This window comes from Micrasema longulum, unplaced genomic scaffold, assembly GCF_059751315.1.
Source record: "Micrasema longulum isolate JH-2025_06_02 unplaced genomic scaffold, ASM5975131v1 h1tg000099l, whole genome shotgun sequence".
In the NCBI taxonomy this organism is placed as follows: domain Eukaryota; kingdom Metazoa; phylum Arthropoda; class Insecta; order Trichoptera; family Brachycentridae; genus Micrasema; species Micrasema longulum.
The window spans coordinates 489,021-777,378 of NW_028277305.1; the positions used below are offsets into that span (position 1 = coordinate 489,021).

Sequence of the window (288,358 nt, forward strand, 5' to 3'; positions counted from 1 at the left end):
TATATTGTTTAATATGTGTATAAATGTTTTTGATTTACATATAGAAGAGTCCCGACTTAGCACGGAATTTTCGAACAAGTCAGGACATAAAAAAATATACTTGTTCTATGATAAAATAGTGTATTATGTTCATTAAATAAATAAAAATAAAAATTGGATTGCTTAGTTTGTTTAAAGAGTTCTCTAGTTGCTGTAAGATAGGAAATATCATATACTAATTTTATTTTGCTGTCTTTGTAGTCTGTTTATGTCATTTTCATTTCCTGTTCCCCATAGTAGTTGTGTATAACATATTGTTAATTTTACATAGGCTTCATTAAAAAAATTTCCGTTTTTGGAAAAAAAACGATTTTAAAAAAAAGACTCGATAATGTCGCCACTTTGCAAATTAGATTTATTTTATTATAATTATTTATTACACATTTTCATTTTATAAAGTTTTCTCTTTTTTATGATTTTTTGAAAAGTAATATTGGCAAAACAGAAGTTGTATTTTTTTTAACATTATTAAGTAAAACAAAACATATGCAAAAAAAAGAAAATCCGTTTAGAAAAATGTTTAGTAATTAATTTTGTCTTTGGTCTTGACTAGATGAAATTAATGAACTCAGTAAACGGACTTCGGCTCATTTCACTTTACAATAAACCATTGAATGCTAAAAATAAATACACGTCGATAGACAAATACAAAATGGATTCCTCCAGCGGTGGATAAAGAATGCAATAAGAGCAACGGCAACAAAGACAAAAGGTCTCACAATAAGGCGGCGTAAATATATTTCAGGTTTATCCGAATCTCAATTTCCTCCTTCCTCCCTAAATCACCCACACCCGCCCAATCGCACCGGTATGGGTGATTCATACAACCAACCTGACGTTACAAAGAAACGTTTAATAATATATCACAAACGTGACAGACTAACATAAAATACATACGAGTAAATATATATATATATATATATTGTGAATTAATCTGTGACTGGATAAGGTTTTTGCGGAGCGTTACTGGTGACATAATGCTTGTAGGCCGCTGTTTATCTGGATGATTTTACGAAAACAAAATACTGAATATGATATTTTATTTATTAGTAAAATACATGTTCAGGGTTTTAAAAAAAACAACTCCGTGTACTTTGAACAATATTTTATATTAAGAACAAGCATTTAAGAAATGGATTATTTTATTTTATTTTTTTTCACAAAAAACGAAATACATTCTAGAATTTATACGATGGTTTCAATATGTCAGTATAAATCTATGTTTATACATATGTATATATAATGTGTCTCGATTTCATATGAAGATAACTTTATGAGGATAACTTTTACTAAGAGGATAACTTTTATTATGAGGATAACTTTTATTAAAACTTAATAATATTTATGCTAAGTACTTGTTTTAGTGTATCAGTGTTATTATTGTACACGTTAGTGGGGGTGAGAATATATGTATATATTCTGCGAGGGTGTGTAAATATGTGTATGGGTGTGTGAGTACTGTATGTATGTGACAATTTTTCAATTTTACATATTTATTATTTTACATAAATAAGGTAATTGTACATTATTTGAGAGATTAATACCCGTATGCAGAGACAAACCTTAAGGTGAAGAAAGTACATTATATTGTCTTCACGTTCGGGTTATTCTCTGCATTTGAAATTAGAATGTACTTTCCTCACCTTAAGTTTTGTCTCTGCATACGGGTCTCCATGAGACTATAAGTCCTGTGTTGAGATGGGACGAGCAATTATATGACACAGACACGTGAGTACCACCACAAGTATAGGATTAGAAACATAATAAATAATTATAATAAATATTTAAATGAACATTTACAAAATATTGGTTTCCGTTGTCCTCTTCGCTATACTAGATTAAATTCCCTTTTTTTATGTACCAACTTGTAAAAACAATTATACCTCGAATTCATTCATTAGACGTACCTGTAGAAATAATAACGGACTCAGTATTGATGTAGACATTTTTAACTGCACGTTGCATTTGTACAGAAAATTTCTTCATGGGGTCAATTATTTGGGATAGTTGCTGAATGTGCATCTTGAGTGGTTTATGCTATGTATATGTGCCGCGTGTAATGTATATGTTTGTGTATGTTTTATATGTGCGTTCATGTGTGTGCGTGGATGGCTTGGAGTGAACATTCGGTATTTTATTTATTTTTATTTATTACCTCCATGTAAAACGCAAATGTCAACAATTATTCTTTTCTCACTTAAAATTTTTATTTATTTTTTATTTTTTTGTCACATTTAATGTTTATATTTTTTTAATTTATGAAAACTCAATTGGTCTTTTTATTTTAAAAAAATGTTGTTTTTATACTTATTTTGTATGACTGTATGTTTTCTGAATAAAATAAAAAAAATGTTTTTTTTTTTTTTTTAAATGAACATATATATGGTACATCAATATGGTAAACAGTTAACTCAAGCATTTGTAAAATCATCAAGGAGTTTCCTACTCAAATCCCTCCCACTGAGGAAAATCCAGTCCTTAACTTCTTTCTTGAAAATATTTTTGTCCTTGAGAGCTAAATACGTTATTCCAAAATATGGAACACTCTCGGTGCGATAAATGAGAGATGTATCTGAGCAAAAGTCGTATGGGTTTTGGGTATGACATAATTCATGCTCTGGAAAAACCTCATACGGACACTCTGCTGAGACCTCTCCTTATTGTTTGACCAGAAGTGTGTAAGTGCTTCTTTTAGGTACAGTTGTCTCATATACAACCTTCTGTGTATTGAAACAGCTGTTCTGACGGGTATGTTGTAAATTAAAGTGGACTTATTAGACAATGCTTATCAAAAAATATCTAGATTTTTTTAGACCTTAATGAAGAAACCTATCAACCACCTTATCGATTGATGTAAAATTGTTGTGAACGGCTTAAGACCCAAATTTAAAAATATGGAGAAAAAAAATATTTAAAAAATATATAAATATACATGTGTAAATACTCATGTACCCACGAACATTTAGGATTACATGTATGTTTCTGCAAATATATAGGATGCTTATTTTAGAACACCAATAATGAAGTTATTTGTTCATGTAAAATAAAAAAAAATAAAAATTTAATAAAAAAAAAAAATTATCAACTATTATAATCATCTCGAATACTTGCAAATTACCAGTTTAAAGTTTGAAAAGGTTTTAGCTTGTTCAATATTCTTGCACAAAATGATGTTTAAATATATGTACATACTTGCTCCAACTAACCTAAATGTACCTCACCATAACTTGCGAGCCAATGCTGTCTTTGTTGTAGGAAATTTAAGAACCAACGTCGGATTGTTTTCCCCTCTGCCAAAGATCCTCAAAACAGTTAACAAAATCTCACTTAACAGTACTGTCGATGTGTTCTTACAGCAAAGTCACGCGTTCAAGAAGCAAGCGGTGTTATCACTCTTGCCTTGAGAAAACACACTTTTCATGTTTGCCTAACCATGACTATACCCATTGTATATTTAAAAAGATTCAAAGATTGTTTAGGTTAAGTTAATCCATTATATTAAATATCACTAATGCCAATTTATAAGGGCTCGTATAAGCCTGGATTGGCATTAAAAAAAGCAATCACAATATTTATACTCTTTATGTTCGACAAAATCGAAAGAACCCAGGATCCAGGATCTTAAAAATAGTAGACGAACTCGTCTACCACTACACTAAGTGGAAGACATATTTTCACTCGACTTCCTTTTTCAGGATGTTTATCTGTAAGTAGCCATAGAGTCAAAACACATCCAGGGTTCTTTCTGGTTCTATTCCACACAGAATTTTAGGTGTTTTTCAGTCATTTAGATGTGTTCTACAAATATTCCATCTTTGTTTTAGCATGATACAGACATATATATATACCACCAGTAAAGCAATATAATATATGTTATGTTTTTTTAATATTTATTATTTCCTTTTTTAATTACTTTAAAATTTAAAAAATGTACCTTCCAATCTTTCACAGATTTTTTCTCTCTTTCTTATATTACATAAAAATATTATACCGGTCTATTTATTATAGGAACATAAAATCCATAAACATTTCTTATATACCCACAAACTGGCCATGCCTTTGTGGAATTTTTTGTTTACTATTTTTACTGTTAATATGTTTATCATTGCTTTGTAATTAATCTTTATTTTTTGAATACTCTGTTTTACCTCTTATATATATTATTTAAATCTCGTCTGATGAAACATTTCCTATCTCTTCCTTTCCTCTTTATTCCTTTTCTCCCGTTATGTAGATTTACATACAATTACAATTATTTATATTTTAGTATAGATATATTTAGTTTTTTTTATTTCCTATGGAGTATCTTTTGTAACTTGAAAAAGATAAATAAAACTTTTATTTTATTGGTCGGTTAGAAGAAATTGACATTTAGCAACCAATAAAAAAATAATTTTGTACAAAAGGTTGAATAGTAATAATAATCTATAACGTTATTTTGTTTCAATTATCCAACAAAAAAATATTCAAATTCATTCAATGTCTAAAGACAGTTATTCATCAAATCTATTGTTTTAAATGCATTAAAACAATGAAGACATCAAGGAGTGCCTAAGACGTTTTTCGCAGTCAAAGTAAATAAATAAGAAAACGCTTCATTAACGTCATGCCTAAAATGATAAACTTACTGCTTTGTGCAGAGAAAAGACGTAACGCCAAGTACCCTGCTAATGTTTTCCTACTATTGTTCCAAATTCCACTACTCAGCATAGAGTTTCGTTAATGACGTAACTTGTTACCGCAGGCTAGGGGGTTTAGAGGTCTTAATAAACGCAAATGTCAACCAAGTGCTGAATAATTTAACTCCGCACAGTTAGAAATAAAGCATTTCTCCATAAAGGATCTTCGTTTTAGTATCAAACCGAGATACAAGAATTTTATCTGTTCTTTTTGTAACGGATACTACTTTTTTTTACTAAATCTTGGTATGTGATGTACATAAATTTTATTGGTTGTTTTATAACATGTAATTATTTTGTTTAAGATGGTTTCTACGCTTGCTTTTTTTTTTTATTAAAATTGGATGATTAAGTCCACAAAAAGTTTAAAATGTCCATGCGATAGAAAAGTTGAGAATATGCGCAATTCCGTAAAATTTAAAAAATGCGCAAGACAGAAAAGTTAAGAATATTTACCAGACAGTAAAGTTTAAAATATGCACAAAACTAAAATGTTAGGAATATGTACAAAACAGAAAAGTTTAAAATATGCACAAGACGGTTAAGGGTTGTTCCATTGTGACTGGTGGGACATTTGATTACAGAATTTGACCAATTTTGAGTTGTAACTATGTCGTAAAAATTTATAATACAATAAAATATTATTTTAAAACAAGATAAATAACTATTTAATTTTACTGCTTTTATGAAAAAGCCCCAATACATTTGGTGTAATAATTTTATAATGATTTGGACACTGAAAAACTCCTTTCTCTACGGTTGTGCATTTGAAGACATATGTATTGAAAGTTATTTTATTTTAATGGTATGTTTTTTTTGTGCTGTTAAGCATTTAATATTGATAACTTATGTTTTATTTATATAACAGTCAAATAACAATTGTAGAAAAAACAAACATGTGACTTGTAAGACAGTTCTTTGCAACTTGGGAAATTTATAAATAGTAAATTTGTTTGAAGTTATAGTTTCCATAGACAAAAAAAGTCATTATTTATTATTTTGAATAATATTATTTACAGATTTACTAACAAAATATTTACGATATGTCTTTATTAAACGTGATAAGTAAAAATTCTAAATAATCATAATTTTCCGATTTTACATGAAATGCCTCTTAACTGTCAGAGGGCGTTATGGATACGTAACCATTGCTAACATTTTCATCCAGGTCATCGGGTCATCCAGGTGAGGATACTGAACGGGACCGCTTATTTAACTTTTATGTAAGGATGTCAATCCAAACCCATCCTTGTTTCTGTACAGTATATGAATTTCTAGGCAACTCAGTGTTGTGAGTAAGGGCCCTTTAATGTCAGTTGGTTGGCTGGGCTATTAACGCAATAACTCTGCCAAGATGTCAAGTTAATTTTAAAAGGTTGCAAAAGATCTTTCGACGAAAAAAATTCTTATTAGATATATGTATTTAATCAAAATATACACATACGTCACAAATAATCAGGATTACGTTTTCAATGCTACAAACATAGCAACAATTCAGTTACAAAAGAAACAACCCTTATAAGCATATAAATTCACAGTTATCAATACCAAAATTATTCTTACCAGCAATCCCAATAGTAAATTTACAATATTTGATTATAAGGGACCGATTCTATATTCGTAGAGTAAATTTCTATAAGTTAAAAATCTAAGTAACCAGCATTTAGAGTTGAAGAATGATATTTTTATAAGGTCTTGTTCACATGTATTAACATCAAGAAGTTTATCCTTAAAAATATATAAAATAGTGACGAGGTATATCTAAAATCGACATTTACGTACACTAATACCCGTATGCAGAGACAAACCTTAAGGTGATGTAAGTACATTCTATTGTCTTCACCTTCGGGTTATTCTCTGCATATGAGACTAGAATGTATTTTCCTCACCTTAAATTTTGTCTCTGCATACGGGTATAACATTAGTTGTAAATCACTTTTTTTTATTAAATCTCTCTAAATAACATCAAGGCATTTATAATTATGAATAAATTCAAGTCATTATTCTCGAACATTTCCTCACTCACTAACACTAATAAAGTAAAAATTTGTCTAAATATTGAACAGTACAATGTTTCAACAATGGTGTATCGTTGCGACAGGTTAAAATTATGTCACTTCTGAAAAAATATTGTTTAAAATGCTCCGCGAAACCAGTTACATATTTCTATATTATATCGAAATTATTAATTAGGTGTAATGTGACTCGCTTTACTAGAAGCTTGATAGAATTCAGTGGTGAAACATCGCGATGGCATCATATTAAAAATGGCGTGAAAGTCGTTTCCATTCTGCACGTAGACGCTGTCACTAGATGGTTCGTAATGCGTCCCTCTTGTGCCTCTCGCTTGAGTATAGAGAAACGGCGAAGTTTAAGTATTCATTTGCGCCATAACCGCTGTTACCAACCGAGTTGACGCCACTTCCTAAGACGAGTATGAAATGTCTTGCGGAAGAACACCAATATGCACTTCCAAATTATAGGAACGAACAACATCATGCACAGATATTTCTCAAAAGGGTATTTTTGTAAGTCTAATATTAGCGATAAAATTGCACTGGTTAGCACTGGCCCGCTTCGTAGTAATGTGTAACGCTCCGGCGTAAACAAGGCAATGAGAATTTTACTGACAAGTATTTAGAACGGTCGGTGCCAAAATCATTTAGAGCAATATCGATTTATCTTCCAAAGGTCTATGTAATAGTAAATTAATCTCACTAGTGTCCCATGTAAATGTCACTTAATTAGATGATTTGGTTCCCGGCGAGATAATTTATTCAATAACGTTAATGTTTTAGGCTACTTGGCCGTGGATATCGACACAACGGTATTATATTGAAATACAAGCACATAACTTCAGGTTGGTCACAATCAAACGAATGTCAAGATAGCTATACCTCTGGGGTTTACGTCAATACAATCCCAGAGGGGTTTCAATCATTTACTTCCCAATCATTACACATATTTTTTTTAAATCACATATACCGGGCTACCGTCATTTAGCGTGATGCGTAGTTACCACTTGATCTCGCTTGCAGGAATAATTTTGGTCACCGATCACCAATAACTGCAAGTTTTTGTAAGTTTCTGTAATTATATTTTAACCACGAAGAAGATAATGACCGCGTAGAGGTATATTCTTAAGTTGCACTGAAAGAGTCTTTGAAAAAAGTAGCGTTTTTTCACGGGTATGCTATGTTATTTTTGCGCCGTAGATATGTCCGTTACGCTCTAGCGTTTAGCGTGATTGGGAATCAGTAGGTAAGCAAAAAAAGACGCGGCGGAAAATAAAACTTTCTAAAAGTCGGTAAAACGAACTAACAGCATAGAAGGAAGACGCGGGGTGAAGTATTTAACAGAATAATGCAATAATAATCGCGTAGCAACAATTTATTTTTGAATGTTTTTGAATGTTTTGAATGTTTACTTTCTTCAAAAGTGGCTGAAGAATAACACGCAACACGCAATGTCCCATTATACAACTTTAAAAAATGCACAGGGCCCTATTTATTTTAAATGCACGTGTGTAGTACACTGTAAAAAAAATTGCACAATTCATATGCATGTTTTAAATTTTTTTTTAATAATTCAAACGCTTTGAATTTTTGAATAAACTTTAGAATATGCTGATCTTATGGTTTGTCATGTATAATCAATAAAGAATGTTTATTTTGGTATGCGAGAATATAATGTTATTGAATATTTATTTATTTATTTATTAATTCATTTATTTACTTAGGAAATCATACAGTCTTCATATAAATACAAGGTACAAAAGAACAATTAAAAATGTAAGACCAATTACAGATTTCACATTAACAAACTGATATAAATACAATAAAAACTTAAATTTGTCACACAATTAAAAATAATATTTTTTTTACAAACGTAAACATTAAAATAACGTAATAAATATAATACATTGATAATATATCAATAATAAATAAGTTCATCAAACACATACTAAAATATTTTAATAAAGTATCGTTGTAAAGAAATCAGACATATAAATTTCTTAGAAAGTCAAAGTACGTTCAGTAAACATATTTTTCAAAATCACACCCTTTCTTGGAAACGCTTTCAGTCGATATTCGTTCTTCTGTTCCGCAAATATAGAAAATATAAAATCACGCAAACGCAATTTCTGGGAAAAGTAAACAATATAAACTTTAATTTTTTATTTTTCTCGAATATTCTAACAGGTATAAACGAAGCTTTCTTACCTAGTCCAAGGAATTTCATTTTTCCTGAAGGGGCGTGAATAGCGGGGATGAAGTGCTTGATATTAAACATAGGCCTTCATTTTTTCTTTGTCAACATTGCTTATTGGTTTTCCAACCCCCTGTTTGGGAAAAATTCGAAATTAAATCACGCCAATGCTATGACACCGCCGAACACAGTATACAAAATGACGACTACAGGGTGTGCTTCGTCATTATTAAAACGTTGGAATTTCTTTTTAACTTTTCCTCGCGTTTTCTGCTTGAGTATTTTAGTACGCTTACAAGTCACATTTTATCAGAAGGGTGAATATTAATGATCGTATGGCAAACGTTAAGAAGTAGTGCCATTTTGATAAACGATTTTTTATTGTAATACTTTCATTTTAAATTTATGAAAAATGAAACCACGCGTCATTGTAAGATTGTAACTGTTTTAGAAGGATATAGAATATTTTGATTAAAAAGAGCAGATTTCATTTATGAAGTTATTTTACACACATTAATATTAAGTTATTTTATAATAAAACATTTTGTTTATAAAACTGATTTTTCATTGGAAACTGATTTCATTTTTAGTTCTATATTGAAAATCATAAAGAGCATTTTAAAACAAACATTGAAATAATAAAATTTCACAAAGATTTATTTAATTTTAAAATAAAATCACGTCGTTTTCTTAATTAAATATTTAAGTTTATTTTTGTAAATACCTCTCTTTTGTGTAATTTTAACCAAACAGCATTAAAAATCTAGTTTTTTCGAATTTAAAAAAAAAACGTCACCAATTTAAACATAATTTTACAACCATCTGACTTTTTGAAAAATCACAGAAAAACTTAGTTGTAAAAAAATATAACAAAAGTGAGTCAACAATATTTAATTTTTAAATCTTGTTCTTTTTCTTGTAGATGGAGGTTACTGAATTCACTGCAATAAGCGTACATACATATATTGTGATTGATTTCCGTAAATTAAGTTTATGTCTTAAAAGAGCTAAGCTACTGGAGTGGATTTTTATCATATCTATGGCTTAATCTCCTCCAAGCCCTTAAGGCTGTAGTCTGGTAAAACGAACGAAAAATGAGGAAATCATACGAATTTGCCATTTTGAAATGAATGTTTTTTTTCAATCGCGCAATAATAAAAAAATAAAAACAAATTAACTATATAAAACGACCGAAAACTATTAGGGCTGATCAGAAGGTCATAAAAAAGTCAATAAGATATTTTTTTTAATTGAATATTACAACCAGAATTTTCTTTTTTTTTTCAAAAAAAGAGAATACGATTCTATAAAAAAAAATTCAACTAAAGTATTTCAATATTTTTTATTTTTTTTAGTAAACCAAAGGCATAATTTTGAGTAGAAATAAAGGAAAATATCACTAAAATGCATGTGATTTAAAATGCTTGCATTTATTTTCAAAAACAAAAAAAATCGATTTGGCTGCCGCCATTTTCATGTTTAATTTATTATCTTTAAATTATTACAACAAATTTTAGTAAATACTTAGTCTTTATTGAGATCCCAGATACCTAAGTTTGGTCTAAATTTGAAATGGCGTAATCTGCCGGTCTAAAAGTAATTATATTTTTGTTACATAAAATTTGAAGTATAATTTTTAACAGAAACACCTTTAAGAAATATTGTTTTTAACTAATATATGTTTTTTTTATTTTTGCTAATTAAGAAAAACATTCGTTTTAAAATGGCAAAATTGTACAATTTTCTAATTTTGCGTTCGTTTTACCAGACTACAGTCTTAAAGGTCAAACTATAAGGCACGGGGCGGGCGGTCTCACATTCTCGGGTAAATTATTTTTTTAAAAATTCGCATCACAAACAATAATTAATAATAAAATAATATGACCTCACCCGCGCCGAGGACACTTGACCAAATTATATTTTTCTTTTGTACATGTGAGTATATACAAAGAAGACTTGATATACAGAGAGAAATAACAAAACGTTAGGACAGTTTTAAGTTTGTATTTATACAAATCATCACATTCACACAAAATGTGTATAGTTGCTTCATCGTCTGTGCTGCAGAACTTGCATCTTGAGGCTTCAGAAAGAGTCATTTAAGCAAGGTGTTAAATCTGCAGTGATAACTTTCTCTTTGTTTCGGCTTAATTTGAGTGAGTCTTCGTGATTAGCCCTTTGTAGTTTCATTCCATGGTGCTGACCGAATGCATTTTTTTAAGCATTATTGTCTGCCTCCAAGTTAACGACTTATGTTTATTAATTAGTTAGCAGGAGCATATTTAATTAGCAGGAGCATATTTGGGCAACACACAGTAAGGCAGCAACAAGCCTATTTGGGCTGTCTCACCTTCCAACCTCGCCAATTCACCAGCTTTCTCGTTACCGTCAATGTTTGAGCGTCAAGGTACCCGATAAATATAAAGCTATTACACTCCCCGACACAATTGAGCACCTGTAGGAATTTCAATATTATTTAATGCGCTTACAAATAATTTGATTCACATTTTTAAATCTTACAATCGGACAAATGCTCAATCATAAAAGCAATTTCCCTCTGCTTTTGTAAAAGTCATACGTCCCTAGAGATAAATGTATATTTATGTACAATCGCATCGTTTGAAACTTCAGAATAATTACCTAGATTAAAAAAGTCTTAATTTGAGGTAAGTAAAGTGGGGGTTTGGAACGAGAGAATATTCTCGGATTACCTTAACATGCAAAATGTCTCTTTCAAACAAGTTTTCGAATTTTTGCCGCAGGTAGGCGTCCCCTAATTAGGAAATATGTTTGTTTTTTGTTTCTCTCTAACTTTGCCAATCGCAGCTATAAGGGCAGGACGGCGAATAAAAAATGTATTTTGTTTTCGTGATTGTGCCGTTTGCCTTAAGTACGCAACTTCAGCGTCTAGTTAATACTTTTAAATTACATCGTTTTCCTTATTAGCAATCCAAAACTTGAGTACGAAGTGCGAGCTCTGTTATTCTGAATTAACTGAATATTTTTTAAGAATTTTTTTTTTTTTTATGTATACGAGTATTATAAAGTAATGCCTAGAAGGAGAAGACCCGTGCTAAGGCAGACTTACATATATGTTTATTTATATATCTCCATAATACACACACACACACGTGTCCCTTTATAAACATTCATACACATACACACATACATACACATAAATACACACATATACATGCATATATACATACATATACACATATACACATACCTACATACATAAACAAACATATTTACACACATAAACATACACAGCTTTATCCTATCCTTTTATTACTATTCTATCCTTTTATTACTTATCTGGCAATTTAGTTTAATAAGCTTTCAGCTTTTTTTCTCCTAACTTAAAAGGCCACTGGGTAATTTTTTTTTTTTTTAAAGTAGTTACATCGTGTTGGGTGAATAAAATATCTTAAACCTTATTATAAATTATAGGAGCCAAAAAAAAATACTCTGTCTGAAAGAAGTTCTCGTCCGCGGTGCAATGTGTATCTGTGACGTCACACTACGAGTTGATATATTGTGTACTGTTAGGACGTGGTCAATTTTATTATTGTGATGATGAATTATTATTGTTTTAGCACACAATTGTCTGACCTCCAAAACATCAAATTCCTTAAAGAGTTACTCTGAAGGGTAGCGATATGTTTTTTTTATTTATTACTCTAAGAACGGACTTTTGACACTTGCTGAGAGGGTCGAGACAAAACAATGACGCACCTCCCCATCCTAAGATACCGTACGACAGTACACTTCGTACGAGTGCAAAGCACTCATTTTTATCAAAGAGATGTATACAATGCTTCATCGGATTTTGAATATGTAAATTAATATTCTTAATATATTGGTGGTTTCCATTATATAATGATCCCATCTTAAAGAATCATCTAAGGTGTAACCAAGGTAAAATGCTAAAACGATAAAAAAAAAATATTATATTTCCCTCTTGATATGTAATAATTATAACGTTTTGCTTTGACATTGCAAATGCGGGTCTGATAACCATTTTAAACGTTTGTTTTTATTGAAAAAAAATTGGCAATATTATTATTTATCTACCTTTATATGACTAAATAATAAAAAATATTTAATCATCTCCGGAACACCGCCTAAAGCATAAAACAGATCATTGGGTATTTATATAACAAATCATCTATTTACGCTTTGGCTGGTGTTAAATGTAGTGCCATATGTATAATTCATCATCATTATTCTCCTATTCGCACCGTATAGTGCATAGGGCACTGATTGGTACACCAACAGCAGCGTATCTTGATCTTTTTTTACATGATATAATCATAAGTCTTATTTAGATACCAGTCCAAGGGCTATGAAATACTAGAGTGAAAAAATATATTTTTTAATTAGTATTTCATATCAACCGTGCCGGAAATGGACGTCACAGAAACAGTTTAATTATTTTGGTGAAACTGTTTCAGCATCTGTTTGTCCCAGATTTTTAATCCACGTTGCTCTAATCTGTTATTCTTTAAACGGTTTTACGAAACAATTTTATTTGTGTAACAGTAACTGTTACTGTTGCTTTTTAAATAACCCAAACTCCCATCCCTAATAAGTTGAAGGCATCAGATTAAATGAAATTTTAAAATTATTAAATGTTTAACTAAAGGACGGTTAAATAATCATAAAAATCACAAAATTAGAGGCTAAAATATAAACTTTATTGATTACTGTTTTGTTCATCAGCTCAAACACGTTCGCATATTATATTGCTATTTTATTAACTAAACTAAAAAAAACAGTTTCTCATGTTTTGTATTAATGTTTTAAAGGGCTAGCTGGTTTTAAATTTATAGCATTCTTGTTACTTCAATTAAAAATGGTGTATTTTTTTTATAACTCGTTTAGTAAAAATTACTTTTTCAAAAAAATACCAAAAATATATATTTTACTATTTAAACAGCCTTAAAAAAAACAGTTTGAGGAATTGTTATTTAGGTAGATAATAATTTTAATTTCAAATAACTCAAAACTCTCGAGTGCGGAAAGATTTTGAAACTTTTATAACTTTATAATAAGCCACGGAACTTACAATAAAATCCCATAATGTTATTCATGGAAGTTTGTTTATGTTGTCTTCCTTGTAAACAACGAGTCTCCTTTGATATAACACAGATTTTCCTTGTTTTTATATTTTGACATTTCCTGAAAAAACATTCAATTCATTATATATCTATGTCTGTGTCTGGAAAATAAAAAGTGTAATTAAGAGTATTTTCGAATCGACGGCTGCTCCCACATGAACAATCCTGAAAAAAGAAATCGAGAGGAAAAAAGCCTACCTCAAAATATATAGCGGTTGATGCATTCGCCTATCATGCTTGAGGTCTTAAATTAGATTTTTAGCAGGGTTTCATATTTTTATAAGGTGGTTTTGCACTGAGATATTCCATTGTTTTTAGTTTGGTACCTGAGAAGTAAAATTGACCATTTACGTTCTTGGAACAGATGATCGATATACGCTGCTTTTGATTTTTCAATTTAGTTCTCTATGTTACCTCAGGTGCAGATAGAGGTTAGAAAAATTGTTTCATGATTCGAAATAAGGGTGGGTTAATACATTTTTTTTAAATATTTTATTTCTTCAATTCCCACTCTTAGATCAAAATCCTGTGAAAGAAAATCAATTAGAGATTAGTGGGCATCGTGATAAAACCTTTCGATCTCGACACAAATTTGTGTCTCGAGACCAAAATGAGACTCGGAGACCAAGTTTCAAAAGTTCAAGAGGTTTCGAAATTTTGAGACTCGTGTCAAATTCATTAAAAAAAATAGTGAATATTGTAAAAACATTACATCAAAGCATACTTTAAAAAAAATTGAAAACCAAACACCACCATCATTATTCCTCTTTTTGCACCTAATGGTGCATCGGCCACTGCATTGGTACACCAATAGCAGCTTATTATAATCATTTTTTTTACATGAAAGAAAGATGATTAGTTTTACGCTTGAGGTATAAAAACTCTTTTTTAAATAAATATTTTATATCAACCATGCTAACCCCAATCCGAGACTTCTAACGAGGTAGAAAAATGCTCTGACCACTTCATCATAATGCCGACTAAGATAAAAAACATACCAACCAATAGTTCCTATACCACCAAACATTGATCATAATAACCTAACTAAAATAGCATAAGAGAAAAATCTTTTTAAATCAACAACTATCTCCAACCAGTAGCCATCATGCTCCAGACAGAGCAAATAGAAGATTTGAAATAAGCAGTTTTAGCATTCATTCAAACAGTGCCCCATTTATTCAGCCTCAGTCAAATTTAAAAATGGCAGTTTGTTTTTTGCTTTTGATCGTTAGTGTTAGATATTGTCATTGTTTAGTCTGCAAAAACATGCTCCTAGGGAGCTTTTAGAGTCGTACTGTATCAAAATTACAATAGTAGCATCTCGAGAGTCTCAATTTTGAAAATGTCTTTAGACTTTCAAAATATCGAGTCTCCAGTGACAAATGGAATTCCTAATCGTGATGTACTGGTAAATTAGTTCACGAGTTAGTTAAAAATAGTTCTACTAAATGTTATTAAATATTCGTATATAACCACACTTACTTTACGTGTATAGTGGGTCTTGCATATTTGTTTGCATGTTGGTTTAATTGGTGTCCTGGTGAAGAGACGGGTACGTCTCGAAACCGGTAGACATAGAAAAGTTGGTAAGTGGTTATTTACAAATATTTTATAAGATTAAGTAAAATGTTTGACCACAAAGTTAAAAATTGTTTATAGGTTAAATTGTATATCGAGGATTCCAAACAACAGATTAAAACTCAAGTTGGCTGTGAACGTATGCATTATATAAGGTTTTAAGGGATACGGTTGTTTTGAATGTTTGAGTGGTGCGTATAATAAAGCCCAGATTTCTGTTAGCCTTATTTATAGACGCCTGAATATGAGAATCAAATAAGAGTTTTTCATCCATCATCACACCTTAATCTCTTAGCTCGTTTTTCCGGACAAGACAATTACCGTTAATTTCATAGTTGAAAATAATTTTATTTATGTTTCTAGTGAACGAAATAACGAAACATTTATCTGTGTGTAAGAATAACTGGTTATGGTAAGAGTAATCCGCTAGTTTTTTTAGGTCGTTTTGTGATTTCCAACAATTATTTTCTAACTTAACTTTTAAAAATAATTAAGTATCGTCAGCAAACATGAGAAAATTAGAATGCTTAATAAATTTGCCAATATCATTTATGTAAATAAAAAATAATAAAGGTCCTAAGTGGGATCCTTGAGGAACACTAGATGGAATGTAGATGATATTTGAGTTAAATCCTAACACAGCTACTGTTTGACTTCTATTTTTTATATATGATATAAACCATAATCAACCAGGTCACCTTATCAAATCACTTTCTCAGATTCTACTGAGAGAATTCAGAATAAATGTCTTAGATATATTAATTTTAACATGGGTTTTTCTACTAATCAATTAAATTATAACAAAATTTTAGACTCTCTTAAATTAACTAAATTGCAATAACGAAGAACATCGACCGATCTTACGACTTTATATAAAATAATAAAACCAATGTTTGATACCCCTGATCTACTGAAATTGATTTCATTCTATGTACCACCTAGATTAAGCAAAACATCTACAATATTTTATTGTCAAAATTCTCGAACGGTAGCTCAATATAACTCACTTATTGTTAGATTACAGAATACCGGGAATGAATATGCATCACATTTTGATATATTTAGTTTATCTCTGCCTAACTTAAAAAATAAAGTGACCAACATATTTTATTCAAAAAGAGCAAATCATCTTCAGAAGATTGGGTTGGAATAGTTTTAATTTGATTGATTAATGTATTTTGTTATTGTATAATTTTTTTAAAATATAAATGTATTTCAAGTAATTAATAATGTGTACAGTACAAGTATATTAATATTTCATACTCGATTTTTTTTCAATATTTTTACTTTTAAGCACTCTTTATACCACATATATGTAAATGGCAGAAATGCCGTATATAAATAAATAAATACTAAATACTAAATCAACACAAAATTAGTGCTTGAAATATAAAATTTGGATTATAAACTGTTTACCTATATCTATTTAATTTGGTCAAATAGAAGTATTATTATTTTTTTTTTAGTAAACACATATTCAGTATTCAGTAAGAACTTACTTAAAATGAATTATTTCTTATTTAATTAACAATCATATCCAACGAGTTAATTTTCTCCCAAATAATGTTTTTGTTTTTTATTAAATGGTTTCCTGTCGGATTCAGAATGTTCCAGTACTCTTTTACAGTGAGCACAAGTGAGAACTAATTAAATTAGGCAAATGTAAAATCCAACCGCGGTTATTTCAACCCCCGAGTGGGGTAGTTCCTACCCCATTACCTGTAGTGCGGGTGATCGCTTCTTATCTGCCGTGGGGTTTCTGCCACCCCCGATCTCATCAGTTGCTCAAACAGAATGAATAATGCAAGCTTTCTTTTATTTCGCGAACTCTGTGCTTAAATAATGCCACCAATGACACTGTAATGCCTACTGTCTGTTGAAGTTTGAATAAAGAACAATAATTTATCGGTCTTGCATGAGATCTGATTTTCAACATCTTGTGGTGCATAGAGAACTGCATTTGTAATCCATTGCAGAGTATCTAGATCATTTTTGTTACAGTTTTGTATCAGTCTTTAGTTTCTGGTGCCGTCACATTGTACACTAATATTTAAGGTTCACCCAGTCAGAAAAAATATATTATTAAAAAAGGTAAATAAACAAAGCCAAAACCAAAAACTTCCCTCTATAAGTATTCAATTTAATTTGACTTCAAGTCCTCCTTTGAAAATATTCCCGTCAATTCAACAATGTTTGAGTATGTCCAATTGCTTGCAGACTGGCTGGATTTCCTCCCTAGGGAGTTATTTATATGTTATTTTATATTAAATTATATTAAATTTATTTCAACACAGAGGGAAAATATTTTTGAGAAGGGAATGTGGAAGTCTAGGTATTTACAGGGCTTATGACCTGTCGTGGTTGGTTTAAGTTGCCATTTTACCCACTGTGTAACATTCATCATTCTGCCTATGTTTGAACATTCTCATTTCCTCAACTCTTCCGTCTGTTGACTTTTGTGAAGTAAAAGAGCTGAAACTTTTATCACGTGGGTGAGATTCCAGAGAAATCACCTACTAGGCAACGCTTGAAAACAATTCTCCAATTTGTATACTTTTTCTTTTACCAAGTAGTTAATTGAACAATGTTTGAGTATATCCAAATGCTTGCAGACTGGCAGGATTTCCTCCCAAGGGAGTTATTCGTGTTTATATTAATTTAATAGAGAGGGAAAACATTTTTGAGAAGGGAATATGGAAGTCTAGGTATTTGCAGAGATTATGACCTGTCTTGACTGGTTTAACACAAAACTTCTTCAAAGCTTCACAAAAGTCAACAGATGAAAGATTTGAGGAAATGTGGATGTTCAAACATGGGCAGAATGGTGAATGTTACAGTGTGTAAAGCGGCCTCTTAAACCAGCCACGACAGATCATTAGCCCTGCAAATGCCAAGACTTCCATATTCCCCTCTCGAAAATGTTTTCCCGCTCTGTTGAAATAAATTTAAATATTATCCGTTAATATTCTAATTATTTTCTTTCTCTCTCCTTCTTTCATTCTCATGTTTCTTTCGTACAAATTTTCTAAGTTCTAAGTAAGTTCAAGTCCTGATGATGAGGAAAACACCTAAAATCCGGTTGACGTATAACTCTAAAAATAAAGTGGTTCATGCAAATTTTAAATGTCATACCACAAAGTGAAAGACGTTTTTTATATTAAAAATACACCAGGCATTCTCGTATACATATTAATATTAATAGAACGTTAGATACCTCGATGGAATAATTTATCATATAATCCGTAAAGATGGGAATGATTTTGTTAAATTTATTTTCCGTACATACGAATAATATTATATATTACTTTTAAGAGAATCAAGTAGCAAGGAATTTATGTCAATTAATTTCACACCACCTGTAATGCAGAACTAATTATAAATCATTTAATTAATTTTTGAGTGCTTCTACGTTTCTCCTGTTCTTACTGCTTTGGCAATTTACCATAATATATTTGCTAGGCAATAGCAATAATCAATGAACATTAGAATCTTAATAATTTTGAAAGAAACATTACAATTTTCTTGTTCCATTGATTCATATTATTAATCACATGGAAGGTAAAATAATCTTACGCATAAGATACTAGTCAAGGAAAAATGAAATATTGCAATGTAGAACCACCTTAAATCAGTATTTTATATCCCACCTGCTGAAAATCTCTCCCGGAATCTCAAGCTTGGCAGTCACGTTAACCACTATACTACGAAGCGGACTTATCTAAACTCGATTTCCTTTTTCAGGATTTTTACCTGAAAGCAACCATCGAGTCGAAAATACCGGTGGTGAATGTGACGTGGAATAATTTAATGATTTAAGGGTTGTTTTAGTTTACACTCTGTTTAATGACAGGTCATAAGCCCTTTAAATGCCTGGATATCCATATTCCCTTCTCAAAAATGTTTTCCTCTCTGTTGCAACAAGTTTAGATCTAAACAACTCCCTGAGGCGGAAATCCAGCCTGTTTACAAACATTTGAACATACTCAAAACCTTCTTAAATAAATCATTACTTATAAGAACGAAAGACGAGTGATACTTTAATCCACAAATTTGGAATATCCAGTGACCGGTTTTATCGCTTTTGCGACATCTTCGAGATTGGTATCTTTATGAAGGAGTTCAATGTATTTATACAAAACAGAGGTAAGGATAGATAATTCAAAATCCTATGAAAGTAAATTAAATGAAGTTATTTTTATTTTAAGGATCATTGATCAGTTAACTAATGAGTTGTTATAATGCTATTTTAATGAGTTTAGGTATTTTATTTTTAGTGTCCCATCCTTCGTGAGTGTGATTTTTGTCAATTATGACTTAAGGTAAAAAGTCATTAGTAAAAATATATTACAATGGGTAAAGTAATGAAGAATGCACGTGTGTTATATGTTCATTAAGTAATTCTACGTCGGGTTTATTTTTTGATCTAATTTTTTCAAGAATTTCTTGTTTGTCAAGTTTATGGCCTTTAGGTGCAATATGAAATATTTTAACATTATTTTTTAATTCAAAGGAATGTTTATTTTCCATTAAATGATTGGCAAAATTTGAATTATCTTTATAATTAGACCATGATTGTATGTGCTCTTTTATGCGTGTTTTAAAGGCTCTACCCGTTTGGCCTACGTAGCATGTATTTTTACAGTCGTTACAATTAAGAAGGTAAGTTCGTTCCTTAGTTTAAAAATTCATATTTTTGTCTTTAGTATTAACCATTAAATTGGCTAAGGAATAATTACTGTAAAAGGCTGTGGTGCATTCATTTTAATTAATTATTTGTCCAATTCTATCTTTTGTTTTTCCAAAATACGAAAGTTTTGCCCAACGCTTTCGGTCTTCATTATTATTATTTGTTGTCAAACTGTGGGTTAATTTATTATTTACGAGACGCTCTTGTTTTTTTCTTATTAGGTTATCAACTAATGTATCATTATATCCGTTATTTACTTATTATATCTGTTATTATGTCCGTTATTTGCTAGCTAAAAATAATTTTATTTAATTTACTTTCATTTGATTTTGAATTATCTATCCTTACTTCATTTTCATCATTATCATTTTAAGTGCCTCATCCCTTGTGAGTGTGATTTTTGTCAATTATGATAGCTAAAACACAAAGGGGAAAAAGTCATTAGAAAAAATACATTACAATGGGTATAGTAATGGAGAATGCACGTGTGTTATCTGTTCACTAAGTAATTCTACGTCGGGTTTATTTTTTAAACTTTTAATTTCTTGTAATTATGAATGATCTATCCTTACCTCTGTTTTGTTTAAATACATTGAACTCTTTAATAAAAATACCAGTCTCGGAAATGTCGCGAAAGCGATGAAACCGGTCACTGGATATTCCAAATTCGTGGATTAAAATATCACTCGTCTTTTATTTATATAATAAATTACAATGAACTTCCATCAAGAATTTTCACTTACAAACTTAATTTTTTTTTAATAAAAATGACCATAAGAAATAAAAATAACAACTGAAATAGGTTAAAATATAACATTTAAATAATAATATCTAATAATATTAGTTAGTTTCTGAAGGAATTATTTGTATGATAAATAAATACCGCAAAGTGGCCATAATATTGAACCTACTCACCCTCCTTCCACGAAATAGATAAATATGTTTCTTTTGGCAAAGTAGCGGAATTTTTATTATGAATCGATCCATTAATATTTGTGTTTTTTCTCATTTCAGATTCTTTCATCCGAATTGACTTAATCGAAAAGCGTAAGTACCTTTTTATTTTACTTACCGTGTATTATTTCCGTTTCGTCAAATATTTGTATACAATGTTGTTTTTGTTGAATCCAATCAATTTACTTCGAGAACGCCGCGCCGCCCCTCTCAGTGTTTCGTTTCATACTAGCTGGAAGCTAGAAATTCATTTTTGGATTCGCGAACGGTTACATCATGGAAATATTTACAGGTAATTAATGTGTCAAAGTCATACTTAATTTGGATGACTAATACATGCGCTGAAAATGGGTGCGTCCGAAAGAATAATTTTTTTTTGTGATTACAATTTGCATTCATTCCCTAATTATACCGCAACAATTGTGTTTGTTTTTGTTTCAGAAGAAAATATGACCTATTTGAAAAGTATGCACTATATTATTTGTTAAACAATAAATTTAAATTGTGCTAAGTGTTCATAGGAAAAACATACATTTCTATATTTTATGGTAAAAAAAAATCAAAACTTCCGATGAGTTTTTTTTAAAAATGACAAAATACTTTAAAAATAAAAAAAAAATTTAAAACAAAATTTTTTTAAAAATAAAAAAAATTTATCAGTGCTCAATATATATATATTCGAGAAGGTTAAAATATGATTATCTCGTTGCCCCCTTTTTTTGCTTCTAATGCCCCCCAACTCCCTCGAGAGCCAAAATTTTCCCCTTTCCCCCCCCTTTAGAAACCTTAGGAGAGGGCGGATATGCTCTATATAAATATATACTTTTTCAAATACTAAATTTTTTATGAATCAAATATTTTTGTCAAATAATCATATTTAACAAAATTTTTCATCAATGTTTTGAGTATGTCCAAATCCTTGCAGACTGGCTGGGAGTCGTTCATGTTTAAATTTATTGCAACAGATAGAGAAAACATTTTTGAGAAAAACCAGCCAATGACAGGTCATAAACCCTGTAAATGCCTAGACTCCCATATTCCCTTCTCAAAAATGTTTTCCCTCTCTGTTGAAATAAATTTTAAAACAATTTTTCATTTTTGTAAGATAAAATATATCGCATGAGTGGATTTCGAGACCTTTACAAAAAATTTTGCGTCGAGCATGTATGAAACCAAACACTGTTTTGCCCCCAAAATTAAAAGAAAAAAGTAAAAGTAATCTAGATATATTTTCTCGATAAAAAATATAGATTTTGATAGATTTTCTTGCAATAATATAATATAATCTCACGGTAGAGGGAGTTTGAACGTAACAATTTTTCTTTAGAACACATTACAACGTTAAATCACGAAATAGGTCAGATCCTAAGCTTTGCACCTTTATAAGCTCAATTGGTTGACATAAAAAAACGTTTGAGTTTATCCCGTAGAATTAATTTGCTGCACGATTTAAACACTTATCATTTTTAAGTCGTCTTACGAAAAAGACATGAAAATTTTTAATGCTTTTAATTCAACATTTAACAAACTAAACTTCGGTTTACGGTAAGTAATTTACTTCAGTTCAGTGCCGAACAAATCAGCGTTTGCTGTAAAGCATAGTATTGTAATGATCTGTTTGTTAACAGTAAAGGTAAAAAAATGTACAAATAAACAAAATTAAAGTAAAATCAAGTAAATTTAAGTAAAATTAAAGTTAATAAAAGTGTAAGCAAACATATTGTGTACTGTCTATTCCCACCAGGTATTGTAAATACCTGTTCTGAAATAGATAGCATTTTTTAAAAATATAAAAATACAGATAATAATAAAAAAATTAAAATTATTTTAGATATGTTTGAAGATAATTAATTCAAATTAAATAACATATAAAAATATGGAATCTTAAGAAAAATTGTGGAACTAAAAAATCCAAACTGTCAAAGTATACGTAACTGAAAAAATATATGAAAATGAAAAAATATCTAAAAAAATATATGAAACTGAAAAAAAAAATACAAAAGAAATACTCATTAAAAGGTACAAACTGACAGGAAGTAATACATTTGTTAATTAACATTTAAAAAATAAATAAAAAACACACTGATAAATAAAATTTCATCACACAATAACTTTTAATAGCTGCTCAAACCAGCTCCTTCCCATTTTTAAAATCCAATCTTTTGTAACAATTTTAAATTTTTTTCCAACTAAGCGTAACATTTCTTATAGGAACATGTTGCATATACGAGGGCTTATAAAAATTGGATGCCTTTGGGCAAAACAAGTTATTATATGAGGAATATTTGTTTTCCCTTCAGTTTTAAATCTGGTTATTTTAGTATGGGTGACGATGAGCAAAGCTTGATTTATATAAATGCCTTTTTAAATTGTCTTTTTAAAAAAATATCTTACATTTAATATATTGGCTTTACAAAATAATGGTTTTGATTCACAACGGAAAAGCTTTTTGAATATAACTAATATTTGACTTTTGCACCTCTATTAATGGGTCAAGTATGATGGTTACAGCTCCACCCCAGCCCACTATTCCATATCCAATAGAACTCTGACACAATGCGAAATAGACTATTCTCAAATTTTTAAGGTTTAGGATATTTCCCAGAGATCTAAGGCAGTAGATACATTTCCTGAGTTTGCTAGTTTGCGCTTAAATATGAGCCTTCTATCTTAGTGTGTGATCTATACCTAGGTACCGAATTGTTTTGGCACATCCAACAGATTCACATTTACAGCTTCTGTTTTTGCCCATAACACATGTTTGCAAGGGAATGTAAGGGTGAGTTGACGGAAGGCCTGTTTTTGCAAATAATGAATATAAATAAATTATTCCTTAATCCGAGTGTTTAAGAAAAAGCCACTTCGTTATACAAGTGACTTGCTCTTCAAAGTACTTAATATTATTTAACACTGTATATGGAGAACGGTAGTGGTTACAAACTTAAATAGAGACAAATACTTAACCATCAACCGCAACCATAATTCAAGATACTCAAATAGGGTTCTGATACCAAGATAAGGGGTCAACACTTTTCTGGTATCCAGGCAATACTATTACGTCAGAAAAGTCTATAATTTTTCGCCAGAATTATAGAAAAGCGGTAGTATTGTCAAGTTACGAGAACTGTTGACTTCGCTCTTTTATGATTATCATTATCTTAAGAAGAGAGGTTGATGCATGCTGCGGATTAAAAATTCTTACTGAATAGTAAAAATAAAATATTAAACAAAAAATAACAAATAGCAATAATGAAGTTTCGTCTATTTGATTAAATTGTGAATATTTAATTTATGTGTATGCAAAGGTATGTTGTATGTGTATATATTTTATTTGTCTGTTTTTTTCTTTATATGTAAATTATAATTATTTATTAAACTGGCATTGCCTGGCTTAGAACGGGGTATGTACCCTTGTTAGCTGGACAAAGTTTTTAACAAAAAAAAAAAAAATGTATAAAAAAATCCAATATAAATAAATAAAAATTCAGTTTCAGTGCACGTTGGTGTTTCTTATATCATGGGCTCTATTAGCTAATTTTTAATTCAACTATATTGTACGTAAGTGTTAAGTATTTAAACGGATCTTTTTCCCAAATCTTGAGAGTTTTTACCGAAATATTATCGTAAAGGGTGAATCTATTTTACAGATCGCATATTAACCAATTCACATATTTCAAAAGTTTATTCCGAAAAAAATATAAGCATATAATAATCTTTCTAAATACAAATATTAATTAAATATAAAATATGTTTTTAACAATTATTTTTCCCATTACGTAAAATAAAAAATAAATGTTGTGCACATAATGGCGAGTGACGTTTTAAAATAATGTGTTTATTTCTTTTTTAATTAATACATGTTTTTAGAATAAAATATTAATAAAACGAATGCAGTGTTTTCAATCATTGCTACAAAAAAAAGAATTAGGAGTATTACTTTTAACTTATTTCTTAAATATGTTGTATTCCTGACAGCTCTTTTTATTTCCTTTGTTCATTTCATAAAAGAAAAATACTTATGTAACGTACTTATGTTTTTTGACATAGAAACACAACTATTTATTACAATACTTTGAGTTTGTCCAAATGTTTGTTGAGACAAAATACTGGATTGAAAAAATATGGATTTTCAAACATAGACAAAATTCTCAATGTTGCACAGTGTGTTAAGTGGCCACTTAAACCAGCCAATAATAGGTCATTATATGTATTTGGATAATTTATATAGGGCCATTTTTGTAAAAATCACCTTATGTGCGCTTTACAATAAATAAATATCCCAGCATGTCTTGCAGCTACAGAACTCATGGACGGTTGGGATTCTAGTTCCTAGTCTCCAATTATGATATATGGGAGCTAGATTACAGCTCGTCCTGCAGCTACAGAGCGCATGGACAGTAAGAAATCTAGCCCTTTCTTACATATTTTTATTTTATTTTATTTGACAATGAATTTAAGTGTTAAAATGATATTTTTAAAAACGGAATAAACAAATTGATTAAAATAGATGTTTGATTACAACAAGTCTTGCAGCTACTGAGCGCATGAACGGTTAATTTAGATTTTTGATAAAATTAACCTATTGAAGCTAGATTACTAATCGTCTTGCAGCTACAAAGTGCATCGACGAATGAAATGCTAGCAACATCAATTTTATCAATAAATTTACCAAAAGACTTGTAAATGCTTAGACTTCAATATTCTCTTTTCTAAAATGTTCTCCAGCCCTGTTGTAATGTGTTTACTACTATTTATGTTTTCTATATGGATTTATAGTAAACAAATATTTTTAAATAATGATTTTATATCTAATACACTAATTTTTTTAAACAATTAGACAGTAAGAAAAGCGGACGGGGTTTTTTTAAATACAACTTCAAAAAAAAAAAATGTAAATTTTAATTTTTTTGACCGGTAAATTATTTATTTTAAAAGCACTACCCATCTGATTATTCTATGCTATAATATGGATAGTGCTAAATAACAAAGGAAATTACTTGTTATTAATATTGAAATCATCAAATTTGTTGTTAAGCATTTTATTAATTAAATTTGATTAAATAATTTTACATAACTACTTGTCAACTTTTCTAAGTCTATTAGTTTCAAAACGAATCCATCTCTTCATCAGGACACTAATTACACTAATTTGCAAACCCCTGTGTACATCTTTACCGTAATGATGTAAACCACCAATTATGATGAAGGTGTATAGTACGATTTCCGTGTTAGTGTTATTAGTGTCCTGACAAAGATACGGCTACGTCTCATAACCGGTTGACATATAAAAGTCGGTTAGTGGTTATAAACAATTATTTACCATAATTTTATTATTACAATTTTAATATAAAATCGAACCTAGTAATTTAAGCACGGCCATGGTCCGCGAATGCGCGAACCGCTATCACTCGATTTCCTTTAGCAGTCGAGTCGAAATGACTAGCCCAAACGGTATCCCTCGTTCACAACGTTTTAAACTTTACATTTTGTTTTGCTGACCGATATTCTCTCAGAGTAATAACGCTCTTTCGCTTATAGAGCCGCCCATACAACCAAACGCCATTTTAGGATTATTAATTACGAAGTAAGCTATAGTTTACGGCAAAACAATGGGCCCTACGGCCTACTACCGCCGTATATCTTATTTTTTTTATACTTAGGTCAAGAATTGCTAACACAGTGATAAAACCGTCCGTCACACGTTTGTTGTTTATCCAAAAAAATGCAAGGCTTTTGTTTATTCAATTGCATAAAATGGCATCTCTATAAGTGAGTCGCGCATTTTTATCTGATATCTCTTTACAAAAAAAATATTCGATTAAGGTGCCTGAAAATTGTAGCAGTACTGTTTTTTTGTCTTTTCTAGTGTCATTTATTTGTTGTCCACCGTTATATTTGTCAGGTATTTATGTGGAAGTGTCATAAATTAGTATAATATATGATAATTTTATGTCTAGTACTGGTTATTTAGCATAAAGCCTGTCAATAAAGTATTTATCGGGCTTTCTGTTGGCTACTCTCAATAAGGCGTTTTGTACTTTAATTAACGGTTCTTATGTTGTTTTACTTATTCCATATTATTCCATATTATTCTATAATTGATAATTGATTATCCCAATGCACAATGTTCTTTCAAAATAAACGTTTTGTTTTAAACATTTCTGATGATTTTAAATAAACATAATTAAACATAGTTCTTGAATGATAAAATATAAATTGAGGTCAAAATAAATTACGCAAACACAAAATCACGTAACAATACTTTATTGTTAATGAAAATCTAAAGCGTACCTAGAATCCGGTAGATTTTATCTCTTTTAAAATATCCTCTTTACATCGTCCCTTTTTAAACCCCCTGAATTTATGGTCAGATTTCCTTTATACAAACACAATATTTGCGTTGATTATACAAAAAACAAACGGCGTCACTTGTGTCGAAGGTATTATGTATTTTTACACAACTTCTCAAGCCTTTTCAATAATATTTTTAGTACAGTAAATATTTGTCCGCAAACTTTTGGACATTTCCGATGCCTGCGAAATTGTGTATATATAACAGTTGATACATCATATTTTGTCAAAGAAGCCCCAATATTTTTAGGTACAAAGCTTTATTTTATTTTTATTACTATTATTAATCTGGACGGTTTATATAGAGCAATTTTTATGAAAATCACCTCAAAGGCGTTGTACAATCAATATCCCAACACGTCTTGTACCTACATAGCGCGTGAATAGTTGGGATTCTAGTTTTTTGTTTCCAATTTGAACTTAATTTAATAACAGATAATAGATAGGAGCCAGATTATGGCATATTTTGCAGTTACAAAGCGCATGGACGGAACAAAACCTACCCTATTTTAATTATTTTGAATTTAAATTTGGTTATCTAATTATTTTTCAAAATCGTTTACAAATAAAAGCTAAATTACAACATATTTTGCAACTACAAAGTATATTGAGAATCCTTGACACTGCATTAAAATTCAATATAAAAGGGTTACCGGCCCAAAATGTTTTCCTCGTGCCTTTAATTTCGTTTTCTTGGCATAATCAAAACTCACACGGGATTAAATGGTAGAATGCCAAATTAAAATATTTTGTTTTCCCTAGCATATGCCCAAACGATTAACTTCCGTAAACTGCGAACATACTTAAAGCTCACATATTTCAGTACAAAAAAGCTTGTTCAATCAATCAAAGGCGACCGCACGGAATTTTCAAATCAAAGTGAAAATTATGCACGCAAAATGCGATATATATATTCAACGTTATATTTTATAGTTATACCCTTCTTTTAAATCTGGCATTGAAAGGTTTAAGCTCTTGCTGATAAATGAAAATTCCTTTTGATAAAGTATTTTTGCAAACATTTTCGACGGAGTAATAAAAAATTTTAAGGACGAATATTTTTTTTTAACTCGAATAAAAAATAGTTACCAAACGGAACCCTTAACAAAAGAGTCCTATAGCAAAATATCTGGATAATTCAGCCGCCTTGAAACACATGTTCATACAAATGTTAAAATATTTCCTATTTTTTTCATTTTTTTTATTTGTTAATTTTCCATACACATATTATTTACAAAGGGATAAATTTACAAAAATACGCTTTTAAAACTTACATCTTAAAATTAAGCTGTAACATGAATTGGAAAAAATGCCCCATAGACTTCAGCATCAGACCGTGGGCCATTCCTTTTTTAATTATTAAAAAGTTAATGGCAAATAAATATGATATGACATGAACATGAAAAAAAAGAAAAGAAAAAGAAAAAAAACTAAATTAACATTTGCTGATATTACGAAAACATGAATTATTTGCAGAATGCATTTATTTTCAATTTTAATTATTTTTTTAAAGAATATGTCTATTTGTTCCTTCCATGCTGATCCAAGACCTCAAACCTACTTTAAAATGTACCAGTGATTTGATGTTTTGTAGTTCCTTGGTTAGAAAATTGAAGGATCTTGGACCAACATGAACATGTGATATTGTTTATTTCCGAAGACCATAATTAGAGAATTTCGATATTATTACAATCCTCATTTAACCTTTATCTGCACCAAATGGTGAATGGAGCCCGTATTGGTTCTGCAATGGCAGCGCGAAAATTCCTCACTGTAACTTGTTAGAGTATAATATTTATTATTTTTAATTGGTGAAATTCTCAGCATCATAAACTTCTTTGTTTGACCCTACACGGGATGATAAAAAAACAATAAATATTTTCATGGAATAAAATTCTCCGTCACTGTACACCGCCAACAAATGTAGTTCTTAACATTGTCCCTTTTTTGAAAAGGAATATTTATGTAAAAAAAAAAAACTTACAATATTTTTATAATTTAATAACCAATTCGTTTTGTCAAAACACCATGCTTTCTTCAGGGTTAATTACAAACTTACATAATATAAAATTTATACTGTGAAGGTGGAGTGGGTGTAGCTTAGGGAGAAGATAAAATTTTGTTAATTAATAACTTTTCAAATAAAATTTTAAAAGAGTTACCGCATGGCATTGCGTATTTCAATGCCCCTATCGCCATTAGTATAAACAGTCAATTTGTATATCGCCCTTCATCTCATTGTCCCAATGCTTACGGCAATAGGGTATGTTAGTTCATTAGATTGTAAGTAAACCGGAAGAAACAAGTAGTCCGATCAGGGGAGCCAGAATCGTCACCACCCCTCCTCCGGCCAAATAATTTAAAACTTTTAAGCCCAAAAGAAAATCATTGTTCACAAATTCGCTCTATTCCTAGCACCACCCTTTTAAAATCGTAAACTGAGTATCAACCTATTTAATAACTGACATCATCCTAGTCAAGACCTATCAACCAATATATCAACCAACCTATCAACCAACCCATCAACCAACCTTATTAACCCTACGCAATATGAAAACCCAATCCTACATACTAGGACAGCGTTCTTAATTACACATCACGGCGACGAAAGAAATGTTGTTATTTATAATTGTCAGAACGAATCTGTACTTAATTATAAAAAACGCTTGCAAATCCGGCGCTAAAATTAAAATTGATTTTGTCCTTCAGGCGCGGGACAAATAATTATAAAAATATTACCGATCAAAAACAAAGAAAAAATATATACTTTACTTTGATTTTTCCGGAAATCGACTCCCGAACCCAAGTTGCTATAGAAAAACGCATCTTTTGATACAAAACAAGGTGGATAAATCTTAATTCGATTTTCTTTTTTACAATTTTTACTTAAGTGGCCATTGAATTGAAAACATTCGTCCACTGATTTTATTATTTTACATAAATGACTATTTTTGCTCCGCTAAAATACGGAAAAATATGAGCTGTGATACAAAACAGTTTATTTAATCCGCAAAACAACATTTCAAAATTTCATTTGTTATGTAGATGTGATAACATAGAAGAGTTGGGAGTTTTTCAATTTTAAAATATACATCTGCGATTAGGTAGATAACATTCATGCGAAGTTTCTGATTGAATTGCATCATGGAAAAATATAACAGTCCAACGTCGGCGTCGCATTGCTGTGAGCGGTCATAAATTCTATTGTTCAAAAAGCTTACCAAATGCTGGGCTTTATTTTAAGAATTTACAAACCTTTTAAAAAACCAAATACATAAAAAAAATTAATATTATACTTTTGTACGCAGTAATTTGGAGTTTACATCCGTTGTGTGGAGCCCCAATACATAACAAACATAGAAAGGATTGAAAATGTTTAGCGAAAAATTTTAAATTATAAAAACAATAAAACGTTTTGTACTTATAGCTAATCTGCCAAACAAAATGGATTTTTTTACCCTTGAAAATAGACGCACTGTATCTGAATTATGCTATTTACATAAATTATTAAAAAATAAAGTAGACCCTTTTAACCTACTCTCTAAAATTAATCTTAATGTCCCCTTTTGCGTGACAAGAAATAAGTATTTGTTCCATCTGCCAGTCTGTAGCACTAACTATGCACAACACTCTTTTCTCTATCATTCTTGCACTAACTATAATGCTTTTTTTTCATCTATTGATATATTTTACATGCCCCTTAATTTATTTAAAAATAAATTAAGACTAATTATTTCTGTGTGCGATACGATCCCACTTAATTCTAATAATGCTCACACTTACCACACCTAAACACTTACTCTTACACTAATACACATAAACACACATCTACACTTACTCTCATACAAATACACATAAACACACCCTTTTGTTGTAACACAATTTAATAATATGTATGATTCTTATTTAGAAACTTTGCTGGTCGATCTTTAATCAGTAATTTTTGTAATGTTATTAAATCACTGTTTGTTTCTTTAAAATAAAAAAATAAATCATTTTTTATAGTTTTTTTTTACGTGGGTAAAGATACATTCAGAGAGATTTAACGATTTACTAAAAATAATCAAGCTGTTCTTAAATAAGAGCAGCAAAAGTACGATGTTTAAATATGCATATTTTTAAAATTATTATATTTGTTGATCTTTCCAAAGTCAATTATTGAGAAAAAAAAAGAAAATGAGAAAATAAGAAAATGAGATTTTTTTTTTATTTAAAACAATTATTTACACAAAAGTCCTAATGTACTGCACATTTACAGCTAGTCAGTAGAAGTTAGAATCAGGTTATGGTACCGTGTCTAGTATCTCGGACTCACGGCTCAAAGGTCCGTGGTTCGAATCCCACATGATCCCAACTTGATTCCCATTTTATAATAGTGAGTTACTCGTTGAAAATGACACTTAAAATGAAATATTTGGGTAAATCATAAGAACGCAAATATTTATTTTTTCTAAAAAAAAATTGAAATATTGAAATCTCATAGCACTTACCATACGAGTACATGTCTCTTAAATACTAAAACATTCATATCTACTAATGAAAACTGCTATTTAAGTAATAATACGTACTTTTTGAAACACCAAATATTTCATTTTTTTTGCCTAAAAATTAACTTAAAATACCAAAATGTACGTTGTATTACCTGATCAGCCACACTCCTTTTAGGAAAGCAGTATTGGTTGATACTCATTTAAGTTTAAATTATTAGGATTCTACTAACTACAAACCGGCCTTTTCTGAAATATAAATTTTTGATATGTTTTTAATTTTCTTATCCCGTTTCTTTTCAATGCAAACCTTCAAAATTACATTCCACCTTTTCTTGATTTAATCTGGTACTTGAGTTTCTGTTGAGTTAGTATATACATATAAATCTTACACCGCCTTGTCCAAAACGAAGGAATACAAATTAATTCGAAGAAACTAAAAAAGTCATGTAAATCTCAAAACAATTTCAACTCTCGTATTAATTACTGTTTAAAACAATGTTCTTATTTTTGGCAGGCAAACTTTCTTATGTATAACAATGTGAGTATAGCAAAATATGTCTCCATGTAGCTCTCTGTCTTTCCAGACAATTCCGATCGATTCCTGAACTATTGCCAGACACCTACCGATCCAAGTCGGGATGAAAACAACTTTAAAATATATTCATTCTAGCATGAAAATTCGCAATGTTGCATGACACATACATTCAGTTAGTTCGCGTTGTTGGATTCCACGCCAATAGATTTGTCTCCGGTATTGACTGCAATAGCAAAATATTGCAAACAACAGTCAGATAAATTTAAGTCACAGAATTGTGAGCCGTGAAACGTTACCTTGCATTTTTTAAAGATAAGGAAACACCACTGTAATAGTGATAAACTATACGTCAAAGAAATAAAGTAGGAGTTCGCATATTAGTATTTTTATTTTGTTAAATCACAAATCCACAATTACGTTTTTTAAATACATCGCACTTTTAGAACGAAAACGACTTAAATAAAAAAAAACTTTTAAATGAGTTAAGATCATAAAACGACTTCAATGAACATTATTCATAGTTCTGTTGATATATCATAAAATAATAGTCTTTTTTACCTTATAATATTTTTATTTTTTTACGCTTTTCATTCATAGATTCATAGCTCCGGTATAATTTTTAACTCGATATTTGGTGCTTACTTCGAAAAACACAAAACAATCGCCGAACAAAAACGAAGGTGTTACAATTGACATTATTCTTTTGCAGTTTCCCAAAAAGGTGATTTTTTGAGTTGAGTCGTTTTCGTCCAAAAAGTGCAATATGTAAGTACATAATACGATATTGTTATATTTGACATTTTTATCTATCTAATAGAGCAAGAAGCTTGTGTTAAGAAAAGGAGTTTGATTCTCAGTTTATATTAGGTAGGTATAATTTTTTTAAATAATATGTGTAATTTTCAAAACATTCACAAAATTATATTGAAAAAAAATATTTCAAAAGTGATGAAAAAAGTAAGGTTTTCTATGATTCTTTCGTTTGATATACCAAAACTTTTTATTGGGACAATTAAAAAATATAGTTAAAAATATAAGTGTCCTTATTCAGCAAGCCAATGCCTGAGTCAGTATGACAATTTTTGAGTCACTTTTTAAAATTTTTGTTCAACAATTATTTTCTCGTGCATTCTACAGAAAATTTAATTATTGTTTGTAGAACATACAATTTTCTATAATTAACTGCAAAACATGTTTTTTAACCCCGATACTTACTGAAATACAGAGCTTTAAAGATCATTTATTTTCAAAAAAAATTAGAAAACCATTACAAATAACTCACATTAATTCTGCAATGCCGTTGTGTTTTTTAATATGCGAGTCGCCAGATCTTAAAACCCTCCCCGCCAGATCTTGAAGCTGCAATAGAGCAATGCAAACTAGCCTTTCTGCAGCTGCATGTCTTAGAACACCCTTTATTACATTGACGAAAAATAGTCAGCTGTAGCGAATCTAGTGCAGCGTTTTTTGTTGTTTTTTTTTTAATCTGCCGTCGCCTGCTTTTCATTCAAAAGCTTCTTTTCTCTGCCCTTTCATGTTTGGACTTAATGATACGTAATGAGTGACACCAGGCTACATCTTACGTTGCTGGCTGGAACTAAAATTTAGTTTTTAGACTTTTGAAAAAGCTGGCAGTGCAAATCGCAATGGTTTAAGCATTCGCGTCTGCACCGTACAAATCTAAAAAGTTGTAAATATTGTTATCCAATTTGATTAAAAATAGCTTCTAGGTCTCTGAATACATTTACTGTAATACTTCAACTAAATAAGAATGCTTTTGAAAAGCACCGCAAAATGTGGTTATCCCATTGCCAAATAGTGCCGGTTGTGATTTTATACTACACTTGCATATATGCACGCTCAAATCGAAAGCAATCGTTATTTTTCGGAAAATTTGTATAATTCAAAATATTTAAATGCGTTTTATTTTTCTTTAATTAATCAAATAACGTCAATGGTAAAATTTTTAATAAAATAAATAAAACAACTTTGTTTTTAACCACTAATTTTTATTTTTCACCGACCGGTTTCAAAGCAAACAAGATTCTTTGTCAAGGTTTACGTAACTGAAGAAGCGTGTTTGCTTTGAAACCGGTCGGTGAAAAAAAAAATTCGTGGTTAAAAACAAATTTGTTTTATTAATTTAACTATAATAAATAACCACAAAGTTAGTGCTTCAAATATAAACTTTATATAGGTAAAACTTTTATTTCGGTATTTTTCTGTCCAAAGTTCATTTTTCACAAGTCACATTTACGTTTATACGAGTTACATGTGGTTTCTCGTGGAGCCAATGACAGAATGCTTTATTTAGGATTATTCTTGAACTCGGGTTAAAGGTTTATTTCTACCTTTCCAGAGCTCAAGGATGCTCAAGATGTACAGTCCAGCAATCGAAGCTGTCAATACCTTCACGTAACTTGCATTCATGTTCGCTCTTGTGTAAGCAGCGCAGCGTGTTCAACTTTGCCATTATTTATTGTACATTAGCTTCATTGTGTTTAAACGGATAATACTACTTGTCGAAAAACTTATGTACGTACGATGTTTTGGGTTCAGATTCGATTAATTTTTGAAAAACTAACTTTGTGATTATCCACGCTAGTTTATTTTAGTTCACAAAGGAACAACCATGTTCTAAAACCATTCGGCATATTCAATATGTAGGTAGTTATTACATATTAATTTGAAAAATAAAATATTAGCATTTTTATGATTTACTCATTTTAAGGCCCATTTTCAACTCAAAGGTCTTGAACACTACAATGCCTTACATGACTACTCGAAAAATTATATTGGAGACAAATTTTAAATCATTTTTCAAAATTGCGCGATGACTATTGCACTTACCGGACGAGATAAAACATGACTTGTGTTCAAAATATGTTTTCACAACTCTAACGGATTTTCAAAATATAAATAAATCATTTTCAAAATTTTAAATAACTGTGCTACAAATTAGGAATCCAGATTTTGTAGACTGTGATTTGAATCTCGGACACAATCCGTGAGTTTACAAAATTAAAATTACTCTTTAAAAAAATTAATATATCCTCTTTTGATTTGTGAGAATTTTTTATTTTATTTTATAGTCTAAAAAATTTTACGGACATACTACAAAAAGCATATGGTACAACAGGTAATGTGAGTTGCTTTATTACTTGGAAAAGTAATGTAAGAAATCCAATTTTCCTTAGAAAAACACAAATTAAACAATGTTTAAAGGGTATACTTTGTGTTGGCTGAAATTGGATTTCATTGGAAAATAAAAGTACAATAAAGAAACAAATACAAACTACAGTACTGGTGGTTGGTTACTGCTAACGTTTCATCTCCCATAGCAATGTAATAAAATTAATATATTCCGAAAATCCCCAACGTTTTTAAAAGTAAGTACCCAGGGGTAATTGAGTTTACTCGCCTTTTTGATAAACAAACCCTCTGATATTTGTATACTGATTTTAGTACAATAACGTAATTTCTTTTATGATAATGCTAAAAACGTGAGCAAAGGAACAAATATCAGATAATTTTATTCGGCGGAAACTAAAATCTGTATTGGTATCCGATACTGACAGAAAATGCCTTACACAAACGAAATTATCGAGAAAAATTATCTCATTTTGTAAACAGAACAAATTGATTAAGAAAAAAAATATTAATTAATTTTGTTGCCTTGAATCCTAAATTTGATTCAAGGATATACGAAATCCTTGAAAACATTCGATGTATTTCCTTCATAAAATATTTTATTGTTATTATAATGTAAAGCTTTAATTGGGGTAATAAGTTGATACTCATTTAAATTAATTTAATTAAAAATCGTTTTAAAGATCAACCTTAAAAAGCTTGACAAGTGATTGCATATTATTTGTAGCTATCCAAATGCAGGAATGGTATTTTCCAAAATTAATACTACATAAGATGAAAAAAACATTGACCAGAGAGTTCATCTTACTAGGATGACCTATTTTAAGAAGGACTGTACTGAGTTTAATGAGTACGAGAACGAACGTATAGCAATGAAATGAGGAATTTCAGGGCTACCAAATATTGGATTTAATAAATATTTTAAATTAGAGCGTTTGATTGTACTGCAAAGTTTCTCGAAAATTCATTAAAAAAATAAGAGAAAACGTTTTAATGAAAATGAAATACATTTAAGTTTGTTAGTGAAAATTCTTGATAAAGGTTCATTGTTATTTATTATATAAATAAAAGACGAGTGATACTTTAACCCACAAATTTGGAATATCCAGTGACCGGTTTGAGAGACTGGTATTCTTATTAAGGAGTTCAATGTATTTATACAAAACAGAGGTAAGGATAGATAGTTTATAATCACAAGAAATTAAAAGATTAAAAAATAAACCCGACGTAGAATTACTTAGTGAACAGATAACACACGTGCATTCTCCATTACTTTACCCATTGTAATGTATTTTTACTAATGACTTTTTACGGTTTGTGTTTTAGATATCATAATTGACAAAAATCACTCTCACAAGGGATGGGGCACTTAAAATAAAATACTTAAACTCATTAAAATAGCATTGTATCAAGTAATTAATACCCCAAAAAGTATGTCATCGAATATATTTATTCGGTGTCTTACTCAATGATTATTATTACAATTTATTTTTCTTTGTTTTCTTCTTAATTTATTTTCATTTGCTAATTTTTGGTGAAATACATGTCTGGCTTTATGTTAATATATGCGAAATATGTAAAAGCCTACAGGGGGTGTAGAAAAAATTGATACTCTCTCATTTGGTATACTTGTCGCTCATTTGGGGATTTACCACTAATAAAGAGAGCTATATGAAACATGTACGGTATACCAATAAAAACGCATTTTTAAGAAATTTACAAGCTTACTGACATTCTTCCATTTTTGGTTATACCGTTTTATGGGATCGCAAAAACTGTGCTTCTAAATAAAAACTCTCTCACTAATGTTAGCCATACCTTAAATCGTGACGTTAACTAGTATAATACGCGACCGAGTCAAAACATTCACGTACTTGGATCATGCATGACAAGGTTTGGTCTAAGGCCTAAGGTATCTACTGTACCTTGCTTGTGGTGAATACAACAGGCTATCGGAGTCCTATGGAATATAAAAAAATGACAATATGGATGAAAATCTGTTACTGGAGGAGGTACGTGAAAGGCGAATTTTTAAACAAAGATATTTATTTTATTTATTTATTCATTCATTTAAAATTACACTCGTATAAATATTAATTAACATATTAGGGCTTTTGAGGTTGTGCCTGTGTCAAACTTTAATAATTTACAGTAAAAATACAAAGTAGAATTAATTAGATTAAATTATAATGACATGTGATGCAATAGACCGAATCTTGTCATGAGGTAGTAATTTTTATTTTTTTGTCCTAGCTTTAATTTGGAAGTTGTATTTTAGTAGTGCCTGTATTTAATATAAAATATTGTATTTACCATCGTAAGAATAGACTGCATAAGTCCGTCAAATAAATAGAATAACAATCCAAAAAAACATGGTATAAGTATTAAATAATAAAATTCCAAAGAATACAATGTAAAAAATGTAATTGGGTATAAATATATAAATATACATTATACAAATTTAGATTCATACATAATCAAATAAAAAAAATAATAGTATCAGTAAAATCAATAGCAAAATAATATATTTACAAAAATATAATTGAAATGATAATTGAGATATGGTTTCTAGAAACTCACTCTATACTATAGTAAGAAATAGGAGTAATAAATAATATGCCAAATAAGAGTGAGTACTAAATTAAATTATACAAACATACATAGTGAAAAAACATAAATATATCTCATAACAATGTCAATTTTTGCTGATTGCTAATCTCGAACTTTAAAACAATTGACAACCTCCCCCCTTTAGATGTGCAGCAACCAATTGAAAACATTTTTAATAAATACATTGCCACTTGTATTATATTCTTACTATATACTTCTTACTAGTTACTTAACTTGCCATATTATTTTGGTTTTATATACATATTATAACTTATTACCCTTTTTTTTACTATTTTTTATGCCAAACTGAATTTGATGAAACTCCTGGGAGTACAAAAAAATTGTATGGTTAAATAATAAAATAAAAAAATATTTTGAAATTTTCATCTTTACTGTTTTTTTAAAACACATTTAATTTTATAACAAAATAATCAGTCTCAAAAGCAATAAAGCCGGTCATTGGTTATTCCAAATTTGCAATTAGTCATATGTCATAATATGAAACAAAGGAAAAATATGTTTTTGATGGCGTAAGAGTGAAATTGATCAAATATGGGAAAGTCCAGTCAAATGAGACAAATCGGATGAAAAAAATCTCTAGAGTTTTCGAAATGGTTTTGAACGCTTCCTTTAAGGGTGGGTTGATGTGTGTCAAAAGTCTCCGATGGTGGGGGGTGAGCTCGAGAAGAGGGAGGGGTTTAAAGGTACCATTTTTCAGTTTTTCGCATAAATCTCGGAAACTAATACTCTTACCGAAATATATTGAAAGACAACATTATAGGTGATAAAATTGCCTTTATTTTTTTTTTTAATTTAACGTTTGGTTGCCGAGTTATGAGCTTCTAAAATTTGGATGCTAAGGCATGCATATTTAGCGTTCAAAATTCTTTTAAATTTATTTTATTTCATGCAATAAGCTTTTACATGGAAATAATGTGTGTAGAAATTAAATTTGTAGTCTTTCAGAGGAGGAAATGTATTGTGTGATGTTGCAATTTTTTTAGTAAAATTTGACTGGCCTAGGATACGAACTTACGAAACAAAGGAGTGATATACCATGTAGCCAGATGACTGCTCTACACTTATATTGTATGTTTAACATGTTTGTATCAAACAACAATTGTGTTTCTCTAATTAGCAGTGCAGAAGGTCTGTATTATACAGAATATCAAATTCGGTTATATTGTGCAGTGTGTTCTCTAATCTGCAGTAAACGCTGCACATGTGGACGCTATAATATCAGCAAACCTCAGTTTCTACCAAAAGGAGTCTTGTTTGCTTTTGACGTCTACATAATTGATAATTGTAAGTGATCAGAACCGAATGCGGTTCGTCCGATCAAAAGCTTTGAGGAATCGGAGAAGGTAATCAATTAGTTTCAATTAACTTGCATTTGAGATAGCGAGGTACAGCAAATTGATCTTAGATACGCTTTTACAATAGAAATAGTTTTTCACTTTTCCAAATAAATTTAATAATTAAGGAACAGTATTATAAAATCATTGCTGTGTCCGGGTGGATCTGTCAAACCAAATCATTGAAAGGGTCGAGAGTTTCAAATACCTGGGAGTATATGTTAAAGAAAATGGCTGCTTTCAAAGATAACTAGGAGTGCGGTTAGCAGTAGCAGGTGACACATTCAACAGTACAAATACTGTCTAGAGATCGGATATTTACTCAGTAAAAAACCATATGCTGCCTATATAACGCCTACATAACACCTATTCTCCTCTACGGATTTGAATCGTGCCAGAGGTGGCACGATTCAAAACCGAGGGGTAGCGCCCAAAAAAGCAAAATTCTGAGTTATGAGAAGAGGTGTCTCAGAAAAATCTTGGGTGTGCGGTGGTGAATTTGTGAGCAATGAAGTAAGAAAAGAACGGACGCAGCAAATTCCGGTGACTGTCATCAAGCGAAGTCGATAAGGCCATATACTGCGGATGCCTCCTAAATCACCTATACCAACTAATAACAAGCCATACGCCCCGTTAATGTTCAGACTATATTACGTACCCTTTATTAAAATGTTTTGTATTATTATTACTATTATTTTTATATGTACAATTTAAAATATAAAAAATATTTTTTAAATAAATAATTGTAATGCAAAACCTATTTTTGAAGGCTATATAATACGAGCAGTCTAAACATTTACATGTACAACTTCGCTGAAATCAAGTGAGGGTTATCACTAGAGCCCTTACCTGAACCTTTTCGAGACTTCTAGATTTTCATAATTTTGCTCTTGTTCTTTTTTTTTAAATAACAAAATAGACGAACTTAAAAACGGCAAAGATAAACAATATACTAAAAACAAATGCTCAGTCATAAAAGAGAATTTCCAAAAAACAGCTTATGAACAAATAAAATTGACAATATTTTTTTAAAAAACATAAATACATTTACATTAAAAATATACGTTGCATTTTGAAATAAGTAAGTTAAAATATTTTCTACATTGTACGTAAGTAACAATTTATTGTTGTTTTCAGTTTGATAAAGTTTTTGAATAGGAATTTATGTTAAGTGCACTACTTCTAAAAGCCAACATTTATTTTACCGGTAAAATCGTTATCCAAGCGCTTCAAGTGTTTTGGGCGTCGCACATCGGCGTCAACGTCCGCATCGCGTCCGTTAGAAGAGAAATGTTCTGTCCACCTTCCTCTTAGGATTCACTTGTAGACCGAAAGGGTGGTAAACACTATTAGCACCCTTAATGGTCCTTGTACCGATAAAAGATCCTAACTTAAAATTGGCAAAGGTAAAGAGTCATAGAATTTAGTATGCTTTGAGGCAAATGTCAAAGCCGATGTTTAGAGACCATGTAAAATTTAATATACATACGTATGTAAAATGTGGCTTAATTTGGAATTATTTTTTCATTTATAAAAAATATCTTCATTTGATATGAATACAAAATTAAAAAACAAACATGTATTATAAATCAAAAATATTTTGCATATTTATCTAAGAACTTTTAACTCTTAAAGTCCACTGGCTCAAAAAAATACGTGCCAGGCGGCTTTGGGTCAAATTAGACCCAGTTTTAAATGTTGCTTTGCAGGCATTTTCTTGGGTTTTATAGTATTATTATTTCATCATAATATGCTCAAAATCATAAAAAAACGTGCGGTAAAGTTTTGTCTACAATTTTTCATGACTTAGCTAAGGAACATGATCGATCGTTTACAATGGGTCTAATCGGAACCGATTTCCAGTAGGTGTAAGTTAATATGTATTATTATGAACTATGTTTTTTCATGTGTATTGCATATATCTACATTATATATACTTATTAAGTAGGTAAGTATACCCGTTCCGAGACAAATGCAAGTTGTTTGGAAGTGGAGTATGGGTTCATATCATTTAGATAATATGTTATTGGAAATATAATTCTGTGTCTAGGTGGATGAAGAATAGAAGTATGTGTGTACCATTACAGTGAAAAATCGTATAGTAGGCTATATCGAAATGTTATCAGATAATAATTGATAAAAATGACGTTTTTTAAAGTGTGATAGTTAGTTAGTTAGTTAGTGTGTAAAGTTAATGTGAATTTTCGATATTTCTTTTTTTTTGCATGTATGGTTTAAACTCCTGTGTCTTTTATAATCAGGCAGTATTGATATTTAAAACAAGAAATAAAGGAATCAAGAATTAAAACCCAAAGAGTAAAATAGATTATTAAAGACTAAATTATCATTACGCCGCCGTTTCTTGATAAATGTAGAAAAGGGGATAATATAACATAATCTCTCTTTATCTATTTCCATAAAGCCTTCGCTAGTTATGCGTACATGCCGTTTGCACTGATGTAAAAAAATCATAAAATTTTGATTCAGAAGTAGATAAACAAAGTATGTTTTCTAAATAATGTTTTCAATTTTCTTTTAAGAATATTTTTAATAAGTATCAAGCTTAAACTTAAATATGGTGCGTATTTATTTGTTGCTAGAAGTGAGATTCTTCAGTTGCTTAAATCTTGTAAAGTTTATGATTTCCATTTATGAATGTTTACTAAAGTTTTTCTTCTAAACGAAAGAAGTTCTCAATATAAACAAATTTTCAAGTTAAATCATGTTTAAAGCACTTCTTGTGAGTCATAAATATTGACTTGATTTTTCTAGAAACCTAAAAGTCAATAACGTTTTTAGTTTAAGTAAGTATTTTAGAAATAAAATAAGAGTGATACTTAAATCCACAAATTTGAAATAACCAGTGACCGATTTCATCACTTTCGCGACATCTTAGAGACTGGTATCTTTTCTATGAAATTCAACGCGTTTATACAACCAGCAATAAAAAATAATAAAACCTTTATAACATTGACAATATTTTGAGTTTGTCCAAATTTTTGTAGACAAGGACTGGATTCAACTCCCTGGGGATGCCTAGACTTCTTTATTACCTTCTCTTAAATGTTCTTCATCTCTGTTGCTATATAATATAAATTGAATTAAAATATTTTTGTCTGAAAGGCCTTTCGACAAAGTGTTGCGGGGTGAAAAGCTGTATGGCGAGATTTAAAGTTTAAAAAAAACTTTTTCAGCAAATAAGCAAAATAAAATGCTTTGGTCAACTTTTATATATTGTATATTATTTGTTTTTTATGTGTTATTTAATAAATAAAATGAACAATATTGGTAATCATATTTAACTTTAAATTAATTTTTGTTTTTGTTCTTAGATAAATCAACCATACCCAGTATATTCAAACTTTCAAAATAGCAGAATATTGTAAAGCTTTTGCGGAGTCCAGCCGCGTTATTTTACTTCTATTATAATAAACACGTTTTAGCTTTTCCAAACATTTAAAATTAATTACCCGATGTCTAGAGCCATAAACCACGCACATAAGCCAAGTTACCAAGTCTTCACACTTACTTTGTGTGTAGCCCTTGGCAAAACCTCTTACGGGTAATTATTCGGGTTGGAGCAAAAACTGATTCTCGTGGTCATTGTCCCCTTTCTGTTGATGACAAGGGGGGAAGCTAGGGGGGGCTGTCTGGTACCCCTTTTTACCACCCTTGCTCCCCCTCTTCACGCGGTGTTAGTCTTGAGGCTTCTATGGTGTAATAATATTATAAACAGATAAGCGAAATGATGACACTGTTTATGGGCAATTTTATGATGTTTATTATGTACGTTTCATATCATACTTTATTATAACACGGTTTTCTGTCCAAATTTATGTTTGTATAAAATATGTTTGTCCCGTTTTAAATTTGTGTGGTTTTGCGTATCTTTTTTTCATCATCTCTTATTTATGGCGTACTATATGTGAAGGCCATGTTTTTTTTACAACTTTTTGCATTTTGTTATTTATATTTGAATGTATTTCTGTATCCGGACGGGTGAAGAAGTTTCCATAAAATTCCATGTGTAAAATAGAGCCAGAACCCTGGGCAAGTGTTTTCGACTCGACGGCTGCTCTCAGGTAAAAATCTTTAAAAAAGACAATCGTATGCTGACAATTCCGCTTCGTAGTGTAATGATTGGCGCATCCCCTACCATACTTGAGGTTCTAGATTTGATTCCTAAAGGGTGGACGTGAAATATTGCTTTTAAAATTGGTTCTACGCTGCAACATTTCATTGTTCCTGGACTGGCATCTGAAGCGTAAAACCAATCACATTACCTTGCATGTAACAAGAACTATCCATCTACGCTGCAATCAGAATTTCAATTCAGTGCCAAATGCACCACTGGGTGCCAAAGAGGAGATGATGATAAAAATATATGTATGTATTTATTTCTTTTTTATAAAGGGCACGGAATTTAAAGCATGAATGTCGGTAAAGGAAGTTGCAAGATTTAACGTTTTTAGGTTTTTAAACCACATAGAATTTTATTTATTTATTCAAAATTACACTCGTTTACAGATTAATCAACTTATGAATCTTTAATTTGTATCCAGGATAGTGCGTGTTTTTTCAAAAGAAGGAAAATTTTGAAAGTTTGAAATCAATGAAATATTATCAGTAAAAAAAAAATTTTCGGTGTCTTGTGTACCATAAGGAATAATACATAAAAAGGTTATGGAATAATAATGATGATTATTTGTTGGTATATCGATGAAGATAATATTAATTTTGTGTTGGTTTTTTTATGTACTTTTCACCGCTTTTATCCATAGACAAACTCGTGTGACAACCAAAAAGAGGTTCGTGGTTTGATTCATAACTGGTTTTGCATATAAATATAATTAGATACACTGGTTCTTGACATTGCATCGTCGCTGCGTTCTTAAGCGATACCAAGTTTAATTAAAGCCCCTGCAAGCAATTTCTGCTAAAATCTTATTTGTCGTTATTATTAGAACTAAATACTCTGCAAGGACTATTGTCTAAATGAAAATTTGGCATAATTGGGGAGAAATAAAAACGGAAACGAATTTGTCAAACGCTTATCATTTTTTTGTATAACAGAGACTTCATAAAACTGCAAATGTACGAGTGTGTGTAAAATAATTGTTACTTCTTTATCATTTTCGTTTCATATTTTATATTAAAAAAACTTTAATGTTTTATTTCATCACTATCATTATTTTCTTATCATCACCCAGTGGTGCATAAGTAGACTGGAGAGAGGCTCGTTGGGGGCTGAAGTACTGAACTGAAGTACTCTCTTATGATAGAGAAAATCCATAAGAAGTTTCGAATATATATCTACATAAGAGAGTGCGGGTATTATAATTGGCATTACTCGACCGAGTTTCTTTAGAGTACGCTTGGCTACAACAATTTGGAAACTTGAAGGAATGTGTATTTGACTACACATTTTTATCGATTGTTGCGCGGTATGGTCGATAATTCTGAGATAATGATGAGCATTGGTCTGTATGTTCCTGATAATTACCTAAAACAGCCTCCGCAAAAATTTTCCATATTCCGATACAAGACCAACTTGCCGAAGGTTTTACCTGTTGGAAGAGCTACAGTATGCCATACAACATCGCTCTGGATGTTGATCTGTTTCATGTATCCGAAGGGGTTTTCCGGATCAGAACTCTCTTACTGTTTTGACAAGAGTCTTTTAATGTATTTTTTTTTATAATATGTACGTCTTAAATGTTTGTTTGTTATGTTTATGATATTTTTAATAAATTAATTTAATTTAATTTAATAAGACACTGTATCGGTATTCCAATTGCAGTATATTTTGACCATTTTGTTTACACAGAAAATAAATTGATCAGTCTAACGCTTTGGGTACCGATCAAAAAGCAATAAAATATTGTAATGTAACCCATCTTTTAAACCAATAATTGCTAGGAAACGTGTTTACGTTAACCACTCATTCGATTTTTTTCAAAATAGTTCTTTGAATTTTTATTAAGTAAAATCGAAATTTATGTACTAAAAGGTGTTTATTTATATGAAAATTAAAAGTTATTTCGTCGGTAATCTGTAATTGAACATGTTTAGAAAAATTATATATATACCCAATTTTTCTTTTCATCTGTTAACAGGCTATGCCTAAGATTTGAACTTCAGATGCCTCAGGAGGACTCTAACCCATGGTGCCTCTGCTTCACTCTTGGCCTGTAAGTGCCTAGACGTCTATTCTCCCTTCTCAAAAAAGTTATCGATCTCTGTTGTAATATATTTCCAATTAAAATCTCTATTTTATTTTATTTCGAAATTCGTAATTCGATTCATAGAGTAGACCCTTTTTCAATCAATTTTATAATTTGGCCCCAATTACAATTGTCAAATTAGCAGAGTTATCTTCAATTGAACGTATTTATGCAAAAAGCAGCGAGTTCGATTTTTGATAAAATGAGATATTGGTGTTATTGAGGGCAGTAAAGTCAATTCCATATTCTGCTAAAAACATCCAGACCACTTTTGTACAAAAAAGTGTAATAACCACCTCCTGAAAAAAGTGCCGATAACTAAAATGGCATTTTTCAATTTGCAAAAAAACACCTAAAATACTAGGAAAATCTTAGGGTACTTGAAACTTCATTAAAACTGATCAAATACATAATTAGACTATTGTTTAATATTTTTTCAAATCTAAATATATTTATTGTTTATCATTTGTCAAAGTCAAAAACATTGCAACTGTGGTGTATATTTGATTATTCAACTTTTTCATAAAAGTGCTATTATTTCAGTTTCAGTTTTCTATGACTGGCTGCTTTTTACATAACAACGTTCAATTATCTTTAAATTAAAATCAAGTTTTCTGTACAAAAATGTGTAAATTTGTGTGAAAACCTGAAGTTCCTTCGTTCTTCTTGAGGTGCCTTGTCAGATCCCCGACGTTGGCGATCACTACAGCGAAAGCATCTTGGTCCTGCGCTACTCCACAGCCAGGACAACTGCTTATTGTATGTATTCGCCATAGTGATTCCTGGGAAAAGATGACCAGAGTAGTTTCCCGTTGCCTTCTCTGGTCGATTTTTCTGTCGGGGTTACCTTCCCTTAGCTGGTTGGTTCTGGTTTGCAGGCGCCAGAAACTCGCCTTTCATCCTCTCGTTATCTGCTGCAATCACACCGTTATGAGTGTGATCCCATTGTCCGGGGTTCGCGACGTGGACGCTAACAAGTAGGACTTGTCAGTAGTGTTGCCGGTGGAATGCAACTGGGCGTTTTCAGCATTTTATAGAATCACACCATCCAGCTAGATGTGACTCACTGTGACCCTACTGAGAGTTTGAACCCTTCGTTCCTTCGTTAGAAACCTGTAATTGAACATGTTTAAAAATACATTTTCTATGTAAATTATAAATTAAATTATAGTCTCGTGGTAGTATTGTAGACTCATGGATCAAAGATCCTAGGTTCAAATCCCACTGTACAACAACTTTATTTCCATTTTTCCAGCACAAGTTTTTTACAAATTTTATGAAATGGTCTGAAAATTTAAATATTTGTGAAAATAATATCAACTCAAGTATTTCTCTTTTTACTTTTAAAAAAAATGTTTAGACTGAAAATTTTATTTTATTTTATCGACAATTGAAAATACTTACATATGTCGCTTTTCCACAGTTATATAGTCCCTGAATCAATTTATCTTGTTGTATATTAACAAAAGATAACGCAACATTTGTAAACATGATTTCCCTGTTATTACACAACAATTGTGAATTATACCATTACAGAGTTTATTGGGATATGGTGCTGTTTATTTTGTTGGTCAGCAAACCCCCATGAAGCTGTTTCATCACTACAAAACGTTTCCAGTTTATAGTTCTTGTGAATCTGTGTTGAATTTCCATACGTTGTTGGTCGCGTGCAACGGGTCTGCATACACGAACATGGTGTTCCCTTACCTTGCAAACAGCCGCGAAAGTTTCGAATTCCGAATCCTCGGCATAAAAGGGGGTTCACACTGCAAACTTTCAAAGGTCGAATGTGAAACGGCACTTGACGCTCGGTTGACTTTCTTTGCGGGCGGAATAAGAATTCGCGTGGATCTAGGTACAAGGTGGTTAAGAAAAATCTTCACAAAACTAATTCATTAAATAAAAAAATTAGTAAATGACAGTTTGACACTTTCCTCCTAGTTTGATCAACCAATAACCGGGTTCATCTTTATCGTGACATCATCAGATAAACATGTCTTTTTTTATTAGTCACATCGAACTTTCACAAAGAAATTTTTATGGTTTTCAAAAAATCCAAATAATGAGCTTTTGATACTGAACCTGTTTTGAGCGTTGTGGTAGTTCGTACATGTAGATCAAATGGACAGCAAAACAATGACAACAAATATTCACAATACAAATGTTGATGGATGCAGTAAACGAAAAAAAATAAGAAAGAAATGGCATTACCAAATCCAACAGATACTAAAAAAATAAAATTATAAAAATCGAAATTATTGGCATGCGAGCATGTAAAGAAAGAGTGGTGTGGCATTCTTTCTCTGTGACTACTTCTACAGACAAACGCCAGAGCGTGATAGGTTATTTGTGGCGGCCTCCGTGGTGTAGTAGTCAAGACGCTTGACTCACGCACGGAAGGTTCCGGGTTCGATTCCCGGTGAGAACACAAAAATAAAATGTGATTTTTCTCAAGCCTGGGTGCTCTGTAATGTAATTCACCACTGTAATTAGGCCTCCTGGCCTGTTGTGGTGCAAAAAAAAAAAAAAATGTTTGTTTTAACGGTAAACTGAATACTTATAATAGTGCTTCGCTTTTAAACGCAATACCTGCACAATTTCTCTATTTTTTTCATTGTTTTTTATAAATATTAATATCTTTATAACACTTATAAATAGATTGAGTTTTTATAATGACATTTCTTTGTAAACCTATATTTTAGCAATGATGTTATTAAAATATAGGTTCACAAAGAAATTAAGGTTAGAATTACAATTTAATAGTACACCAGTCTGACGATGTCGATAACGTCGACACCCGATCGTTGGTAAAAAATATAAATAAACGTTAAATTAAACTACATGTGTGGTTATATTTTTGTATTTACTACCTACTACATAAAATCCAGGAACATGAGGTATCGCAGAGTAGAACCACCTTTTCAATCAAAAAACTTAAGTTTATGATAGTTATCATTATTATTCATAATTATCCTAATTATCATTATTGTTATTAGTATCATAATTATCATTATTATTATTATTTTTATTGTGTAAACATAAATCAAAAAACTTTAGTTAGTCATAAAAAACTTAAATAAATCCATAATATTTTATGCGAACGTATATTTTTTAGAAAATATAACAGAGCCATTAGCATTTAAGGCATTTAAATTGACTTAATTATTTTTTTTTAATCTGTACTCAAACGACAGTATGATTATAATCATGTTGGTACATTTAATTAAATCGCGTGATGTAAAATAATTTCTGCAAAAGTAAAATACATGTTCAATAAAACTCAACAAATGTTAATGTAAATGTTTATAAAAATTCAAGTTCCTTATGTTTGTGGCCACAAATCTCGAAAAATAATCGATGGATTGACTGAACTTTTTTATGGAACATTTCATATTAATAGAAAGTGTTTTAGTATACTTTTATTTAGAAGTTTTAACTGAAACATAACATTCTTTGTATTTAAATAAACTCATTATTTGTCATACTTAACAATTACTGAATGACAGTTCTACAGAGTACTGCCATTTTATCAATAAATGCCAATGTTACAATTTTTATTATATTCTACAACATAGTCAGACCAACAAAAATAAGATATCAAATGAATAATTTTGATGTTTTTTTGTTGATACTTCTTGATGGAAGTCCATAGTTAATGATAATGATAAAATTATAAATAAACGTATCATTAAATTACAAATTAACAATGCCTGGGAAGCCCATTACTCCCAATATAAGCTGATTTTTACATGACTACTTAGAATCAAAATTAAGTCAAACAAAATAATTTGAAAATGTGCAATTTTATTATAGATTTATTGATGACGTCATTTATCTTTGGAAAGGAACAAAAATACAGTAAGATGCATTTTTCAATAAATTAAATAACCTAAGTGATTCAATTAAAATTACGATGGAATATGGAGGAAATAAAATTAACTTTTGAGATTTAAGCATACAAATAATTGACAGTAAGTTTGACTTTAGCATTTATTAAAAACCCATTTTTATCAATAATATAATACATGCCTATTCACGCCATCATTTAACTGACAAATTGTCAGTTTTTCATTCAATGATACAAAGATTAGTTAATGTACCAATGTCTAATGAAAATTAAAAAAAGAAATAAACATTATGAAAATAATAGCATTCAATAACGGTTATGAAAAAAATCTCATTGACAAATTATAAATTAAAAAATATAAAAAAAACTCATTCGAAACAATAGGTAATGGTTTATTACCAATAGATAGTAAAAATGAATTAAACTATTGGGTAAAATTAAATTATATAGGTAACACAAGTGACAAAATTAAAAAAATATTTAATAAAAATAAAATAAATGTAGCTTTGTAAAATAATAAAACAAATGAACAATATCTTTTTAATAATAAAGATAAGATATCAACCTTAGATAAAAAAGGAGTTTATAGTTTAAAGTGCAATGACTGTGAAGGTACATATATAGGTCAAAGTGGTAGATCAATAAAAACAAGACGCAAATAACAATACGTATTGCCTCCTATAGATTAAAAAAATGAAATTTTTGCAACACACTTAAACTCGCTTAACCATACTTGTTACAGTGAAAACAATATTAAATTACTACATTTTGAAAACAAAGGGAAAAAAATAGATGAATTAGAATCATTATAAATTAATAAAATCAAACTGAATGCAGTTATAATTAACCAGCAATTGGAATTATCGAACTCTCCTTTATTTAAACCATTAATTTAATATAAATCTACGCTCCTTTTGGTTTAATTATTAACTACTAAAATAATTTAATTAACATAAAATTAACTTTAAACTTAACTAACAATGTATATTCTAAGTATGTATCTTAAAATATTTCGTCATTCATCTATAGGTATGTAAACTTCCTTGTCAAAAAGCAAGTATTGTGCTAATTTTATCTGTTAAAATGTGTATTTCCCACTCTGTTGTATTTCGCTATGTGTTCTTTTCCCACTTTTTAAATGATAAAAGTTTAATCCCAATTTCGGTCCAAAAACTCCCAAAAATGAACTGTTTAGAAAACTAGTAGTAAATATTTATGTTTCTGTCCCCTGTTAAAATACTTATTTCATCTTATCTCCAAAATATGTTAAGAATAGTATAAAAACTGTAAATGTTGTAAACAATTCACCAGTCTTGAAGATGCCTACTTAGGCGAAAGCGCTCGGTGGTCAAAATAATAAAAAGTAAAACTAAACCAAGATGATTCATTGATAAGTCTATTTGTTTTCTGGGTAAATGTATGGTTGCTTGACTATTTTAATTTACTCCCCTAATACTTAGTATCAGACAAAGCCACAGCAAAGCGTAAACGGGTTCAGCTAGTATAATATAAAAATAACTCATGGCAACCATTTAAATTTTAACTTTAGAAAATTAAATCAGGCATTTCTTTTTTCTACGTGTTCAGTACCACCTAAGTACGTTTGTTGCGGAAAAATTGATTTGACGTTCCTACCGCCAGACGTCGCTGCCGCCTAGTTTGCTAGTTCCCGCGAAGTGGAACACCACGTGACATATTTGTTTCCCGCCATTTTATCCTTCTATTCCCTCCAATTTTTCTCCGGCGTGCCGTTTACAAATTTGTATTTTATTCAAATGCGTTTTTTCGGCAGCTCTCCCGCGCGTGCGGAACCTTTGCGATGATTTGTGTGCGAACATAAATCATGAGCGAATTGTCATCCACGTTTGTTTTTTTTAGGACGCCATTTCTTTAAATTTCTTCCGCAGACAGATGTTGCTCAGGAAGTGTATCACACTTGTGATTCCGCACTCCATTTGCCAGATTTTATTTGCTCCGGCCTTAATAAAATGCCGACCCTTTTGTTTTTACACCGAAAACGAACCACTAATTCTCAATAAAATAAGTTTGCGGTCCATGTAATTGTATTTTCATGGCATTTCGAAACAAATGTTTATCACACTTGATGGTTTCCATTTATTTTATTTATTTATTTAGCGTATGACAAGAAACAATTTTTAGGACATTAAAATATGAAAATGAGGAAAAACAAAATAAAATTTTGAAGTTCAGATCCAGATCAGTCAGAAATTCGATGGATTCAGGAAACGGAGTCAGGAAGTCCGCTGGATCACCAGGATAGCGTATTGTTGGGCAATACTCTAAGATATGGTTTTAGGTAATTCAACAAAAATATAAACTAATAAAAAAACATTTTTTTTTTTGATATTTGTCTGTACAATACAATTCTAGATGCATATATTTTAATTCCAAATAACGCTTAATGGATAGAATGAGAAAGTATAGTGTTTTTATTTTTTTTTAATAGAATATCAAACTAAGTCAAAAAAACAAATTCGTCGTCGTATTATCAGCTCCATGATGTTTCTTTAATTTTGTTTTTGACGTCTCAAGCTTTCTATTGAGAGATTAATACTAACAGCTTCCTAGGAAATTAAATCCAGTCCTTGTCTACAAAAATTTGGACAAACTCAAAATATTGTTTTAATACGCGAATTCTCCTAATAACCGATTATTTGCAGCTCACCATATTTTTTTGACTTCGAAAGTAATGTTTACATTTCTTGTGCAAGTAAATTTACATCATATTTAGTTCATAACTTCATTCTATACAGCGAACCAGTGCGCCTCTATCGGCCGAAATTATTACTACTGGATTATACGAGCTTGCGCGGCCAAAGATAAAACATGAATTTTGTTACATCCTTACACCCCGAATTTCAGAGTTACGTTAGAAAAATCACACTTAGAATTACTGTTGAATCTAGCAGCATTTCTAAATGTAATTTAGTCTTTTAACTCTTCTTCATAAGGGTTATTATTTTTTAAATAAAACTGTTTGACTTAAGACCGTAGAAGAAAGAGGCATTATACGCACCGGTTAGATTTGAGAAAGAGATAACGAATATATTATGCCTTAACAAGAAAGTTAGATTAGAATAATACTTTGAAGGTCCTGTTTGGTGGTTTGAAAGTGAATTCATTTTAACATAAATAATCCTACAAACTGATATTTTAATCCTTAATATCAGCGTATCAGTATAAATTCTTTGGTGGGTTTTGAAAAACAAAGATTTGCCAAACAACGATAAAATAAACAAGAGTTATAAAATGTTTTTATGCAGACAATGACAGTTAAATCATAGATCATTCTTCAGTATCTATTTATACATTAAAACGTTACTAGTGGATCAATAGTGAATAGTGTTAAGAGTTAATATATTTTAAGAATTACATAAAGTATAATTTACATCGTTTTGTGAATATTTAAGTGATATGAAAATCGATGAAAGAAATATTCTTAAAAGGCAATGTTTTGTTTAGTAAACTATAGGGAAGGAGAATACTTACAAATAATTGGGTTTCTATCATTATTTACTAGGCAATGGTGTTTTATTTCAAAACAAGTTACAATACTCGCAAGTAAGAAAATATAATTATATCGGTACGCTGATGCAAAGTATATTTTCTTTAATACTTTTTTAATGGCTGTGCTAGTGCATAAATTATCCGTGCGGATGAATCGTTCGTTTCCTAGTAACGATCGCATTTGAGAACATAAGTCTCCTTGGCGGTGCCCACATACACGAAAAAATTGCTCGTTGCCGAACGAGAAAAGATTATTGAAGGAACTTCCTGTCATTCGTGTAAGCCTTAGCATTTTTGTGCTGAATGAAGGTAATCCAGAAGTACATAATATGCACTTCATTGAATTGAAAAAAGAGGAAAGTGAATTTTTCACTAAATGGGATTAAACTGATTTGGCATGATCAATTCGCCGAAATGATTACAAAACTTTTTAAAATCCTTGAAATTCTTTTCGGAACCTACCAGATCTGTAAATCCGATAGGATCTATAACAGGGCCACGAATAGTAGCGAGAAGCTCCATTCAGTAATCATAGAGAGGGAGAAAGGGACAAAACCACAGGATGTGTTCAGAAGACTGATTAGGATATCCGTAGCAGCACGAAGTGGAATCGACACTATTAAAAACAAATAATGTGTCATTTAATTTACCATGACCTGATGGAAAATGCGTAGTCCAGTGATCGGAGATAACCCAAGAAGATTTTAAGCGCTGACGGATTGATGGAAAAAAAAGAAAGGTAACTTTCCCTGAAGGGAAAGATTCCAATCGCGATTGCCAGACAAGCATGATAGACGAAATAACGACAGTGGAGCTGCGTTGGTTTGGACATGGAAAGCAAATGGACAGCGGAATAACAACTAAAAATGTTGACGATGCAAATGTTGATAGATGAACTCAGAAAACGAAGAAGACAGAGAAAGATATGACCTGACATTCTAAGTAAAATATTTGAAAAAGTGCTACACAATCGATTATACCAACACCTTGAAAACCTTAATTTTATTGCAAAAGACCAACATGGATTTCAAAAAAGAAAGGGTACCTCCACAGCAATGACATCAGTTTGCAACTTTATACAAACCAAAATTGATAAAGGAAATACAGTGACTGCACTCATACTTGACTTCAAGAAGGCATTTGATACAGTCCACATAGATACCCTTCTAGATAAACTACAACATACAGGAGTTAAGGGACAAGGTCTCAAAATATTTAAAAACTATCTACAAGGAAGAAAACAGTTTACGAAAATTGAAAAACACAAAAGTGAAATAACAACAATGCAATTTGGAGTACCTCAGGGATCAATATTAGGACCATTGTTTTATATAATATATATTAACGACATAATACACAGTGACATAATGGGAAAAAAAACAATCTATGCGGACGACTTAGGAATTTTATATGAAAACGAAAATGACATTGAAACCACTAAAACCATCAACAATGACGTGCAAAAACTATTAGAATGGACAAACAAAAACTTCTTAACACTAAATGCCAAGAAATGCAATATAATACATTTCGAAACACAAAAGAAGAACCATAACATGAACATAAAAATAAACAACGAAACTCTTAAAGAACTAGAGCATGTGACTTACCTAGGACTCACAATGGACAGACAATTAAAATGGACAAAACACATAGACGGACTCACTAAAGTAATGGCATCACTACATAGCCTCTTCTACAAAATGAAAGATTTTATATCAAGAAAGGAAAAAAATATGATGTACGAAGCCTATGTCAAAAGTAAATTGAGTTACATGATCGCCTTCTGGGGAACTGGTAACAAGACAGACATAACAAGAATACAAAGACAACAAAATAAAATTCTTAAACTAACATACAACCTACCCTACCTGACCTCTACGACTGAACTGTACAAAAAAACACACCAGTTTGACATAAACTACTTGATTAAAATTGAGACCTTAAAAATTGTGCACAAAATAACACTGGAAAACATACAAGACGACGACATAATATTAGTCGAAAATGCTGACATACATAAATATAACACCAGACAACAAAAACACTATCATATTGAAAAAGCAAAGACAAACACAGGACAGTCAAAAATACTACATAATGGACTTAAACACTACAACGACCTACCTTACTACTTGAAAACTTTTAATGGAGACAAATTTAAAATCAATCTGAAAAAGCACATGATGACTAAACTAACTAGACTAGACGAGACATAAAATGACTAGACAATATTAAATTTCTAATGTAACCCTAACGGGTTTTTTAAAATTGTAAATAAATAAAAAAAAAAACAAACAAATAGTTGAATATGGAAAAGACATGTCAAAAGTAGGAATTATTGAGAAAAAGTACTTAGAGGAATTATTTATTTAAAGGAAAGTTCTTTCATTTCCGCCTACCGCCCTTAAAAGATATTTCTTAAATGTTTTACCACAGAAACTAGAAACATTTTAGAGAGGTAAATGTAGAAGTCTAAACCCATATGTCATCGGCTAGTATATGTGGCCACTTTATGCACTATGACGTAACATTCAACATTCTGCCTATGTTCTAATAGGTATCTATCTTTCTTCAGTTCTTCAATTTAATGATTTTTGTGAAGTTAAATAGCTGAAACCGTTATTAAAATACAAATAATATTAATGTACATAATCATTAATCAATCAAATGCAATTCAAAATATGTTTTAACGGTTTGTGTTTTCTTAACTTTTTTTAAATATTTTTTTATATCATTCCAAATTAAATGTTTTTGTTATTATTATTATTGTGTACATTTTATTGTTGTTGTGTAAATTTTATTGTTTTTTTTTTTTAAATTTATTTTTGGTCAGGCTGTAAGAAATTTCAAGTGGCAATAAGGCCACCATTTAAGCATGGGTACCTTTTTTTTATTTTGTGTTTATCACATTTTACGACTATATCATGGTTAATAAAAATCTATTTTAATTTTAATTTTGTTTATTATAATTGATTTAATTGTTGATGTATAACGCTGTCTGTGTTTGTTTGATAAATACTAATAGATGGCATGTGATGTTAATGACCTTATCTCCCTTAGTAGGTATACTACTTTTTTTTTTTTAGGGTGTTATTTTTATGTATTTATTCTGCTTGTGTAAAAAAAGGTTTTTGGCGTATGTATTGTTGTACTATATTTAGTTACAAAGGTGCTAAACTTGCTTTGTTTTTTTGTTGTTCTCAATATGTTATTTTTTTAATGTTAATATTATTTATGTCCCGAATCGAGTTGTTGTAACTCCTGGGAATGTAATTCAACGTATTATACTTGTAAAATACTTTGTGTTATATGATTGTGTTAACAGATTTTTAGACAAAAATGATTTATTTTCAAAATGTGTACTCCAACGTTATAAATTTCGTTAAAAATCGTGTTTGAAAAATGTACCTATGTCTTAATAAACAAAATTTTTTCAGAGAAAACTTTGAAAATTAAAAATTGCTCTGACTGGATAAAACTCAAAACGTCAGTACAAATCTCCTTTCTTCAAAAGTTTTTAATGGATGCAAAAACATCTTAAGTGTGATCAATCATCTCCCAGGAATTACTTCCCTCCTAACAAAGATATGAAAAGTTTCCCCTAGTTAGGACAAACTGCTTACACGACCAGTCCTGGATTAGGGGTGCGAACTCCACGACCAGTAATTATCCCCACAATAAAAGTAGCCGTATGAGGAGGTTGACAAAGGGTACTCATTTCGGTTGCCCTGTTAGCTGTATTTTGCCGGATTTAGCAAACAGAAAAAATAAAACAAACCAAAATAAACGCCTTTGTTTCGTACCGTGTTTTGTAAATCCTTTGTCCCGCGGAATTGAATTGTCCAAATATCTGAAAAAGGCCGAGTTCTTATGAACGGAAAGCAAAATATTTCATTACATAAAGTATTAATACCTCACTAATAGCTCTTGGCATGTGTTTGTTAAATCTGTTGATAGAAAAAATAAACATTTTGGTATTTTAATAATCGTGTTATGATTGGACAAAGTTTAATTATTTCTTAATAATATCATTATTATTTTTATTACAGTTTAAATAATAATATCAACTCTGTCTATTGTTCATTAGGTGGTGGATTCCAGTCATTGTATACGAACATTTTTACTTATTTTTATAGGAGTATTTTTAAATTGATTATAAATTACAAATAAATGCTGTAGTAAAAAGAGTTAGAAAACTCAATTACATATTTGTTAGATTAAAAGGCATTCTCTCTCCAAAAAAAATAAAAACTGTTTACTACGCAATCATATTCTATTCAGCAGTATGGTATCATAGGCTAAGGAGGAGCTTGCAAGACAAATTTACGTCCACTTTTTGCCTAAATTGCTCAAAAACCATTTCTTAAATTATATTAACAAAACCTCAAACTTACCCTTCAAATTTCATCTTTAAAGAACTAGATATACCCTCAATTGATGACATCTTTAAAAAAAAACGTCTAATATACAAACTTTCGAAGAAAAAAAATCCACTAATTTAGAAAACTCTCGAAGCTCTTGATTTACAAATAATTTAACTTTACATAGATGCAATAAAACCGCACCTTTAAATCATTAAATGTTGAAAAAAAAACTTTTACAATCTTCCAGAAATCTTTAGATCAATACTAAATATAAAAATATTTTAATTTAAAATTAAAAAACACATGAGACTCACTTTCGGCCCACCACGGTGCCAATTTCGAAAAAAACATTTCACCTTGACTCTACCAGGAATCGAACCCGGGTCTTTAAGCATGGTAGGCTTATAAGCTAACTACACCACAAGTCAGACTTATCTCCACTTGATTTCGTTTTTCATGATTTTTACATAAGAGTAGCCATCCAGTCAATATTGCTTGTTCAGAGTCATGGTTCTATTTCACACACACAAAAGTATTATTGATCCACCTTGACACGGACAAATATAAATGACCATGCTTGCACTTGTTTAACAATAGTTGTTATTTTTAACCTAACCCTTCAACTGCGATTATATCTAACCACCGCACCGCACTGCTACGTGGCGTTTTTTATGTCCGACACACTCGAAGCGAAGAAGATTTAAATAAATTATCACATTCAAATTAAAATACGAAAAGGTTCCTTTTGTCTTGCAAAAGGCGATGGTGAACAAAATGGATGTTTGATTTGTCAATGGAGCTATAAAATATGCCCGAATAATTTATAAATTCAATTTTCCGCCCATTTTTCAGCGGTCACACGCCAGCGATACTTTGACCCGGTGAGATATTGGCCGCCATTTGATCAGAAATAAAATTCATGTTGATTTATATTTTTGTGGCTTTCTTTAGAAATCCAAAGAAAATCGAAAATTTTATGGAAACTGTACCTACCAATATTTTTTCTCAAAACTCATAGCCGATGTTGAAAAGTGCTATTTTTTCAATCGGTTTTTAAAAAACTGAAAAATTCTTTAGGTACATATTTAAATTTGATAACAATCATTCAAAAGTGTTTAGTTTTTCAAAAATGTTCTCGCATTTACTATAAAGCATGCATTTTTTACTATATTGCTTGCAACTTCTGAAAATTATGAACTTTAAAAGGTTTAATATACTAGTACACACTAACGTGTTTGATAACTTCAATTATCATATTAAGTTGAAAAATTCACAATTTAATGCGTAATACAAAATAAACACTACATCAAAAAGTTATTTCTTTTACTGTTTAAATGTTGATAAGCAATTAATTTGTTGGCTCTTGTGGTTTGTATTTTTAGTTCACCGCGGAGCATTTTTTCTCAAATGAACGTAAATCTTACAAAACATTTTTTGTTACAGTTTTAATTTGATGAGCAATATTAAGGATAAAATAAAGAAAGCAAAAAAAAAATTATTCAAACTAGAGAAGAATTCAAATATTTACCTATTATTATGTGAATTTCTTTCAATATTTTCGCAGGTAGGTAAACAAATATAACGTTTTTATTCATTTTGATAATACGCAAATCCTACATCCTTTTAGTAATATCCTGTTACGTATTCAAATATGGAGGTTGAAACACGTGCCAATTCGTCAGAATGATGTTAAAAAATATTGGAAATTCACAAAAGCAAACGGTTTGAATGTTTGAGTCGTCTATTTTTAGGGATTATCAAAAATAGGCTGTGAAATCGAATTGTTTAAATGCGGCACAGCCTTTATGGTGGCAACCCCTATACTTATTCACGACTTTCCTTTTTACAATCCGACAAATTGTTCAGTAAACATTAGGGGTACGTAAAAAGTGCTTAGTCGTCCATCCTAGAGACTCGGCCATATTTGAAGATGTCCCACGTACCGAGACATCCTGGGGTTGTCATGAAATTCAATCAGAAAGGTTTTTCACACATAAAGGTCACGTGATTCGATTATCGCTGGCGTCGTGATGCGCGGGGGGGGGGGGCAACAGGGCGTCAACTGTTAGAGAACCTCATTTCTAGTAGGGTGAGATGATATAGGGGGTGATACTCGAACCTAGAAGTGATATTTGAGGGATTTTAATCTGTTTTCCATCTTCAGCGGTGAATGGTGCCACCCCAATGACGGAATGAGATTCGCTGTGATTCTGTCATCGTTAGACGGAGAAAAAATATTTGTAAAAATTTTACTAGTAAGAATAATTTTTATCTTATCCAAATATTCTTCAAACAGCACAGCGACCCTTAAAGTATTATTTTTTGTCGTTCTGATCTAATGTTTTATTTAAAATGTGCATTTAAAATGACAAAAAAGATTTTTTTACAATTTTAGCATAATTATTTTTCATTTTGCCACCCAAAATTTTGTCAACACTTTTTAATATAATATAACCATAAATATTTACTTGAATTCTCAATTAATTTCGCTGTACTGATCAAATATGCAATACCCTTTTTGCTATTTCGTCGAATACCTACATCTGTCATCTGTGGCATGGGTTCGGTTTCGCACACAATAATTTACGTGAGAATCTTCAAATAAATATTATTGTCGGGGTAAAAGTTCGGGTTGCGTATTTGTGGTAGAATTTGGCCATCGCCCGAGGGTGGCCAGCTGATATTTGGTTTGAGGGATGTTTGATTGATTGAATAAAAAGGCACAAAAAGGGTTGGAATCGTTCAGATAGTTCTCGGAATACAAACGGGGGATTTTAATGCTGCTCTAGCTGTAGAGAAACCCACGATATGGAGTCTACTCTGTTATTCAAACGATAAGTAACAGCTAGTACGTAACGTATTTAGTATAAGTGAAAAGAAAGCTCCTATAATAAAACAGGTTTTCTTTGTAATAGAATAGAAGTAAACTCCATAGTTTTTAATTTTTATAAAGAATTAATTGACGTTTTTAATTGCCTTTTATTGTTATATTTATTGACCAATGAATGATTTCGTCTAAATAGGCATATTCAAGGATGGTTAATCGTTTAGAACATTTGAAACTTAAACACCGTTTTTTACCAATTTTGAGAAATATGTACAACATCATATCTCTTATGTGAAACTCAGTCATAGTAAAATAATATTCCAAAAAAATAAAATGGACCAATTATTATTGTTGTGTGCTATGTAACAAATAAATGTTTATAACAAAGAAACAAATAAAATATTTTGACGGATTTATTGCTAAAACTAATATCTTCCAGACAACCAAAAAACAAACCGGTCAAAAGAAGAGTTTATCAAAAATTTTTATTAAAATAGCATAATAAGACCTCGTGGTGCTGTAGTTAGCGCGCTTGCCTAGCATTCAAGAGGTCTCGAGTTCGATTCCCGAGATGGTTGATATGAAATATTTATTTAGAAAGGTGTTTTTACACGATAATATTTCATAGTCCCTGGACTAGCACCTGAAGCGAAAGACTGATCATTTTACCTTCATGTAACAAAATGAAGATACACTGCGATTGGTCTAACAATGTAGTGCCCTATGCATCATTTGGTGCATATTGGGGAATGATAATGATGATGATATATATCAAAAGATATATTATATGAAAAAACCTAATAAATTAAGAATAATAGCTGATTTTTATTGGGGAGACAAAGCTTGCACATGTAAACATAATAAAAACATATTACGTTACTAATCCGAAATGTAAATATTTAAATAAAATTCATTTGTATTTGAACATTTACTTTGTCAATAAATAAAAATTAAACACTTTGTTTTTGCCACTTTATTTATGTATTAAAAATATTAAGCGCTTTCAGACAATGTGTCTGAATTTAATTGTTAATCAAATAAATAAATATTGAGAATATTCCCGTTCGAGGGATTCTCCATCACAAATCAGATGAAAATAATAATACATAATTTTTTTAAACCAGTTTTTCAACCTTGTAATATTTTTTAGTTTCATGACAAAGTTATTTGATATATCTACACAGGTGGAAACAGTTCTGTATTACATACTATCTTTGTATATTTTTTTACTATACATACAGCATTTACTGACTTATGACACCCATAAAAAAATGTGTGACAAGAGAAGAGAACGCCATAAAAACTCTTTTAAAGTGATTATTCTCTGTATTCCGAATTCTCAATATTTCATAGACCCAGTCAGTCATGGTTTCATTTAGTTAAGTAAAGGAGTGACATCTGCTGACAGAGGTGAGACTTCGCTTATGATGGTAAATAAACGGGAAAAACGAACTACGCGTCACGCTAACTATGTACGTAAAAAAAATGCATAAATTACAAACATTAATAACAATGGAGATTTTGGTGCTCCTTATATATATTTTGTTACTCTTTCATATATACAGTGGCAGGCGCTGGAAGCGTCACCAACTTCACGCTGCTGTAGCAACCAAACGGCTAATGACAGTGCGCTCATGTTTTGACACGCGTCAGTCTGTTATGTTGTTAACAATTCTACCCAAGCATATTGTTTTACGTCACAATTTTAAAAAGTTATCGAAATGGAATTCAAACTCAACATTGTTATTACTATGTATTTGGCTAGATACTCACAATCAGCCATTATTGATGAGCTACGACATTTACATGTGAACAAAATGTTTGTGTATCGGACCGTTTCACGTTGCAATGATACTGGTAGCATAAAAAAATGCCATGAAGGTGGACATCCAAAAACAGCAACATCGCCAGAAATGGTATGAAAAGTGGAGGCTAGAATTCTACGTAATCCACGATAAAGCGCAGTTCAAGTGGCGATAAATCTCGATGTGTTAAATATTTAAAAAATAACTACAATTAAACCCCTACAAAATGCAAAAAGTGAAAGATTTATTACCTGCACAAAAGGCAGTTCGCCTAGCAAGAGCAAGTGTGTTAAAACACTTGCACGTTGGTGGCGAGCTAGAAAATTTGGTATTTTCTGATGTGTTTACAGTTCAGCTTTATGTAAACAAACAAAACGAATGTATATAGTTACAGTGCAAATTAAAAGCCAATTCAGACCAGCGAATCGCTCTGCAAAAACAAGCGCCTGCATCAGTTATGGTTTGGGCCGCGGTAACAGCCACAGGACGCTCACAATTCGATTCCATTGAACAGGTAAACCAGCAAACCTGCCGTAAAAAGATTTTAAATGAAGCGTTGTTACCTTGGGCAAGTGAAAAATTTGGTAGAAACCATTGGACGTTTTAACATGTCTCGGCACCATCCCATAAAGTTTGAAGGTGAAATAATTCAATTAGATGAATCTCACCCGCGTAAATAAAGGTTTCAGCTCTTTATCTTCACAAACATCAACAGATGAAAGAATCGAAGGAATATAGAGGTTCAAATATAGGCAGAATGGTGAATGTTACACAGTGTGTAAAGTGGCCACTTAAACCAGCCATTGACTGGTCATAAGCCCTGTAGATGCCTAGACTTCTATATTACCTTCTCTTAAATATTCTTCATCTCTGTTGTAATATGTTAATATAAACAGCTCCCCAGGGAGTTTAATCTAGTTCTTATCTACAGAAATTTGGACAAACTCAAAATATTGATAATAAAAACTGTCTTTGATGTTTTTTACATATTTTAATGTATAGGTCGGATTTTAAATCAAGTTTTTGGTGGAGATTTCTAAGTTTGCTTTTAATATCTTCAATTGTTGTATTAAGAATGTGTATACCACAAGTAAATTAGTTGGTTAAGGAATGTAAACATGAAATTGGAGTGTCGTGCATAGTTAGTACTCGTACCAACGTATGTAGTTGCTAACGACTTAGTACTTCTAGTAATTCGATTCGGTATTTTGAAGTTAATAGGATTCAGGAGATCACTACAATCCAGCTCTGAGATTAAATTTTTTAATAAAAAAAGAAGGTGGTTTATTTTTCTATGATGTTTCTGTCTAAAATAAACACATCTACCACGTACAGCGGTGTTGATAATCAATTTATCGTGACTCGTTGAGCAGTGTCGGTGTACAAAATTTATAGTACAAAAGTATTTTTATTATTAGAAATAGTTGGCAAAATATATATTGTATATTTACAAAAAAAATACATGATATTTTTTTAAATTAAAAAACACATCACTTTTTTTTATTTTAAAGAATAACCCGCTAAGCCTCTATTTAGAGGCTTGTTAGCAGGTAGGAAAGAGGAGATATGGATGTAGGTAATGAAATATACCCTGCTACGGGGTGTTTCCCGACCTATTTCGAAAAATCTTTCTTGGACTTTTTCTTGCAACTGGCGGGAATCAAATCCGCGACGCCTGTTTCACAGTTGGCCGTCTAAACAACTTCGCCACGGCGCCTGTAATCTTCTTATTAAAAATCACACGACTGGTTATGAGAAATCATTTATTATTCTTTACATGGAAGTAACTTATAAGCTTTCATTAACTGAAAATTTAGAGATATCAACAACATTTTGAGTTAGTTTAAACGATCGTAGATACGTACTTAATTCTTAAGTGGCTGTAATGTCTCACTAGTCTACATACGATACAAGATTTGATATATCTTCCTTATTTTTTTTATGATAATATCTTTTTTTTTATTCTTCAAATGGACATTTTCACACCGGATTTATAAAGTTAAATTTGTATTACTATGCTGGATACAAAAATTTATTATCCTTACTAAGCGAAGAATGAATATCCGCCGATTCAGCAATAAATCTGTATAAGAGATAGAACGAAACTCATAACAAAGAAGACAAAAACGCTGTTTTGCGGCCAGTGTTTGTGTGAAACAGATTCAGTTGGTTATTGACAGTGATGAAGGACGCACACATGTGAAATGAGTAGCGTATTTACGATTTCTTTACGTCTCCATTACAAAATTAAAATATAGATGGAGAACATTTTGAAGGGAATATGGAAGTCTAGGTATTTACAGGGGTTATGATCTGTCGTTAGCTAATTTTAGTGGCCACTTTACACACTGTGTAACATTTACCAGTTTGCCTATGTTTGTACCTCAATATTTCTTCAATTCTTTCATTTGTTCATTTAAGTGAAATTAAAGAGCTGAAATCTTGATTAATTAAACTTCTTTTAACAGTTGGTATCATTACAATATTTTGAGATTGTCCAAATGTTTTAGACAAAAAAATGGATTTAAAACAAAGAGAAAATTGTAAATTTAACAGTGTGTAAAGTGGCCACTCAAACCAGCCAACGATAGGTCCATGAGCCCTGTAAGCGCCTCGACTTCCATATTCCCTTCTCAAAAATGTTCTCCATATCTGTTGTAATTTTGTAATATGAATGACTCTTTAGGGGGCAAAATCCAGTCTTTTGTCAACAAACATTTAGACAATCTCAAAAGTATGTCTGTATGTTTTCATTTTTTTCAAATGTTTAAGCTTTAGAATATTCCGTATTTTGCTTGTGGTAAGACGATGTTACATCACCGCGGGCAACATAATTATTTACCACAGAAACTTAAGAGTTAATCAGCCAATGGCAGATCGTAAGCCTTATAAATGATTTATATCTTCCCTTCTCCAAAACATGCTCCATCTCTGTTCCGGCTCCAGATCATAGATTCGAGGGTTGCTCCACATAGTTCTTGAATTTAATTTTCTAATACGGCTAGTTATCATAATTTTTTTCTCATTTTGTATTTTTTCTTCGCATTTTACGATTGATAAATACATAGGTTACGAATGCAAAAAATAATAACAATAAAAATAAATTCACAACGAAATAAACAAGATATTTTTTTTAAATATTTCTTTTAATTTTGAATTAAACAACCCGATTTATACAACCAATCATTTTTGGACATAATAATAATCATGGTTTGTTAACAAAAATAAATATTTCTTTATCTACTACCATACACACTAAGGTAATGGATTTCTCTAGATCGCGTCTAGTCTGCCTAACTAGGTACAGTCTGTTTTAATGCAGACATTTGTATGCAAAACAAACAATAATATTACTACCTAATAGTTACTTTATTGTACAATTATACAATATTAATTTATCCCATTTATAATTTTTTGATTTCTCTTGACCTAAACCCAATAACCAATTTTTTACTCATTTATTTAATTGGCTCCGCGTCATGGTTTTGCAATGTTTGGGTTACATATTGAATATTTTGGTTCCCAGAAACCTGCAATTTCTTTGCCCGAATTCAGAGTTTGTGGAAGACCCCATGACCCATCCTCTAGTTTGACTGCTGGTAGTGTTGGAGTGTTCCTTTTGGGGTTTGGTAGTATGATTTGCTTTCATAAACATTATTATTCCAAAAATTTAAGATCTCAAATAACTTGACGCTGGGGTACCTGAAGGGCTTTTTAAACATTATTTGAATTGTTGATTTTGAAGCAGATTTGAGAGGTTTTAATATTGATTTATTTGTGCCTCCTATCCTATTATGCCATAAGTTATAATTGAGTTAGATAAAATAAAATATAGTTGCTTAGAGTTTAATTAGGGATAAGATGTTACGTGATACTTGAAGATATGGGAAAATTTTCTTTTTTTTTGTCGTATATATTCTATGTTTTCCATCCACTTAAAATATTTATCAATAAATATTCCCAAATATTTTATACGGCGTACTGATTCAAATATTTCAGAGCATATTTTTTATTGTACAATTGATCAATACAACAACCATTATCGTCATCATTCCCCCTTACAAACCTAATAATGCATAGGCTGCTGCATTAATCTATCAATTTTAGCGTACCATGACCATTTTTGTTACATTAAGGTAAAATGATCAGTTTTACGTTGTTTCAGGTGCCGGTCCAGGGACCATCAAATATTCAAGTATAAACTTACCTTTTAAAATAAATATTTCATATTAACTGAATCAGGAATCGAACCCGAGAGGAGTGGTAGGCAAAAGCGCTGACCACTACATTACGAGGCTGACAAACTCACAATAACTCTCGAATATTCATATCTCTTCAATGATATCATGTGTTGATTTTTGGGGTAATGATTCTTTATGATTTTTTTTTTAATAACTCTTTGATTTTAAATTTTCTCAAAACTAGAAAAAAGAACTAGCGTTCCGGATTTGATTCTCGCAAGAAAAAAATTTAAGAAAGTGTTTTCACAATAATTGGTCTGTTTGTTGTGATGTATTTCCTATAACTTCTTTCCATATCTTATATTTCCCATCTGCTGACAAGCCACTGGAATATAGGCTTAGCGGGTTATTTGTTTTTATTAAATTTAAAAAAAAAAAAAATTGGATTTTTTTTTAAATTCTTACTAACTCTGTCGGAAAATAAGAAATAATTTGTGATAGAGCAGGGTTCAAACTTATAATTTCCTTAAACCCTAAAGAAATTACTGTTTACTAATAACAGGACCTTATCCCGCTTTGTACATAAGTAAATCAAAATAATAATAATACGTGTAATTTTTAAACCTGTAGATGTCAAAGGGTTAATTTAATAAATACTGTTCAGTTTTCAAATTTCGTTCATTTGTAGTTTGTCTGTTCACAGTTGGATGTTGCCACGATTATTAATGAACTAGTTTGCCTCTATATTGTATTAAACCGGGCTGGAATGAACTCGCATTTTCAACCCTTAACACCGGACGTCCAATATTTCATACATCACTTCCTGGATTTATTTCATAGCTCGTGTCTCTATTTTATTTGTTCAAGCTGTATCTATGCTATGACATCGGTTAGCTGACTAATGGTCACCAGTTGTTCTAGTGGTCGTGACTAGATTGTAAGTATGAGTGTTTGTGTGTGTGTGTGTGTGTGTGTAAGGGAGGGTGTATGTGTGTGTGTGTAGCGCACGGCGTACTGTATACAACATAGCTTATGGGACATGTTTCCAATTAGTGTTTTCTGTCCCGGGCGAATCCAATATTATTATTACGTTTGTTTAGTACAGGATGACAATATGAAAATTCACCGTCACAATCACTGACGATCATCATCATCAAAATTTTAAGTGAGAATGTTCTTCTACTTCATCTTTCTTCTTCTTACTGTAGACCTTCTGGTCTGTTTCTCAAGAGGGATTAGCCTCCTGCGAGGTTAATTTCCAGCTGAAAACCATATTTTTGGTGACCAACCTTGGAATCTACCTTTGCTTTGGCCATGCAATGGAATATGAGGAAGTCTAGATGACTCCGTTCTTCTCACATGGGCATACGAGTTTCGTCTCCGTTGCATCCCCCGCTTTATGACGTGATTGATCCCAAAAATTTCCCCCATTTTCACAATTATTACTCCACCTCGAAGACTCTTCTAAGAGTCTTCATTTCTGACACTGTTAGCGTGTTTTTTGTTATTGTGGTGAATGCTTTACATTCAATCAATGCCATGATGGTTTACAGACAAGTTTTATGGATTTGAATTTTTTTGGTGATTATCAAATAGGGAGTTTTTTAAATGGTATTGTTTCCTGAAATAATTAATTAAATAAATTAATAATATTAATGTTTTTTATGATATTTCTTGACACAACTCTATAGTTAATGATTTTGATAGAATTATTGATAATTTTATCAATGCCATTGTCAGAAACTTTGTTCACTTGACCCATTGCTTCACATGATAGATCCTTGTTTCTAGATAAAAACCCTGGTATTTATGCATTCATGTATTAAACGCTTTAAACACGTATATATTTGATATACATTCAAAGGCAGGCATATTGCGTTAATGCTATTTTTCTTTGCGTACTCAAACTGTTCAGTTTGAGAAAATAAATAGTATGTAAATGGACATATTTTAAGTATATTTATATATATAGACACTTTTTTATATAAACAAAATTTGCCTAAAAATTTACAATATACTATGAAAAGAAGAGGGGGAATGTGAAGGAAAGAAAGAAGAGAAAGAAAAACTCAAATATTCACATTGTGATATTTCAATCATAATTTAAATGTAAATGTGGAAGGGGTTGTCTCTGACATTAATGGGTAGAATATTTCACAACCGAGCAGCTACTACTGTAAAAACGGAAGTAAACAGTGAAAGAAGATTCGTGAACTTGGAACTCGTTGCGTCTCATAAAAAAAATAGTGCAGACAATAATGAACACTATGTCGATAAAATAGCTTGTCCACCACATACCGCACACCGCATATGAGGATATAAGTATCTTTGGCGATGCCCACCTACACGGAAAAGTTACTCGTTGCTGAACGAGAAAGACTGCTTGAAGGAGCTCTCTGTAATCTTGTGCCTTAGCATATTTGTACTGAAAGAAAGTAATCCAGAAGTACATAATATGCACTTCATTGCATTGAAAATATTTTACTAGGTGGTGATATAACAATACGCATCATCCCTCAATAACTAAATACATATATGCATTTATCTTCTACCAAAAATTAGCAACCACCCTACAACCGTATATACATACTTTCAATCACTATTAGAGAGAGGATACTAGACACAAGACAACTTACAATATATAATAGATACCCTTTGGATATTGATCATCGCTTTCCTCATCTCGTTAACTACTAAAACAGTTGTGTATTAATTTAGTATTTTGTTGTTTACTTTTAATCATGGACAATTGACATAATTATTACTCTGATCAATGAATTTTTTTGTAAATTTATTTGAATATTTTTTAAGTCACTAGAGTTCTACTTGTCAATGCTCTTTGTAGTTGCAAGACGTAGTCATAAGGACTCAAAAGAAGTAACATTATACATGATAGATATGGTAAAGGCAATAAAAGGTATCAATGATAGCCGGACCCTAAATTCCGAACACTCTTCAAGTGGATCGGAAGATCTGTTGACGAATTACAACACTCCGACTTCTCTTGACGAGTTTTCTGTGGTTTCCTCGTCACTAGAGCAAATACAGAGAGGTTCCTGAAACAGGTCACAGCTGAAACCTCCCATCCGATCCTTACATAATATATCTCACCCGATCCTTACAAAATAAGAGTAACATTATACAAATGTATTGGATTCGATAGAAAATGATGATATTGCATCGTCGGTCATAAGTCTACTTCAGGTGAACTAATTTAACACGTGTGTGTCATCGATTATGGACTATATACCCTACATATTTATGTAAAAATTGTGCAAAAATTCATTGTGTAAAATATATATACATATATTACACTAAAATAAAATTGTGAAATGTCTTTCTCGGCACGGGTTTTCCCAGAAAAGAATACAATGTTAATTCAATTGTATAATGTATTCTTGTCGAGTATTAACTAAATAAATAACAAACATTTGATTTACATGAAGCAACCTACTCAAATAACTGAAAAATACTCAAGTAGTTTCAATCTCAAAGCTTTACTACCAAGTAAAATCCAGTCCTAAATCTCTCTCATCGAAATTGGGTTTATACTTGAGAGTTTGATACACCCTTTCAAAGTATTAAACACTCTTGGTGCAATAAATGAGAGGCGCTTCCAAGCAAAAGTCATGCATAAATAAAATTCATATTTTAGGAAACCTCGTAGGAACATTTTCCTGAGACCTCTTATTCAATCAATGTGGGAGCATCGTAGATTCAGAATGAAAAATTATAGTGGCTTAAAAAAAAAATCTGTCCTGTAGAATTAAAATTACTGTAAAAACTAATATCTTTATTAAAATTTATGCGCAATATACTAAAGGAGCGAGTAATGGAAGGACATTTTTTAATCACTCTGTACCTCAACAGATGGAGCTTTATTTCATGTCACGCCCCGTAAACAATCCAGTTTATCGTTAAGTAAATCTATGGGGTAAAAAATATCTCATCATTTTGCTTGTGCAATTTGAATTTGCCATGTTATCGAAAAACCTTTTGTTGCCCACTCCGTTATTGAAAGCTAATTTTGTTTCAGCGAAATGTTAAATTCAGTATTCATTTATTTTGTTCTGCGCAATATTTCACTGAATTGAGTTCTATGGAAAACAATGTTATCAATAGTACCTATTCATCTAAATGAAATTTCTTGGTTGGCATTTCATAATTGAATATTAAATCATTTAAAAGATAGTATGACTGTTTGATCCGCCTATTGTTTGTTAATTTATGTAATTTTGTCGTGGTTTTTTTTTTTAAATGAACTAAATAAAAACAGCTCAACGTAAAATTTATAAAAACCAGGCAGGACTTTTAAATTATTCTAATAATCATAATGTTGTTTTATAAAAAACTATTGTAATAAAAAAGGTTTGAAAATCGTTTAAAATGTTTAAAAATGTTGGCATTAATATTTAAACATTTTTTAACCCAAAATATTTTACAGCCAATTATTTTTTTCGCCTCCTGGTCTAATGTTCAAGGCATTTTCTTATCGTTTAAAGAGATTTTATGTTCTATTTCCAAATAAGTAATGTTTATTTAACAAAGTTTTTCACATCACATTATTTAATAGTGTCCCGACTGGCACTTGAAGCTTAAGAGACTAATAAACTTTTACCATGCTATAAAATTTACTAAAGTTTGTGATTAGGATACCGTTGAAGTGCCCTTTGCACCTTTTTTGTGGAAAGGGAATGTGTTGATAATTATAACATAATTTATTTTTTTGATATAAAAATAAATATTTTTGCTTTTATGATTTTCCCAAATATTTCAATTTAGATGCCATTTTCAACGAGTTTTAAATAACTCACTTCCAAAACTTGGGAATCGAGTAATGATTGAGCTAGGTTTGAACCTCGGTCCTCTTACCCATGAGTTCGCAACACTAGCCACGGGACCACAGCTCAGTTCTTTCCTCATTACTTAATTACAATATTTTCTTCTCAAATGTTGCGATATTTATAAACCGAAAAACCTTTCTTTTCTTTTCCTTCAACGTATTTTCTTTCAAATCAATTGTTAGATGTCAAGGTTTTGATATATTCAGGAAATAGCTGATGTTTCAGGATAGAGCGCCTCATTGGTGGAATTAACGAACATGACGGCGAAATGATGATAGTGAGTGATGATGGATAGAAGATCCCTGATAGTGTCTGTCCATTAATCAGGAAGTGGCAGCAGCACAGTGGTTTTGGAAAGGAACTAATAGGGAACCTGAACTTGTAGGACTAAGTAGCCAAAGTATCTCTCGGTATCATGGCCGGTTGGATAGAATGAATAAATGGCTTAATGGGGCAATCAATTATTCTAACAGTAAAACCTCAAACAAATATTTTTATGGTTGTAAATAAATATAACATTTCAATAAAATTAAGAACACTTTTACAAAGTTTATACTTAAAACACTAATTTGTTAAGTGTACCTTCGTAAAAAAAACTTGTATAGGTTTTGAAATTGATCGGTAGTGAAAAAAAAAGGTTAAAAATAAATTTGTTTTTATTTATTTTATTTTAAAAACACTTTGTTTTTAACCACAATAATTAATATTGAGAATGTTTTGACTTTGTCCAAATGTTTGTAGACAATGACTGGATTTCACCCCCTTAGGAGTTTAAATAAATATTTCAGTCAGATGAATCTCACCCGAATCTTTAACCCCTTGCTTTCTGACGGTACAAATTTGTCCAAGTGTAATAAAATAACTAATGTATCTCTTCTATGAGAATGCATTTAATGTAACTAATCACTGCCGGTAGATATTTGGTCATTTTTGAGTAATTTTGGCCATTTTAAAGTATTTCGTTCTAAAAAATTACTCTCAGGAATCTCTTTTGCGTAGAATTGTCACCCGTTTGATTATTTAAAAATACTACTCCTTTACAAATCTCGATATTATAATTATGAAACTTTCTGACAAGTTCTTTGCGGGTTTTTCACTATTTTTTAAAAGTAAATCGTGTCGGAAATATAACAACTTTTTATATTGCAATTCCCTGACGGTATAAATTTGTACCACTATTTTTTATATATAATAATTTTCAAGCTTTAAATAACATAATTCAATGAGAAAAAACAATAAAACCGTTCTTAATCTATACATCTATTCATGTTCAGGAAACAAAGAGTTAATTTCACAAAAATCAACAGATAGAAGAATTGAAAAAAAATGTACGTTAAAACATAAGTAGAATAGTGTATGTTACACAGTGTATAAAGTGACCATTTGAAGCATCCAATGACAGGTCATAAGTCTTGTTCATGAATAGAACTCCAAATCTCCTTACACCTAATACTTATATTTAATTACCGCCCGGTTTCAGATCTGCGCGTCGTTTCTTATCAAAACAATTTAGATCGAATAGGTAATAAATAATAATTGTAAATCAATTAATGTTTTGCGTTTACGGAAGTATGTTAAAATTCTATTATTTGCAATTTTTCTTAAAAAAGTAGAAAGGAGTGAACTTTAACTAATATTGTTATTAATTTTATGTTTTGATTTTAATTATATATCAATAAAGGTAATAAAGGTTTCAGCTCTTTAACTTCACTCAAATCAACAAATGGAAGAATTGAAGAAATATGAATATTCAAACATAGGCAAAATGGTGAATGTTACACAGTGTGTAAAGTGGCCACTTAAACCAGCCATAGACAGGTCGTAAACCTTGTAAATGCCTAGACTTCCATATTCACCTCTTTAAGGTTTTCTCCATCCCTGTTGTAATTTGTTGATAAAGGTAGTGCTTCAAATATTATATAAAATTTAAAATGTTAACTCCACCATCCAAAAACAAAAATTAAATAATAACATATCGTTTCATAGGATGTTCACAAAAATCTGAGCAAATATTTATGTACGAAAACTGTTCAATACATTTTTCAATTCAATTTTTTATGTAGCCGCATTGGCTGCTAGGGAGATATCCAGAGTGTGAAGTGTATTTTTTTACACATAACTATTTCAGTCTACTTTCACATCGATAATAGTTTCAGTAATAATTCGTTTATTTTAAATATCATTCCAAAACAATAATATGATGTTATAGCAGGCTCTCGAATAGATATAATACTCGTAGATACCCAATTTCAAGAACACAGCATTTTTTTAAGGAACTGCAATATAAAACTTCTCAAAACACCTTCTTTATTTTTCCTTATAAACCTTGTGGTATACGGCTTGACGATGGAATCATCTCCCATCCACTAGCAAGAATGTATTTCCAATATTCCTGTTTAAATCATGCTTGAAGAAACATCTCTATTCTATTCTTTAATCTATTCTCTTTTTCTTACTTTTCCCCATCAAAAACTAGTATCGATATTAATTAGTTAAAACACAGTTCTATTTTCGTTTATACACATTTTACTTATTTTTTTGTATGCGTTTTAGAACTAAAATTATATATTAATATTGACATAAGTTTTGTTCTTTTTTTTCCGGACTTAGAAATGAACACCAAAAGAGTAGGATTTCGGTTTTTGACGGTTGTTGTAGCTCCTACTTCAGTTAGAGATTGACAAAATACACGAGGTTGCTGTTTAATGTGTTTTTATTACATGGTGAATAAGATGCAGCACTTGGTTGTGTAGCATGAGCGTAGCGGCGATGATGGGTTGAAGAGACTGCACTTGAACTACGTACTGAAACTAAATGACTAACTGCCTGAACTGGGCGTTGATTACGCCCTGTGGTCTCTTTATAGGCCGCGTTCCTTTGAACTTTATATTTTCATTGAAGGGACGATGTTTATGTGCTGCAGGGCGTTGATCTCGTGTTTCGCAGAATGTAATGAATTGAATTCAATAGAAAACGCTAACTTGTTTCTTGGAGTCATGACTATTTTAGGTGAAATTATTTACTACGTGTTTGTCATCAATCATGGACTATTAACCTCACAAAAATAAAACGAAACGATCAACGTTATACGCCATTCTAAAAAAAAGATGTGGTGTTTGCTTTTACGGTATATACTTTATAATATTTCATTTAATTACAAGCCTTTAAAATGGAATGCCAAGTAAATGGAAGTGAGCATTGATATCTCCTTCTATTTGCGTTCAAGCTGCCAAAGCTGCTCGCCAAATTCGCGCAAAGTACGGTGCATATGCTATGAATTATTGACTTCTTTGTAATAAAATAATGAAGGAGAATACATCATTATATAATCTGTTGTATTTTTTTGTGTCCTCTTTTTATCTTCATTTGGAAAAAAAGGCAGTTTATGTTAACACCAAATAAATAACTCCTTTAATTTTATTGGTTGGTTGGAAGAAATTTCCGTCTGGCAGTAAGCCTGCCAATCTACAAATTATGTGAGCAAAAAGTCAAATTAATAAAACGTGTTTTTTAAATATACTTGTATATTTATATTCTCATCGTGAATCTAACTCAGAACACTTCATGTGTGAGGTTAGTGTCTTAGCCATTACACCACAAGGGCCGTCTTTGACACTCTAGAATCGAACCTGGAACCACCAGCAAGGTAGGCAAACAGCCAATCGCTGCATTACAAGGCAGACTTATCCATTCTCGATGTCTTTTTCTAGAATGTTATCTCGAAGTAAAAAAAAACAGTCGGCCGAGTTTCTTACCTCTTCTTCGCCCGCCTTGCCTCGGCCAATGCACTTCCTAAGCCGCCGAGGGTATTGAGCCATAAAAGTTTTCTCGTGAAACACGTGTTTCGATGCTTACATAATCGTTCTTAAGCTTCCCTTCGATACGATCCCTTCTCCGCACGGTTTAATTAGTCTCATGTTACCCGAACCCGGTCATATTATATATACATACTAGTTTTCAAAACTTCAAACTTGAAAACAATGTTTACTGGTTTTAGATCGTTTTGACAGAATAACAACAATAAACGACATTTTTAATATATGTAAACCACCCACAAGGATAAAAGCATTTTAATTTCAAAAAATTCCATTTATTTAAGATAACATATGAATTGCATAAAAAAGTGTTTTTTTTATCATTGCTACACCAAAAAGTATTATAAAAACATTCTTTTTTACATATTTCTAAAATATGTCGGATTCCTGACTGCACTTTTTATTTTCTTTGTTTATTTCATTAAAGAATAATATTTCTTTGTAAGTATTATGATGTTATGCTATAGTTGTTTTAAATTTTTGAATTAGGATGTTACCACTTGTTCTAGGTTATTTATTTTTTAGGTTAGATTACGTACTTGCGTGTTGATATAAATTTAATTAATCATTTCTAATACTTCTTTTTTAAATAGTTGACATATTTAGCGTGCACAAAAAATAAACGTTTTCAATTTTTTCAGTAGGTATATTAAGTTTATAGTAAATATATAGATAAATCTAAAGAATTAAGGTTGTACTCTTTCTTACTTTAAATCTGCACATTGTAATAAGGCGACCAAATTGTTAAATAAAATTCATAATTATTTCTAACTAAGGCGGTAAATAGTACTTTGAGGGTAGTGATAGAATTAAAATCTTTTACAGTTTGTTGCAAATACTCAATTTCATTGCCTTACAAGTGATGGTATCAATGTGAGGAATAAACGGTAATTTTTATCTAAAACGTTTGGCATTACCTAATCTTTTATAGTGTTTCCTTGCAAAAAAAGCTTATTTATTTTTTGGGTGGACATTTAAAGTCACGTTTGTTAATTTTTAGATGTAAATGATAAGGAAAATAGATTCCGAACCCAGAAACTGCTCTTACTAGTTATGGGAAAATATTTCAAAAGAGGAGTTTTCGTATAGAATTACTCCAATTTGTTATGAATAACCTATTCAGGCTCTATGGAATATCGGTGTTGGGCGGAACATGGTTTGGAAAAACCTGCATTATATCATTCAAATAAATCATTAAAATAATAACAATAAAATGTCGACAAATTGTTCACATTCATCAAAAATAATATAAAATAACGTTAAATCTAAATATATTCAACAATCAAACATATTTTTTTCCTAGTGCCTTGCCGGGTCCCCTCGACGTTGGCGATCACTACAACGAAAGCATATGTATCTGTTCTGCGCTACTTTTATACTTAGGCAGCCAAGACGACTGCTTATTGATGTACTCGCCGTAGTGATTCCTGGGAAAAATGACCAGAGTGGTTTCCCGTTGCCTTCTCTGGTGGATTTTTCTATTGGGGTTACCTTCCCTTAGCTGGTTGGTTTTGGTTTTAAGGCGCCAAAAACTCGCCTTTCATCCTCTCGTTATCTGCTGTGATCACACCGCTATGAGTGTAATCCCACTACCCGGGGTTCTAGTCAGTAGTGTTGCCGGTAGAATGCAACTAGGCGTTGGCAGCATTTTAAATAATTACATCCTCCAGCAAGATGTGACTCACTGCAACCCTACTGACAGTTTGAAACTGATTTTAATTTGTTCATATTAATGAAAATTGAATGCCCAGAGAACATAAATATAAAACAATTCTGATTTCTCGAATTTAGGATTATCCATGTATTCGTGCGAATGTACAATTGTCATTTTTATTGATAAGCTGTTTTCTGATGTAAACTAAATCTCGTTACATTTTGCGTGGAAAAACAACGTCGACGCCAAAACTCTTTTCGATTTCCTTTTTAAAGTTTTGCGAGTGATAAAAGGATACGCGTCTGTTTAATTCCCGATAAAACTTAGTTTTGTTTTTCCTTCCACGAAGGGCGACAGTCTTTAAATCGCTACCAGTGGGCAACTAGCAACAAAGGCAGCGAAAAGGAATTTAGTGTTTCAAAGGGGGTGTATAAACTGGTGAGGGGAAGATGGATATAGGAGATAAAAAGAGATAGGATGTAATATTGAGGGAAGGAGGTGAAGGTTAGCAGTAGCAGTAGGTCAGTCTTTCTTCGTGAAAACAAACTTAAGACGTTTCTTCTGAGAAGGTTCAGGATAAATAATTCTGTATAGATAGACGCTGAAACTGAAAAGACATTATTTAGATCCGGTCAACCTTAAAATAATAAGAATAAAAAATATTTTTTTTAGTTCGGAAGTAAGAATACAATACAATAGAACCTTTTTATACGGTGTAAAAAAGTATAACATTATAACGCTAATTTATTGTATAAATAAAAGACGAGTGATACTTTAATTCACAAATTTGGAATATCCAGGGACCGATTTCATCGCTTTCGCGATATCTTTGAGACTGGTATCTTTACTAAGGAGTTCAATGCATTTATACAAAACAGAGGTAAGGATAGAAAATTCAAAATTATATGAAAGTAAATTAAATGCAGTTATTTTTATTTTAAGGATCATTATCAATTTTGTTCAGGTTAACTAATGAAATGATTTAATGCTATTTTAATGATTTGAAGCCTTTTATTTTTAGTGTCCCATCCTTCGTTAGTGGGATTTTTGTCAATTTTGATTTCTGAAAAACAAAGGGCAAAAAGTCATAGTAAAAATATATTACAATGGGGATAGGTAATGGAGAATGCACGTGTGTTATCTGTTCATTGTGCAATTTACGTCGGGTTTATTTTTTTATCTATTAATTTCGAGAATTTCTAAATTGTCAAGTTTATGGCCTTTTGGTACAATATTAATTATTTTTACATTTTTGTTTATTTAATAAATTACAATGAACTTCCATAAAGAATTTTCACTTAGAAACTTGAATGTTTTTATATGGTCCTGCGCTGCAATTCAATTGTTTATACTGACTTTAAACGTATTTATGCTGTTGGTGGTTTTCAAAGAACTATCCAACTGACTTTACACTCTCTTCAAGTATTATATGGCAAATAAGTAAAAGAGCGATGTAGCGCATTCCAAAAACGAAAAGTATATTTGTATAACTATGACGCATTGTTAAATGAATGTTCAAAATTTTATTTATTTAATATTCGCACCGTTTAATTTAGAGTCATTTTCAAAAAACGTTTAAAATGAGGTTTTGGTACACTTTCCTTTTAATATTGCTTAATGTTTGTTTACTATAATAATTCCGAAATTCATTCCCGGTGGGATCACAAAAAAATTATTGATTTTAAGTCTAATGTTTTGGGCTGTTATTGGCTTGTTTGCCTGTTTTCACACAATAAACAATACTTAATAATAAGAGTAATGTGACCTCACTAGGGTTATTCGCGCTAAGAACGCTTAACAATACACTTTTTTTTCTTTTTTTACATGGCATTTTTTACATTCTAATAATTTTCCTAAATAATAGAAAAAATAATAAACTTTAAAAAAAAATTATCGAATAAACCAACAATGTAAAAAAAATATCAATTCAGTAGAATTGAATAAAAATAAGAAACAAGGAATAAAAAAATCCATCAAATTAAAAAATATCCCAGAAAAATAAAATGTAGTGATAATATATTTAGATAAAATTAAAACAAGTGAACAACTAAGCAAAATCAAATTTTATATTAAACATAAATAATGTTGACAAAAAATAACAGTATTTTGTTCAAAATCCTCCCATGATAAAAAAATCTAAATGAACAAAGCTTTTTTATGACCGTCTGTTTTATGTTTTCAATTGTATTTGAAAATAACATCTGTTTATTACAAAATTTACATTTTTTACACTTGCAACCTATATTAGTTTCTAGAAGTATGCTCAAATTGTTGTCCTACCATCCTGTGAACAAGTCACAGTGTGTAAAGTGTTACTCTGATAAGTTTTTATCATTTACCTTTACTTGCATACTTTTGACCAAGTGCAATTGGTATTACATAAACAGTCAACAATATATATCTCATCAACATCTACACGATACCGGTATCTGTGCAACTGTGAATTTATTGTGAAGTGCTTCATAAAAGAAACATAAATGAAAGAATTTAAAAACGATTATGCATTTCTATACGGTTCACAACATTCTTTTTATTATTAGTGTAGAAAGCCTGAACGGTAAACAATATCTTAAATAATATTTTGAAATGACTACGTATTTAAGTTAAGTAAGTTATTTTACGTGGCAGATAATAATATTATGTTCCTTGTGGACGTTTGGGTGAATGTTTGTAAGACGTGTGACATATTATGTGCTAGCAGAGGACGAAGGCAGGTTAAATGCCGTGGAAATGTGGTCGTTAGGGAGATTGTACGAAAAGGCGTTATTCGATCGTGACAAGAATGGGGACATTAGGATAGGTAATAATTTATGGCCTAGGAAAGCGTTATGGACACGATCAATGGACGTGGTCAAATAATAGTCCTTAGGTTATTATTTCCGGATGAAGGCTTGGGGTGTCAATATTTTGCTTGATATCAACATCAAGGAATATGCGATAGAGGTAATTATTTCATTTTAATTGCAAAGCACCGCTTACAATTTTGCATTTTTTATATTTCATCACAAACTTTTCTTAACAGCGTAGAGCCGGGCTTTTTGATTTATTGCAATTCAAGTCAACCATTCAAAATAAAGCTTATATTTATAAATCAATAGATAATATGCAACAAAAGCAAATAAAATAAAAACCTCGGTAAAATTTTTAAAAAAAAAAATTAAGTTAAGATTCACCATTATACGTATATTTAAACCCGATAGTGCGTAGGGCTCTAAATTGGAAAATTATGGTGGAATTATCAATTTTATTAAAATATTGCAATATTTAGACATATTTTAAACAAATTCTTTACAGAATCAAACCCGCGATTTACCCAAATAAATTAACATTCTATGGGACTTAAACGTATAAGATTTTCACGGCCGATCAGATGCACAGTTTTTCTGGGTAATAAAAAAGTTACCAAAAAGTCACGAAAATCAATTGGTAAAAGAGGCGATCGACATTTCCAAACAAAAAGAGGGCATGCGTTTAAAATCATCCTGGTACCCAGTGATAAAGAAATCATATAAAAGCGCAAACTGTGAAGCACCACAGATTTAAAATTGACAAACTGTAGACAACAACGACTGCGACACAGTACAAATCTTTAATAATTAAGGTTACACATCTATCTACACAAATAACATCAACACTGATGACGGACGCCGTAATGCGATCCGAAAAGTCAGTAAATAGTACGAACGACACACGGTATAATAACTTAGAAAAACTTTTCGTGTAAATGCCTTTTTTTATTTTCTTTATTCAGATAAAAAATATTACGATACAATATTACGACTAAATACATTTTTTTAATAAATTTAATAAATATATTAACATTAACGTTTCCCATTACATGAAAGAAAAAACAATTATTGTGTACATCATGGGGAGTGACGTCTTACAATAATTTGTTTTTAATTATTAATATTTTTAGTAAAACATATAAAATACAAAACTAACTGCGTTTTCAATCAGAACTACACAAAAATATAATATTTTAAATATTACTTTTCACTTCATCCTTAAATATATTGTTTTTCTGAGAGCACTTTTTATTTGCTTTTTTATTTCATTAAAGAAAAATATTTCTTTGTGAGTATAATGATGTTGTGCTGTAAGTGTTTTTAATTTTGGAATTAAGATGTCACTTGTTGTTCTAGGTCGCAAACTTACGTTTTGTGACGCAGAAATACTACTATTTATGTTGTCTTTATGGATTTGAAGTAAACAAATCTTTTTGAATGACAATTTAATACTCGTATCTGAAAACCTTAAGTTTTTTTATTATTTGACAGTGGGAAAAGTTGACGAAATATAGTTATTAAATAAAACTATTTAGATTATTTACTTTATGGTTAAACATTTTAACTCATGTGTAAAGTTATTATATGTACATAACCTAACATAATTTATATACATTTTTATATCTACTGGTTTCAAAACCTATCTGTCTCTTTGTCAGGACAATCATCACATAGTATGTATGTCTCATGTTTTAAGCTCTTAAGGATAAAATTGATAATCAAAAAAGAGTTTCAGGACTGGATCATTCTTAAGGGGAGGGATTTCAGTGAAAAACTCCTGGATGGTTTTCCAAATACGATGGTTGTGTAGAAAAATGTTTCTCAATTTTTTTTCAGGTTTAAGGCATTTTTTATTTGAGCTGAAAAATACATCATTGGAAAGCTTAATTTCTTAACTATTTTTCAACATAATCACCAGATTTTTCAACGCATTTTTGTTGATGACTAATCCACTTTTGGAAGCTCCAAAGAAGTCCGCCGCCAGTCCGTGGAGGAAATTGGTGACCGCTTCCTGCACTTTTTATCAATCTTGGAACGTTGTTCACCCAAGTGTTACTTTAATTTTGGAAACAAGTGGAAGTCACTCGGTGCAAGATCAGGGCTGTAGGGAGCCTGTCTAACGAGATCCCAGCAAAAATTTTCGATTAAATCCTTGGTTTGGCGAGACACATGCGGGCGCGCATTGTCGTGGTGCAGTGTAATGGATGTCGGTGCGCCCATCGGAGAACTGCCTACACCATTTGCAAACGTGTTGAACGCTCATCCAAGCTTCCCCACACAACTGCCCATGAATATCAACCGGTGGTACCTTTTGAACGTGCAAGAATCCGATTACTGCACGAACTTCGCACCTGGCGGTGACAGCGATCAGGGGTTCCATCGCAGATGGCTGTCAGGCCGGCACTGAACGTTGCAGCGAGTTTTACTAAGACGGGATCTAGAGTGGGTGAACCAGCGCACACAGCGGTGTTGTCGGATTTTGTCTAGCATTTTGCGCGGCGAGTTTACAGCGTTGGGAACCGTATTTTTACACAACCCTCGTATTTGAGGTAGTTTATTTTAATTGTATTTTTCTTTGTGCTAAAATATATGGAAATAAAAATTTAATACATTGACATTCGAAAAAAGTGTCACTTTACGTATCAATACCAATTCGATGACACTTAAAGCTTCTTTAATCCTTTCAGACTACCTGAATTAATTTCATTGTGATCGTAGAACAATGGCGCATGTGATTTCCTTCAATTTGACATAAAAGCGGTTTACTTTTTTTGCTTACAATCTATGTCAACTTGAAAAGTTGAAATGCTTTGATGCTTGTGTGAGTTAAACTTTAAAGATAAACCTAGAATGTAAAGCCTCTATAAAACCTTTTCAAGACCAAATATAAAAGAAAGTCAATGTCACATTTTTTGCACATCCATCGTTGTTCTACGATCACGACAATTTACATGGTTTCAAGAAATATATTTTATTCATTGTATGTACCTATCTATCTGGTATTATTAAGCGAAGGTATTATTTTAATATTATTAATATTTCAGTCAGAAGGCACGCGGGCCCATATTTTACACATGAATAATGCAAAAGGTCAAGTTTTTTTTGTATTATTTGTAACAGTACAAACCTTATTCGCTAATTCGGGGTGAATTGCTATCCCAGTTGTTCAATCTCCGAGAGCTTAAACCGTAAGAACGGATAGTCAAATAAACATTCAAATCGAAAGGTCTAATTGATGATTTTGTTAAAATTATAAATAAAATTATCAATGAACCTTCTTGGTTTAGTTTTACTCTTGTATTATTTTGACCAACGAGCGCTTTCGCTTAAGTAGGCATTTTCAAGACTGGTGAATTGTTTACAACGTTTACAGCTTTATACTATTCTTAACATATTTTGGAGAAAAGAAGATCAAATAAGTATTTTAACAAAGATCAGAAAGCATAAATATTTACAACTTGTTTGCTAAACAGTTCATTTTTGGGAGTTTTTGGAACGAAATTGGGATTTAGCATTTATTTATATATTTTAAATACATGAATAAGATAATAACTATGTAGCTATGGAATTTTTTCAAGAAATATTAACAAAAAAACATCAATATTATTGAAAGGTCTAATACGCAATATTTCAAATAATGCGTTGTCCTATTTTTCTTATTGCCCTTCACTTACTGTGTGCGATCTACGTCGAAGGTTGCATTCAGTTTAATAGTAATAATTATCTTTTGTATTTATCTCTCATTTTAATATTTCGATTTAATTTTTGAATGAATCAAGATAATATAAAATAATTATCAATAAATATTAATCTTCATCATTCCTGTTCTACACTTAATGGTGCAAAGGGCACTGCATTGGTAGACCAATCGCAGCGTATCTTGATCATTGTTGTTACATAAAGTTAAAATGATCAGTTTTACTCTTCAGGCGCCAGACCACGGACTATGAAATATTTTAGTGTAAAAACACCTTTTTAAATAAATATTTCATGTAAAATACCGGAAATCGAACCTGAGACCTCTTGCATGCTAGTTAAATAATAAAGTAGGGATAATAAACCTTTTTATTTTGTAAGGCAATATTTTGTCATCATCATCATTTCTTTTTCATGGCTAATGATGCATAGGACACTGAATTGATACACCAATCGCAGCGTATTTTAAACATTTTTTCATTTTTGTTATGACAAAAATGATCGAGATATGTTTGTATTTTTATTATTTAAAAAGTCGATTTATTAAAGTTATAAACGTATGTTCAAAAAAATATTGGACTACGTAAGTACAACGAAATATACAAAAAGACTAGGTATTTAAAAAAATAAAATATTAATAAAAGTTTAGATCACTATATCACTCCAGCTCTACAGTTGCCAGATCAGGGACAATTAAATATTGCAGTGTAGATGCACTTTCAAAACAAAAAATGATCAGTCTTACGCTTTAAGTTCTAGTCCAGGTACTATGAAATATTTCAGTGGAAAATCACTGTTTTAAATCAATATTTCAATATGATTTTACTTTATTATCGTTTATACGTGAGATATTTAATATTTCTTTTTTTACTTGTTCATTCAAAATGACATTTGTCAACACATTCACTTACATATTTTTGCTTTTTAAGCTTTGTCCTTGTTAAGCCATAATATTAACAATCGAACATATAAACAAGGTAACTAAACTAAAATCCAATATTTAATCAACTGCTCCAAAAATGTATAACTTATGTATTGTTTTTGTTCTTTCATCATGCGTTTTGTAATGTAATTAATATAGACGTACATAAATGAATTATAAACATAAATTCGTGGTGTTTAAAACTGTCTGAACATTTTGTAAATTATCTCTGTTTATTAAGTTAGTCATCTTTGTTTATTTTTAAATGTAAAAATATTATTAAAAAGTATATGGTTAAGTGTCCTCAACACGGGTAACTCCAGTGAGGTCACATTATTTTTATTATTAATTATAGTTTATAATAGAAAAACTATGAATAGTAAATAAAACTTTTTTTAAAACACATTTTCAAAATTCAAAATTCCTACATTATTTTATTTTTTTGTATAATATATATAACATGCCTTAAATATAATGTAGAAGGACGACAGGAATTCACTCCAAAATAAACAAATCAGTCAAATTTTAGCTTTCAAACTAAAAAAACATTTTTTCTGTGTAATGCTGACTACCAACAGAACATAGAAGAATAAAAACGCACTGAGGGATACCAGTAATCAAAAAACAAACTCGCCGCTTTTTTATGTTAGTTGATACGGGAGAGCGGAAATATCGTATATATTTGAATAAAAATCTGGTTTAAATGGTTAAAACTAAACCAGCCAAGTACTTGACTGAAAATAAATATCGATAGCATACTGCAAAATATTTTTTCTTCATATTACGTACTACAATGGAAATGAATAACATTTCTAAGAAGTGAATGTGGCAGACCTTTTTTTTTAAATGTATTTTCTAATGAAGCTTTTATCAAAAAACAAGACAAATTAAGATAACAATATTACTCGTACAACACAAAAGGAGAACATTTTGGATAAAAAAATATGTGAGTTTATACATACACGGTTTTTCAGGGCCAGACCGCAAAACTTCAGAGGAACATTCCTCTCAGTAAGCTTTTAAAAAATCCTTATTACTTTTTTTCCAAAAATACATTTAAAAAAAATGTTATATCTCAAAGTGGATTCAATCTTTTATTCGAAGTCGATTAAAATTTTACTTGAAAATAGCAACGTTAACCTTGAAATCGCATCTAAAATGACGTGTCCAAATTTCAGGCCGCTACGACTCGCCATTTCGGAGATGTGACCTACAAACAAACAAACTCAACACAGAACTTTGGTTCAATGGAGTTGGGATTTATGTATCAATAAATATAACATAAATATATTGGGAATAAAATGAATAAAAAAATAAACACACATGTATTCTCAGTTATATAAAATAAATATAGGCGAATTATAAAAAAATATATTGGAATAACCCTGCAATGATAAATACACAGGTACACATTTAAAAGTAATTACAATGCTAATTAATATTCATTTGGCAATTCTCGACCTGAGTACGGCTAATCGTTTTGCTGCAAACTGAAGCTAACTTAATACCCAATATTCATAAAATTGTTTTCCTACGTTTGGGCTCCTCTCTAGGTTACGCAATATTAATCTGAGATCAATACTAAACTAATGTTTAATATTCATATTGAATCAGTCTGGACTTTCATGCGGGTATCGAGATCGTTTAAACGAGACATGTGAAACTTTATAAAACATCTATTCGTCCCCAGTTAGAATATTGTACTCTTATTTGGTCACCTTGCTTTAATGTCAGTATTAACTAAAAAGAGTCCAACAAAAAAAATAACGGGTCGTTAACGATTAAACCTTAATTTTTCTAATTTTTCTGAAAGTACGCTGTACCATAGAATAAATTATTTTCAAAATCAGAAATACAAACACCTACCACTTTAAATTTAATAATTTGACATTTTCATAAAATAGATAAACGTATATGTTCACAAAATAAATATATCGTCTTCGAGGCCACAGTCTCAGGCTGGAGAAAACTAGATTCAATCTTAATTCACGAAAGTATTTCAGAACAATAGGGTGGTTGATGGTTGGAATAAGCTGCCACAAGAGCTGATCTCAATAAGTAGTCTCAATGGATTCAAAAATATACTAGATTTGTTTCGAAAAAGTTAAAGTGCGCCAACAACTAACTTTTGTTTAAATAGATTTTAGCATATCAGCTTTAAGCTGCTTGTTTAGAATTGATTTAGTAGTAATAAGAATAGATGTTTAAATTTCAGAATACAAATTCTATGCAGACGAAAACTGCACAAATCAATCTCTGAGATTCGCGTATGAGAAATTGACTGCTAATTTTCATTTTCAAATAAAAAATACATCATACTCGTAAATGATTCCCTATTAGATAATTATTCAACCAAATATGACCAAGTTCTATTTAAAGGTTTCTCTAATTTATGTCACATGAATAAAAGTGAAATTAAACGGTTTTGGATAGAAATAATGTAATTTCTATATGAAAATATAACTTAAATTTAAATCATTCACTAATATAGGACAATACACATTTTCCGTAGGTATGGTCGGCGTTATTTCACTATAAAAGTCTTGAACATAATAGTTTTTAGTTTAGGCTGAAGTCAAACGAAGAAAATGTTGACTGTTTTGAACTGCTAACTCATTCTATTGTTTGATTGTACTCGTACAACAAATGGCTCCTTGAGAGATCAACATGATTGGATCAGCATAACCATTAGTTGATAGAACATTTCATAGAAATTTCGGGTTTTGTCATCGTTTTTTTAATTATTAAGAATATCAGAAAAATTAGTTTGTAATAATTCTTAAACTTTTAACACTATGTCAAAATGGTGGCCATTGAGCCTATATAAATAAATTATGTCTGGCAAACCCTGAAAATAATTATCCGAGGGTAAGACCAAATTACCTACATTATCGTTTTGACAAAATTAAATGCTCATATTTTTCCAGTTAAAACATAAAGTGATAATAGTGTTCTGAACTGTAAATCATTTTTTCAACATTCATTTGTACACGAAATAGCAGGTTTAAAAAAATTTAACGCTTTTATCTGTAAATTAGGATAAATGGTTTGCAAATACGAAATAACACTCAGGAATTAAACGAAATCAAAACTAACGATCATTTTAATTAATGAAAATGTAGATGGATAATATGTACAAGTGCTCTCTTGCATTCATTTACCCAACATTCAACGCAAATTAATATATTGTAATGCCTATCTCAGCGGTAGAAATACCTAACTGAACCATTCGATTTGCGGTGATTGATTCGCTATGTTTTTTACAAATTACGGTAGCGAAATCAACTATTTAACTTTGGAAACTAGGCTATAGTTTAAACAGACTAATTAAATTAATTACTGTTTAGAAACAAAACAGGACAGAAACAACTCGATTATAATTTTGTCAGTGATCGATGTGGTACTCACAATAGCTTATGTATCACAAATGTGAATCATCATTATATCTGAATTGTTATTTATATAAATTATTAAATAATAAAGTAGGTTCTGTAAACTTACTGTCCAAAATTATTCTTAATGTCCCCTTTCGCGTGACCAGAAATAAATATTTATTTCATCTGCCAGTCTGTAACACTAACTATGCACAACACTCTTTCATCTATCGTTCTTGCTCTAACTAAAATGCTTTTTTTCATATATTGATATATTTAACAGGCCCCTTAATTTATTTAAAAATAAATTAAGTCTGATTCTTTCTGGCTGCGATACGATCCCACTTGCTATTTAATTATGCTCACACACATACCTGAACACTTTCTCCTACATACACACAAACACACCCATACACTTACTCTCATACAAATACACATAAACACACCCTTTTGTTGTACCACAATTTAGTATGTATGATTTTTATTTAGAAACTTTGCTAGCCTGTCGTTAAGCCGTATCTTTTTTTAAATTTTATAAAATAAATAAATAAATTACAAATTTCAAAATATTCTTTTTGGCATGAATTTTATTGTTATAAAAATGGTAATCCTCATAATGTAATTAAGACACCCTGTTTATATATATATTTCTACAGACATATTAAAATCATTGTATAAATTCTATAATGTTTTTTGTTTTTATGAGATAAATAAAATATAAAAAAATATTTTTATTAATATCCCTACAGAGATGAGGTAGAATTTTTTCAAATTCAGGATTATGGATATTCGAGCGTTTACAGGGCTTATGACCTGTCATTGGCTGGGTTAAGTGGCCACTTTACGTACTACAACATTCCCCATTCCGCTTATTAGCGAATATTGACACAGGTAACATTTAATGTTGTATAAAAAAATTATTGACATAACATTGTGTAATTTTGCGTATTTGAATTTATTATTGTGAGGGGACGCTGTCTGACTTTTCATCATGCAAACGTATTCTCTCCATGAATTATGGTATTAAATCAATGAAATCGTTTACGAAATATAGATATTTTTCAATATTTACTTAAATTCTTCTTTTATTTTTTTTATAAACTGTTTCTTATAGGAGCTAGGACCATAAAAACCCCGTAAAACCGCCCGTTTTATTTGCCGTCTTCAGACGTACGTATACAATTATTATAAAAACTTTTTTTGAAAAACGTACTGGCACAGAAAATTTTATTCTGATACTCTTTCTTTAAAAAAAAACAGAAATCCGTTCAATTTTGGGGCGCAGAAATCTGGAATACGAGACTTCGATTATTCCGATTTTAGTTGGGCTTAATCAGTCCGACGTGAAGTTGTCTTTTTCGCAGTATCGGGGAGACATCTGTGAGAAAGTGACATAAAAACCATGTTCTAACACCTATTAATCAAACTGCTCTAATACCGCATCCATTAAAAATATTACTTATATACTTGACCAATTAACTTTCGAATTGCATTGTGTCAAAATACACAAAACACTTAGCATCGTCATTATTTTCCTTTCCGCATCCAATGGTGCATAGGACTCTCCATTGGTAAACCAAATGCTAAGTATTTTGATTTATCTGTAACATGAAGGTAAGGTCAGCTGATGACTGTTCATCGGCAATTCATGTCACAACTACGGGACGCGTACCTGTCTTGGGAGGATGCACAAGAGCTGACTGATGACAAAGATGCCTACAGGCTCTTTGTGGAGACGTGCTCCAACTAGGGAGCAGACATGGAATGATTATTATGATATGTAAATATACATAAAACTATAGAGCTTGCAGAAATTAAACTATCTCGAGAGTTTAAGGCTGTTAACTTTAAAATAACCATTTAGACTAGATTAAAACGTAATGGCGATCATGTTAAACCTTATATCACTTATGGTCTAACACCATAAAGTAGTCAGTATCCTTTACGACTCTTTTATTAATTAATTAAAATCTACTTTGTATTAACGACACAAAGACTAACGCTTATTACTGATAATGTATTTCGGGGTAAACATGCCTCGGCGGATTTAACGCTGTATTAGAATGGAATTTAGAGCTTTCCGTTTAATTCCCCCGTTAATAGTTTACGTGACCGGCCAGTGAACAAACATGCTCTATCTCGGGGGATGAATATTATTAGGGAGGAGGTCCAGACAACCAACGATTATCCTTATCTTGTTAAATGATTATTAATAACCGACTAAATTAAAACAATCGATAGCTTTTAACACAACTGATTTATTGTATTAAAAGTTTAAGAAAAAATATTGAAATTAGAAAAAATCATATCTATTCTCATCTAGATGACAGACTATCCTCCATCTGTTTAAAGCGTGTCTTCTAGTTTTTTGCATACATTGCCAGGCGAGACGAAATTAGTCTTGAAAAAATACTAGTCGTGTAAGGGGTCAAAAGAAGTAGAGTTAAAAGAAGATCCCCCAATAGATGGACTGATCCAAGTCAAGACTGCAACAGGAACATCAGTGGTTGGCGAAAAAGCGGACGACGATGCTCTGAAAAGGTGAAAAATAACAATTTAAAACGTATTACAGACAAAAAAGAAGGATGGTCACAACCTTCAGCAGAAAAAAGAACGACACAGATGATGATGCTAACGTCATATTTAATAATAATACTTTTACGTATGCTCTTCGTAATGAGCTTAGTTCATGGGCTGGGAAGCAGAATGTAATGCACAATGAGAAGGAACTGATAAAAAGCTACTTGCAAAGTTTTGCTTTTGACCTAATTAAGCTCAGCCGAAACCAAGTGAGGGTTATCACTAGAGCCCTTGCAATGTACTGAAAATTGAATAAAACACCTTGCTAGAATGAACCTTTCAGAAACTTCTAGATGTAGGTTCTGCATTGCAGATGAGGAAACACCTATACACATGATATGTAAATGTGACGCTTTACATCATACTAGGAGCCTAATCCTCGGGGGATCACTGTTTAAACCTAAAATTGTTAAGAGCTTGCCCCCTATATAAGAGCCCGATATTTTACGGATCTGAGCTTGGAGGGGGAGATTTAGCAAAATGTAGTCTCTTGCCTTCCATATAGTAGCCAGGCTCTTCATAGACCTGGACTTGGAGGGTAAGAACTATTCACAAAAACCCGTCATAATAGATCTTCACAAGTCGCAGTGACATCGGGAGCTTTCATAGCACTGACCCCTACAACTAAAAATAAGATTAAGAATGTAATTCTAACATTAATTAACTTTAAATTCAATTTTTCTAATTCTATGGATTATTTCGTACACAATTGTTTAAATATTATTTATTACTTTGTTTTTACTTTTTTAGCAAACGAAAAATTAATCATTATGTTCCGGATTTATTTATTATTTTATTGATCCTTTATTGATTTTTTTATTTGTCTGTGTCTGGGCAGATAAAGAACATTGTTCTAAGGGTAAAATGTAAAAAGAACCCTGGACGAGTGTTTTCGACTCGATGGCTGCTCTCAGGTAAATATCCTTAAAAAGAAAAACAAGTAAAAAAACGTCCACCTCATAGTTAAGTGGTTGGCGCGTTCGCCTACGAAGCTTGAGGTCCCGGATTTGATCCCCCGAAAGGATGATATATAATACTTATTTGTTTTTAAATATGGTTTAAAAACAACATTTAATATTTTATTGTCCTGAAGATCACCTTGATACTTATCATTCTGATCACCTTAGCTTCCTGTAATAGATTATCGAATAACGCTGAATTGTATTTAGCAATGCAGTGTCTTATGCACTATCGAGTGCAGATAAGGATGTGGTGATGATAATTATTGAACATTCTGAAAGCTATCGGTATATGTGTTTTTTATTTAAATACATTTTATCTAGACTATCACTCCCTCTTACTTCTGTTCAATGTTTTTCATAGTCCTAATACTCTTATATACATCTGTGAACAATTTTGATGCTTATCAGTTCATGGTTTACCTCTTCGTTCTTACTCTCATAGCACTCTCTTAATACCCATCCGCAATTCCTATTTATTCTCTTACTCATAAAATGACGTCCCATGATGGCGCAAAATATCAGATATGTTTAAAAAAGTATTTGAATCGGGTTGTGGTCGTGTGGCTAGTGTTAGGGACTTACAGATCAGAGGTTCGAGATTTCAACCCTAATCTACCACAACTTGATTTTCATTTTATAATAGTGAGTTATTAACAACTCGTAGAAAATGGCTACCAAAGTTGATATTGTTGGGTAAATTTCAAGAAGGCTAATATTTATAATTTTTAGGAACTACAAACCATTAATCAATGGTACAGTTTAAAAGGTTTGAGGTCTTGGATAAACATGGAAGGAACAGATAGAAATATTCTTTTTTTTTTTTTAATTAAAAAATGCATACTGCAAATAAATCATGTCTTCGTAATATCAGCATATGTAAATTTGGTTTTTCTTTTATTTTTATATTCTCTTATTTTCTTTTCATCTCATACCATATTTATTTGCTATAATTTTATTAATAATTAAAAAAAGAACGACCCACGCTCAGACGCTGAAGTCTTTGAGGGCTTTTTTTCAAATTTGTGTTATAGCTTAATTATAATATGTATTTTTGTAATTATATTTCTTTATAAATAATGTATGTATGGAAAAATAAACAAATATAAAAAAATAAAAATAAATATTTAAAAAAATATGTTGATTAAAAATAACCCGTTGTAAAAAAAAAATAACCATAGTGGGCAAAAACAAGTGCCACGTTTTACTCAAAGCGCCATTAAATTTAATCAATTTTATAGAGAACTTTTTATTTTTAATTTGTTTTCATAAATAACTGTTTGTCAAAAAAGTTTGATCAAAGTGAATGTAAAAAATAACCATCAAAAGCTTAAGGAGTTTTGGTGATTTTAAAAATATCTTCAAAAATTTAATATTTAAATTTTATTTCTTGTCATTTGCTTTATATAACTGAAGTTCAGAGTTCCCTGTAGACCAAAAAAGTTTCTTACTGCCTTTCGTAACTTTTAACTTCTGATTTTTGTCAGAATTCCGTTCGGAATCAAAGTATTAAATCTTCGTGTTAAAAATATTTTACAGATGTTATGTTTGATTAAATATGTCTCTCAAAAACATCCGCTTTGGCCCTTATTTCCAAGTTTGTCGACAAGGGACAAACAAGATGAGGAAGGAAAATGTCGTTGCTAATATAAAGCGATGTGGGTTTACGATAAAAATGTCCTAAGATTATCGAATTTGGTGAGAAGAATTACCCAGTATAAAAATATTAAAAATCGTTTGTTAAAATCACGTTTTCGATCAATATTATGAAATTGACTATAAAGCATTTAAATTGAAGTACATTAAATAAATCGAATGTATATATATAGCGCCGCCAATTTGTTAAATCAACCACTCATTTGGACGGCTGGACCATACATTTTATAGTTAACCGTTCAACGTGTTAGCTGATTAAAAGCTAAACCTTTGGCTGAACCAAAAGCCGCCGAGTTGGGTAAGGATAGGTGGACAATGTTTTGAATTTATTCAAACTTTTGTAGGCAAGGATTTGATTCAACCCCATAAAAAGCTGTTAATATTAACTAATTAAAACAGAGTTGAAGACCATTTTAGGCATCTACACGGTTTACTAGTCATAAGCTGGTTTAATAGGTCACTATACACACTATGTAACATTTATAATTTCGCTTATATTTGAACAATTATACTCCTTCTATTATTCCATATGTTCATTTTTGTGAAGTCAAAGAGCTAAAACATTTATTGATTTGGGTGACATTCATCCGACTGATGTATTTAAGTGAAATAATTCAACAACCAAATGGGAAAACGAGACAACCCAACCTATCCTAATCCAACCTAACTCCCCATGACAAAACATTTTTAAAAAAATATTTTTTTAATATTGTTGTATTAAAATTAAAAGGGCTAACCGGCGTTCAACCCTTTCGTTGAACGCTGCTTTCAATATTTTGGCTAAGTGGTTGTTAGCGGTTCAATTGAATTTCAGAATTTAATGAACATCCTAGCCGCCCAATTGAATGGCTAATTTAACTAGTTAATAGTGACATAAATATCATTCAAGTGTGTTGTGTAAATTAATGGCGTTCATTGTAATTTATTATGGAAACAACAGAATATTCGGAGAAAACTGGTGTTAAATGGCTGGTAAATTTAATTTTATGCGCTGTCCAGGGAGCCCAATATCTCTGGGTACGAACTTAACTAATATTGTGTGCCGTCTTTTACCATCAACAGAAAGTAGTGTTGCTAATCCTTGGTGTTAAAATCATCAAACGAAGTACCTACCTACTAACAATCTTTTAACTGTGATTAAATTGATGTATCAACAATATTTTGTAGACAAGGACTGGATTCAACTTCCTGGGGAACTGTTAAAATTAACATAATATGCAGGTCAGCCAATGACAGATCAAAAACCCTGTAGATGCCTGGATTTCTATATTACCTTCTCTAAAATGTTTTTCATCTGTGAAACTGACGTCTCGGGTTCAATTCCCGTCAGTTGCAAGAAAGTTTTTTCTCAGTCTGGGTGTCGTGTTGTATTTTTCATAAGTTTCTTCCATTTTCTCGTTTTCCCATTTGCTGACAAGCTTCTAAATTCTTAAAAAAAAACGGTTTTTCCTTCAAAAATGCGATTCAGTTTGTTGTTTTGTTCTCCGCACTAGTTTGCTGACACCAATTAGCGTGTCAGCTTCTTATAGCATGTGTCCTATCAGCTCGTTGCTTTTATATTTTTGTACAACTACTAAGGTGAAAGTGTATGAGATTTGCCTGTCAGTGTTATTAAATTCCTGACGATAAGACAGGTACGTCTCCAAACCGGTAGACATAGAAAAGTCGGTAAGTGGTTACATACAAATATTTGATAGGATTTATTGAAATGTTTATCCACAAATTTAATGCTTTAAATATTAATAAGATCATAACATATACAAGTACTTTAAAGTTTGCTGTAAAAAATCACAAAATACTACAATCAGTTAAGCATTATAGTGTTTTATAAACTATTGTTTGAAAACACAGAGAAAATAGTTATTAATTTGTGAAATATCATACGAATGTAAATTAATTTCATTTCAGTTTTGACCCTTTCATATTTCCAACGTTTTGTACTTGAATAATATTTACATAATATGTGTGATGAAGATAAAACCTTTTAGAAAATTTCTTCTTTTCAAAATAAAGTCTTCTTTTAATGAATATATAGGAGGGGTTGGACAGGAATCTCCGGAGCCCTTCGACTGATCAAATTATGCAAATCAGGGTTGGTCCGTCTGATGGCTAATCCCTGCTTTTAGGGTGTAACTTTACTACCTTTGTACCATGTACGCCCCAAATTCGCTCTTGGAAAAGTATTGCATAGCCAAATATCGTAAATCGTATTTTCATCAGATAAATAGATAATAGGTTTGCATAAACATCATTTGCCTTTGTCAGTGATGTGGTGTAATTGCCTACGAAGCTTGCGTTAAACAATGAGCTTTAATTTAGAATAATGTGACAATGAAAATACTTCCACATTCACTTCTCTTAATTTTTTTTTATCTTTGTTGGACTGTGTATTGTAACTCAATTTTTATTACAAAGATTTGAACAAACTAGAGAAATTGTTGATAAAACTAACTCGTTCAAGAAAAACTTTTTTTTTAAATATTTTCCTGCGTTGTTTAGGCAAGTATGCAGGTAAAATAATAAAATCAGATAAAACTTATCCGCATTAACAAAGATTTTACTTTCACATATTACAACAGAGATGAAGAATATTTAAGAGAAGGTAATATAGAAGTCCAGGCATCTACAGGGCTTATGACCTGTCAATGGTTGATTTAAGTGGCCACTTTACACACTGTCTAACGGGTATGTAATTTATTTAATAATATAGAATATAAAATATTCCAACTTCTCGGTTTACGGACCTTTTTTTTCTAACGGACTTTTATTGTATTAAGATGCAATACTATGCAGAAATGTACACGTCGCGTATTATGAAAAAAATATATTAATTGCGTTGCAACTATTGTGAAAAAAAGTACAAATAAATATTTATTTATGTAAATGGAATTATTTATCCATATTTATTTATTTATTGTATAAACGGCCTAAACCAATTACAACAGTTACACGAAGAAACATAAATGCAAGAAACTGAACAAAAAGAACATAAAACTATTAGCAAAGACAAACAAGGGCAAAACAATAATTATATACAATATATTCAAAAAAACGAAAGACCTAAAACTTTGAGCTAAACCATGCCAATCCAACTTCATCCCACACTTTAGCCACGAAGAGATCTACGAAAAGGAATTATGAGATAAATATTACAAATTTTGACAAATATCAGCTAGTGTTGTATTTCTATCAAACCAAATCATCAAAAGAGTTGAAAGTTTAAAATATCTAAAATAACGTGTTATAGAAAATGGGAGTTTTCAAAAAAGCTGGGATTGTGACTTGGAATAGCAAGTGCTGCATTTAACAGAATGAAAGCTGTCTGGAGATCTGATATTCACTCAACAAAAATATGTATAATACAATGCCGACTTTATAACGCCTGCATAACACCCATTATTCAGCTCTATGGATATGAATCGTGGCACCTCACTAGTATCAAAAACAGCAAAATACTGTATTTCTAGAATATATGTGGGTATAATAATTACTTTGCCGTGGTTTGACTTTGTAGTGCGTAAGGAAATAAGAGAACAGACACAGGAAAATCTGGTGACATATTTATTCATACGGAGTTGATAGTCAGAGTTGATATATATTAACTACGGGATACGAACCTGACTTGGTAGGACGCACAGGAGCCAGTAGCTCACAGCTATATCTGAAGGCTCTTTGTGGACACCATACGCTTCAAATAGGGAGCGGATATGTATATAACTATTACGTAAATAATTTTATCTTGTGTATTGTTATACGCAATTCCTTTTTTAAAATTTGATAACAACGTAATATCTTATATGTAGCTATTGGAATAACGTTTCTAATATATGCATATTTTCTTTGATCAAAATGATTTAAATTTTATTCTGCGTGTTATAATAGCAGATAAAATTACTGAGTAAATTATATACAAAATGTGTATGTATAGACATAAATATTTTATTAAATAAAAAAATTTACAATTCATTTTTCAATACTTAACATTACGTACATTTGTATATTTTCAAGGTTTTGAATGAGTACTTAGGTAAAACATATTTAGCCAATAATTAAATTTGATATTTTCTCTAAATTCTCATAATATTTTGTTTTACTTTTTTTTTCTTTTCAGAATACTCTACGAACAAATATAAAACTAAACTTTTTTTTGTGTATTGATTACTGTTATTGTTTTTGTATATTTTTGTCCGTCTTAGAAAGAGGTTAATAACCCTAAATCAGTTAGTCAGTCAAAGCAAATTTGTATTAATGTGTAATTTTATCTATATAATATAATAATAAAAAAATTTAAATAAATACAACAGCTTAAGCTACCTCAGACCATTCTTTGAAAGGACGAAAGCGAAATTCTATTATTATTGCGTTAGAGTGAGATGGATATAAGACGAACGAACGATCTTGCAAACGAAATTGTGACAGAATGAGCCTTCTGTTTTTTTTTGTATGAATGATAGTTATACAGGTTTATTAATTATGTATTTTTTTTTTATTTTACTTTAAAAAAAAATCCCGTTTAAATGATAATATATTTTTTTTCCATAATTATTATTAAATAATTCTAAATAAAACTATGTGTTTCTTATGTTTGTTTCGTTCATGCAAAAATATCAATTGATCACAAAAATACATCCATCTTTATTGTTGTGTGTTTTTTTGGAATTGGAGATCGTAGTTCTCTTTATACCTCTGTAAGTATTTCGTAAAATGAATCATGTAAATTAATTATGCGTTGAAATTAAAAATGCTTTGTTACTTAAAAATCTCTATGTGCCTTAATAGAAATAGAATGTCTTAATAGGAAAATTGAAAACGAGTTAATTTTTAACTGAACTTTTGTATGATTTTATTTTGAAAAAAAGATACGTTTTTTTGTAATTAAATGTGAAAACTCGATGAAGAACGAGCATAGAATTTTTGTTTCGAAGGTATAAGTATTTTAATGATTGGGGTAATCCAATTTCATTCTGAGTTAGAAATAATGAATTTGCCAAGTAAGCATCTATGTGACCCTCGGTGCAACGTGAAACAGTGTGTGTTCAAAAATTGCAAGTGCATGTGTTAGTAGTCTGGAACTATTCTGACGAAATTTTTTTTCCCACGCGCGGGTGATGTGCCCTTAAGAGGAATAATTTATTTCTTAATTATTATTGGTGGTTTGTTTTTCAATACTAACGCTTTTTTATGTCGCCTCTGATAAAATTCATTCTTGCATTTTTTCTAAATATTTTTTGTTCTTTCATGCTCGATGCTATTTGTATCTCTATGCTTTATTTTTTTCAGTTACAAGCTGTATTTTTTTTTTTATTGAAAATTTCAACATAGTCATTCCTTTCAACAATTATTTAATTTACGCCAAACTGCAAAATCAGTTTTTTGCGGGGATTTCTTTTTTTACATATTTTGCTAACACAATATTATATTTTTTTACATAAAAATTAAAAAAAAAATCAATATAATAAAAGTTTAAAAAAAATAAATACAAATAAATCAAGTATTTTTTCATGTCGAAATATGTGAAAAATCATAAACTGATCATAAAATCATAAACTGAAACACTGTTTTAAATTGTTTGGTTTCCCTTTTTTTATTTAACTTATTTAACTCACTAAACTTAGAATTTAAGAAACAGATTTTTTTAAATAAATTTTACTTTATTTTTATTTGTATCACTATTCTTTATTTCGTCCGGGTTATACTTTTATCCCACGGTGCATCGCATTTTTATTTCTATTCTAGAATCGATTCTAACACATGAGAGATATACTGTATCTACTTTTCTAATGTAGTGTTCTATGCATCACCACGGATTACGGTTTAGCGATGACGACATTTAAAAATAATTATACTGTAAATTCATATCTGGGGCATATAATGCGTGGAGAAAAGTACTACTTGCTTCATTTAATTTTGAAAGGCAAGATTGGGGGTCACAGAGGGGCTGGAAGAAGACAGATGTCCTGGCTGCGAAATATACGAGACTGGACTAGCTTCAGGACTGTGGAGCAGATTTTCCGGGCAGCACAGGACAGGGAGACTTGTAATAGAGTGATTGCCAACGTTATGGATACCTGACAGGGCACTAAAAGAAGAATAAGAATACTGTAACTGAGTAAACGACCCACCAAATTTTAAAATGAATTAAATAAACCGTCAAGGGTTATTGCGTAATAGGGAAATATTTTTTACAATAACGAATTAATAAGGGTCTACGAAATACAATCGAGTGTAAAAAAAAAATAACCAATAAGTAGCTATAAATTATTTTTTTTAATTTACAATTTTAAATTTTCGTCGTTTGGGACCGTTTGAAGTTTAAATTGACCGTCATGTATTTTACGAATTTTGATGTCACGATTAACCAGGCTAATCTTGTCGCGTTTGTGGAGGCGTGTGTTTTAACATCATCATTATTCGCACCTCATGGTGCATAGGACACAGTATTGGTACACAAATCACATCGTGTCTAGATTATTTTTGTTACATAAAATTAAGATGATCAGTCTTACGCTTCAGGTACCAGTCCTGGGACTCATACTGTGAAAACACCCTTTTTGAATAAATATTTTATATCAACCACGTTAGGAATCGAACCCAAGACCTCTTTAATAGTAGGTTAACGTGCTGACCATTACGTTATGTTTTGATAATTTTATTTATTGAATAATGAATGAAAACATTTTTTCAAAATATCCATATTGACTTTAAAAATACAATCAATTTTTAAAAATCCATTTCGCATATTTTTATCGGTATTCGTGGTATGATATATTTTGTTATTTACGCGTTTGTGCAACTGAGCTAAAATTGTGTCCGTTAGTGCATTGGCGTAGTGATAACTCGTAAGAATGCAGCATCGTTATTTAACTCGGCTATATAAGTCTCTCTACTTTGACTAAAGCCGTTCTACGCCAGCTCGCCCTGTCAGCTAATTGGGAACCCGATAGTTCAATCTGATTTTTTGGCATTTGAAATATACTATCGAGGTCGGTCGTAAATGGTTTATGCCGAAAAGCTATTTTGTGAATATGGTTGAGAAGTTCAAACCATTCTGGAAAGGCTATTTTAGTTACAGTCAAAAGTTGAAGTGGCAGTTCTATTCCGAATCCTCTTTAAACTTTGAACTTTTAAAAATACTTTATATGCAATCGCCGCAATACGAACGTGAATGAGAATATCAGTCGAAGATTACTGTGTTTTGCCTGATTTTGTTGTACATATAAACTTTTTATCAAGCGGTGCTCGTATTTTGAATGATGTTAATTTATTTGTTCTTTTTGTTTTTGTTTTTATTAAAATAACATTTAAATGTTCTTCATCTCTGTTGTAATATGTTAATATAAACAGCTCCCCAGGGAGTTGAATCCAGTCCTTGTCTACAAAAATTTGGACAAACTCAAAATATTGTTGATAAATTACCTGGTCTATGAAGAAGTATAGAAATTGAAAAAATAACATTTTCAGGCGTTGCCTAGTATGCAGATGAAATAATTCAATTAGATGAATCTCACCTGCATAAATAAAGGTTTCAGCTCTTTAACTTCACAAACATCAACAGATGAAAGAATTGAAGGAACATAGATGTTCAAATATAGGCAGAATGGTGAATGTTACACAGTGTGTAAAGTGGCCACTTAAACCAGCCATTGACAGGTTATAAGCCCTGTAGATGCCTGGACTTCTATATTACCTTTTCTTAAATGTTCTTCATCTCTGTTGTAATATGTTAAAAAAGAAATGGTCTATAAATTTATATTTTTGAGTAAACAATAAGACAGAATCTAACTGTTTCTTTTTATAAAAATTAAAATAAATATAAAAATAAATCACATAGATTTTTTCTTGTACTCTCTTTCTGCAGTTAAGAAATTCGGGCAGATGAATTTCATCCATATCGATAGTGGATTTAGATCTTTCACTTTGAAAAATTCAACAGAGTTGAGGAAATATGGAAGTCAAAACGTTGGCAGAATGGTGAATGTTACAGTGTGTACAGTGACCGCATAAACCAGTTAACGACAGGTCATAAACTATGTAAATGCCTAGAATTTCATGGTCCCTTCTTAAAAATGTTTTCCCTTTGTGTTGCAACAAATTAAGATCTTTATTACTCCCTTGGGAGGAAATTCAGCCTTTTTACAAGCATTCGAACATACTCAAAATGTTGTTTCGTTATTTTTGTTGAATTTTTCCGCGGTAATATGAATACGTTTTTATAACTTTATGCAACCTTTAATATATTTCCACCCAAAAAAATAACAAAAAAACAGTAAATACCATGGGTATTTTATTTATTGTAACATCAAAATGCAATCTTACAATCATGGCATTTTTATATCAATTATTTTATTTCAATTGCTCCTGTATGTATTATTAAGATGTGTGTTTGCCATTTTTTTAATGGACTAATTTCGTTAATAAATAGACAAAACAGTAATCATAAATATTAGTATATAATTTTTAAAAACTAAATACCAAAAAAATTTTTAGATAAGATTATGTAAGTAATGTTAAGTGTTCTAAATAATCGACTTCATTCAAAAAAAAAATATTTTTTAACGTTTATCCTTAACGTGTTAGTGAGAACAAAACTAGTAACCACTTTACTTGCAAAAATAATCTTAAAAAATGTAAATAAGTCGTAAATAAGTATGTTTAAGTTTTTCGAATAACTTTACACAATCAATCCTTTTGTTAGTTAGTGACTTTTTGTACAAAGCCGACGATATGTAGATTTTAAAATGGAGTTTCTAAGCGTTTGAAGCAAACGCAGGGTTAAAATATATTTTCTCCCTTTAAGGCCAGATTCGTTTCAAATTATGAACGACGCAATAATACTTACAAGTTAATGTGGAAAAATTCCAAGAGAAAAATCTCAATTTTCATCGTTAGATGGAACATGCCCTCTGCTTAGAGTCCCAACAGCTGTGAAAAACTTATGGAAATTACAGCAGTTCTAGAAATTTCCCATGCATTCTATGTTAACATAGCTTTCTACTCAGATTTCGAAATACCAAATAATATCTCACTCCCACAAGAAAATACAAATTTTATTATTTAATTCTTTGATTAACAAAAATAATGTTTTTAATTTAAAAAAAAACCTTTCAGTACTTATATTACTTCCTTTTTTAAATTTATTTTTTTGTTTAATACGTTCAATATTTTTTTTTAGTTCAAAGGAAATACATTAAACAAAAATACACATTAAGAAAACGAAACGAATACTACATCAAACATTGCGCTTGGTGTGGGATTAAATAAAAAGAAGAACATTTTTTAGATTAAATAAATGAATTTATAGTACTCATACATACTTTGTTTATTTTGTCAGCCGATACAATATGTATATGACGTAAAATGTGCTATTTTCTTAATTTATTGCAACAGTACAGAAAGGGAAAACATTTTTGAGAGTGGAATATGGAAGTCTAGGCATTTACAAGGCTTATGAACTGTCATTGGGTGGTTTAAGTGGCCACAGTGGTTACGTACTTTGGCAATGTGTTTGTTTATCAGAAGGACATTTGCAATGTTATAAAATAACGAAAATAATATGACAATTTGATCCTGTTTATGTTAAGCATTATATTGTTTTGAGGTATTTTGCAATGAGGAAGTTTAGTGCTACTGAAAATTTAAAATAAAAACGTTTTTTTGATACGCAGAAAAAATATAACATGTATAAACCAGGTTGTGGTCCCGTGGTAGTATTGTGAACTCACAGGTCAAAGGTCCGAGGTTCAAATCCTACTATTTCACAACTCAATTTTCAACACAAGTTCTTAACGACTTTTAGAAAATGGTCTGAAAATTATAATATTTTATTAAATAATAAGAACTCAAATATTGATCGTTTATTTTTAAACAAATTGTGCGGTGAAATTTCTTTGAGATGCATGGAAAAAAATCTGTGTAACATTCATACTGCTAATGTTTAAAAATCCACTTTTTCTTCTGACTGCTCTAATCTGCTGACTTTTAAGAAGTAAAAGGGCTGAAACTAATATTGATGTGAATAAGATTCATCTAGTTGAAATATTTTACCTGCTAGGCAAGGCCTGAAATCACTTTTTAATTTTTATTCCTCTTTTTTATACTCATCATCATTCCTTTTTTGTACCAATGGTGCATAGGACACTGCTTTGGTACACCAATTGCAGCAATCATAAACATTTTTAATACATGAAGGTAAGATGATCAGTTTTACGGTTTAGATGCCAGTCCAAGAACTACGAAAAATTCTAGTGTAAAAAACGTTTTTTTTTTAAAAGGAATCAAACCCGGGAGTCTCGTGGTGTAGTAATCAGCGCGTTTGCTTACCGTACCAGAGGTCTTATTTATACTAGTTTAACCAACTTGTTTTATTTAAATATATTAATTTTGTGCATAACTGGTAGACAGAATTATTTTGTAAAATCTCTAATCGTCAGACTACACCCGCTCGGATATATATATGGAGAAATTGATATATTTCGTTTTGCACTGTCGGTTTAAAGATTAAAAATTGTTACGGCGATAAAATTAAAATGACGAACATTATTCGAGTGCGGTAAAAATATCAGACTTTTTGTATTTTACTAACCTGCACATAAATAATACCTTTCGTTTACTTAAGTATTTTGCCTAAAACTGTTTTAATTTTTGAAAACATTTTATTACGTACCAACCTACTTTAATGTTATATTTTATCTTTATTTATATATAAATATATTTTTAAATAATGTAATTCGGTATTTCAAAAAAATCTTTATGTATTTATTATATACATATTTATAAGACCTACATATTAACGTTTCAGATGAAACGCTTGAATTGTAAATTAAGTACCTGTCATGTGAAAGCCTTCTGGGCGTATATTAAAATAAATAATAACCAAATTTACATACGTACATAGTTTTTTGAGAAAAGGGAAATTTTTCAAATATCAAAAAACTGTGAAAGATCGTTTTCAAAACGGTTAATCCCAGTTTTTATAAAAACAAAATAAATTAATGGAAATGTATTTTTGATCGTAAACACAAAAATGTTTTTAAAAAGTCAACAATACTTTGCTACTGTTTTAGTAAGAAACGTACTTTATTTCAAAACTGTGAATTATTTAGGTTTTATTTTAGTATAACTTGGTTCTTAGTAATTAACATAAACATATCCCCTTGATAAGCTTATAAAAATGCTCATACTAGTTATACGAAAACAGGAAACGACAAGCTCATCAAAATATCTCACATTTCCCAAGTTTTCTGAACAAATTAATCCTTCTTTGACCCTTTGAGACGCACGCAAGTATGCCACAAATGCGGCAGTAAGACGTCTGAACACCAAGAGATAAAAATGTCGTAGCTAGTGTAATAAAGTTTCAGAGAAAAGTGTCTCAGCCTTAGTACTTTTGGAGTAAGTTGTGATTAAGATCAATGTCGGCTGTCATTCCTGGGATTATTGACAGGCGGCGGCAGATGGCTTAAGTAATTTAACTCTAATTATGTCTAATGATCAATTCATTGTTGATTCTGGAACTTTGGATCGTTTTATGGCTTTGAATTAATAAACTAGAATGGCGGACCGTTAAACTCATTCAATAGTTTTCTTTCTTTAAAAGTTATCTCGGAAAACGTTTGTAGAAGAGAAGTTTTACAAATAGTGCCTTGTTTCTGTTTCACATACCTTTGAAAAAGTACTTAATAGAAGTAGGAACCGGGTAACTTACCTACCTGCATTCTTTATCACTATCACATTTCAATTTTATTTAAATACGCGTTCTCTTTATTCGTTTGTTTTTTTTTCAACAAAATACCTAAAAGCTTTTTAATATACTTTTATTTGTAAAGGACTGTTTAATAAAACAAGCAATCGAAGCCATTGAACCATCGAATATATGTACATTGACGCGCCCTATAGAGTAAAATATTGAACAAAGTAGTGACACAAAAACTTACCAGCAGTTACCGAGTTTATTCATTCCAGGGCCCCGATTACAATGGGAAGTTAACATTTATCTTCAAATTTATTAACAAAGTAAAATTATCTTTTCGGGTGAAAAGTAGAATAAGTTCACAATTTTTTTTTTCAAACATGTTTTTATTTTCTAAATATACACACTTGCGTACATAAAAATCGACATTAGTTTTTACCTTCTCAGTATATACCGATAACATTGCCGTCGTCATAATCTTGGCTCTGGCCTTGATTACAAACGTTTTCTTCAACCGCACATATGGAGACGGTATAAAGTAAAATCGATTTTAATGCACGAAAAATTTAGTATAGTATAAGCCATAGAATTAAGAATAGTCCAGAAGGAGCGTAGAATCATATTTGAATACATCGGACTGTGTCCAATAATTCCCCTACTATGCCCTACTTTCGCCGCGCGCATTAGTGACGTCGACGCGTAATGTTGCCAGTTGGGAAGAAATATAATCATAACATAAACGTAAAGTTTAAAAAAAAAAAGCAATTTGTTAATTTCTCTAAAATTTTTAAAAAATTTCTCTAAAATTTTTAAACATTGATTGACACAACAGAGTAGATAAGTACAGGGTCATTTAATAAGAGTAATTGAATTAATGATCTTTGAACTTAAAATATAAAACAAATTTTATTTTAAATAAAACGGATATTTTTATATCATGTTAAATAATATTTTATATTTTGAAGATAATGTCAGTGAAATGTTCACCACGGCGTTGTTTTATCCGAGGTCTAATTTTAATTGCTTCTTTCATTAGATGAGCAAAGTAAGGTTAAAAAAAAAATACAACAAGGCAACACTAACGAAATGTTCGTTTTGTTTCTTCGACAATATGACAGATGGAAAAACAATTAAATTTTTGAGGAATGCATTTGCTACTTACACATGCATTTGCTAATTACACATGAAATGTGATACCATCCTATTTCTTTAAGATCCTAACTGTATTTCTACACTTTAAAAGGACACAACACGGCATAGTTGAACTCAAATCAGGAGTTGCGTACTGAGCGGCGTATACAAAGAAACTAATGGGTCAAAACGTAAACCTACTCATTTATGAGTAGTTAAGTCGCCTTCTGTTTGATGTGCGTATCCGGTATCTGGACTATTCTTAATTCTATGTATCTAATATTAAAAAATAATAAAAATATTTTTCCAAAATAATTTTTGATTCAAAATGCAAAATTCAGCATAATACCCGATATAAGAATTTCACACCTCTTCTAGATATACTCGTAAATAATGGATACGTTGCTCGATACGGCGAGCACTCTCGTGACAGCTAATTGGCCCGCTGTCTCCGTCGCCCCTCGCCCGTCCCTCTGACACCGGACTGGCTCGAATTGCTTCCGACTCGCGGCTTTGATCTTCCCAGACGGGGCTGAGTTCGCCGTCTGCTCGTCTCCTGGTATGGGAAGTGTGCTTGATGGCCCTGCCGCGTGCGTTTTATTGAAACATCCCAAATGTCAAACAGGACGATTAACAGACTAACAGGGGTGTTATAACTTTGACGGGTTTATTGCGAGCTATGCGGTGTGTGCAACGATCTTGTAATATAGACTGTAAGTGTTACTTAAGTCTTTAAATATTTTACATTTTATAACAACAATTTAGGACTTTTAACTATAGCTGGTTTAAAACGTATCGAAAATAATATTTTATCCATACATATAAAAATGAATGTACGTTTGTTCTTTATAGATATTACATATTCCAAAAAATTATGGGTGTAGTTTTTTTGTATATTAAAAAAGTTTGTATTTTAATGTTTACAAACATTAATTATTTTTAACGAATACTGAATTGATTGTTTTCAATTTGGTTGTTTTATTTCTACTTATTAACTTATCTTCAATAGGTTTGAGTAATGCTAACTGATATTTGATACATTTTAGAAAAACGGATTCTTACAAAAAATGCACCACTGTTGGTAAGTAGCGCAGAGTTTGACATTTGCAAAAAAAATCTAAATTTGATTCTTAATTCTATGCTTATACCATAGAATTAGAATAGTCCAGAAACCGCATACACGCATCAAACTACTCTTAAAAGCGTAATTTTACGTTTTGACCCAATAGTTTCTTTTTAGACGTCGCTCAGTACGCAACTCCCAATTTGAATTCAACTATACCGTGTTGTGTCGTTTTAAAGTGTGGAAATCTTTAAAAAAATAGAAGGGGATCACATTTCATCTGTAATTAGCAAATGCATGTGTAAGTAGCAAATGCATTCCTCAAAAATTGAATTACTTTTCCATCTGTCAGATTGTCGATGAAAACAAAATGGACATTTCGTTAGTGTTGCCATGGTAGTATTTTTTTTTGCCCTACTTAACTCATCTAATGAGAGAACTTGTGAAAAGTGGACCTCGGATAAAACAACGCCGTGGTGGACATTTCACCAATATTATCTTCAAAACATCAAATATGATTTAACATGATATAAAAATATCCATTTTATGTCAAATAAAATTTGTTTTATATTTTAAGTTCAAAGCTCAATAATTCAATTACTCTTATTAAATTACCCTTTACTTATCTACTCTGTTGTGTCAATATTTCCGCAAGCACAATAAAATTTTAGAGAAATTAACAGATTGCTTTTTATTTAACTTCACATTTGTGTTATGGTTATATTTTTTTCCCATCTGGCAACATTACACGGTGACGTCACAAATGCGCGCGGCGAAAGTAGGGCATAGTAGGGGGATTATTGGGCACAGTCCGACGTATTCAAATATGATTCTACGCTCCTTCTTGACTATTATTATTACCTACGTAATCGTTACGTCGATCATTATGAATACAGTATTTTTTTGTATTTTTATTTTTATAAAATATAAAGACACTTAAATGTAATATAATAAAATATATCATCTATTTTGTGTAATTCTATAATTGAAGATATATATGCATGTAAAATTGTATCGACGAATGCTTTCAAATTGTATGTTTTCTAATATGTTTTTTTGTTGAATTACCTAATAAAAAAAAATATTTTAAAAAAAACTAAAAACTCTTCTATACGTGTGATGTCACTGAACTCTTTCTAAACGGCTACCCCAATTTACGTGCGGTTTTCGACGAAATTTTAATCTTTGCACTGCGCGTGTTCGTAGATATTAAAATTTTTAATCAAATCTGTTAAAAAAAGTAAGAACCATAAATCTTTTTTTCATCGACCAACCATTCGTTGCATTCGACGAGGATGCATATACAAAAAAATTGAAGGACGTTGTTCTTCTGTTTTTTTTTGTTTTTCAATGTTTACCAACAAGATTCTTTTTTATGGATCCCAATCAGATTATTTCCTTACATTCCCTAAAATTTTTTCCCATTTATTTCTTTTAACCAAATTTTTGGTAATGCAATAATAATATTAACTGACATTCAATACATTTTTGAAAATTGCATTCATAAATAAAGTGCACCCCTGTTGGTGAGAGGAGCTGAGTTTGAAATTTGCAAAAAGAATTCTCCATTTTAAAATTAATAACTTTTAGTTTTAATCATAGAATTCAATTATAAACCAGTACCTAGGTACCTACACTACCTACTTATCAATGATAAGTATTTTCCAAGGTAATAGCAGGCAAGCCAACGTTCGGGCAGGACAACGTCTGTCAGGTCCGCTAGATCCTATAAAATACCTGTATTAGCAATTCGTAATGAATAAGGAATTATTATTATGGAAAATCGACACTCATGTATATAATACATTGATTTATTTATTAATAAATCGATAATATAATATGTATATATACTCGTATGTATAAAAATATGTAATTATTATAACTGCCCTTATAGATATAATGGCCAGTGTCGTAAATTGCAATAATAAAGAAGAGTAATTTTTCAGAAATTTTATTTATTTATTTAACTTTTTGTCCATAATGTTATTTGTACATTGGCGGGCTTATTGCAAAATGGAAATTTTTTCCAACCAACAAATTTTGTGGCGTTAAAATCACTGTTTTACATGTTTGATTACGAAGAATAATGTGTATTTAAAATTCTGAAGTACATGGGTATTTAAATAAAAAAATATCATGTTTTCAAACAATTTTTAATCAAAACGGGATCGTCGCTATTTTTTTAAATTTGAGCATCGTTACCGTTTAAATAGATCATCCTCACAAATCTTGACATCACACTAAGGAACTTCAGCCTTACGGGAAATTGGATACAAAAATGTTTTCTTGCGCGGGGTAAAAATCAGAGCATTCAATTGTACGGCAAAGTTTCTTATATCTTAAAGAAAATATTTCAATAAATACGCACTACTTTGAATAAAATCACTGCTTCATATAAATCAACCTTTGATATGAAAGCTATGGAAGATTTCCGGTCTGCTTGCCGTTTCCGGACCAATGGGAAGAACTGAATTAGAATAACCGGAAATGAACCTCTGAGTCATACGCGGAGTTATTTCAGAAATTTAAAACTTTATAAACTCTTAAAAATGTCTACTTTGCGCTTTTTTAATCGGTGGCTGAATATGGCATAATTGGCTGGGGAGGTTGCTCGACAGTTGTCATGAACCTCCTAATCAAGACGCAAAAACTTACTCTTAGAGTTATGTTTCGGTGCCCTCCGACCTACCCATCTGAACCATTATTTCAATTGTTAAAAGTTCTTGATATTCGTCAAATCCATACCAAGAATGTATTGACAATTTTCTGGTCAGGCGACTACGGAAGGAGCTCCCAACTGCCAACAAAATGCCCGCACGAGGTTTTTGCGTTACCTACCGCTACCGCTTCTTAATACCGAGAACGCGTACGATGTTTGCTCGGAGACACTTTTCATATATAGCTCCAAGAGTGTTCAACGTCTTGAATGAACATATTAAGTTCTCCAAAACAACGTCTATAATTAGGATAAAGATCCATAATTGGATTGTATCACTGTATGAGATTGCTTCGAGAATAAATGCATGACATCGCTGCTGTTTTCATTACTATCAATATACGTTTATCGTATATGTGTATGTCATCACTGTCATACGTATTATTATATAACTTTTGATTCCATTTTCGACATGTATTATAAATTTCTATTATTTTTATTTTTCTATTATTATTTTGTAACTTTTTCTTTTATTATTTTGTGTATTGTTTTGATTATTTTGCATATTGTTTTGATTACCTGTATATTGTTTTAATATGTAAATAAATATTTTTAATTTATATATCGAAGAGTCCCGACTTAACACGGAATTTTCGAACAAGTCGGGACATAAAAAACATATAATTGTGTCTATGTTAAATTGTGTAATTTGTGCATTAAATAAATAAAATAAATAAATAAAATAAAATAAAAACGTTGATAATACGATATATCAAAATTGAAAAAAAATATTTTGGCTTAGTTTAATAATCTATTAATAAAAAAAAAGAGGAGACATATTTTTAAATTATTTTGTTTTAAAAGTTATGTTTGAAAACATTTCTCCACTATATCCATATTGATTTCGAAAACACAATTAATTTTTTGAGATCCATTTCACATATTTTTTACGGTAATCGTAGTATGTGATATTTCCCTATTGACATCGACCCTCTATAAAATGTTGGTAATATAAAAATAAAATCTTACGTTGGCCCTTATACGAGTAGATCAAAGCAACAGATTTGTTAAATATACGGCCTATGCCAATTATAACGCTTTTATAAAGAAACGGTGTTCAAAAATCTGAACCAAATAACATAAAACCATATTGCAAAGACAAACAGGGGCAAAAAATAATGGTTTACAATATATTATTTAAGAACACTATCAAACTAACAAGACTTTGAGCTCAACTTTGCCATTCAGTCTTCATCATTAAACATTTATAAGTTATTTATATCAATCAAAAAGTCCGTGAAGTAATATTCACAAAAAACTCCCTTCGAAGGGGGCTTTTGTTCTTAATACTTTTTGTATTGGTGTGTGCATTTTATGCATCCTTTATTATATCGGTGTTTTTCAACTTGTGGGTCGCAGATACAAGCAAGGCAAAAGTAAAAAGTAAGGTTTGAAAAACTGGCATCCTGGGGAGGGGGTTGAGTCAGATTTTTAAAAATCTGGTGCAACTTCCTTATCAGAATCATAACTTTATTTTACTTTTGCATTACTCTTAACTTCGACTTTGGAAAATTGTTTCGATCGGTTACTCCGTTGCGACGTGAAAGAAACACAAACAAATACATCTTCGCATTTATAAATTTATATTATTGAAAAATAATGGATTTATAGCATAACTGTTCTTTGTCAAAAATAACTCGTTAAATATATTTCTAGGCACAAAATTTTCCACTGAAAACGCGTTATTATGTCACATTTTGTTTATGACTATCAAATATATGAATGTAAAAGACAAAATTCGTACGTGTGTCCCCCGATGGACTGAATACTAAACCGATTTATGAGTGGTTTTCAGCGAAATGTAGATTTTTGTCATAAGCATATTTGTGGCTCTTAAAATCTTCAATTCTTTTGGTAGAAAAAAGTTAAAAGCGTAAATGTTTTTTTCATCGTTCATCGAGGCTGCATTCGCCGAGAATGCATTTACAAACAAAACGGAAGGATGTTTTTAAGAAACAGATTTTTTTATCATGAAAAAAAGTTGTTTTTGAATGTTTGCAAACAACATTTGTTTTTTCATGGATCCCAAACAGATTATTTTCTTAAATTTCTTATAATTAAAACCCATTAATTTCTTTTGGCTGGATTTTCGTTAATACTAAAATAATATTAACTGACATTTAATGCATTTTAAAAATCGCATCCCTAAATAAAGTGAACCCCTGTTGGTGAGAAGAGCAAAGTTTGACATCAGCAAAAAAATTATAAATTTGAAAATTAATTATTTAAACAGTGGGAATTCAACCATAAACAAGTACCTAGGTACCTACTTACCAATGAAAAGTCACGCCATCTTTTTTACGTTTATCCAAATAGTTTTTACACGCTCAAGCCTTTCCGTAGGGCAGGACTGAGCATTTCGGCATGAGTCATAATTGTCATAATTTTAGAAGGTCCCGGGTATGTCTATGTGTATTAAAAGGTCAATGATTTTGTTTAGAACACCGAACCTGCTTCTTTGATTACGAAACGTATTATGAAGTAAAGTTTTGTAAGTATGCTTAATAATGTTTAATCTTAAGAGGAAACGCGGTCTGACTTTTCTTCATACAAACGTATTCCCGTAGTTTCTCTCTGGATTATGGCACAAGAGCAGGGATTTTTTACACACTGCAGATATTTACTATGGTCGTATCCCAATGGTTTTTTTTTTTTTTTTTTAATAGTTTATTATAGGAACTAAAACTATCAAAAACCCGTAAAAACGCCCAGTTTTATCTGCTGTCTTCGGGGGCGCGGAATATACTCGTATTATATAACTTTATTTGAAAAACACAAAACTTATCATTTATCAAACACGATCGGTTTAGTTTTGAGGTGCGGAAAACGGGATAGCAAAACATCGATTTTTTCTATTTTTACAAAAGGTCTGACATGCAGTTATCTTTAACGCACAGTATTTGGGAGGTATCTGCAAGACAGTTACAGAAAAATAATATTTGAATTCAATTGTGTTCATTTAATCTATAGATGAGAATAAACTCAAATCTAGCAATAGCAAATCATTGCCGGATTCAGCTCGTACCTAATAAATAGTAAAAACATAACTAAGGAATTGTTTTCGTTTTGCAAAAAACATTGTCTTTGATTTTTGGCAACGTAAACAAATAATTATTTAAATAACGATAACCCCGTTGAAGGCTGAAGCATGCACGCCAATTTTACCAAATAAAACTCCAAAGGGTTTAAAAAGGGTTCGCAGATTTGACGTCCATCCCTCGCGAGTCGAGAGGATGATAGCAATTATTGGGGAGAGAATGGCGATCCTACTAGGTCCTTACCCGGGCAGGGTCACTTGTTCGGGATTTTGTCGGGATCGTGAGAAGGACTCACGCTTTATGTTGACTTTAGGGTCATAACATCTCATAAGCTCTTTTTATTTTATAAGTCAATATTTGAAGGCTTATAAACACACTCGAAGAAAATTCAAATACATCAGTACGTAAACCAATTATTTTGTTTTCTTTTGTGAGAAATATTTTGGACAAAGATTTTGTTTTGTTATTTGCCTAGTCTTATTTTTGCGTGTTCCGAACGTGAATGATATTATTTTACCGTTTACATTTAAGAAAGATCACATTTATTTCTTTATTAATTGCCCGAAGATCTCACACAAACTACGTTTCAAAAATACATAAAATATATTTAGCGTCAGTTACATAACGTATAATAATAATAAAAATAACTATTTTTCGCATTGATTGCACAAATTAAAACTAATTAAAAGAGTTTGAAAATTGGGGTTTTGGCCATTAAGCCAATAGGATAGCTGATTTCACTACAGTTGGAGTGGCGTAGAGTAAGTTCAGTAGTCTTGCATAATTATTGGCAGTTCTGTGCATTTTTTATTAAGTAAAATGAAAAGTTCTTTTCTTTAGAATATTTTAAATTATGTCTCAGGTCATCAACCTTTCTGTTTTCTAAAAAAAACATACCAGCACTTTTGTTGATTGGGAATATTTTGTACAAATAAAATATGTAAAGTAATGTTAATACTTATTTATTACATCACTTATAGCATTAAGTATTTTAAAAATTCATATAAGGTCCATCTCAGTTCTACGTCTCTCTAATGAAGACAGATTAAGAAATTTCTCTATTTCAAATAGGAATAATACCTCCTCTGTAATCCGAGCAACCATGCTACTTTAACAAATTTTTAAAGTGTATATGTCAACTTTTTCCTTTAATAAGCAGTTAGCAAGCTAAGGAGGGTCTAATGTCTTGCAAGATCTTTACTTGTTTTGTTCAGGTTTGAATTGTGCCTTTTCGTAAGTGTGAAAGCACTCTAATCAATGATATTAATCGTAAACGTATACCTACATTAATGAAGTCCAAATTAATTACTGAGCATATCGTGGGTATTCTGCGAAAAAACACGAAGTCAACATTTTGCTGTTTTGACTTAATGATGAGGTTATACTATTGAAAAAATACTCTACAATCGGCAAAAACGCGCTAAGTCCTATCTACACTACAAGTCGAGATATTTTCTGTAATAAGTCAATATAACATAAAACCGCTCAGGGAAAAAGCACCAAGGGACAAGGAACGCCGTACTGGTGGGCCATCAATAACAATATTTCGGATGTATTTAACGGAGCTTATGGAGCAGTACTGACTTGAGAAAAGGCGAGATTGTTGGTCGGCGACATGATATCCTGGAGATCTCTAGTAAGTGATGTCTTCATGTTTATCTCAGGGGCAAACGTGGCAGTTGTTGTTTCATTTCTTTGCTCTTTTAACTAATTTATTATGATTTTACCTAATGTAATAGGTACTGTACATTAAATAAAATGATAACATAACTTTTTTAATTTAAAAAAAAAACATTACTCACAAAGTGGCTATCGTAGGTACAATGTTACTTCAGTTTGAATTCCTTACTGTAATTCCTTACATTTATCAGCAAAAATGCACTAAGTCATGTCAGTTCACTATTATTTTGAAAAAAATATTCTAAAAGTTCAGTCATTATTTATTAAACTATTGAATAAAATGTAGTAAATAGAGCAATTTACCATTTTTTCAAGTTGCCTTAGTAATGTTTCGTAAAAAAAAGTTATTTCGTTACAAACTTTGAAGTTAAATTAATTAGTTCAATTATCTCAGAAGTAGTTATTTTGACTAAGTGCTTTTTCGCAGAATATCCACGATAAACCAACAACTTTATTTCCTTTCAACAGGTAATTGTAAGAAATCCTCCCGTTTTGATAATTTGTTGCTGAGGTATTAAACTGACATCGCTTTTTTGGCAATACTAATAGTTTATGCACAACTAAAATTTACTTATTGCAAAACTAACTACGAGTATAAGACCTGAAGCTAATTAATTTCTTATATTACTTATTTGAAATTTTAAAAATTTAACTTCATGTCGACGGTAGAAAGAAAAAGTTCCTAAGCGAGCTGTTGCAGTTTTACAGAAGATCCAATGAAAGTTTTTTTTTTTTTTTATTAGGAAAAAATCTTATATATACCAATTATTTTGGCGTTACTTGTACATAATTTAAACAAAAAATGGATATTGCCATTTTGAATTCATTGAAGGCTTGTTCTTATTGTTCTAGAAGTTGATAAAAATTTAATGAATTTTATCTCTTATTTCAATGGTTCTCAACTTAGATGTGAAAGTGTTTCTGTATATTTGATTATTTTTATTTTTTTTACAGGTGAACGCAGCTTCGCTCTGATCACAATGTCCTTTTCATTCCGACCTCAGGCATTTTGAAGTTTCAATCCAAAGCGACAGTTAGGTAAGTTCATCAAAAGTCATAAATTAGAATCGTACAATTTGATTACAATTATTTCCCCAACTTTTATCAAACATTTGTGGTACTTACAGATTTCAAAGTTACGCAATAATTATTGATAATTATTTTTACACAAACAATGGATGATGCATTCTACAGCAGGATTTGTTTTATTTAAACTTTTGAACGGTGTTCGTTTATCGCAGATGATTTATAAAACAAATTATCAATAATACAAGAATCATTAAATTCCAACTTTACCAATTTACGTTATTTTCAATAAAATTTTAAAACCTTACATGCCAAGTATTTTAATGTTTGATTTTTTAAAATTAAATCCTTTAGATCTACAAGCAATTAAGTATTTTTATAATTTGAACAATTCAGCTTTTATCTTGATTTAGAGAAATGCTTTAGAGTAAAAAGATAATCCGTACTATTTTTGGTGTGATATTTTCGTGTAAAAATCACGAAAAACCAACATTCACGACAGTATTTATTCAATTCATTGGCATGTATCAAAATTTGATTACGCCAAGAGATATATAGATAGATAAGAAGTAATTGGAATCTATTGTAAATGTGGTAGCCTAAGCCAAGAGTATCTATTAAATTATTCACGATAATATGATTATTATTTCAGTTTGAATAGAAATTATCGACGGGTCACGATATTAGTAGCGCTAATGGCCACTCAAATATTCCTCAAAGGGCAGAAATTTGTTAAGGGGAGGCATCTTGAGCGGGATAATGTTTGTTTTACGGTTATTATAGGCGATAATGTAAATTGACACGAATTTCGTCTGAAGCTTTGTTTACCAAGGTTACTAGTTACGTTAAGGATGCATAGTTTAACTTTAACTGTTAAGTTTTATCCCTTAAAACACAATATCTTTCCTTCCAGTTTACAGCCTCCTATTAGCTTTTTTTTAACGCACAGTAAAACATTCTATTTTGCAACCCGTTTTTCGATAATTGGTTGTCTTTTGTGATTATTTTTTTCTAAAAAACTTTAATTTTTAACTCGAAGTATAAGGTGAAATGCCTTTTTATGTAAAATAAAAAAAAAATACGTAAAATTGTCTTTTTAGCAGCTTTCCGAAAAATTGTAGGCGTAATTACCAAATAATAATATTCTAAAATAAAACCCACTAGATTTTTTTCACAATAATGTTGTATAATAATGATTCTTCTTCGAAAATAAAAAATATTTTCGAGGCGAAAACACTAAAAGAAAACCGTATGTCTCTCTAATTCGAACATTATTGTTCTTTTACTTTTTGTTCCTGAAAGTGTAAAAAATTCGGTTATTTGTAAAAAGTATTTTTTACAAAAAGGTTTTTTTGTTAGCTTATTTACGGAATTTTAGAGAGCTCTTTTTTTATTGATTGGCAAAGGCTTATTTAATGGAAATAAAGAACGCTTTTTATTTTTATAAAAAAAAGCTCTTGGTCGCGTCTGTACAAATAGTAAAGTATTTCAAAATATGTTTGATTTATTTAATACTATTGAAGTATCTCGTCTTGGAAGTTTTATAAACTAATTAACTCCTAATAAAATATATTTTTATTAAACCTTGTATCATATTAATTTTTGTATCAGTATATTAATCATAATAAGTCCTTTATTGTACTTAACTTAATTCCATATTTTTAATTAAGATATGCTGTATTTTTTTTTTTTTACCCTATTTTCCTTTTGCTCTACACTGTTGCACCATAACATTTTTCGAATTTTATATCAGTTTTTTTACATTTCAAAATATAAATGATTTTCGCATTTTTTATTTGCATCTTGAAGGCCAGAAAAATAAAACTTCTGGTAGTGAGAGAAGTCGATCTTGGAATATTATTTTAGTCTTATCATACAAAACATGCATCATACGATAATGCACCAAACATTAGACACGTTTATATTTCCGGATGTAATATCGTTCTTCCCACCCCTTAGTTCGAATCAGTTACCATCCCTTGTAGCGAGAATTCCAACAGATATAGATTAGAAATTATTTATTTCCCCAAAATAAATAAGTTTTGTGTTTTCTTAACATTTCTAGTAAATTATTTTGCCGCCAAAAGATTTTTTATGTATTTTTACAAAAAAAATGCTTTATAATGTTATCAAACCAATGTTTTGAATTTAAAATACTTGTACCAGCTAAAAACTACAATCAATAATAACTTTCCCATATTTTTTATGTTTTTAAACTCTGTATTTTCCTGAAATCATAGGCATTAAAAATGGTAGGAAAAACATTTTTGTTATATTTCTGGTAGGTTCATTAAAATAATGACCGCTCCAGAGTGGAAGGGTCCTGCTTCTTATTTTCCTTTTGACAAAGCTGAGTGGGAAATCGGCGAAATCTGGGACTGTCTTCTTGAGCGTAGCCTCCCGAGTCTTTTTGTCAGCCTTTTTGTTGCCAAGGATTCCGCAGTGTCCCTGTTTCCAGCCAATGTACACGTCCTGATGTCGACATCGTAGCTTCTGGATATTTGCTTTAATGTCCATTACAATAGGGTTGACCGAATTTCGGCCAGTTATTGCATGGACGCTAGATTTGCAATCTGTCAGGATCGTTATTTTCTTCCATCTGTTTGGTGGTTTCTTCAAAACATAGACCAGGGCTTCTCTGATCGCAAAGAGTTCCACCTGAAACACGAAGCAGAAATCACCGAGTTTCAATTTTCTCGACGGTAGCTATCTGACGCCATCGTTAGTTACAAAAGATGCACCCACATTGCCGTCCAAAAGACTGCCATCTGTGTAGTGTAGCTATTGCTGAGTATTACATACTAGTTAATTCGACCCATCGGGTCTTATGTAATCAGCCCTGCTGGCCTTAATGAGTTTGTTTGAAGGCCTTGGCTAATTAGGATCTCGGATGCGCTTTATAAGTCATTACACAAAAAAAAAAAAATTATGCGATCACCCATACGGGATTCCATAACGAAAATAGAGTTATACGAGTATATGTTATCACCATCATTTCTTTTCCGGACTATGGTGCATAGGGCACTGCATTAATATACAAATTGCAGCTAATCTTGATCATTTTTGTTACGTGAAGGTGAGATGATCAGTCTTACGCTTCAGGTACCAGTCTATGAACTATGAAATATTCTGGTTCAAAAACACCCTATTTAAATAAGTATTTCGTATTAACCATGTCAAGAATCGAATCCGAGACCTCTTAGAGGGTAGGCAAACGCGCTGACCATACCACAAAGCTGACTATCAAAGAAAGGCTCTCTTCCGCTTATTTATATATATATTTTTTTGATTTTATGAATAACAAATGAAAATACATTATTATAATTAAATATAATTTTTTACATTAATCAAATACATGTGTTTACATTAACGTTTCCTATAACGTAAAAAAAATAAACAATTCCTGTGTACATAATGGGAAGTGACATCTTACAATAGTTTATATAATTTTAATAAATATTTATTTAGAATAATATAAATAAATTACAAAAAAGATAAAAACGATGTTTTCAAACAGTGTTACATAAAGAAGAATTATAGATGTAATTTTTTACTTCATTCTTAAATATATTGTATTCCTGGCTATACTTTTTATTATCTTTGTTCATTTCATTAAAGAAAAATATTCCTGTAAATGTTATATCTCAGTTCTGGCAATTAATCCATTTACGGTAAGCAAACCGGATATCTTTCACAACGCTCTTATGATTGATTAGTTCATATGAACCAGTGACGTCGTTAAATATAATTCGTTTTTATTATTTTTTAGGTACATTTTCAAGAAACTTTGCAGAACAATTTAATGCTCTAATTTTTACCGCACGGTAGAAAACATTTTTTTGGATCCAATTTCCCGTAGGGCTGAAGTTTTTCAATGTGACATATTGTAAAACATGTTTTTCCTAAAATTCCTTCAAAATAAATACAAATTATTATGCTTACAAATTGTTTTCATTTTTTTATATCGCAATGATGATATAAAGACCGTCTAAATGCTTCGCAAAACTCGTCACAATTTCACTTAAAATTTTGCGGTTTTCTTTTTCCCCTTTAAAGCCGACCGAAAATTTCATTAGGCCAAAGATCATCCGCCGCTAAAGAAATATGCCTTTTACAAAAAAAACAGATATACGAGGGTAAAGTCGATGGTAAATGAAATGAAATTATTAACATATAAACAAAGAATATTTTACAATACAATGATATTTGTTCATAAAATTATAAACTCTAATAAAAAAACAAAATTTTGGAAAAAAATTGATCGGAACCAGCATGAACACAATCACAATACTAGAGAAAAGAACAAAATTAGACTTCCATTTAGGAAAAAGGCAAAGTCACAAAATTCAATTTTATTTAAAGCAATTAAAAAGTATTACGAAATGAAAAAAAATATTTATGAAGAAAAAAACATATCAAAATTTAAAATAATGGTCAAGACATATGTGATAAACAATTTATAAATTAAATATATTTGTAATGTTATTATTAGAACACACATAACAATATGTATGATATGTGTGCCCTATTTTAAGATTTAAATAAATAAATAAAACAACTATTAAACTTTCGCAATATTTATCACCTGAAAGATATTTTTTAAAGTTTTTATTAATCTCATTACTTACATACTGCTATGACGGGGGGCAACGTAGTCCATTTTACATACATAACCGTAATAAAAAGTAAGAATAACAGTAGTTTTTTTATCATCGAGATAGTACTTTCGATTGAGAATAAATATTTTAATACACTTATAATGATAATTTCTTTTATCCCGGGGTTTCATTTAAATATACACAAATTTTATGACTTTTTACTCTCGTACCTACCGAAATTCAAAAGTGGCGAGTTTATTTATTAATTCAATTCAATTCATTTATTTGAAATTTAATAAATACATTACAAAAATACATTCAATACGTACATGTTATAAAAAAGAAAAAGAAATACACGAAAGAGACTCATGTCAAAGTAGTAGAAGAATCCTGCTCCGGAAAACACCTTCGGATACATGGAACAGATCAATATCCAGAGCGATGTTGTTCAGCATAGCGGTAGCCCTTCCAACAGGCAAAACCATGTTGGTCCTGAATATCGGAATATGTAACAATCTATACTGACGCTGTCTTGGGTAATTATCAGGAACATACAAACCAATGCTTATCATAATTTCAGAATTATCGATCATACCGCGCAACAATCGATAAAAATGTGTAGTCAAATACACATTCCTTCTAGTCTCTAAACTGTTGTAGCCAAGCATACCCCGGAGAAACTCGGTCGGGTAGAGACAAGAATATTACCCGCACTCTCTCATGTAGAGATATCTCAGAAACTTCTTTTGGATTTTCTCTATCATAAGAGAGTACTTCAGTTCATGTGGCCCCCAAATCATTGAGTCATTTTCGAGTCTACTTCGCACCAAGGAGTTGTAAAGAGTTCTCAGTACGCGGGTATTTTCGAAAACCCTGGCAGTACGCAGAACAAATTCTAACAAATCCTAATTAATGTGTCTTTGTCAACTACTTGCTCGTCCCAACTCAACGCAGGACTTTTAGTCCCATGGAATTGAGGTTTGTATCTCAAAAAACGTGTTATATACTGTCTTTAAGTAAGATAATAAAACAATTTTAATTTGTTTTTTCGGATGATTATTAGTTTGTAAAAAAATACCGTTTTATAATTTAATTCAAAAATTTTAATAATTGAAATAATTCCATGAAACAAGGAAAGCTTTTGCTAGCGCGTTTGGAGCGCCATCTATGTATTTGATATTGAGGTTAAGTATTAAAAATATACCTACTACCCCTTGGGATAAAACCCAGAATTGTGTGTGTATAAATATGTAAATATACATACACATACCAAAAATAATATTGTGAAATAATTCCTTTAGTACACATGGAATAAAAAAATATTTTTCATTTCGAGAGGAATGAATTCAGGTCTGAAAGGGTAAACGTTTTCATGATTAACATTAAATTTATTTATAAATTTTTTGGTTATGTAACCGAAGCGCGCGACGCAATCTTATAAAAATAGCATCATTCTTTCTTTCACATCTAATGGTGCATAGGACACTGCATTGGAAAACAAATCGGAATCTATCTTAATAATTTTTGTTACATGAAGGCAAGATAGTGAATTGTAAGCTTTAGGTGCCAGTCCACAGACAGTAAAAAGATTTCATATAACACCACCTTTCTAAATAAATATTTCATATCAACTCTGTCAGAAAATGAACCCAATGCCTCTTTATTGGTAGGTAAATTTACTGACCATTAGACCACGAGGCGTATATCAAAATACATATTATTGAGGGTTATATTTTATCTTGTATTTGAGTAAAAGCTAATATTATTTAAACAAGTTGTGGTCTCGTCGTTATGTCGAAAACTCACGGATCCAACTCTAACCCCTCTGATTCCCGTTTTCTTGTACAGTAATGTTCGAAGTATAAAAATTAGTCCTCAAATTTATATGTTTGAAAAACATACGAGTTCAAATGTGGGTGTGTTGTTGTTGTTTTTGTGTTTTTTTTTTCAAATATATTTTTATTTCCTTTTTTAATTACAATAAAAAAAAACACATTATCTTTTACAGAATATTTTTTTTTTCTTTCTTATGCTATACAAAAATATTATAACTGTCCATTATTTATTATGGGAGAAAAAAATAATTAACATTTTCTTGTTTACCCACGAACAGGCCATGCCTTTGTGGAATTTTTTTGTTTACTATTTTTCTACTAATATGTATATATTTTTTTTTAAATAAATATTTGTGTTCTTATGATTTACCTAAATATTTAATTTTTAGGGCCATTTTCAACGAGTTGTAAATAACTCACTATAAAAAAATGGAATCGAGTTGGGGTAGAGTGGGACTCGAACCACGGACCTTTGGTCCGTGAGTCCGAGACACTAGCCACAGGACCACAACCCGATTTTTCATTGACATGTAATTATGCTTTATTTTTTTAATTCTCTGTTTTATTATTATGTTTATTTTAAAAAAACAAAAAAAAAAAATTTTTAATAATAATAATAATTAATAAATTTTTAAAATTAAAAAATTTTTTTTTTTCAAAAACAGATAAATGTGTTTCACGAAATTTTATTATTCAATTTCAGTGGTCGAAAATAAGAAAACGGATTAAGCGTTTCTGAAAACAGGCTTCAAACGAGATAGGATGTTTTTCAGATATATTTATTTATGCCATTATTTATTTTTTTAATCTAGTTTCTTTTCATGGTGGTTTGCTTTATGTTATATATACGAGTTGAAAGGTTTTATGTGAACACTCTGTACGAATACACATGTGAATGAAGATACATATATTTTAATATGTAACAATGCCTTCCGTTTCATGAAAATTGGAGATATATGGTGCTTTTCCTGGATTGCAGATCCGCCTTTAGTTTATTAAAAAAATACGAACAAAAAAAAATACTTGTGTCTTACGTACCTTGCGGTCTATATTAATTCTTTTATTTGTCTAAATACTCATCACAAAAATAAATTGTTTGAACGTAATAATTATAGATTAGTTTACTTTTCAGGCGGTGCCTAGCCTGTTGGTGAAGTAGATCGAGTTGTGGTCCTGTGGCTAGTGTCTTGGACTCACGGACCAAAGTTCCTTAGTTTGAATCCCACTCTACCCCAACTCGATTCCATTTTCTAAAAATGAGTTATTTTCAACTCGTAAATGGCCCTCAAAATTAAATATTTGGGTAAATCATAAGAACGCAAATATTTATTTTTTTATAAAAAAAAAAAAGATCAGTCAGATGAATTTCACCCGTATTAATTAAGGTGTCAGATTTTAAACTTCACGAAAATAAACTGATGGGAGAATTGAAGGAATATGGAATGATATAAATTGGTAACTTTAAAAAATATATATATTTTGTATTATTCATTTTAAAAAATTGTTAACAAAACAAGTATAATTTTTTGGATATTCGTAATTAATTTAAACATTTGTACTTCTTAAAAGAGTGAAAACTCAAATTTAGAGAAGCAGTTCGTTTTTCATTAATTTTTATTTATATTATAATAATACAAATACGTATATTTTTATTCCACTTTTATTTATATATATTTTATTTTTTTCAATATATTTTATTTTTATGTAATATGTATAAATTGTATGTTATTTCCACTTTGTTTTTATTATCTAAAACAGATTCCTTAAAAATAGATATTATACTCTCAAAAATACACAATTTTCTATTGTATGGAGTTCAAAATTAGGTAGGTCTCATGTGTTTAAAAAAAAGTTGCTTAAGTTATCAAATGCAGTTAGCCTGGCCCGTAATGAGATTTTCACTAAAAGTCTTGTTCACCTTATGTAAAATTTTGTTGAATATATTGTTGAAAAAATATCTATATTTTTTATCTTCAGAAGTCTTTCTGTTTTTAAAACCCTCCACTGAAATGTTATATAAAATACTGTTAAATACGTTATTAAGATAAATACAAGTATATTTAGTCGATAAATTTCAATTTTTAATATCCAGTGCTACCCTTGAAAGGGGCAGAGTCAAGAAATAAGTATAAAGGAGATAATCGAGGATGAAACATGATGTAAAAAAAAGCATCATGAAACAACAAAAGAATAGCACAATAAGAATTCATTTTTTATTTACAACCCTTTTGTCTAGCAGTATATTATTGTTACAGCAAAATAAATTGGACATTTTATATATTTCGTATTGGAAGATCATTATTCTTGTTTTTGCGCATTTTATTTTGAAAAGTTAATGGCATATTTTTTGCTCTGTTTTTATTTTGTCTTTATTTAAAAAATAATTTTATGATCAAAGAAAATAAAATACTGTATATGCACACAGTGTAAAATGTGAACACTGTACAAAATATATTATAATTATTAAGAATACTTATTAAAAGAAAACGTGATCTGACTTTTCTTCATACAAACGTAGTCTCGTAATTTATCCCAGGATTATAAGAATACAGCAACATTTTTTTTACACGCCATAGATATTTACTATTGGCGTGTTTACTTCCAAAAACCCGAAAAACTGCCCAGTGTTATCTGTGTTAGTTAAGCTGAATTAGTCTGGCGTGCAGTTGTCTTTTTCACACGGTATCGAGAAGGCATTTGGCAGGAGAGCAATAGGAAAACAATGTTGAAATACCTATTCATCAAAATCTTCAGCCACCGCCTATCCTTTTAAAGCTTTTTTTCGATATAAAACTGGATTTCTTACTATATCTGGATTTTAACAGACACGTGTATCAACTATAACCAATACGCGGACTGTAACGAAAAAACGGTTTTCATTCAGTTTTGCAAAAGGTTGGGAATATTTGAAGAAAGGATAGGAAACACGGAATATGCACCTACCTTTGATATGCTGTGAATGTTTTTAAATTTTTGACACTGATAATGATATGCACTATGAAATTTAACGATGTTTACTACGACGCGCGTGGTCCAAGAATTTTTATGCAATCTTATGTTATGTCAAAATGTTGTTCTGTTTTGTTCCATATCCAAATCTTCTTAGACCAGGAATAATACCGATAAATGTTTTTATTTACTAAACATCAAAAAAGAGGAATCAAGTGGAAATATATATCTAAGCATTCAAAGGGTTCCAATCATTAGGTGATCACTTTACTCATTTTTACCAGTTTGTTGTTCAAAAACCAACAGCTCCGCGTTAATTTATTATATTAATAATTTACAAACTTAAGCAGTTAAGAAATTATTGCATGGAAACAGAACTTCTAGGCTTCCACATAGTATTCGGTGTAAAAACTTACAATCAATATAAACAATAGTTTCATAATTAAGTAGTAGTTACATGATTAAATAAAAGTTAGTATACGTATCGTGTAAGTAAATGGATGAGGACAGGGATGCATGCAAAACTAAAAAAGCAAATAATATAAGAAAATAGACAGTTGAAAATACACAAATACACGTCCATTTTTAATTTCTAATTAATTAAATTCACTACAAACCGGGTAATAAAATAACGAATGTATGTTTTTTTATATTCCATGGTTTATGAAATTATATGAGTATTTTCATGATCACCAACACTATTCTCTTTCCGCATCAAATGGTGCACAGGGCACTGTATTGGTCCACCAATTATTTATTTATTTAAACACTTTATATACAAATACAGTTTAAATAATATGCATCAGGGTGGGCATATCGCCTTAAGGCAATTTTTTCCTACCTATTTAAACCGTTCAATTTGAGAAAATCAGTGGTATATGAACATATTATTGGTTTATTAATAATTTCATTAAAGAAGAAAATATTAGTAAAAATGTATACTTTTTAAGAAGTAAAAATTGATTAAATATCTTCATTGTACTATGAAGGGAAAGGAGATTAAAGAGAGAAAGAAAAGGGGGAGGAAAAGGGACAAACTTACATATTTATTTATTTTATTTTATAAATTTAAAGCAAAAAATTAGTATACATATTTTAAAGGGGAATCTATATAAAACTTATTAATGTTAAATGAAAACGGAGTGTTCTCTGTTTATGATAGTCTCCATCTAACATGGCTCAGCCTGTTTTAAGATGGAGATTTTTAATCAGCTACAATTGTAAGGAATTTAAAATCGTTATTATACAAATATAAAGTTTATATATGTGCCAAGAATATATGTATATGTATAACTTAAACATAAATAATATAGTATAATATGTAATAGAAAACAATATAAAGCAATGAAAAAGTGATGTCCCATCTCTGTTGCAATCAATTTCTTTTCATGTTCCCAACCGTGTCACCAGAAGTCAAAATCTGCTATTTATAAAATCTTCTAAGAGCAACTTTGGTTTTTATGCCCCAATGTCCAGAACGTGTAGATTAGTCAATTCATCACATGACTTGGAATTTTTTGGGATAGATCTTCCGGCTTTTCGTAGATCTCTTCGCGACTAAACAATGTGGGATGAAGTTGGATTGGCATGGTTTAGCTCAAAGTTTTTGATCTTTTTTTAATATATTGTATACTATTATTGTTTTGCCCTTGTTTGTCTTTGCTAAATAGTTTTATGTTCTTTTTGTTCAGTTTCTTGCATTTATATTTCTTCATGTAACTGTTGTAATTGGCTTAGGCCGTATATATATAATAAATAAATAAAAACATAAAAATATAAAAAATACGTGTACCAATTATATAAATTACTACGTGTTTTGATTTACATATATATTTTTTTTAAATCTCTCGCTACACTATTTATGTGTGCAGTTATTTTTATATCGCACCAATTAAACCAATCGCAGCGTTTTTTGATATTTTTTTTGTAACGTAAAGGTAAGATGATCAGTCTGACGCTTTAGGTTCAGGGACTCAAATATTTTTGTGTAAAAGCACTTTTTTAAAATAAATATTTCATATCAACTATGACAGAAATCGAACCCGAAACCTCTTGCATAATAAACTAATGTGCTGACTACTACACTAAAAGCCGACAATGACATGATATTACCCTAATATAATCGAGAGAAAACAATTAATTTCTTATTACATCGTATTTACTATCTAAGATTCCTAAGTGCTACATTAATGCTTCTAATCTTTAACTATTAAATATAATCCTCATATGGTTTTCTTCGTTTTAAGCGCTAGATAGGTTTTTATAGCTCCAATTATTTCTTCAGCTAAAATATTATCTTATTTTTAAAATTCAGTCATATTTATTAAGAAAGCATTTCATTGTTATATATTAAAAAGTTGAAAACCGTCCTGCATTGAAAACAAATTTAAATATTTAGATGGTATTTAATTTTTTTCCGTGTATTAATTCCTCTTTGTGAATAATATAAAATGTATTATTTAAGATAAAACAAAATAAAAAAACACACTTAACATGCATGCAATTTTTTTTATAAAAGTATGTTGGCTTAAAGTTCATGTGAGATCTTTATCCGTTGAAACGGGAAAGGCAATTAGCAGGGGTTGCATGAATTGAAGGCAAGCCTTTTAAATATAAAAGGTTTCCAGGTTAAGAAGTATGTATTAGACACGAATAAGAAAAATGTTCTTTTCTGATGCAGTATCTTCCCTTTAAGGCGAATCCAAATTGAAATTGACTTCAATCGTCCCTTTTCTCATTTTCTTTTATTCTCTTTTGTCCACTTAAACTGATTTAAATAAAATTAAAAATACAGCTGTAAGTCTTTGAAACGAGTCCTCAATTTTAATGTTTATACAAAAATTTAAATTGAATTAGTATTTGACTAACTAACGAACCGTAGCGTCATGTCGTTTTCACAGGCGGGCATAAAATACATAATAGCCTTTATTTACCTTTAAATTCGATCTCATTTCATAGATTATTTCTAAAACGAAAAAAAATATCCGGTCTTTGAAATATGCATAATTATTATCAAACTTTTATCCGCACGCAATGGTGAATACGGCACTGTATTGTTAAATTAAATGCAGCGAAACTCGTTTACCTGTTACAGGAAGGTAAGGTTATCAAGCATCTGAAACATAAGACTGATCACATTACCTTCTACGTAAAAAAAAAAACAAGATATGTAGTGTATTAAAGTATCAATCTAGGTTTTTATGTTCTAGTGGGAGCGCATAGGGAAGTGAGGATGTTTTTTTCTTTTTTTTTTCTAGTTAAAAACATACTATCGATAATTTTATATAATATTTCCAAGGAGTTTTTGTAAAAAGCTCATTTCAGATAACAATATTTATTTACAGACGTTTTTATTTTTTAAACTTAAACATCATTTACAAAAGCAAAATAGAGATAGTGACACACTACAAATTAAAGGGGTGTGAATTTTTTTCCAAAAATACAAAATAAACATTAACAAGGTGTTTTAATAAATTCAAAATGATATATACATAAATGTTATTAACTATTTGTATATAACCACTTACCGATGTTTCTATGTCTACGAGTTTTAAGACGTTCCCGTCTCTTCGTCAGGACACCCATTAAACCAACATGCAAACCCCACTATACACCTTCACCATAGTTGTTGCACAAAAATAAAAAACCAACACGACATGTATTTTAACTGAAACCGGTAGACATAGAAAAGTCAGTACATGGTTATATACAAATATTTAATAACGTTTCTTAAAATATTTGATAACAAAGTTAACGCTTTAAATTTTAATAAAATGATATATACATAATTAAAACCAAAAAAAAATTAGATATATTATCCAATAAACCGCGTGAAGCATTTATTAAGAAAGTGTGTTATTTTTCCTATAATTTCTCGACTGATATTTATGTATACATAATGTTTTATAAAACAACGAATATTTATTTATTGTACATTCAAAATGGGTCGTTAGATTGAAAGCAGATGTCTGTAATAAAGAGAGCTTCGCACTCAATACGGCTTTCTTTGACATATTTAAGTATAATTGAAAATGTGGCATAAGGAAAATCTCAAATACACTAAATATTTTACTGAAATAAATGTTGCTTTCTCATACAATTTAAAAGAAAGCGTTTTAAGATAGTCTACTGGTACAAATAATACTAGACGCATTTAATCCAGAACCTAAACCCGTAAATTTGAAGTATCCGCCCGCTCCTTGAATTACTAGTAACATCATTTTGCTAATAGGTAAACGTGATAAAGCTAAGTCAAAACTGAAATCAATGATGGAGCTTTCAGAGTCATACAAAATCGATGCAACCAATGAGGAAATTGTTATTTTAATAGACTATCAAAATATGACATTTTTTGTAATTTTTATTTATTGTATTATCATCGCTATGATTTTTTAAAGTTTCGTAATTTTGAAATTACTCCACCCGTGTTGTCACAAGTTGTCGGTGAGTTGAGCTGACATCTAAAAAAAAGAACCTCTTTGTATGAAAATACGCAAAACATGGTTTCTTGGAAACCAAAAATACATTACAACACACAATTGATTAACTATTTTACACAGCTCTTCACCAGAACCTATGACGTTTAAAAGTAGTACATTTGAATCAAAAACGATTTTTTCATGTATTTTGCAGAAACTTCCACGTACAATTAAATGCTCTAATTTTCTCAGCATGTACGTAAACATTTTCATATCCAATTTCCGTAGCACTGAACTTCCTCGTTGTACAAAAATGCTAAAAGGAAATGTATTTTCATTTTCTTAACTCTTTGCTCCCGACGGCACAAATTTGTCCAGGCGTAAAATAACTCATGTATATCTTATATGAGAATTCATTTTATATAACTAATCATCGTCGGTACATATTTTGTCATTTTTTAAGTAATTCCTTAAAAAAAATTACTTCTCGGAATCAGTTTTGCGGAGAGCTGTCATCCGTTTGGCTGTGTAAAATTACTACTCATTTACAAACCTTAATACTATAATCATAATATCGTATTGGAAAAATAACAACTATTTTGTATTGTAATTTGCTGACGGTCCAAATCTATACCTCTTAATTTTTATGATATAAAGAGTTAAGCAAAAAAAATACAATTTAATCGCTTTCAAGCTATAAATAACGTAATTCCGTTTTAAAACTCTTCTAAATCTATGTTCAGGGATCAACCGTTAAGCTGAAATTCTACTTGTCAATCTTGGTCGTTTTGTCAAGTCTTGGAGGTTATAAACATTAAATAATAGTTTATTCAACCGTTGAAATAGACATTTTATTAGTTACTCTGCTACGCCTCCAATGAAACTGGCGTCGGAATTAAATCCATCAATCTTGAATATTGCATCTGTTCATAAATATTTCCCGTTTTTATTTTCTCCCGTTCAAGAAATTGATATGCAATTTATTTTACCCTCTATAAGAACTTAATTAAAAAAATAAATAGCTGAGTATGAAAACGATACTATTTTTTGTATATTTTTTATTATTTATGAAACATTCAATACATGAATAAGATATTATACTCCCTGGAGTTTTAAAAAAAACTCATTTGGGATGGTACATGGAAAGAAATAATTTTTGTAACAATACATAATATCAGTTAATACAATCCAAATTAGTTAAAAAACATAATAATTTAAAAAACCCAAAACACAGTATTACGCATTGTTTATTGATTTTTCTTTCTTTTGCATATTTTTTTTTCTTTGTTGATTAAAATTCGAATCCCTGAATAAAAACCTCAATTAATTTTATAATTCTCATAATTTCTAAATATATTATGAATTTTAAAAGGCAAACTATTAAAGATTGAAATTGCAAATAGCGTTTTAATTTGTTCTGTATTTGGGCGGATAAATAAAACAGTTATTTATTTATTAATTTTGTTCATTAACGCCCAAAAGGCATTTACAAAAAATATAAATGAAATACATGCTAACACACTAAATAGTAAACACAGAATATACAGAAAAAAAACGTGAAATTGGTTAAAAAGGATAAAAAGGATATAATAAAAAGTTTTACAAAGTAAAAAAAAAACAATAAAAACAAAGGTATGCAAAAAAAAACAGTAAACAAAAAATTCAAAGATATAAGCTTATGAAATAAATTCTGTAAAGCAAATAATAAATAAAGTGTTACGGTAAGCAAGAAAGACAATTTTTAAGTTAAATCAATAAACAAGCAAGCATATATTATCACGAAAAAATAAGAAATAAAAATATGTATCTATGAGATGCGTATTTGCCAATACTACAATGCAATTTGATATAATAGTAAAAAATAAAAAACAAGTATAAGGTAATAAAAATAAATAAGTGAGTATTTTTTTTAATTTATGGAATTGAATGGTCAATAATAGTTTGACGAACAGCTACAAATAAACTTGAAATAAATAAACTTATTATGTATATGAAATAAAACCAAAACCCTGGACGAGTGTTTTTGACTAAAAAGTTTCTCTCGGGATGTCCGCCTCGTTGTGTAGTGGTTGGTAGAACGCCTTCAATACAAAATGGTATTGGGTTCAATTCTGGGAGGGTAAACGTGAAATATTAATTTTAACGGTTGTTGAAACTGCAAAACTTTATTATTGTGGGACTGGCACTTTATTGATCGCCTTACCTTTATGTAACAGATGATTGAAATATCCTGCATTTGGCTTACCAATACAATGCCCTGTGCACCTCTCGATGCGGAAAGGGAGATGATTAGCAATTGCGTTCATAAGAAAGAGCTAACGGAAAAACTATTGTTACAAAATTGCCAACAAATAGCGATTTGTTTTAGAAATATTAGGTGTTAAGGCTGGTAAAACGAACGCAAAATTCATACCGGCCCTTACCGAAAACGATAGGGCGGGTTTGAAGGTCAAAAAAACGTTAATGAGATGTTGTTTTAAATTAAATATTACAACCAGAAATTTCTTCTTTTTAAAAAAAAAAAGAGAATACAATTCTATAAAAAAGGTTTCAACTAAAGTTTTTCTATTTTTTTAAAAAAGGATTTTGAAGTAAGGTATAATTTTACGTAGAAAAAAAAGACAATGTTACAAAAATGTATGTGATTTAAAATGCTTGTATTTCTTATTAAAATCAAAAAATTACAATTTGGCTTTGGCCACTTTCATGTTCAATTTATTATTTCTGAGGAAGACCGAGAAAGACGTGGCATGACCAAATCCAACAAATACTTAAAGATGGACATGTCAAAAGTCGGAATAATCGGCGCGCGTGCATGAGAAGATGTATGAATGTAGAGGAAGCGAGATCTGTATGCAAAGATAGAGTGTTGTGGCGTTCTATCCTCTCTGCCTACCCTTACGGGGAAACGGCGTGATGGTTTGTTTGTTTGTTTGTTTGTTTAACTTGTTACTATAAATTTTAGTTAATACTTAGTCTTTATTGAGATCCCAAATACCTAAGTTTAGTTTAAATTTAAAATGGTGATATATTCCGGTCTTAAAGTGATTATATATTATATTATAGTAACCTAAAATTTTTGAGTAAATTTTTAACAGAAATACCTTTTAAAAAAAATTGTCTTATTTATGTTTTTTTTTACTATCGCGCTATTAAAAAAATCGTTTTAAAATGACAAAATCGTATGATTTTCTAGTTTGCGTTCATTTTTTTCGAATTTTAAAATGAGCACCAAAAGTTAAACTAAATGGTCAAGCTTATACGTCCTTTGAAATAAAATTTTCTATTTTACAAGATGTTGTGTTAGCTTATACGTTACATGTTTTATTTCATTTAATTGCAAGCCTTCAAAATGGAAAAACAAGTTGACGTAAGTGAACATTTTTGATAACTCTCTGTTTGCGTTCAATCAAGGGAATAAAGCAGCCAAAGCTGCTTGCGATATTCGTGCATTGTACGGTGAAGATGCTATGAGTTACTGTTTAATTTATTATAGCATCATGAAGGAGAATATATTGTTGACACTTGTGGTATCAACAATGTTTTAAATATGTCCATATGTTTGAAGACAGGCTGGATTTTCTCCCTAGGGAGTTATTTAGATCCAAATTTGTAACAACAGAGGGAAAACATTTTTGAGAAAGGAATATGGAAGTCTAGGCATTTACAGCGATTAACCTGACGTTGGCTTAATTAAGTTTACTTTACACACTGTTTACCATTAACCATTCCGCCTATGTTTTAAATTCACAAAAGTCTTAAAATTATGTTTAAACATAAGCAGAATGGTGAATGTTACGCAGTTTTTAAAGTGGCCACTTAAACCAGCCAACGACAAGTCATAAGCCCTGTAAATGCCTCTACTTCCATATTCCCTTCTCACAAAATGTTGTCCCTTCTTTGTAACAAATTTAAATGTCAATATGTTGTAATTTTTTTAATTGTGTCCTCTTGTTTTTTTTCATTTAAAAAAAACGGACATGACGTATGTCAACACCCAAAACATTTTTTTGTGGAGTCTGAGTTAATGTTTTTATAAAATTAATTAGTTAATTTAAAGCAACTTTCCCTTTATATAATAAATTTTAAAAACGTAGGTTCATTTACAGCTAATATTTTTGATGGTGAATACAAAAATTTTAATACATCCAACATAAATGTATGTAAAATGTCTCCGTGAAACCCACTCGAGAATTGTCTGTAAAAGGTAACCATTTAACACGAAGACAGATAGAATTTGAAATCGAAGTGATAGGTACATATTTCTGGGACGTTTCGTTTTGTGAAAAGACTGGAGCTAATTTCGTTTCGTTACACATCTGGCATGTTTGAGTTCTGAAACTTTAATTGGGTTGACAGTCTCACTGTGGGCTGCTTTTTAAAAACGAACTCCACCGGCTTATTCTGACGTTCACTAGCTAACAAGTTTACCCTTTCGTAGTCTGCTCAGAACCTTCAACTCATTCTCATTTATTCCAGATCATTCATTTAAATCACACCAAAAATAAACGCGTTTTAGTCCCCTCCAATAGTATCTAATAAATATTTCAGTTCTTTGACTGGCACTTGAATTGTCAGAGGGATTACTGTCATATAATACCTTATCGAGAAACACTGAAATTGGTCTACAAAGGCAATATCATACTCGTAATTTGCAGCTAAAGCAGCGGTTTTCAATCTGGGAGGCGCGGACTATATAGGGGAGGCGCCAATTTTTTTTAAAAATGGAATTGTGATGCAATAGCTCACTAAAACAAAAGTTTCAAAACGAAACCTTAATTCAATTTTGGATTATTCTTTGTATTGCAAAGAAACGCAGGTACTTTTATCGTTTGTAACGTCTTATTTATGCGAAACGGGCTTTTTAGCACATGTTGCAATGAAAACCAAATATCGAGCCAGGCTAGTAGTCGAAAAGGAGATAAGAGTAGCACTCTCTACATTGCTCACAAGATTTAATAAACTTCAAGAACCCTAGCATTCAATTTTTAGATTATGTACCATCCTCCAAAATAAATAAACATGAATGTATTCAAAACTTTGTTATTATTCCGTTGATTGTAATTTACAGTTTTTTTTTTGTTTTAATAAAGTTTTTATTATTTAAAATTTGTCCATATTATTAAAACTATTAACAAAATTAAAAATAAGGAGATGCGGAAATATTTTTTTTTCGGGGAGGCGTAGTAGCATAAAGGTTGAAAACCGCTGAGCTAAAGGTAAAAATAATATTAAATGTTAAGAATGTAAATATAAAGACAATTTTAATTCACGAACTAGTTTTCAGGCATTGCCTTATAGGTGAAATAATTTGGGTGCCTCTCACCCAAAAAAAATCATATTGATGCGCTAAAAAAATAAAAACGGTGCTGTAACTTGTAAGCGAAAGACGGAATATTTTGAAGTTCAGACGCCTGAATATAAAAACATGGAATCAAAAATTTCATAATTCTTTTTCTAAAATTTATAAAAGTATTAAAATAATACAACTCAAGCCTGTTGTAGCAAAATAAATTAGAACTATAATTACGCCGGTCATCTAATTATTACGTACTCCAATAACCAACTGATTTAAACAAATAAGAAAAACTCACTTATCTGATATTTTTCTGGTCTTTTTCATGGTTCATACATCTTTCATGCTATTTAAATGCTGTTGTATTTTTCACACACCGGCTACAGAACAGCGTCTATGTGTTCATTGTTATAAGTTCTATACTCGTGCTCTTTCTTATACAGTTTAACAGATTTGTTGTTGTTTTGGCATCACTTTATATTGTTTATTTACTTAGTCATAAAATAGTACAAACAAATACATGAATATCCTCTTATTAACTTTTATCCAATTATCATTAAAATATATACTTAGTATTAACATTTCTAAATAATATATGTATCATTGAAAGCTATCACAAAAATATTGCATAGAACAAAACATTTGAAACAAATTCACCATATTAAAAAACAAATGTCCAAAAATAATTCCAAGAAAAAAAAGCAGATTCACAGATACATAAACAGATACACAATTTCAATTATTTAAATTATTTTTTGCTTAGCAATGATCAATATTTTTATATTAAAATTCTGCATATTAATGCAAATTACTTTCCAAATCTTTTGATAATATATCCATTTGAAAATAACAAAAAAATAACTTCATAATAAAAAAAAAAAGAGAAATATATAAAATTTTGTGTCCTATATAAACTCGTGTTTCATTATAGCCACACAAAAAGAATTAAAACAAAATTAGCAGACAAAGTAATGAAAGAAATATAGACGTTCAAACATACAGAAATGGTGTAAACTGTGCAACTTGTTTACGCTTAGACTTTACCCAATCTGTGTTATCTATAAGCTGTATTAGGGCTCATTTATTTTATGAATCGTGAAATATAAACAAATATGATTTACAAATAACGACAGAGATGGAGAACTTTTCAGAGAAGGGAATATGGAAGTATAAGTATTTACAGGGCTTATGATGTATTTGTCTATAAACATTTAGACACTAAAAATATTGTTAACAAATAAGTGTAAAGTAATTTCAAAAAGCTTTTTTTTTATATTCAAAACGTAACTACATGTTAGTATCAAATAATATATGTATAAATATAACAATTTCCAAGTTGAATGTCATTTTGTTCATTGTATGTGACTTTTATTTTAAATGTTTTTAAGATAATTCTTATCAGAGTTCAAAGTTCTTTTCTACATTGTATTTCACAAGTTGATTTCTGTTTTCTTGGAAAGTGCACTAAGTGCTGATTGGATAATTAAATATTTATGTGCATCCGAGCGCAAACACTTCTTTTTAAAAAAAAAGAGGTTACAAGTTTGTAGTAGCCGCTTGTTAACTAATCCATTGAGATTGTAACCCTTTCCTTACTGTACCAAAAACACCCTCGCGTTCCGGTTCTGTGTAGTCATTGCACATTAAAATTTTAAGAGTTTTTTAACAGGAAAAATTAAATACTTTTAATAATTTGATTTTAATTTTTTATAGTTAAAGTAAAAAATAATATTTTTTAAAACCTAATAATTGGTAACTGACGCTCGAAGCGTAAGCGAAAGGACTATTTTTGATGAACCTCGGAGAGCTACTGGCGTCTGGCAGTGTAATATACGGGCTCTTGTGTAAAATTGTCTCACTCACTCGTATGCATAGTTGTAATATCGAGAATGAGACGTAAACGTGATACAATCGTGTATTTGGTATTCTTTAACTTCATACGCCGCAATTTGCGACACGTAGCTTGTATTGGTGATTCATCCCCTATTTCTTTCTGATATTGAATGCTTTTTTTGTACTTAATAATTATTTTTTGTTTTTAATATATTATTTAAACCGATACGTAAATGTATAAAATATAACTTAACGATAACTTTAGCACAGTATTTATTATATACGAGTATATGGGGATATTAAAGTTTTCCGATGCAATGTGTACTAGCCACATATTACCGGGAAGGGAGGATTAAAAAATGCATTAATCAATAAAAAAATAGACAAAAGTTACCAATGACAACATTTTTATAAATGTATTTATTTAACAACAATATTTTGAATTTGTCCAAATTTTTGTAGACAAGGACTGGATTCAACTCCCTGGGGAGCTGTTTATATTAACATATTACAACAGAGATGAAGAACATTTAAGAGAAGGTAATATAGAAGTCTAGGCATCTACAGGGCTTATGACCTGTCAATGGCTGGTTTAAGTGGCCACTTTACACACTGTGTAACATTCACCATTCTGCCTATATTTGAACATCTATATTCCTTCAATTCTTTCATCTGTTGATGTTTGTGAAGTTAAAGATAGTATAGACAGAATGGTGAATGTTACACAGTGTGAAAAGTGGCCACTTAAACCAGCCAATGACAGGTCATAAGCCCTGTAGATGCCTAGACTTCCATATTACCTTATCTTAAATGTTCTTCATCTCTGTTGTAATATGTTAGTATTTATTTAACTTTTAGCTTCTGGTACAAATAATAAATACTTTGCCAAACTTGCTAAAAGCAATATCTTCCAGACAGACAAAAATTAGACTGGCCAAATGAAGAGTAGGTCAAAAATTTGTACTAAAAAACAAAAATATTTATTTAAAAAAAAACCTAATTAATTAAAAATAACGGCTGCTTTTTAATGGGAAGGTGAAGCTTGCACATATTAACTTAAAGGTACATTGTTTTATACATATTGTGGAATGTGGAATCAGATAATAAGTTGGGAAGAAGAGAGGAAGAGGAACCAAGGGAAAAAAGGAGATAAAAATATATATTTAAAAATACAATAAAATAAGGAAGTTCATGATTCTGGGGATATATAGTAATGTTTCAGACGTTTCTTGAATATATTGTATTCTATTATATTTCCGTGAAGTTTTTTGCTTTATTTCATATCTATTTTTGTAATGTATTCCTGTGGTGTAATCATCATCACCATCACCCCCTTTTTGCACGCAATGGTGCATAGGATCTCCATTGGTTAACCAAATGCGGCATTATTCAATCATCTGTAACATAAAGATAAGGTGATCAGTCTTACACTCCAGTTGCCAGTCCAGTAACAATAAAATACTGCGGTTAAAAAGACCCTTGCAAGATCAATATATCACTTTGACCCTGCCGGAAATCGAACCCAAGACCTCAAGAATGATGAGCAAATGCGTCAACTACTATGCTTTTAAGCTTCTTACTTATTTCCATTAGCTTTTTTGTTTACGATTTTTAAATTTACTTTTTGAAGCACAATTGTATAAAATACGTACCACATATTCAATGTATTTTTTTATATTAGAATCATAGTTAACATTAATTACAACATTAATAAAACGATATACTGCCGTCACAAGAAAAAAGAACGCATCTAACATTTTTTTCGAAAATGAGTTAAATATTTGGAATCAGGGGAAAAGTACGCATCTAGTAAAAATACATCTATCTTCCTAAAATAACCACAACTCTATTGTTTTCACTAATAAATGAGACTAAACTGCAAAAAGTCTTGAAGATTACTAAATGTAAAAGGCTGTTCTAACTTATATAATTATTAAAGACTGATTAAAATATTATTTTTTTCTTCTATTCCGTTTAAAAAAACATCTGAAATGAATGTACCTGCTCGTTTTCAATAAAATATAAGATCTGCTGGTAATTTCAAAGTTAATTGATTATTAAGTCAGCGATACTAGTTTGAAAAACAGTAAATAGCTAGAGTAACGTCTATTTGATTTAGTTAAGTAGAATCAATTAGCATATTAACACTAAAAAAGAAAGACGTTTACTTAATTACCAAACAAAAAGAGCGTTTCTAGCTTGAAACGTCTTTTTATTGAAGTATAAAATATATTTTTATATTTTTTTTACTAAAAAGAAGATAAAAATGTTAATTTTTAAATATATTACGTAAAATTTATTCAAATTAATCTATATATTCCGTTAGGGCTAACCATAATACATACTGTCGCATAATAATATTTTTATTTTTTGTAATATTTTTCCACTTAGCAAATTTTTTAATCTCCGAGTAACAAAATATTTATTTTCTTAGTTTTTTGTTTTTATGTAGAAACGTCCTTCTTTCTTATGGCGGTAGTATAAGTATTACATTTTCGCTAACATAACATAAGTCACTGCTCTTTGACTGATTTAAACAATTATAAACTTCTGTACTGGCATAGTAGTAGTCAAATTTATACCACCCAAAATTTTTTTTTTTCATTTTTATATTCATTTATTTTACACACAATAATCAAAGAAATAATCATAAGTTATTTTTTTAAATTAAAATAAAAATCTGTGCCCCAAAGAGTTAAAGTAGCCATCGAGTCAAAAACACGCGCCCATGGTTTTATTTCAAACAGAGAATATTTTTTATTATAATACAATAATTATAATACAATTATTTTCATAATACAATAATTTTCAAAATTCGTATATTTTTTTACATAATAAATGAAAAGACACCAATTTAAGCAACTTTAAATATATTTCTTCCATAAACATACCCGTATTACCATTTTCTTTTTTTTGATACGGGCATTGAATTTTGACGGCACCAATACTCGTATTATAAACAAGTATTCATTCATTTGTGGTAAAACTGAAACACAATATTATGGTTTTAAGAAAAAAGAATAGTTAGCCAAAAAAAATATATCTTTCCATCATAACGCCAACATTTTTATTCAGCTAGATTAATTAAACTTTTATAAAATACTCATTACCGAATATACTACAAATTTCTAAAGAAAACTTTACAAAAGCTAGTTACAAAAGAGATATTAAAACCCCCACCAGAAACGCCGGAGTTTCATCTTATTTTAGAAACAAAAAATTACCGTTCATAAAAAAATATTGTTTGCTTTTTGTGAAATAAATATAACAAAACACCGCACAAAGTGACAATGTTTAAAAAAGATTAGTTATATGTATCTTAATAAAGTCTTTAGAGAAAAAAACTCACTGCTTTTCTATAAACATACAAATTCAATAAAAATTATTTTGAAAAAAGAATTTCCACCATAAAAACAGTTGAGATACTAAACAGAAAAAAAAACCTTCTTGCAAAGGAAATATAGAAGCTGAGATAATAGAGGATATGTAGCGAATATGTTGTAGCTTAGGGAAAAAATCTTATTAATTATTATTAAATTGAATTATTTAGGAACATAGTTATGTTACAATAAATATCATCGATTTTTTTTTTTACAATACATTTTTTACCGTTTAAAACAAAAAATAAAACAACAGAAAAGATGTGTTTTCAAAAAAATCTCCTAAAATGGGATAGTATCTATTTTTAATTTTCCTTGCAATAATCGCTTGCAAAATCGATATTATAAGCTTCAGAATACTTAATGTAGCACCAATGATAACAGGTTTTAAATTGGATTCACTCCTTGCCTTTGACTTTGCGCTTTTTTTTTCAAAATGTTTATTTTTTTGTAAGTCTTCTAGTTATGTTTCATAAGGAGTCTGGAACCTGGATACAATCTGGCAAATGTAAATAAATCTAGTTCTACTAGAAGTCCATATTAGAAAAATGTTCTTAATTACGGACAGTAATCCATATAAGGGTCGCCCAGATATCCCATATTAAGAACAAGATCAGTATAAACAAACATTTTCACTAAAAAAATCAACTTAATTTAACTTAAAAACATTATGAAAACATAAAATTAGGACTTTTATTCTGTCGATCAGTGAAAGATTGATTATTTCGTAAAAAAAATATACTTCAAAATAATCAAGTGAAACTTAGTAAATATCAAATCGGAATAGCAGAAAAACGTAATCACTGTCTTAGACACTTATAGTGCATCTGGAATCCGGGCGTATAATAACATGTTGGCCAACACGATGGTTTTATGTTTGTGTACAACTGCCACTATGGTGAAGGTGTATAATGAGATTTGCGTGTTAATATAATTAGTGTCCTGACGAAGAGACCTAAACGTTTCGAAACCGGTAGACAAAGAAGAGTCGGTTAGTGGTTTAAAACAATTATTTACAATTTTTTAATATGCATTTTTTTATATTTTTAATAAAAATAAATGGCGTTCTTCTGATTTACCCAAATATTTAATTTTGAGGGCCATTTTCAACGAGTTGTAATTAACTCACTATTAGAAAATGGAATCAAGTTAGGGCAGAGTAATATACGAACCACATACCTTTGGTTCGTGAGTCCGAGACACTAGCCACAGGACCACAACCCGATTATAATTTTTTCGATTTTTTCTGTTTATATTTTTTTAAATATAATCTCGTTTTACACATTTTTATGTATGCTGTGTGCACCAAAAAAAATGTGTTTCAAACTTAGTAATTTTTCACGTTAAATCTCTAAAATAAATTTAGTATGCCGATCGTATTCGGAATGCGGCTGTTCTTCTGTCATGGCGCAAATGCTGGCTTTATGAACCGATCAAGATATAATTAAGGTTTAGATGATTTCAAACATCATAAGTAAATACTTATGCTTAAAAACTATGCAAACCTACATAAATTGTAACGGACAGATCTTGTACGTAGTTAGGATGTTTCTTTTCCCTAAGTTGGCAGTATGTCGTTACGGCGTAAAGGCGCATTGCAGTGTCCGTCCGGTTCCTATTACTGTTAGGGGCTGGCGTTGCCGGGGGCGTGGGCGTGGGTGCCCCCCTCTGAGGCAATAAGAATTCTGATCGCTCTTTCTGTAGCTACTGCCCCGTGTTACCCAAAACGGACAGCTTAGCCCAAGACACACGAACGCAAGCTTGAAAAACTGCCACGAACACTTGAAAAATAATTATTATATTATAACAAAGTTCTCCTCATTTTTATTTAGACCTGTCTTCATTATGTTCTGTTCATAATTTGACTATGTAAAGGTCTCACTGTAGCAAAATACAGTTCTTTCGAATGTTTAATAAGCCCACATATTAGGGAAATATCACGCTTTTTTTTTCATTTTTAAATTATTGAGGGTCTATGAAATCATTTTTTACTGATAACTGGTAGCATAAACAATATTTTTTAAATTAGAATTTTGAATTCCCGTTAAAATGGTCCATTTTATTAGCCGCGCCCCTAAATTTGTTATATTTAGGGGCGCGGGTAAATTTTGAACTTTGTGACCGTTTAAATTTAAATAGAACATCGTCACGAATCTTGACCTCACATGTCGCGTTTTTGTAGGGACATACTTTATAATATATTTTTTAATAAAGTTATGCATGAAAACATTTCTCTACCTATACAATATCCATATTGTTTTGAAAATGCAATTATTTTTTCTTAATTCGTTTCATCTATTTTTATCTATATTTCTAGTATGCTATATTTATCTATTGTATTTTTTATATTTAAAGCTCTAACTACCTAATTGTGAATAACTTGTGGATATTCATTATAATAAAAATACTGAAACAACTTTCTTTTAAACCACTTTTTTTTTTCTTCCTACCGATTTCAAAGCTACATAAGCTTTTTATCTCAAGGTACAAAATTATTAATGAATCTTATCCTGATTTATTTTAAAAGTGTCAACTAATATTAAATTTAAAGAAATGGAGCAAATAAGTCATGTCATGTTGTTCTTGTAAAGGTGGAAGGTGTGGAGTAAGAGGGATTCTATCTTTGAAACTTGACAGGAGTGGACTAAATGAAACATTGTTTATTATAATATATTACATGTTTAGACTTAACTCTTAAAGCCCGCTGGCTCAAAAAATACGTGTGTGGCTGTGTTGGGTCAAATTAGACTCGATCGATCATTTACAATGGGTCTAATCAGACCCATCTTTGGTAGGTATAAGTTAATGTTTAGTAGACACTGTTAAAATAAAATAGGATAAGATTCATTAGTAAATTATAAATTGAAAACAAAAATAAGTGGTTAAAAACAAATTGTTTTATTTTTATTATTACATAATTGAGTTAACGCTTATCGCTGAACCAAATAAACATACAAATTTCATTTTTGCTAGTAGGTACACTAGAATAATTTATTTTTATATGTTCCGTCACGCAAAACAAAGTCTGTTACAGGTGTAGTGTAATGCAGATCATGTATTTAACCATTTTATTGAGTTTGCATAATTTAAATAAAATGTTATTTTTTTTAATACCTACAATTAGAAAAGGTTAATATTGTCTAAATAAACAAAAGAATCATTACAATATTTGAGTTTGTCCAAATGTTTATAGACAAAAGACTGGATTTCACCCCCTCGGGGTGAAATTCAGTCTTTTCTTCCCTAAAATCAACAGATAGAAGAATTGAAGAAATATGGATATTCAAACATAGGCAAAATGGTGAATGTTATACATTGTGTAAAGTGGCCACTTAAACCAGCCAATGACAGGTCATAAGCCCTGTAAATGCCTTGACTTCCATATTCCCTTATTTAAGGTATTCTCCATCCCTGTTGTAATTTGTTAATCTTAAAAGAATCATTAATCAAAATAAAAAATATCTCAAATAGAATGTTGTTTTATCGATTAATTACAAAAAAAATTAAAAACCATTTAAAATATAGGTATATTTATACACCCCAATTAATTCAAATCACCGTGTCCATGCTAAACCAAAAATACAGTTATCTTGGTATTTTTACAGGACCTCGACTCACATGTTTTATACGTGTATGATTCATACTATCAATTGTAGTGCTTTCACACTTATAGATTACGCAGACAGGGTATAGTCTAAGCTTATAACCGAGTTACACAGTTTAAACCCGCGCTGTGCCAGCGAGTACCCTGAAAGACATCGGACCCTCCCAATTTGTGCGTTATGTGTGTGAACCAAATCCTGTGCATCCCAGTTATGTGTGTGAACCAAACCCTGTGCGAGTGTTTTTGACTCGATGACTATTCTCACGTGGAAATCATGAAAAGGAAAACCAAGTGGTGATTAGTCGGCTTCGTGGTATAATGGTAATTACGTTTGCTTACTATGTCCAAGGTCCCAGATTTGATGCTCGGTGGGATCGACGTGAAATATTTGTTTTATTAATGACTTTTCTCCGCAGTATTTCATCTGAAGCCTGAGACTTACTATATTTTTTTTTCATTATTTATTTAATTGTGCATTACAGCGCAAATGTCAATAATAATGTTCATATGAGTAAGTATTTACAAGAGTATTTAAAGTATAACGTATAGTCAATAAAAACTACAATAAACAAAGACAACTTAATCACTTATTACAATACATAGTTACAGAGGAAGAGTCTCAAACTGGTAATCCTTGCAGGAAAAAGATCCACCTCTCTCGGTTAGCTGTTTAACGGACTAATTATTTTCCCTAAAAGCATCATCGATGTTTTGTTGGTCCTCCATTCTTACAAATCGTCTGTGTTGCTTAGCTCTTAGGTAGTTACTCAATGCATATAATCTTGCTTTCATGTTATTTTAAATGTTTAAGATACTTTTTAATTAAAACGTCAATGCAGTGCTCTATGTACCACTAAGAGTGCACAGGAAAATGATTATGAATTTTGAATTATACATTTTTTGCATTGTATGCTTTGGAATTTTATTATTTATTGCTTTTACCTTTTCTTTATAGATTATTATTTTATTGAATCACATGTCATTATAATTTAATCAAGTTATTTTACTATGTATTGATTATTATGGCTTGACACGGGCACAGCCTAAGAAGTCTTAATTAGTTCATAAATATTTAAACTAGTGTAATTTCAATGAACAAATAAATAAATAAAATATATCATAGAAAAAATCACTTATAAATAACCTAGATGTTATTTTATTATAAAAGAAACAGTTGTTTGGTTCAGAATGTAAAGGTATACCAAAAATAAACAAATATTGATAACATGTTCGTGTATTTTTTTGAAAAACTTTTCTTTGTCTAACAAAACTTGTTAAATGTATTTCTTGGCACAGGATTCCCCAGTTAAGAATACAATACAATCAAATTATGTACATCTATGAAATACTTAATAAATACATTCATAAAATATTGAAATAAAATAACAATTAATGCATAACATAAATCCGTAGTTAATGACCCAAAACAAGAAAGACAAAAAATAAAAATATAACTACGATTGCACAATTTGTGAATAAGCTCTGTTTATCATAACCCGAAGTAACAAAGTTATATTGCCTAATAGCTATTCTTGACTTAAGCCTTCTTCCGCCCTTTTCCCCGAAGAACAGGAGGTAGATTACGGACAAGTAGCCCTAGACCTTATCATAAATCACTAAAGGTTGTTGGCAATACTAACCCACAGCCATGGAGAAATCTCACTTCACTTCACACATTATTCTCTGTGCTTAAAGCCATTGCAATATTACCATAAAATACAAGAGTTTTCGTTATGGCGTCCAAGAAATACGAGCAGTTATTTTGGGTATGATGCATAGCGCCACAAAATACAAGTTTATCATACACCAAATCTTTTCTGTTACGAAATTTTATCTTCGGAGGGTGAAATAAATTATTTGAAAAAATCGCACTACAATGTACTTGGCGTACAGTATTTTTATTTTGCCTTGTAAACGATGCTACAAACCCCCGAATAAAATATTCATTGCAAAACTTTTTTATAAAAATAATTTGATTTTCGAAAGTCTTTTACCTTACTTTACAATAATAAACGATGGAAAACAAAGTTAAAAATGCTTCAATAATAATTATTTTAACAAGAACAAAATCAGAAACATTTATTATCCATATTTCAATAGTTTAAAGAAGTGTATGTAACAGCGTGTTTAGTATTTACTTAAATATGAGTAAATGTAAAATACGGTCCAGTTAAATAACACAATTGCTTCTTCAACAATGCTTAAACACTATGATAAGAAATAATATACATTGTAACAAATAGAAACCTAAAATACATCAGCTTAAATGTGTTAAGTATTTTACGTCTTGGTAACAGATTTTTTTTAAAGGAATAAGGGGTTGGTAAATGAATTGAATCGAATGATATTTTTAATTGAATTGACATTCACTTTGTAACACTTCTTTATAAAAATAAAAAAAATATATTTTTTATTATTAATAAAACATATAATACAAAAATTACATCTCCCAGAAGTTATTAGAAATTAATTTGGGACCGTACATAAGAAAAAATATTTTTTTGACAATACATAATATCATACAAATTAATACATCCGAAATAAAAATAAAACATTATTGTATAAGAAACATAAAACACCATCTTATATAAACTACATTAATAATTATCACTATCAAAAAGATTTAAGAAATATTTTTTAATTGCTACACTTCTGGATTTTTTATTCAGTTTTTCGTGTCTTAGCTCATCAGGCAGTTTATTATATTCGGAATGGCCAATATTTTCCAAGGACCTACTGCCAAACTTTGTTCAGCGAAAATTAGACACGTGAAGATTCCCTGAATAACGCGTATTGTAATTATGAATATTATGACCAAATGTGTATTTTAAATTTGAGTGAGCAGAAAAGTTGATGATATTTAAAATAGTATTGGTTATTTCAATTATTATGAAAATAAAACCTTCTTGTTGGTGTCACACATTTGTGTTGTGAATTGTGCAACACTAATAATAAAGTTTTATTTTCATATTTGTGTTGTGAATTGTGTAACACTATTAAAAAAGTTTTTTTTTTCATAATGAATAATATTTTCATTATGAAGCGAATTTTGTTAAGGACTGTTCTTTAAATCCTTAATTTGGCAATAATGTCAAATGTTAAAAAAAAAAAAATCTCGCAATATGGTATTTTCACGTTTTTTTCATATTTTTTTCGTATGACGTCGGATAAATGTTCTACGCAGGTTTGAAATATCCATATTTTGAATTACCCGAAAACGAGACGTTTCGCGCCCTATGGGACACTAACGACACGTACGACATTTTCGCGCCATACTCGTACGCAATGTTTATTAGAAGCCCAGTCGGCGGGCCTGACATGTGACGTCAACATGACGTGACGCCAACTGCGAGATGTGCTCATTTTTAAACCCGAAAGTTACATAGTAAAACTTGTTTTAGAATCATTAGAATCGTAAAAATCCGCTGTAAATATATGTTTTAATTTAACGTTATTCACAACTTCTGAAAATACCCTTTATTCTAATTTTAGAATTCTATTAGAAATATCACCATCATCATCATCATCATTTCCTTTCCGCACCTAATGGTGCATAGGGCACTGCATTATTACACCAACGGCAGCGTATATTGATCATTTTTGTTACATGAAGGTGAGATGATCAGTCTTACGCTTCAGGTACCAGTCCAGGGACTATGAAATATTCTAGGGTGAAAACACCTTTTTAAGTAAATATTTCATGTCAACCATGTTGGAAATCGAACCCGAGACCTCTTGCATGGCAGGCTAACGCGCTGATCAATACACCACGGGGTCGAGATTAGAAATATAAAAGGTATTTATTCTATGATTAATATCGAAAATGTGACTGTGAAAATGATTATTTTCAAGTTTATTTGTATGTAAGAGTACCTTTAATATGAAAGCCACAAAGTGTTTAATTTTTTTAATTTTTTTATGATTTTGCTTTCTTTCTAAGGCCTCCGTTTAATAAACAAGTATTAAAAAAAAACCTTTTTTTCTTTTCAAAATAGAATAATACAGCATGATGTATAAATGTGTCGAAAGATTATTATCAGAAAAATATTAAAGTAGGGATACATTAAATTTATATCCTGCCAAAGATTTCCTAAAACTTTCTGAAGTATTTCTCTTTTGTTCCATAATCTATGATGTTCTTTCATATCCGACAAAAACGAATTAGAATACTTTGATACATATCTACGACTACAATAAAAAACTGCCTATTTCCAAAAAAATACGCATTGTATATCTGCCGTAGGAAAGTAATTTAAAGGCAAAAGAAGAAATAAAATGTAATTATATAATGATAATCTTTATATTAATTAATGTAATTATACAAATAGTCAACCTTTTTTATTACTAATATTTATTTACTTCCAACCCTACCGAAATGAATAAGCAGTGAGTTTATTGTTTAATTACTGGTATTCCTAAGCACTTTCGTTTTTTTTACTTATATTGGTAGCCGGCATTACACAGAGAAATTTGTTTCATAGTTTGTCATCTGATTTTTGGGTTGTTTGTTTGTTTGTTTCAGAGCGAATTCCTGTCGTTCTTCTAAATATTATTTAAGGCATGTTTGATATACATATTTAACTAAAATAAAACAATTTTGGTGAATAAACATATATTCTGAAATAACCACACTTATTTGATGAATTTTGTCAATCAACTATCTGTTAGAGATTTAGTATTCGTAAAAAAAATAATGTGTCGTCATTTATAAACTATAAAACATTAAAAAAATAACCGCTTTTTTATTGTATATTCTGTATGTAATAAGATGTTACTACAGTATATCTATTTAAATCACATCTGAAAAAACATCTCCTTTCTCTTCCTTAATCTCTCCTCCTTTCCTCTTTCCTCTTTTTTCCATTTTCTCATCGAGTATTTGTATTGATTTAAGGTAATTATTAAACAAATACGTTTATTTTTATTTTCATATATCTTTTGCTTTTTAATCTTTATTTTCTATCGAATATGTTTTGTAACTTGAATTATAAAAATAAAATAGTTTTGTTGGTTGAAAGAAATTTCCATTTGGCAATAAGCTAGCCAATGTACAAATAACATTTTGTACAAAAGTTAAATAAAAAAAAATAAAAAAAATTATTTCACCAGAAAATAATTAGATTTAAGATTTTCCACCAATAGTGCACGAAAGATGACCTTTCAAATAAAAAATACGTACATTTTCCGATAAAAGTGGCTAATTGTATTCCAAAGTGTAGTAATATTTAATAAAGACAAATTTCAGAAATATATTATCAGAAATTAAAAATTAAAAAAAAACTGACAAGAGTACAAACTGTAAATATCAGTGCACCTTCGAAAAGTTTATTTTTTATCAAAAAAAATATCCATAATGGAAATAGTCAATTTTGTATAATAATCCTCAATATTTTATTGGATGCGAGAACTAAAAGACTTCTTTGCAAAAAGCTTTATGGAAAAGCATATGGGATGCTCAGGCCGCCTCGGCAGTACCAAACTGGAGCATTGCGTGTGCCTAACTGTCTATTCATACAATATTTAATCTTATACGGAACCTTTGAAAACAGATATTGAAAGCCAGGGCTGTACTGGGTCCCTCGTGGCCTACACAAACGCGTACATTGTGCCTTTAATCTCACATATTGGATTTTCTGAAATGAAATATTAATTTTTTGTCGTTCTGTAATTTTTTCACACGATTCGAACTTGTACAGACTGTTCCGATTAAGCACGTTTTAAGTGTAATTACAAGAAATTTATGCGAATAAATTCCACACTCGTATTTTTTCTCGTTTGTCTATTCTATTTGAGAAAATTACTATGGCAAAGAAATTTTAAAAACACCACTGGCTTCAGAATGAATAATGATATTGATGATGATAAACTGTGCCATAAGGTTTGCTTAGTTACTACTTGTATCTAACCTTATATGCGTCCTTAAAACCATTTTATATTTTTATCTCAAAAAAAACAAATCAATATTTTAATTTGTTTTTTATCATTGTTGAAATTGGAATAAAGACAAGAAGCTTGGTGAGCCTTAATGCAGTACACATTTTTAAAAAAAACGTCGCTTATGATATAATTTACTGAGTTTTACTCAACGCAAACTCACAAACAAATAGAGGCTTAAAAAAGCCTCAGTTAGTTTTAAAAAACTCAAATAATATTAACATGAATAAACTTTTAAATATAAAAAATCATACACTGATTTGAGTCTACTGAACACTTTATTCACTTTTTACAAAAATAAAAAAAAACAAAAATTTCGTGATAATTGTTTCGGGCGTTTTCAAACGAATGACTCAAATCAGTGTTTGATTTCTTATATTATAAGTTTAAATTTAGAGTACTACAAAATAAACACCAAATCAATCAATCAACGTGAATAATAATAATAAACTACTGCAAAGGAAAAAAAATGAATACGATAACTTAAAAATCGAGAGTTTTTTTTTTAATGTTTTGATTTCATTTTGTTTTTTCTAAAATTTGTTCAATTAGTTTAGGTAAACGAGTTCTGCCATACTATTTTTCCAGACAAAGACAAATCGATTGAGTCATTATTTGAAGAAGGTCCCGAGAATGGAACGACTTTGAAGTAAGTTGTTTCTCAACAAAAAGAGCTTTTTAAAACTAATAATGTTCTACGTTCTACAACTATTAATCACTCGGACTTATTTCCACAAGAATCAACCCAAACTATCAATGGATTTTAGTTTATCTATAATTTCAGTTTTGAGCAAGTTTAAAATTTTCAGGAGGGAGCTTTTTAATACTGAGTCTATCATTATGTTAACCAAAAGTTTTAAATATTTAAATAAATTTATTTCAATATGTTTTTTTCGCAAATCAGGAAAGTCGGTGTCTTTTAAATTTTTTTATTTGTTAAAAAACTATCAAAGTAAGCCAAAAAAAAAATTTTTTTTTACTCATCGTATTATTAGCGCTGTGATTTTTTGAAGTGTTGTATTTCTGAAATAACTCCGCGTGTGACCTCAGAGGTTGTTCTCTGTTAGTTCTTCCCATTGGTTTGTTTACGGTAAGACAACCGAATATCCTTCCCAGCTCTCACATAATTGGTTGGTTCATATGAACCAGTGACGTCAATCAAAGTAGTGCGTTTTTATTTGAAAAATTTTCAAAAAACTTTGATATGCAATTTAATGTTCTAATTTTTACCGCGCGCAAAAAAAACATTTTTGATATCCAATTTCCCGTAGGGCTGAAGTTCTTCATTGCATTTTACTTTTATTTTATTCTAAATAAACACACATACCTCAACTTCAACATGTATTTTTTTACATTTTATTTATTTATTTATTCATATAAAGATACATTTTACAAAAAAATAACGCATCGTCTTTTTTGTGTAATCACGTTTAGGTTAGATTCATTTATGCTGCCGTTGTATGAGCCATCTTCATGATAAATCATTTGTTCTGTTGACAAACCGACAAAATTAACATAAAGAGAGACGAAATACTTAAGTTAAACTCAACACGGTTTCCAGCACTACATACGACATCAGCAAAGTGACACTTTGCAACGATTACTTCGTGAAGAATAGATAAAAAATAAAAAAAACATATTTGAATGAATTTACCTTCTCAATCCCACGATCCGATGTTCGCAAAACTAGTTGCGACTGGCTAAGCTACAACGCCAGAACGTTACAAGGTCGAATGAGTTTGAAACTAAGTAGTAGTTATTGATATAATAGAGAAATATTACTTTTTTAAAAACATTTTTAAAGGAATAAAGGTCTAAGAAATACTGAAGAGTTAAAAAATGTTTTACTAATTATGAGTCGCATAAAATATACTTTTAAATTCCCGCAAAAACAGTAATTCCATTGACCACGCCCCTAATACTTCACGGTTCATGTTTATTTGTTCCTGCCATTGAAATTTGTGTAGAACAATTTCAGGAATCTTGACGTCACAACAACCAAGGCCAAACACGTCGCGTTTTTCTACTAACATAGTTTTATTTAATTTCTTTTTTACAGTTATGTATAAAAAAATCCCTCTACGATATCCATATTGATTTTTAAAATACAATTGATTGATCTAAATCCAGTTCCTATATTTTTATCGGTAATCGTAGTATGTGATATTTCCCTATTTTTAATACCTTAGTAGTATTAGTTCATAAATCGCAGAAATAATATATATGAGATAAGATATTTGAAAATGAAACGCCGACCTTAGAGTATTTGAATTTAATTACTTTAAAGAAATGTACAATTTTTATTGAAAATTAAAGTTACTTACTGATGTTTTAATCTATTTAATGTATTACTTAATTAAATCATTAGTGAAAATATCAATGGAATTGTTAATCTCAAATGTAATTTTGTATAAATCAAAATGGCGACGCGTTGAATCGAAAATTTCGGAAAGTATTATCGTGTCCGGCGGTTGCAAGAATTCCATATAAAGTCATTGGTACATCTTTCGGGGCTTCTCATCGGGTAAAGTGGATCAACTCTCTCAACAAGAGCATGACCAGATTACGAAAGGGTCTCCGACATGACATTATCCAGAATGTCAATTTGCGACAATAGCGATTTCTTGATAAATTTATTTCCAGATTGTGATGAGATCCATTTATGTTTTTAATACAATGAGAGTATACATTAATAGATTGCATCATCATCTTACTTTTAGATCTCTGGATGAGATATTAATTTTATAAATAATTTTTCAGTGGCTCGATTTAATTTTAATAATTAGAATAATTGTTATAAATCATCCAATAAAATTATTGACATATTAATACATAGACAATAGACATGCCCTGAGCCCGCAAAAAAGATGACACTTAACCATCCACTATACAAATAAAAGTACATATAATGTGTTATTAAAGAACTTAATTTTTTTTTCTTTTATTCACAAAACATACAGTTAACTAACATAGTTGTAAAGTATCTGAAATTAGACTAATAAAATAATAAATATTTATTAAAAAGCAAATGTATGGTTAAAAATACAGAAAGAGAAACAAAATAAACGAGTGACCTTTAAGTAATGACAAGGAAAAAAATATTGATCGGGCTGTAAGCTGTGACCATTGACAGATGAATGCATATAGACAAGCCCTGAGCCTTTTAAAAAAAAATACACTTAACTAACGCTCAAGCGCTTATTCATGCCCAATGAGTATTTAGTCATTTTCCAACCGCCACCTAGGCGTGACGTTTACAATCGAAACAGAAATGCCTACTTGTGTCATGAGATAGAGCACGGTTGCAACCTCGGGCATCTGATTTGTCATTTGAAATATAATTTAATCTTATATAAAAAAAAAATTTAATCAATTTCCACATGAGTACCCAGTGGTTACTAAGTCACCCCATAATACACCAAATGCAGCGTATCTTGATCGTCTGTTACATGAAGGTATGGTGATCAGTTTTATGCTTCAGGTGTCACTCCAGGACAGTAAAATCATTGCAAAATCTCATTTTTAATCAACATTTTATGTCGACCTTGCCTAATAACTAGGAACTTTATGCGCAAAGGCAAACTAGCTAACAAGGCGTACTTATCTTTACTCGAATTTGGTTTTCGGGATTTTTATCTGAGAGTAGCCGTCGAGTCGAAAACACTCATCTAAGATTCTCGTTCCATTACACACACACATAGTTGTATTTTTTATCCTTTTCGGATACTGTCATTTAGAGTTGACTTATACTAGTACAATAGTGAAACGTTTAATATGAGTAAAAAATAACGCTTCTATATATTTTTAATCAAGATTTTTTAAACCAGTTTAGTCATTCTTCCGGTAAAAAATAATGGTATTAGATTTTCACAAAGCTTTGTTGTACGTAGGCTCAACCTGTTAAAACGGTAATTAATAAAAGTGTAAACATAAACTGCTGTCAAAGAGTCCTAATATTGCTGAAAAAACTGCTGTGACTGAAATAAACCAGCCCTAACGACAAACAAACGAAAATACAAAGGCTGTCGACAATAATAATGGAATCTGTGTGACTCTACAGTGTGTGTGTGTGTTTGTGTAAGGGCGTGTATGTGTGCTTTGTTAAAATTAACTCTTTAATTCACTATATTAACCTTGTATTGCATGTATATTGAATGTAAATGATTTTTTTAAGAAATATTAACAAAACTTCCACAGTACCTACTTAAAAAAAACCCCGCTTAGCCTTTATTTGAGAGGCTTGTCAGCAGGTAAAAAAGAAAAGATACGGAAGAAAGTTATGAAAAATACACCTCAACACCCAGACCAATTGTGAAACGAATATTCATCTTAGATTTCAGGAATCAAACACGGGACACAAATATCATTTCGGGGCAGCGCGGCGTCTATCGTATGCCATACTATGAATAATTTCAATATTTACGTATTTAATACACTTGTTAGTATTACGTGTCTTTATATTTTTTTTGAATCACAAGTCAAAAGATCTTAATTTAATTATAGTCCGAAAAATACATTATTTCATTATTGCAATCTTACGGGGGCAGGAAATAAAATTCACAAATAACAACCGCACCGGCACAGGGGCTGTTTTTTACGTCAAATAAAAAAGGTAGTATGTAGTATGATTTCCTTTGTTTGTACTTGAAATTGTTTTTTTAAACTTTTTGCTGAAGAATATTAAAGTATTATTGCAAAGTAACATTTTTATTTACATTTTTACCTCTCCATGGGCAACGGTAAATATTTTATATGACTATTTCCATTCCTACGGCCCATAATATAGTTCGGGCCAATCCGCGGTCCTGAACATTTCATTTCGTTAAACTTTACCAATGAAATCAATTTGTAAACAAATGAGACCTCTAGGGACCCACTGAGGATTTTTTCCAGCCCATGTTTCCACAAAAACAGCACCACGGAGTGAAACTTTGATAATTTGGTGTGCACGTTTGCCCCGGGAGCTTCGCAATTTCATGATTCCATTTAGTATATTCGTTTTAAAACAACAGTTCCTACCTTTTCCCAGCCATAAGAGATACCTACATATATTATGCTTAATTAAACAAAACAAAAATAATATTCTAGCAAATAAATACAACAAAACTTGCTTATATCATACAACAACAAGTAACTTCAACAAAGCCGGAAAAAAATTAAATACAGTTCTAAGTCTGAAATAGAACCGGAGTGTATTTATATCATTTTTTATAATACCTAGAGGTAAGGTGATCAGTCCTTCAGTTTAGGTGCCAGTTCAGGAACAATGATATAATTTTAATTCTAATTTTATTTATTTACTTCATAACCCATCCACAATTCCTCTTTCTCTTCCTTTTTCCTCTGTCTTCTTTCAATTAAGTAATAATATTGGTTTAAGGTAATTTATATGTAAATACAGTTATTTCTTTAACTCTTTTTTTATTTTCTATTGAATATGTTTTGTAACTTTAATTATAAAAATAAAACTTTTATTTTATTGGTTGGTTAAAAAAATCGCCATTTGGCGATAAGCCCGCCAATTTACAAAAAGTTAAATTAATAAATATATTTTTTCCCAGTTAATAATTTACCGACAAACCCATCAAACCTTTTATACTCATTGAGCCTTACCTGGCATAAAGTTACACTTAGGCGTAGGCGGATACCATCCTTATTCTACCATTATGCTTAGGCTTAACTTTATCCCGGGTTTATAAGTAAGGTCCTTAAAAACTAAGCAAAGCAATTTTATTAATATTCTTTATTTAATTAACGCAATTATCAAAGAATGAAAGTATCTGATTTATTTATTTTTACACACTGAAAAAGAGGAAATTAAATAATTCGAATAATTTCTAATTATAGTGTTTACGTTCATAAATACTTCGTTAAAATTAAGTTTAATTAACATTAAGTACAAAAAGAAAAATAAATGAAAAATGTAAAAAATTAAACGAATGCGCCAACTACTACACATCGAGGCGGATTTATCTCCATTCAATTTCTTCATGAGGATTTTTACCTATTATTTTTGCTATTTGAAATTAAATTTTAAATCAAAATGATAATTTACAATTCGTTCATTTAATATACAGTACTTTACAAGACAGTCACATTTTATTAAAAGATTTCCAAGAAATCTCAATTAGCGTAAGTCTTACCAATTAATTAATCAAACTAATTGATTCATTTGTTTTGTAAACTTTTCCAAGCACGTGCTGTATTCGTATATAAGACATAAAAAATATGTCTACCATACTTATTTTTTTATATATTTGCGTTCTTACGATTTACCCGAATATTTCAGTTTTAATATAGAATTATTGTACAGGTTTCTCAATAAATAATTTATCAAAAAAATGTTTATCTAGCACAGTTATTTGCTCATCATTTCCCCATTCACACCCAGGCATACATAAGGCACTGCACTTTTACTACCATTAGAACGTTTTTTTTTTTAAATTATAATAGTTGCAGTATTATTGACCTGTTTACAATATCATCATGATCATCAGCATTGCCTTCCCGCACCTTATGGTGCATAGGGCACTGTATTGGTACACCAATTGCTTACCATTTTGTTACGTGAAGGTAAGATGATGTCTTACGCTTTAGGCACCAGTCCAAGGACTATGAAATATATTCTATATATATTCTAGGGTAAAAAAAGCCCTTTTAAATAAATACTTCATAGCAACCATGTCCGGAACCGAACCCTAGACCTCTTGCATGGTAAGCAAACGCGTTGGCTATTACACCTCAAAGCCGATCAAGGTTTATATTTTACAAGTGGATTTCGTTCTATCTGGTTCCCTGCCTATCTTTATCTCTAGTTTGGGGAAGTATTGAATTTAGGCTATAAAGCTTTATTGCCGAGTGTCTCGACTATTTTGATTACATCGAAAGTGTAGTGATCAGTCTTACATTTCGGTGACAGTCCTAAAACAATAAAATATTTCAGTATAGAACAACCTTAAAAATCAATATTTCTATCCTATCCCTAAAGCATGGTAGGTGAACGGGCAGAGCACTACATCGTAGGGCGAACTTATCTCCGCTCGATTTCCTTTTAAGGATGTTCACCTCAGAGTAACCATTGAGTCTTAAGCACTCATCCAGGGTTCTGGTTCTGGCCAATTCACACTCAGACCTCTATTATTCATTTGCCCGAAACGCAAAATATTTATTAACTAGGTAAGTATTATAGTTGGAAATATGTTTAAAATATTAAAAAATGCGTAAATCATAAAAACGCGATTACTGAAAATAAAAAAAATAAAAATTTGATACTTCAACGCGTTGAGTATTTCAATCCAAGCTAGTGTATTTATATTATTCCTGCCTAAGCGAGTTATGGGAAAATCACGTTAAAATTTAAAATTTGTTTCACGACATTTCTCTATAACAACGTATATTATTTCATTTGTATTCAAGATACATATCTCGACAAACTTTGAGATAAAGCTACTTAATTTTAATATAATTCATCTCGCCAACCGCATGCGAAAAGCTCGCAAATACGTAAACAAGTCTCAATAAATCACAAAAAAACTTTACCAATGTTCCTAGTCGACAGGTTTAAGGAGAATTTAAAGCATAATTTCTCTCGTGCCCACGAGAGTCAAAACTATATAAGAATATAAGACTCAATCAAACTTTTCAGTCCAAATCGAGCTCTGAATGTTGATTTCGAACTGTAAAAAGTAATTATAAACGCGTATTCGAAGTTTCCAGGTGAGATTATAATTTATCATCGAATGAACTCATTTTTCATATACCGTAAAAGCTTCGGTGATAAATTTGTTAATATTAACAATACAATTCAATCTGTTATTGGTTGTTAATGTATACAATATATCCGTTGTTGATTTCCCAAATAAAATAAAATAAAATGAAATAAAATGAAATAAAATGAAATAAAATGAAATAAAATTAAATAAAATTAAATAAAATAAAATAAAATAAAATAAAATAAAATAAAATAAAATAAAATAAAATAAAATAAAATAAAATAAAATAAAATAAAATAAAATTATATTAAATAATTAAATTAAATATAATTTAAAAAAAAATAAAAAAAATAAATTGAAGTTAAATAAAATATTAAATAAATTCGGTCTGTTACTTTTTTCAAAATGGACAGGTATTTCAACAAAAACTATGAATCATTTTGAGATGGGAATGGGGGGTGGATGCATTAACATAATTTAAGATATGTCATTGGCTGGTTTAAATGATAATTTTAAACACCGAGTATCATTATTTATTATCATACATGTTTGAACAAGAATGATTCTTCAATCCTTCCATATGTTAATTAAAACAAAAGGCTGGGTTTTAATTACAATGGGAAGTTAACAGAGTTATCTTTGACTGTCCATAAAGAAAAACCGATTTTTGTGTACGAAAATGAGTAAATTTACATGAATATTATCGATTTTATTTTTGACAGTCAGGATACATACTGATGAAGATAAAGTTCATAATCGCGGCACTTACTGATATAGATAAGATTGATCTGAATTATTTACCTACTATGCAATGCCTGCAAATTATTTTTAAATTATTTACTTCTACTTAAACTAGTTGTTTTAATCAACAATATTTTAAGCATGTGTAGGTCTTCATTAAAAACTAATGTATTGAATCATCGTTATATTTTAACTTAGATTTTTTTCACAATTACAAAATATAAAACGTTTTTTTCTTTCAAATGATCTTATGATTCAAATCAACCTGAAATTTTAAACAGATTCAAGCGGAATGTGATTTCCTGGGCCAAAATTCAAATATCTCCCTTCCATCTGACTCACTGATGTTTAATCAGTTGAGGTACAAGTTCACCCGTAATATCCACGACTTATTGAGATTTCAAAAATAAATTACCTGTAAGGGTAGTCAAAAGCCTAAAATAATTCGTAAACGTTCAGTGGAAGTGATTGTTTTTCGCTTTGAAAAATTAGGATTGAAAATTAATTTCAGGGACTAAAAAACTGCCTTTGGCAAGAAAAGAGCTGCTAAAGGGTTGGATTAATGAATGAGAAATGTTGAACGGGAAAATTTTACGTAATTAGAGAGTGAGAGATGATCTTAATTTTCCACGCGGTAGCTTTAAACTTTAAGAAAATATAAAGGTTTCATAGTACTTCACTAAAATATTTTAGGTTAAGAATTTTACTGGCTAATGTTGTTTATTGTAACATAACAAAGGTTACAACGAATTTTCGGAAAATTCATTTTACTTTGAGATATTTCAGATTGCAATTAGCAAATACAATTTGTTTGTAAAACGCCCACCTAAACTCATCAATCGATCCTTGCTATCATTTGCGGATTAAAATTACTTTGGTTTATTATAATACGTAATTGCATTACTTCTCAATTTGTTTTTTCTATATTGTTCATAGATTATTGTGGTATCCTTATTTTTTAATAGTTTTTATTTAAATCAAAGCTCTATCATTAGTCTCAATATAATATTTTTAGCTGAATGTGTAAAAGCGTACCTAAAAAAAAGTACCTCGATGCTATAAGTATATATCCATAAATATATACTTATTTTAAGTAAATAAAGAAAGTTTGTTATCCCAACTGTCAGTTAAACGTACAAAACTATTAGCCATTTTGTTACCACATCCTACACAGTTTTTATATTTATTAATTTAATAATATCATACACCGATTAATATGAGCAATGAATACGAACTATTCATTGTCTTTTACCAATAAACGATTTTCAGAATTTGAGAAATTTTATCTATCAGGTTTTTGCGTACCTTCGTTGTAAATTAATTTATTTATAAACCAGTAAATAAATGATAAAATTATTGAGATACATAAAGTTAAAAAAATATCATAGATTTCAATCAATTTTTTTAATATATTACAAAGTACGCCTACTTTTACACTCCAAACTCTTTCTTGGCCTGATATTTTTCTTAAACTTTCAAACCCCTGCCGACGCGACGGCATTTTCAATTTTTCAAATCTTTCTCTAACTCACACTTCTTGATTTTCTTCCACCTGACCACTCTATGTGTTACTTCTACATTTTCTTCATTTGAAAAATTTATTCAATATCACAAAAAAAAAATATTTAACATGTAAAATTGTTTTTGATAATCAGTACTACTATTATTTTCAACACGTACAATCAGAAAAATAACCTGTTTTTTAAAAAAAAAAAAAAAACTTTTACTTTTCCTCTTTAAAAACACGATATTGTATGGAGAAATTTCCTTGGCGAAATGTTAGTAATATAAATGCCTAATAAAAATAATGGATTATTTATCATAAAATAACTTAATTATTTGTATTGAAACGTTTAATCTTGTTTTGCTGCCAATAAATATTTATAGGTAATATTTTTTAACTAAAACTTTATTTGGTTATTTTTAGATAGTTGTACTAATATTTATGGCGGCCTCCGTGTTATAGTGGTTATGACACTGGACTCACGCATGGAAGATTCCGGGTTTAATTTTCATGACAGTTCGAAAATTTGATGCGATTTTTTACAAACCTGGGCGTTCTGGGCCTCCTGACTTGTTGTAATGCAAAATAGAAATTGTTTATATTAACGTTACTAACTCTCGAAATTTACAAAATACTGCGTATTTTAAAACAATTCCCGAATGTCCAACGTTTTTTTAATAGATTGTTAAGACTAAAGCAGAAATACGGATAAAGGCTATTTTTCCTTTGTTTTTACTTGACATACTTATTCCAGTAACATTAGTGAAAAAGCCAACCAGACGCTCGAGAAAAATTGCCTCCCGAATCCTGATTTTTTGTCCCTGATACGTTTAACACACTCTTGGGCCTAAATGTTATTTCATTTCATTAATCATATTTCAGTTCCACGCCTCTGACGGAACAAAACAAAGAAATACAATAATTACTTGAAGTAACCGAACTGTTATTGGAAAACTTGTTCCCCCATCAGAGTGGAGGCACTTTTTACAGTCCGCAAGATGGTTTTCTGCTGACTGCCCATTAATCACATATTTCTTAACATCACTTATTGCGTTCCTCAAAACTTCGTAATCTTTGATAGCTTTAGAGAATAAAAACGTTGATAGATAAGATTCTACCTTCCCAAAAGTTTCCTTTAAAAAACCTGCTCATCGTCTCTGTAGCACTTAAGGAAATGTGTTTATGCGTGTTCTATTTCAAATGGATAATTAGAACCTTAAATTAAAAATGTTTAGGATTTTTGCTTTTTCAAAAACAGAAAAAATAATACTTTTGTATTAGGTGTTAACAAACGTTGTGTCCGTTTTTTACACATTTAAAAATTAGCACCAAAAGTAAAACAAAATTGTAAATGTTTTTTTTTCCTTTATTAGAGTCTTCTACCAAAACATGATAATATGGGCAAAAACAAGTTACATGGATTTACAAATTATAATTAACAAAATAACACAACAGAAAGGAATAACAATATGAACACAAACAATTAACAAAAATATATGCACTCAAAACACTTAAAATGATAATTGTAATAATAAACATATAATTTGAGTAGTAAAATTACAACATAAATTGAAAAAAGCACTAACAAAAAAAAATACACCAAAAACCTAATAGCTCCTATTTAATAGAAAAGAGATAAGTTCTTACAGTAAAATACAGACAGGTTTATAAAACTTAATGACTAGAAAAATTACAATAATAAGAAATAAATAAATAATAATAATCATGGCTCAACAAAAAATTCAAAAGGTTCTTCAAAAAATTACAATTTCTTTATCTACTACATGCATATTTAGGTAATAGATTTTTCTGGATCATGTCTATTCTACCTAACTAGGTACAACCTGTTTTGAGGCAGACATTTTTATACAAAAATAAACAATAGCATGACTACCTATTGGCTAATTTATTTTAGAATTATACAATATTTAAAAATACCATTTATTTTTTTAGAATGTTTTTGAGTAAGTTTTCCGATTATTCTCTATCTCAATCCAGTAATCATTTTTTTACTAATTTATTTGATGATTCGGGTCATAATTGAAATTTTGGGGCCCAAAAACCTGAAATTTCTTTGCCTGAATTCAGAGTTTGTGTTAGATAATTAAATCATATTATTTCAATAAAAAAATATCAGTATGCAAATATCACTTTACACATTACTTATAGTTCGAACGCAAAAAAATATAAATAAAATTTATCAATAAACAATTTGTACAAGAAAGAATTTGAGATATATGAATGAGAAAGGTTATGAAAAACAAAAATAAAATTTTTAATTATTTTTGCCTTCCAGTCAATAGGACATACAAAAAAATGTGATTAAATCTCCAAAGCCTCCACATTTGCGGACATTGGAGCTTTAAATCTTAATTTTCAATTATATGTCGTTCGAAAAAAACTTTTCTTCTCCACAAGTAATGTGATTCGTATTTTTTCGTTTCGTTCTTTTGTTCTCTTCATTTGAAAAAAAACGGACACAACGTATATTAACACCAAAAAATTAGTCAATAATGTATTTTTAATCATTATTTTGCAACAAATCAGCCACTACACACTGTGTAACATTCACCATTCTATCTAAACTGAAACGTCCACATTTCCTCACCAGGATGTCTAAAAACGTTTGGACGTACTCAAAATATTGATAATAATATGGAGTTCTACAAGTTAACCACCTATTCAATTAAAAAAAAACCTAGAAGACTTATTGACAGCAAAAATTATTCTCTTTAAAAAATACGTAAAGTTTATGGTAAAACGTTTAATTTATTTATTTTAACCTTCAAGTATAAAGTATAAGTACTTTGGCGGACTTATTGCTAAAAACAAAATCTTCCAGCCAACCAAAAAACAGACTGGTCAAAAGAAGAGATTGGTCAAAATTTTGTACTCAAAAACCATAAATAAATATTAAAAGGTACATACATATGTTAAAATAAAATATTTTAAGAAAACCTAATTAATTGAACATAACAGCTGTTTTTTAATTGGGAGATTAGGCTCGCACGTATTTACAATAATATTTCTTTATTTAAAGTACATTATATAATATGTATTAAATGGTGACGAATATGTGGGATCAGATAATGAGTTTGGAAGGTGAGAGAAAGAAGGACCAAGGAAAGAAAGGGGGATTTAAAAAAATACATTTGTTAAAAAAGAAATCAGTTAAAAATCTTTTTATTCTAAGATCCACTGCTTTTGGGGTAGATGACAATAATATTCTTGCAGATATTTGTACCCGAGAGTTTGGAATTAAGGTTTGGTGTAGAATAGACAAATATGAGGTTGTAGGCTTTTCCAGCACTATAGCGCGAGTGAGATTTTTGCTGCTGCTAGAATCCATCACTGAGATGGACCGCTGCGACACCGGATAGCATTAATCGGGTTGTGGTCTTGTGGCTAGAGTCTCGGACTCGCGAACCAAAGGTCCGTGGTTCGAATCCCACTCTACCCCAAGTTGATTCACATTTTCTAATAGTGAGTTATTTAGAACTCGTTGAAAGTGGCCTTCAAAATTAAATATTTGAGTAAATCACAAGAACGCAAATATTTCTTTAAAAATAAAAGCCTCACAGAAAAACTGGGTAAAAACCAGAATACTATAATCAGCCAATTAGTGTAACGCTGTTGAGAATCGAGGTTGTGTCAGCATTGAAGCAGAATGCTTAAGTGACATACTTTTTAATTTAGAGTATGAGCACTTGCAACACTGGACTCATCAAACTCCAGGTTACAAATCTACCAACATTGAGACGCTACACGGCGCTAACGATCGGAAACCTCAGACACTCTCCGACCACTATTGATTCCGGTTGCCTTCAAAACGACATTATTTTTCACTAATAATATTTAACGTTGATTTCTTCCAACTTCCATGGCAAGAACAGTATTGTTCGGTGTTCATTCGTTGTTGCCAAGGCTACCAGATCACTGAGAGCTCCTTCGGGTTGCTGTTCTCGTTCGACAACGAGCAACTTTTCCGTGTATGTGGGCATCACCAAGGAGACTTATGTCCTCATACGCGATATGTGGTGGCTAAGCTGTTAATTCGGTGTATTTAATTGATTTATATGTCGATTAAGTTCTTAGAAAAATTCCAGATAAAATATGTAAGTTGAAATATTCCATTTCAAACACGCTATTTTGCAACAAAACGTTTGGTCAATAATATAATAATTCTAAACAATTATCATAACCACACGAAACAGATTCTACCTTTTATTTTTTGGTTTTATTATCCTAAAATCCATGTTGTTTTCTTTTTAATGCTTAAAATATATTCGTTTCATATTTTTATTTATCTGTTTAATCTTAATACGAATTATGTTGTCGGTCTCGTGGTGTAATGGTCAGCGCGTTTACCTACCGTGAAAGAGGTCTCGGGTTCTATTCCTGACATGGTTGATTTGAAATATTTATTTAAAAAAGTGTTTTGATTCATATCATTAATTGTAGTGCTTTCGCACTTATAGTTTACGCAGACAGGGTATAGTCTAAGCTTATAACCGAGTTACACAGTTTAAACCCGCGCTGTGCCGGCGGGTACCCTGCAAGACATCGGACCCTCCCTTCATACAATAATATATCATAATCCCTGGACTGGTACCTGAAGCTTCATGTAACGAAAAAACGATCAAGATACGCTGCGATTGGTTTACCAATGCAGTGCCCTGTGCACCATTAGGCGTGAAAAGGAAATGATGCTGATGATGATGTTATTCTTAATTTGTTTTCTGAGTGCTTTAGACTTTGTATTGTCTATGTCTGGTTAGGTTTTAATTGCACTACTGTCCCAATCAAGCTGATATAACAAATATTTTTACTATTCTAAATTTTAACGTATAATAATGCGTCTGTTATATCATGACTTGCTTCAAAAATATCACATGTGGGCAAAAAACTTTAATATTGAAAAGCAGTTTATTGATTGAATCGAATATTTTATTAATCCCGTATGATACGAACTTCAGACGTGGTGAATACCTTCAGATTCTGTTATCCTCACCCCCTCTTCTCTGGTATTTCATAAGGGACTCTCTAATGGCGGATTGTGAGAGCTTTTGTGGCTCACAAATCATGCTAGAAGCATGCGCGCGTATATCCCTATGCTAGGTGCATGGTATGTATATGTTTAGGTTCATGCAAGGCTGACGTCATGAATCGTTAGCATTCCTATAGCACTTTCAACAGCACGGCTGGAAAGTTTTAAAGTGTTTAATTTCACTCGAGAATTATCAAATGAATATGTTCCGTCTACATACGTATATTATGAGCCAAATCAAGTATTCTTCATATAGTGGCGTTATATTGACACCTATATTTGCAATATTTACTTTTATAACGTGGTTTTTGATATTAAATTTTTGTGCGTTTTTCTTTTTTATTTGGACCATTTTTTTTATTTTCGATGTACATATTATTTTCTTTTTTTTTCCATAGTAATAAGAGTTTTTATATGTTTATAGAATTTAAGATATAAGATTATGGAAATATATTAAAATTTAACTTTAATAAGCACCTGCTGACGAACTGCATTTTATGCAGTTCAATAGGACTTGATAATTTATTTGTTAATTTTTGTATGCTTTTGATAAATAAATAAATAAGATAAATGGGTATAAAAAGAATTAATTCATTGGGAGAGTTGAAAAAATGGGCACCAAAAGTAAAACAAAATGTTATTTGTATTAATTACAAGCCGTCAAAATGGAATGTCAAGAATAAAGTTTCCAGAACTGCTCGCAATATTTGTGCAGTTTACCGTGAAGATGCTACGAAATATTGACTAATTTTTTGGTGTTCACATAAGTGTTGTCCGTTTTTTCCCAGATAAAAAGTAAAAGAGAACACAACAAAACAAAAATTACAACAACGCAATGTAAAATAAAAGCAAACACAATATCTTAAAGAACATTTTTTTTGTTCGAATGACGTATAACCTTTACAATTTTGCTTACCTTTTGAAGCTCATTTTTAAATTTAGGAAAAAACGGACAAAATTTATTTGAGCAGCTAATATATTCGGTTTATTCAAAACGTTTAATAACCAAATAAGTTATCATATAAATCATGACAATGTGCGCGCTTATACAAGCAAACATTGTAAGTTTACTTGTTTGACCGCCAGGCACAAAAACATTAACATTATTAAAAGTTCGAACTCACCGTACAGTACATTCAAATCTTAAATAAACGTTGCTTATGTTTGCGTGACTGAACGTTTTCAAATCAAATATTCTACTGCGCCTACCAACACAAACAAAATTTGCATGTTTGCTTAGTTTACCGAATGGCAATAATGCATGTTGGCTTATTAAACATTCGAATACAAAATTTGCAAAAATTTAAAATTTGATGTTACACATTGTAACGGTCAGTGTATGTTGAAATAAATTATTTGGTCCCAGGTGGGCAACATTATAGAGGTAGGTTATCAAAAATCAATAAGCAAATTTTTAAGATTAAGAAGAATAATGCAGATAACCAAATAAAGTACCTACAAACAACCTACAATCGGCAAGAACACGAAAACTCTCCAAAAGAATAAGATTATGTTGTAAAAATTCAATCTTATGAACGGAATCAAAAACGTTATATATAAAAAACCTTACTGTAAAATGGAATAAATATGACTTAAAGATTTGGATTTTATGAAATAAACAACTCGTTAGTCAAATACAAAATTTTAATAAAAGAAGCAATTCTCTACAAATGTACCAAGATTAGTTAATATAAAAATTCAAAATTCTGCCTAGCTAATATGAGTAAGTGGTTGACAGTAAATTTATCTAAGAAATAAATATTCGTAACAATAATAATGACAAGTGAAATAGATTCTTGATTGTTTTCTTCTCAAGATGATATGAAATAATGTTGATTTTACAAAATAAAATCGGCAGATGGGACTCGATATGCGATGTCTTCGGTTGATGTATTTTTACTCGTGGTTGGCTCAGTTGATGATTTCCCAGAAGATTATTTGTCGACATTTTAATTCAGCAAATGATTGTCTGCTTCCTTGCATTTGTAAATTTGTGTCTCATGATCTTGAAGAAAACTTTAAAATCCGACACCGACTTTTCCAGGTATTTACGAATAAACTTCGTGATAATTAGTGATCCATTTAAATCATGGAGTAAATATAATACATTGTAAAATCTTTATCATCAGACACAGTAGATAAAAGGTGGAATAAATAAAATAGAATAAGGTGAAAAAATGGAAAAAGATAGAAAAGGGTAGAGAAAAAGGTAGAGAAAAGGGGAACTTGTATAAAATACAATCTCATTAGAATATGATATCTCTTTCCACAAGAATGTCGGTAATAAATTCAAAACAAATAGGCTTACGTTACGTTGAACGTTCCTTTTCTTGAACGACTACATTTTTCAAATGTGCGGTTGCCTCTCTTTGAGTCCTTGCGCGACAGTTGGACTGTTTTGCCCGAGTTTTCAAATGGAAAGAAATCTACTTCTAATGCACGGATATTGTATGGATGAATTACTACCGCGGCCGTCAGATGGCGCTAAATCAGGCAACTTAAAATTATAATCCAGTACTAAAATGCTTTCAAAACGGGGTACGTTGGACTTGTTTTTTACAACGTTACAACATTCACTAGAAAATGTTAAAATCTTGTACTTTTTGTCAATTTTATTTGTTTATTTTACAGTTTCAAAATGAACAAAGGTTAATTGTTTCACTCACTGAGGAATTCGTGTGTTCAGGCAGGACTTTTTTATTACAATTGATTTTTTGTAAAAAATTGAAAAACAAATACAAATTAAAAAACCACACTAATAATAAAAAAAATGAAACATTAATATATAAATCAAAAACAAACTGATAGTAATAAAATTTAAACATAAATTTAAATTATTAAATGCAATTTAATCAATTAAAATGCATTAAATGTAAGCAATAGACACCATAACTTACATAATATTTTTACTGTTCGTGTTTTTTTTACTTTTTATTTATTTGTTTTCTTTTTTTAAAATATATTTTTACTATTGTTGTATTTTTTATTTGTTTTTGGTCAGGCTGTAAGATATTATTAATGACAATAAGTCCGTCATTTAATCGTGCATACTTTTGTTTTATTTTTTGTATTTATCACATTGTAAACTTATATAATGGTTATTTTTTTTATTATTATTATTAGGAAGCATATTTTAATAATGAAACTTAAAGCATAAACATAAATGAGAAAATAAACCATTAATAGTTGAACCGGGTTATGGTCCCGTGGCTAGTGTCGCGGACTCAGGGATCAGAGGTTCAAGGTTCGCACCCCGCTCTACCACAACTCGTTGAAAATGGACCCAAAATTGAAATATTTGGGTAAATCATAAGAACGCAAATATTTCTTTTTTAATTTAAAATATTTAAAAAAAAGAATAATAAATTAGAAAACATACCGATAATAATAAAAATTGAAGCATTAATAAACATGAGAAAATATACCATTGATATACAAAAAATAAAACATAAAAGTAAATACTCATAATAATTTAAAAAATTAACGCAAATACAGATTATTCAACATCAAAAATATACATTAAAAAAAAAAGATTAAGAAGGAATTTCGTCGCTTCAGTTTATTTTTGTCCAACATACCAAAACACAAATCTGCAGAAATAGACCATTAAATGTTTTTTTTTGACGAAATTTAATTTTTAATAAACAATTTTAAAAGAAAAACATTTTTAATTTTATAAATAAAGGCTTTCTCAGAACTCCTGTCCACTTGACTCAATTTCGTAAAAAATGTTATGCTGAACAAAAGAAACTAAAGTGATGATTTGACAAATAAAGCATCGTAATTAATAAATAAAAACCACTTTAATCTATATTTTATATTTATTTACAAAAAACAAAAGATGCTTTATAAAAAAATTCACATAATTGTAGTTATGCATTAGTCCACCCAAGTAGTTGTGAAAACTCTATAATATAATATATGTAATTAAAAATACCCTTTTTGTCAACATACCAATAAAAAAATAAAAATATATATTTAATGAACAAATTACAAAATAATAATTACGTTCCCCAGGCGTTAGGAGGAATGTAAAAGATAATGAAAGATTTGGATAAGGATAAGATAAGAAGAAAATGGGATTATGTTGAGGAGTTTACCCATAAAAAAGCCTACAAAGAAAAAAGACAAGAAAATTACGTGATGGTGATACTTATTTATTTATTTATTATATATGCGGCCTAAGCCAATACCTACTTTTGATGCCGAAAGACCGATCTCGAAGAATTCAAAGTTATGTGACGAATTGACTAATCTAATTATTTAATAAGAGTCGTTTAAAAAAACAAAGTTTAGAATGGAATATATCAAGAAAGGATCAAATCGTTTTTAATTGTGTGCAGCTACGATTAATGAAAGAGTTTTTAGCTTAGTTATTGGATGGTGCAGGTTCGTGAGAAAGTCGGACGAGTCTGGTGGATCTAGTAGGGTAATTCATATTAATGTTTTCTAAAAGATAAGTAAGATATAGTTTGACCACATACAGCACACCGCATCAGAGGCCATAAGTCTCCTCAGCGGTGCCTATATACACGTAAAAGTTGCTCGTTGCCAAACGAAAAAAACTGCCCGAAAGAGTTCTCTGTTACTTGGTAGCCTAAGCATATTCGTTCTGAAAGAAGGTAATCCAAAAGAATGATCAATTTGCCAAATTGATTACAAAACTATTTAAAAACCTTGAAATTCTTTTTAGAAGCCACCAGATCTGTATATCCGACCGGACTTATAACAGAGTCGTGAATAGTAGCAAGGAACTCCTTTTGGTAATCGGAAAGAGACAAGACCACAGAATGTGTTTAGAAGATTGATTAGGATATCTGCAGCAGCACGAACGGGAATCGACAATATTGAAAACAAATCATTTTTCATTGAATTTACCATGACCTGATAAAAACTGCGTAGTCTAGTGATCAGAAATAACCCGAGAAGATTTTAAACACTGAAAAATTGAAGAAAAAAAAGAAAGATAACCCTCCCTGAAGGGGAAGATTCCCATCGCAATTGCCAAGCGTCAAGAAGAACATTTAAAGATATAATATCCGATTGAGACATTCTTTTAGTTGGAAGTAGACTGACGCCACTAATAACAGAGGAGCGCTTTATTTTTAAGTGAAACTTTGTGGATCGTCGCTGGACCTTCAGATCCAGCGATGATAAGCCCATTGTTAGAACCGGAAGTGCATCCGTTGAGCATGTCCTATATACTTTTGTTAGAGCCAGGAGAGGCTGCCTTTGTCCGCATAAAATGATTCGCCTAAAATATTGCAACTCACATCGGTGCGCCCATCAGTGCGCCCAACAGCCAGCTGCATAGCGTACGATGCTTAGGAAAATTGATTTATAATAGACCGTTGAAGTTTCAAATACAACCCCCAGCTGGCTCTGGCCAAGTTTCTTGTGCGAAGCCATCTTTCCCAGCATGCAATAACACAAATTTCTTTCAAAAATTACACCAAGGTTTGAAACCAAATTTGACGCTCGAAAAGAAGTGCCCAGGAGGTCGATAGAAGGAGCATGGTGACCTAAGAGTTCCCTTTTTTTACATGTATTTCCCTAATACACAGGTACAATAGGTATCTTGTAGCAATTTCATGAAGGGGTTTGAATACTATCCAGCAAAGCTGGTATTTTATTATGTCCGTGCTTTTTTTTAACCGGTGCAAATGCCGAAGATGTCGTGAGATATAAGAGTATTTTTTGACTCCTTTAATAAGCCTTGCTGCTGCATTGAAAACAGATTGAATTTTATCAATTTGGAATTTTGGGAGATTTGCGTATATTCCATTACAGCAATCTAGACGCAAAACGGCAAAAGCATTCACAAAAGCTTTAGTTGCGTCTTTAGGATTTGATTGGTTGAAAATGGAAGAAACCAGCACTTACAGATTTATTGACCTGAGAATAAAGATTAAGATCTGAATCTAAATGAGCATCCGATGAATGAAAATAAATAATGCAATTGGTTTTAAACAAACTTGCCGTCATAAAACCGCTTTTTTCAAATTTGTGGTTTGAGACCTTTAACCTCACGGTTGACATGTGGAAAATAATAATTTATCTTAAACACACGAAAATTATGCATAGGTACGCAAAATTTTGATCAACTTGCGAATTTTCTATTATAACAACGCGCTAATCACTTTACAATGATGGGAAACTGATATTATAATCTCTATTGTACGATATCGCTTAAGCAAATCTCAAACATATAGAATATTGATCATGGCTTGACACTCAAAGAGAGTCTAGAGGTATTAATGAACGTTACTGAGCACATACTACTTTAACCACAATATTATATAGAAAGGTACTGTAAAAATGTCTTTCATCTAACGTGAGGTGATAAATTTATTTAGAATTACCATACTAATTTTTCATTCATGTATATATATAGTCTACTCCTATCTACTCTACTTGCGAAATAAAAAGAATTCCGACCTCCCTCACCCCTCACTCCATACATCAATAGTCACTAACTACTACTTGAAATAAATAATTAATTTACTGGCTCCAAATCATAAAATAAGATTTATTATTACTTCTCAATTTATTATACCTTAATAAAAGGGCACGTGTAACTCAGAATTCGATGGAATATTTATTTATTAATTCAAAACTTCACTAGTTTAAATAATAATGAACTTATTAAGGCTTTTTAGGATATGCCCGTGTCAAGCCATTATAAATAACAATAAAAAAACAAAGTAAAATTACTTAGATTAAATAATAATTTATTTATTTATTTACACGCCTACGGGCTTTTACACATATTAGAAATTATATTCAAGTGCAGCAGTGAAACATAAGTATGTAAATTTAGTTAAAATTAAAGATAACATAAGAAAAGCCAAAAGATACAATAATAAGTAAAAATCAGGAAATGTACCAACATAGGTATAGGGTACATAGAAAAATATTTAATAAATTTACATATGAAAACATACACACATACATATACATACATATAAGTTTATACATTTTTATAGAGATACATGAGAGAAAAAAATAGTAAATAAAGAACAATATCAAGAAATTTTATACAAATTAATTTATAACCTTTTGAATACTTAACCTATATTTATATAAAGACAGACGAAATATATCAACTTCACCATACTCGTTACCTAGCCGGTGTATGCAATAAAAAAGCAATCTAGAAAAAAGGGTATAAGTAATAAATAATAAAATCCCAAAGAATACAATGCAAAAAAGATAATCAGAAATATTTTTTGAAAATATAAATTTTACAAATTAAGATCCACACATAATCAAATAGACAAAATAATGGTATCAAATATATCAACAAAACTATAGTAGTATTAAAAAAAACAAAATAACAGTATCATTGGAATCAACAGAAAAAGAATGTACATATAAAAACATAATTGAAATGATAATTGAGATATGTTTTCTAGAAACTCACTCAATACTATAGTAAGAAATACAGGAAAAAGGAGTAATAAATAAAAAGCCAAATAATAGTACGTACTAAATTAAATTATACAAAAATACATGATAGGTAATTGATGAAATAATAAGCGGTTAAACACCAAGTGCTTTATTTTTAATTTTTATCAAATATATTTTTACACTATTTCTATTTTTACATATTCCATTATTTTTTACTGTTTTTACTTTTCTTAAATCAAATAAATTATATTGTATCAATTTAAGAAAATTAATCGTAAATATCATTTTTGTTCAGCATTGTTATTTTCAGCTGGTTTATAAATTGCTAGCTTTTACCTTCGGCTTCGCTCACGTGGGATTAGGGAAAAATTATTAAGGTAATTCTTTAGTTGTGTTGTTTATCAATAACAGTTTTAGTTTATCAATACGACTTTTCCCAATGGAATCATATACTTTATCAATATTTAAAGTAGCTTGGTCTTCCAACTATCGCTATGAAAGAAACCCGATTATCCGTTTGTCTATGGTGACGTAGCATGTTTATTCTGTTCACAGATCCAAAATGCTACTACAAAACTATAACGAAAAGTAAAGCATACAAATCAATAATAAATCAAGTCAATTTTCCAAATTTAAACAATTGATTTCAATCTAAATTTATTGCAACAAAGGTGGAAAACATTTTTGAGAAGGGAATGTGGAAGTATAAGCGTTTACACGGCCTATGATCTGCCATTTTGCAAACTGTGTAACGTTCACCATGATGTCTATGTTTAAACGTCACAATTGATTTCAAATTGATTCTTTTTGACACCTACTTATTTTCAAATAATGTTAATCACTGTGATCAATATGTTTCTTTTTTGAGTGATACTGTGTGTGTTGGATTTGTTCCGACGTTTTGGCTACCATTGCAGGACCCATCTTTGGGGTAAACTGAGCAGAAACGTCGGAACAAATCCAACACACACGGTATCATCCAAAAAAGAACCATATTGATAACAGGGAACTTGAAAACCTTCGCTCCAATTTAATCATTGTTGTTCTACATATTTTTATTTTCATTGCGATTTTTTACAGATTCGGGATGAAAAATAAGTATCCTACTAAATGTCATTTAATATTTGTATATCCGGCTTCGAGACGTATCCGTCTCTTCGTAAGGGTTAAAAGTAAATAATATGGAAATATTTCACATTAGGAAAGCTTTCAAAAATAATGTCCCCTTGATCAATAATAAAACAACCTTTCAATAAAGTCCTTTATACTATGTTCCACTGTAATGATCACCTTTAACCTATTATGCTTACCCCCTCCCTCCTTCCTCTCTACCCTTTTTAAAGTATTTCTCGAACAACATTGAATATTTTCAAAATTTATTTAGTGCATATTTGTCCTGTTGGTTGAAATGCATGTCGTGTTGGTTTTATACTTTTGTGCAACAACTATAGTAAAGGTGTATAGTGGGTTTTGCATGTTGATTTAATTGGTGTCCTGGACGAAGTGACGTGATGTCTCGAATTCGGTAGACATAGAAAAGTCGGTTAGCGGTTATAAATTAATATTTAATAACATTTAGTAAAATGTTTGACCCCAAAATTGATGCTTTAAATATTAATAATATAAGTATCCTATTTTTATCACCTCTCCGGCTATCTCTACAAAAAAAATATAATTGGTTGCTCCTTCAAGTCGTAGAGGAAACACAAACAAACAGTTTCGCATTTATACCAATATGGAAGTATGGATTGGAGAGTTTGCACCAAGTTTTCAAAATTAATTTGAATAATTTTATGTTGATTACTAGTTGAGCACCTAACAAACAATCGACTGTATTTAATAAATCGCCGAATACAAAAGCCTAAAATGAAGTTCCATGATTAATTCAATCGTTTTAAAAATTGACAAGTATGTACACAAAACTAGGACCCAAAAAATAAACGTATTTATTAAAATAAGACCACATCCTTTGACTGATACAGGAAATTCCTTCAAAAGGATTCTCATAAAAGCTCGCGATAAAACACGTTTGACCGCATATTCACGTCCCTAGTACATCCACTCGCGCTGCACAACAGCTGTATGCAAGTATATAATATATAAACATACACACTCGTACATACATCGCTGTGTACAAGGTACAACCCTTTCGTCGCGTTGGCGTTGGGGAAACAAGGTTCTGTCAAAATACGTTTTTTGACGTAGAACTTTTATTATTTATATTTTATTTTCTTTTATTCAGGAAACATTCAGTTCAATTACATAGTTTTATAGTTTACACAATTAGACTCAACTCTTATGGGCCAGTGAAGTTTCCATATTATGCTATAATTATATCTAAGGTCATCAATTAACTTTTTTTTTAAGGAATAACCCGCTAATCCTTTATTTTGAGACTTGTCAGCAGGTGGGATAAAGGGGATATGGTAGAAGGTAATGCAAAATACATCACAACATTCAGACTAATTGAGAAAAAAATCATTCTTTGATTTTTTTCTTACAACTAGCGGGAATCGAACAAACGACGCCAGTTTTACGGATGGCCGTCTAACCAACTGCGTCGTGGCGCCGTACAGTACAAAAAAGAGAAGGAAAAAAAACATGAATGGAAGTATTTTAAAAATTTAATTCAAAGTAAAAAAGTCTTTTAATAATTTGTAGTTAGCATACAAATGGAAATAATATTAAAAATAATGAAAAAAAATCTGTTAAAATAATTAAAAGGTAAGAATTTAAGTAATTAATGAAAAACATGCTCAGATGCAAAAAAAACATTATCAAAAAGGAAAAACATATATTTTTAAAGGGATTCAAAGAAACGATGAGAAGAATCTTTAAATGAAATATAAGAGAGTAAATTTAAGTTTATTTAAAAAACATCTTCAAAAATAATGGCACTTTATAGTAAGAAAAGCAATATATTGTTTTTAAAAGCCATATCGGTTATATCGGCATCAAAATTTTTTATTTTTTTTAAATCAATCCATAATTATTATTAAGTTTATTACGACACTATATAGGTGAAGGATTGATCGTTTGGTGGAGGGATTCTCCTTTTTAGTTTTGAAACGAGAAAGGAGAGAACTTTCTCGTAACTATTAGACTTACCTATGTTTATGTTGCTTGTAGACCCGACGGTTGGGCCTGGTTACCGTTTTATTTATATAAAAATAAAAAAGACACCAGTAATAAAAAATATCAGTTAAAATAAAGTCTTAATTTCAAACATTCAAGTCTCAAAAAAATTATGAATCTACATAGAACCTTGTTTCCTCAACGCGACGCTTTGGTTAGCATACTCCTCTTCCCTACCGTTAAAAAATTAAAAACGGAGAGCTCTAACTGATTCCTAAACTGCAAAAAAAAAAATTCAACTCGATTTTGACTCTCACATATTTAAATTAGAAGAAAATAAAACAATTAACAAATTTTTAAAAATAATTTCCAAAGCTTTTCGAAAGCGTATAAAAAAATTAACTGCTTTGAAACACGTCACAAGTACTAACAAATCAACCAATGATAGAATGTTTATTTTATTTTATTTATTTTGGTTCACAAACAATAAACAATACATTTGACATTGGTATAATAATGGTGTTGTTATAGGTTTTTGGTTTACGGAAAGCTTACTCACCAATAACCAGAATTCAACGGAGAGAACTTGTGACGTCACAGCTTAGTGATTTTGAATTAACAAAACTTTTTAAAATTACAACGCTGATAATACGATATATTAAAATATTTTTAAAAACATTTTGGCGCAGTTAGATGGTCTGTTAACAAATGAATTAAACATTTAAAAAAACCACTGAACAATATTTTGAGTTTGTCAAAATTTTTGTAGACAAAGACTGGCTTCAACTCCCTGAAGAGATGTTAATATCATAATTCAACAGAGATAAATAACATTTTAGATAAGTTAATATAGAAGCCTAGGCATCTACAGGGCTTATGACCTGTCATGGGCTGATTTAAGTTTCAACTTTACACACTGTTTAACGTTCACCATTCTGCCCATATTTAAACATCCATATTCCTTCAATTCTTTCATCTGTTGATGTTTGTGAAGCTAAAGATCTGAAACATTTATTTATGCTAATGAGATTCATCTAATTGAATTATTTCACCTACATACTAGGCAATGGTGAATGTTACACAGTGTGTAAAGTGGCCTCTTAAACCAGCCAATGACAGGTCATAAGCCCTGTTGATGCCTAGACTTCATCTTTGTTATAATATGTTGAAACCATTTAACTTTCTCATTGCAGTAGGTTATCGTTAAATTTTATACTTCAGATAACTTAGCGATACTATTCAAAACCGTAGACATACTCATAATTAAAAAATACGTATTTGATTTATTGAATTGGTGATTTATTATACGACATAGAAAATACAGTAAATTCTTACATACTTGTTATATTAGTAGTACTAGAAAAATATCAATTAAAAAAAAAACACATAAATACGTTTTATATGATTTAGTCGAGTATCGAGTGAAGTGATGTTTCGGAAGAAACTTTAAACACACTTGTTCTCTAAATCATTTGAATAAATTCTTAGCATGTGGTGGAAAAGTAATATGAAAAATTACATTATTTTTCTTAAATTAAAAAGTTAAAATTAAATTTATATCTTTAAAAAATCACTTTGTAAAGCGCCCTTGAGGTATTATATTACGAAAATGGCGCTATATAAGTTATCCATAATTTTTATTATTGTTATTTAAATTTTGGGGGCCTTTTGCAACGATTTGTCAACAACTCACTATTGAGTCGTCTATTTCCAAAACACGCTATCGCCCTATGGTTTTGGAAATAGGCGATTCTATTGTACTCTACAATCAAGTTGGGGTAGAGTGGGATTCGAACCTTGGACCTCTAATCCATAAATCCGTGACACTAGCCACTGACACTAGCCACTGACACTAGCTAGTAGCATGACATAATCTCGGGTCTCTAATGTGTCAAATTAAAGTCCGAGGCTCGACCCCCTCTTTCCCAAAACAAGATTCCTATTATCTAGCAAAGTAAAGTATCTTTCATAGTAGTTGTATATATAGTAGTTTCTTTACAAGCTAAAAATGAACCTTAGTTGGAGTTATGAAATTAATTGGAACGTAAACAATATTTTTTAATTACCTACGTAATAAGCGTAATTAGCGCATTTTAGCTCAACAATTATTGAAATAATATTAAACACAAGCGCCTTTGAAATATCAGCAATTTATCAATATTAATTACATTGTTTAGGCTTGTCGTAGATCAAATCAGTTCAAAGAACATTGTGATAAATCAAGTTTTTTTTCCTTATTTGTGTATTAAAGTTGAAAATGCTTGAGAAACTTAGATCCTGGATTCAAAAATCCCTGCTTAAGCCTTCCGCATGGCTCTTTCTTCTTTCCTAAGTGCCAGAGCTGGGAACTAAACCGGCGACCTGCAGCGCTTAAACCGGAAACTCTAACCTGTACCACTGAGACTTCAGTCTATCATATTTTCTCGAGAAAAATCAACATTGCTTCCGCCATATTAAATTCAGGACACATTTTTCCAGATGCTTTTTACTCGTATAATGGCGTGCGTAGGTTTATATATCTCGTAAAATGTTTTTTATATACTTCTAGCTATTGACTAAAGAAATAATATTTTTACTAGTCAATGGAGAAATGATTATGATTGTTCTTATTGCAATCAAATTTCTGATGTTTGGATATTTCATTTATTTCTGATTAGATCAGATAAACCAGCAAGCGGATAATATCAAATTACTGAGAAATATAACTTATGATTCACAGTTTTTATCATTATGAACCGTAATAAATATCATTGACGAAACTGATTCCTGAATATTAACTGTTTTAACCCGGAATATGTCAAATTAAGTTTGAGCACGTCATTTATAAACAATGTTTTTAAATTATTCAACCGATCCATGACGAACAAATGTATTTCTTTACTATGTAAACAGAAATATCTTATTACCAAATTATATAAATGATTTAATTAAAAAATGAAATTTGAAAACCGCTTGTAGTTTTAACCCTCCTCTTACTGTGTTGATGAAATCCGCGCATTCCCATGCTGTGTAGTCATTATAAATGCAAAAATGAGAGAATTATAAAATGGATTTTTTTTATTTGTTTATTTTCCCATACATATATTATTTACATAGAAATATAAAAACCAAAATACACCTTAGAAAAATACATCTTAAAATTAAGCTATAACATGAATTGAAAAAAATGCGCACAAAGACTACAGCGTCTGAGCGTGGGCCATTCCTTTTTTAATTATTAAATAGTTTTAAGTACATATATATGGTGTGACATTACCATGAAAAGCAAAAAAAGAATAATAAAAAAAAGGAAAGAAAAATAAAAGAAAAACCAAATTTACATGTGTTGAAAATACGAAAATATGATTTATTTGCAGAATGCATTTTTTTTTTAAAGAATGTGTCTATCTGCTCCTTCCATGCTAATCCAAGACCTCAAACCTACTTTAAATTGTAGCAGTGATTTAATGTTTTGTAGTACCTTGGTTAGAAGATTTAAGGATCTTGGACCAACATGTAAGGAGTGCCTCTGTGCGAACTTAGTTCTGCATCCTGGAACTGAAAGTACACTATAGGATCTATTACTAATACGATTTAAATTATTACTTAACAATTCCCTATTCAAGTAAACATATTTCAGACACTGAAATAAATATAACTTTCTAAACCAAGAAGTCCACTCTCTACGTATAATTTATTACTAGGAAATAATCTATATTAATTGTAAATTATTTTAATTATACTTTTCTGTGCAATTTCTATTTAGCGACTATGCGCGTCCAAGACTCCTCTCCACGCTATTATACCATATGTTATCGAAGACTGGATTAAAGCGTAATATACTATTTTTAATTTTTCTTTGGTTAAGATATTTTTCAGTATTTGGAAAACATAAGATAAATATCTGAGTTTATCTGTTAGTTAAGCTGTATGTTTTCCCTATTTTAGTCTTCAATCTATGTATTAACCCAAATATTTATAGCTTTCTCCTGAACTTATTTTGTCGCACTTATTACAAATATCAACATTACATTTTAAATCATGGATTTTAATTGACAAATTTTGTAAAGAGACACTGTTGTTTGAGATTTGAAAAGGCAAACACATGTTTTTTTTTTATTTGAACTAAGTTAATTTGTTTCAAGCCAGTTATTAACTATCGTAATACTTATTGTAGCGTCGTTAAAGGTTGACTCCCATGTTTTATTATAATCAATTATAGCAGTGTCATCAGCATATGACAATATTTCTCCTTCTACTTTAAGATCACATAGTTCATTTATAAGAAAGTATAGTGCGTATTAGTGGTAATTCGTGGTAATTGCTTCAATCAACTATATTCGTGGTAAAAAATTATAATATTTTATATATAATCGCTAAGAACATAAAAAAAACTATTTGCTAACGCTCACATCACAAGCAAATGAACCACCCTTAGCGAAGCTCTACAACTGAGCAACTGGCGTTCTGTGGCAGTGGTACGGGCTGGTTTGCATCACGCCTGAAATTTGAGAAAATACTTTTGATAATTAACATTTACTAAAATAATGTACTAAAGACGTATTTTTTCCGTTTTTTTTTTCATTTGAGTGAAGAATAATTTATCTTTGTGTTTTAATATCTATTATTGTAAGTATTTATTATAAATATTTTTCAAATGTCACCAAATAGGTCCTGCCTAAGCACAAAAAATTATTTTGTAAGTCGGAACCTGAAACAATGAACTCTTTTACATTGTTTAAACAGTGAAAGAAAGAAAGAAATATTTTTAAAAACGTATAATTTGTTTTTGTATTTTTAATAGGCAAACCTCCGTCAAAAGACTAATAATTAATATTCAACATAGTTAAATGGCTGGCCTTTTTTTTTGCTTCTTTATATCCAATCACGTTTCATAGTGTAAGCTCTCATAACTTTATTACCATGGATACTTAATTTAATTTCTCCGAGACTTCTCTAGTACTTCTATTCTGACCTTACCCGAGAAGAAGATTTCGCTAACATAGTAACAGACTTAATCAAATGGCTTCGAATCATTCGAGAGTACAAAGTAGTTAACTAAATTCGACTTATTAAATTTTGCATTGTCGTACACTTGTATAAATATTTACTTTAGCAAATTCAGTAATCAAATTTTAAACCCTTGCTTAATAAAATAAGAATTGACTCTACATTTGTGTCTTTAATCTTACAAATCTATAAAAGTACCTGGAATGATCAATAATACACATACATATACACATACACACACACACCTTTTACATACACAAACATATAATTTTTATCCTTCTTGTCTTTGTATTGTATAGTGTTCAAATTGTGGTGGATAAAATTAATATTAATATAACTTACCTTCTAGTGTAGTTTAATAAGCTTTCAGTTTCTTTTCTTCCCAACTTAATAAACCCATGGGTTATTTTATTTTTTGTCCAGTAGCCACTTCGGGCTGGGTGAACAAAATATCTTAAACCTTATTAAAATTCTAGGAGCCATTAGTATTTACTCTTTCATACAGAAAATTTGCTTTTATTTTATAGAGAATTAAAGATAACTCTTTTAATTTCCCATGGAAATCGGGGTGCAGCTGCGGTTTATCAGAGAAGAAATCTTGAGACAAAAGCTTTCTAAATAGGTTTTTAAAAACTTCGCTCGGGGTGTTTTCTTGAAAAATTTGCCATGTTGTTACTGCACCTACTAATTTAGTCTGCCGGCTTCTGGCTAAGCTTCAAAAGTCCACATTATAAAGATTAACGGCGAGACAAAGGAATGCTCTAAGAAATTGTTAGAGAGTATTTATGTCCGCACCACGAAAGCGTTTTAGACTGAAAAAGCAACAAACCTTCCTTTGTTGAGCTAGCCTTAAATTGTGCTTATGCTCTCCCGTCTCGAGTCCCGAGTCCCGAGTCCCGAGTCCCGTTTAGCGGACGTTTAATGAAATACAGTCCCTGCTTTAGCAGGAATTTCACTAAAACATTTTACAGTAATTAATTTACCGGAGTATTGATGTCGGTAGGACCGAGGCAAATTAATAATATACTGATCAATACGCTTGTAATGCTCAAATTTTGTATTTATCGAAGATTGTTCGTTTATTTGATCAATTTACTTTCTATAATTGTTTTAACAGTCACAATATCAGGATTCTCTTGTATATCTTTAAAGGTATTCTCAAAAACATGTTTTCTTCTTGAATATTTTTTTTACTTTTCTCTATAATAATATCTCAACAATGTTTTAATTATGTTCTATAAACCGGCAAGATTTCCAAGATTTGCAAGAGTTATTTTGATTTAAATTTGTTGCAACAGAGAGGAAAAACATTATTAAGAAGGGAATATGGAAGTCTTCACACAGTGTGTAAAGTGGCCACTCAAACCAGCCAATGACAGGTCACAAGCCCTGTAAATGCCTAGACTTCCATATTCCTACAAGAAGTATAAAAAAACGAAAAATTATTTTCAAGCATTGCATAGTTAGTGAAATGGTTTAGCTAGATGAATATCACCCACATAATAAAGGTGTCATCTTTTTCACTTCACAAAAGTTAACAGAAAGGAGAAATAAAAGAGAGGTCAGCCCTTAAATAAATTATTAACAACGTAAATCAAAGTTTGCATCTGGGTTTTTAATAAATTCATCGTTCTACATTCCCATGTTAGTCACTAATTTAAGGTGATTTACAAAAAGCCGTTCATAAAACATAACAAATGTACAATGTTTTGAGTATGTCCAAATGTTTATAGACAGGCTGGATTTTCTCCCTAGGGAGTTATTTAGATCTAAATTTGTTGCAACGGAGAGAGAAAATATTTATGAGAACGGAATACTCCCTTCAAGCTACAAACATTAGGACATACTCAAAACACTGTTGATTAAACTAACTGGTATAAGAAGAAGTACAAAAATTGGAAAACTGTTTTCAGGCTTTGCCTAGTAGATGAATTGGTTAAGCCGAATGAATCCCACCCACATGATAATGTGTTTAGCTCTTTAACTTCACAAAAGCCAACAGATGGAAGAGTTGAGGAAATGTGGATGTTTAAACATAAGAAAAATTATGAATGTTTTTCAGTTGGTAAAGTGACCACTGGAACTAGCCAATGACAGGTCATAAGACCTGTAAATGAGACTTCCGTATTCCCTTCTCAAAAATGTTTTTCCTCTCTGCTGCAAAAAAATTAAACCAAAATATTGACTTATTTTTTTTTTATATTAAAGTATGGAGGTATTTCACAACAATGTCATGGAGAAAATAAAGTTTGAGTAATAAAAACGACTAATGGCTTGGACACGTGCTGTGGATGCCTCAGAAGAGCAGAAGAGAATTCGTGTCAAAATTTTAATCACAGTACTCTTTAACCATATAAACAAATACGCTAAGCTCTAGCAATTATTAAATCGTTTATGATGAATAAATAAAACATTTGTAACTGTTGAATCTTATTTATTTATTCTGCGTTTTATAAATCCTCTAAATAGTCTCCGTGTTTTCTCCCGATAATATGGTATTTTTCAGGTGGGAAAATTAATCTCACGAACACAAAATATCACATTTTCTGGGATTTAGTTAAATCCGTTAATACTGTTCGATACCCCGACGATACAAAATCTTCTCTAGAGATTTCGCTTCATCTGATATCCGAAAAGGTTCGGTTCGCAAAAAGCGAGCCTTTTCCAAATACGTTTTCTGACCTTTTGTTCCAGCTTGTAATTAAATTGAACCTTTACTGGATCGAAAGACCGCTCGGGGTAAACCCCACTCGACTTGCTAAAAGACTAAAATATAGGTTTCACCTCAAGCCTGATATTTTTGGGGTTTTTTCGAGCGTTTAAAACGTTTCAGGAATAGATGTCAGACTCGTTATCATTAAAAAAGATATTAGTTACCCATTAAAAGGCTTAGTTTATTATTTATTTACTTCCATCATACAAACCGTTTACCCCTAATTTTACGGCGACATTAAAGTACATTTAACTTTTATTTAGTTATCAATTCTTCTTCTTCTATATTTGTTGGCTTTTTCACCTCTTTACTGAGGTGTTCTAGCCAGTGTCGAGTTTTGATAAATTTCCACTTGTGTTATCTATTCTGTGATTATTTTTAATTTAATTACTTTATTTTTTTTCTCTACAAACCTTATTTAAATTATTTTTTCAATTACGGTTTGGTATTATTTTATTTATATTTCAACTTTTGTATTATTTTGTAAATTTGATTATATATGTAACTAAATTTGCATAATTTATATATTAATATTTATATCTGATTATTTTTTATGTTATCTTCTTTGTAATGTTATTATTTATTGTTTTACTCTTTATTATTTTAACTTTATTCTTCTGGAGTGTTATTCTATTGCATCGCATGTTATTATAATTTAATTCATTTTAATGAGTATTTTTTTATTCTTGTAAATTCTTACGACTTAACACGGGCAGGGCATATTCTAAAAGCCTTTGTAAGTTCATGAATATGTAAACTAGTGTAGTTTTTAATAAATAAATCAATTATAACCTACTTGGAATCATTTAATTTTTTAATTTTGCAATTAAATGTTTTGAGAGGAGAATATGGAATTAACTTTAAAAACCGAAAATATTTTCAGTTTGTCCAAATTCTTGTAGACAAGGGCTGGATCTAACTCTCTGGGGACCTGTTAATATTGACATATTACAACAGAAATATGACGAACATTCAGTTTCAAAACGTTTCAGCTATTTAACTTCACAAATGTGTCAACAGATAGAAGAATTGAAGAAATATAGATGTTCAAATATGGGCAGAATGGTGAATTTAACACAGTGTGTAAAGTGGCAACTTAAACCAGCCAATGACAAGTCATAAGGCCTGTAGATGCCTAGACTTCTACATTACCTTCTCTTAAATGTTCTTTATCTCTTTTGAGATATGTTAATAATCAAAAGCCTAATTGAAATCACAACTGTCGAACTTTGTGAGTAAGTAAATTTAGTATTTTTCTGCATTTAATTGTACATGCTGAAAATATCAGAAAATTGTAATCATTCTAATGATTCTGACTTATAAACATAAAAATATATAATATCTACCACTGCTAAACACAGGTTAAATTTGAAATACATTTTCAAATGTTTTATAAAAAAAATCACTCGTTTTTAGAATTTTTATACTATTTGAAATTATGAAAAGTTATATTTTTATATTACTTCAATGAATTTCATTACTGAAATATAAAATGTAAAAATCATAACTACGAACTACGGACAAGCAATTATCAACTAAAAGCTTTAAAAACACGTAACTTTATATTCACAAAATACATTTTAGTTATAATTTCCCGAATACAGAATGCGTTAGCACAACGCTTACGTATCAAAGTTTATATTTAATTGTGCAAACTTAATAAAACGTTAAAACATGAACTTTTGATTAAATATGCCATTAAACTAGCAAACAGTTTAGCGTTATGACCGCGAATTTGCATAACTATCACCCAAATTAAGTAAGTTGTTGAAAATTAGCATACGTCAGCAAGATGGCGTCACCTGAAGGCCACATTTGGAACACCTTGGCCACTAATTTACGCTTAGTGCCGGATTGCATACAATAACTGAGACGTCGCCGTCGACATCGGCGTCGGGAGGCGTCGCGTCGTCTGTAATAACAGTTGTGCACTGCACTTTACAAATTGAACAATTCACAAATTTGCAATATGCTATGGCGGGTCGGTAATTTTGACTGCAGTATTAATAATAAACATTTCTACTAGAGCAACCACTTTTTAATTATTTCCAGATTATTTCATTGCTGACAAATTAGAAAATACGACACCACAACTCAGTGGAAATATTGAGTTTTATCAATATATCACTAGATTTGTCTCGATGATATATACAATCTACAATCTAGCAAAATATGGTATGTCTTAAGCTTTATTGGGTTAGAAAATATTAGACGTGTCATGTCTTTTTTTCTATTTCCAAAGGTGGCATATTGCAATATGTCACTTAACAATAAACATGACTTTACAACAGACGTGATATACTATTTTTAGAAATAGAGTTATTGTTGAATGATACCTCTTGTTTTGCCGTCTTTGTTCTAAATGGCTAAATATGATTTGTAAAAACATATCTTAGTTTCGCGACAAAATATGATATGTCAGGGGAGTCAAAATTATTCAGCATTTTGTTTAAACATTGTGTGGTGCAAAAAAATCTGGAGAACAAGTAATTGACACTAGATTAGACTTGTAAATTTAAATTCTGATTGTAAATTCTGAGCGCATCAAACTTTAAAATTGCTCACCTTATTTTTTTTTCAAAAGTAACATAATGAAACTAACAAAGATAATAAAAAGTACAGTCAGGAATACAACATATTTAAGAAAGAAGTGAATAATTACATATATACTTTTTCTTTATGTAACACTGATTGGAAACATCGTTTATATCTTTTTTGTAATTTATTTATATTAACGCAAAAATATTATTAATTAAAATAAAATAAAGTATTGTAAGACGTCACTCTCCATTATGTACACAAGAATTGTTTATTTCTTTTACGTAATAGGAAACGTTAATGTAAATATATGTATTTGATTAAAGTAAAAAATTGTATTTAGTTGTAATATTGTATTTTTATTTGCTATTAATACATAAAAAAATTAAAAAATCGTACTCAGTCATCTTACCACTGAACTCAACACTAATATCTTAAAATTCTTTATGTCTAATAGAACCAGAATTCTAGGAAAAAGTGACTCGACGGCTACTGACGGGTAAAAATCCTAAGAAAGACAGTTTATTACTCATTATTTGAGACATAAGTCCCAACCCCGTGGGATTAAAAGTCCTGTGTTGAGTTGACACGAGCAATGACGAGTATGCTCGAGGTCCCAGGATGAATTCCGGACGGTCGACACTAAATATGAGATCATAGGTGTTTTAACACTGCTATATTTCAGTCTTATTTTGGCATATAAAGATATCCATATCTGAACAGAGACGAAAGAAAAAACTTTAGTATCTTAAATGCTCATTTTGGTTCCGAAGGAATTACTTTGGAATGTGAAAATCTTGGCATCTGAGTGGCTTTATCAATGTATACGCTATGTAACATTTACTATTCTGCCCAACGTCTGATTCCACATATCTACAATTTTTAAATTTATATACATTTGTTCAAGGCGGGTGTGTTTTCACATTATTTTATACCTACTTTCACAAAAGGCGACATCTGTTGATTTTTAAGTCATGTTTTATGACAATATTCTTAATTTGTGCAATCAAACACTCTTATTTCCTGCAACAAAGAGAAAACATTTTTGAGAAGGGAATATGGAAGTCTAGGCATTCACAGGACTTAAGATCTGTCATTTGCTGGTTTCAGTGACCACTTTACACACTTTGTAACATTCACCATTTTGCCTATGTTTGAACATCCATGTATCCAAAATTCTTCCATTTGTTAACTTTTGTTAAGTAACAGAGCTGAAACCTTAATCAAGTGGATGAGATTCATCTGGCTGAACCAATTCACATACTGAGCAACGCCTGAAAACCATTTCCCACTTTTTATACCTAATTTTGATTCCCCTAAATAAAACATTATTTTACCATTTCGACATTTAATAACTCCCAAGGGAGGAAATCCAGCCTATCTGCAAATATTTGGGCATACTTGTTTAGGAAATATGGATGTTTAAACATGGATAGAATGGTGAATGTTACACTCTGAGAACTCTTTACTTTACATTTGTTCGAAGTCAATTAAAATTCGCATCTCCCGCTTGGAGCCCTCAATACAAAAAATACACTAACCGAATTGAATCAATCCAATCAAATTTTTTATCGTATTGCAATTTTAGACGGTTGACTCAGAATACAGGTCCAGATGAATCTATAAACTTACCTCAACTCCAAACTCTCCAAACTCGAAGGAACATGGCTGATGCCATTTTTATGTATAAAACTTTGAATAACATGATAGATTGCCCTAAGATTCTGTCACTTATTAATTTTAGAGTCCCAGAAACCAATCTCTTTTTAAAATTTCCATATGTTCAACTAAATCTTTTCAAAATTCATTTGTAAATAGAACCTGCCATATGTGTAATCAGAAATTAAATTGTATTAATATTAATAACATATCTTTAACTTCCTTTTAAAGTAAAATTTTCAAAAATAATTCAAGTTTTGATGTTGCGCCTTAAATCCGCAGCCTATATTATACAGGTTATGTGCAGTTCTGTATGAAGGCACATAATAAATGAACACTGTATGGTCAACTATAGTTGTATTATTTATTATAATGTGCAACTGTGTGACCAATTTTTTTTTTTTTTTTTATACGCCTCCACTCGTGTGTGACCAATATTCATTAAAATTTCTAGTAATATTATAAGTTTTGTATGATTAGTTATTTTATGTTATGTATAATTTTTATGTGACAACATTTACAATAACAGTATTATGTGGAAGCCTCTAATTGGACTTTATGATATGTATTTATGGTAAAATTGATTCTTATAAATGTATAAATGTCTGTTGGCTTTCCAATGAAATAAAATAAAATAAAACAGTGCGTAAAGTGGCCGCATAAACCAGCCAATGATAGGTTTTTAGCTGTGTAAATGCCTTGACTTCCATATTCCCTTCTAAAAAATGTTTTTGGTCTGTTCCAACAAATGTCCATTTTAATAACTTCCTAGGGAGGAAATCAAGTCTGTCTACAAACATTTGGATATACTCAAAACATAATTTTTTGTATTTTATGTTTACATTTTTAGTCATATTAGGTATAAAGTGTATATCAGATTTTTTTTATTTATTATTTCCATGCTTTATGCATTTGTTTATTTTTTCAAGAGAACTATTGCTATGAATACAATGCTTTACATACAGTGAAATAATTCAATTATCACAATATTTTGAGTTGGTCCAAATGTTAAACAAACTCAAAATACTGGATTTTACCTTCTAGGGTTGCCTAGTATGTGAAATAATTCGATCAGATGAATCTCTTAACAACACTAAAGCTTTCAGCTTTTTAACGTCTCTTAAATCAACTTATGGAAAAATATAAGAAATAGGGATGTTCAAACATAGGCAAAATGTAAAAGTAGCCACTTAAACCAGTCAATGACAAGTCATAAGACCTGTAAAGGCATAGACTTCCATATTCCCTTTTCTAAAATGTGATCTATCTTTTTCGTAATTTGTTAATTAAATTATCGTTTTATTGTTCAGTGCACAGGAGTAAATAGTGTAACTTGTAAACCACTAAAAGACTGAAAAGAAAGGTTTACTTTACCTCGCGGTTACCCAAATAATGTTGAATTTTGCCTTAGTTTGTGATGAAAAGTTTATGTCTAACCCAAAAGCGTCCAGCCCTTGTAAGTCTCGAAAGGTCTGTGGTTGATTTATTACCGAACTTTAAACAAAATAATTTCACGTAAAATCAAATTACAATAAAAAACATTAGGAACCACGACGCTCCGTGGCTATAACTAATAACAATATTACACTCGGTACAAATGTTTGTAAATGAGTATTCTAATTTTTGATGTTTTCTGTAGATTAAACTCTACGGTTAGTATTTTTTTGGGATATATTTATTTTTTTATTCATCTAAAATTACACTCGTTCTAATATTAATGGACTTGTTAAGGCTTTTTAGGCTGTGCCAAGCCACAATAAAAAATATATAGTAAAATTAATTAAATTAAATTATAATGACATGTGATGCAATAGAATAACAATCCATAAAAACAAAGTATAAATAATCAATCATAAAATTCCAAAGAAGACAATGTAAAAAAATAATCAGAAATAAATATTAAAATACAAATTTTACAAATTTAGATTCATAGATAATAAAATAAACAAAATAATAGTATCATTGACATCAAAAGAAAAAAAATAATTTTAAAACATAATTGAAATGATAATTGAGATATGGTTTCTAGAAACCCACTGTTTACTTTAGTAAAAACCAAGGGTAATAAATAATATGTTAAATAACAGTGAGTACTTTATCAAATAATACAAAAATGAATATTGAAAAAACATAAAATAACGAGCAAATAAAAGTGTGGAAGGAAAGCAGACTAGTCTCTTTCCACTAATCACGAATTTTAAAAAGATTGACAACCTCGTCCCTATCAATGTGCAGCAACCAATTACAAACATTTTTCTTAAATACATTGGCACTTATGGAGTTCTTTATGGCTACCGGAAGTTGATTTAAAGTTTTAAAAGCAGAACAGTTAAGCCAATAAAATAAAACCTCTTATAAAGATTCATCCATTGGCAAAGGCGCTTATTTGTCATTAAAAATGACGAGAAAGCGCAGCTTCATTTTTCTCCATAAAAACGTTTTCCTGTATTTCCTCCGTGAATTATGGCACTAAAGCATTTTTTTACACACTACAGATGTTTACTATTGGCGTTTGCTTATACTTTTTTTTTAAAAGCCGCTCAAAAATACCTAAAAACGCTCAGTTTTATCTGCTGTCTTCAGTTATACCGCATACTAACATGATAATTATTTTGAAAAACTAAAAAGTACCGACACAAAAAAAAATATTCTGGTACTTTCTTTGTAGAAGAAAACAACAAAATCGGTTCAGTTTTGAAGTGCCGAAAACGGAAAAAGAAACATCGATTTTGTCAATTTTCGTTAAGCATAATTAGTCCGATATGCAATTGTCTTTTCTGCAAAGTATCGGGCAAGCATTTTCAAGAGGGTGAGAAAATCAATGTTCAAATACGTATTCATCAAAATTGACTGGCACCGCATATCAAGATAACTAAGATGTTTGATTGATATTTAATACCAAAATTAAGAAGTGTTTTCAATGAAATCCGAACCTGCTATTTTAGTTTTTACTTTTTATATTTACAACAATTTGGCCTCGAGGTGTAATAGTCAGCGCGTTTGCCTACTATGCAGGAAGTCTCAGGTTCGATTCGCGACATTTTTTTAAATTTTATTTGAAATTTATTTATTAACCCTCACGGATCATTAAACAAAAATAATAGATAATTTTTTATTTATACTGTATTGTTGATAATAATATTTTTAACGCCTTTTGAAAAGTTTAATTGAGTCTTTTATTTAGTTTTGTCTAGTCGTTTATTGTATAATTTCAGTCCCTGATTTATTAGTCTCGATTGCCTTTGTCTTGTTTTGGAATGTTGTATGTGGTATTGTTATGATATTCTTGTAATGTGTCCATGTTCATTTAAATTTTTTTCCAGTTTTAATTTTTTTGTCTACAATAACATTAGTGGCTAAATTATGAAAAAAATTTAAAGGTTCTAGTTGAAAAAGTTCATTCACCTTTAATTGTTTCGTTTTTTTTGGTGTTATATAAGGGAGGTCATATACTAGCTTTAACATTTTATTTTGCTGTCGTTGTAGTCTGTTTATATCGTTTTGGTTTCTGTTTTATTGTTTTGTTTGTTTTTTTAAAAGTTGTTTTTACTCTAGAATATTTCATAGTCCCGGGACTGGTACTTGAAGCGTAAGATTGATCATCTTACATTCATGTAATAAAAATGTTTAAGATACGCTGCGATTAGTATACCAATGCAGAACCCCATGCACCACTAAGTGCAGAAAGGAAAGGAAGATCCTTATTAATCTATTTATTTATTTCACATTATTTTTTATTTTTTTTCATTTGAACACCTTGTTTATAATAAGCCTGCAAGTGTTTAAGTATAATTTTACAAATTTATGAAAATTTATTTCTGTACAAATAAAAAATAAGGTTAGTTATGTGTGTGAAATTGAACCAGAACTTTTATCGTGTGATATCAACTCAATGTTTACTTTCAGGCAAAAATTTAAATTTATAAGGAATTAACCGCTACGTTTTGTACTAGTTATCACGTATTTCTAAAATCCTAAAGGTCCTGAGTTTGATCTCTAGAAAGGACGACATATTTGCCTAAGAGGTGTTTAATATTTCAGTGCCACACTGGTACCGGATGCGTAAGACAGATCACTTTAATATCCTGTAATAAATGGTCGAGCCACACTGCATTTAATTTACGAATGTAGTGCTTAAAAACTGTTGTGTGCGGATAAAAATGACAACGACCACAAGACAAGGAATTTTATTTTGACAAAACAAAACATTTTTAGAAGGGAAAAATGAACGAATGAAACCGGGAACAGCACCATACATGAACACAATTTATGCATAAAAGTTCAGAAATAAATTTAGCTAACGTAAAAAGTCTCTTCCACAACTTTTTTCCTAGAAATGTTGATTATTTTTTAATTTATTTAAGTCAAAAACGAAAAAAGTTGTAAAACAAATTATAATATATTTTTTCACAGACGTATTATATTTTATACGGGGATTTCATATTTCATCTTTCAATTATTTATGGAAAAATACATCGTTTTTAATTTTACATATAACATAACATAACATATTTTATTTGTACGAAATATTCTCAATCAGCAAAATTGCTGGTATGAGGGGATATAATATATTATAGACACAATAGTTTTAATATAAAGTCGATAAAGTAACATCACATATCACTCGTCACACGGGCTGTAAGAACTGTTTTATTTGTGTGTTTTTTAAGTAAGTACATGTTTTGTATATTTTTTAGGTCATCAGAAAGTGAACTGTAAAAAGTTATTGCTGTAAACACATAACTGTTTCATTTTCTGTTAGTCCTAGGTTGTTCGCAAGTTGAATTATTTGACGCTCTTTTGTATATTTTATGTATATTGTAATTAAAACTCAATTTAATATTTGTCTTTATTCTATTCTTTTTCATCTTTAATATCATCTTTACCTTTTCTGTATATTTGAATTAATCTAAATTGAGCAATTTTGTTATTCTATATAAATATGTGGTTCAAATATATTTATTAAAATTAATAAAATGTGTCCAGGTGTGTAAGAATGTGATTTAATAAAATTTATCTGTACCTAAGCCAACAAATCTTTTTTTACGAATTTGTTAAATTGAATCCGGGTCATAGTTTTGCAATGTTTGGGTAACATATTGAATATTTTGGGGCCTTAAAACCTGAAATTTCTTTGCCAGAATTTAGAGTGTATTGGAGACCCCATGACCCATCCCTTAATTTTACTATTGGTATTGTGAGAGTATTCCTTTTGGAATTGAGCAGAATAATTCACTTTCACAAACATTATTATTCTAAGAATATAGAAATGCCGAATATTTGAGATCCCAAATTCCTCAAACAACTCGACCCTAGGGTACCTGAAGAGCGAGTGCTAAATGTTAATATATCGTTATCCCGCCACATTTTATTATATTCATGTCTTTTTTCAAAGAAATCATTGCGTTCTTGTGATTTACCCAAAGATTGCAATTTTGGTGGCCATTTTCAACGAGTTGTAAATAACTCACTATTAGAAAATGGAAATTATGATGTTGTAGAGTGGGGTGCGAACCACGGGTCTTTGATCCATAAGTACACGACACTAGCCACGGGACCACAACCCGTTTCATATATGTATATATTTCGGACACATTAATATACACGTATAATGAATATGTTTAAATATGATACGTTCACAGATGCATTTATTGTATTTTATTCGGGGACCTTTTTTTTCTTCAGAAAAAAAAAGAATATCGAAATATGGGGTTAATTGCAACTATAGGGGGATGAGAAACAGTTTCTGGTAAAAGAAAAAAAAACAATACATTTAAACTGATTTCCGGTTCTTTTTGCTATCATTGTGTACCTTTAAAAGTCGGTAATTTTACGTTGGTAAAAACACTTTGAATGATTCACAGGGGTAACTCAAAATAACACAAAAAAATATTACTTCAATCCATTTATTAGTCTATCGTCTACAACATAAATCACAAATATCAACTTCACAAATTATAAAATCGAATTCACACTAGATGACGGATTTTTTGTGAATTCGATGTTAATAGAAACGACTTGTGAACGAAAACGATGTTTGTATTGAAAAAAACCTTATTTTTTTTTATGTGGTACTTGTTATTTTTTTGTTTAAATTATAATTACCTTCTAATAAACATTTGTGCCAGTTTTTTTTATGAATATAAAATAATCTCTTCTCTCTTAAGATGGGAAAAGCAACAAGCCATATTTTATAATAAAACGTTTAGAAAAACTCCTGTGAGAGCAACATGCTGAATTTAAATTATATGGTCTTGGTATTTAAAAAAGTTTTTTTTTAATTAAAAAAAAAAATGTAGACATTTGAATGAAAATTTTGTTTCTATTTGCCCCGTATTACCGGTACCCATTACTGTAACGTCTTGCTAAAAAAACAAACATATTCTTTTTAATCCATTAAATAAACGCATTCATGTTTCACTTAGTTATATTTTATTATATTATATGTATTTTACAACATCTTTATAATAAATTATTCTTCAGAACCTTTGCGCTCCAAAATATCTTGCTGAGAATTTCTTTACCTTTCTGATCATGGTCTTTCGCTTTGCTCTTCTCAGGAGAAAACATTTTCCATTCCTCGACATAGCACATCATTTTCAGCTATTCCTTTTCTGTTCAAGGTTCTAGACTTTGGAATGAGCTACCTCTTCTTATAAAAAACGCACCTTCTTTAGCCACCTTCAAAAAACGCCTGAAACATTACGATGCATTCTCAGAATCCTGAACTTCCTGTATTTTAATGTTTTTTGTTAATTTACTTTGTATCCCTTTTCTTTCCTGGGTTCCAGTTTCTCTCTCTTTTTATACTAATTTTCTGATTCCATATTCTCCATCCTTTAATATGTATAAAATAATGTTTTTCTTAAAGTCAATATGTGCAAACCTTATCTTTTAATTAAAAACAGCTGTTATTTTTAATTAATTAGGTTTTTTTATGTTTATATTTTAATTTTTTATCACTTATTTTTGACCAACTCTTCTTTTGACCAGTCTATTTTTTGGTTGGCTGTAAGATATTGCTTTTATCAATAAGTCCGCCAAAGTATTTATTATTTGTATTTGAAGTTTTAAATAAATAAATACGTACGTACGTTTCTTATGAATGTAAACCTTAAAAACTTACACGTAAAAAAGTAAAAAAGTAAAAAAGTAATTGGTAAATGTATTTTCTCCTATGTTGAATCTCAATCTAACTTTTCCACAATTTCAATCCTCCGATAAAATGGGCGCGATAACGCGGTAAAGGGTATTTCGTTGTCACCAAACTTCGGAGCGAAGGGTGGAGGACTCTTTTTTCCTCCCTTCGCCTCTCAACTCGTCTTTTATTTTCGCATTAGATCCATGAAGGATTTATGTACGCCGCACCTTTTGGCTGAAAGGCGCCATGTTTACATCCCTAAATACGATTTTGTATGCAAACACCTGGGAGCTGGGAGCTCATATCCTGACAGATCTGGGACCTGGAAAATATCCTTTTCGGCATGTTTCTTTGGAGATTATCAGATTTTTAAAAATACTCTGGTTTGAAAAAGCGAACGTAGATAAAGAGTTTTTTTACTTTAACTTTACAAATGCGGGTTATTTGTTGTTTGCTTACTAAAAACCTTTTGAAAAATAAAATAAAATCTCTTTTGTGCAATATTTTTGAAAATAATCGTATCAGTAATTTTTCGATGTCATTTTTCTATAACATTTAAAATCAGTTTAGGCAATGATCAAATGCTATTATCAACTTTAATAAATTAAAGAAAAATAATAAAGCACAAAAATGCATTGTAGTTTGAAACACTAAATTCTCCAGTAAGAATAAATATTTATATAATGTTTTTCATTTTAGTTAATTTTAATTTCATTTATTTTATTTCATTGGAAAGCCAACAGACATAATGTCATACATATTTTAAAAAAAAATTGTCATGTTTTTTTTTTGCACTACAACAGACCAGGAGGCCCAAATACATAATTTTGTGTTCTCATCGGGAATCAAACCCGGAGCCTTCCGTACGTGAGTCAAGTGTCTTAGCCATGACACCACGATGGCTGCCTTAATTGTTTGTTTTTTTTTTAAAAATAAAATGGTTAAATTTAATGATAAAGTGCTAAAAAGTTTACAGAGAAAAAATAATCTGATAAAAAATTATAGAGTGTTATATTTACTGCAATAATAAAAAAATAGACAGGAAACATTTATTTATATAATACAACTACAATTAAGTTTCAGAAAAATTAGGAATTCTAAAATTTTAAACCTTCTCAAAATAACCAACCCAATTAAAGATTTATGTAACAGTTCTTTACTAAACATAGACGGCTCCCGACTTTTGTACATTTCACCCATTTTTTATGTTTTTCTTACAGTTGCTTCCGCGTTCAAATATAATGAATCCAGGAAACGGAAGGGAAGGTGTACCTAAATTAAAAGAAATTTGCAATAACTTGTAATTAATGTGGAAAGCAATATCGGAGACTTGTAAGTTGAAATAATAGTCAACAATGAAAGGCTCCTGGAAACAATTGTGCACACAAAAAAACTTAAAGAAACTCTAAAAACTTTCACAGATAAAATAGTTAAATCATTAGCCTAATGAATGAACTAAACTTGGACGTGAACAACGAAGATGTTTATGAGCTGATTGAATCTCACTCAGTCAAATCTGTCAAATTATTACATAACTGAGCAACAACTGATAAATTAAATTAATAAGTTATGAAAGAGAGGAGAAAGAAGTTGATAAAATCGTCAAAACTTTGACAATCAAAAATAAGAATGAAGCCTTTATCCGTTTTGTCAATGTTTTATGGTGAAAGAAGGTGATCTTCATGGAAAACATTTATCTCAATACGTTAGACGATTAAGACATTCACACAAATTATTAGAAACCGAATATGCGCGAAAGTCGAAGGCCTACTGTACATTTAATAATTTAAAATATCATTCAATCTGATACTACCCACCCCTTATTCGTTTTTTTTAAATCTGTAGCCCGGACGTAAAACATTGAAAACATGTTAAAGGATTATGTATTTTTGGAACCTACTCGTTATTTGTTATGATTAAAAACATTCCGTGTTAGCTCATTTTGAAGCCTTGATAAAGGAACAGTCATTATAAAAATTTATATTAAAAATAATGCTTCACAAAAATCGCACTTTTCCCTTTTTCCAATTGTTCCAAGAAGCTAAACTTTGAGATGTACGACAAATATATTGTTTTCAATATTTAAAATATATATACATTTAAGAACCAAAATTTATTTACAAGTAATTCAAATAGATCAAGTCAAAGAAGAAATCGTGTGTTAGAAATACCTCATTGTAAAACGAGGCTAGCACAGAGACATGCATATTGTATAGGCCCAAAAATTTTCAATTCCTTTTTTACTGATATTTCATTGAGTCCAAATTTTCTTTCTTTCAAAAAACAGGCACTATCCTGGATTCAAACTAAAGATATGAACTCTTTTTTTCGATGATAAATTTGGTTGACCTTTAATAATAAATAATATTTTTATGTGTTTTTATTTTTTTATTTCCTTTTTTAATTACTCTAAATAAAATACGTTTGAATCTTTTACATAATATTTTCTTTTCTCTTTATGTTGCACAAAAATATTAAAACTATCTATTTATTATATGAGCGAAAATTCATAAACATTTCTTGTATACCCACGAACAGGCAATGCCTTTGTGGGATTTTTTGTTTACAATTTTTACTGTTAATATGTATATCATATCTATTTAATTATTCTTAATTTTTTCATACTCTGTTTTACCTCTTATGTATACTTAAAAAAACAAAAACATTTAAATAAATAAATATAATAATTATGTTCTGAAACCGGTAGGCATATTAAATTTATTTTAGCGACTTCACAAAAACCAAATACATTAATTTAGGATATAGTCTCCAAGACGGTGCCCACATACACGGGAAAATTTCTCGTTGCCGAACGAGAAAAACTGCCCGAAAGAACTCTCTGTAATCTGGTAGCCTTAGCATCTTTGTGATAAAATAATTTAATTCATAGTACATTATACGAGTATGCACTTCATTGGATTTTGGAAAAGAGGTAAGTGAATTGATTGGACATGATCAATTCACCGAAATAATCATTGCGGTATTATAGCCAGAGTAAACATGAGCGTTCGAAATATGGTCCTTCAACCTGCGGCCAATTGGCATATGTTTAAAATAACGCACTTTAGTCTGTTGCGAGCGTTTTCCGGCTACTTTTGAACTTTTATCTCCTCGCAATTTCTAAAACGCCTATAAATGTACGCTAAGATACTTCACAAATCGATCTGGAAAAGATAGATAAAGCGATGGTATAATCTTTCACCAATAAGTAATGATTTTATCCTAATCAATAATTGTTGAAAATAGCTATTTCATGTTAAAAAACATGTTTTTAATATGTTAACAGTATTTATTAGTTGTATGGCGTAAGCTGTCTCCTATCTCTGTCCTGTTCAGTTAGTCGGGCGTATAGTGAAACGATAAATAAAGGTGACGCGTATGCAGAAGAGAGCGACATGCTGAACACAACTTGCAGTAGACCTATGTAAACAGTTCGTGCTTTTTACTGTACTACTTGTTTTGCTTGCCAAAGTCAACGTGATATGATGTGACAATACTTGCTCCCTCCGCTAATCATTCCTTTTCCTTTAGGGACGACTTTTTATATTATATCTAAATGCAAGTCAATACAAAACTTTTTTTTATTCTTTTTGGAAGCCACCAATATAATTAAACATAGAAAATCACAAATTTAGTGGTTTAAATAAATTATTTATACATGCTTTTCTATATTTTAACTTTTTAAAATATAAAACTGCGGTATCCCGTGTCCAGGAATGTTTACGATGTTATTTTTTTTACTAACAAGAAATACTTTACAAACCTACAGACATTAAAAAATACAAAATATCAAAACCCACTATTATCGTCACCTATTCGTTTGTATGCTAGCATGTTGGTATAATTTATTTTTTGTTTAGATAATTACTTTGGTAATTGAAGCGTTAGTCTTATCACTTTACCTTCTGAAACAGGCATTAAGTGTACCAATGCAGTGCCTTAAGCACTTTAGGATGCGGACAGGGTTATGATGATCATGAATTGAATCCAAGTTTAATCCAGCTTATTCATTATCTTGGCAAAATGTTTCAAATTGAAACAAAATCCACCGAATATGCTAGTATTTTATTTATTCAATCGTAAAATATTAGTCACATACATAATTATGAATTTTCTAATACAAATGAATTTTCTAATACAAACCTTAATCTAATTGTCATTTAACTTTAATACAATACTAGTAAACTATATATAAAACATTTTTTTATGAAGTAACTTATTTGCTCCATATATATTTTTCAACGTATGTTTCATGCGACAAATAAATACAGACATAAGTTATGAATCCCATAAATAATTTAAAAAGAATAAGAAAGCTCTTAAAGTATCTGTAATTTCTGTTAAAATGATATTGTGTAGGTCTGGTGTAATTTATCTAAGTCACTGACCAGGTGTTTGCTATGAAAGGTGTGATATTAATTCCAAGGGAGCTGACGTCAGATAATGGCGGACTCTTCTCTTGACAAACACAGCCTTCTGCTTATTCTGAACCTGATAGAATGGTGACATTAGGATGGAAACGTACAATCACTTATACGGGATAACAATCGTTAAAATAGAACAGAAAATACGCAAACGTTGGGTGATAATTTTTTCAAATATCTTACAGTAAAACTTCTGTGGTTTTTTTTTCTTTTTTGTTAATAGGCTATTAAACTAAGCCATTTTTACATATCTTAGTATCAGTGCTATGATTTTCATATCGTGGATATACTGGCAAAAAACGTTAACTCAAAAATATGCAGATTTGACTTTATGATACAGATTTGTAATGTTTTTAACGCTCTGCTCTAAGTCATATAAAATTTCATATATCTGCAGTTTTAAAACTAAATTTAAAATTAAATCGTATACCCGGTATTTTATTCAGACTAAAAGCTTAAAATAACCTTATTTTTTGTTGAATATAACATTACAAGAAACGGAAAATTCAAATACATGTTCTTAAATGAGCACTTAACATTTTACATGAATTAAATTAGATATAAAAGAGTAAAATTGGAACAAAACTTAAATGCTTGATTTATCAAAACAGGGATTTGAGAGTTAAAGCTTTTAGCCAGTTTACCCACGAAATATAACTATGTTACTCCGCGTGTGACGTCAAAAGTTCTCTGCCGCTGATTCTCGATCAGTTCTGCCCATTGGTCCGTTGATAGAAAGCAAACCGGAAACCTTTCATAACTCTTTTATCATTAGTTGATTCATATGAACTAGTGACGTCGTTCAAGTAGTTAGTTTTTATTTTAATTTTTAATTTTTGCATTTTTAAGAAACTTTGCCGCACAATTTAATGCTTCAATTTTTACCGCACCCAAAAAAACATTTTTTTAATCCAATTTCCCGTAGGGCTGAAGTTCCTTATTAAAACGTCGCACACTTACAATTATGTAAACTTTTTTTTAATTTATAAGGTATTATTAGATTAACAATGGCTTATTTTCATTTATACAATCGTTATTCAATAAAATACACATGTTATTACAATATTAATACATTTAAAAAAGAAAAACAGAAAGTACACAAAAATAAGTGTCCCGATAAACTATTAAACAATAACTCTAGTAATATATAGTGTTGTTAATATATATCTACTTATTTTACTATAATAGCTGTATTTACCCCGAATAAAATTTTTAAAAATTAATTTATTTTTTTTTAAATAAGTATCGAAAAACGATTATGATTTTATATGAAATATGTTTACACTAGAGTGAATCCAAAAATAAGTAAACATTTACTCGTAGTCCATTGAACATCGAATCATTCCAGGGCCCCCTGATTACAATGGGATGTTAACATTTATCTTCATTTTTATCTACAAAGTAAAGTTAAGTTTTCTGTATGAAAAGTAGAATATGCATACATTTTTTTCTTTTATACATGTTTAATTATAGGTTGCCGATGAAGGTACTTTAAATGTTCATGAAAATGTACTCATTTTCGTACACAAATATCGATTTTTCTTTATAGACAGTCGAAGATAACTCTTTAACTTTCCATTGTAATCGGGGTCCAGGCAAATTAAAATCTCACTTTTTCTATGTAATCAAAATTAATTAATATTTTAAGCATTATGTAACTTTGCGGTCAAACATTTTATTAAATGAAAGTATATAATGAGGAACTTCAGCCCCACGGGAAATTGGATACAGAAAATATTTTTTTGCGCGCGGTACAAATTAGAGCATTCAATTGTACGGTAAAATTTCTTAAAAATGTAAAAAAATTATAATAAATATTTTAATAAAAACGCAGTACTTTGAATGACGTCACTGGTTCATAGGAACCATCCAATGATATGAGAGCTTTGAAGGATATCCGGTTTGGTCACCGTAAATGAACCAATCGGAAGAATTTCTGTCATAGAACAACCTCTGACGTCACGCGCGGAGTTATTTCAGAAATACGAAACTTTAAAAAATCATAGCGCTGATAATACGATATATAAAAATTTAAAAAATCTACTTTTCGACTTTTCTGTGTCTACCGGTTACGAGACGTACCCGTCTATTCATCAGGACTAAATTACACTTACATGCAAATCCCACTATACACTTTCACTAAAGTAGAAATTGTACAAAAATATAAAACCATCGTCCTGATAGGACAGGTGCTGTTAATAGCTAACATTAACGTGCACTGGCTTTATATAATTTTTAATCTTGGGAGAAGAAATTGTTTAGAAAATGGGAAAATTTATTAGATATAAAGTACATGTTTCACTTTGCGGTATAAATTTTAAAAAACCACTTTGGTTTTGAGTTAAATTTCGAATGATTTTGAGGTTACTATCTCATCTTCAATACTTATACTACGGCAAAACCGGTCGCCGTAAAATCAAAACTATTTATTTATAAACAAAAAAGTGATGACGGATAATCAAATAAATACGTTTCTAGCGTGAAATAAGTAGCGTTTCAATTTCTGGGTAATGCGTTTGTGCTTTCACTATCGTACGGACTTTCATCGTGATCAGACGCAAAGAATGTTTCGTTGTGTGTGATTACAAATGTTTTGTAATCACACACAACGAAACATTTTTGCAACTTTACAAAACTGTGCACTGCAACTTTACAAAACAAAAAATTGATGTATAGTTTATTTTTGGGTGACCCAACGCTTGTTGGATTTATTTCCGTTGCAGAAGTCATCTTGGTAAACTATATGTTGTGTAGAAAAAAATATGTTTTATGTACTAGTTGTTTAAACTGTGTTGCAATCATCAATTCATGGTCATTTTACAGCAAGGAAAAAAATCATTGTACATAGAAGAGCGTGTAAACTTGGGCACGCTGAAAAATTGGCTATAGCGGAACACTTCATCGAAACACGTTATTTTTTTGTCTCCGAATGAGAAATTCTTCATAAGTTCAAAAACTACAGTTAACAAATAATAAAATAAGCAATTGAAATATATCGTCACCCAAATAACATAAACACGGACGATCGGCTGAACTTAAACTCAACATGGCGTCTGGAACTTCATACAACAAACAACAAAATGACACTAAATGTACTTCTGTACAAACTAATGTACAAACTTCTAAAAAATAAACACATTATTTTTTCTACATAATACATATTTCACCCTGAAGATAGCTTCTACAATGGTAGCGACGGGGTAGGAACAAATTTAGCGTACACCGAATCACCCAAAAAGGACGATACATATTGATAACAGTAAAATAATGTAAGATAATGATCGTGAAAATCTACGCACCCGTTCAACAAAACAGATATGTCGTTTCAATATTTTGTTTAACTATAAAAAAATGATCATTTACGGTTTTTCAAAATGAAACAAAAAACCAGCACATTCAGAAAATGCAAAAGTTGCAGATCGTAACGCAAAACCACAAACTTCGTACACATGTTTCCTATAACGCTTGAAGTTGCCTTGGATCCACTTGTAATATTAAAACGTACACAGAATCCAGAATCCCCTTTGCACACTTTAAATTTAAAGTCTTGTTGCTCACTTCGCGCTAACGGTCCTTATAAATGTTTCTTTCAGTGCCGCACGCCATGTCCCATCCCTCTGCTTTCTTGCAGTTACAAGTTTTTGTTACAAGTCGCATTTGAATAATTCAAAACTAACCTCTCACCCTACCTGTTCATACATTAGCAGGTTAGTACGCATAACTTTGTACTGCTGAAGGCGTTGTTCGCTCTATATATGTAAAAATGCACCTGCATTCATCTGCATATTTAAATATGCGAATTTAAACAATTTAGCTAATTAACTACACATACCAATTTTTTCAAATGTTTATTAATTTATTTTTACAGAAACAAACAGTCAACAATGATTATATAACATAATAAGGATAAGGTTTAAAGACAAACCGGCGAAGTTTCTAAATAATAATCATACATCTAACTTTAATTAATGTATACCATGCTCTAGCACATCAACTATTAGTTACGGAATAAGCCATTAATGAAAGCACAAAAAGCCTTACTAAGAGTAGCCAACAAAAAGCCTTACCAATACTCTACAGACGGATTTTTTACAGAATTCCCAGTACTAGACATAAGACAAATTTACATAAAAACAATTTTAAGACATTTTCATCAAAATCCTGACAGACATAATGACGGACAACAAATTTACGACACCAGGCAAAAACAAAAGACAATACTTCTCCCCAAAGAAAAAAACAAATTACGGACAAAAGCATTTTACTTTTCTGGCCCCTAAGCAAGGACATATTGGCGAACAAAATGAAAAACAATATTTTCAAAACTGAAGTCTGTAAATGGATTGCTAAAAAGACTAGACAGGAAGCTGAGGAATATGTTTCATATATAAAAATATAATTTTAGTTTCTTGAAAATCCTTTTTCGTTTTATTGATGTAGGTATGTTTTTATTTTTTTTTTATTTCTTTCACTCAGAGGAATTTCTCTTATGGTAGACCCAAGAGTGTTTAATGGCCTGGGTGAGCATATTAGGTTCTCCAAAACGATTTAAGGAGAAGTGTACAAGTTTTGATTTTACCTAAGGGAATAGATCATTGCAGGAGAATGCGCGAAACATTGCATAGATTTATATATGGTACTATTAAGCGTGTAGTCTAGATTTTTACTAAAATTAATCTTTATAATAATTTTTATTTGTAATATAATTTAATAATATGCATGCTTTCACTTTATTTTTTTGGAATATGTTTTTTTGTATGAATACATAAAAATTTTAAAAATATGTATATAATATAAAATTTGAAAGCCTTTTTTAAAAAAAATTTTAAGCACCATATGTAAACCAGAATGTCCTGCGTAAACACAGACAGAAAAGACTGGATTTCACCCCCTCGGGAGTCATTAAGAATTACAAATTACAACAGGGATGGAGAATACCTTAAAGAAGGGAATATAAGTCTAGGCATTTACAGAGCATATGAACTGTTATTGGCTGGTTTAAGCAGCCACTTAACACACTGTGCAGCATTTATTATTTTGCCTGTGTTTTAACATCCATACTTCTTTGATTCTTACATTTGTTAATTTTAGTGTAGTTAAAGAGCTGAATCCTTTATTGTTGTGAAGACATAGTTACACAAAAATAAAGGTTCTTACATAGGCAAAATGGTGAATGTTACACAGTGTGTAAAGTAGCCACTTAAACCAGCTAATGACAGGTCATAAGCCCTGTAAATGCCTAGACTTCCATATTCCCTTCTTGAAGGTATTCTCCATCCCTATTGTAATTTGTTTATCTTTATGACTCCCGAGTAAAATCCAGTCCTCTCCTTTTGTCCTTTTGTGTACAAACATTTAGACAAAACACCAAATATTGTAAATAAACAATTGTTCAATCAATAATAAAAATTTTAAAGCAACAAATATAGCTTGAAAATTAAAATATTTCATTTGGTGTGTTATTCATACGCTTGTGTAATTTTACTTTAGTGACAAATAAAATATTGTTTGTAATAATTTCTTATTTAGCCAAAGTTGTACATATTAAATGTTATTTCTTTAATTTTGCAAGTGATTTACATATTTTATTTATTTATTTTATTTCATTGGAAAGCCAACAGACATTTATACATTTTTAAGAATCAGTTATACCATAAATACATATCATAAAGTCCAATTAGAGGCTTCCACATAATATTGTTATTGTAAATGTTGTCACATAAAAATTATACATAACATAAAACTAATCATACAAAACTTATAATATTACTAGAAATGTAAATGAATATTGGTCGCACAGTTGCACATTACAATAAATAATACAACTATAGTTGACCATACAGTGTTCATTTATTATGTGCCTACATACAGAACTGCACATCACCTGCATAATATAGGCTGCGGATTCAAGGCGCAACATCATAACTTGAATTATTTTTGGAAATTTCACTTTTAAAGGAAGTTAAAGATATGTTATTAATATCAATACAATTTAATTTTTGATTACACATATGGCAGGTTCTATTTACAAATGAATTTTGAAAAGATTTAGTTTTACATTTAGAAATTTTAAAAAGAGATTGGTTTCTGGTCTGCGTTACTGGGACTCTAAAATTAATAAGTGACAGAATCTTAGGGCAATCTATCATGTTATTCAAAGTTTTATACATAAAAATGGCATCAGCCATGTTCCTTCGAGTTTGGAGAGTTATGAATTAAACACATTTTAAAATAATAAATTTCATGTTCACATAAATTTTCACAAGGGTGTAGATCCTGACACGCGACATAATTAACCCTCTATATGATAGTGGCAAATATTTATGCTTAATTTTATAAAAGACATTTTCTTTGATAATTTTCATCTAAAATCATTGTTATGCACGTGTACAGTTATAACAAAAATAAATAAAAGCGGTAGCAAATTTGTCACTGGCCATTTGCGAGTATGACTTTGCAGTATTTTGACATATTTGAACTGTTCAAATACAAAAAAATACTGCAAAATCATACACTCAAATGGCCAGTGGCAATGTATGCCACTTTTTTTATCATAATGCACAGGACAAATTTAAACTCGAAAAAGTCTGATTTGTATTGATCACCGTCTATATGTACATTAGTGTTTAAATAAGTACATTATTTTAATTATCGATTGATAATAACCACAAAAAATACCTTTATAAAAAGTGGCATAAATATTGGCCACTGTCCTACTAAGATGCGGTTTCGATAGACCCATTTCACACGTATCGTACCAACTTATCCGGCCTGGTAAAATAACGTTGGGTGGATACATACTCATTATTTTCTTTTTTCGTTTTATTTTTTTAGTTTCTACTCGCGGGTGAAACTTTGATAAACTTTGAAATTGAGTGGAGATTAGACGGCCTCATGGTATAATGGTTTATGCAATCACCTCCCAATCAATAAAGAAAATCATCTTTAAAATTATTATTATACCATAAAAGTCAATCTATTCTATACTTTTTTATTGAGCCGGGAAGATTTTTGCTGTGGTGTGAAATATACGCTAAACGCGAAAAACCTTCAGCAACGAGCTTCTAAACACCACTCGTCTTAATCAAAAGCAGCTTTTTGACCAAAATCACAAAATGAGTTAAATATCAGGTGTTCTACAAAAAAGTTGAACCGTTTGATACATGTATAGCAATGAGCAGTAAAAAAAATATTTATATATGAAAAATGATACAATATTTTTAAGTGATTTAAGTAATAAGACAATATTATTGAGATATCCGAGTATAACAAGAGTAAACATGAGCGTTCAAAATATGTTCCCTCAACCTGCGGCCAATTGGCATATGTTTGATAGAATGGACTTTAGTCTGTTGCGAGAGTTCACCGGCTACTTTTCTCCTAGCAATTACTAAAATGCCTATAAAATGTACTCTAAGATACTGCACAAATCGATCTGGAAAAGCGATAGTATAACCTTTCACCAGTAAGTAATGTTTTGTCTTAATCAATGCTTCTTTAAAATAGCTATTTCAATGTTAAAAAAACGTTTGATTAATATATTACCAGCCATCTCTTGTCTCTGTCTTGCTTGGTTAGTCGGGCATATAGTGAAACGATAAACAAAGGTGACGCGTATGCGGAAGGAAGCGTCATACTGTATAGATCTTACAGTAGACCGATGTTAACAATCCATACTTTTTACTGTTCTACTTGTTTTGCTTGTCAAAGTCGACATGATATGACGTGGCGATACATGCTCCCTCCGCTGGTCATTCCTTACCTTTTGGGGCGACTTTTTAGCTCGGATTTATATGGAGTGTTATCTCTATATATTTTATTTCAATGTACAATATCTTGAGATTCATAAGCAAAAACTCGGTGTAGATATGACTTACACAGGTTTTATACTTTAGTAATAATTGACATATTGTGTTTTTTTTTATGATTTATTACTGGTTTTTTTAAAGTTGCATAAAATTCATAAATGCTAAACAGCATCATATTTCAAAATTTTGAGAGTTTGAAAATAACTGCCTTTTTGCTTCTGACAGTAGTATAGCGGCCAGGTGGTTTTTGGACCCAGATTTGATAGCGGTTGACAAAGAGATTGTACGGAAAACAATATTAGCTGGATAGGCAAGGTAGGTTGGATTGGGGTGTTGAGAGTTTGTGACAATAATTGGCCAATGCAGACCTATGCGCGCAGCCAACCGTTTTATATGATGTTTTCGTAATTCCCAAAAATATAGCTTAGACGATCGGTAGGTAATGATTTAAACGCTTCAACTATTTTCTACGGTAAATACCTAGTTAAGTTGTTTTAAAAACGTTTTCATTAAGATAAAAGAAAAATAGATATTTGACTGCAAGTTTTAGTACCTACATAGATACAACAAGTTTCGCCATTTGATTTTGTAATTTCAAGTCGTTATTTAAAACAGAAACATCATTGAAATTGTCTGCTCCGGAAAGCAGGGCTTAATTAAGATGTCCCAGAATAGTCCCAAGAAATATAACGATGCAAGTTGTCTCGATCTTCGCAACCCTCTTGAACTTATGTACTCCTAATTAAGCAACTTTTATTTTACCCATTCTGAGTTCTACAACATTTCAGATTTATCTGAAAGATTAGCAATATCTGAGTTGGGACTGAAATTAAAGTGGAGTTGAAATTGTGGCCAAAAATTTATTCCTTTTTGTGGAATTAGATTGAGAACTTTGTTTATGTTTTTAAGGTTCATTACAGAGATTTACATTTTTGTTTAAGGTGCCTGGTTTTTCTTTTAATTTAAATCATCATTTTCGTTCACCATTTTATAATCATGAAATTTTTATATTTGTATTTTTTTTAATAATTGAATATCGTACTTCCTATTTTATTTGGCGTTTCTTTTACAAATCAACCCTTTTTAGCAACAATTTATTTCATAATTATATGAAAACAGTGAAAGGCGTTGTGGTGCAGTTGGTTTGACGGCTAACTGTGAAACTGGTTTTGCGAGTTAGATTTCCGCCAGTTGCAAGAAAAAAATCCGAGATAGATTTTTTTCTCAATTGGTCTAGGTATTGTGGAGTATTTTTAATTACCTCCTTCTATATTCTCTCTAGCCCACCTGTTAACAAGCCTCAAAATAAAGGCTTGGCGGCTTATTACATTTTTTTTTAAAACCTTTTTTTATATATCTTGTAAGTTTTTTTTTATAATATAAAGTATTAACAAAAAAAATGATACTAAACAAAATAATAATAGTATTATTTGTTTTTTTTTCTTAAATTAGGGCATAAATATATACTTATGTGTGTTCTAATAATAACAACGTAGATAATATATTTACTGTTTAATTTTTTTACGCTAACCGATTATAGGTTTTGACAAGTTAAATGATTAAATATTTTGTGAAAACAACCAAGATTTTTTTTTCACAATAACTGACAAAATGAAAAAACGCTTATTAATTAATTATTATTTTTTATGTATTTCTAATCCACCCAAAATTATATATGAATATAATATTGCTTTGACTGTGTAATAAGGGTAGATATCCTCGCAAAAAACTTAAAAGACAGTCAAAATGTAAAAATAAATCTTATAATATGATGTATTGAATCGGCGTGATCCGTGAACTATGTAAAGCTGAGACTTGCATTATTGACAGAATCAAGAAAGGGGTGCCACGTTGGTTTAGGCATGTAGAGCAAATGAACAGCAAAAGAACGGTTAGAAAGATCGAAGATGCGAATGTTGATGGATGCAGAAAACGAAAAAAACCGATAAAGACATGGCACAATCAAGACCATCAAATACTTGAAGATGGACATGTTAAGAGTAGGAATAATCGGCGTGCGTGAATGAGAAGATGTATGAACGTAGAGGAAGTGAGGTGTGTATGCAAGTGCATAATGATATGGCGTTCTATCCTCTCTGCCTATCCTTACGGGGAAATGGCGTGATGGTTTGTTTATTGAATTGGCATTTACATTGAGGACACGTGATTAATTTTATTTAACAATCTATGTTTTCATATAATATCTAGTTAGTACACCAAAATAAATTTACGTGGTCTCGTTACAAAGTGTTTTGAGTTTAAAACGAATTTATAAAAATGGTGAATATTATTGTATAAAGTGATCATTCAAAGAATAGTATCGTTAGCTCTGTAAAAGGCTAGAATTCCATATTCCCTTTTCTATGAATTTATTCGCCGCTCTTGGGACAAGACTGTCTTCTTCTGTATTCATGCATGGTTTTACAATATTCTATTTAACTTGAAGCAAATTCACATCCAAGAATCCTTAAGTGTCGCCCTGAAAATGTTTTAGAAACTTTTAACTACTACAAATTGTTTGGTTGCCAACATTATATGTGTATATGTACTACCCCGAAACAAACTTTTCCCTATTCTGTACAACATTTAAGCGAATAATAAACGCATCAAGAAACAACTTACGTACATCCGTTACACATTTTGTGTATCTTTTATAAATGCTAGGTAAGTATTATAGAAAGTTATAAATTAAGCTCTTTCTTAATTTATTTATCATTTTTATTAACATTATACGCCTTTTATGTACAAATTTGTATAAACTACAGTATTGTGCGAATTAATGGAATAAAATACCTTGTTTAACTTTATTTCAACAGAGAGGGAAAACATTTTTGAGAAGGGAACATGGAAGTCTAGGCATTGCCGATAAAGGTTTCAGCTCTTCTACTTCACAAAAGTCAACAGATGGAAGAGTTGAGGAAATGTGGATGTTCAAACATGGGCAGAATTTTGAATGTTAAACAGTGTGTAAAGTAGCCATTTAAACCAGCCAATGACAGTTTATAAGCCCTGTAAATGCCTAGACATCCATATTTTTTGCAAGCATTTGGATATACTCAAACATTGTTAAAGTTCCTTGTAATCATAAAATACGTTTTTTATTAATATTTTGAGTTACAGGTGACGTACAATCATAAAATATATTTTTATTTAATAGGATGTATGTCTTTTTTACTTTTATAACAGTCTGAACACGTTTTGGCATGGAATCGATTAAACTTCGGCAATTTTCTTTTATTCTGTCATCTCAAAACCACATCTGAATAACAGCGTCTATCATCTTTATCTTGGTGCTGCAGTCCAATTTTTGTATTTTAGATTTACAAATTGCCCAAAAATTTTCTATAGGATTAAGGTCAGGTAAATTTTCAGGCCAGTTAAAAGAGTTATTTTTTTATCACTGAAATACCTAAGCAAAAACTTCGATACGTGACAAGGAGCTGAGTCCTGCTGAAATACAGCCCCACCATTAGGACAACATTTACTCAGTTCTGTACTCAAGTGTTGCTCCAATAGAGCTTTATACTCAATCTATTTATCATTCTTTCTATTGGTACCAAAGATTCGGTCCTCATATACGAAAAGCAGCCCCAAAACATCTTCTTTACGGGATACATCACCGTTTGGTCAATTTGAGCAACAGTAAGTTTTTCATCTCCACTTTTTCTAACAAATCTTGTGCGATATTTCTGCACTAGAAAGTGAGTTTCATCTAAAAACAGCACCTTCTTACAGTCTTCAACAGTCCATTTGGTATATTTTCTAGCCCAAATGAGCCTTTGCTTCATCATACGTGCCGTCAGGAGTAGTTTTTTCTGTGGTCAAATGGCTTTTCCTCCAGATTCAATGAGTCTTTTTCGTACTGTTGAGTCATACATCATCACCTCCACGGCTGCTAAATCTCGTTGAAGTCCGTAACTTGTTTTCTGGAGTTTAACTTACTATATCTGATTAAAAATATTTCATCATCTCGGACACTAGTTTTCCGGTTTCTTCCAAATTTCCCAATTCTCCTTGCTTCAGCTTACCCTGTTTCTTTTTACTGCTTAATAACCTTGCTGACTGCTCCCTGACTCACAAAACATTCATTTGCAATCTGCTTCTAAGCCATTGATGTATGTTCACTTAAATAATAAATAAATAAATAATCTTTTCCCTTTTTCTCGGCGTAATATCCATGATTTAAACCAATACAAAAATACTGTTTAATATGTAAGCAATTTATAAAATTAGTCTTTTATTGAGAAAATGTAAAAATAACAACAGATAGTACACCAACAAACACCAATATGAGCTTCCAAAGGATTAATGAACTGTAAGTCGTAATTTTTGGCGCTAAACAACTCTCAAATTGACATACGAGTACTACTATACTTAAAAAATAACAAATATTACTCTTATTCCATTAATTCATACAATGTTGTATTTGTTAGTTAAATCATAAGCGTCGTTGTTCTATAATCATGACGATGTTTTTTTTTAAACTCAAAACTGGTCGACGTTACTCGAAAATAAACTGGTTGATACAAAGCTATAATCAAAAAGTGTAAAATTTAATCTCGTACTTACCAGAAGTTAAAATAACTTTTGGTATAAAATATAATTTGTCGGCCTCGTGATGCAATGCTCAGCGCGTCTGCCTACTATGCAAGACGTCTCATGTTCGATTCCCGATAAGGTTGATTTGAAAAATTTATTTAAAAGGGTGTTTTTACAATATAATATTTCACAGTCACTGGACTGGTACCTGAAGCGCAAGCCTAATCATCTTACCGTTATGCAACAAAAATGATCAAAATACGCTTCGTTTGTTGTACCAATTCAGTTTCCTGTGCACCATAAGGCGGGCAAAGGGAATAATTTTAAAATATTATTTTTTTTGTTGTTATTTCGCGATGGGATTTTCATCTATGTTAAGTTAGGTCTCTTAACTCTTAAAAAACTGTGGTAAATAATTTCTTTTCACACGGTGATGTAACATAGTGTTACCGCGATTAAAAGGAATATTTTAAAGTTCAGGCATTGGAAAATAAAATAAACATAGAGACATACTGTTTAATAAATCTTTTGACATGATTTATGAAAAAAACGTATTGTGTAGCCCTGTTATAGCGAAATAAATTAAAAATCATAAAAACGTGGGTCATCTTACATGCGTGCATCTTTCATCACTGTCAATAACCGACAGAATCTCTATCCAATCGCGCAAACACTGGCCACAGAACAACGGCTCCGTCTCCCTTGTTATGAGTTCAATATTCGTGCTGTCTCTAATTCAGATGTTTTGCTGTATTGGCGTTACATTAATTTGCGTAGCAAGGGTAAATATATTTTTTGTTAATCCAGCAAATTGGCCTCCGTGGTGTAGTGGTCAAGACGCTTGACTCACGCACGGAAGGTTCCGGGTTCGATTCCCGGTGAGAACACAAAAAATTTAAAAAAATGTGATTTTTCTCAAGCCTGGGTGCTCTGTGATGTAATTCACCACTGTAATTAGGCCTCCTGGCCTGTTGTGGTGCAAAAAAAAAAAAAAAAAAAAAAAAAAAAAAAAAAAAAAAAAAAAAAAAAAAAAAAAAATTCTGTGAGAAAATATCTATTTGAAGATTACAAAAAATACAACTTAACCATTTACAAAAATAAGAGCGATTTATTAAGTCTTGTATCATTATATGTACACTATTGTGACATCACAGCCATTCAAGAATTGATATTTTACTTTTACATTATAAACTTATTTATTTCATTATTAACAATCTGTTTAAGATTTATAACCAAGTATTATATTAATAAAAAAATCAGTTCGAACAATTGAGTTAAATAACAGAATGTTTACTATGGAAAACAGATTTGTTTCATCATAAAAATACCATATAAATAAAATCAGCTAATTTAGCGAGTTGAAAAACTTTATCAATATTGTCACGTATTTACTGATAAAATAATAAAGTCGGAAACAGTATTCCACAATTTCTATTAGGCGAAAATGAACTGAAAATGTTATTCGCAAAACCGTGTTTTTGTAAAAGTATTTTACAAACTAAGCTGAAATTTTGGCTAAATATTTTTGTTTAAGATTACATAATATTATCGTCGAATCGAAAAAAATACCGATTAATATTGAATAAAACGCTTTATTTTATATAAAGTTTGTTTGTTGACAAAGATAGGTATTTAATCAAATAATAATTAATGTCATTTAAATCTACAAAGAATACAAAACTGAATACCTATATCTTCTCTTTTTTTTTTAGTTGAAAAAATATTTTGCTCTAACAGGTCTAATTTATATGATTGTTTTTTTTAAATAAATTACAGAAAATTGATTATTTAACAGTATATCCGTACATCCATGCTAATATTGTAAAGGCAAAAAAAAGTGTTTGTCTTTTTGTTTGTGTTTTCTTCACGTCGCAACAGAACAATCTATCAACGTGATTTTTGGCATTGGGATACTTTTCATTACGAAAAAAATATCACTCTCTATAAAAAAAAACAATTTGAAATAATGAATTCTTAGCGGAGAAATTAATTCAAAGTAACAATAAATTAATAAATATTAAAACAAAATAACCATGCAACATCACCATAGACTAACGAAACGCCATTTTTTCGTATTGCGATAGTTAAAACAGCAACCGATCAGGCTTGTTTTCACCCTAAAAAAATATGAAATTCCATCGGGAAAATCCTTATTGTTGAACGACAAAACTAATTCGGATTTCGTGCATCATTAACATTCACGAATCCAAACAAGTTTTCGCATTTATAACATTTGTATCGTCATCATCATTCCCTTTCTGCTCCTTATTATTGATAGTTTAAGCACCCATACTTAGGTGACTCTTAACAAAAATATGAAACTAATTATTCATAGATGACCCTTTTATAACTTTTTATTGAAAAATGCCAATTTAACGTTTATTTTCAATGAAAATTTTACAAAAAGGCTAAACAGGCTAAAAAATCATTGAAAAAAAAACGAAATCATAGACTCAAATGAGTGATTTATTTCAATATTAAATATTTTTGCCTATGAACCCGGGAACGAAAGGTTGGTCGTCAAACAAACTATCCACTACACTACAGACAACTGAAAATGCGTGCACAATTAAAACTTTTAATTTTTATTTACTAAATATATATCTGCGCTTTCGTCCAACTGTTTTCGTCCAAATGTTGTGATGTTTTAATGTTCTGCCATTTCCTTTTTATTCCCACAGACAAATTAACATGTTGTAATAAAAGATTTTACGTTTTCTTGATTTAAACAAGTTAGTTTTATCAAGATACAGTCTTTAAGCTTAATTTAATTACCAAACTTCATTATTACGTAACGTGTACATTGTACAAACATTCGTTAAGAATACTCTACATAGATAGATATCAGATAATTAAAGTTGCATCAAGGTTGTTAAAACTTCTACGATGCAAATCATCACTTTTTTTTATTTATTTATGCTTTTTTAAGTTAGTTCATAACATTTTAAGAACTAACATAAACTTTTAATAATATTACTTTTTTTTTTCCATTTTCTCAATAACCTATTTTTTAAAATTATTTTAAATATTTTAATTTTTTCTATTTCCTTTATTTCTTCAGATAACTCATTATACAGCTTCAATCCCTTGTACAATGAGTTTTGAGATTTTGTTTTTTTCCTCGTTGGTAATCTTATCTGCTTTTTAGCCCTTGTTTCATACGTATGACATTGTTGGTTAAATTTTACTATTGTTTTTATTTTATTCATCCCCTCAATTAATTTATGTATAAAAATTGACACTTTATAATTAATTTATTGCTTTATTGTGAGCAATTTAATTTCCTTGTGCATTCTTTCTACATTAGAATATATATTTCTTTTGAGTATAATCGTCATTGCCTTATTTTGAAGAATTTGTTTATTTTGAATTTCTCCTTCATTACATAAAAAAAGAATGGAAGAACAGCAATTTATGTGTGGACATGTTATTGTTTTATATATAAGAATACTACTTTTCAAATCTATTTCAATTCGTAATCTTCCCATAAATGTTTTTTTTTTTTTTGTTACATATTGAGTATGTTTTTTAAAATTTAAATATCTATCCAAGTGGACCCCGAGATACTTTTTTTCGTCCACATAATTTATATTCAAATTATCAATATTGATTTTGTAACCCTGTGGTATTATTTTTTTCCCAATATTCATATATTTTGTTTTTGATAAATTTAATTTCAATTTATTTACTTTTAACCATTTCCTAAATCGTAATTAATTTTATTTATCACTGTATCATAATTATCTCCTGATATGTAAACTAGTGCATCATCTGCAAAAACTTGTGAAATTCTAAGACATCTCAATTATTTCCTCAAATAAACTTATTTAAAAAGAATGCTTTGAGTTTGTCCAATTTTTCAAGACAATCACTGAATTTAACTCCCAAAGAAGCTGTTAATATTAATATATTACAACAGAGCTGAAGTACGTTTTAAAAATAGAAATATATATGTCTAGGCATTTACAGGGCTTAAAACGGGTCACTGGCTGGTTTATGTGGCTACACTACACATTGTATAACATTCACTGTTCTGCTTATATTCTAATGTCTACATTACTTCAATTCATTCATTTGTTGATGTTTGTGAAGTTAAAGAACTGAAACCTTTGTTGCAGCGAGTGAGAATAATCTGATTTAATTATTTCACCTACAAACTAGGCAACACCTGAATTTTTTTTTTTAAATGTATACTATTTGGACAATTGGATTTTTATTTATTTATTCATTTTTGTCCCATTATAAATAAAGAATAATCGGGGTTATCCTTGCCGAAGACGCTTCACACTATACTTATTTTTTAAATATTTTTACATGTGAAAATAAACAAAGAAGACTGAATATACAGAGATACTCAACAAAATTAACAGAAAATTTAAATCACGACGTATTTAAGTTTATATTTAATTTATGTACACCTTTATTAATGGACAAAAAAACAGCAAAAACAAACTTAAACTATACATTTGTGGAGCAGCTTATTCAATATTGGTTTGGGCGAATGAGACAATCCATTTTACTTCTACCCAGTCACTATTTATTTTTTTGGCCTTTTTAAACATTTGTTCATTTCTAATTGTTTTAATAGACAGTGAAATAAGGTTATAGATTTTAATTGCATAATATTCAAAATCCTTTTGTCCGAAGGGGGTATTAGTATGTATTTGTGTTGAGGATCTAGTGATTTTATTATTTGGATGTGTTGTATTGTGTATCAACAATATTTTCCCAATGACTGGTCATAAGCCCTCTACATGCCTAAACTTCTTTATTTTCTTCTCTGAAATGTTTTTTATTCACCTTTTTTTATAATAAACTTATAAAGTTAGTTCCATAAGTTCAAATCTAAAAATATTTAAACATTTTTTCAAGGTACAAAAATAAATTCATTGTTTGATAAGGGGTTGTTTGATGAGCAAATGAGGGGTTGAATAAAAACCATCATTAAAAATAAATACATTCTTGTGATATGTTGTGTTCAGAAATTTCGTGTGTAAGATATTGTGAAATACTTGACCGGGATCCTTAAATACTCTAGGCGCAAGTGATCACAGTTTGATAGGTTCGATTAATACTTGTATACTGAATGAATCTCCGATATTTCATTTAACAATAATCAAATTCATAGACTTCAATATAATTCAAATAGAATATGTGACCGACAAATTCCGAATAAACAGAGCCGGCCGCTTCGTGCCGCTCGCAACTTAAACATATATTATATACTTACACATTGCTATGCCTATACATTCACATATATTGCATGAACAATGCAGATATTTATCAAAAACTGAGTTGGATATCGATGATAACAACAACGAATATAAAATATAATGCGCTTGTGTTTATGCTCAAGACTTGAATTCAAGTATTTAAAAACTGCATTCTTAAATACTTCTTGAAATAGAAACTTAGATTTATAATCTTATACCTACGTCTCTAATTGAAATGACTAATTATCATTAAAATGATAATTTCATATACAAAAATAATCACTAAATTGTTTTACGTTCAAAGAAATAAAAAATTGCGATTTAATGCCTAAGTATAATGTACAAAGATAAAAATGGCTGAAGAAATGTAAAATATAAGTTTTTTTACTGGAATGTAATGCAAAATTACGTGAGTAATTAATTAATTTTAAAATTAACACCCTTTTAAAAATCATTTATTTTATTTTAAGCATTAACTTTGTGGTCAAAAATTTTACAAAATGTTATTTAATATTTATACATAACTATGGATACTGGTTTTTTTTTAGTAAAAATAAATATTTGCGTTCTTATGATTTACCCAAATATTTCATTTTTAGAGCCATTTTCAACGAGTTGTAAATAACTCACTATTATAAAATGAGAATCAAGTTGGGGTAGAGTGGCATTCGAACCACGGATCTTTGAGCCGTGAGTCCGAGACACTTGCCACGGGACCACAACACCAAATTTCGAGACGTACCCATCTCTTCGTCAGGATACTAATTAAACTAACATGCAAATCCCACTGAACACTCAGGGTTACTTATATAAAAATGCATGGCATGTTTGTTTTATATTAATGTGCAACAAATATGGTGAAGGCGTATAGTAGGTTTTGCATTTTGGTTAAATTGATATCCTAAAGAAGAGACGGGTACGTCTTAAAACTGGTAGACATAAAAAAGTCGGTAAATTGTTATGTACAAATATTTAATAATATTTAGTATCATTTATTAACATTATTTACTTAATAAATCTCATGCTCAAAAGAACCCCTACCATAGAGTACTTTTTATGATATTTTGAATCATGACAAAATTTGCCAATTGATTTCACTTGATTCAAAATCGAAGGTGTCGTTGAAAGGTAGTAAATGTCCCATATATTTTCAATCTCAAAATTCTGCTAACGCTATTACTTTTACGGCATACGTGTGAAAGCACAAACGACTAGTTACTCTGAAGGACATAAATTTATTTTTCAATCTTCTTTAAAGGAAGTTTTACAGTAAAGTACTGGAAAACTCCGTGTAAACACTTCTTTTGGGAAAGATTTGTAACCCAATAGGTACCAACCCACATCTCTAAGAATTTAGTTTTAAAATTACCCCTTCTGATAGCAAACAACCCTTTCAACGGGTGGGTATAGAGGGATGATGTAACTGTCATTCAGAGCTTTAAGCCTGCTCGCTATGTACTTGAAGGCTTTTGTTTGATAAGCACGTTTAAGACTTTAACGGAACGTGAATGGTCCAACGATCCCAGAGAAAGGAACACAGAAGATGTTCCATTGGGGAAAATATTTATATTCCTAAGAAATGGCAGCGCCGACACTGTAAGACAAAACATGAATTCAAAAGAGCTGACAAACTCTTCAATGGATATCATTTTCGATACATTAACGTCAATTTTTTGGATATCCGCTATCTCTGAACTCAGAAAATTGTGGTCAACGGCTTTTTATTACCGGGTAAAACGTTTTAATAAAATTTCCGATTAAACTAAATTTGACTTCACGTACCTTAAAATGTTCTTAAATTTGCCAAATTTTAGTAATTAAAATAAAAACGCGAAGCTATGGGTCTGCTAAGTTAACCCCTGAAAGCTGGGCCCATGACAGACGCCCACCTGGCCAGCCCCAAGCTACAACGCTGATTGTATTTGTATCTTCAAACCATAAAGTACTATAACACAATTATTGAACCACACATTTACTACTGTAGCAGCATATTACAGGAGGTTTTCTCGGGGTTTACTTGGATAGATATTTAAATTTCAAAACACATTCTCAATATGTAACAAAAAAAAATCATTTATTGCGAAATGTAATAGATGTAAAGAGTAGTGTTCATATATTTAAAACAATCATATGTTCACACATAAATTACTCTTCTTTTTTTCTTTTTTTATGTAATGAGGGAGAAATTTAAAATTTACAAATTCTTCAAAATAAGGCGATAAGGATTGTACCTTAAATAAATACCTATTCTTATGTAAAAAAAAAATGCACACAAAAATAGGCTTGCTTACAGTAAAGCAGCAAATTAAATGTAATGTCGCAATTTTTATACATAAAATAATTAAGGGGATGAATAAAATAAAAACAATAATAAAATTTAACCAACAATGTCATACATATGAAACAAGGGATAAAAAAGGATAAAATTACCAATGAGGAGAAAAACAGATTCTTAAAACTCACTGTACGGATGATTGAAGCTGTAAAATGAGTTACCTTAAGAAATAAAGGAGATAGAAAAAATCAAAATATTTCAAATTGATTTGAAAAAATATGTTAATGAGAAATTTTGATTAAAAAAATGTAAAGTTTTAATAGTTAAGTTTCATAAGATGTTACAAACTAACTTAATAAAGCATAAATAAATATTATTTTTATCAAACCAAGAAAATTTAAACAACCTAACTATATACTCTAATATACTCTTGAAAGAGTTCAAAATATTTTTTTAAGATACGTTAACTTCAAACTCGGAATCAGATATGAATTTATTATCTATGACTTCCTATTAAATACTTGAAGCTTTGTAAAGCTAACTGAAAGAAGAAAAATTAAAAATTTATTGAATTTATTTGCGATTGTCAACTTTGCATGGGATTGCCTAAAACTATTAGCACGCATTTACTTCAAGCTACTTGGACGAATGAATCGTCAAGTACCTCCATTTAGTTGCAACAATTCACGAAAAGTAGACTCTTTTAATGCTATTCTAAATTGACTCCATGTACTCGGTAATAACTATTCTGACGTAGCTGATATTTACCACAAAGTATAGTTTATAAACATCAACTCTATTTAGTTAACATTGGATATGTGGCGTTTGACGTGGCCCTTTTTGGCTTTATTCATAATTCATGTTGCATTTCAATCATAATAATAATAATATTATCTACAATATGTTGAGTCTATCAAAAAAAAATCATACGAGTACTGGACTGATGCCCCTTGGGAGTTATATATATTGATATATTACAACAGAGATGTAGAACGTTTCATAGTAAAGAATCTAAAAGTCTCATCATCATCAACGTTCCCTTTCCGTACCTAATAGCGCATAGGGCACTGCATTGGTACACCAATCGCAGCGTATCTTGATCATTTTTGTTACATGAAGGTGAGATGATCGGTCTTACGCTTTCAGGTACTATGTATTATTATATATTCAGTCCAGGGACTATGAAATATTCTAGTGTTATAACACCCTTTTAAATGACTACTAAATAAAATAAATTTAGAATTTCAGGCATATACAAAGCTTTTTACCTGTAATAGACTAATTTAAAGGGCCACTTTATGTGCTGTGTTACATTTACCATTCTGCCTTTGTTAAAAACATCCATATTAACAAATATCAACTGATGGAAGAATTTAGGAATAAAGATGTTCGAAACTGAGAAAAATGGTAAATGTTACACAGTGAGTAAGTAAAATTGCCACTTAAACCAGCCAATGACAGGTCATAAGCTCTGTAAATGCCTAGACTTATATGTTCAAATATGTAAAATGTTTTTTATCTCTGTTATAATATATTAATAATATTATCTTCTAAATATTACTATTAACTATTAACTTTTGTTTAAGTATTGTATTAAAATAGTGTAGAATACAGTACATACCTTATATCGCGAAGTTAAAAATAATTGCTGTTTGAGTCGATTTGATAGATTATTTGTATGTTGTGTTGTCACTAACTGAAGCAGGGTCTCAGAACTACAAAAAAGATATCCATTTATTTATTTCTTATATCATGTACCTTTCTATTATATAGGTAAAAATATATGAACATTTTTTGTAGATTACTTATAAAAAAAATCACCGCTCGCCACTGCTATACCCCGTCAATCCTCTATCTTAACTTTCACTATAAGCTGTAAAAAGTTCTCTCCGTGGACTATGTGGCCCAAGTGTGCAGCCTTTTATATAAAATTAATTGTTATTATTTTGTTCACAGGACAGTTAGTTGGTGACAGTAAAATCAACTAAAAACTATGGAAACCAGTGGATGAAAAATAAAAACAACGAAAAAATTTTCGAAGGCAAAGATCAAGAAATCAACAAAACGAATCCAAGTAAGCCCAGCAGCCCTGGCGCCTGGCGTTGCGCGGTCGCCGGCCATGTTGTGTGGCGTGACGTGATGCTGGTCTGCGCCCTTCTCCTGGGGACGCTAGTGCGGGCCCTGGATGGGCCGGGGGGCCCGCCTGATGGGGGGGCCCCCGGCGCGCCCAGGGCCCAGGGCGGGGAGTGCCCCAGCTACGCGGACAACCCCATCTGCCCGTGCTACAACTTTGAAGATGGTAAGGAAAGATGCAATTATTCGAAAACATGCGTTCATTGCGGAATGCAAGTTAATTTGATACCAAATGAGGGGGTAAGCGCAGAAGTGACCTAACTCACAAACACGCGGAGTTGAGATTCACGCGTTCAAAGTTTAGCCATGAAACTGGTATTGGTGTGAGCAATGCCACTTATTAATGGATGGGAAAAAATGGGTCTAATTATTTTTATTTTATTAAACGCAGGTTTTTTTGTTATTTATTTTATTTGGCTAGTTGATTTTTTTATTTATTTATTTTATTTGCACTGAAACAGACCATAAGGCTCAATTGTAATGAATTTTAGCACAGAACACACAGCATTGAGAAAAATCACATTTTTAATTGTTGTGTTCTCACCGGAAATCGACCGAACCTTCCATATGTGAGTCAAGCGTCTTAACCACTACATCACGGAGGTCGCTTATAGTTAAAATTATATTTTTTGTACATATACTAATATTTACAATTGCATACATGAGTGGATGAAGGTGTTATGTCGTAAACTTTAATTTTATCTACAGCCCTTTCACATAAAGCCAACTATGTCATCAAAAAGTAGTAAAAATATGATTTTAATAGCGGATTAAGGTGTTTTTTTATCAATAATTAATCAATAATTGAAACAATTAATAATAATTATTAGTGTATTGACATTCAAAAAATTCAACCCCAGATATTATATAACTCTGCTTTTTGTATTTGTTACGTAACACCTTTGTCCACTCATGTTTTCAATTATTTCAATCACTGTAAACATACTTATAATTCATATATCTACATGATAACAATAAACATATCATATTTTTTTCCAATCAATAAGTTTTCTTTAATTCTTAACACTTATAAGCATTTTATACATTATTTAAGCTATTTTGTGTTTATGTTTTTTTCTTAAATGATAGCCTTATCTGATTCCTATATCTAGTTGAATAGTTTTGTACATTTCTGTTTAGTATAAATTATGGACCCTTTCCAATGTTTAAGTCAGTTTATACCTATTTGTGGGCTACGTGACTTCTGCGCTGACTGCTTCAAATATTAGTAAATATTTCCCAACCCAGAAGTACACTGTGGTATTTCTAAATCATCCATTTTGCAGGAGAGCAAATACAAATTTTAAATAATATTTGTGCTCGTAACTTAATGTAAATTGACATTGTAATGCCGATTATTTTTTTAGGTATTTGCTTATTTGACCATTAACGTTTAAGAAGAACATTATAGCATTATAATTAACATTATAGATATTCTAATCATTTCAATTCAAAGAATACTGAAATTTGTGATTGTTAAAAAAAACGTAGAGATACGCAAGTATTCTCTTAAGGAAGAGAAAAAAAATATGGTCAAACAGCATTTAAAACTTAAAAAACACATCATTGGCTGGTTTAAGTGGCCACTTTACACACTGTGTAATATTCACCATTCTGCCGATATTTGAACATTTATATTCATTCAATCATTTCATCTGTTGATGTTTGTGAAATAAAAGAGCTGAAACCTTTATTTATGTGGGTGAGATTCATCTTATTGAATTATTTCACCTTCATACTATGAGGAGAATGTGGGCAAAATGGTGAATGTTACACGGTGTGTAAAATGGCCACTTAAACCAGCCAATGATAGGTCATAAGTCCTGTAGATGCCTCGACTTCTATATTACCTTCTCTAAAATTTTCTTCATCGCTGTTGTAATATGTTAATATTTACTGCTCCCGGGGGAGTTGAATCCAGCCCTTGTCTAGAAAAAATTGTACAAATTCAGAATATTGTTGTTAACAGACACATTCAGTATACAACAGTGTACTTCTTGAGATGCGATTTTTTTTTTATTGTACAAACATTTTCAATATTTTCTAATTTAAATATATTCAAAGATAATTCAAATATACGTCATTGTTAACTTACAATGTTTATTACAATTATTCAATGCTTGAAGAAAAACCGTATCAACGCTTCGGTTTTATTTGTTTTATAAAAATACTACGGAATGGGTTAGTTGTAAAATTTGCATTATTGTAATAAGCATTTCGACAAAAATATAGTACAATAATATTTTGTCAATGTGTTTGCCCACAAATGAATGCTCCGGATACTTTAAATATTTGCCCTGTTTATTTTGTAGGAATCTTCTTGGAGTGTCCCGGAGCGACTCCCGGCTCCTTGCGGACCGTACTATCGCTCCTCGCGGCGGGCGGCGCCGGGACCCCCGGCTCCGGGGGGAGAGTCCTCTCCCTCTCCGTGTACGAACTTGACCGGGGCGTGACGTCACTCACCGCCGATCTGTTCCCCCCGGCCACGCCGCTCCTGTCGCACCTGCACATCTCCCACTCGAGCCTGCAAGAGCTCCACGACGACTCTCTACAAGCGCTCAGCTCGTCTCTCGAGTCCCTCGCGCTGGTCTCCGCTAAGCTCGCGCATATTCCGCAGAAAGCTTTAGCGGGACTCAACAAGCTCATATCGCTCGAACTAGAGTCCAACAAAATCGAAGAAATTCCTAGTTATAGCTTTTACGGTCTTCGACTCATCAAACTCAACATGAAAGGCAATCAACTCTCGAAAGTATCGGAGTTCGCATTCGCCGGCTTAGAAGACTCGATGGCAGAGTTAGAACTGGCTGAGAATAAGCTTAAAGCCTTTCCGATGGCAGCTCTGAGAAGATTGAAATATTTGAGGTCTCTCAGACTCGCGTGGAACGAGATCGACTCCATACCAGACGACAGTATCTCGAGACTCGATTCGTTAGTCTTCTTAGATTTAAGTTCAAATAACTTCGAAATAATCCCCGAAGACTGCTTTAGATCGTGTCCGTCCCTGAGAACTTTGTCTCTTTATTATAATTCGATCGAAACGGTCCACAAACTAGGTTTTTCTTCACTCAAAAACCTGGAATCTCTAGATTTAAGTCAAAACAAAATAATATTTCTAGATAGAGATAATTTTAGAATGAATAAAAAACTTAAAACTATAGACTTAAGTCACAATCATGTGCACCACATAGGCGGCCTATTTATGGATCTACCAGATTTAAGAGAACTCTTTCTATCAGAAAATAATGTTCTCGAAGTACCACACGATGCGTTTACTCACTCTTCTATGCTGACCGTTATTTATCTAGAACAAAACTCAATTCGCAGAATAGATCCCGAGAGTTTATCGACATTAACAAACCTCACTCAGCTCCACATGGGATCCAATTTTATTTCACAAATTCCTCAAAATGTTTTTTACTACAATAATGATTTAACGTTACTGAGTCTCGATAACAACAGGGTAATAGAAATAGAACCAGGGACTTTCGATAATATGGTGAGTCTTAAAGAGATCCGATTACACAATAACAGACTGGAAGCCATTCGAAATGAGGTGTTCGCGAGTTTACCCTCTCTTCTAGAATTACACTTGCAAAATAATGCCATCTCAGATATTGAAACTGGCGCATTTGGAAACTTACAAAGTCTACAACACATTAATCTGCAAGGAAACCTGCTGAGAACTCTCGGAGACGTATTTTTGCGCAGTTCTACCTCGTTAGTTTCGATTCAATTGGACTCCAATCGGATTAAAACCTTTCACGAAAGTTTCTTCGCTCGGCAGTCCAACGCACAGATTCTATATCTCGGACATAATCAGCTCTCTAAGTTAAGTCACGCATTGTTTAGTGACTTATTTATGATCCAACGGATTTATTTAACAAATAATAGTATATACGAAGTAGAAGATTATACATTTAAAGCGATGCGTGCCCTGAAAGTTCTTGATTTGAGCAAAAACTTCATAAACAAGATAACAAACAAAACGTTTGATGAATTGCATGAGTTGGAAGAACTTAATCTATCGGAAAATAATATCACGTACATTGAATCGAAGTCATTCGAAACGTTGAAAAAACTACGTACCCTTGACCTAGCTAATAATTTCCTTAAATCTTTGCAAGAAGATTTGTTTCAAGGACGACTGCCGATACGTGTATTGAATTTAAAGAATTGTTTCATTGAAAAAATTGAAATAGGGGCATTTAAAGGTTTGAATAATCTTAATGATTTACAATTAGCAAATAACCTTATACAATCAGAAGATCTAGCAAGATTAGATATTCCCGGGCTGAGAATATTAAAACTATCTTACAACAACTTTTCAGAGCTAGATGGCAATGCCTTTAATCGTTTACCGTCGCTACAAACCCTTTTGATCGATAACTCACAAATAACACAACTCCCCGACAATATATTCTACAAAAATATCAATTTGGGTAGAATCGATTTAAGCCGAAACAATTTGAAAGATTTACGAAAGGGTATATTCAGTAGCACAACTATGTTGAAAGAGTTAAAAATGCAAGGAAACCAATTCGGTGATTTTCCTCACTATGCACTTTACAATATGTCATCTCTAGAAATTCTCATTTTGGGTGAAAATAATCTGTCTACGTTAGATTTTTTCAAAGTTAGCGGTCTGCCAAATCTGAGACAATTGGATTTAAGTGACAACGCTATATCATCCTTAACGGGATTTGCCTCGGTAAATTTGACACATCTGTCTTCGGCTGATATAAGTGGCAACTTGTTGACATCGCTCCCGGCTAACTTTTTTCAAAATTCTAACAGCCTGAGACGGTTAGACCTGTCGAATAATCGCTTTAAACAGTTGCCAATGACAGCTTTATCCGATTACAACTTACCGGGACTAGCATGGCTCAACTTTACAGCGAATCCACTGTCGAGAATTCACGATTTGAGCACAATTCACAAATATCCATCTTTGCAAGAAATACACATTACTGGAACAAACTTAAGCATAGTGACGAGTAAGGATTTTGAATCGTTTGCTTCTCTGCAACATTTGTTTTTGGGGCATAATATTATTTCTCGAATTTCGCCGGGAGCATTTAAAAGTCTGGAAAATCTAGTAAGCCTGGATTTAAGTTTTAACGACATCGAATTACTTCCAAGAGAAAGATTACAAGGACTTAATTTGTTAAGGTTACTTAATTTTACACACAATCGTTTAAGAGAACTAGAAGATTTTCCATCTGATTTGGGTTCCTTACAAACTTTGGACTTGTCCTTCAACAACATCGGAAAATTAACTAAAGAAGTCTTTCAATATATGGATGGACTTACTGACTTACATATACAAGGAAATTGGATTGCGACAATATCTGTCGAAGCTTTCAAGCCACTGAAGAAATTAAAATTTCTGGACATAAGCAAAAATTATATAGAACGATTGCCACTAAATTCGCTTAGGCCACTTGAAACGCATATCAAGACACTAAAAACTGAAGGTGAGTTTTTAATTTTCAAGTTATAATTGGAAATTTTGAGGCTTACGCGCCAACTTTAGAAGATTTTAAATAAATTTTATTTTGTAGAAAATCCGTTAATCTGCGACTGTGATACCCATGAGTCTTGGGAGTGGATCCGTGACCACCGCCGCCAGCTCGGAACTTCCGCTGCGTCTGGTCCCCGCTGTGAGCAGCCCGCTGCTGTCCATGGCCTGCTCCTGATCAGGCTGGAGCCTATCCAGTTCTGTGACAAGCCGCTAGTACTTAAGCTCGCTATACAGGACATACAGCCTTTCTCAGTTCTGGTCTCCTGGCAGAGTAGGAATCATTCCGGACTTCATGGTTACCAAGTGGCATACTATGCGGAGGACAATTTAATGGAGGTATTTAAAAATGTTCACGTTAATTTCAATTTTTGGTTTCTGAGCCTCTACATGCCGATATTCTGGCTTGACTAAAATTTTGTATTTTTCAATTATGATTTTTGGTATATGAATACTTATAAATTTCTTATCTTTAAAAAATAATTTCACAACGTCGCGTCGTTAACGCTACTTGTTCTTGATCAAAATTCAGGTTAAATGTTTTTTTCACTTCATCCAAAACTAGGAAAAAATGAAGTAAACTGTGATAAACAAAAGTTGGTTATCAGCTTTAAAGCTAAAATAATGCAGCTGTCAGTTGTAGAAAAATAAATTTCTTACTTTTTTATTTTAAATTCAGGTCTCAACTGTTGCGAACTCCTGAATCTTGTTAACATAAAAATACCAATATTGAATTACTAGAAGTACTGAGCTGCTTTACAACTACATAAGTAAAAAGTAACTATGCACGGCTCTCCTATTCTGCATTTACATTCTTTAAGCAACACAATTAAGTTCAAACTGTACCACGGCGCGGCGTCGCTACACTTCAGTAGCGCTGCGCGACAAAATTTTGTATGGAGTGCTACGCTATTGTCCATTGTCATTGACTTGCCCGAGACAATGCCTTCCCATCACCAATGGGCCAAGTGATGAGTCTTTTCCGATTCTTGCATTCAAGTCATCTATTTCAATCACGCGGTATGTTTGTGGTAGATATGCGATAATCGCTTGAAGAGAGTCGTAGAAGGCATCCATTACTAAGGTATCTGGAGTTCTAGGGGAGGCGCGTAAAGACACTTAAAGATGGGCTCCCATTTGACAAGGCATTTAGCCGCTCCCTCTGAAAGCAAAATTGCCACACCTTAGCGGTGATACTCTGCTGACCAGAGTGTAAACAAATAAGTTTTCCCAATGGCCTTTTTCCAGATCGTTTCCAACGCGCCTCGGTCATACCAAGAATATCTAATTAATATTTGTCCATGATACGAGTTGCGTGGATATTTTTTCCCTGGATCTACATTTTGCGCACGTTATATGTACCGATGCGCAGGGAAGATTTTATGGATAGGGGTGCTTTTTTCGAAATCATTGTCCTTTTTACGTTGCCGGGTCGGGTACGAGGGATGCCGGCGTCCGAGGCAATATGTGGAAGTTTAGAAATCAATGAGTTTTTAGAAGGTCTATATAAAACTTTTTTTTTTTCATGCAATGTTTTCTCCTTTTTTGATGTTTATGTATGTTATTGTCTTAAACCCTTACTAGATATACATATTTTAAAATAAACGTTAATTCATTTTTTTATTTACAATATACTTTTTATTAACATTTTACAACAGAGATGAAGAACATTTAAGAGAAGGTAATATAGAAGTCTAGGCATCTACAAGGCTTATGACCTGTCAATGGCTGGTTTAAGTAGCCACTTTACACACGGTGTAACATTTACCATTCTGCCCATATTTGAACATCTATATTCCTTCAATTTTTAATTTGTTAAGTTAGTTAGTTAAGTTAGTTTTAACTTCACAAACATCAGCAGATGAAAGAATTGAAGGAATATAGATGTTGGAATATGGGTAGAATGGTGAATGTTACACAGTGTATAAAGTGGCCACTTAAACCAGCCATTGACAGGTCATAAGCCCTGTAGATGCCTAGACTTCTATATTACCTTATCTTAAATGATCTTCATCCCTGTTGTAATATGTTAATATAATCAGCTCCCCAGGGAGTTTAATCCAGTATTGTCTACAAAAATTTGGACAAACTCAAAATATTGTTGATTTACTTTTTATTTCGTACCTTAACATTTTTTTAACTTGATGTTCTGTTTTTTTTCATTGTATCTTTTTGTACGAAACTAACAATGTGTTTGATTTTTTTCTCTTTTTTTACAAAGGTGAGTTTTACCTTTAAATTGCATTACAGCATGCTTTTTTTGTTCCTCCTTATTTTTAAAGTTTTCTTTAAAATTACTGATTACCTGTGCTATTTTTGTAAATGCCCCCTGGGTGTATTGTAAAATAAATATACTTACAGTGTCATTGTTTATTGTGATGTAATCAAGTTTTCTTATTAATACTGGAATGTTTGTTACATAATATCACGCGCTTGGGAATCTCTCATCCAAATTATAATCGTGTCGTTTAAAATCTTTTAATAGGAATTCTGGCATTTACGTTGCATAACTAAACGGGAGTTTTTTATTTCAAATTAAATAACGAAGCGACTTTGTAACTTGCAGTACTTATCACCATTAGTTAAACAAAACGAATCGGTATGTTGGAAAAGTAATCAGCTTTGAGTGCACCCCGCTCGCGCTCATATCACATGCGTTTTTGAACTTAATGAAGAATAAAATGTAACGAACAAAATGTTTGCGAAACCTAATTTAATCACGGACGAATAAAATTTTATGCGATGGTATGAAACTGACTCAAAAAACACTTTAAATTATGTCCTTAATTTCTAAAATAGAATAGTCAAATTAGAGGCGGTTCCTTAAGGCTAGTCTGGTAAAACGAACGCAAAATTAGGAAATCATACGATTTTGCCATTTTAAAACGAATGTTGTTTTTTAATCGCACAATAATAAAAACATAAATTCGATAAAGAAAATATACTTTAAAGATTTATGTAACTAAAATATAATTACAGATTACGCCGTTTCAAATTTAGACCAAACTTAGGTATCTAGGATCTCAATAAAGACATAGCTGCATGGTATTGAACCAAAATTTGTTGCAATAATTTGAAGTTACATTTTTGTGACATTTTCCTTTTTTTCTACGTAAAATTATGCCTTCGGTAATAATTTTTTAAAAAAATAATTTAAATACTTTAGTTGAAACTTTTTTTCATACATACGTATTTTTTCTTTTTCAAAAAGAAGATATTTCTGGTTGTAATATTTAATGAAAAACAACATGTAATTTACGTTTTTATGACCTTCATACCTGCTCTTACCGGAAACGATAAAACTTTAAGTATATTTTTTAACAGAAATACCTTTGAAAAATATTGTTTTTATCTAATTGATGTATTTTTATTTTTTTATCACTACGCAATAAATAAAAAACATTCGTTTGAATATGGCAAAATTGTATGATTTCCTAATTTTGTATTCGTTTTACCAGACTACATATATATATATATATACATAAATATATATTTATATTTGGATAATTTATACAGCGCCGTTTTTGGGAAAATCACCTCAAGGGCGCTGTACAATAAATAAATATCCCAGCACGTCTTGCACCTACAGAGCGCATGGACAGTTAGGATTCTTATTTCTCGTCTCCAGTTATGATATATAAGAGCTAGATTATACGTCTTGCAGCTACAGAGCGCATGGACAATAAGAAATTTAGCCCCTATTTACATTTCTATTTTTTTATTTGACAATGGAGTTTAGAGTTTTAGTGATATTTCAAAAAATTAAATAAAAAACATTTTTTTAAAAATAGAAATTAGACAACAACAAGTCTTGCAGCTACTGAGCGCATGGACGGTTGGAATTCTAGACTCATTTACTAAATTTGGATATTTGATAGTTGAAAACATTTACCTATTGAAGCTAGATTATTAATCGTCTTACAGCTACAAAGTGCATGGACGAGTGAAATTCTGGCAACTTAAAATTATCAATAAATTTACAAAAACAAACATTGAGCATAATAATAAATTTGTAAAGTGTTCGTGCTAAAAAGTAATCAATAAAAAACTAAACAGATAAAGCACTTCAACACTATGGATAACATAACAGATAAAAATATCCGAAGGGTAGGTTTCGTAGATTTTCGGTAGTCACTAGTCACTGTCACAGTATTGCACATGTGCAAACACACGTTTTTGCTAAATTCCTAGAAGATGGTCCGGTCCACGTGTAGTTGCCGGAGGGGGGGAAAGAACCCTATTGTTCCAACGACTTTGTATCCATTTTAGTCTGTATTATTTCGTTTTATAATGAGTATGAGATTCCCGCTCAATTTTATGTATTTTTTACATTATTATTAGACAAACGTGTGTATGAGAGTAGTTTAGGAGAGTGGCAGCCTTAATATGTGCATCGGTGCAGTGCACTGCCGAGTAAAAATATGTGTTAACATATTAGTAATTATTTGATAGTAAACATATGTTATGCATACAAAGAAACAGGGATTCACTGCAACATTATGTTCATACAACATTATATGAGTTATTCAGTATAAGCACCAAAAGATCTTCCAAGATCGACTTTAGCGGACGATTTACTCCTTTTGTCTACGCATGCGCAATCGTCACCGTGCGTGTTCTATTTTTCTTAATCTTTTACCACAAATTCGTATGAAAAATACCATATCTGCTAAAACCATGATTTGAGTGAAAACTATGCTTGATACCGGTGAATCGTGCGTTAGAGGGAGAAGAAAATATACATACTCAGAGCATTGCCAACGCACGCGAAAATTTGAAGCACGAAGTTCGTTTGTAACGTCACTTTGAATTTGCGTCATGACAAAATATTAGTGCAAATTAAGTAAATTTAGTTACGTATAATGTGCGTGTTAGTGTGTATAAAAATGTATGCTAGCAAAAATAATGGGAATTTATTGTTTTTAATTCCGATGCGCGGGCTGTCATATTATTACTGCTCGATTATCACATCAGGCTCATTAATTGGCCATACTAGTGGTAAAATACGGATGAGAATACCATCCTTATTCTACCTCTTTAATAGGGGTGGTGGTTTCATTCGTATTCTACCACTATACCTAGGCGTAACTTTATGCCAAGTTTATATTCTAATATAATTGTTAAAACATACAAGTTGCTGCCAAGGTTTTTGGTCAAGGGCCGCCAGTGAGTCAATCGATCGGACCCTAGTATCAAAATCGGACATTCGTAATTGTTTTTAAATGGGTTTTTTTATTGTTTATGAAAGAAAAAACAAATTCCTTAATGGAAAACTAAAAATAAACATCAAAAACGGCCATTTGAGTAAAGCCATTTGGCCAAACTGAGTATATCAAAAGTGGACATTCTATTCATTAAAAGCACTAGTGTCACGGCGGCCGTTATTTCGTCACCTTTAGACCGTTCAAAATCAACCGTCGAAGTCCAGAGTGTCTTAGTCATTTTTAGAGTTAAAATAGTGTGTTATTAGAAAAATTAAATAAATTTTTAATTTATTTCATTTAATAATTTTTTGCTCACAAAGCCAATAATTATTGTTTTAGCAGTTTTCCTCGATTGAAATACTCGTAATGGTTTATAAATTATTTTTTTCTAAAGACTTATTTCATTTAATTTAATTCAACTTACAAAATGTCGTAAAAGTAAACTTCTACACAATAATATTTCATAAACGTTTGTCATTTTTATACTCGCTATTCAAAAGCATCTTACACACCCGTATGATGTGTTTGCTAACTCACTCGCATTATTTATCTTGCAGATTAAGTTCCCAAACTTCTTGCGCAATTCATTTAACTCGGAAAAATATTTACTCAATACTTCACCTGCTGATTTAGTTTCCTTTGATTTTATCCGGAATTAAGTGTTTGCCCGATTTTGCGAAACTCCGCGGGATGAATTTTTATCAGGGGTTCATATCCGAAATCGGATGACATCTGGTTTTCCCCGATTTCCGTGCGGATATATAAACACATTACCATGAAAACGTTTAATATTGGAGCGGATTGATGGCGTTCGGTCATACTTATTCATAAACCCCACCGGAGGATTTCGCAAGACGTGTTGCCTTCTCCGTTATTTAGGGGTAGGATGGGGAACAGGTTTGCAATAAGGATTGTACATTTGAAATTCATATAATGTCGAAACTCTCCCTTTCAATTACAGCTGAATGCTCGATACAGCTATTGGCAATAAATATGATTAGTTGGGCGATTAAATATGTAGGACTCGTGGAATGGAGATAATTTGATGTATTTAGGTAGTAACTACACCTTGTGTTAAACAATCATATTATTACGTACGTAAGATGTACTTGTTTTTTTTTATTTATATACATGGAGTGACATACAAACAACTTTCAGATATATTTATAACTATTCTTAGGTATTCATGCAGTTAACTTTTTTTAAATATCTACGTTTCATATCTTCGAGAACAAAATGTTAATTTTTTGTTATATTTGTTTTATTTACACAATTTTTATTCGATCATTATTTGTTTAATCAAAAAATATGTAAGGAAAAAATAATTTCCTTTTTTTATTTGAAAATGGAAATGAACAACTAATCTTAGTTTTGTTTTTATCGTTAATTTTTTTAAAATAAAACTGTTTCAATCTTATTTGTGGATTCCCAAAACAATAGATAAAAAATATGCTTTAAAGATTTTGATAAAAGTAATCAATAAAATTCCTAGGTTATGTTTTATTTCGTTTTCTAATCTAATATCTAATGACTTGTTGAATACCGGGTCTAGTAAGATTTCCAGCTCCTTCGTCCTTACTAAAATTACGTTTATTGAATTCATATTTTATTTTATTAAACCAACTGTTTTGCAAACTAGTTGTAATTATGTGTTATGTATCCCTAAATAAAATTCTTACCTGATGCCCTTATCTTCCAAAACCTTGTTGAAAAATATTTTGAAATAAAAATCTTGTAAACGATTTAACTGTTCTAAAAATTTGCAGCTAGGCAAAAGCGCTTGTTGGTCAAATAAAACTTATTCGAAGAGGTTTATTGATATTTGTATCAAAACTTTGAAGTTTTATCAAAAAACATCTACAAAAAACATCGATATTTTTATTCTTTGCTTTTGTACCTATTCTTCACTCTTCGTTTTCACGGCAGTGTATAAACGAAACGAAATTTTCAAAAGTTTTTTCTCTTGCAGATTCGAGGCAAAATACTAGAACCGTCTGCAAGATCCACGAGGCTGAACAAGTTGAAATCCTCTGCCCGGTACGTTATCTGCGTGCTCGGTCTGGGAGACTGGCCTATGCGGGGGCCCGCTGGGCCCAACGCCAGGATAGCCATGAGACCGGAGAACGAGAGTCTCCAGTACACTTCTGACGAGACCTTCCACGAGTCCATCCTCCCCCAGATGGTCGACTCTCCCATTAGCAAGTGCACTTCAGTTTCCACTCTAGAGCAACCGGGCAGTATGATGAACGAAGCCATCATGCCCCACAACTCAATGGGATTCGCGTCCGTCTTGACCAGGAGATTAGGGCTCATAGTCGGCTGTTGCATGGGATTCGTAGTGTTCATCGTCATGGTTTCTGTTCTAGGTTATATGAAGATAAAGAAACAGAGACAAGTAGCCAAAAGGGAACAACCTGTCCAACCAGATTATATCTCGTATTAGCGGGAAAAGTGACACCTTTTTTTAATGTCTCAATACAGAACTTTATCGATCGAAGATAAATTAACGAGTGATTTTTTAAACGTTTTTCGTAGTAATGTAAATACGTAGAAATATTTTGGTGAAAAAGATTTATCTGAAAGATACGTTTGCTGTAGAGATTATAAATATACTAATAATTCTTGTGAATGAATGTTGTTTAAGAGTCTCTGAGACCAACTTATCATACATATATAATGTTATAATAATAGCCTAACAATATACTAATGAATTTCATCATGTTGTTATAAAATACGATTGTACAGTGTAGATAACATAAAAAGAAGATGGTGTATATTTACTGTAATGTTTGACATTTCTGATTAGGAAAAAAATTGCGTTCTAGTATTTTTATGGCTCCAAAGATTTCTAGTATTTTTTTTTCTTTAATTGTACATCAAAACCAAACATTAGAACATAAATATTTCACTTTTTGGTTCATTTTTAAACCTCATAACTGTTTAATAACCCGAGAAAATCTTAAGAAAACAAAATTTCTAATTTCAACTGTTTGTTGCTGATGTATTTCAAACGGATAAAACCTCAGCCTTTTTTTCATTGATATACTATTTTAATTTCAAGTACCAGTTTTTCGTAAAAACATTCAAATAACGTATTTAATATTTGAATTGCATCGTAATATACATTTTCAAAACATGTGCGTTTGAAGTGTCATTATTGTAGACCCAGCAAAGTGTTTTCTCATAACGTTAGCCACACAATAATAAATTTTATATGTACAAAATATAAATACAATTCACTATAATCGTAGTGATATTTATATTTCAGTTTTAATTAAGAGAGGTAATGCAAGTACGTAAAAAAATCATTGGAATAACATGGTACTTCGAATATTCAAAAATATTTTTACGCTGTCAAGAAACATTAAAAAGACAATTTTGTTTCATTCAATTTCTACGCCAGGTAATTATTATATGGATTTTATAAATAGGAATAGAATATTTATATACTCGTATAAACAACAGTTCAATGGTGTAGATTTTGAAAACACCTTGTAAAAATATAAACATGTAAGAAAATATTTAACCTTTTGTTACCTTTACCAAAAAAAAACTGTAAAATAGTATTTCATGTAAATAAATAATCGTGTAATCTAAGAGCATATGCAATACAACAGAAAACGATATTATTATAAGACGTTTATCAGGTTTTGAAAAGGTGCATTTAGTGATCATGTTATGTATCTTTATATGAAATTATGGTTGACATTTATTACATATGCATTTCTATTTTTTAGTTGAATTTAAGCTGCTGGATGATTTAAGCACAATGATAATGTAATTAACGGTATTTTTTATTTTTCGAAATGTTTGTAGACAAAGCCTGGATTGAAATCCAGTCCTGTGAACCCTGTAGGGAGTTGTTAAGATTATCGTCATATTAAAAAGATAGAGAACATTTAAAAAAAGAGAATACGGATCTCCATGTATTTAAAGGGCTTACGATTTGTCATCGGCTGGTTTAAGAGGCCATTTTACACACTGTGTAACATTCGCCATTTTGTTGATGCGTGAGCATCCATATTTCTTCAATTCTTCCATCTGTTGATTTTCGTTAAGTAAAAGAGCTGAGACCTTTTTTGATGTGGGTACGATTCATCTGACAAAATTATTTACCCGACACACTAGGCAACGTCTGAAAATATTTTTTAATTTTTGTATTTCTTTTTGGGGCAGTTGGTTTTATCAACCACATTTTGAGTTGGTTTTAACGTTTATATACAAGTACCAAATTTTCCTGGGAGATGAGTATCGCGAGAGCAGTAATCATATATTTTTTTTAATCCATAAAGATATTTTCCAAAAGCACCAGGACTTGAAAGCATTTGCGTTAGCTCGTAAGTTTTCCCAAAAGTATTTAATATCTCTTCAACCTTTAAATTTTTGAAAAACAATTTTGTTATTTTATCTGTATCACTCGATAAATATATTGTGTTCCTAGTATCTTATGATTTTCCTGTACTATTTTTTAATGTATGACATAGGAATATGGTCATGGGTAGGGAAAGTTCTCATTTACCGAGTTTACAAGTACAGAATCTCATTCATCTAAGTTTACAAGTGCCAAATATCACCCAATAGGGAGTTATGAAGATGAACATCTTGCAACAGGAGGCTAATCCTGTCACAACTTCGTTTCGTAAATTCGTTCGTTCGTCATATATCCATCTCACTCTAACGTAATCAAAATCGTATTTTGCTTTCGTTCTTTCTCATACGATACGAACAAATTTACGAAATGAATTAGTTACAGAATGAGGCCTCAGTCTAACACTAAAGAGTAAATTATCCGCCAGCGTGGCTGGTTTAAGTGGACAAATTACAAATTATAACATTCACTATTCTGTTTATGTCTAAACGTGCATTTTTTTTAGATTCTTTCATCAGTTGATTTTTCCGTATTCTCTTCTCAAAAATGTTCTCCGTCATATCCGTCAATATTCCTAAAAATATTTCGTAAGTCGTAAACTGCAGACTTTATTTTCCGGCTCTGACAACACTTAGCTTTCATTAAATTTTACACTTTTAGTTCTAGTTCTAGAAAAAAATTCAGGATGTTTCAGAATTTTTATCTATTTCAAATAAGGTTTTTCAAATTGTCTATTTGATTGCAAAAGTCTACGAATGTTTTCTGTCTTGTTAACTATTTAAAAGTCTAGCATCGTTTTGTTGATATATATTTGCCTAAATGCCTATTAATTCATAACAAATTGGAATACTGTATTTTTTATTGTTGTAATGTTTATTATATACCTATTTTCTTGATTTTATTTGCTTTAATAATAATGCCATTGATAATTTAATTCATCAACCATTTTATGTAAACGTGACTCGTATACCTTATATTATTGTTTATTAACTTCAACATTTTAATTCACATTCACACAAAAAAGCAATATGAATAAGGTAATAAAAATTTGAAAAATTATAAGCTGTTTTATTTTTATCTTGCCCGTTTATCCACCATTTGAAAATAAAATAAACAAAAAATTAAATTAAACTATGCTAATTAGTAGAAACTTTCTACCTTTGTTATAAACAATAGGGTTTTATAAGGATTTGTGAACATCATGCAAAAATCTACCTCTTATTCTTTTTTTTTTAAGGTATAGAGTCTTTATTCAATAAAATACACATATTATGACAATATTGATGCATTATAAAAAGAAAACAAAGTATAAAAACATATGAATTTTGTCCTGATAAACTATTAAATATTAGTTTGTCATCGGATGCTCAGACATTAGTTTTCATTAAGAATCAAATAAAAGAGTACAGACATAATATTGTATACATATAAAATAATTAATATTTATTCTTTTGCTTTTAATACTTTGAAAAATCTAAAATATTATTAAGAAGATAGAAAAGAAAAAAACTCAACAATACCAGATAAAATGTTTTAAAATATATTTTTTTAAAGTAGGAAAATAGAGAAAAAGAATGCATTTAAAATTAAAGAATAGCCATTTACTTGAATATATTTTAAACATAAGAAAATATATATAAAAATATATAAATAGTGTGTGCTCATAAATGAAGCCAAAACAAAATAAGAAAAAGTAGATCGAAAATTTCTATTCATATCTATAGAAAAAACTTGTTATAGACATATGTGTATGTGGCCTGTTCTCCAGGGGGTTGATCCTTCTGGGAGGTTGATTTCCATCTTTTGGGATTTTATAAAATCTAAATATAGTTTTTCTATTTTTTTTTATTTATCAATTTAACAGTTTATTACACATTATTTCAATTGAAAGTTCTAATTTAATGGGACTAAAAGTCCTTTAAAGTTATTAGTTATGAAACGGATAGTGGTTTGGCCGGATACCGGATATTTGACAAGCCACTAAACCGGGTAGCCGGATATCAACTTTCAGTAGTAGTTACAAACAAATGGGCATAAAATTACAAGGGGTTTAAATATTTGCATAATATTTTTAATGACCATTAAGTGATCAATAAATTGAATGCCAATATGGTTTTAAGTTAGTTAATTAAATAATTAAAATGGTTTTAGAAAATTTCACTATCTGGGCTTTATTTTTTTCACGCAAATATATTTTTAGTTAAAAAGTCATTTTAATGTTATGTTTGAAGAGTAAAACTTTTTTTTAGAGTGTGAATGTGAGTATTATCGAACAATCTCCTTCATGTCGCATGCCAGCAAAATTTTTATTTTCGTTTTAAATAAACGTTTAAAGAACTATATTAATTGTCGAATTCCCTGCGAGCAAGCAGGTTTTGTGGCAGAGAGAGGTACACGGGAGCAGATTCTAAACATTTGGCAGCTGGTTGAGAAGTGCCGTGAGTTCAATGAGCCAATGTTACTGTGTTTTATTGACTACATAAAGGCCTTTGACTGTGTATGTTGGCAACGTATGTTTGAGATCATGCTAGAGATGGGTGTGCCACAGCATCTTACATTACTGGTGAAAATTTTATATAGGGATGGGTCAGCAAGAGTGAAGATGGAGAATGCACTGTCAGTTCCATTTAAAGCAGAAAGAAGTGTGCGTCAAGGTTGGATCTTGTCGCCAAAACTATTCGACTTTTACGGTGAATATATTATGAGAAGAGCGCTGGATGGGTAAAATGGTGGTGTCAAAGTGGGAGGTAAACAAATATCAAATCTGAAATATGCAGACGACATGACACTGATTGTCAAAGATGAAACCGAGCTAGCAGAAACCTTCAGACGGATAGAGTTGAATAGTGATGTTCTGGGTCTGAAAATAAATTAAATTAAAACAAAGCTAATGATTGTAGACAAAACTGGTAGTCTCCTAAGAACAAGACAGATGCACGACCTTGAACTGATAGATGACTTTGTGTACCTTGGCTCGTTTATCTCCAACAACGGCAGTTGCAGACCTGAGATTGGTCGCAGGATTCAAATGGCCAAAGAAGCAATGAACCGTTTGGAGAAGATTTGGCGAGATCGAGGTTTATCAAGAAACACAAAAAAGCGGTTGATGAAAGCCCTGGTATTCTCCGTTTTCCTAAATGGGGATAAAACGATAAAACGCGGACAATGCGTGCATACGAGAGGAAGACGATCGATGCATTTGAAATGTGGTGTTGGAGAAGGCTGTTGGTGTGCCTTGGCCAGAAGGACGAATGCATCGATACTGGAAGAGCTCCATATTACAACTCGTCTATCAATGGTGTGTTTGAGAAGGATACTGTCTTTTTTTGGACATATTGCTAGACGTGAGCTACACAATCTAGAAAAGGCAATAATGTCTGGCCGAGTTGAAGGTAGGAGAAGCCGGGGTAGAATCCCATATAGATGGACTAACCAAATAAAGGTGGCTACGGGGCTAAAATTTGATGAGTCAGTTCATCGGGCTGAGGACAGACTGGAGTGGAACAGACTAATCAGAAGTGTTCATGGTGATCACAATCCTCAGCATTGAGGGACCGACTTGGAAGAAAATTTCTATAATAATATAAAGTCATGATTTACAACCCCTGCTTGCACTTGAATAATATAACACCGAAATTCGTTTAGTCTCCCACCAGTCTGACGATATCGATCACGACAAAATCCAGTCACTCGTAAAAATTATAATTAAAAGTGGAATAAAACTATATACGTATTTTTATTATTATAACGTAAATTTATATACATATTATTTTGAGCAGTTGCTATTGCTATTCTAAATTCTTTGTGAAATCACGATGCTACTGCTAATTATCAGATCACTACTGTTTGTGTGTGTTCTTTGTCTGGGCGCATAAATAATGCAGTTTATGTGTGAAATAGAACTAGAACCCTAAAATAGTGTTTTTGATTCGATGACTGCTCTCAGGTAAAAATCCTAAAAATGGTAACTTAGCGCAGATAAGCCCGCATTGTAGAGTAGTAGTTAGAGCGTTTGTCTACTGTGCTAGAGGTCCTAATCTCCTGACAGGATGGACACGAAAGAAAAATTTTGATGGTAATATTTTATTGTTCTGCAAGATTTCATTTTTCCTGAACCAACAACTTAAGCGTTAGACTGATCACCTCACCTTCTTTGTAACAAAATTGATCCAGACAAGCTGCAATAAGCGAATAAAGCAGAATCCTATGCACTACTGGGTACGGATAGGGAAATAAATGGATTAAAATAATGATTATCGTATTTATGTGTATGTGTATGTATATATGTATGTGTATGTATATATGTATATGTGAGTATGTGTTCGTAAGTATTACTGTTTGTGCCTTCAATTTTGTAGTAGGTAACTTTTGCCCTTTATCGTTTTATCCATCTGCGAACCAATCCAATGGACGACCCCCTGAGGAGTGATCACAAGAGAAAAAAAAGAAAGTAAGGGATGCGAATCAACTATACATTGAGATTTAATAGGAACAGTACAATCATTTTCTTTAAAATGCGTTATATATTTTTCAAAACGGGTAGACTGATATTTTATGTTCCCTTAAGGTAAATTTTTATACGCAATGAAAGGAAATATCAATCAAAGGAAAAATAAGGAAGTTCAGTGCTAAGGGAAATTGGATTAAAAGAATGTTTTTCATTTAATTACACGGTAAAACTTCAAAGAAAAAACGTTAAAATGAATAAAAATGGTTTAACAAAAATTAAATACTTTGAACTCGTCTCAGGTTCTTATGAATCAACCAACCAATTACAGCGTTATAATGTGTTGTAATAGATTTTTGGTTTCCGGGTAGCCATTTTTTCATTATTTATCTTTTTTTGTCGCTACAGATTTCTACTTTGAAATGTCAGCACAACTCACCGACGAGAACTCGTAACGTCACGGGCGGAGTAATTTCAAAATTACAAAACTTTATAAAATCGTAACGACGATAATACGATACATAAAAAAATATTTTTCATAGTTTTGCTTAGTTAGATAGTCTTTTTACAAATAAAAAAAACCCACAGAATTTCATAATTAAAAAAAAAGCATTTTTAAATATAAGCAGAGTAGTTCGTTATTCGTTAAACCAGCAATAACATATCGTATTGAAAAGGCGTCAATACTGAAAAATTACAGTAATATAATATTTTTCATTAAGGATTTTTGGTGACAGCTAATTTATTCGTCCAGTAAATAATACTTTTACGGAAAACATTGGCGTTTGATTTTCAAAAAGGTTTGCCGATAATTATAAACGAAAAACTCGTAAATCAATAAAATTTTAATGGAATCTGTATCAAAGAACCCTAATATAGCTGAAAAAACTGCTTTAATATTTTTTTGCCATATACATTTTTAAAAATATACTTTTATATAATTAAAACCAAAATGAAAACACTTGCTTTAAAACACGAAATATTTAATAGAATAAATACAAAAACTTGGTTTTTAACGGCCAATTTATTTATTTTTTTCCACCAACCGGTCTCAAAGCTAAACAAGCTTCTTTCTCAAGGTTTACTTAAAAAATGAATTCTCTCCTATTTCATTTTATCTTTTCAGTATACTGCCAATGAAGCAAATAAACCAAGTCATTTTTTCTTGAAAGGATGGTAATGTGAGCTGAATACGTTCGAAAGAAGACAGGAGTGGACTAAAAGAAATATTAATAAAATATTAAAATTAGACTACTTAGAAATTTTAAAAATTAAAAAAGAGATTCATAATAAGAAAAAAATAATAAATAACCAAATAAACAATATTTCTTTGAAATATACAGTTTATATTTGAAGCACTAACTTTGTGGTTATTCATTATAAAAAATTTTTGGTTAAAAACAAAGTTGTTAAATTTATTTTAGTAATAATTATCATCTGGGTATTTTGTTGAGAGACAGAAAAACCAACACATGGATAAGAGCGATAACAAAGGTCACTGATGTGGTCCATAGGGCTGCCAACCAGAAGTGGAGCTGGGCTGGTCATATAGCCAGAATTAAAGACTCTAGATGGACCAAAAAAGTCCTGAAATGGCAACCCAGAACGGGTAGAAGACGTGTCGGCAGGCCTCAGACAAGGTGGTCTGATGACATAAGACGAGTTGCAGGAAGTGGTTGGATGCGGTTGGCTCAGGATAGGGAAATAAGGAGACTAAAGGGGGAGACCTATGTTCACCATTGGACAAGAGACGGCTGACGATGATGATGATGATGAATAATTATTTATAAGTAAAAATAAAAATTAATAATAAGAATATCCCCAAAGTTAGTGCTTCAAATACAAAATTCACAGTTATTATTTATTTTATTACCGACTTCCAAACAACAAAAGCTTCCTTATGATGGTTTAATTAAGTAATGAAGTATTTATGATATGTAGTATTTTGTGTTCTTGGTATGGAGTTAGGAATTCAATTATCCTCGGAAAAACTGAAAGAAGCTTTAATATTAAAGTAAAAAAACACTAACGGTGCCTAAGTAATAATAATTTTTCCGAGTTCGAAAACCATACAGTAGAAAAGAATCATAAATTTATAACCAACTACTAATAAACATTGAGTTAAAGATTGACATATTGAAAATTAAACATTAAAATTAGAAATTTTGGAAATAAAAAAAAAATGTACAAGTAATAAAATTTTCCTCATTCCACTCCTGTCTAATTTTAGAAGTGTAAATGATCGAATTTCAACCCCCTCTTCCCTTTACTTCATACCACACATTTTGTATGTATGTAATACTATCCTATTTTATGATTTTATTCAATTATTAGGACGATTAAACTTTGTTATCAGTTTTACACAATTTAATGTTTGTACAAGAACACTACCCACTTAACATTCTTTCCCTGAATGACCATGTTTCCATATCTGTTCTTTAGACAACTATCTATATATATATGCTAACACCTTAGGTAAGTGGAATAACCTCCCTACTTCAGGTTCCATGACTGATTAATTTGTTTGTTTGTGTATAAATTATATAATTAAACTCTGAACAATATTACGTATGTACTATTAGTTTTATATCACCCCTCCGATGGAAGAAGTGTTCTCCCAAAACTGTAGTAGTGTTCTTGTAAATAATATAATTGTGTAACACTGATAACAAAGTTTTATTTCTATAATAGTTTTAATGAAGTATTACGAGGTGAATGCCGATTCAAATAATAATACGAGTATAAGGATAATATTAATAACTAAACTAAAACTTTATAGGGTTGCTTGTGTGGCTTCAAAAATGGTGGTCGATAATAAAACGAGTATCAATTATCGAGTTTAAAAACAAATTGTTTTTTATTTTTATTATACGATGAACAACTACAAAGTTTTTTATATTTGAAACACCCTATAGTTAATGCGAATTTGTAAACTTGAGTATGCATTAGGCGAAAATTCTCACGAGCCATTCGCGTGGAAAACTTGCTGAGAAAAGGGGCAAAGTGATAACTATTTGCACTTTATGCGGAACCTTTTTTAAATTTACTGAAAGAATAACACGCATTCAATATCATGTAATGTGTTTGTGTTTGAATAGTGCTGCTCGAAAGAACAGTCCTTATGATCGTTTACCGAAAGCATCGATTTGCATTTGCATATCGGGAATAAACAATCCATTTTACGGAGTATAAATGCAAATTCGTGTAAAGAAATGAAATTTGGGGAAAAGTTCATAGAATTTATGGAAAAATATCGTAAATGTTACATGTTAAAATATATATATATATCTGTTGAAAGCGAGCTTATTGAGTTTTATATATGTTACCAGATTTTTCAGCATTTTGCGTGATTACATTATGGTGGAAAAAATTCTACATAAAGAAATATATAATGCATCTATTGACATTTGAATAAGGCTTGTTAACTAAAATTCTTGTTTTTTCAAGCTCATCAAACTCTACTTTAAAATTTATAAAAATGTGACAGGTGTTTAGTCATCTTTTAACTTATTATATCTGGACAGACATAACATAAAGATACAAAACAATCCATATTTTAGTGAAATTCAAAAACCCGATCAGGTCACTTTCTTGGTGGTGGAGATTTACCTATATTAAAGTTATTCATTTCAAAAATAAACATTCTTACATATACACAAAACAGACAATAAAAAACAGTGAGACTTGTATTTGATTAATCTGAAAAAACATATTAACTTAAACAAATACAAACTAATACCACTTTCGGACAAAGGGATTTTGAGTATTATTCAATTAAATCTATAACCTACTTCCACTATCTATTAAAGCAATTAGTAATGAGAAAATGTTTAAAAAGGCTATAAAAAAATGGAAAGTAGAGCTAGGTAGAAGTAAAAAAGATTGTCTCATTCGCCCATACCAATGCTGAATCAATTGCTCCACAACTGTATAGCTTATGTTAGGTTTTTGTTGTTTTCATTCTGTGTTTTGTAACATAAATAATATAGATGTACATAAATACCTTGTTTTTAAAACTGTCTGAATATTTGTTTTTTAAGTTAGTCTTCTTTGTTTATTCTCAAATGTAATTTAAAAAAAACTAAATTGTTAAGTGTCCTCGGCACGGGAAACCCCAGTGAGGTCACATTATTTTTATTATTAATTATAGTTTGTAAGCGAAAAATATGAATAAATAAATAAAAATAAATATACATTAACTGATATAAAAACACAATAATTTTGTACTCCATTAATATAAAACACTCTTGAACACGTAGCTGCTTCCTTATTTCACTCTTGTTTCATCTAATATTAAATCTTATGTCGAATTTAAGGAACTAATTTGTCTTTAGAATCGCACGCAACTTACGTAAATTGCCGAGTACCGACAAACTTAACCCACCGGAGCGACTAAAATCGATAGAAATCCCCTCGGTGTTGTTTCAAGTTCATCGAGGACTCGACAATGACAAAAAAATGCGACATTGCGCCTTCAACTGACAAACTTTCTTCTTGTTAAAACACTCGCCTTTTATATTTAAATGATGATTGTTTTTATTTTAATTTAACTGATCTTACTTCAGAGATAAATATTATGACGTTGGTACTTCGAAAAATGTGCAACGAATGTAATATATTATGAATGAATGTAAGTAACTTTTTTCATTCTGGGACATTGAAATAAGCATTAACTGAAATACTTCAAGATTTTTTGAATATATTGAACGTTATAATTACGTAATACTTTGAAGAAATATTTGTTTAGTTTGGGTGTTAGCAAGCGCCATTAATTCCGCATTCTCCAACACAGAGCTATAGTGGTAAAACAGGGTATAGAGAAAGTTATAGATGAAGGAACGTATGGAGTTCGAGAATTCCACTAGAGTGGGATGCATTCTTTGTGAACCCAGGTAAAATTCTCTTGCAATAAATTGAAGATTCCAGACGACCAGAAACATGTATTCAAAATAATGATTTTAAATACGTATATGAATGTAAAAATTCCGTTTTGAAAAAAACGTGTTACTAATCCCACGGTTACCAATATTATCAAAGAACAAGATCCAGACGAAAAAAAAACAAAAATATTTAAAGTCATTTTAGCGCATGTTCAAGAACAAAATCTGACGACGTTGATTGATACGTCTAAGATTTTATGCGCGCAATTGACATAATATGACAGGATTTTTTTATTAAGAATTTATACAGTGCCGTATTTGCAATGACTGCATATGAAGAATGGATAAATATAAAACCTGCAGAGAAATCATTTTCTTGCGACGTTTGCTAGGCTAAATAACTGATTCAGCGTCATTATGTAATGTTTCCGAGGCTATATGATACCTCAAATTGCCGAGACACTTATTTTGTTCATTTAGAAATGTACTTAGTTTTTTTTTTAGATATTTTAAATAGAAACTATTTTGCTGCCTATTTCGTGTTTTTTTCCTTCTTCTTTTTTTTCCCCATCCTCTCGTAGCATGTGGATATCACAAGTTGCTTCCAGGAGACCCTATTTCCAGCCAGCACTTTCGCCTCCTCCCACGTCAATCCAGCGCCCCTTCGTCAAAAGATCGTCATCGATGGCCTTCCAGGACGGCGCGAGCCCGCAGGTTAAAAAAAGAGGCAACTTGGGTTTAGACTCTCCTGAAGCATGCGCCGCACGTGTCCAAGCCAGGTCGACCACCGCATCCTGAAGACGCTCTTTATATGAAGCTGCTATGTCCGTTCTTGGATTTTAGAGTTAGTTATAAAATCAAACCACCTTATACCTTATATTTTCCTCAAGCACTTACTCACAAAACTCAGAAGTTTAATGTTTAATGATCTCTATTAAGGAGCCAAAATTTGCACCTATATAGAAGTTCTGACATAATACAAGAGTTTTAATTACCAGAAAAACGTCAATTTTTAGATTTTGTAAAGCCGGGGTTATGTTATTTTTATTATTTTACTTACTATGTTAATCAATAGTTTAAACCAGCTAATTAGATAACTTTCATACAGAAATTAAGGCTTTTACAGGCTCAATAAAAATTATAACAACTAGAGGAACTGAAGATACATGCATACTCAAGCATTGGCAGAGTGGTAATGTTGCATAGCATGTCAATTATTCACATAAAACAGCCATTAGCTCTGTCAAAACCTAGACTTTAAATTCAATTTCAAAAAAAAAAAATGAAAATTTCAACAATCTTAAGCAATTTTTACCGCGGTAAAACTTTCTTCTATTATTTTATATACCACAACACGACAACCAGCAAAGAGGTATAATTGCAGTGGTGATTCTTAAAAACATTACGTGACTATTGAAATATTTTTTACCTCAATAAGATTTTTTTATTTTCTCTATTTACACTACTATGAACACCTTTAGAAACACCAGAGACAGGATGTTCATAATCATCAACGTAACACGCCACTTGCCGCTACAAAATTAAAACGTGCTAAGGTAGACTTTATCTGTTCAGCGCTGGTACTAGACGTCAAACACAACGTTGCAACTGATAACATAGACTTTAGAAAAAACGCATTTTAATTATTGTGGTGTTACTACGAATCGAACCTGAAACTTTTCATACTTCTTAGCCATAACACTCTTAGGGCTACTCATTGAAAAGTTTGATATAATCTATTTTCTCTGTTTTGATATGGTTTGATATGAAGTTTCCGAAATGTTAGTAAATGTTATTTTACCTAAATGATAATAATTTCTCGTGGTGGTGGAATCAAAACGAATGGGCATTTATCATGACTCGCCGAAAATGGTCGCAAAATAAATATATCATTACTCGATGATCAATTATTATTCCTCTCTCATTGTTTGCATTAATTTTCTTTGTTTATTTTGTTGATTGGGTTTTCTTAATATGTCTGATATTTCATTATTTACCCGCATTTATAATAATTTTAATAATTGCTTAGTTAAATTAATTAATTTTGCTTTCATACGGTGATTTACTTGCGGAAAAAGCATGCTAGCAATTTTTCAAATAAATAAAAAAATGTCCCCAGGTTATTTTCCTTGTGATCAAATGGTCAGGGCCTTTGCCTACCACGCATGAGGTCTTGTGATTGATGTTTGACAAACCTGGCATGTAACATTTATTTTAAAAGGTGTTTTAACAGAATAACATTTTATAGTCCCTGGACTTATATCTGAAGCGTAAGACTGATAATATTACCTTCTTGTGACAAAATAATTATGAAGATTCGCTGCGGTTGGTATACCAAAGCAGTGCTCTATGCATCATTAGGTACGGAAAAGGAATGATGGTGATGTTGTTTTTATTTATTATATAAATCAGTTTTGTAGATTAGAATAAGCACTATTTTTTCAATATTCTTACTTTAAACAAACTGTACATAATACATTATGTTCAACAAAATTATGCAATCAACATAAAAATATAATGGTGAATTATCTTTTCTTTTAATAAAAACTATCTATTGACCACAAAAACACCTTTCTTATTTTTATTGGGCCTTTCAAACTCTTTGCTTTTCTAGCAAATTTTAGTATTTGTGGTGAAAGTTAGCTTTTCCTACAGTTTTGTATGGTAGCAATAATCAAAGTATAATAATTAGGTACGAAGGTTTTCACGCTTACTGTTATCAGGATGTTTCATTTTTGGGTGATACCGTGCGTGTTGGGTTTGCTCTGAAGATAGCTCCTGCAATGGTAGCCAAAATATCGGAACAAATCTAACACATGTGGCATCACCCAAAAAATAAACATATTGATAATTGAAGTATGTATACATTGCAAGAGCGCTGTGCATTATGAATGTTGATAAATCGAAAGTGATGGTTTTTGAAAGGGATGAAAATATAACTTAATGTGAGATCAGTGTGAAAGGAGATATTCTGAATCAGGTAGAAGCATTTGTGTACCTGGGAAGTATGTTTACTGAGAAAAATATTGAAAGGAGGATGAGTGCCGGGAACAGGGTGAACGGTGCACTGAAATCTACTTTGGCAAACAAATGTTTACCGCAGAAGGCAAAACTAGCAGTTCACAGTGGAATTCTTGTGCCAACTCTAATGTATGGGAGCGAAGTATGGAATAGGAAAAATAATGATGAAAGTAGATTAAATGCTGTCGAAATACGATACCTCAGGCGAATGTGCCGTAATACGATGTATGATAGGTGCACAAATGTCGAGATCCGTGAACTATGTAAAGCTGAGACATGCATTATCAACAAGAAAGGGGTGATGCATTGGTTTGGACATGTAGAGCAAATGGACAGCAAAAAAACGGCTAAAATGATCTATGATGCGAATGTTGATGGATGCAGAAAACGAAGAAGATCGATAAAGACATGGAACTATTAAGTCCATCAAATACTAATTAAAGATGGACATGTCAAGAGTAGAAGTAATCGGCGTGCGTGCATGAGAAGATGTATGAATGTAGAGGAAGCGAGGTCTGTATGCAAAGACAGAGTGATATAGCTAGAACGCTATATCTAGAAATTCTCTCCGCCTACCCCTACGGGGAAACGGCGACAAAATTTGTTTGTTTGTTTGTTGCTGTGCATTAAGCGGCTAGATTTCAATTCGTTTTTCAGCTACAATTTGCGTGTCTGATAGAAATTATTGTTCAAATTTTGCGAAAATTTATTTGGGAATTTTATTTACTGATATCAAAACTTACCTTACATCTTAAATCATTAATATAAAATTTTATACCAATATTTGTAAGACTTCAATTTTTTCTGTCTCTTTTTACTAAAAAACAGCATATTAATAAGCGAAATATACTTTTTTGTAGAACATAGTGAGGTAAATTACATAAAAAGTGCGTTAGTGAAATTTAAATTAACTTAATAAAATCATTTTTGTATCAGTTAATTACGTTCTTTATATCCATAATGTGTTTTTGTACGTTCTTTATATCCATAAAGTGAGAAATCTCGGCCATTTAGCATTAACACAACCTAAATTTCCTAAATATCAATTGATTATAATTCGAGTAAAACACACAACCTTAATCATGCGTCAACACTGTAATACGTGCAAATATACCTAATCATACTAACGTCATCCTTGACGGCAAACAAAGTGATGCCCGAGTACGCTCGGTATACAAATATACAAGATAAGTCCTGCGACCTAATTTACATTATGACAAGTCATGGTACCAGCTCTGCACAGGAATATTATTTAAAGAGCACCTGAATTTCGCAATCACCTCCGTTCAAGAGTTAACTGGTTTCGAATCGTGGAATTTAATGGAATGGAAGTTAAGTTCCTCAACCGTTCTTAGTGGTTTTGTAATATTTGAGAACATTACTATTATAGGACGTGGGCCCCGATTACATTGGGAAGTTAACATTTATCTTCAATTTTATCTACAAAGTAAAATTAAGTTTTCTGTATGAAAAACAGGATATGCATACATTTTTTTCTTCTAAACGTGTTCAATTATAGGTTACTGACAAAGATATCTGGTTTTCGGGCTAGAAACAGCGCTACTACGATATTAGACAAGCAATGAATGATAAACGTCCTACGCTTTTGGTCCTACTTGATTTTAGTAGTGTTTTTAACCTGCTTTTCGCTTGACTTAAGTCCTTAAATCTATCTTCGTCCTCGATAAATTGATTTTCAACGTATTTACGTGTCCGTCGACAATGCGTTAAAATGGCAGATGTCTTTTCAGATTAGATTGATCTTACCACCGGTGTGCCACAAGGAGGGGTACTTTCTCCACTTTTATTTTCTATTAATATTATTACGTAATATCTCTAATACAAACATAAAAAACAATTATTTTTTTAGCTTAGTAAGTAACTTATTTGACCAAAACTAGTGCACTTCTTACCATTAATCAAAGTATACTGATTTGAATTATTACCTTTAAACATAAAATCTAAAAAGTTTAAAAAAAATTTTAGAACCCGAGTAACAGCATTCTATTTCAATTAATATACAGTATTATAATTTTCTGTTTCTCTCTTTATTTCGGATTTTTTTTTTTATTCTCATGTATATTCGAAATTACATAAATTAAACATTACTCTATAAATAATATTACAGTGTAAGACACTCTCCAAGCACAAGAGCTAGTGTCTTTTTTGGAAAGTTGCAGTTTTAATGATTAACTACAAATCTAAAAGAAGACTGTAGACTGTAGTTGAACAAAAAAACACGTATTTTTTATGTAACTATATTAATTTATTTAAAAAATAACATAAAACGACAATGCGTTATTTTGTAATATGAAGTTTTTTAACAAATAAAAAGAATTATAAGCCTTGAAAATCAATTATTACCGAAATTAATAATATCTTCTTCTTCATGTGTCATAGTTCCCTCGACGTTGACGTGCACTTGGAAAAAAGCTTCCCTGTTTTTAGCAGTGTTAAACAACTCCGCTACATTTCAAATCCTGGTCCATTCCTAGATGTTTCACAACCAGGTATGCCTTTTTATGACAAGCTGAAGCATTACATATCTATAGATTTATCAGCTCTCAACACATACAACACACAAAATATCATATCTAATATACTTTGTTCCAAAAACGGAAAAAAAATCTAATGTATGAAGCCTTTGTAAAAACTAATATATGTTGTATGCAACTACTATAGGGAACAGGAAATCAAAATGACATAAACAGGCTACAAAGGCAGAATAATATTTTTTTTCTTTTTTTTTCTCTTTTTTTTTTTAAAGATTTATTAGCGTTCTTATAATTTTCCCAAATATTTCAGTTTCGGTGGCCATTTTCAACGAGTTGTAACTAACTTACTATTAGAAAATGGAAATCAAGTTGGGGTAGAGTGACGTCTGAACCTCGGACCTCCGGCCCGTAGTCCGCAACACTAGCCATGGAACCACAACCCGATTCAAAATATTAAAGTAAGTTTATGACGTTTATATTTGAAGCACTAACTTTGTGGTTATGATAGAAATAAAATAAAAAGGAATCAATTCATTGGTTACGTAAACCTTGACAAAGAAGCTTGTTTGCTTTGAAACCGGTCGGTGAAAAATAAAAAATAAGTGGTTAAAAATAAAGTTGTTTTATTTATTTTATTTTAAGTATATGACCTCCGCTACCAAACAGAAACTAAATAACTATTTAAACAAACTAAGCAATTAAATGTAACTGAACTCTTTAAACTAAAATCCTAAAAAAATATTCATAAATTAGCCACTGATGTAATTGTAGACGAAGAACTAAAATTTGAAAAAAATTGTAGTAAATATGGACACAATACGAGAATATCAGAAAAATATCATATACAACCTTCTAAAACGAGACAAGGACAGTCGAGACTAATAAACCAGGGACTGAAACTATACAATAAACTACCAGGCAAAACTTAACAAAAGACTCTGCAAAAGACCTTTACAAAAGATGTTATCATTAACAATAGAATTTGAGTTTTAAAAGTAAAAATATTTTGTGAAATGTAGCCTGTAGGGGTTAATCAATAGAATTTTAAATAAAAAAATAAAATTTAAATAAAAAACAAATTTTATCTTTTACTCATAGTCAGAAGAAAGAAAAAAAAATAAATAAAAAAAAACAGTTTTAGCTTACATAAATGAAACAAAAAACAAAACAAAACCCATGGCGTATATTTGTTATTAACAAGGAAAAATAACCTAATAGAGTCAATATTATGTAGGTTTATCAATTGAAATAACTTGGTTAGCGGAGTTATGTTCGCTAGATATAGTATAATAAGTAAATATTACTCACTGATAATTAAAATTCCTGGAACTAAGATAAGTTATTTAATTGACAGTAAACTTATTAACTGCAAAATAATATTATTGAAACTGTTTTGTAAATATCGTTTAAAATTTATTGTAAAAAATACGTAAACAAGAAATTTAATATGACGTGAAATGTAAGTCTACAGTCATAAGTAATTACTTATTTTTACAATCAAATGAATATTAAATTGACGCTATTTTGACACTTACTTGTTTGTTGACATTTTGCAAGCGACATTGCAAATGTTATTTAAATTTATATTTATTATTATGTGACCAATCAGTGACAATACTAAGTATAGAGCATGCACAATAAATAACCAATCAGTGATTAAATTTATGTTCTTATTATCGACATTAAACTACGGCAATAGATTATGGTCTATGGTACTAGAACATATTTTTTTTATTTATGCATTTAATGTCTAGGTTTTCTATAATCATTGCATTTTCTATAATCTTTATTTATTATATTAACAGCAATTTACATTTAAAGTGATCTTCTAATTTTGTTTTTACTTCTACAATATTAAAGTCAGTTTCTTTTATATTTATTCAATTCAATTTATTTCTTTTGTGTTCTTTAAAACCTTGAGTTTTAGAAAAGTGTATTTATTTCTGTTTTAATATCTTCAACATATAAATTACTATTGCCATAGGTTTTGTTTGAATTTTTTTTTATCGTGAAGTCTTTATTCTTATCTCCCAACTAACTCATAAAATTAAGTGCTGTGTCGTTAAAACACATTGAATTATTTTATATTTATATACATTGTAACTTATTAATTTAGTTATAGTTAGTTACTTAATTTCGTGCTATTATTCAATGTCTTCCTGTGAATCTTTTCACTCTATTACCGAATCCCTCCCTAAAACTTCTCTCTCCTGCTATCACTCTGATGTTTCTGAATCGGACACAAAAAAAGTGTCTGGTCTCGATGATATACTCTTGAATTACTATTCAGCTATCCTTAAGACTTTCATGTATGTCATATAAACGCTCAAAGTATACCAGCTTATTACTCCGATTTTCTATCAACATTTACGGATTTGTCAACACATGCCATTCTGGTCAGCAAAACATGGCTAAAACCATCACTACCATCAACTTTATATTCTTTACATGGATATCGACTTATCCGCAATGATCGAACTAATCAAAGGAGCAGTAGAGTTTGTATATATCTGCGTGAAGAAATAAATTATTCACTTGTAAAACAACCTGAAACCAGTGGTGGCCATCCCAAATATTTGTTTTTAAAGATTAATTTTAAACACTATGACATGTTGATCGTTGTGGTATATTGTCCCCCTGATATTAACTATTTTTCTGAAATAAAAACATTGCTGGAAAGCACCGAAGGTGATTTTAACTCAGTTATTCTTATGGGTGACTTTAATACGTGTCTTTTAAAACAAGACTCCAGATGCCAACGTTTGAGAGATATTGAAAGTTCAGTCAACCTATATTTGCTCCCTTTAGATTCTATTTATCACACTCAAGTTTTTCATACTCTTTTGAATCTTATTTTAACTTCCACGCCTGACAAAGTTTTTAATTATGGACAGTTGACTGCCTCCGGATTTTCTCATCATGAATTCTTATTTATTAGCTTTAAGATTAAATGTCTTAAAAGACCTCATGTCACATTTCTTGCCAAAAACTTTAGAAGCGTTAATAAGGAATCACTTGAAGCTGATGCCATGAGTTTAAACTGGTCAGTTATTAATAATCTAGAGACCATTGATGAAAAAATTGAAACTTTTAACAGAATAATTACTGGTCTGTTTGACATTCATGCTCCTATTAGATCTGTAAAACTGAATTATCCACCTACACCTTGGCTTTCCAGTGATATTATTTTACTAATAGTGAAACGTGACAAAGCAAATTCAAAACTTAAATCAAATGCTCCACCTCAAAAATAGGAAGCCTTCAGAGTCTTGCGAAATCGTTGCAACCAATTGTGCAGAAACGCCAGAAGGAAATATATCCTCACGAACTTAAACCAAAACTCCACTAGTCAATCTTGGCCGTTTCTAAAATCTCTTGGCGCCGGTAAACCTAAAAAAACAGTCTTTTCAACTGTCAAACTAGACGATTTAATACTCACTTTACTACACCTCCACTAATACTGGATTTCAGCACTAAATCCAACACTCTCCGAAGTTTAAGTATGGCACCTTCTTACAATTATCCACCATTTTTATTTTCTTCCGTTCAAGAAACTGATATTCAACGTATTTTATTTTCTATAAAAACCAAATCAATGGGCAGTGATCAGCTGAGGATTAAATTGATACACTATATTTTTCATATTATTTTACGGGTTATTACTCACTTTATAAACGTTTCTTTAAATACTGGAGATTTTCCTGAAGCTTGGAAAATAGCATTCATTATACCATTTCCCAATTTTTTTTACCAGTTTCTGTCAAAGATTACAAACCTATAACTATTCTTCCAATTTTTTCTAAAGTCATTGAATGAGTTGTATATAATCAGCTAAATAATTATCTTTTATCAAATAATCTTCTTGATCCCAATCAAAATGGTTTTTGTGCTGGCCATAGTACAACTACCGCTTTTATCAAAGTTACAGATGACATTAGATACGCATTGAATAACAAAATGCTAACCTTGATAACATCACTCGACTTCAGCAGCGCTTTCAATTCTGTCGATTGTGATCTTTTGTTGGCTAAGCTCAAAACACTAAATACGACACTACCGGTTATAAAATGGTTCGGATCGTATTTACGAGCTAGACAACAATGTATCAAGACACCAGATTATCAATCGGAACGGGTTGATATTGTCGCTGGAGTACCTAAAAGTGGAGTTTTATCACCATTACTATTTTCCCTGTTTATCAATCCGATTGCAGAATGACTCAATTGTTCATATCCTCTTTATGAAGATGATTTACAACTATATTTTTATTGCAGACCTGTAAGCACCAGCAAAGCAAAAGAATTGATGTCTAATACGCTAAATTGCATGTCAACATGAACAAAAGAGTATGGTTTAATTATAAACCCATCTAAAACACAAATTATGTTTGCTGATAGTCAAATATTGCTTAGTAAGCTAGACGTATCTTCACTTAATCCTTTTAATGTCAATGGTACCAATATTCAATACAGGAAATCCGTAAAAAAATCTAGGAGTACTAATGGATGAATATGTATGCTGGCGAGCTCATACTAATGAATTAAGCTGCAAAATATTTTTCAGTCTACACTCACTTAGAAGGTCTCGAAAATTCTTACCCTTTAATTCAAAATGTAGTCTTGTACAAGCATTACTACTACCCATTCTAGATTACGCTGATGTTTCCATGACTGATTTAAGCTGTGAGCAACTTGATAAACTTGAACGACTTCAGAAAACATGCATAAGGTACATTTTGGTCTTAGGAAATATGACTAGATTTCAGATTATCGTAGGCAACTGAAATGGCTCAAAATTAGACAGCGGGTCTATCACTCCCTCTCACTTCTGTTCAGTGTACTTCATAGTCCTAACGCTCCTATATACCTTCGTGAAAAATTTCAACGCTTATCAGTTCATGGTTTACCTCTTCGTCCTAATCCTCAAGGCACTCTCTTAATAGCCATCCACAATTCCTCTTTCTTCTCTAACTCATATAGTGTCCATGCGGCTCAACTGTGGAATCATCTCCCATCCACCATCAAAGATGTTACTACATTATTTCTGTTTGAATCACGTCTGAAAAAACATCTCCTTTCTCTTCCTCAATCTCTCCTCCTTTCCTTTTTCCTCTTTTTTCCTTTTTCCCATTGAGTAATCGTTTTGATTTAAGGTTATTTATAATCACATACATTTATTTATATTTTTATATTTTTTCCCTCGGCACGGGACACCCCAGTGAGGGAACATTATTCTGTATAAAAAAAAGTATACAAACAATTAAAAAGTATAAATAAATAAACTAAATATAGCTTTTTTATCTTCATTTTCTATTGAATATATTATGTCACTAGAATTATAAAAATAAAACTATAATTTTATTGGTTGGTAGGAAAAAATTGCCGTTTGACAATAAGCTCGCCAATGTACAAATAACATCATGTACAAAAAGTTAAATGATAAAATTAAGTATTAATTATTTATTTTTCGTGCCACGGCTATTTTTCTATTTCTTTTAATTTTATTTATATTTTTGCGAAACACATACTATGAATATACCTAAAAGGTATTTTGCTGCAACAAATCGGTTCCTTAGAGCAAGCATTTGCCTATGAAGGAGCCGATAGCAACTTTGGTCATATTAATCTGTCTGGCTTGCGGAATCATTCATATATCGGCTTATTTCTAGAACAAATTAGTTAAATTTATTAGTACATACGTATGTAGAAAGTAATAAATCAAATTAGTCACACCACAGAGCACTAAACAGAGTTAAATTGTGGATAAAACCAAAAACCACATACATTGTCTGCACTTTTTGACTACAAGATCCGCTATTTTACAGATTTAATTAGTTTTTTTTCGCTTTTATCGCATTTAGCACCCACATAATAAAATAAACGCGCTCACTAATGAACACATCACACTTAACTCCCTGATTTTAATTTCCGTATTCGTCGGACCCGCCCTTTTAAACTCTTTCGCGCCACTAGAGCCGAGAAAAATGGCCGTGCAATTTTTCATTACTTAAACAATCTAATAAACGCTACCAGTACATTGCGAAGTAAACACGATTTCCGAAGGTCGGGAGGATTGCGCCCCGCTTCGCCCCCCGGTACTCGCCGCCCCCATCGCAGGTTAATCGAGTGGTAATAGATATTGGGAAAATAATATCCGAGGAGATAATGCGAGAGCAAAGTGGGGCAAAGAGACACGCGTGATTGAGTACCGACGAGAGAATGATATTTGTAACAGCCATGTTCAAATAAATATTTGCACGGAACCCTTTGTGCTTTAGGAATGGAATTAATCTTTATTCCATGTACAGACCAACTACAAAGAAGAGGGATATTAATAAAACAACGTTTTGAGTTTGTCCCAATTTTCGTAGATAAGGACTGGATTTCACCCCCCAGGGGGTCATAAAGATAAACATATTAAAACAAACACGGAGAACACTTTAAGAAAAGGGTATATAGAAGCAAACATTGTTGATTAAACCAAATGGTCCAAGAAGTATATTAAAAAATTTTAAAAATCAGTCTCTGCCAAAAGAGTCAAATACTTAATTATAAAAATAAAACATTTATTTTCTTGGTTGGTTGGAAGAAATTGCCATTTGGCAATAAGCCCGCCAATCTTCAAATAACATTATGTACAAAAAGTTAAATAAATAAATAAATAAAAAAATAAAACCTTCCATATTTTTTCTAGGTCAACTCTATCAAATGCTTTTTGCAGATCGAAAAATGCGCAGAAAAGCTTTTGGGACCTTACTTATAAGCCCAGTATAAAGTTACGCGCTGGCATAGTGGTAGAATAAGAATGGGAATTCCATCCTGAAGATTGTATTTCCATCCGTATTTTACTACTATCCCTAGGCATAATTTTATACTAAGTTTATGAGTAAGGCCCCATATTTTACACGAATCACTCCATACTCCACACTTTATATTCAGTACAAAAAATCTCCAACACAAATAAAATCACGAATTATAATATTTAAAAATTGTTTGGACTAAAATTTGAAAACTATTGAGATTTTAAGAAAATCAGACATTTCACTTCCCGTCTATAGTAAAATAAGCAATAATGACCAATTTCAATACAATATAGTTTTTTTTTTAAAGAAATATTTGCGTTCTTATGATTTACCCAAATTTTTCATTTTGAGGGCCATTTTCAACGAGTTTTAAATAACTCACTATTAGAAAATGGAATCAAGTTGGGATAGAGTGGGATTCAAACCACAGACCGATATTGTATGCGATATAGCCCTTATGGAATGTAATATATTGTAGCCGATACTGACATGACAGCAACTTGTCGACAAGTAAAACAATGCAGGTAAGGAATTTGGACTCAAAATATACGCTCCAAAAACTAAAGCTATGGTGGGCTGCAAACGGAGAGGCATTAACATTCGTCTCAATATAGATGGTGATGAGATAGAACAAGTTATCTTTTTTTAATATTTAGGATGCTGGTTAAATGACTGGAATCTGGATTCAGAAATATAAACCCGAAATGAGATTGCGAGTTCAACCTTTTATTTATAATTTAATACAGAAACTCTCGTAAAACCGAGATCTGAGACTAAGCACAAAATGGAAAAAAATAAAAGATTACGTATTGCCAGTGTTGCTGTGTGGAGCAGAGGGTTGGACTCTCAAACTCTCGGTGATAAACAAAATTAAGCCCTTTAAACTTTGATTGCGCAGATGAATGATTCGAATCTTGTGGACTGATCGTGTCACCAATGAAGCGGTTTTAAATATTATGAACAAAGAGAGGACTTACTGACTACTGTCAAAAGAAGAAAAGCCTCATAAGAAGTATACCCTTCTTCAACTTATTGTGGAATCCAAGATAGAGCGCAGGCGGGGTATGGGACGGAAAAGAGCATCATGGCTCAAAAACCTTAGACAGTGGTTTGGTGTGCTGGATGCAGCTGCGCTGATTAGACTGGCGCAGGGTCGTGATGAATTCAGAATGATAATCGCCAACCTGTGGTAAAAGAAGAAGAAGAAGAATGTCATCTTCAAATTAATATAAAACGGCCAAACATACATATCTTAAGATGATGTAGGATTTAATCGGCGCTACGGAAATTATCTTCGATTATTTGAAACATTTTTTTAAAATGAAGTCACATAATGTAATAAAATGTAAAACAAATTTTAAAATAAAAATAACTGCACATATAAATAGTGTAGCTAGTGATTTTTTTGAAAAATATATGTAAATCAAAAAACGTAGTACTTTATATAATTGGTACACATATTATTTATATATTTATGTATATCATTGCTTTATATTTGTTTTATTATATATTATATTATACTATTTATGTTTAAGTAACATGTATTCTTGGCACATATATTTACTTTATATTTGTATAATAACGATTTTTAATTTCTTACATTTGATTAGCTAGGCATTTATAATTAAGTAGTTTTAGTTTTTCTTTTTAATGTTATTGTTTTATTAGTATAGGACTACTTATGCTCTAAAGATAGAAAATCTCCATCTTGGAACAGGCTGTGCCATATCATAAACAGAGAACACTCCGTTTTCATTTTTCATTAATTGGTTTTATATAAATTTCCTGTTTTTAAGTATGTATATTATTTTTTTGCAATAAATTTATAAATAAAAAATAAAATAAAATAAATGTCTTGATACAAGCTTGTCAATTAGATCAGTAAATTAATTATAAATCTAATATTTGGTTTATAAATAAATAAAAATTTACTTTTTAAAATTTATATTTAGACTAACGACGCTTTTCTAAAGATCACAGATGTAAATTATTTTCCATTAATAATAAGCTTCTCTTTAGGTAAAAACCTTCCATTTCGTCAAGTTAGAGGACCTTTGAATAGCTTAGCTTAATTTGAACACATGGCCATCCTGTAAAGCTCACTTCACCTTTACGTTTATCGGGTTACCTTCCTTTACTTATTCAAATTTCCACTGGAACAAAATGAAGACGAATGAAACCTTATCATCCTACGTCCTTAGAAAATTCAGTTACAATAAAATATATGTAAAGTTTGCCAAACTCCTGTTTAACATTTTCAACATTTCCGTGAAAATGCGAGCCGTAGTATCGAATAATTTCGAGATATAAATTACAGAGATACTTGTTATTTTAAGTTGAAATTTTATTTAGTTATTTATGTGTGTATATCAATCTTTTATTCATTTTTTTATTAACGGAATAATTCAGTCTATTCAACAATGGCAAACACATAGAAATATTAATTAAATTGATTTATTTTATTTATTTATTTAAATTACACTATTTAAATTTATTTCAACAGAGAGGGAAAACGTTTTGAGAACGGAATATGGAAGTCTAGGCATTTACAGGGCTTATGACCTGTCATTGGCTGGTTTAAGTGGCCACTTTACACACTGTGTAACATTCACCATTCTGCCCATGTTTGAACATCCACATTTCCTCAACTCTTCCATCTGTTCTCTCAGCAAGTCTGCAAGCATTTGGACATACTCAAACATTGTTAAATTACACTAGTTTACTTATTAAGACTTCATTTATGAGCTTATTAAGTTTTTTTAGAATGTGCCCGAGTTAAACCATAATTATATTAACATGAGATGTAATAAAATAATAACAGAAAAACTATAAATAACGAACAATAAAATTACTCAGAAGACAACAGTAAAAAATTATCATATATTTATATAAATATTATGTTTATTACAATGTAATATTTAAATAACGTCATGGTTTTAGTATAAAAACTTTTTACTCTATGTTTCCTAATTCCCATTTTTTTATATGTTTTTTTTATGGATAATAAAACAAATTATTATTATACATTAATATCGTCAACAGTCAAAAGTGACGGTATTTGAAAGAGGAAGTGAGGTTACTGACTGCATAATAAATTTAAAAAACGATTGTCTTAAACAAGGAGAAGAATTTGTGTATCTAGAAAGCATGTTTTCAAGAGATGGAAGAGTAGAAAAAGATGTTAAAAGGAGAGTAAATGCGGGCAACAAAATAAAAAGCGCACCATGCACAGTAATTGCTAATAAAAATATGTTCATTGAAGCTAAACTGGCAGTGCACAACGGAGTTTTAGTCCCAACACTTATGTATGGAAGTGAAACAAGGAACTGACAGAGGAAGGATGAAAGCCGAGTGAAAGCGGTTGAAATGCGATATCTTCGACGAATGTGTGGGAAATCGATGTATGGCGGGGTTATAATTGATGAAATCAGGCGCAAGTGTAAATCTGGGTCAAGTATAATTGATAAGATTAAAAAAGGGTCTCTGAGATGGTTTGTTCATGTAGAACAAAAGACGACGAAAGAATTGTAAAACGAGTATTTATGGCAAAAATAAACGGTAACATGAGACGAGGACAACTAAGGAGGACGTAGCATGATCAGATAACTCAAAATCTTAAATCTGGTCATATCAAAAAAAGACACAACCGAAGGGCATGTATGACAAGATGTATGAATGTGGAAGAAGCTAGGAATGTATGCCAGTTTAGACGTATGTGGCGGTCCATTTTCTCTGCCTACCCCTACGGGGAAATAGCGTGCTGGTAGTAGTAGTAGTATCATTAATAACGTATTGTTCTCCAGGAGTTATATAGTACACAATATCAGTTAACACAATACAATATAGTAAGAAAACATATTTAAATCATAAACACAGTATTATCCACTATTTATACAAATTATATTAAAAACTATAACTATCAAAAAGATTAAATTAATATTGTTTTGATAGCTACACTTTTAAATTTGCTACTTGACTTTTTGTTTTTTAGTTCATAGGGTAGTTTATTTTTTAGTGTTTATATTTAACTATCAATATATTTAATTGCTCAGTCTTTTCATTGAATATTTTCTAGAAGCCTGTCAATAGATTATGCAGTCATTATCTACTGTTAAAATTTATAAAAATGTACAATTGTTGGCTTCCCAAATTTAATAAAATAAGATACAAAACATGGTTAAATCAATAATGAACTTGCACATTGCATTGAAACGGGTAAAACGTGTTTATTGATATTATACGAAAAGTTATTTGATTATCTTTACGCATTTTTTTTATTAATTATGTAGTTTTACAGTAATAATAAATACAATTATGTTATCCAGATATGATAAATGGAGTTATATTCAGAGATGACCACGGATATTACTTGAAAATCAATATTGATGTAAAAACCCTAGTTGTGGTCGTGTGGCTCTAGCGTCACAAAATTGCGGATCAGAGGTCCTAAATTCGAACATTACTCTACCACAACTTGGTTCATATTTTTCAATTCTAAGATATTTACAACTCATATAAAACAGCACCCAAAATTAAAATAAATTAGTTAATCATACAAACGCTAATTTTTTTATTTTTTTTAAATATTTTTTTACAAAATCTTTAATAATAATTAGTCAAGCGCTTTAAATAAAATTTCAGAAACAATAGTTTGATTTTTATACATTATACTTTTCACTTTGTTTATTTGTAACGGCCATCAAATATTTGTACAACTAATTTGAGAATTAGGTTGAAAAAAACATGTTTAAAGATTAATTTTCAAAAAATTAAAATAATTAAATCAAAAAATTAAAAACTTTCTATACAATCAAGCACAAGATGTAATTCATTAATGAAACTGCATTAAAACCACTGACGTGTAATTTATAGACGCGTTATTTCTTTATTTATTTAGTATTTCATAATTTTGTTGATTTTTTTTTTCATAAAAGATAATATTCCCTCACAAAGGTGTACCGTGCTGAGAAAGACATTTCACTTCATTTTTAAACATGCCTCAAATACATAATAAAATTATGTAAAACTTACAAACAAAAACAATCATATTATATTTCAAAAACATATTACCTATTTGGCTTAATCCAATATTCAATCCGTGCGCATATAATCCATTAATAATAGCAATTTTATAATTAGAGTACTTACTAATTGTCCTTATGGACAATGATATTGTACACTTTAATCGAGAAGTAGACCAAGCCTCTTTGACCGAAGGTTGTGTTGATTTTCAACTGTATTTGTAGCATCAGGGTGAAGTGTCTAGTAACTCTTTATTAAGTTTATCTAAAATACTGCAAATATTACGTTATCTTCAACAATTTGAAAAAAAAAGAGAGACGGCAAATCACGATATGCATGCAATAATTTACGAGTAACCCATTGCCATAGAAACGACACTAGCTAGCAGGTCGAGGGCGAGGATTGAACCCTATCGCCTATGGTTTCGTTGCACTTCGGAGGCCGTCAGGTAAGCCTCTTTTTTACCCCCTGAAGTTTTGGTCACCAACCGCTACTGCTAGCAGCTTTCGAAATTTTGGAAAAAGTTTTTTTTAATAAAACTTATTATTTAATTATTTCACAAATTAGACTGTATCTACGAACAAAACGATATATCTATTTTGTTTTTCAAGGTAGCAATACAGTTAAAGCATTTTTTGTCACGTCATATTTCTGCGTAGCATCACGTCTGCTCATTATAAAAGTCCGTTAGAGAGTAAACCCATGAAATAAAATTCCATTTTCTGTGCTAGTAATCGTGCGTATTTAATTATATGTACGTCATTGGTTACTACGTTACCAAATAATGTTTTGAATGCGGCGTTCTTGCTTTTCAAAAAACAACATGTTTCATTTAGTAAAATGGTGCGTTTTTGACGTAAAACAAGTAGAAAAATAATTAATTCCCTGCACATAAAACTGCCATCCAGTCACAAAACACAAAGTTCACATTTTCCTTGAGCAATGGCGTGAAGTATGTGCTCGGGTAACCGGCACGCATAAAATCCCCATAACATTTCTTTCGTAAAAGGGTTCGCTCGGCTTCCGGCGAATTTTTGTAAAGTAGGCGCCATCTATCAACCCCCAACTTATTTCCACTCTGCCCAAACGCTATTTGAACAATTTACATACTTACGACATCCTCCACACATTTCTAATATTTCACGCGTAATATATACACTCCGTAATAAATCAGAGGTTTATAGAATGGACCAAAATGGGAGCTATACTCGTCTATCTTTCGCTATTGGTTTTCTGCAATAGAATCTAAAATACTTCGTCACCGATATCGAAGAATACAGGGCATTTTTAACGAAATCAATATTAACAATTTGATTTTCATTTGCAAGTGAGTTCAGAATTATTGATACCGTGGTTTTTTTGTATCCTTGTCAATAAAATATTGCAAGCTTCTAACATTGTACAGTGTTTCGTTCCATACAGGCTAGATGCAAAAAAATGGCGTTTGAATCTTTGAACGCTTACGTCATGGAGATAAATATATACATGCTCAATTTGGATGACTAATACAACAGTTTTCTAATGGATGTATCCAAAAATACAAGATTTTTTTCGTGATTACAATTTACTTTTTTTCCCTCAATGTTGCGCTATGATCAAGGTTGTATTTTGAGTTTTAATGAGTTTTTTATATCTTAAAAAACGCAAGTTACTGTGAAAGGTATGTGCTATGTTTTTTTTTTCAAAATAAACACAAATTGTGATACGTGTTCCTATTAAAAAATATGTTAATTTGGTTATTTTATGGTAAATAACTTCTTTTTTTTAAATATCTCAAGTTTTTTTAAAGCTTCAAAATATGATTTGGTTGAAAAAAAATGTCAGTGAAACAACTAATGCTTAACACAATTCGCCTGAGGTTTTTTTTCTCTCAACTCGTTGCATCATATTCAATTTTTATTTTTCAGACACTTAGTACACGATTTCCAGGCAAGAGATTTTTTTAACATGGAAGAGTTTATGGGAGCGTATAATCACGTGTTGTGAATAAATTTTATTTGATGGGAGAATGACACATATTACGTTACCGCTTCACACTTGTACGCAATGTTTGTTAAAAGCGCGCTCGGTGGGTATGACGTGTGACGTCAAAGTGACGTGATGCCAACCAACGAGCACATACCGTTTTGTATTTACTTGTTTAAAAAAATATTTAATATGTTGTCAATGTTACACCCGATTTGTAAAAATACTATATTTATTAAATTTATTACGAATAATTCGCCAGGGATGCCATGATTAAAAAAACTGTTCTGAATTAAGTGTGACGTTTAATAGAATTTGTAATATAATGCTCTGTGCCAAATTACCCTAACTAAAAATATCGTGAAAACTGCATACGAGTGCATAATGGCACTCTAACGTGGTATTTTTTTATGATCATAACATATTTATTAAGTATCAACATTAATAAATACATTTTTCAATGAATAATTCTTATAATTTCAATGAATAGTGTTAATATAAGTTATGGCCGTTTTTACCAAAGAAAAAGCACAAGGAGGACACAACAAACAACAATTACACTAAATTTTAACAATTAAACGCATTCTCCTTCATTGTTTTACAACAAATTAGTTGATAATTCATCGGATATTCACCGTACACTGCCCAAATATCGCGAGCACCTTTGGCCGTTTTATTGAACGCGAACAGAAAGAGGTGTTGATAGGGCACACTTTTGTCTACTTGATATACCGTTTTGAAACGATGTTATCAAATATATGTAACTTTAAAGTAAACACAATATCTTGTAGAGCCGAAAATTGTCTTTCGAATAACGTATATAACCTTTACTATTTAATAAAATAAATACACAACAACTTTATTTAAACCACTTTTTTTTCTACCCACCGGTTTAAGAGCTACACAAGCTTCTTTATCAAGGTATACTTTACAAAAATTCTATCCTATTTTATTTTTACGGTGATAACTAAATATTTCATTATTTATACATATTATGGAGAATAAAAAAAATGTTTTGTTTGTTTTTTTAATGACGGGAAGTTTGAAGTGAGATGAATACGATCTTTAAAACTAGACAGGAGTGGACTTAATGATTGTGTTTTGGTTATTTATCTTTTTTTTTCTCCTTTTAAATCGCTTTTAATTTAATTTATCTATTTAGTTTTACTTTTGATGCTCATTTTTATATTTGAAAAAAATGGACTAATGTTAATCCCTAATAAATTTCAGTATAAGTAGATTGAAAACAATGTTTTATATTGGCCAATGATCAAAACTTGCAAATAACAAAATCTTCAGTCATTTTTCTCAGTTTGACGCATTTAGAATTGTGGCTTTACAACTCTAGACTAGGGGGTACAATTGAGCTCATTGCAGGTTGAAGTGAACTAACTGAAGTAAACTCATTGCTTATATTACGTTTCTGTTATTAGTAAAATCCAAAAACGGTTTTTCCTGTTTTTTTTTTACAAAACATTAATTGTTATCAAGATAATTAAAGCAGGTTTGTAAAAGAAAACTCAAAGAGTTAATTAAAATTATAAATTCAAATGTTTCAACTTTCTTCTTTTTTTAAAGTAATAACCTGCTAAGCCTTACTGAAGAGGCTTGTCAGCAGGTGGGAAAAAAGGAATGTGACAGACTTTATGAAAATACACTACACCTAAGAATTGGTATGCCTTTCTGGAATTTTTAATCAAAAAAGCCCCATGTTAATAAGGCAAATGTTGTACTATGACGGTTATTTCAAAATGTACGTAACCTAAATTATGAACGGTAGCATAATCAGACACGTGTAAAACACGGAAGCGCAAATTACAAACATGAAGGGCGTCAAACCATCGCGAACATAAATTTAATTTAACACTAGGAGTAATATAGAAAAGTACGATTTTGTTTGTCAGGGCGACCCAAAAGCTCGTTATTACGACACGAATTAAGTCGTCGCGGAGAATTTTAAATTCATATACTTCTGGTCGTAATAATAAAAACGTCACGATAAATATCTCATTTTGTGCATTTGTGTCATGTTCCATAATATCTTTGGCTGCAATGCGAGTTTTCAGCGTTTACTGTCTCCATAGATATCTTGAACTTTATTGTCTAGCTAAGGGGTTGACAACAAGTGTACGAAATGTTTACGAACGGAAGTCACGATATTTTCTTTCCCGGGATCTTTCAGATTTTTAGTATGTGTCGAGGCGGATGAAAAAAACAATTATGTGAGTAAAATAGATTCAGAATCTTGAACGCGTGTTTTCAACATTTTTTTAAGTTCAGTTAAAAACCCTGCGGGAAATCGAGTAGAGAAAATCCTGCCTCATAAGGTAAGCGTATCATTTTTAGAGTCCTGGGTTCGATGGGAAATATTGATTTTAAAGGTTGTTTGTGGACTTGCACCTGAAGCGTAAGACTGATCATATTTTCTTCATGTATCAGATGATCAAAACACAATGCGTTTGGTTAACTTATGCATTCCAGTCAAGTTTGTAAGGGCAAACTTTATCTCTCCATTAAAAAACTGCTATGTTCATTTAATTAGGTTTTTCATGCAAGAATCTGCAAATATTTTTTTTAGTACAAATTTTTGACCAATTTCTTTTTTGACTAGTCTGGTTTTTTTGGCTGAAAAATATTGCTTTTAGCAGATAGTCAGCCAAAATACTTATTCTTTGTACTCAAAGATTTAAAACGAAGTTAAAATAAATTCATATTTGCACCATGCACCATTGATTGTGGAGAGGAGGATGATGAGGATGGAGTATGATGGTTATAATAATTTAAAAATGTACTAAGGGAATAAGAAAGAAAACCAAAAGCTATTCAAATCAAGGGAGTAACACAATGGAAGCGGTCGAAGAGCAGTTAAAGGAAGTTATGGATATGGATGGATTGTGAGGTGTTGGAGCGGAAGCTGGAGAAGGATGACCAGAGACAGGAACCGATCGATAGATGACACACCGGGAGGAAGCCAAACCCTACCCAAGGATGTAAAAAAGAAGAAGAAAAATGATTTAACAGCCCCACCATATAAAATATTTGATATTTTTGATGTTTGAAGCACTTACTTTGTAGAACATTATTATTTGATGTATTATAATAAAATAAAATCACTTTGTTTTAATGTACCACTTATATTTTTTATAATTTGACAACCAACTAGTTTTGGCACTACTGTGCCTTCTTCAGGGTTAACTACAAACTAACATAACACGTATAAATTTTTCACAGAGAAGGTAGAGTGGGGGTGGCTACGGGGGTAGAGAAGAGAGGGGGTTTGTGTGTGAATTTAGGGAGAGGGAACTTATTTAAAATGAGACTATTACTAAGATTTATTTGATTATTAATAATATTTATTTTTTTATTTACAGCCTTTCTAATCTCCAATATTTAAAAATAATCAAGTGCATATCCTTTTTTGTTTGTATGTAGAATATCGATGCCATCTTCAAGTTTAATGAGTGACTATTTGTTAGGATATGGTCAGCAAACTCAGAAAAATTATTATTTTTAAGACATCACATATCTTCTTAAACGAAACGTTTTAAAAGTACGAGATGTTTTTCCCAGATAAAATGTTTTGCAGTCATGGCATCAACTTGTAAATGCTAAATTATTTACATTTCTTAACTCCATTAGACCTTTTTCACGGGATAAAAAACATGCTCACCCAGACAGATCATGCTAAATCTAAGAGCGAGTTTTCGGATTGTTTAAATAATCTATCACCAGCGGAATTCATTCAAAATCATTTCGAAGAATATCAAAACATTCTCGACCCCTGATCAAGCAATGTTAAGTGAATATGACATTAAATACAATACATATTCAACGTGACGCCCCAATACAACTTTTTGTTCTTCAACGAGGTCTTGTCAAAGTTAATATCCTTAAGTTGAATGAAATAAAAATAATTCCTATTGGTACATTTTATATTTCAAAACGAAAAAAGATGGTTCCACTTTGTTTAGGTGGCAAAAAAATAACAGTTATCTGTGTAAAAAAGAAACAAATCTGAACGGCTATATTTGACGTAGCTAGTTATTCCAAGTTTGTGGATTTAAGTATCAATCTCGCTCCACAGGACCCAAAAACACAATTTCAACGAAGGGTTTTTTTTTAGAGGTTATAAGGTATTATCACGTTGTCACAACGTCACACGACGACGCTTTGTTAGTTTAAAGTCTTTAAAATTAAAATAAAACTTTTGGTGGTTTTTTAATTGATCAAGTGGACATCAATTTTTATTCTTTGGGTGTAACCACATCACCACATAACACTTGAAGCGTAAGATTGATAATCTTTTTTTAAAGTATACTGCATATGATCGCTGTCTTATGCACACCATTGGGCGCAAAAAACTAGTCGCAACCGCCTGAATTTCAGTTTCGGTTTTGGCCAATTTCAACTAAAAAACGAATTCCGGGTTTCGGTTTTTGACAAAACTAGAATAGAATCCAATATTCCAATCCAATAGAAGATTTTTTCTAAAAATCTAGTTTCAGTCGGTCACCAGTGACTAACCAAAGATTCAGTTTCTGTCAGATTCTGCTAAAAACTAGTTAATTCAGTGATTTTAGTTTTAGCTGAAAATCTAGTTTTAATATTAATTTTAAAAATGTAAAATTAATTTTAAAATCAAAATAACTGCACATATAAATAGTGTAGCGAGAGATTTTTTTTAAAAATATATGTAAATCAAAAAACGTAGTACTTTATATAATTGGTACACATATTATTTATATTTTTATGTATTTAATTGCTTTATATTTGTTTTTTAATATATATTATTGTACATTATTTATGTTTAACTAACATGTATTCTTGGCACATATATATACTTTATATTTTTATAATAACGATTTTTAATTTCTTACATTTGATTAGCTAGGCATTTATAATTAGGTAGATTTAGTTTCCAAATCCAACAAATACTTAAAGATGGACATGTCAAAAGTCGGAATAATCGGCGCGCGTGCATGAGAAGATGTATGAATGTAGAGGAAGCGAGATCTGTATGCAAAGATAAAGTTTTGTGAGGTTCTATCCTCTCTGCCTACCCTTACGGGGAAACAACGTGATGGTTTGTTTGTTTGTTTGTCGATTGAGTTTTTTTTATGTAATTGTTTTATTTATTTATTTTTTTATTTTTTTTATACGCCTCCACTCGTTTGCGAGTGAGTAATTGTTTTATTAGTATAGGACTACTTATGCTTTAAAAGATAAAAAATCTCCATTTTAGAACACGCTGAGCCATGTTAGATGGAGACTATCATAAACAGAGATCACTCCGTTTTTATTTTATATTAATTAGTTTTATATAGATTACCTGTTATAAAATATGTTTACTAATTTTATGCAATCAATTTATAAAATAAAAATAATAAATATGTCACTTTAAGTCACTTTTTTTTAATATATGATATTTAAGGAATTGTGTAAGAAAAAAAAAAAAAACTACTGCTTCGAGAGCAAATATGTAGGTCACTAATTTTGGTTCTGCCGGAAAGTAAATAAGATGTTTGGTTTTTCAAACGTTCAGTTTGACCAACAATATTTTTAATTTGTCCAAATTTTTGTAGACAAGGACCGGATTCAATTCCTTGGGAAACTGTTAATATCAATATATTACAACAGAGATTAAAAACATGTTACCTTCTCTGAAATGTTCAGTTTGACGATTTCAAATTCATTTCAATAAATAAAAATCAATATATTGCTGCTCTCACTATGTGTCATTAATTTTGAAGATGTTTTTAAATTGACTTAAATTTATTTTCTTATTTAAAGATTCTTTAAAGATTCGTCTTATCGTTTCTTTGAATCCCTTAAAATATGTATGTGTATATTTATGTTTTTCCTTTTTAAAAAAATGTTATTATTATATTATTTTATTTTTACATCTGAGCATGTTTTTCATTCTTTAGTTTAATTCTTAACTTTTAATTACTTTTACAAATTTCCTTCAACTTCAACTTTTATTTGTGTATTTTTTCCTTCTCTTTTTTGTACTATAATTAATAACCTTACATATAATTACTTTTTAATTACTTTCATATATAGCTCCAAGAGTGTTCAACGTCTTGGATGAACATATTAAGTTCTCCAAAACAACGTCTATATTTAAGATGAAGATCTATAATTGGATTGTATCGAGGGGTAGAGACCACTGTATGAGATTGCTTTGGGAATAAATGCATAACATCGCTGCTGTTTTCATTATTATCCAAATACATATATCGTATATGTGTATGTCATCACTGTCATACGTATTATTATATAACTTTTGATTCCATTTTCGACATGTATTATAATTTTTTATTATTTTTACGTTTCTGTTATTATTTTGTATATTTTTCTATTATTATTTTGTATATTGTTTTGATTATTTTGCATATTGTTTTGATTACCTGTATATTGTTTTCATATGTAAATAAATATTTTTGATAAAATAAAATAAATAGAACAACTTTGTTTTTAACCACTAATTTTTATTTTTCACCGACCGGTTTCAAAGCAAACAAGCTTCTTTGTCAAGGTTTACGTAACTAATGAATTGATTACTTTTTATTTTATTTCTATCATGTTCACTAAATACTACACGTGGACCCAATAAATCAAGTGGTTTTTTCTTACATGGGTGGTAATTTGATATCTTTATTTTCGAAATAAGCCAGGAGAGGACTAAATGAAATATTGTTAATTTGGTTATTAATTATTGTTTTCTTATTATGAATCGCTTTTTTAATTTCTAAGATTTCTAAGTTGTCTAATTTTAATATTTTATTTTATTTTATATAAACTAAATATTTTTGATTTATATATCGAAGAGTCCCGACTTAACACGAAATTTTCTAACAAGTCGGGACATAAAAAACATATTATTGGGTCTATGTAAAATTGTGTATTTTGTGCATTAAATAAATAAATAAATAAATAAATATGGAAACTTCGCTGGTCCATTAGATTTAAGTATAACTGTGTAAAAGTACTGTATATTTCCTAAATAAAAGAAAAAAATAAATAATATTTCAATAAATACGTTCAACTTAAAATTAATTCCATCAAAACACCAAAAAATACAAACGTTTAATTAGTTTTTCACCAAAATCACCAAACTTGATTTACTCCCGTGTTCCTTGGTTGGCAATCAATTCAATATTTTTTGTATGGTCAAATGATACTAAAAGATAGGGAAAGATATATTATATAAGCTAAAACATGTTAATCGCAGGAGGCTAAATTAGCAGTTCACAGCGGAGCTCTAGTGCCAACTCTAATGTATGGGAGCGAAGTATGGAATTGAAAAATGATGATGAAAGTAGGTTGAATGCTGTCGAAATGCGATCCCTCAGGCAAATGTGCGGTAAAACGATGTATGATAGGTGCACAAATGCCAAGATCCGTGAAGTGTGTAAGGCTGAGACATGCATTTTCGACAGAATCGAGAAAGGGGCGCTGCGTTCGTTTGGACATGTACACCGAATAGACAGCGAAAGAACGGCTAAAAGGATCTAAGATGCAAATGTTGATGGATGCAGAAAACAAGGAAGACCGAGAAAGACATGGCACGATCAAATCCATCAAATACTGGTAGATGGACATGTCAAAAGTAGGAATAATCGGCGTGCGTGCATGAGAAGGTGTATGAATGTAGAGGAAGCGATGTCTGTATGCCAAGATAGAGTGTTATGGCGTTCTATCCTCTGTGCCCACCCCGACGGGGAAACGGCGTGATGGTTTGTTTCTTTGTTTATAACATGAAACAAATATGCCGAGGTAATTCCTCTCCGAGAAATAAAATGATAAAGCTAATTATTGTTGCGTGGAATTTTAAAGAATTTTCAAATGGGAATTACAATCAAAATAATAAAAATCTGATTAAAATTCCTCGGTTCAGTTTGACTATCCTATTCGTCTCTTAAATATTAAAACCATGTGCTTCAAAAATTTAGTTCAAACTTTAAAAATAATTGTAAATAATTTACCAGTCCTGAAGCTGCGCTCTTTGGTCAAATTAAACCAAATAAAAAAAAAATATCCTAGGAATTTAACGGATATGGATAATGGTGGTGGATTGCGCACGGATCGATGAGTGGATCAAGCCAAATAGGTAAAATGTGTGTACTGTTTATTTTTATTTTTATTTTTTTTATTACTTATTTTATTTAGTTCTATAAATAACATAGTCTAATATATATTTACAACACAATATTTACATCTATACTTATTCTAACATTATTTATCACTATTATACACTTAATATCCTAATTTATAATATTCACTGTTTTATATGTACATTTTCATTAATTATATTCACTATTTACACTATATTTTACCTAATATTTTTCACATATATACTTTTTACAATTAATTTTAAATATATTTACATTTATTTCAATTTTTATGCTTTCTGGCATTTCCTCAAATAATTGTATTTCCTTGTATATAAGCCAGTTCTGGGACATTGCTTTTGATTTCTTTTCCAGTCTTATATTTTTAGATCCTCTTGTTGCATAGTTATAAAAGAACTCTTTTTTTTTTGTTTATTTTGAAAATATCTCGGAAATATTCCTTTAATAATTTTGTTTATTTCATTAGCAACATTGAATTTGATTCTTTGATCAATTGTCATGATATCTAGAAGTTGAATCATTTTCTTAACTTTTGTTCGTCTCCCACATCTTAATATTATTCTCATAGCTTTGTTTTGTATTATTTGGAGTCTCTTTAGATCTCCTTCATTACTTAAATATAAAATACTGGAGCAATAATCAATGTGGGGAACGATAATACTTTTAAATATCAGCAGAGAGATTTTAATATCAGCAGAGAGGTTATGGAATTTGTTCTATTGGTCTATATTAATTGGTTATGTTTTTTATGATTATTTTAGTTTTTATTGCTTATTATGTTAATGATAATTAAGTTAATTAGATTAATTACGTTTTTTTTATTGTTTTTATTATGTTAACTTTGTTAAATAGCTAATCTTAGGCAAGTTTCACATTTTGTAAAATGTTGCTCTAGGCACGGGACACCCCAGTGAGGGAACATTATTCTGTATTAAAAAAAAAAGGATACATACATTGTAAAAGTATAAATAAAGTATTAAGTATAAATGGATATTTTATCTTAATTTAATAAGAAATACAACAAAAAAACAATATTTCAATTAAGATTGTTATTTTTTTTTCCCACTCATTCCTACGGAAATCTAAAGGCCATTAAAGTTTTGTAGGTAGTAAAGTAAGTGATCGTTCATGGTCACAGGTAGTAAAACAACATTATCTTTAACCATCCACGAACTCCACCAAGTCTAGAAATTTTATCCCCTAGTTTTAGTATTTTGAGCAAACATTAATTTTCCAAACATTTATTGAAAATTAAGATAACCACCGAAAATACACATAAAGGGAAAGCAAATATTTAAAGTTGCGAAATGGTTTTAGAAACCACTCAAGCCGCGGTATTTGAACTAATAAAAGAGCAAATATAAGTTGTATGTGCGTGTAAAACAAAGTTTACACATGCGAATAAATTTATCAAAGCATTTACGTCAAGGAAAAGCTTTTAATCCCGAAATTAAACAAAAATACACGAACCCTGTTAAATACTTCTACAACTCTTACAACTTTAATGTAAGTTGACATAGAGGACATTGTAAACTCCAAGTACTAAATACCTCCCCAAAGCCGATTCTTACAAAGTATTTCCTTCAATTAGAAGTATTTTATACGTTGGCGCTGTGGTTCCTGATAATTACATGCACAAAGGCCAAAAGAAAACCAATCTAAAATAAATTGTTATTTACCCACTCATTTCACGTTAAAATTAGGTAAATACGTTTGTTTACCTCAGAAATTTACATCTCAGAAAAATAAGATTAATTATACAATGTTTGAGTATGTCCAAATGCTTGCAGACTGGCTGGGTTTCCTCCCTAGGGTGTTATTCATATTTAAACTTCATCATAAGCCCTGTAAATGCCTAAACTTCCAAATTCCCTTCTCGAAAATGTGTTCCCTCTCTGTTGAAATAAATTTAAATAAGATTAATTACAAACTATTATGAAAATAAAACATTGTTATTAGGTTTCTTGTAAACGAATAAAATTGTGTAACACTAATAACAAAGTTTTATTTTCATAATAATTTATAATGAAGCATTACGAAGTGAATGCCGATTCAATTAAAAATATTAAAATTAATTACGTTCATTTAAAAATAAAAAGTGAAAAAAAAACACAAATAAATAACGGAAAAAAAATATGTATTAATTTAGGGACGCAAAATATTTTATTTTCAATAGAAATTAACGAATCTACAAAACTGCACTTATAAACTTTAACGCCTTAGGTCTTGGGTTTAAATACCAAACTGAAGTTTATCAAAGTAATATTCAGATGTATCTTCACCTGTTGATAGCAGGTATTGTTTCTCTCCAAACTATGTAATAGTTAAGAAAATAGTATTTGCGAAAATAATTACAAAGTAATAATTATAAATTAATTTGCGAAATTTATGTAATTTGCAAAATTCATTATTATAAATAAACTAAAAGTTTGATATATATACTAAATAATTGACAGATTGATACTTTACATACTTTTATAGACCAAAAATCGAATTTATCTTTCTCGTGAAATCATCAAACTGGTATGGCTTTTAAGAATTCAAATGTTTTACAAGTTTCGAAATTAAATAATGTGTGGGAGGGTAGCCATATTATTTGGGATACCACGATAGCTTCTCGGTTGCTGGTATCACACATACTTAAATTTTACAGTCTATACATAGTTTAATAACCGAACATATCTGTCGTTGTTGCGATAGCGATTAAACTAGCTATTGGTTCATCAACTTGTGTGGATTATAGTGTACAACCGACGTTCATTAAAATTTGCATTTAATTGAAGTAATCGTAATTTGACTGCAAAATTAAATTTTATTTACATAAAATTGACGCTAAAATTTTAAGTGATATACATATATATTTTAAATGATGTATGTAAAAAAAAAAAAAAATATATCAATGCTTAACTCTTATTTATTTTGTTGAATAAGATTTAGTGATGAAATATGTACATTTGTTTAATTTCTGTTAAAATACGTATTTCAGTGATTGTCACTTTTTTTATGTGGTAATTCGCTTTTTTTACATTTCGGAATATTTTTTTAAAATATTTTTTTTTTTTTTTAAATTTCAATAAAAAAATGTATGTTTGGTATTGTAATTTGTTTTTAATGCAATTCCTCTCCAAAAAAGAAATAAGTGCTTGTAAGCCTATGCTTAGAAAGGGACTTAGAATTATCATCAATACGAGTGTCATTAGAATTTACATAATAAAAAATATTGACAAACTTCTATTGTCCTTCATGTAGTAAATATCTACGTAGTGTTTTTATTTAGTTTAACTCAATTATAATAATAAAAATACTGTTTCAAGTTTCATTCTACTTCTATTTTATAAATTTCACCAGTGACCGGATTTCGTCGTGACTGACTGACTGACGTGAAAGGCTTGCGGGAGACCGGAAAAAATATTTCAGTTTAAAATTTGTTTGGTCTGCCACCTGGCTGACAATGTTGGTAACGACGAAATCCGGTAACTGGTGAAAATTATAAAATAAAGAAAAAATAACACTCAAAACAGTATTTTTACTATCATAACTCAGTTATATGGTCACTATATTACAGGGTTCATGTTAAGGACATCGAAAGAGTTCAGCATAAATTTTTGCGTTTTATCAATTTTTAATTTAGTATACCGATTGAATACATAAATTACACATACTTAAATGATTATTTAAACATCCAAACATTAGAAAACAGACGAAAATTGAATGACTTGCTTTTTCTGTTTAAAATAATAATATCAATGTTCGATTTTGTGAGCTTATCAATTTGATTAATGTGCGAGTGCCTGTTCGAGTTACCCGATGTAATACTCTGTTCTACTGCGGTCCATCATCGACCAATTACAGCGCGAATTCACCAGTAATGCGGATGCATGTACTCGCGAACCAATATGCTAACACCGATGTCTTTAACGTGAGTCTTGTAAATTTTAAATATCAATGTATATGTTCCATATCAAATAGAACTTAATATTCTGTTCATGTTGTATTTTATAACATTATGTACCTAGCTGCTTTAAACCTTTAACTGCATTTTTTTAGCTTTTTTAAAAAAAAACAACTTAACTTCTAAACACAGTTCTATATTTTATCACTTTATATTGTATTTTTTTAAATTTAGGTTGTTTATATACTCATCTTCTAAACACAGTTCTATATTTTATCACTTTATATTGTATTTTTTTAAATTTAGGTTGTTTATATACTCATCTTCTTTTTTTTATACCAACTTTACTTCTAAACATTGTTCCATCTTTTGTTGCTTTATATTGTATTTTTTAAATTTAACGTTGTTTATATACTCATATTTTATATAACTTTCATGTAAGTAAAAGCCTTATGGGCGTGAAAAATTAATAAAATAAAATAAAAATAATTAAAATGTAGTTCCACCAAGAAATGTCAGTAGAAAAAAATAATTCATGTTCCTTTAATTTAATTTTTAACTTATCGCCATTGTCGTTCGCTTTCTGCACCTAATGGTGCATAGGCACTGCATTGGTACACCAATCGTATCGCGTCTTTATCATTTTTTACTACATGAAGGTAAGATGATCAGTCTGTACAAGTTTGGATTTTGTCTAAAGGAAGAGACCATTGCAGGAGAATGCTGCTAGACACTGCATAGATTTATGTACTGTAAAATGCGTTGTCCAGATGTCAATTAGAATTTATGTTGATGTAACAATGTTATATTTATAACATTCTTTATAATACGTAAGTTTCTACTTTCCATTATGTTTTATCCCAACTCAACACATGGCTTTCGGCCTCTTAGAGTTAGGAATACATTTTTTTTAAATATGCATCTTTATATTAATAAATAACAAAAAAACATATTTATGTAAAGTCTAACGCTTTAGGTGCCAATCCAGGGGCTGTTAATTATTTTAGTGTAAAAACACATTTTAAACTTATTTATAGATAAATAAGAAATATCTCTTATTTACGTATTTTCTGTACGAAGGCTTTATTTGAAAACGTTACTACCGTAAAATTTACAAAACGGTCATTTTAAAAGTTGTTTGAATGTCAATAAATTACAGATCATATCAGCTATATATTTTCCTACTCGCCGGTACGTTTATTATCAATAAATTTTTCATTCATTCCGTGAGAGGAATTCGCGTGACGCATTCATCCTAATCGTCATGTCCGACGCAACGCTGCTGTCAAAAAAATGATATCGGAAAAATAAAATATGGATGACGTCTCAATTTACTACCGTGCCGCAGTATCGTTTATTCCGACAACGGAATTCCGTCACGTCCGACAAATCATTGCGGACCTCATGTGGAAGGAATCCTTAACAGAGATTTTAAATAAATGGTCCAAATTATATTATTCTCATTTAAAGCATTTTCTTAAGTTATACTTAAATCCACAAATCAGGCATAACCGGTGACCGGTTTCATTGCTGTAGCGACATATTCGAGACTGTTATCTTTGTTATAAAATTAAATGTATCTGAACAAAACTTGTACAAAAGCAGTAAGGATAAAGAGTTAAAAATAATATCAGAGTTTACTATATAAATAAAAGACGAGTGATACTTTAATCCACAAATTTGGAATATCCAGTGACTGGTTTCATCGCTTTCGCGACATCTTCGAGACTGGTATCTTTATTAAGGAGTTTAATGTACTTATACAAAACAGAGGTAAGGTGATTTTTTTTTAATGTCATAGTAATTGAATTTAATTATTTTTAATTCGTATAAGGACATATTGATGATTATTTAATTGAACATAGTTTTTTCTGTCACTCTCTCGCAGATGCCTTCCCGATATTGTGCAAAAAATGTAACTGCACGTCGCGTCGGACTGATTGTAACCAACAAAAATCGACATAATCGAGGTTTCGTATTCCAAAAACTGAAGTAATTTTTTTTTTAAGAAAGAGTATCAGAATGAAAGGTTCTGTTTCGGTATTTTTGGCGATTTTCAAAAACATTTAATATATTTGTTTCCCGTACGTCCAAAGACGGCAGATGAAGCTGAGCTCTTTAAAGGGTTTTCGGATGGCCCTATATCGCATAATAAAAAACAAAACAATTGTAACTCACCAATGATTAATATCTATAGAGCGTAAAAAAATTATTGCACAAGAGTCATAATCCAGGGAGAAAATACTAACTACGTTTGTGAAGAAAAGTCACTCTGCGTTTCTTCTTAATTTCTTATCAATAAAAGTATTATTATTTCTCTTATAATATACATGTTAAAAAAGTCATACTTTTTAAAATATACGATAATAACTTATGTATTTAAGAGAAAACATTAAAAATATATTTTTTTTTAAAACATATTTTTCAGATCTTTTTACATTTTGCAACTAAACAATAGCCTGTTCGAAGGCTACCTGTGGATTTACTGATTAAAAAAATAAACGCTACATAGACATATAAAAAAGAAAAACTTATTTAAGCATCGAAATCAGTGCTTTTAATATTTATGTGTTATAGGATTATGTTGAGTTGTAATAACAACATTAAAAAAATAATTGTTGTGTTTGTTATTCACTCATTAAAAAAAAAACGGTCTTAGTACGGGGTAATAACATTTGTTAACCTGGCAATACTACTATCCAAAAATACCCGAAAAATATTTTTTTTTATTGGAAAAATAACTATAAATTTACAAATGTTTTGTACGTGCATGTAGATATAATGTATTCATATGCCCTTAACTTGTATTTATGTATGTTAACAAACAAATAAATAAGATAAATGAAAATTAAAGAAAATCAAAATCAATTTTAATATTTAAATTTGTCAGCGATTTTTTATTGTGGAATATCTTTGTTACGAGTATTAATTACAAGTATAGGAAGATGCTTCGAATACGATGAAATGGACGTGGACTTCCAAGCTTGCGAGAACCTGATACATTGTAGAGTAGGCAAGCGTGGTTTAAGGTGAGTGTGGTATCCGCAGAATACGACTAAACTAGTTTTATTTTTTAAAAATAACCGTTCTGATCTTGAAGGATCTTTCCGGTGATTGAAAGCCCCTGTTTCTGGGCACACCGTCATTCAGGCACCCTGCGAAGGTAATAAATTTTTCGATTTCCCTGGACGGATATTCTGTAGGTTCCTTTTTTAAATATGACACGGACAAGCGGCAGAACATGGCAGACAGTCCCGCCGGAAGTTTACGACCCGCCATTTTACAAATCCCGACTCCAAATGGCCACCAGATGAATAATGTTTGACGCTGATGTATAAAGCATCCATCATGCTAATCTCTTATTTTATACTCCATAAATGCGCCCGACAAGTGATTCAATTGATTTATAGCCATTTAAAAATCACCAGGATTTTTACCTTTTCAATGTCAAAGTATTTTGCTCAAAAGAGCTCGCATAATATAAGTCCATTGCAAGAGAAGTGAACTAACTGACAAAATGATGAAACTTTTGTAATAAAAGTTTTGACTCCGTGGACTCTTTGCCTATTTTTTATATAATTGTTTTTATATTTTTAATTATCATAGGTGTTTTGTACATACAAAAACAGAAAAGGAGTTTTATAGCTTATACTGATTCAGAAATGTAATAGAAGCAATGAGTTCACTTCACTTATGTCAGTTAGTTCACTTTACCTGTAATGTGCTTATATTTTTAATGTACACAAAATTTTGCATGAGGTTTACTAAATTCGGTCTCCGGCCAATTATTGGGGTGGAAAAAACATTCCTTTATTAAAGGGCTGGCTCGGAGTACAGAATTCACCAGGATTTTACCAGCATAAAAGTTATAAATATTCCAAAAATAATTCGTGTAAAGTCAGGTACATAAAAAATCTGGATGTTTATTATTTTTTTAGATAGAACTTATCAATTCAAATCGCACAGCGTGAATTTCAGGTAGATACCTCAAAAGTTAAATTCGATACAGTCGTTAAAAGTCCAGATATCTGAGTCAGACATTGATACGGCTCGTTCAAAATTTATGGAAAATTGAAAATTTTAAAAGTGTAAACCTTCTTTTTTGGATTGTAGAATTTTTTAAAATAAGATGATCGGTGAAGACCGTAGCGAGATCGGCCCCGGGTGCGCCCGGCATCGTCTTTTACATCTTGCGCCGGCCAGATTCAAAATGTCGCGCACTTGAATCCGGCCAACCGATTTTTCCAAGAACGACTGCGGACGCCCCGGGGTCTCGATTTTGCCGCAGAAACCGCCAACCTTCGTGGATTCGAGTTCTTTATCTGATTTTACACGAAAAACATGAAAAAGAAGAAAAATAATTTGCATTACAAAATACGTAAATAGCCCTGTTTACGCGGACTTGTTTCGCACGAGAAAATTCAAAATAACGGGTAGAAATTGAAAGTCAGTCTAAAAATTCTGAAATAAATTACCTGTGCTAAAGAGAATGATTCTAAATTAACAAAATTAAAACTAATAGGAGGGGAGTGAGTCGAACGTTCAAAGATCCAAATTAAATTCAAATATTAAATAACAAATAAAATTGATTCAATATCCTAAAATTACTAATTAAAATAGCAACAAGATTTTTAAAGGATTACATCCCAAATAAATGATTTTATAAAAATCAACATTAGATGGTTATAAAAAATAAACCAAAATAAAAATAAATATAAAATTATGTCCGACACACAACACTTTTAGACATATTTTAATTTCTTTATTAAGGTTCACAAACAATAAACAAATACATTCGACATTGGTATTATAATCCCAAATTGTTATTTTAGATATTGTTCATTAATTATATGTAAACACAGAATGCACAAATAAAGGGGAAAAAAGTTATTTTTTTCATTCAGATAACAAATAAAAATACAATATTACAACTAAATACAAGTTTTATATCAATTGAATACATATATTTACATTAACGTTTCCCATTACGTAAAATTAATAAACAATTTTTGTGTACATAATGGGGAGTGACGTCTTACAATATTTTGTTTATTTTATTTTTAATTGTTAATATTTTTAGGATAACATATATAAATTACAAAAAAAAATATAAACGGTGTTTTTTTGTAACTTTTCACTTCTTTCTTAAATATATTGTATTCCTGACTGTACTTTTTATTATCTTTGTTCATTTCATCAAGGAAAAATAAAAAAAGTTTTTCATAGTTTTTTTTTAATTGGCTAGGTTAATTGAATTCTGTGATTATTATAAAAGTAGTTATAATAAATTATTATTCACAGATTATTACGAGTTATTTTACCTAACTAACACAAGTGACTATTTGGTTTCATAAATTGCGTTACAATTTTCCTATAATTATTAAATGTATCGTTAAAGATATCAATATTAGCATTTCTTTCTACATTATGATACAATCTTAACATACGTAATAATGCATTAAAGTGCGCCATGTTTTTTAAATATTTTTATCTAAATTTTACATTTAACTAAATATTTTTAATTTTAAAATTCACATTCTATTGTTAATAATAATATTTTTAGGCCACTTAAACCAGCCAATGGCAGGTCATAAGCCCTGTAAATGCCTAGACTTCGATATTCCCTTATAAAAGTATTCTCCATCCCTGTTGTAATTTGTTAATTTTTGTAAAGGTTGTCTGAGTCTTTTGTTAAGTTTTGTCTGGTAGTTTATTGTATAATTTCAGTCCATGGTTTATTGGTCTCGATTGTCCTTTTCTTGTTTTAGAAGGTTGTATATGATATTTTTCTGATATTCTCGTATTGTGTTTATGTTTACTACAGTTTTTTTCTTCGTCTACAATTACATCAGCAGCTAATTTATGAATACATTTTAAGGATTCTAGTTTAAAGAGTTTAGTTACATTTAATTGTTTAGTTTGTTTAAAAAGTTCTTTAGTTGCTGTTAGATAGGGTAGGTCACATACTATCTTTATTATTTTTTTTGCTGTCTTTGTAGTCTGTTTATGTCATTCTGATTTCCTGTTCCCCATAGTAATTGTATATAACATATTTTAGTTTTTACATAGGCTTCGTACATTTTTTTTCATTTTTTGGAACAAAGTTTTATTAAAAACTTTTTATTAATTTATTTAATTAAATAAATTAATAAAAAGTTTAATTTATTTTAACTTTATTTTTATTAAAAAAAAATTAAAGATTTAAGAAAAAGACTCGATAGTGTCGTCACTTTACTAATTAAATTGTTGATTCGAATTGTCCATGTCAATTGTCTGTCTATTGTTAGTCCTAAGTATTTAACATGTTCAATTTCAGTTAGTCGTTCATTATTTATGTAAGCTATTTTATGTCATTTTTTTGTAGATTCAAAATAGATAATATTGCATTATTATTGGAGTTTGGAAGATAAAATGTTGTGTACGATCTCAATCACCGGCTGAAGACATTCAGGGATACATTCTTTAAACAAAATGTTGAATCAACATTACAATTAATGAACAAAAAAAAAATATGAATGAGTTTGAACATAATAATTTAGTTCTTAGGACGTTAAGAGGGATGTAAAGGATCAGGAAAGATTAAGATTAGAATAAGATAGGAAGAAGAAGGGATTCTGTTGAGGAGTTTACTCATAAAAATGCTTTGAAAGAAAGACGACAAGAGAATATCGTGACAGTGAAACTTTTTAATTTAATTGGAGTAGTTCTAGTAATTTATTTTTAAAATGAGAAAGTTTAGGATTAAATGTATCAAAGGAGAAACAAATCTTGTAATATTCTGTTCAGCTACGTTTACGGAAGGAGTTTCGAACAAGTTATAGGATGGTGGAGGGTTGTAAAAAAGTCGAACTTGTCTGGTGGACCTAGTAGATCAGTTTAAATGTATGTTTTCCAAGAGATAAATACTCTCAATTATTATTCAAGATCTTTAAAAGAAATCACATGTCAGAAATAGTTATTTGTTGAGTGAGTGAAGTCAGACATCACATTTTTTTTATTGTAAGGAAATATAGTACCTTCTTATTCTGAAAAAAGGAAGTTAGTGATATGTAAGCTCCTGACGTCACTGCGATCTGTGTAGATTTATTGTGACGTAAAAATAGCACCTAGCATACAACAATACGTGTTTACAAAACAAAATGACGCCTCTTATGTTCGGTTGAACTTTTTTTATATGAGCTTCTAAAGCAAGTCTGTGCATAAACATGACGCCCATAGGAAAAGATCTTAGATAATTAATAGTTGTAGATTTTGCTTAACTTGGGTTCATTATTACAATAGTTATTAGTTGGTTTATTACTTCGCTTTATGTTCAAACAATAAGTTGTTTTCTACACGGAAACACTGATTGGAGGTTGCTTGAGATTTGTGAATATTACTTTAATGGGACCAGTAAATTAACTTTAATAATACTACAGTAGAAGGCAAAATAGGCGTGGAAAATTCTAGTTTGATTTTTGCTAACAGAGAGCTATTTTATTTATGGTATTTTATTCAAATAAACGGCTCTTTGTGCCATTAACATGTAAAGAGAAAATAAAATACTATTTTAAAAATACATACAAGTAAATAGAAATCAGTATCAATGCAAACAAATGTAAGCAAATTGTAAAACATTGACTTGATAATTACGTTTTGTCCTCAAATAATAAAAAAACTTTATTCGTAACGTATTTTAATACAAAAAACTTGTCCTAAATTCAATTTAAATATTCTTATGTTTTATAAAATCAGTTATAATATTTGTAATTGTTTAAACTGTATAAAAGTCAAAAATTTGTTAAATATCTGGGGATATACAAGACTTTTAACTAAAATGAACAAATTGAAAAGATGTGTAATAAATTGAGATGTATGTCTGTATATAGGACTAAATTGTACTGTTTACTTAAGAATGATAAAATTGGTATACCGTGCTCTTTTCATTCATATCTATAATACAGAAAAATTGGATGGGGTGGAGCCTTAGACACATACAATCATTAGGAATAGCTCGAAAATTAATACTTAAAATCATGCACAAAAAACCCAGTAACGTATTATTCAAAAAATAAAAAAATGTAAACAGTTTGAAAGAATTTAAAAATAAATATTATGTGCATTGTCATGGGGTTCGATCCAAAATGTAATGGGGTTCGAACTGTCAGTAGGGTCACAGTGAGTCACATCTTGCCGGAGGTTGTGATTTTATTAAATGCTGCGAATGTTCAATTGCATTCCACCGGCAACACTACTGACTAGTCCAACTCGTTAGCGTCTACGTCGCGAACCCTGGGCAATGGGATCACACTCGTAACGATGTGATCACAGCAGATAACGAGTGAATGAAAGACGAGTTTCTGGCGCCTCCAAACCAGAACCAACCAGCCAAGGAGAGGTAACTCCGACGAAAAATCCACTAAAGAAAGCAACGGGAAACCACTCTGGTCATCTTTTCCCGAGAATCGCTGTGGCGAGTACATCCAACAAGCAGTTGTCCTGGCCTTGGAGTAGCCCAAGACCGAGATGCTTTCGCTGTAGTGATCGCCAACGTCGGGGGTACCTGATAAGGCACCGCAAGAAGAGTGTGTACTGTTAAATGATGTAAATATATATGTAAGTAAAAGAAGTGTAAATATTAGTTTTTATACTTTGTATTGTAATATAAGCTAACTTAAGAAATAAATAACAAAAGAAACTGAAATAATGGAAACATTATGCAAGGCTAAGAAATTTATACACATGCGAAAAAACTTATTTATAACTCATCAAAATCTTTTTTTTTTATACGTTTTCATCACACAATTTTTCGCTCTATTTTTTCCGCGGGTAAGAAAACATTTTTGATATCCGATTTACCGTCGCACTGAACATCTTTATTAAAACCCCTATACTTAGCCTGCGTAACCTTTAAGTGTAAAAGTGCTACAATTAATGAATATATGTATCATAAATAAATGAATTATAAATTATAAATAGCGGAAAAAAGTTTTTTGTACGAGTATTAATGAGAGTTTTTATTTGTAATAATATAATAAAATATAAGATATGGTGTAAAACGTAATGTTTTTCAAATAAAATTATTAATAATGTGGCTAAAGTATAAAGCAATCGAAGAAATATATATGAACTTGCTGACGATTTGTATGCTTTCAATCAGCAGGACTTTAATTAAAAAAATATTGCGTAAATATTTGTGATTTAAAATATATATATATACGTGTTTAGGTGTTGCAAAACCACGACAATAAGCATAGCAATAAGTCCGAAAACAATTATTGTTTAAATAGCATAAGTTTATTCTTGCAGAGCAGATGGGGTAAGTAAAGAGGATTAGTTTTTAAAAAAAGCAACTCATCCCTTGTTTCACTTGATTCGAGCCAAAGTCCCTAACTGAATTGTTTGAAACAAAAGTTGAGAGACGCTTTAAATGCACATTGCTTCAGTTTTATCAGGCAAACATAGTGGAGATACTTTCCGAAAGCCAATTCAAGTGACCGAGTCTCCGTTAGCTCAACGAGTTATACTTCGGGTTTTGCTTTGAGTTCACTCTTAAGGAGCAGTTTAACAAAGTTCCAGCCAACTTTCCACGAATAGTATCAAACACCAGAATCAACATAACTATTTTCAGTTATCCTACTATCGATACACGTATATTATGTACCTATGAATAAAATATACATGAATTAAGTACCAAAACTTATACTCTATGTAATTCAATTTACTTCTATCATTTTTAATTATTTTAACAATTTTATCATTTATTGAAATATACACTAAATAGTAACATATTAACAAGAAACATGAAAGGACATCTAAAATGATCAATTATATGAATTGTCTGACCCTCGGAATCATGAAATAATTTATTTATTTTTGTCAATACAGTTAACTTTTAATTTAAATAATTCTAAAACATGATCTACAATTATAGAAAAAACACTTCATTTCATACCATATAACTTTGGGTGACAGATTTTTTAATCCAATATGAAATATAATAAGTGACTTGATGAGATAAAAAATCATTTAATATAGAAGTTTTTAATCATAGGTTAAAATAACAAATTAGCTCCGAGCAAGGGAAGAATTTACGTCAAAACATATTAATGAATAGCATTATATATATACATGCATTTTCATGAAATAAACTACCTTACTGAGAATGTCACAATCCACGTCTATTTTAGTTAAAACAAAAAAAAACAAGTATTCTAAAGAGAATGATTTAACTACAATTAATTAATGTGTAAACCTTCATGACTTGATATTTTGATCGAAATTAGGTTAAACATAAAATGTATTTAAGTTATATTGTTATTTGGTTGCTAAAGGTTAGACAGCATCGAAAATTTCGTTCAGATTTGTCCATCTAATGATTACATCTTAATGACGTTGTATCCTGAGCGGATTTAGGGCTGATGATCTTCGTCAGAATCGTTATCGTTTTTCGTCAAAATCGTCATCGTTTGTCTGGCGAGCGTCATCTTGTGGGCAAGTGTCAAGATTTCTAATCTCCAGACGGTGTCATTTCCGTCTAACAAATTTAGTCATACTTGACAATTTCCGATGACAAATATATACACTATGCGGACAGTCTTTCGTAAACAAAATAATATAATATGCTAAAACGATACAAAGTGTTTATTTAAGGTTTTGTTCTAAGACTACGGAGAAGGCGCTAAAAAGATTATTTCCTCACATTAGAAGATTCTACTCTTGGAACAAACAAGTTATTGTGCAAATAGATATTATGAAAACTTACGCGAAAAGCCCTCTTGTCAAATATATTCGAAATCATATATTGATTTTTTTTTAATTTGTTTCAGTTACAACAGATAAAACATAATCGTTTTTTTTTTAATATTGTATGAGTATATTTCTCTATTGGAATGTGTTATTTACATGATATGTAAAGGACCCGTAGACGGTAATACACAAATAAACATTTGCTTTTCAAAATGTTGACTAAGAATTTAAATAAAAGTCATCTTTACACTATACTTTTTTCAAATAATTTATAATTGCATTTTAATGTTAGCTTTATTGGACGAGGGCGGCCATCAAAGACTTAACAAGATCAGATAGATCAAAATGCAATCTAGTCTTATCAAGGACACGTATGAAAAATGGATGAAAGTAAAGGAAGCTTGGTATGTCAAGATAGACTCATGTTGCAACTACCTACTATCAATATACTGTTAGTTCCCTTATCTCTTTTGTAAACAACTGTTTACAATTTTTAAATATCATCTTAAAAGAAACTATGGTATCATAAGCTCAACTAAATTGGCTTGGCGAAGTTTGTATCTGGCATGACTTGTAAAACGATGAAGTTACTCAATTTTCCTTTGCTTGTTTGAAGTCAATAGTTTTTCAGACTACTCTTCAACCCTTTTTACTCTTTGTTACTAAACCAAACGAAGATATTCTTTTCATCCCACCAAAAAAACATCCCTTTTTTTATTGTTGTTGTAAGAACATTTCCCAATTGATAATTATTTTCCTGTAGATTAGATATTCATTTTTTAAACTTCATCGGTGAAATTGGAGGGGAAAATACGAAGGCTTGAGAAAGATCATTGATAAATCACTAATCTCCCTGGGAATCAAACCCAGCACTATCCATGTGTGATTCAAGCGTATTTAGTCATTACACCACTTGAGGCCAACAACGTGAGTACTTAATTACAATAGGTTTATTTAAATAAAACGGTACATAATAAAACGTTTTGGCCCTAAACTTGTTGTACGCAATGTTTATCAGGAACGCAGTCGGCGGTTATAACGCATGACGTCAAAATGACGTGATGGCAACTGCTAGCCGTTTTTATTGTGCTTATTTTTAAACCCGAAAATCGTAAACGAAAACTTGTTTTCAATGCATTTATAATATCATTGAGCGTTGAACAGGCTTTTTCGATTCTACCCACCACAGATTTTTAATATTTTTTTGCAAGCAAATTTTTGAAAAGCTTTATTATTTATTTTTTACCCAAGTATCCCAAATACATACTATTCAAAAATAAAAAAATAGCACAATTAGAGATTTTGGTTTATTGTCCATTTAAATATTTAGTTATTGTATTGCCATTGTCTAAAATATCTCACATAAAAATTAAAAACTTTGTTGATTTTGTGATTTGTTGACAATAGTTAGTAGTTCAAAGATCTTCCATATATGTATTGAACTCATTTATAGTTCATAAGGTATAGGGTACATTTAAGAACTGTTGCATATAATTACCATATAACAACAGAGATGAAAAACATTTTAAATAAGATAATATAGAAGTCTAGGCATTTACAGGGCTTATGGCCTGTTATTGGTTGGTTTAAGTGGCCACTTTACACACTGTAGAACATTCACCATTCTGCTCATATTTGAACATCTATATTCCTTCAATTCTTTCATCTGTTTACTTATAAGTTATGTGTTTAACATAACAACGAACCAAAAAGCGCTAAAAATATACAATTTTTTTCAGTAAATCTATATCTTTTTTCATTGTTTTACACTTTTTTTAATGAATTTGTGAGGTTTAAAAATAAAAACGCTCAGTTTTGGGTGTTTTGAAGTCACTTTTAATTTATTTGAATAAATTTTAGTTTGAGTTTCGGCTTTCGCCGGAACTAGAACTGATGTCGAAATACGGTTTCGGCAAAAAAAAATGTTTTTATCGGTCACTA

At 30.6% G+C, this 288,358-nt stretch overlaps 1 protein-coding gene across 1 annotated transcript; it reads left to right on the forward strand.

Moving 5' to 3' along the window:
• The first annotated feature begins 21,342 nt into the window (after positions 1–21,342).
• On the forward strand, positions 21,343–236,087 carry LOC148284656 (uncharacterized). The gene is made up of 6 exons (XM_088237032.1): positions 21,343–21,362; positions 115,100–115,183; positions 219,763–220,105; positions 222,252–225,413; positions 225,501–225,796; positions 232,631–236,087. The coding sequence occupies exons 3-6, from the start codon at positions 219,814–219,816 to the stop codon at positions 233,102–233,104; spliced, it is 4,224 nt and encodes a 1,407-aa protein (XP_088093158.1). The 5' UTR covers positions 21,343–21,362; positions 115,100–115,183; positions 219,763–219,813; the 3' UTR covers positions 233,105–236,087.
• The last annotated feature ends 52,271 nt before the right edge of the window (positions 236,088–288,358 follow it).

Coding starts and splice junctions, on each gene's coding strand:
- LOC148284656 (XM_088237032.1), top strand. CDS start 219,814: ATGAAAAATAAAAACAACGAAAAAATTTTCGAAGGCAAAGATCAAGAA. Junction 225,414..225,500: donor CAAGACACTAAAAACTGAAG/GTGAGTTTTTAA, acceptor TTTATTTTGTAG/AAAATCCGTTAATCTGCGAC. Junction 225,797..232,630: donor CGGAGGACAATTTAATGGAG/GTATTTAAAAAT, acceptor TTTCTCTTGCAG/ATTCGAGGCAAAATACTAGA.